The 247,555-nt window shown below is 46.6% G+C and overlaps 3 protein-coding genes, 1 long non-coding RNA gene, 1 other non-coding gene and 1 pseudogene across 14 annotated transcripts; 4 read left to right on the top strand and 2 right to left on the bottom strand.

Moving 5' to 3' along the window:
- Nucleotides 1-6,495: 6,495 nt before the first annotated feature.
- Nucleotides 6,496-40,648, top strand: LOC136167494 (phosphatidate cytidylyltransferase, mitochondrial-like; annotated as a pseudogene).
- Nucleotides 40,649-50,118: 9,470 nt separating this feature from the next.
- Nucleotides 50,119-72,642, top strand: RBSN (rabenosyn, RAB effector). 5 transcript variants are annotated; one of them, XM_065933965.1, is made up of 12 exons: nt 50,119-50,462; nt 52,113-52,437; nt 56,534-56,674; nt 58,845-58,945; nt 59,859-59,904; nt 60,026-60,187; nt 61,525-61,766; nt 63,005-63,075; nt 65,410-65,496; nt 66,711-66,813; nt 67,817-67,921; nt 68,620-72,642. In XM_065933965.1, exons 2-12 carry the CDS (start codon nt 52,290-52,292, stop codon nt 69,736-69,738), a joined length of 2,325 nt encoding a protein of 774 aa, XP_065790037.1. In that variant the 5' UTR covers nt 50,119-50,462; nt 52,113-52,289; the 3' UTR covers nt 69,739-72,642. The 5 variants fall into 5 exon arrangements, with proteins under 5 accessions (XP_065790037.1, XP_065790034.1, XP_065790035.1 ...); XM_065933962.1 differs by having other exon boundaries at nt 50,119-50,398; XM_065933963.1 differs by having other exon boundaries at nt 50,119-50,395.
- Nucleotides 72,643-77,701: 5,059 nt separating this feature from the next.
- On the top strand, nt 77,702-127,284 carry MRPS25 (mitochondrial ribosomal protein S25). Its single transcript, XM_065933973.1, has 4 exons — nt 77,702-77,985; nt 114,801-114,907; nt 126,590-126,677; nt 127,024-127,284. Exons 1-4 carry the CDS (start codon nt 77,852-77,854, stop codon nt 127,214-127,216), a joined length of 522 nt encoding a protein of 173 aa, XP_065790045.1. The 5' UTR covers nt 77,702-77,851; the 3' UTR covers nt 127,217-127,284.
- A 1,478-nt stretch (nt 127,285-128,762) lies between these two features.
- On the bottom strand, nt 128,763-240,150 carry NR2C2 (nuclear receptor subfamily 2 group C member 2). 6 transcript variants are annotated; one of them, XR_010663021.1, is made up of 16 exons: nt 239,733-239,865; nt 224,056-224,139; nt 168,592-168,702; nt 153,311-153,511; nt 147,491-147,593; nt 145,315-145,494; nt 144,488-144,635; nt 143,721-143,814; nt 141,053-141,186; nt 139,966-140,143; nt 138,965-139,086; nt 138,254-138,393; nt 137,209-137,346; nt 135,782-135,887; nt 133,488-134,476; nt 128,763-130,141 (listed from the first exon to the last, which is right to left on the bottom strand). XR_010663021.1 is itself a non-coding variant. In XM_065933967.1 (15 exons), exons 2-15 carry the CDS (start codon nt 224,113-224,115, stop codon nt 134,302-134,304), a joined length of 1,890 nt encoding a protein of 629 aa, XP_065790039.1. In that variant the 5' UTR covers nt 224,116-224,139; nt 239,733-239,865; the 3' UTR covers nt 133,141-134,301. The 6 variants fall into 6 exon arrangements, 5 of the variants coding, with proteins under 5 accessions (XP_065790039.1, XP_065790040.1, XP_065790044.1 ...); XM_065933967.1 differs by lacking the exon at nt 128,763-130,141 and having other exon boundaries at nt 133,141-134,476; XM_065933968.1 differs by lacking the exons at nt 128,763-130,141; nt 239,733-239,865 and adding an exon at nt 238,588-238,960 and having other exon boundaries at nt 133,141-134,476.
- Nucleotides 135,656-143,534, top strand: LOC136166935 (uncharacterized). Its single transcript, XR_010663022.1, has 3 exons — nt 135,656-135,783; nt 138,206-140,131; nt 140,357-143,534. It is a non-coding gene; the product is annotated as an uncharacterized lncRNA (long non-coding RNA).
- Nucleotides 225,633-225,739, bottom strand: LOC136167993 (U6 spliceosomal RNA). The gene has a single exon (XR_010663161.1). It is a non-coding gene; the product is annotated as a U6 spliceosomal RNA (small nuclear RNA).
- Nucleotides 240,151-247,555: the final 7,405 nt, after the last annotated feature.

Here is a 247,555-nt window from a genome sequence, read left to right on the forward strand (position 1 = left end):
CAACCACATAAACTACTCATAAACCCCTGAACGTATCAAGCTTTTTCTTGCCTCCAGGGCTCTTCAAATGCTCTTCCCTCTGCTTGGACCGTTTTCTCCCACATCTTTCCCTGGCTGACTCCCATTTTCCCACAAGACTCAGTTTATTTTTTATTTTTATTTATTTATTTAGTTGGCTGTGGCCGATCTCAGTTGTGGCAGGTGGGATCTTTAGTTGCAGCCTATGGGATCTAGGGATCCCTGACCAGGGATGGAACCCAGGCCCCCTACACTGGGACCGTGGGGTCTCAGCCCCTGGACCACCAGGGAAGTCCCAGGGCTCAGTTTCAACCTCACTCTCTCCAGGAAGCCTTGTGTGAAATCCACCTCCATGGCCAATGCCTTACAGACCCCTGCTCTCTGCTCCCACAGTTTCCCTCCCTACTTGCCATAACTATGGCGCCATAACAGCCCGCTTACTTGCTTGCCTTCCTCTCTAGACTGTGGCGTAGCTGCCCAGGTTATACACCACACAACACACAAGAGGCAAGAATGATCACAAGAGTGGCCCCTGAAGTTATGCAGTGCAGATCCTACCCAGCTGTGCCTGGAAGCTCCGCCTGAGACCTCCTTAAAGACCTCTTTGAAGACCTCCTTGAAGACCTCTTTCTGTTCACTCTTGTGTATAACACTTGTGCGTGGATGGTAATTGTTGAACTGATGAATGGAGAGAAGCATAGTGAATGGGTTGATGGATGGATAGATGGCTACAGATCTTGGTCTCCGTGTCTGCAGGCCAATGAAAGAGTCCTCATCTTTCATTATCCGTGTCATCTCCCATCTGCTCGGTTCCCCTCTAACCAATTCACTGTCTTACCTAGCTTCCAAGCAAAACCTTATTTATGGGGTTTAGTCCTTCTATTGCTGAAAATCAAGACTCATTGCTCTTTAGTTGCCGCCCTAACTCCCAAGAGTCTCCTGAAGGTTTAATCAGGAGTGACTGATGACCTGGGGTTGTGTGGGTTTTTGTCTTTGACATTATGAAAAGTTAGGCTCTCTGCAGTGCTTCCTAAGGCATAGGAGATTTAAAGAGAAAACAACTCAAATCTTCCTTTCTCCTCCAACTCTTTCCTCATTGTTTAAAGAGAAATCGCCTTTGGAAAATTACCGAGTGTTTTCCTTTTTTCTGCATCCTGTGTGTGTGCATAATCACTCTGTCATGTCCAACTCTTTGTGACACCATGGACTGCCAGGCTCTTCTGTCTATGGGATTCCCTAGGCAAGAACACTGGAGTGGGTTACCATTCCCTTCTCCGGGGATGTTTGTGGCTCAGAGATGGAATCTGAGTCTCCTGCTTTGCAGGAGGATTCTTTCCTGTCTGAGCCACTAGGGAAGCCCCAGAATTCCTTTACTGAATAGCTAATCGTGTGGCCATACTCTTAGGCCAGGGGTTCTACAGGTAAGGAAATAGCGTCACAGTTTATAAATGCAGTTTGTGATAGAACGTATTTCATGTTGACATGGGGGTAACTATAGTATTGATACATTTTAAGAAGTCAGAGTCTTCTTTTAGCTGTTATAGACCCAAGGTGCAGCCAGTACTTGGCGCACACACACCCACACACACACCCCCTCATAAAATATGTGTTGAATGAATTCATCACAAGAAACTCATAAAAATATGTCCTTAGTGGCTAGACGGCTGGAAGTTATTTAACCATTGTAAACACAGAAACATTGTATGCTTTAGGTTAAATAAGATACTGTATATCAAATGCCTAGCATAGGATCTGGCATTTATTAAATAAATGAAAACTGCCATTAAGATTATTGGAGTGGGGTCAGATGGAGGGGTGGGAGGGAGGCTCAAATGGGAGGGGATATACGTATGCATATGTGTATGCTTAGTCATTCAATCCTTGAGGTCACTCCTCACCAGGTTCGGGTCCCTTCGTGGCTACTCACTTTTGTTGTTCAGTCGCTAAGTCGTGTCCAACTCTTTCCGACCCCATGAATTGCAGCACCCCGACTTCCCAGTCCTTCACTATCTCCCTGAGTTTGCTGAAGCTCATGTCCACTGAGTCAGTGAGGCCATCCAACCATCTCATCCTCTGTTGTGCCCTTCTCCTCTTGCCCACAATTTTTCCCAGCCTCAGGGTCTTTTCCACTGAGTCAGCTCTTTGCATCAGGTGGCCAAAGTATTGGAGCTTCAGCTTCAGGGTCAGTTCTCACCACCAGTTTCCAAGTTGTTGTTACAAGAAATGTCCACGAGGCCACAGCAGAGCTTCAAGCCCCACTCAGGTTACTCAGTCTCCCAGTCAGAGACCTAAAGAAAGTCATGCTCCTAGGTTGCTCATTCCAGGGGAACGTGCTAGAAGAAACACTCCAAGGTTTATGTCTCAGAAATTCTCTTCCCTTACCATCACCCTCAAGACCCATGCCAAGCCCTGGCAGACCGCTCCGCTGAGGACGCTGTGGTTCCCAGGTGGGGCGACGGCTCCGTGCAAGGAGGCTGCAGCGGGGATTCCACCGGCCTGAGAGTTGCACACCAGATGACTTTCCCAAGCTCTTCCAGCCCAGAGTGTGCACCGATCTTTGGATGCAGGAGGTTTTATGGAGCCTTCAGGAGGGTGCACCTGGATTGGGAGATCCTGGTCCCGTCCGCAGGGGACCAGACACCAGAGTCCACAAGGCTTTTGTAACTTTTTGATAGACACATTTGAAATTTAATACCAGGGCTGGAGAGCTACAAGCTTAAAGCCATAAGAGCAAAGGGTTATATAAGAGCACAGAGGACAGAACAATTACTTCTGATCAGAAGGGGGTGATATTTGAGCTGAAGGCAAAGGAAGAAGAAGATTTCAATGGGAGAATGAATGAATGAATCCCTTGGGAAAATAAATGGTTTGTGTTCCTTTTATGGTACAAGAGGAAAAGAATTAGACTTGGCACTGTATTCACAGGGACTGGCATTAGTCCTGCAACTTCAAGCAAATCATTTTTCTGCACAGCAGTTTATCCATCTGTAAAATTGGACTAGTAACCACTCATTTCCCAGGATTTAAGACCTAAATAAAGCTATGTCTGGAAAAGTTCTTTGCTTGAAATGCTAAGTGCCATAAAGATATTAGGTATAATTATGCTTCTTAATTTCTCTTGTCCTTCGTCTCTTAAGAATTCGATACAATGCAGAACATTACTGAGAGCTTGTTCAGAGGCAGACACCATTCTCTGTACTTCCTGGATACTGTTTCATTGGCCGTCCCAACAATCCTATAAGGTGGGTCGTATCCATATGCCCATTCTCCAGATGAGGAAAAGAAGGCATAGAGAGCTTCAGCTGCCTTGCTCAGGTCACACAGCTCTTAACTACTGGGGCCCAGATTCAAACTCAGGTGGTATTCAAACTCAGCACCCCTGATCAGAGACTAAAGATGCATTAAAGATGACGTTAGTCAGGCCCGCTTAGGACACGTCAGCCAGCTGAGAAGGGATGGATGTGGCAGGGTGACTGCCTCTGAGGACACAGTCATCAAGATCCCTCTCCTCCAGCTCCATCAGTAGATCAGCTGAAAGTAGGATTAATCATAAGGATCACAGAACTCGGTTTTTCTTTTCCCAAACATTTTATGTCCTTTACTTAAACACTGATTATAAGAAAAGCCAAGGCATAAAAGTTATAGAGATTTCACAGGGCTTTTTAGAAAATGAAATAGGCGAACATCCTCCTGGTGAAACCTAGCCTGACAAGATCACCGTTAAGGAGTCCAAAGCCAACAGCTGGATAAATCAGAAAAACGAGGCCCAACATTCGGTCAAATCAAGTGGCATTTATCTGTAGTTTTAAATGGCTCTCTAACGCTTTTATTTCCTTGGTATAAGAGTTCCAGTAGAACCCTAAAGTGATTGTATAGAACACTGGGGCTTTTTAATAGCTTCTAACTTAGAAAGCCACGGTAATTTAAAGAGAAGTGGATGAGCTGCTATGAGGAGGGAGATTTCTGCTGAAGAAAACGAAGGTGTTCTGGGCCCACTGCTTCTGCCTCTTTCTGGAGAGAGGCAAAATGCACACAGGAATGTGATGGAACTTTCCAGCTGGTGATTTTGCATTATCAGGAAGGAAAGCGTTTATGAAAATGAAAATTACTGATAATTATGTGTGAAAGCCCGCAAGGGAGAAAAATGCAGAAACATTGCAGAATCTTTATTTATATCCAGAGCTGAAGCCCGTTTGGTGGGAGTGTGAACTGGTCCAGTTTTTGGAGGGGACTTGCTAATGTCCTGACACTTTGACCCAGCAAGGTCCAGTCTGAAAATCTACTTTTTAGCAAGACAACACATATCTGTGTACAAGAATGCTCACTGCAGTGTAGTTTGCACGTACAAAAATATAGAAATAATCTATTTCCATCATCATGAATATGTTTAAAAAATGCTGGCATAACCATATTTTAGAAAATGTTGCTAATAAATGGAATGAGATAGATCTAGATATTCTGACATGAAAAATTGTCACTGATGTTTTAAATGAAAAAAAGCAAATTACAAAAAAAAATTATCTATTGCATGCTTTTATTTTGTATGCTTTCATTTTAAAATGAAAGCCCTCACCGTGGGGCTTGGGGAAATCTACTTCTCCTTTCAGATGGTCTGGCTCCTCTTGGGAGCAACGATGGCCTAAGAGAACCTGCCCCAGGGGTCTTTGTAACGAAGAGAAAACCAGAGAGAGCCTGAGAACAGCCAGAAACGGGGTCACCGATTATTACTGTCCTGCGGGTCCTTCCTTGGTAGACTCTCCCTTCCGTCGTCTTCAGGATGAACTTCCCATCCTTCTGGACCCGGCTCACGGGCCATCGCCGACGGTCTCCCTGGTCTCTGCGGCGCAGGCAGAACTGACGCGGGCTCCTCCTCCGGTCCTGCGGGGCCTGGACACCCAGCCTCGCCCCTGCATGGTCCAGCCTGGGTTTGCTCCTCCGTCTCCGCCATCCTCCCCGCCCCCACCGCCCCGAGTCCCTGCAAGGCCAGCCAGCACATTGCTTTCTCCAACGCTTGGCTGCTTCATCTGCGAAATGAAGGCATCACCTCCTCCCACAAGGCTGTAGAAGGAATGCAATGAAAAATGCATGTGAAACGCATCAACAGCGTTTAGCCAAACCCAAATTTACCTATTACTACTTCTGTTATCCTTGAGAGGCTGGGCTCTTCAGGGGAGAAGGGAAGCATAGCTGAAAAGTCCCTGTCCAGGAATTCAGACTGCATCCTGAATGGCCCGGTGATGGGGAGCAAGTTTCTCTCTCTCTCTCTCTCTCTCTCTCTGTTATTCTGTCACTCTGTTGTGTTCAACTCTTGGAGACCCCATGGACTGTAGCCCGCCAGGTTTCTATGTCTGTGGAATTTTCTAGGCAAGAATGTTGGAGTGGGCTGCCATTTCCTTCTCCAGGGGATCTTCCTGACCCAGGGTTCAAACCGACATCTCCTGCGTCTCTTGCCTTGGCAGGCAGATTCTTTAACCACTGAATCACCAGGGAAGCCCCACAAGTTTCTTTAATTATTCACGAAGAGGTGAGCTCTTACCTAGGATCCCATTTCCATCAGAAACTGCATTTCATGTGTCCCTTTGTGAGCCTAATCCATAAGGCAAAGGGGAAAAGACTCTTCCTCACCCTTAAAATTAAATACAAGTATTAGAGAACCTTGATGTGGGTTTTTTTTGTTTGTTTGTTTGTTTTTTTACCACTTATGAAGCACTTTCCTACCCATCATAGAATTTGGAGACGATTTTAATGGGAAGAAAGCACAGCCAAATCTTAACAGTGATAGTCTCTGGGTGGTGGGATTTGGGGTGATTTTAACCTTACTTGTGTTTCCCTAAAGCTTCAAAAATCTGCAGTTTCAGAGCTGAATAGAAACAATGGTTACATAATATTGTGAATGCAGTAAATGCACTAAATTGTAAAGTGCACAATTTTACATTATGTGAATTTCACCTCATCCAAAAGATCTCCTGCAATACTACACACATGATTTCACAGTCATTTATGAAAATGAGGTTTGAGGCAAGAACCAGCAAGGCTCAAAGGCAGTTCAATCAGCAGTCACGCTCCCCCTCCCATGTCCAAGTCTTAATCCCAGGCGGCCAGCCTGCAGCGCGCTCCTCCGACCACCAGGGGGCGCTGCGGAGGCCTGGCGTCCCCACGCGCGGGAGGGCGCCCGCTCTTGCTCTGGCGCCTTCGGAGCACGTGTGCGCGCGGGGGGCGTGGCCTGCGTGGCCGCCTGAGCGGCAGGACGTCGCCCACTCGGTTGTGTCCCGGGTGCCTACGGCGTGACTGACTTCATGTCTGACAGACTTCGTGTCTGACTGACCTGCCGCCCCGAGTCCTTGCGGGCCCCCCTCTCCTCGCCCCCCGGCCCCAGCCCTCTTCCGTCCGGGCGGGTAACCGGCTTCCATCTCCCACCGGCGGGTTCGCGTCCCCCGCCCGCCGTCCTCCGGGGGGCCCTGGGTGAGCCCCGGCCCCATGACGCAGCAGGCGCTGCAGAGCTCGGGGGTGGCCTTCCGCAAGATCCTGTCTCACTTCCCCGAGGAGCTGAGCCTGGCTTTCGCCTACGGCTCTGGGGTGTACCGCCAGGCGGGGCCCAGCTCAGACCAGAAGGTGAGCCCGGGCCAGCCCCGCGCCGGGAACGTGCTTCCGAGGTCGCTTTGCCCTCGGTCCCTCCCGAGCCCTGGAGCTGCCGGGCCGCTCTGCGCATCCCCGTATCAACTCGCAAAGTCCTGATACAAACCCTGCGGAAGGGCTCTTAATAGAACGGCAGCGTGAGCCGCGCTTCGAAGGGAACTTAGGAGTCCGCTTGGGTCTAAGAGCGGGAGATGCAATTATGTGGAAAACTCAAAAAAAATACTGATAATCTGGGTTCCAGTTGCAGAGATTCAGATTTAATTGGTCTGGGATGATCCCGGGCTTTAGGAATTTAAGAAAACTTACCGTGTGATTCACGCAGCCAAGCTGAGAGTTACGTCTCTGGCAATAGGAGAAAATACAAAGTGATTCCCTGACTTTGGGAAGCTGATGGATGGATGGTAGGGTTTGTGCATTTGCAGTGACTTTAACAAATAGCAAGGGCTTCCCTGGTAGCTCAGCTGGTAAAGAATCCACCTGCAGTGCAGGAGACCCCAGTTTGATTCGTGGGTCGGACAGATTCCCCTGGAGAAGGGATAGGCTTCCCACTCCAGTATTCTTGGGCTTCCTGGTGGCTCAGACAGTAAAGAAATAGCTTACAATGCCAGAGGCCTGGGTTCGATCTTTGGGTTGGGATCCCTTGGAGAAGGGAACAGGTACCCACTCCAGTATTCTGGCCTGGAGAGTTCCATGGACAGAGGAACCGGACAGGCTACAGTCCATGGCAGGTCACAAAGAGGCTGAAACGACTGAGCAACTTTTCACTTTCACCTACTAAATCTGAAACCTGTATGCAAGTCAAGCAACAGTTGGAACCAAACGTGAAACAATGAACTGATTCAAAATTGGGAAAGGAGTATGTCTAGGCTGTATATTGTCACCCTGCTTATTTAACTTATATGCAGAGTACATCATGTGAAATGCCAGGCTGGATGAAGGACAAGCTGGAATCAAGATTGCTGGGAGAAATATCAATTACTTCACATATGCAGATGATGCCACCCTTATGGCAGAAGGCAAAGAGGAACTAAGGAGCTTCTTGATGAAGGTGAAAGAGGAGAGGGAAAAGCTGGCTTAAAACTTAACTTTCAGAAAAGGAAGATCATGGCATTCAGTCCCATCACTTCATGGCAAATTGATGGAGAAACAATGAAAAGAGGGACAGGCTTTGTTTCCTTGGGTTCCGAAATCACTGCAGATGATGACTGCAGCCGTGAAATTAAAAGACACTTGCTCCTTGGAAGAAAAGCTATGACCAGCCTAGACAGCATATTAAAAAGCAGAAACATTACTTTGCCAACAAACATCTGTCTAGTCAAAGCTGTGGTTTCTCCAGCAGTCGTATGGATGTAAGAGTTGGACTATAAAGAAAGCTGAGCACTGAAGAATTGATGCTTTTGAACTGTGGTGTTGGAGAAGATTCTTGAGTCCCTTGGACTGCATGGAGATCAAACCAGTTAATCCTAAAGAAAATCAATCCTTAATATTCATTGGAAGGACTGATGCTGAAGCTGAAGCGCCAGTTCTTTGACCATCTGATGTAAAGAACTGACTCCTTGGAAAAGACCCTGATGCTGGGAAAGATTGAAGGCGGAAGAAGGAGGGGATGACAGAGGATGAGATGGTTGGATGGCATCACCGACTCAATGGACATGAGTTTGAGCAAACTCCAGTTGGTGATGGATAGGGAAGCCTGGCGTGCTGCAGTCCATGGGGTCACAAAGAGTTGGACATGACTGAGCGACTGAACTGATTGAACTAACAGGGAGGGTTAGTGGATGAGCAGTATATTTGCTCTGACCCAGGACATTTACCAAGTCTGTTTAGGGCAAGGCGTTGTTATTCTTTAAAGTTGGCTGAGCATAACAGCAATGAGGGTACAGTTTTCCTTGTGATTGCAGATTTTTTTCCCCTGCAAATGGGGGAAAACAAGTTTGCTTCCAAGATGGAGTCAAAATTTAAGACATTGAAGATGGCAGACAAATATTTTCTGTTTAGTGAGGCTTTTGATTGACTTTGGCAAGGCTTTTGAGCTCTTGATGAATTAAGGTAAAAGGAGCAGGAGTCTAGATAGAGATGTTTTCTGTATGTGCAGCTCATGTTCTGGACTGGGTTTTTTTTTTTTTTTTTTTTTTTTTTTTAATAAAGGAAATGGTCACATGCTGTCTGCACTAGGGCCTCATGGTTTTGGACACCTGGCTGTAATCTTTCAGTTAATCTTTGCCTGTTCACTTCCTGGTGAGGCCATCTATACCATGCCTTGAATTTGCTGTTTACCACCTATACCAGTATTTAAGTAACGTGCTCATTTGTATTCTATCATGCTCAGTTGCTCAATCTTTTCCAGCTCTTTGCAACCCCATGGACTGTAGCCTACCTGGCTCCTCTGTTTATGGAATTCTCCAGGCAAGAATATTGGAGTGGGTTGCCATTTTTTCCTCCAGGGGATCTTCTTGACCTAGAGATTGAACCCTCATTTCTGCGTCTCCTGCATTGGCAGGCGGATTCTTTACCACTGAGCCTCCTGGGAAGCCCCTAATTTAAGTAGTACTTTTCTTTAAATTGACAACATATGGGAAATGATACATTTGGGGCACACAGTAAATTATAGATTATAATAGGTTATTTTTTTCCAACATACGTTAACATGAAAAGTTTTAAAAACATGTCCACTCAGATTCTTAACTATCACCACTAGTTTGCAGGAAACCCAGAACATCCTGATTCTATAGTCACCTCTTCATTTTCCTGTGAAGATTTTCCTTTGAGCAGACCTGGAATTCCCTCCAAGAAAAGGTGTTTCCTTTTCCCTCACCCTCGTTCCCTGCAAGTTCACAAATAGACTCCAGCACCTGAGTCTGTCCCCGATGAGTCCCTGCCGCGGCGCCCTGGTTACTGGCAGGCAGCCTCGTGTGTGGTGGTGCATCCTTTAGTCTGCCCTCCCTTTCTGCTGCAGGAACATCTCTTAGCCTGGCAGCCAGCGTCTCTCTTTGGTCCCATCTCCCACCACTCTATACCTGCATCCCATCCCAGCCCTGCTAACCTAGGCACAGCACCCAGAACATGCCCAGTTTCCTCAAGAACGTTTTCATCCAACAGGACTCCCCCGACCCACTTCCTCAGGCTTCTAACACTTCACCAAATCTGCTTAACTCTTGTGCATTCTAAAGACTCAGACTTACCAGAGTCTTGAAAAGTGTCACAGGAAAATTCCTCCTTCCTCTGTGACCCCATTCTGAGTGAAATTTGCCTAGCAAGTCCTTTCATCAATGATCTGTCTAGAGGCAGCATCCCCTGACCTGAGCCCTTGCCGTCAGCAGTGGCCCACACCCTGAAGAGAAAGGGCCACAATGTCCGAAAGCCTTCTTTTGGAGGTAGGACGAAAACCCAATTTTGTCGGCCAGCGTTTATGCATGATTTTTCTGGGCCCAGGTAATGGAAGGACTTCATAGCCTAAAGAAATGTTAATTAGTTTTTCTTCCTCCCCAGGGTGTGAGGGTTACAGGGAGGTGGCATATGGGCGGAGTCATTGGTTGATTTGATCCCTCCTTTTTCTGCCTATTTTTTGATCGGTAATAAAGTGGGGGTTGGATAAGTAAGCCCAGTTAAGTTTGGGAGACACAGGCTAGCAGGAAAATGTATTCAGGATTCCGAGGCATTCCCTGTTGAGAGACCAAATTTTTTTTATAATTAGTTTGAGAGGAAGGTTTTTCTTACTCTATCTAAACTATTTTCTATTAGGCACATTTGTGGCTATAATATTTGTGGGGCTTTTTTAACCCCGCGGAGGGACCTATGCTTAATAGGTTCTTTTGTTAGCGTACTGTGCTTAGGATGTTTAGAAAAAAAAAAAGTAATCTGTCTATTCTCCCCAAGTGACTTTGAACTCTTTACCTCTATCCCAGGACCTATCAGAGCTCCTCATAGACAACCAGGGAGGGGTTGGCTAATGGGTGAAATTAAAATAAGCTTTCCCTTTGCATAATACTTTATAGAGCTTGTCCACATGGTGTTATCTGATCTGGAAGAAAAGTGGAACACGTTTAACTAGATTTAGGTGGAAGACAGTGTGGCAAAGTGGTCTAGCCCAGAATTTGGAACCAGACTGTCATTCATTAATCGTATGTCCTTGGGCAGGGAGCTTACTCTGTGCCGTGGTTTCCTTTCCTGTAGAGATGGGATAATAATGGTATCTAGCTTGTAGGACTGTTTTGAGAATAAAGAGAGTTACTGTATGTATGATACAGAAAGTATTTAAAAGAGGGCTGGAAGATTACATCAGTCAGCATTACTGTTATGTGAGTTGACAAAAAAGAAGCTCAACTTGGTTCCAGAGATTTGCTTAAGTTTCTGACCCCAAGCCTGCTGTTAATCACAGCAGCATTGAGTCTTAGAGCTTTCAACTCTGTCTCGCCATCTTTCTAGGAATTAAAACTAAAAATCCTCTTTTATTCACCTCCCAGAATGCCATGTTGAACTTCATGTTCACAATCGAGACCCTGTTGTGTGGCATTCAAAGAACCTAAAGAAAAATTGGAACCATTACTCTTTCCTTAAAGTATCGGGCTGGTAAAGAATCTGCCTGCAGTACGGGAGACCCCAGTTCGATTCCTGGGTCAGAAAGATCCTCTGGAGAAGGAATAGGCTACCCTCTCCAGGATTCTTGGGCTTCCCTTGTGGCTCAGCTGGTAAAGAATCCGCCTGCAGTGTGGGAGACCTGGGTTCAGAAGATCCCCTGAAAAAAAAAAAAGATCCCCTGGACAAGGGAAAGTCTACCCACTCCAATATTCTGGCCTGGAGAATTCGATGGACTGTATAGTCCATGGGGTCGCAAAGAGGCGGATACGACTGAGTGACTTTAAAAAATATATATATATTGAGACCCAGGATTATCACTGCTGTCCAGAATGACCATGGCACCAGTGATCATGTGTGATGGGAGGGTGAGTGACTTCGGGCCTCTGTCTTAACTTAGGTGGCTATTAACCTTTCTTCTTAGAATCTCAGCTAAATATGTATGTTCTTACAGTCAGGAACTGTTCACACTTTTGCCGGATGAACGTGATGAATGTGACTGTGTTTTATTTGTTGCCTTTGGTCAAGTGTTTTTTGGCTGGGAAAGATAGGGGGTGGCAGAGGATGAGATGGTTAGACCACATTACCGACTCGATGGACATGAGTTTGACTCCGGAGTCAAACTTTGGGAGCTAGTAAAGGACAGGGAAGCCTGATGTGCTGCAGTCCATGGGATCACAAAGAGTCGGACATGGCTTAGGTGTTCGACTGAACAGCAACAATAAATGTTTCTTGGTCTCGAGTTTTAGCGTGCCTCAACAGCACCCAGAGTGCCTGTCGGGCGCACAGATGGTGGATCCCACCCCCAGAGTTCCTGAATCAGTCGGTCTGGGATAGGGTTTGAGGATTTGCATTTTTTACACATTGAGAGGTGATTGTCCTGTAACACTGCTAGTTTTAGGTGTGTAGCGTAACGATTGATCTTACTGTGAGATGATTACCGCAGTAAGTCTAGTTAACATCCATCACCATACATAGTTGGTTTTCTTTTTCTGGTGATGAGAACTTTTAAGGTTTACTCTCTCAGCCCCAAGGATTTACATTTCTTTTTTAAAATTTATTTATTTTTAATTGGAGGATAATTGCTTTACACCAGTGTGTTGGATTCTGCCATACGTCAGCATGAATTAGCCAGAGGTGTACATCCGTCCCCTCCATCTTGAACATACCTCCCAGCCCATCCCACCCCCTAGGCTGTCGCCGAGCATCAGGTGAGCTCCCTGTGTTGTACAGACCCGTTATTTGTCTCTTGTACACATGGTGGTGTATATTTCAGGGCTTCTCTCTCCGTTTGTCCCGCCTTCTCCTGCCCCCTGCATTTGCATTTCTAACGAGCTTTCAAACGATGCTGATGCTGCCCGTCTGGAACACACCTTGAGAACCACTGGTTTGGTCAGTGGGAGGAATGGGCAGACCATTTTGGATCAGGGTGGAAGTTAATCTTGTCTGTACGGAGAGGCGCACACACCCAGGGAGAAGTTGGAAGTGAAGAGGGGTCGTAGGTCATTGGGAGCATGTGGTGCCCGGTGGGAGGAACCCCTCGGGGCCCTCTGTTGGGCGGAATTTGATGATGGGCTTTGGAGGGCAGGTGAGCACCCCGGACCCCGGTGGAGAACTGTCTGACTGCGGGGACTCTGCCCAGTGGTCATTCTGATGAGGGGTCCAGGCTCTAAGAGGACGGCCAGGAACCCAGCGTGACCCCAGTGTGAGAGGACCATTGGGAGCTGAGTCGGGCCTCCTAGAGTCGGCCAGGCAGAGGGTGTCGGCCGCGCCTGCGCTGCGCCAGCTCCCGATGGCTCAGGGCTGTCACCCTTCTGCGGGCAGACGAGTCACCTGAGGATCTTGTTTGCACGCAGATTCTGATTCACTTGGTCTGTGACGATGATGCTGCTGGGTGGTGGACCACACTTTGAAAGGCAGGAGGCTGGGGTACTGACCTGAGAAGGATTTTGCAGGCCTATCTGTGCGAGGCAGGGATGAGCGCTGTGGGTGGTGATGTCTGCATCGCCTTTGGGCCCGGCGTTTACTTTTCTGGTTGCCGTCCATCCTGCCTCCTCGCTGTTAGGCGCCTGCAACAAGAAGGGCTCTGCGGTGTGATAGCCGGAGTGGGGGGAAGGCGGTCACTCAGCCCAGACCCGCACATCCGCACTAGTCACGGAGCTCGGAGCTCTGCTTTCTCCAGGGTTAATGTTATGCTGAGCCGACCTCTAATTAGTAGTTTCAAACAGCATTGCAGGCTCCAGTAACCAAATGTTTGGGCATAATTGTGTGCCAAAGGGACTGTACTTTTTAATTGAAATTCTTTAGCTACTTTTTAGATATTTGCAGCCTGCGAAGGCTGCTTAGATACTGAAGTTCAGTGAAGTGAGTCTGAAGATATCTGTTGAAACAAATGGAGTTTTGTAACCTAGAACAACTACATTCAGGGTTTGTCAAATTACTCCTGAAATGAACTTGACCATAATTCAATGTGTTCAGAGCTGATAAAGAGGTTTTATGTTTGCATGTTGCATTGTAGTTACAGAAGTCAACCGTGAAAGAGAAATTCACCATGTCAAGGATGTCAGTGAAAACTTTGAGGAAAATTTCTCATTCTCTGTGATGAAACAAACACTGGAAGCCCAACCAGAAATTCAGGGACCTGGTTTAGCTCTGCTCCTCCGGGTGCCACCTCGGACACATCGTTTATTCTCTCTGAGCGTCAGGTTTCTTATTTCTCACGTGAGGAGAATGAATTGTACCACGGGTCTGTCAGGACCAGTGTTTTTATTGATATTTCCAGTCCGTTGAGGACCAAGACCAGACAGCCTCTAAGAGCCATTCTGCCTCTGGCATCACAAGTGCCAGAGTTAAAACTGTGGTCATCGCACCATGAATACCTTAGGCAACAGACAGTCTTGGAAGCTAACCCTTTGCAAAAGATTTTGTGGAGATGTGTGTTTTTACAAGGTAGGCAGTTTTTTGAGTGGCTTTGGAAATCAAGCTTCTGCCCTGGTCAGAAATTTAGTTCTTTATTTTTTGCACTTGCACAAGGGTCAGGATGGTATTTTGCTCTTTTTCATGCACATTTCTTTTCTTTTCCAGCTTATCAAATATGGAGTTATTAGCACCAGTGTTTTGATTAAAGATCTTCTCAACTGGAATAACTTATACATTGCTGGTTGACTCCAAAAACCAGTGAGTGAGTGTTCTGTTAGGGATGGTTCTCCTCTCCGGACCATGCTTCTGGGATGCTCCCTGCTTTGACTTTCTGCAGATGTTTGCGGTAATTCCACACTCAGCCAAGTGCTCCAAGGCTTAATTCAGGGCCATTAAATTCTTATAATTATGAGGGAGGAGGCAATATGGAATTAAGTAGCTTATGTACCGTATGAAGCTTTGTATGTTATAAATATTCCATTAAAAAAATAAGGATAAAAGGTAAAAGGTAGAATTCAGGTTTTTCAGTTCAGTTCAGTTGCTCAGCTGTGTCCGACTCCTTGGGACCCCATGGACTGCAGCACACCAGACTTCCCTGTCCATCACCAGCTCTTGGAGCTTGCTCAAACTCATGTCCATCCAGTCGGTAATGCCATCCGACCATCTCATCTTCTGTCTTCCCCTTCTCCTCCTACCTTCAGTCTTTCTTCAATCAGACTTTTAAGCCTGATTTATAAAATAGTTAAGTTTTCTAATATTGTTATTCACAATTAATTTAAAAAAAAAAAAACAGAGAAGAAACTATCCTTTGGGATGTACATCACTCCCGTCTTTCCTTGCTATCTAAAACAGTTTTAATTTGGAGTTTCTCATACTGTATGTGTCTTTTATGTGTCATCTGAATTTTGCCAGAAATTATCCTTGTTTGATAAATAAAAGGCAGTTTAAACCCTACTCTCTGGAACATGAGAAGAGTTTGGTTACAGCACTAAATGGTTAGAGACAGTGGCTACGTTTCAGATACATGAGTGTCCTCAGTAGGGATTTCTAGACGCACTGCTTGTTTAGAAAATCCGTCAGAAGCAGCACGATGGTCTACAGTCGTGTCGGGAGCACACACTGGCACAACCACACAAAGAGCACCTTGGCCGTTCGGGCTCCGAGCACGCGCCTTAGAGCAGTGGGGCTCACGCGGTCCCTGGAGCGGCATCAGCGTTACCTGGGAGCCTGGCAGAAATGTACCCAGGCCTGCTGAGCCAGAATCTCTGGGGATGGGCCTAATACTGGGTGTTTTAACAAGCCCGCAGGAGACTCTGATCTCACTGAAGGGGAGAATCCCCGGCTCAGAGAGACACGTGCACTGTGCACCAAGAGACACGCGGGGAAGCTGCCTTCAGCTGTGGGTTCGGATGCGGGCTCTCACTCAATCTTCCCAGCAACCTCAGAAGCCTGGTTCAGTTCTTAACCCCGTCACAGAGGTAGTAAGAGAGATGGGACTTGGGCTCATCCTGCTGACTGCAGTGCCGTCTTACAACCAGCCAAACACACCAGAGCAGTTTGTATCTTGATGGGAGGGGAACGTCTAAGATGGTAGCTTCTACCAGCTAGTTGTCCTTTCTTTTTCCTTAGTCAGGTTCAGAATCAGTTTAAAATAGAGCATGGCCTGCTCAGGTTAGATAAGAACAGAGATGAGTTCTGAATAAAGAATTAAAATGCTTTTGTCCACCATAAAATTAAGTGAAGAACAATGAAGTTAAAAAATAAAGTTCTCAATTTCCCAAAGGTCATTTATTCCATTTTTGTACTGACTTCTTTTTCAAAACTCATGTGGAGTTTCCTCACTTAAGAAAAATGTTTATTTTGTTTTCTTTCCTATGTCATGAGTTGTCTGGTTTGGGCTTAAAACAGGAGACTCCAGAATTGCTTATTAGATTAGTAACTATTTCATGTCAACCTGCCTAATGCTGCAGCATCTTCAGGGCTGAGGGTGTAAGACAGTTCCAGTGCACGTAGTAACACCCAGGTTGGGCCCTGCTCCACTTCAGGACGTCTTCCTCTGAACGTCCTGCTTTTCCAGGTTAAGATCGTGGCGATGAATGAGGATGTGGCTCTGCGCTCAGCCCTGGATCAAAACCTGAAGAGCGCTGTGACTGCGGCTTTCCTCATGCTCCCGGAAAGCTTTTCTGAAGAAGACCTGTTTACAGAGATCGCCGGGCTCTCCTACTCAGGTTAGTGGGCTTCATGCTGCGCTTCCTGCCGGAAGGAGGTTCGCTGCTGGGAGACGGAGCAGGTCCGCCCCCCGCCCCTCACTGGCAACTGAGGTTCTGGTCCCAGTGCCTCTGTCAGGGTCTCTGCAGGAACCCGGCGATCTGCCTCCTTCCCCAGGGTCTCTTCCTTTTCACATCTCTACATAGGGTAACCCTTCTGTTGTTGTTATTGTTCATTTTTATTTTGAAACAGTTTCAGAGTACAGGTAAGTTTCAGTAATCATCCAGGAAGCTACCATATATGCCCTTTCCCCAGAAACATCTCACCACACTTCTTTTATCATTCTGTCTGTATCAGTGATGTTCAGAAGTTGGCAGCAGACCCCTTGGAGGGCCTGTCAGAACAGACAAGACCGCCGATTTGGGAGGTCTGGGGCGGGTCCCCAAAGTCTGTGTTTCTCTCCCGTTCCTGGTGATGCTGATGCTCCTCCAGGGAGCCCACTTTGAGAACCACTGCTCCCTCTCTGCGTGTAAATACACCGTATGATGTATGTTCTTCTGAGCTGTTAGGGAGCAGGGCACACGTGTCACGTCCCGGTTAGGCCCATTGCTTCAGTGCGTGTTTCCTGAGAACAGGGCATCCTCTCACAGAACCACAGTGCAGGCACCAGATAACAGTGATACATCACTTCTATCAAACTGATAATCTTCATTTCTAATGTTGTCGGTTGTCCCAGTAATGCCCTTTCTAACATTTTACCCTCAAGTACATGACCCTGCCAGGGATCGCATAATGTATTTAGATGCCATCTCTTTTATCTTTTAATTTGTAACGTTTCCTCAGCCTTTCTTTTGTCTCCTACGACACTCACATATTTGCAGTCTGCACACGTGACGTTGGTGCCTAGTAAGCAGTGTTTTCTCCCTTCTAACCAAACTGGGGAGACATTTGAAGGTCAGGCCAATATCCTGTTTCTTAGCAATCTTTCCCTCTGAGGGTGAGTCTCCACTGGCGATTCTTGCTGGAATAGTCTTTACTGTGATGGGTGCACAGTGATGACTTGGCCACTCCACCTTTCCTCATATTAAGGAAACCTTTCTCCCTCCTCCTCCATTCATCTATTGATTTATCTAAATACTAACTTCCTTTCCCCTTAAGCTGTGCTCCTCAGAGGTGTCAGGGGGAGGGGGAGGCCGAGAGGGCAGAGCCCGGCCCCTCACCATAGCCTCCGCCCAAGAGTCCCCCAGAGATCTGTTTAACGTGTTAAGGATTTGTGTATAACTCCATTTTCAGAAAAGTAGTCTGTCTTTTAAACCATAGTTTGAAAACCACTATCTTAAATATCGCTCTTTCCAAGCTTTTAAGTATGAGTCAGAGAACTCTGTGCTCAAATACTGCAGAAGCAGCTGACTCATCCTCTGAATCCCTGCACAGATAAGACTGCGTGGAGACGCTGCGCTCACAGAGACACGAAGGATCTGGCTCTTCAGTCTTGTCCCCAGATGTGTGTGCTGGGACCACAGCTGTCATGGCAGCACGGGTGAGAAGGCAGGTGAAATCGCCGTGGTCTTGGTTGCCTCCAGCATCTCACGGCAGCCTCCCTGCCTGTCAGCAAAGGCCAAGGGGCCAGCATGGTGAGGCTGCATCCAGGAGGAACGTGTGGGGAGGGGGCCTCTGTCTGGGTACCTCCCCCACCCCGCTCCCCTGTGAGGAAAGGTGGACCTGAACCTTTGGTTGACTTTGTGGGAGAAGATGCAGAGCCGTCCTCTGCTCTGACCGCGGCGTCAGCATCAGCTTAGTGTCAGGCGGACGCCAGGTTGCTGTTGCTGTTCAGTTGCTCAGTCGTGTCCGACTCTTTGTGGCCCTAGGGACTGCAGCACGCCAGGCTCCTCTGTCCTTCACCATCTCCCGGGGTTTGCTCAAACTCATGTCCATTGAGTCGGTGATGCCATCCAACCATCTCATCCTTTGTCGCCCCCTTCTTCTCCTGCCTTCAGTCTTTCCCAGCATCAGGGTCTTTTCCAATGAGTCAGCTCTTTGTATCAGGTGCTCAAAGTATTGGAGCTTCAGCTTCAGCATCAGTCCTTCCAGTGAATATTCAGGGTTGATTTCCTTTAGGATGGACTGGCTGGATCTCCTTGCAGTCCAAGGGACTCTCAAGAGTCTTCTCCAACACCACAGTTCAAAAGCATCAGTTCTTCAGTGCTCAGCCTTCTTTATGGTCCAACTCTCACATCCATACATGACTACTAGAAAAATCATAGCTTTGACTAGAGAGACCTTTGCTGGCAAAGTGATATCTCTGCTTTTTAATACACTGTCTAGGTTCATCATAGCTTTCATTCCAAGGAGCACACTCTTTTAATTTCATGACACTAGGAGTTCTCCATAAATTCCAAACATTGACTGAAGACATTTACTTACAAACTTTAAGTAAGCATTCAAGCTGCTCTCAATCTTGAGCTGATTTTTGTTCCGCCTCCTGAAAGGACCATGTCACATGCTCCTGGTTTCTCTTGTTGTTCAGTAAACACTTGCTGACTCATAGCAGTATCATCCTCTGTTCCACTTCTTCTAGAATGTTCATTAGGAGCTGCTGTATAGCGATGCTGTTCCATAATCAGTAGGTCAGTGAGTAGGTAGGTGGGTGGATGCGTGGGTAGGTGGATGGAGCATTATTCCTTTATTCCGTCACAGGATCCTCACAGTGCAGCCCTGTCCGTTCAGCAAACGTGTGTCTCCCTAGGTCACACATTGCACCAGGCCGGGTGCCCGCTCACCAGCGAGATATAAATGAAACTCCTCGTGGAGGTTGTGTTCTTTCAGGGAGAGACAGACAGTAAAGCAGCAGTGGGTGGTTTCAGCCAGTGGTGAGGGCCGTGAGGAGAAGAAAATGCTTCAGGTTGAGGGTGGGCTGTTTCTCAGGGGGTTGTTCAGAAAGGCCCTCCGAGGCAGGGAACGGTGTCTACGAGCCGGCCCGGGGCTGCTGGGGAAGAAATGACCGACGAGTGGGTTGCTCCCCGGAGCCTGGTCTCACAGCTTGCTGTGTCTGACCCCAGCCCCTCGGCCTCTGGTCACTCCCATACCTCATCTCGCCTCGTCCTGTTTTCTTGCAGTTATATTTGTCATTGCTTAATCAGCCTAGGGTCTGCGACTTTGGCCAAGTAGCCTACATTACTCATTTCAAAGAGGTTGGCTTCTATTTCCTGTAACACTTAGGACACGATGCTTTACAAATTCTCCCCAGTTCAGTTCAGTCACGCAGTCATGTCTGGCTCTTTGCGACCCCATGGGCTGCAGCACACTAGGCTTCCTTATCCATCACCAGCTCCTGGAGCTTACTCAAACTCATGTCCATTGAGTCCATGATGCCATCCAACCATCTCATCCTCTGTCTTCACCTTCTCCTCCTGTCTTCAATCTTTCCCAGCATCAGGGTCTTTTCCAGAGTCAGTTCTTCACATCAGGTGGCAAAGTATTGGAGTTCCAGCTTCAGCATCAGTCCTTCCAATGAATATTCAGGACTGATTTCCTTTAGGTTTAACTGCTTTGATTTTCCTCAAATCCTCCCCAGAGGGGGCTGATTCCCACTCTGTGTGGTCCCTATCTTGTGAATAAGACCTTTTCCAAAGTTTTCTGTATTTTTTTTTTTTTAACCCTAACCCTAACCCTAACCCTAACCCTGTAAATCTGTAAGTCAGTTGTTTAGATTTGGAATATTTTCCCATTGAAACAGCATAATATATGATGGTTGTTGGTAAGCCAGGACACAGTGTAATTAATGGTTAACTAGCCCGTGATATGATGACACTAGACTGGGATGGTGCGGACGGGAAGGATCTAGACCTTGCAGGCAGGTGTCTTCCGTAGATGTGAGACTTGCCCCAGGTGATGTGTTGAAAAACCAGCTTTTCTACCTGCCTTTTGTAGGCTTCTGAGAACCCAGTATACCTGAGTTGATCAGATCCTAATCCCTTCAGGAGACCACCCAAACCTCCTAAGCCCTCAGAATATTCCAGACTTCAAATTACCCACCAACCTCATTTTTATTTACAACTTGGACATCTACTTTATACCTGTTTGCAGTTGAGAGAGTTGATATGTCTTCCCTAACCTGCGAAGTCCCGCTTCTCCCTGGCGGAGTCTAGGGGACATGGAGAAAACAGTGGTATCCGTGTCATTGGACAAGTTCTTGCCAGTAATTGCTGGTGGAGGCAAGATCTGTCAGTATTACTAGCAGTAATAATAATAATAATAATCCCTGTATTCTGTGTAGTATTTGAGGATCACTTTAACTGCCCCAGGGTCAGTATTTATGGCATTATGGTTATAAGTGATGGTGAGAAAGGAGTGGGTGGAAGATGGGAGCCTACAGAACTGGGGAGGAGAAAGCCTTCTAATCCTTCAGTTATTCTTAGAGCTCAGCCTTTAAGTAAACAGGAAGGAGACCGAATGAACTTTAAAGGGCCGCCTTTCACATTCTCATGAAAGAACAAATTATAAAGTGACCAGTTTTAGGTAATGGTCTCTGGTTTAGCATTTATCAAGTGAATCAGCGTCCCATACCTTATAATGAATTAAGGATGCAATGTCTGCTCTGAGGAGCTTCACATTCACAAACATGCAGTCACAGTGAGTCCGTGGCAGACTTGAGAGCAGCCCATGTGGAAAAGGCAGGCGTGTGTAAGTGCATGTCCCGTTCGGGGAGGGAGGAGCAGACAGCTGTGATGGAGGTCCATGCTGGTGGCAGGAGAAGGTCGCATTCTTTGTCGTATGTCAGGAATGACTCTCAGGACTTTTGATCCAATAACTCGTTTGTCCTCACACAGCCCTTTGATAGGGTGCTATATTATCGCACCATTTAACAGATGAGAACACCAAGGCCCAGATCTGTCTCAGGCCAGTTGTCTGGTAGATTAGTAGGTGGTAGAGCTGGAATCTTAGCCCACACTCTTTTTTTAACTTTTCTTTTTGTGTTGGTACATAGCTGATTAGCATGTTGCAATAGTTTCAGGTGCAGAGCAGAGCAACTCAACCATATGCACGTACCCATCCTCCCCCAGACTCCCCACACATCCAGGCTGTCCCATGACATTGAGCAGAGTTCCATGTTAGCCCTCATTCTTAACCACTGAAATTCACTGCCTCTCTGGTGTTTCGGAAAAGAGATTAGACCTGGATTGGGAAGGGTGTTGAAGACAAAGTGAGCAGATGGGAATTTGACAACTAAGAGCCACAGACGTTTTCAGGCATTGCAGGTTGGTCCAGGATTTGTGGTTGTGGAAAGATAATTTTGCCAGCAGTGTGCAGGAGGCAGAAAGACTGAGAATGAGAATGTTTTTTCTCTTAGCACATGGTCACGAGGGTTTCCTCTGCTGGACGCCATCTAAGCTCTGGGGATGAGGCGGGCACGGTCGCGGCCCTCGTGGGGCTCTCTCTGCGGTTGGAAAGTCAGCCAGCAGACACGTGGCAGCACAGAATGGGGTGGGGGCGCAGGTGTCACTTTAGTGCAACCAGAGACGGCCTCCCCCGAGGTGGGAACTGAGCACCAACGTCTGAGCACCCGTGAAGAGAACCCCGGGAGAGCTGACCAGGCAGAGAGGCCCTGCAGGGAGGACAGTTGGGACCCGGCCTGTGTTGGGTTGCCTCCAGAACCCCCCGTGGCACGTGGCAGGCCCCTCTGCGTGCGTGTGGGTGGATGGACAGAGCGCAGCCAGTCTGGACCACGATGAGGGCTCAGGTAGGGCCTCAGGACCGTGGACAGCCTCACGTGGAAACAGCTGCTTCAGCTGGGTGTTCCATTTAGTCGTTTAGTTCTTCTGCGAACCCGTGGACTGTAGCCCACCAGGCTCCTCTGTCCATGGGATTTCCCAGGCAAGAATACTGGAGTGGGTTCCATTTCCTTCTCCAGGGGATCTTCCCGACCCAGGGATCAAACCCACATCTCCTACATTGGCAGGTGGATTCTTCACCACTGAGTCACCCAGGAAGCCCATTCTATTTAGTACTTTGCTTTTTTTTAATCATTATATTACTTCACGGAACACAGCATTACTAAAGTGTTTACAAGCTGGGGCTCTGCGGTCAGACTCTGGGTTCACCTCTTAGCTTTAACCTTAGTTAACTTTCTGTCTTTGGGCAAGTTTCTTATCTCCTTGTGACTCAGTTTCTTTCTCTCCAAAGATTTTTATACAGATGAAATTAAATCATACATGTAGATTAAATTGTATGTGCCTGTCACATCGTAAATGGTCAGTAAATGTCCCATATTATTCTAGATCCATGTTTGCTTGTATTAACATAGGGCTTCCTTGGTGGCTCAGACAGTAAAGAATCTGCCTGCAATGTGGGAAACCTGGGTTTGATCCTGGGGTCGGGAAGATCCCCTGGAGGAGGAAATGGCAATCTACTCTAGTATTTTTGCCTGGAGAATTCCATGGACAGAGGAGCCTGTCAGTCTACAGTCCTGGGGTCACAAAGAGTTGGACATGACTGACTAACACACACACACACAACACAGCCACTTGCTGTAGACAGAAAGGCAAGGCTGCAGTCAGACCTGAGTTTGAACACTAGCCTCGTGGAGGTGCTGGAACCTTTCTGAGCCTGTATTCTCCTTTGTAAAGTGGAAATAACTATTTCCTGAAAAGATTTTCCATGAGATAGTATGTATAAAAGCCCCCAGTATCACAGCTCACTGATGGTTGGTGCTCAGAAGATGACTCCTATCATTACTTATCACTGTTACCGCGTATCATTCTGGCTGCAGAGGTTTTCCTCAGGCTGAGACACCCTGATCCGCCCAGTGATTCAGTGATTGGTGGGCGCTCAGGCCGCCTTCATCTGGCATTGTTTTACTAACGACGTGACTGTGGTTCACTTCTGCCAAACCTGTTTGCTAGGGAAGAGGGCAGAGGGGGCACTGGCTTCCTTGGACACGTTCGCCAAACGGGGATTATGTCGTCTGATATACTAACCACTAAACTGGCGCATGTTGACAAACGATTCCTGTCAGTTAGCAGAGGACTTAAGTCAGGTCGAGTGACTTGGCCCTTCACAGTCCGTGAGGAACGAAAAACACCTTCAACCGCTGACGTGTGCGAGAGAGAGAATGGGTTTCTTTCGGTGCCAGACTGTCTGATCGCAGGCTCAGCTACTTCTAGGAACAAGACAGAGCAGCGAGGAAGTGCCAGCTGAGTGATTCTTAGAGAAAAAATCAGGCATGAGTGCCAGCCCCCTCCAGCGCGAGTGAACATCCCATTTCTGGATCCTGGTAGAACCAGGCATGAGTGCCAGCCCCCTCCAGCTCGAGTGAACATCCCATTTCTGGATCCTGGTAAAATCAGGCATGAGTGCCAGCCCCCTCCAGCGCGAGTGAACATCCCATTTCTGGATCCTGGTAGAACCAGGCATGAGTGCCAGCCCCCTCCAGCACGAGTGAACATCCCATTTCTGGATCCTGGTAGAACCAGGCATGAGTGCCAGCCCCTCCAGCGCGAGTGAACATCTCATTTCTGGATCCTGGTAGAACCAGGCATGAGTGCCAGCCCCCTCCAGCTCGAGTGAACATCCCATTTCTGGATCCTGGTAAAATCAGGCATGAGTGCCAGCCCCCTCCAGCGCGAGTGAACATCCCATTTCTGGATCCTGGTAAAATCAGGCATGAGTGCCAGCCCCCTCCAGCGCGAGTGAACATCCCATTTCTGGATCCTGGTAAAATCAGGCATGAGTGCCAGCCCCCTCCAGCGCGAGTGAACATCCCATTTCTGGATCCTGGTAGAACCAGGCATGAGTGCCAGCCCCCTCCAGCGCGAGTGAACATCCCATTTCTGGATCCTGGTAAAATCAGGCATGAGTGCCAGCCCCCTCCAGCGCGAGTGAACATCCCATTTCTGGATCCTGGTAAAATCAGGCATGAGTGCCAGCCCCCTCCAGCGCGAGTGAACATCCCATTTCTGGATCCTGGTAAAATCAGGCATGAGTGCCAGCCCCCTCCAGCGCGAGTGAACATCCCATTTCTGGATCCTGGTAAAATCAGGCATGAGTGCCAGCCCCCTCCAGCGCGAGTGAACATCCCATTTCTGGATCCTGGTAAAATCAGGCATGAGTGCCAGCCCCCTCCAGCGCGAGTGAACATCCCATTTCTGGATCCTGGTAAAATCAGGCATGAGTGCCAGCCCCCTCCAGCTCGAGTGAACATCCCCATTTCTGGATCCTGGTAGAACCAGTAGAGAGACGTTTCCTCTGGGTGAGAGTTCCTGCGATTTCTCCCATGACAGTCACACCTCTGTGCCCGCGCCAGCAGCGTCCCTGGTGACATGGGTGTTGGCACTGACTCCCGCAGTCATTTGGAAACGGATTTCCGCAGGCCTGGCCCGCCCGAGCTCTTGCTGAAGCCTCGCTCGGAACGCTTCTCTACTCGGTCACTAGCTGATTGTTGAGCATGCCGCACTCCTGAGAGGGTTTCAGTCACCAACCATATCTGACATCTCCGGGTTACTTACCGTGTGTCTGGGAGTGTTCTAAGTGCTTTACGTGTATTAACTCATTTAATCCTGGAAACTCATGGACTCGCTGTCCTGCTGCTCCATACTGTAACATGTGTGAAGATCCCGAAGCCCAGAGTAGGAGGGAGCTCGTCCCTGTGTCTTCTGGTCCGGAGTGCGGATGCACGCTGGCGCTCTGGTCCAGGACGCTCGCTCCTCCCTCCCCATCCTGCAGAGGTCACGCCGGGGACTAGGGGAGGGACTGTAGGGCCCCGTGGGTCTCCTCCCCATTCCTGGCCTTCTTCCTCTGCTTGTGTTTCCTCCTTTGCACTCTCCACCTCTGAGGGACTGTGTATCTGTCGGGTTTATCGTCTCTGGTCTCTGTCCCACCACTAGGACGCGGGAGGCAGGCGTGTTTTCTTGCTTTGTTCCCTCCATCAGTGATCACATTGGTGCCTGACACATACCGGGTGCTCAGTAAATACTTAGGGGATGGATGGATGGATGGATGGATGGATGATGGATGGATGGATGGATGGATGATGGATGGATGGATGGATGATGGATGGATGGATGGATGGATGGATGGTGGTGGTATTGGTTCCTTCCTGAATCAGTATCATAAACCAGATGCTTCCTACACCTCTCTATTTTGTGTTCTCTAAAGTGTGTGAGAGAATAATTTATATATGATTCAAATGTATAGCACCAGTGCATCAGCTATTTGTTCTTACCTCATTCTCTTCCATGTGTGAGTTAGTGCAGTGATGGTATAGTTTCTGCAGCCATGGAGATATCTTTGAGAATGTATTTTGAATAGTGTGTTACGCTGCCTCCTAGAAATACTGCCTTAGTCATCTTTCTTGAAATAATAATTATTTTTTCCACATGCAAAAGAATGAAGTTGTACCCCTAACACACCCTACACAAAATTAACTCAAAATAGATCATGGATGGGGCTTCCCAAGTGTCACCAGTGGTAAAGAATCTGCCTGCCAGTGCAGGAGATGCAAGAGACACGGGTTCAATCCTGAGTTGGTAAGGTCCCCTGGAGCAGGAAATGGCACCTCACCCCAGAATTCTTGCCTGGAGAATCCCATGGGCAGAGGAGCCTGGCAGGCTACAGTCTGTGGGGCCGCAAAGAGTCAGACACAACTGAGTGACTGAGCACACACAGATCATGGATGTAAGAGCTAAAACCGGAAGACTTTTAGAAGAGTCACTTTGAGTTATGCAGTGTGTTCTTAAATACAAAACAAAAGTACAAGCAACAAAAGAAGAAATAGATAAATGGGACCATATAAAAATTAAACTTCTGTGATGCAAACAAAACTTTCAAGAGAGTGAAAAGGCATCCAAAGAAATGGAAAGAAATACTTGCAAATCATATGTCTGATAAGTAACTAGTATCTGAAATATATAAAGAATTCTTAGAACACTGTAAAAAGACAAATAGCTCAATATAGAAATGGGCAAAGGATTTGCATAGGCTTTTTTTTTTTCCAAAGAAAGTGTACAAATAGCAAATAAACACAAGAAATGCTCAGCACTGTTTGTTGTTAGACCCCAGTTCACACCCAAAGCCTATGATCAGAATACAGACGAGAATAGGTGTTGCTGAGGCTGTGGAGAAACTGGCCTGCATACGTTGCTGAGGAATGTAAATAATACAGCCACTTTGGAAAAAACAGTCTGGAGGCTCCTCAGAATATTAAAGCAACTATGTGAACCCAACAATTCTACTCCTAGGTATCTACCCAAGAGAAATGAAAATATATATTCACACAAAAATTCATACACAACTGTTCATAACAGTGTTATTGATTTTTAAAAAAATGGCCTAAAAGTAAAACAACCCAAATGCCTGGTAACTGGTAGATAGATTATATAAATGTGGTACATCCATCCTGTGGAATGTTACTTAGCCACAAACAGGAATAAGTATTGATAGTTGCTCCAACATGATGAACTCTGAAAACATGCTAATCAAAAGAGACCTTGTATTGTGCAGTTCCATTCATATAAAGTGTTCAGGATAGGAAAATCTATATATAGAAATAGTGGATTAGTCTCTGTGTGGGACTGAGGGTGGAAGCAGGGAAGAAAAGTGACTGCTGATGGTAGAGGGTTTCTTTTAGGGAGGCTGAAATGGTCTAAAGTTAGATGGTTGCATAACCCTATAAATACACTTTAAAAAAATAGAATTATGTGCTTTACATAAGAATTATATGGTATGTGAATTATATCTCAAAAAAAGGAAGACCTGTTTAAAATGAATATTACATTGCACATATCAACTTCCAGTGTGAGCTGCTGTTCCTGACCACTTCCACATCAGGAGTCCCGGGCAGTAACCTCCTCTGAAATGCCCTGTTTTCATGTCCCTTGCTGCTTGAGGCAGAGTCTGTATCTTTGTACGCCCTGAGTCCCACACAGCTCCTGGCACTTAGAAGCCACCCAGGTATTTATTGAACTGAGATGACAGGAGTATGGCAGTTAGTCTAGGAGGGAAAGTTAGCCCGGTGTCGTAGAGACCCAGGGCTTCCTGCACCCTCTGCCCTGCCCCTCCCATACACATCATGACAGCAGTGATGTCTGCCTCACTGTGGATGGAGCATCCTCTAATACCTTAATCACGGAAACCTAAAGGCAGTCTTGTGAGGTTAGCGTGACTGTTACAGCCATTTTGCAGAGAAGGAAACTGATTGAGAAAGATTAAGTAACTCACCCCCAGCCACCCAGGGATATGTCCAGACCAGAGAGCCAGGGCCTTTCCACTCACACCCCTATGTTCGTAATAAGGGCCCTGACCGCTGGGGACGTGCTGGAATCATAGAGCAGGCCAGCTCCAGACGGAACCTCTGGGTTTGTTTTATTCCAGGTCAAGGAGAGATTCCCTTTTGTCTAGCCATTGCATTAGACAGGCTGTTCTCTGGCTTGGGCAGTTAAGAGTTAAACTCCCATAAAGTATGAGTCAGCAGTCAGTTTTTCTCAATCTCTGTGTTTTGTTGCGAGTGCATCTGCGGAGGTAAGAAAAATTGATTCTTAGGATCAGATGCTGGTTCATGCTGTGTCCACAATTTTATTCACTTTGTTCTGAAGCAGCAGGCGATAAGCCCACTTGATTTCTGTTCCCCGTGGCTGAGCTGGTTCTGCTGCACAGCAGTTGGAGAAATCCAGTTCAGCAGACATTTATGGATCTGCCCTCATGTGCCAGGCAGCGGGAGAAGAGCTGGGGTCACAGGGACGAACACGCCTTGGTCCCTGTCCCCAGAAATTCCTTAATGTTTCCCAACTCCTTCCATGGTGGCCGGCAGTTGTTGTTTGGGGAGGGTTTGGATCATTTGCCTTTAAATTTTGGTAAAATATACTCCCTCTCTCAGAAAGTTACTGTCTAAAATGTAAGAGCTTTTGTTTGTTAAACGGACAGGAGGTTAGGAGGTGCCATAAACATTTAGAACTCGACAGTGGTGCAGACTGATCCTTCAGTTCTGAGCCAGCTGTGTGAGACTCAGAGTTTGATGACGTTCCATCCCTTCAGGGAGAAACAGAAAACATTTATAGGCTGTGAATGAAAGCATGAGGGTATATACACCATTGAAAGTCAACCCAACTGCCTCTCCATTCACATTTGCTGGAACAGCATGTCTGTGCATCCATGAACTTACTTCAGAACGCTAGAGGCCGTGAGCCAGCGTTACAGAAGTGAGGGAGCGGGGGAATCACAGGGGAGAATTACAGAGTGAAGTGAGGCTGGCACCTGAAATGTCACTGCCCTGACCTGAGAGGTAGCCGGGCCTGGGGCAGGTGGTCGCTCCTTGTCCTCGTCCGTGAGGCTGAGGGTAATCTGCACCTTCCTCGTGAGGCTTGGCAGCCGTAAACGAGACGGCAGATGCGGAGCACGTGCCTTTAAAGAGCCCGCAGCAAATGTGTCTCTCATTAGAGCAAGCATAGCCATTTAAAACAGTCTTTTGTCTTTTTTTTTTTAAAACAGTTGTTTCCTTCTGGTACTTTTGTGTCCTGGCTTCCCAGCTGCACATTATTCCGTGGTCATTTTCCATCTCGGTGTGTGGTTCCTGTAACACTTAGTGGGTGAGCCCTGGTCTGTGGTCAGTGTGGGTGCTCTGTGGTCCATGGTCAGTATAGGTGGTATGTGGTTGGTGTGGGTGGTCTGTGGTCCGTGGTTGGTGTGGGTGGTCTGTGGTCAGTGTGGGTGGTCCGTGGTTGGTGTGGGTATACCCTGGTTCATGGTCGGTGTGAGTGGTCTGTGGTCGGTGTGGGCATGCCCTGATCTGCGGTCAGTGTGGGTGCTCCATGGTCCATGGTCAGTGTGGGCGTGCCCCAATTCGTGGTTGGTGTGAGCGTGCCCCGATCCGTGGTCAGTGTGGGTGCTCTGTGGTCGGTATGGGCATGCCCTGGTTCGTGGTTGGTGTGGGTGGTCCGTGGTCCGTGTGGGTGGTCCGTGGTTGGTGTGGGTTGTCCGTGGTCGGTGTGGGTGGTCCGTGGTCAATGTGGGTTGTCTGTGGTCCGTGGTTGGTGTGGGCATGCCCTGGTTCGTGGTTGGTGTGGGTGGTCCGTGGTTGGTGTGGGTGGTCCGTGGTCGGTGTGGGTGGTCCGTGGTCCGTGGTTGGTGTTTGTGGTCTGTGGTTGGTGTGGGTGGTCCGTGGTTGGTGTTTGTGGTCTGTGGTTGGTGTGGGTGCTCCGTGGTCTGTGGTTGGTGTGGCAATGCCCTGGTTCGTGGTCGGTGTGGGTGGTCCGTGGTTGGTGTGGGCATGCCCTGGTTCGTGGTTGGTGTGGGTGGTCCGTGGTTGGTGTGGGTGCTCCGTGGTCGGTGTGGGTAGTCCGTGGTCAATGTGGGTTGTCTGTGGTCCGTGGTTGGTGTGGGCATGCCGTGGTTCGTGGTTGGTGTGGGTGGTCTGTGGTCGGTGTGGGTGGTCCGTGGTCGGTGTGGGTGGTCTGTGGTCGGTGTGGGTGGTCCGTGGTCCGTGGTTGGTGTGGGTGCACTGCTCCCCTGCTGAAGGACATTTGGTTGCTGCCAGGATTTCGGCGCTGTAAATCATGCTTTAGTGAACAGTCGTGTGTGTGTGGAGGGTGTTCACTGGCTTCCTGGGAGACCTCAGGCTGGTTCCGTCGTCCCCGTGTCCCCGTCCCCTTCCTGCCACAGGGGGAGGGGCAGTGCCTACCTGAGGGGACGGCCGTGTGGACAGACGAGGTAGGACGATGACCCAGACCCTCAGTGAGCTTCACCTCCTGGCCTCGGTTTGGGTTTGGGGCTTGGGGCTCACTCTCCAGAGATGAGGCTTTGTCAGTCACAGCTCCCAGAAGGACTGTAGCAGTGTACAAAGTCAAGGGCATTACCTGAGAGAACCAGTTTCTCTACCCTCTCACTCGCAGTCGTCCTCGTGTGTAACTGTGTAAACAGTGGGAAAACGCTGTCGCCTGTGTGTGAGCAGCTTGTTCGGACAGGACGCACTCGAGCTCACCGCCCTAACCAGTCCCCGCCTCGTCTCACAGGTCAGTCCAGAGGCTGCCTGTGGGTCTTCTCCAAAGCGTGTACTCCCCACACGCCTTCTACTGAATTGCAGGGCGTGTTGGTCCTTTGAAGCCTAAAAATCCAGTGCATTTTACCCCTCACAGAGGTACATACTTACTGGTGGGTATCTGTTAATTTTTCCAAACAAACCCACAGTTTGCTCTAGAAAATTTGCCATGGCAGGTCATAATTTCGATGATTCCCTTTCTGCTCTGTGGAAAAAAATTGGCAAGGGCAACCACATATCCTGGTTTGCCCACTTTATATTCATCATAATGTGATAACTCATAGCACCCCCTTCATTGTCAAAAGTGGCCTCTTTTAGATGATAAATTACATTGTCACCCTCACCCCAGGGCTTCCTCAGCTGCTGAGGTATGTGTCTGTTCTTCCCACCTCACTTCTCCCCTGGACGACTTTCTCTCTGCCCAGCAAGGCCTTTAGCCATGCGGCTTTCTCTAGGCTTCCCCTGGAGGGCCTCACACGTGCCCAGCCTCTTCCGTGTATCACCACAGCTGTGTCCTTGGTACTATTTATTGAGCTTAGTATAACATCCTCTCAGTTCAGTTCAGGCGCTCAGTCATGTCCAACTCTTTGCGACCCCATGGACCACAGCATGCCATGCCTCCCTGTTCATCACCAACTCCTGGAGCTTATTCAAACTCACGTCTATCAAGTCAGTGATACCATCCAACCATCTCATTCTCTGTCGTCCCCCTCTCTTCCCGCCTTCGATCTTTCCCTGCATCAGGGTCTTTTCAGATGAGTCAGCTCTTCACATCAGGTGGCCAAAGTATTGGAGTTTCAGCTTCAGCATCAGTCCTCCCAGTGAATATTCAGGAGTGATTTCCTTTAGGATGGACTAGTTGGCTCTCCTTGCTGTCCAAGGGACTGTCAAGAGTCTTCTCCAACACCACAGTTCAAAAGCATCAATTCTTCGGTGTTCAGCTTTCTTTATAGTCCAACTCTCACATCCATACATGACTACTGGAAAAACCATAGCTTTGACTAGGCTTTGGTCTAGTCAATAAAGCAGAAATAGATGTTTTTCTGGAATTCTCTTGCTTTTTTGATGATCCAACTAATGTTGGCAATTTGATCTCTGGTCCCTCTGCCTTTTCTAAATCCAGCTTGAACATCTGGACGTTCATGGTTCACGTACTGTTGAAGCCTGGCTTGGAGAATTTTGAGCATTACTTTACTAGCATGTGAGGTGAGTGCAATTGTGAGGTAGTTTGAGCGTTCTTTGGCATTGCCTTTCTTTGGTATTGGAATGAAAACTGACCTTTCCCAGTCCTGTGGCCACTGCTGAGTTTTCCAAATTTGCTGGCATATTGAATGTAGCCCTTTCACAGCATCACCTTTTAGGATTTGAAATAGCTCAACTGGAATTCCATCACCTCCACTAGCTTTGTTTGCGGTGATGCTTCCTAAGGCCCACTTGACATTGCATTCCAGTCTGGCTCTAGGTGAGTGATCACAGCATCCTCTAGGTCCAGTTATATTGTTGCAAATGGAAAGATTTCATTCTTCTTTTATGACTGATATTCCTTTGTATATGTGTATATATATCCCATGTTTATCCACTCATCTATCAGTGGGCACTTAGCTTGTTTCCTTACCTTGGCAAATGTAAATAATGCTGCAGTGAAGATAGGCCCCCGGGTGCCCCCTGGATAGGCCTCAGGGGCCCTTCTGTTGGGGTGGTGCTGGCTTCTGGGCATGCGCGTAGACGGGGCTGGCTTCTGGGCATGCGCGTAGGCGGGGCTGGCTTTGGGCATGCACATAAGCAGGACTCGCTTCTGGGCATGCGCAGCTGCTTGTGCGGTGGCTGCTGGCCTGCCGGTGGTGGGGGCTTGTCCACGGGTGACTGGCTGCAGGGCCTGCGGCGGTTCCGGACCACTGGATAGCAGGCTGGTGCTGACGGGCTGGACAGAGGACGCCAGGATGGCCCTGGCCAGCAGCGGAGTAGTCATGGGCGGAGTGAGCTCCTCAGGAGGGCGGCCATCAGCGCCTCTGTCCCCAGGAGGAGGCGTTGCTGCCTCTGGCTTCTCTAGATCGGCAGTTCACCACTTGCAACTTTTTAAAGTTATATCAGCTTTAAAGTTTGTCCTAAATGTAAGCTTTGCCTTATCAAATATAATAAGGTTATTTATATTCACAGAGCACCTCAAAAGCCCTCATACAAACGCTGCAGGCAGGGCCAAGCTGAGTGAGCACCGAGGATGAGATACACACAGCTCCCGTCTCTGGTCACAGGCGGGGTTTTGTTAACAAGATGAAAGTTTATAGAGAAGCTTCTGCATCGGAAAAACAAGTGCATATTACTCTCAGGGTGACTTCCTTCTGTACTGCAGTATATTTTAACTGGCGCGCCGGCTTTGTGATTTGAGAGGCTCTGTTTTCCCCCAAGCAAGTGCCTGCGTTCCTGGGAGCTGTGTTCACGTCCTGAAGGTGAAAAAGCCACTGTTTCGAGAGCGAGATCCCGCCAGGTTGAACTGGTGCATGTCCCAGGGGGGCTTTGGCTCACAGGTCCTTTGGGGGCCTGCAGTCCACAGGGCAGAGTCTGGAGTCGCAGTGCAAAACTGGCTTTGTGTTTGTTTTAACCAGGTGACTTTCGGATGGTGGTTGGAGAGGATAAGGCAAAAGTGTTGAATATCGTGAAGCCCAACATGGCCCACTTCCGGGAGCTGTACGGCAGCATTCTGCAGGAGAGCCCCCAGGTGGTGTACAAGGCCCAGCAGGGCAGCCTGGAGGTGAGCGGTCGGAGGGACAGCATGGTCCGTCCTGAGGCAGGAGCCTGTTTAGGGGGAAGGTAGGGTGAGCAGTATGACCAGTGACGTGATGTATTCATAGAAAGTACGTTTTGTGTGTAAACATGTTCTCTGTGTATTTGAAATAAGGCTAAAAGGTAACATAAGAAACTGGTGACAGGAGGCTGCCTCTGGAGAAGGGGACTGGGGCTGACATGAGGCCGGGGGTGGGGACCGGTCTTCACCATGTATGTCTTTTGTGCCATTTGAACTTCTTGCTACATATATTAATTATTAATCAGACACAAATGAAAGCAAACTCTGAAATTACCTTCTTTTTGCCTCCAAACCCACCTGCCTCCCAGAGTTGTCTTATTAACAACTTGATGTATTTGCTTCTAAATTCATTGCATGCACTTTTGTGTGTATTTATACATGTATACACATGTTCAGTTCAGTTCAGTCGCTCAGTCATGTCCGACTCTTTGCGACCCCATGGACTGCAGCACGTCAGGCCTCCCTGTCCATCACCAACTCGTGGAGTTTACCCAGACGCATGTCCATTGAGTCGGTGATGCCATCTAACCATCTCATCCTCTGTCCTCCCCTTCTCCTCCTGCCCTCAGTCTTTCCCAGCATCAGGGTCTTTTCAAATGAATCAGCTCTTAGCATTAAGTGGCCAAAGTTTTGGAGTTTCAGCTTCAACATCAGTCCTTCCAATGAACACCCAGGACTGATTTCCTTTGGGATGGACTGGTTGGATCTCCTTGCAGTCTAAGGGACTCTCAAGAGTCTTCTCCAACACCACAGTTCAGAAGCATCAATTCATCTGTGCTCAGCTTTCTTTATAATCCAACTCTCACATCCATACATGACTACTGGAAAAACCATAGCCTTGATTAGACGGACCTTTGTTGACAAAGTAATGTCTCTGCTTTTTAATATGCTGTCTGGGTTTGTCATAACTTTTCTTTCAAGGAGTAAGCATCTTTTAATTTCATGGCTGCAATCACCATCTGCAGTGATTTTGGAGGCCCCAAAGATAAAGTCAGCCACTGTTTCCACTGTTTCCCCATCTATTTGCCATGAAGTGATGGGACCAGATGCCATGATCTTAGCTTTCTGAATGTTGAGCTTTAAGGCAACTTTCTCACACTCCTCTTTCACTTTCATCAAGAGGCTCTTTAGTTCCTCTTCACTTTCTGCCACAAGGGTGGTGTCATCTGCATGTCTGAGGTTATTTGATATTTCTCCCGGCAATCTTGATTCCGGCTTGTGCTTCATCCAGCCCAGCGTTTCTCATAATGTACTCTGCATAGAAGTTAAATAAGCAGGGTGACAATATACAGCCTTGACGTACTCCTTTTCCTATTTGGAACCAGTCTGTTGTTCCATGTATGAAGCAGTTTGGTCTTTTTCATTTGGTTTTATTTTACATAAGTGTATTCATACATGTTATTCCAAAGCTTGTTTTTCCCCACTTGTTATACATATTGTGTCTTGGGACTTTTCTTTCGACATAGCAGACAAAACTTTCACATCACTTTTCAAAAAAATATTCAGTTTTTTGAAAATAAAAGTCAAAAAACCTTTCCTTGAAAAATGTAATTTGGATATAAGATTGTTTTAACTATAGGATTCATGTTTTTTAAATCTTTAAGATAAGAGTGTTAACTTTTTTGAAGCTCTTTCTCTTCTACATAATGGGGCAATTCATGTTGAATAAAAAATTAATGGTATTTCTAGAACTGAAAGGAAACTTTAAAAAACAGGAATTATTTTAAATGTAATATTAGGGAATAACATGAATACCCAGAATACCCACCACTCAGGTTAACAGATTTTGCATGTTTGCTTTAGATTGAGATATTTTTAATTTTTACTTTTCTCAAAGTAATGCATGCACACTTTAAAAACCAGGTGATACCCCAAGGTTTTTAACAAAAAGCAGCGGTTCCCTCCTGCACACCTTCCTGCTTGTCTGTGCTAATTCCCAGAGCAACTGCTTTCATCTCCTTCACTGATTTTTCTGATGTTTATCTCCATATTTACAAGTAATATGATTTAATTGTTATTTGTTGATTTGTTTTCAATTTTGTACACTTTTTGTCATCCTTTTATGATGACAAATGAAAAATGAGAATGAGAAAATGAGAATGTTTTACTCTCATGCACTCAATTCACACACAAACACACACTCTCTTTCTCACACATTCTTTCTTTCCATCTCTCTCTTCCCCACCACCCACTTATGCTCCACATATAGTCATCACATGGACTTCCCAGATGGTTCAGTGATCCACCCAGATGGTTAAGATCTATCCACCTGCAATGCAAGAGATGTGGGTTCAATCCCTGAATCAGGGGGATCCCCTGGAGGAGGGCACGGTAACTCACTCCAGTATTTTTGCCTGGAGAATCCCATGAACAGAGGATCTTAGCAGGCTACAGTCCATGGGGTCACAAAGAGTCAGGACACAACTGAAGTGACTGAGCATGCATGTATGCATAATTATTACATAATTTTAGGTTGATAGTCAAAATTTACTTTATTAAGGAACTGGCTTTCTTCATTGCTGTGATATACTACTGTGAAATTTACTTTCCGGTGCAACTTTGTTTTTCTTGGAGTTAATCAGTCTGTTTGTTCCTGCTTGCTTAGTTTCTGTGTTGTGGTTCAGTCACTAAGTCATGACCAACTCTTTGTGACCCCATGGACTGCCATGCCAGGCTTTCCTGTCCTTCCCTGTCTCCCAGAGTTTGCTCAGAGTTACATCCATTGAGTCAATGATGCCTTCCAACCACCTTTCCTCTGCCGCCTCCTCCTCCTGCCCTCAGTCTTACCCAGCATCAGGGTATTTTCCAATGAGTCAGCTCCTCACATCACATGGCGAAAGTATTAGAGCTTCAGCTTCAGCATGAGTCCTTCGAATGAATATTCAAGGTTGATTTTCTTTAGGACTGACTGGTTTGATCTCTTTGCAGTCCAAGGGACTCTCAAGAGTCTTCTCCAGTTCGAAAACGTCAATTTTTCAGTGCTCAGCCTTCTTTATGGTCCAACTCTCACATCCGTACCTGACTACTGGCAAAACCATGGCTTGGACCATACAGACGTTTGTCGGCAAAGTGATGTCTCTGCATTCTAATACACTGTCTAGTTTGGTCATAGCTTTTCTTCCAAGGGGCACTTTTAATCTCATGGCTGCAATCGCTGTCTGCAGTGATTTTGGAGCTGAAGAAAGTAAAGTCTGTCAGTGTTTCCATTTTTCCCCCATCTATTTACCATGAAGTGATCACACTGGATGCCATGATCTTAGTGTTTTGAATGTAGAGTTTTAAGCTAGCTTTTTCACTCTCCTCTTTGACCTTCATCAAGAGGCTCTTTAGTTCCTCTTCACTTTCTGCCATTAGGGTGGTGTCATCTGCATATCTGAGGTTGGTGATATTTCTCCCAACAGTCTTGATTCCAGCTTGTCATCCAGCCCAGCGTTTCTGATGATGTATTCTGCATGTAAGTCAAATAAGTAGTGTGACAAGATACAGCCTTAATGTACTCCTATCCCAATTTTGAACCAGTTTGTTGTTCCATGTCCGGTTGCTTCTTGATCTGCATACAGGTTTTTCAGAAGGCAGGTAAGGTGGTCTGGTATTCCCATCTCTTTCAAGAATTTTCAACAGTTTGTAAAAGCAAAAATAAACAAATGGGACCTAGTGAAACTTAAAAGCTTTTGCACAACAAAGGAAACTATAAGCAAGGTGAAAAGACAGCCCTCAGATTGGGAGAAAATAATAGCAAACGAAGCAACAGACAAAGGATTAATCTCAAAAATATACAAGCAGCTCCTGCAGCTCAATTCCAGAAAGATAAATGACCCAATCAAAAAATGGGCCAAAGAACTAAACTGACATTTTTCCAAAGAAGACATACAGATGGCTAACAAACACATGAAAAGATGCTCATCTTCACTCATTATCAGAGAAATGCAAATCCAAACCACAATGAGGTACCATTACATGCCAGTCAGGATGGCTGCTATCCAAAAGTCTACAAGCAATAAATGCTGGAGAGGGTGTGGAGAAAAGGGAACCCTCTTACACTGTTGGTGGGAATGCAAACTAGTACAGCCACTGTGGAGAACAGTGTGGAGATTCCTTAAAAAACTGGAAATAGAACTGCCATATGACCCAGCAATCCCACTCCTGGGCATACACACTGAGGAAACCAGATCTGAAAGAGACACGTGCACCCCAGTGTTCATCGCAGCACTGTTTATAATAGCCAGGACATGGAAGCAACCTAGATGCCTATCAGCAGACGAATGGATAAGGAAGCTGTGGTACATATACACCATGGAATATTACTCAGCCGTTAAAAAGAATTCATTTGAATCAGTTCTAATGAGATGGATGAAACTGGAACCCATTATACAGAGTGAAGTAAGCCAGAAAGATAAAGACCAATACAGTATACTAACGCATATATATGGAATTTTAAAAGATGGTAATGATAACCCTTTATGCAAAACAGAAAAAGAGACACAGATGTACAGAACAGACTTTTGGACTCTGTGGGAGAAGGCGAGGGTGGGATGTTCTGAGAGAATAGCATTGAAACAAGTATACTATCAAGGGTGAAACAGACCACCAGCCCAGGTTGGATGCATGAGACAAGTGCTCAGGGCTGGTGCACTGGGAAGACCCAGAGGGGTGGGATGGGGAGGGAGGCAGGAGGAGAGATCGGGATAGGGAACACATGTAAATCCATGGCTGATTCATGTCAATGTATGGCAAAACCCACTACAATATTGTAAAGTAATTAGCCTCCAAATAATAAAAATAAATGAAGGGAAAAAAAAAAAACAATTTTCAACAGTTTGCTGTGATCCACACAGTCAAAGGTCTTACTTAGCATGGTCAATGAAGCAGAAGTAGATGGGTTTTTTTGGAATTCTCTTGTTTTTTCTGTGACCCAGTGGATGTTGGCAATTTGATCTCTGGTTTCTCTGCCTATTCCAAATTCACCTTATACATCTGAAAGTTCTCAGTACACATCCTATTGAAGCCTATCTTGAAAGATTTTGAGCATTACCTTGCTAGAATGTGAAATGAGCGCAATTGTGTGGTGGTTTGCACATTCTTTGGTATTGGAATGAAAATACCTTTTCCAGTCTTGTGGCCACTGCTGAGTTTTCCAAATTTTCTGACTAATTGAGTACAACATTCTACCAGCATCACCTTTTAGGATTTGAGATAGCTCAGCTGGAATTTCATCAGTTCTACTACCTTTGTTCACAATAATGCTTCCTAAGGCCCACTTGACTTCATACTCCAGGATGTCTGGCTCTAGGTGAGTGACCATACCATGGTCGTTAGCCAGGTCATTAAGACCTTTTTTGTATAGTTCATCTGGGTATTCTTCCACCTCCTCTTAATCTTTTCTGCTTCTTCTAAGTCCTTACCGTTTTTGCCCTTTATCAGGCCCATCTTTGCATAAAATGTTCCCTTGGTATCTAATTTTCTTGAAGAGCTCTCTAGTCTTTCCCTTTCTGTTTTGAAAGGAAATTGTTTTCCTCTGTTTCTTTGTGTTGTTCACTTAAGAAGGCTTTCATTTATGTTCTTGCTTTTCTCTGAAACTCTGCATTCAGATGGGTATATCTTTCCCTTTCTTCTTTGCCTTTCACTTCTCTTCTTTTCTCAGCTATTTGTAAGACCTCCTCAGACAATCATTTTGCCTTCTTGCGTTTCTTTTTCTTAGGGATGGTTTTGGTCACTGCCTCTTACACAGTCTTACGAACCTCCATCAGTAGTTCTTCAGGCAGTCTATCAGATCTAATCCCTTGAATGTATTTGTCATTTCCACTATATAATCATAAGGGATTTGATTTAGGTCATACCTGAGTGGCCTACTTTCTGCAGTTTAAGTCTGCATTTTGCAATAAGGAACTGATGATCTGAGCCTTAGTCAGCTCCAGGTCTTGTTTTTGCTGACTGTATAGAGCTTTTCCATCTTCTGCTACAAAGAATATAAAGTGAAGAAAAGTGAAAGTCACTCAGTTGTGTCCAACTCCTTGCAGCCCCATAGACTCCAGGCCAGAATACTGGAGTGGGTAGCCTTTCCCTTCTCCAGAGGATATCCCAACCCAGGGATTGAACCCAGGTCTCCTTCACTGCAGGTGGATTCTTCCCTAGCTGAACCACAAGGGAAGCCCAAGAATACTGGAGTGGGAAGCCTATCCCTTCTCCAGCAGATCTTCCTGACCCAGGCATCAAACCGGGGTGTCCTGCATTGCAGGCAGATTCTTAACCAAATGAGCTATTAGGGAAGCCCTGATTCTGTTATTGATCATCTGGTGACGTCCATGTGTAGAGTTGTCTCTTGTGTTGCTGGAAGAGGGTGTTTGCTATGACCAGTGCGTTCTCTTGGCAAAACTCTATTAGCCTTTGCCCTGCTTCATTTTGTACTCCAAGGCCAAACTTGCCTGTTACTCCAGCTATCTCCTGCCTTCCTGCTTTTGCATTCCATATCCCTATGATGAAAAGGACATCTTCTTTTGGTGTTAGTTCTGGAAGGTCTTGTATACCTGTAAATAATTCACCCTCAAACTCTCTTACAAATCTGCAGAACATCCTGCTTTGTAGGCAGACACATCAGGTGTTTTCTGTTTCTTGCTTTTCGTGGGGACATTCATCCTGGAGTCCTCTGTCCCCCATTCCTTTCGGGGCTGATTGCTTTCTAGACACGCTGCACAGATCTTCCCCTGGAGCTTTATTTCATTATCACCTATAGTCTACAGGGTTCTTCCTTGCTGGTGTCATCTTCTCCTTCTCTATCTGAGTGGTATTTTGTTGAGATTTCCATCTGCCTCTCCCTAATGACTGCTTTTCTTGTGCTTAAGCAAAATCACCATCTCAGCAACACTTCTTTCGACCGCCCACCTCTTTAAATTTGCTTCGTGAACGGGGTTCTTTATTGAACTGTTTCTGATGACCAGCTCTGGACATTTCTGGAGGCGGGGTGTCATTTCCAGGGCCCCAGATGAGTATCCAGTGCCAGAAGCGCTGGTTTTCGAGGTGTTGATACAGGCCGTGTCCGCAAGGCGGCAGCGCGTTTCCGTTTCCAGGCTGGGTGGGCGGCAAGCAGAGCCTTAAGAGAGGCTTTCCTGGGGGGGAGAGGAGGGTGGGCAGGCTGAGAAGACACAGCCAGGGCCTGTGCTCCTTGCTGTTTCCCCGGACGTGTCCCACCCCCGGCCCATGCCGAGCCCTGGCAGACCGCTCCGCTGAGGACGCTGTGGTTCCCAGGTGGGGCGACGGCTCCGTGCGAGGAGGCTGCAGCGGGGATTCCACCGGGTGAGAGTTGCACACCAGGTGACTTTGCCAAGCTCTTCCAGCCCAGAGTGTGCGCTGGTCTCTGGAGGCAGGAGGTTTCATGGAGCCTTCAGGAGGTGCGCCTGGATCCGGAGGTGGTGGTCACGGCCACAGGGGACCAGACACTCCCGGACTCAGGGGGGCTCATTTACTGACCCGTCCTCCCCAGCTCTCCCACCTGGCCCAGAGACCATCCTCAGGGCCCCAGGCTGCTCAGGCCCCAGAGAGGTGACACAAGCCTGCTCAAAGGGGCTTCAGGGAAATCGTGTTCATATTTCTGGGTTTTTTTCCCCCCACCCCACTTCTCTTTAGGTTGAAGGGGTTATGTTAGGTTGGAATAGAGTTCATTTACAAAGTTGTGGGGGTTTTTTTTGGGGGGGGGGGTAGTTTCCAGCCACCTGATTCCGTTATGCTAAACATAGAAGTTTTCTGTGTTGATTTCTTTCTCCATACAGATTTCTGGAGTGTGTGGAGTAAGCAGCCTGTGCGAATGGGACCTTTTTGATAATTTATCTATACATTAGTGCATATCTATTACTTTCAAACACCTCATATGTGCCTCTCCCTGCCCTTTTCTGCTTCAATAGCCATCCGTTTGGTTTCTGGTCCCCAAAATTGGTTTTTCTTCCCTAAATGAGTTCATTTGTTTCAGTCTTTGGATTCCGTCTCTAAATGACATCAGAAGGTACTTGTGGTTCTATGCCGGTGGCCCTTCACTTAGTGTGATCCACTCCAGGTTCATCCATTTTTCTGTTTTTCCTGCACAAAGCAGTATTTCAGTCCTTATTTTGGCAGAGTAACATCCCAGTGTATGAATGAGCCAGATCTTGAGGCATCCATCATTGATGGACTTTTTTTTGTTGTTTTCAGGTCTCCGCTTGTGAATGATGCTGCATGCAGGTTGGGTGAGTGTGTCTTTTTGAATGAAGGTTGGCTTTACTTGTTTGTTTTTAATTTTTATTTTTTTCACATAGCACCCAGGAGTGTGATCGCAGGCTTAAGTGGTAGGTGTATTTTTATTTTTGAAGGGGCCCTTCCTCCTGTTCTCCATTGTGGCTCTTAGCAATTGACCTTCCCAATAATGGCGAAGGAAGGCTCCCTCTCCTCCGTGCCCTCCCTGGAATGTATTCTTTGTCGACCGTGGTTGATCTGCTTTCTGACTGGTGTGAGGTGATACCTGGTTGTGATTTGATTTCCCTATCATAATAATTGATAAGGGAGAGCCGTGGTTTTTGTGCCAAAAATTAAAACACACAGTGGGTGTAAAAAATCACCCCTTGACATTTGCTCTTTGAAAGGTGCTTGTGTTTTGAATTTTTTTGAATTACCTCCCTGGTCATTTTCTGGGTCTCCGGGGACTTGTACCGTCTCCCAGGGCTCAAGGCTGGTCAGGCTCCAGGGCTATGACACAAGCCCAGGTCACCGAGGGCTCCTGGAAGAGCCGTGGCGCGTGTGTGTGTGTGTGTGTGTGTGTGTGTGTGTGTGTGCGCGCGTGCGTGTGTGTGTGTGTGTGTGACACAAGCTCAGGTCACTAAGGGCTCCTGGAAGAGCCGTGGCGTGTGTGTGTGTGTGTGTGCGTATGTGTGTGTGTGTGCGCGCGCGTGTGTGTGTGTACGTGTGTGTGTGTGTGTGTGTGTGCGCACCCTCTTCCTTTAAACTTTACATATTTTTTTTCAATTGGAATTGAGTTCACTTTCAATGTTGTGCTTCTTTTGGGTGTTAGGTACCCTAACTGCTCTCCATGTATTTCATTTCAGGTTTCTTTTTCCATACAGGTTGTTAGAGAGGGTTGAACAGAGTCCCTGATGCTGGACAGTTGGTCCTCGTGACTACTTTCTGTATGCTCGTGGGGATTTGTCAATCCCAGACTCCTAATTCATCCCTAACCCCCCACCCACCTTTTTCCATTGGTAACCATCAGTTTTCTTTTTTTTTTCCTGGGTCTGGGCATTGCTTTCTCTTAGGTCAACTGGTCCGTTTCTGTCCATTTTCCACCTCCTATCTAGGTGGCATCACAGGCTATTTGTCATTCTGTGACTGAGGTCCTTCACTAAGTATGATCAGCGCCAGGTTCATCTGTGTGGTTGCAAAAGGCAGTATTTAACTCATTTCTATTTATGTCTGCGTGAGAGTCCATTGCATCTGGGTGCCACTCACGCATCCATCTGTCCATGGACATTTTTGTTGCCTGCCAGTCTTGGTGATTGCAGATTATTCTGTAGCGAACATTGGTTTCACCCGTTGTTTTCACCTGTTGTTTGGGAATCAGGGTTTTTCTTTGCATGTAGTTTCAGGAGTGTGATTGCGGGACCCATCGGTAGAGATTGATCTGTATTTGTATTTCTTTTCTCTGAGGGTGCGACCTTCAAACCTTTGCCATCGTGGTTCCTGCGCGTTCCCCTTCCCCAAACGACCGTTGGATGGGTCCCTTTCCCCCAGGCCCTATTCTGCGTTGATTCTCTGTTGCATTTTTCCTGATCTCCTCTCTGATGGCTGTGAAGTGGTATCTGGTAGAGATTTCCATCCGCCTCTCCCTAACGCTTGCTTCTCTTGTGCTCTAGCAAAATCACCACCGCAGGAACTCATTCTGCCTACCTACCACTCACCTCTTGAAATTTGCTTCATGAGCGGGGTTCTGTTTTGAACTGTTTATGATGACCAACCCTAGGACATTTCTGGAGATAGGGTGTCGTTTTCAGGGCCCCAGCCCTTGTGAGTATCCAGTGCCCAGAAGCCGCGGTTTTCAAGGTGTTGTTACAGGACGTGTCCACAAGGAGGCAGCACGTTTCCATTTTGGGGTCTGATCGGGCAGCAAGCCATTCATATTACGGTAATCCAAGCCAGTAATGCTGAAGAAGCTGAACGGTTCTATGAAGACCTACAAGACCTTTCAGAACTAACACCCAAAAAAGATGTCCTTTTCATTATAGGGGACTGGAATGTAAAAGTAGGAAGTCAAGAAACACCTGGAGTAACAGGCAAATTTGGCCTTGGAGTACGGAATGAAGCAGGGCAAAGGTTAATAGAGTTTTGCCAAGAGAACGCACTGGTCGTAGCAAACACCCTTTTCCAACAACACACGAGAAGACTCTACACATGGACATCACCAGATGGTCAATACTGAAATCAAATTGATTATATTCTTTGCAGTCAAAGATGGAGAAGCTCTATACAGTCAGCAAAAACAAGACCAGGAGCTGACTGTGACTCAGATCATGAACTCCTTATTGCCAAATTCAGACTTAAATTGAAGAAAGTAGGGAAAACCACTAGACCATTCAGGTATGACCTAAACCAAATCCCTTATGACTATACAGTGGAAGTGAGAAATAGATTTAAGGGCCTAGATCTGATAGAGTGCCTGATGAACTATGGATGGAGGTTCGTGACATTGTACAGGAGACAGGGATCAAGACCATCCCCATGGAAAAGAAATGCAAAAAAGCAAAATGGTTGTCTGAGGAGGCCTTACAAATAACTGTGAAAAGAAGAGAAGTGAATAGCAAAGGAGAAAAGGAAAGATACTCCCATTTGAATGCAGAGTTCCAAATAATAGCCAGGAGAGATAAGAAAGACTTCCTCAGCGATCAATGCAAAGAAATAGAGGAAAACAACAGAATGGGAAAGACTAGAGATCTCTTCAAGAAAATTAGAGATACCAAGGGAACATTTCATGCAAAGATGGGTTCGATAAAGGACAGAAATGGTATGGACCTAACAGAAGCAGAAGATACTAAGAAGAGGTGGCAAGAATACACAGAAGAACTGTACAAAAAAGATCTTCACGACCCAGATAATCACGATGGTGTGATCACTCACCTAGAGCCAGACATCCTGGAATGTGAAGTCAGGTGGGCCCTAGAAAGCATCACTACGAACAAAGCTAGTGGAGGTGATGAATTCCAGTTGAGCTGTTTCACATCCTGAAAGGTGATGCTGTGAAAGTGCTGTACTCAGTATGCCAGCAAATTTGGGAAACTCAGCAGTGGCCATAGGACTGGAAAAGGTCAGTTTTCATTCCAATCCCAAAGAAAGGCAATGCCAAAGAACGCTCAAACTACCACACAATTGCATTCACCTCACATGCTAGTAAAGTATGCTCAAAATTCTCCAAGCCAGGCTTCAGCAATACGTGAACCATGAACTTCCAGATGTTCAAGCTGGATTTAGAAAAGGCAGAAGGACCAGAGATCAAATTGCCAACATCCGCTGGATCATCAAAAAAGCCGGAGAGTTCCAGAAAAGCATCTATTTCTGCTTTATTGACTATGTCAAAGTCTTTGACTGTGTGGATCACAATAAACTGTGAAAAATTCTTCAAGAGATGGGACTACCAGACCACCTGACCTGCCTCTTGAGAAACCTGTAAGCAGGTCAGGAAACAACAGTTAGTACTGGACATGGGAAAAAAAAAGAACTGGACATGGAACAACAGACTGGTTCCAAATAGGAAAAGGAGTACGTCAAGGCTGTATATTGTCACCTTGCTTATTTAACTTCTATGCAAGAAAGTACATCATGAGAAATGCTGGGCTGGAAGAAGCACAAGCTGGAATCAAGATTACTGGGAGAAATATGAATAACCTCAGATACACAGATGACACCACCCTTATGGCAGAAAGTGAAGAGGAACTAAAAAGCGTCTTGATGAAAGTGAAAGAGGAGAGTGAAAAAGTTGTCTTAAAGCTCAACATTCAGAAAACTAAGATCATGGCATCTGGTCCCATCACTTCATGGGCAATAGATGGGGAAACAGTGGAAACAGTGTCAGACTTTATTTTTGGGGCTCCAAAATCACTGCAGATGGTGATTACAGCCATGAAATTAAAAGATGCTTGCTCCTTGGAAGGAAAGTTATGACCAACCTAGATAGCATATTAAAAAGCAGAGACATTACCTTGCCAACAAAGGTCTGTCTAAAAGGCTGTGGTTTTTCCAGTGGTCATGTATGGATGTGAGAGTTGGACTGTTAAGAAAGCTGAGAGCCCAAAAATTGATACTTCTGAACTGTGGTGTTGGAGAAGACTCTTGAGAGTCCCTTGGACTACAAGGAGATCCAACCAGTCCATCCCAAAGGAGATCAGTCCTGGGTGTTCATTCAAAGGACTGATGCTGAAGCTGAAACTCCAGTACTTTGGCTACCTCATGCGAAGAGCTGACTCACTGGAAAAGACCCTGATGCTGGGAGGGATTGCGGGCAGGAGGAGGAGGGGATGACAGAGGATGAGGTGGCTGGATAGCATCACCAACTCGATAGACATGAGTTTGAGTAAACTCCCGGAGTTGGTGATGGACAGGGAGGCTGGTGTGCTGCAGTTCATGGTGTTGCAGAGTCGGACACGACTGAGCAACTGAACTGAATTGAACTGGGCGGCAAACAGAGCCTTAAGAGAAAGTGGCTTTCCTGGGTGGGAGAGGAGGGCGGACGGGGAGAGAAGAAACAGCCGAGGGCTTGTGCTCCTTATTCTTTCCTGGAACATTTCCCACCCCTGACGGATGCCAAGCCCTGACAGACTGCTCCGCTGAGGACGCTGTGTTTCCTAGGTGGGGTGAGGGCTCCATGTGAGGAGGCTGCAGCAGGGATTCCACCAGCGTGAGAGTTGCACACCAGGTGACTCTTCAAAGCTCCTCCAGCCCAGAGCGTGCGTCGGTCTTTGGATGCAGAGGGTGCGCCTGGATCGTGAGATCATGGTCCCATCCACACTCCAGGTCTCAGGGGAGAGACAGGTCCTCCCCAGCTCTCTCAGTTGGCCCAGAGTCATGCCTCGGGGGCCCCAGGCTGCTCAGGCTCCGGGGACGTGACACAAGCCCCGGTCACCAAGACTTCAGGTACAGAGCCTTGGCGTTATCTTTTTTTTTTTTTCTTCTTTCAATTTCAGGTGTTTTGTTTGTATTGGAATAAAGTTGATTTCGTATGTGGTTTCTTTGAGTGTTTAGCATCCTGTTTTCTATGATACATTTATATAGAAGTATTCTGTTATTTTTTTTTAATTGTTGGTTTTTAGATTATTTTGAGTAGTGTTCCCTTGTTGATTAGATCCTCCTTGAGTATTTATATGTATTAGAATTGATATATTACTCCTGTACTCCTAATATATCTCTCCGCTTAGCTTTTTGCTTCGTTAAGCATCAGTTTATTGTCTGATTCCTGGAATAGGTTTCCGCTTTGTAAATGGCTGTGTTTGTATTAATTTGTTGATACCATCTCAGGAAATCATAGGCCACTTTTTGTTCTGTGCCTGACACCCTTCACCTAGTATGGTCAACTCTGGGTCCATCCATGTTGTTGCAAAAGGCAGTTTTTCATTCATTTTTTTTGTCTGAGTCATTGATTCCACTTCTTGGCCATCATATCATAAGCGATAATGCAGTGAACATTGTTTGTATGTTTCCTTTCGAACATCAGGTTTTTTTTGCATGCATGTCCAGGAGTTTAATCACCGGCTCAACTTTTTGTGGTATTTTGTAAAAATACATATTTACTTGTTTGGCGGACCTGGGTCTTAGTTGCAGTACCTAGGATCTTTATTTACCGAATGCAGACTCTTAGTTGCCTAGTTGTGGCATCTATTTCCCTGACCAGAGATCAATCGAACCTGGGCCGCCTGCATTGGGAGCATGGAGTCTTACCTTTGCACTATCAGGAAGTGTCCCTCATTGAAATTTTTTTTTAAAGGAGAACATTCATACCATTCTAAGTCTTATCCATTCATATTCCCAAAAAGAAGGAGGGTTCATTTTTTCCTTGCCCCTCCACATTTATTGAATGTAACAATTTGATGACCATTGTGACTTCTTGGAGGTTATTTCTTGATATAGTTTGATTTGCCTCTGTCTCGTAATTAGTGATGTTGAGCATCCAGTTTTATCCTTTTTTTTTTTTTAAACATTGTGAGTAAAATTTACCTCCTTTAATTCGTTTCTTGAAAGCTTTTTTGAATTCTTTTTCAGTTACTTTCCCCAGGGCTAATTTTTGTGAGCAGGTTTCATTAATATCCCTTATGACTTGTTAATAGTAACAGCCCCTAAGCGCTGTTGCATTCCCAGGTTGCTCTGTGGGAAACAATTTGCCTGCCAGTGCTGGAGTCGTGTATTCAATCCCTGGGTCAGGAAGTTCCTCTAGGAGGAGATGGCAACCCACTGCAGTATTCTCACCTGGGAAATCCCATGGAAAGAGGAGCCTGGCAGGCTACAGTCCATGGAGTCACAAAGGATTCGGATATAACTTAGAGACTTAAAAACAAAAACAAACCACAGGCTTTATATTGTTTTTACTGGAACTAGCCATGAGGTGGCAGCAGTTCTTCTTGTACGACTCTGGTTTGGTCTACGATCAGAACTTTGATGAATGTCTTTGTCCTGGCTTGTGAATTAGAGTGGAATGTACCAGAGCAAACAGTCGAGGGCTTGTGTCTTATTACTTCTTCCCCCTTAAGCTTCGCCCCTTCACCCCCACCTAGGGCAAATGTCCACCCTTGCAATAAACCTCTACGGTGAGTGTGCTGTGGTTCATCGGTGGTGTGACTATGAGGAGGAAGGCTACCCTCAGTTCAGTTCAGTTGCCAGTCGTGTCCGACTCTTCGCGACCCCATGGACTGCAGCACGCAGGCCTCCCTGTCCGTCACCAACTCCCAGAGTTTACCCAAACTCATGTCCATTGAGTTGATGATGCCATCCAACCACCTCATCCTCTGTCGTCCCCTTCTCCTTCTGCCCTCAATCTTTCCCAGCATCAGGGTCTTTTCAGATGAGTCAGCTCTTCGCATCAGGTGGCCAAAGTATTGGAGTTTCAGCTTCAACATCAGTCCTTCCAATGAACACTCAGGACTGATCTCCTTTAGGATGGACTGGTTGGATCTCCTTACAGTCCAACCACTATGGCTACCCTACCACTAGGTTATTTGGAGACCAGTTGACTTTTCGAAGTTCTTGCATCTTTCATGTCCACCGTCATTTGGGTGCAGTAGGTCTGGTTATACTGCTGCAGCACCTGCCTGGGTCAGGAGAGTTTGGTCTTCACCAGTGTGGATGAGGTATTAGAGGCCCAAATGGGGTCATTTGCCAGACTATCCTGTCTTACCTCCCTCAGCCCCACTGTAGTACAGCCCTGGGATCCAAAGCTCCTCAGATTTAGGGATGTCAAAGCAGTCAGGGTCACCAAGGCCCACGGTGAATATAATGAGCACCCCCCCTTTTTTTGGGTCCCCTTTTTTTTTAATCCATTCATCCATCCCTGGATACTCTAGGTCGTTTCTATATCTTGCCTCTTGTAAGAGATGCTGCAATAGCTAAGTGGATGCAGATACCTTTTTCAGTTAGTCTTTTCTTCAGATAAAACCTAGAAGCACAATTAACGAACCCTATTGCAGCTCTGTTTTTAATGTTTTGAGGCACTCCATACTGTTTTCCAGAGTGGCTGCATCATTCCCAGTTCCCATCTTCATCAACACATTTCTTTGTGATACAGCCACTCAGTTACAAGGTGATGTCTCACTGCCACCACGTTTTGCATTTGAAGATTCACAGATTTTCCTGACCACACTATATGTGCTGGGGTTGGATCCTCTGTCTTATTTCAAGCTTAAGCTCATGCAGTAATATTCCAGACGGCTCCACATACTGCATGTTTCTCAAATACGCCTTTTCTCTCTAGCTGTCAGGAACTTTATGTACTAGGTATATGTGCTCAGTTGTGTGTGACTATTTGGGACCCCACTGATTGTAGCCCACCAGGCTCCTCTGTCCGTGGGATTTTCCAGGCAAGCATACTGGAGTGGGTTGCCATTTCCTCCTCCAGGGGATCTTCCCTACCCAGGGATTGAACCCACATCTCCTGCATTGCCTGGAGGATTCTTTACCACTGAATCACCTGGGAAACCCCAGAATTTTTATTGTTTCTAATTAATTTATTAATAGAACTGCAGTTGTTGGTCTGGAGGAGGCATTAAAGACCACTGGATGCCTCATATACCGCACACCTTGGCCAAGGCCTAAAGGGCTACAAGGCTCAGTTTTCCAATTTGTGCAATGGAGTGGAAAGCAAGGGGTGGGGTTTAACTTCACTTACCCCCACCCCCGCCCCCCTACTCCCAGCCCCTGAACTTCCAGTAGTTACGTAAGGATGTGAGAGTTGGTCCGTAAAGAAGGCTGAGTGCCAAACAATTGACGTTTTCCAATTGTGATCGTGGAGGAGAACCTTGAGAGTCCCTTGGACTGCAAGGACATCAAACCAGTCAATCCTAATGGAAATCAACCCTGAATATTCATTGGAAGGACTGATGCTGAAGTTGAACTTTCGGTACCTTGGCCACGTGACGCGAAGAGCTGACTCACTGAAAAGACCCTGATGCTGGGAAAAATTGAAGGTGGGAGGGAAGGGGATGAGCGGGTTGGATGGCATCACCACTCGATGGACATGAGTTTGAGCAAACTCCGAGAGAGACACCGAGAGAGGATAGGGAAGCCTGGCATGCTGCAGTCGTGGGGTCGCAAGGCGTCAGACACTACTTAGCCCTTGAACAACCACCCCAACTTCCGGGGTTGGGAAAAACGTAAAATCAAGGAGCGTCCCCGGCCACTCGCTCCGGCGCCTGCGCAGAGGCCGCCGCTGCGCCGTTCTGGGGAATTCTCGGCCTCTCGACTACTCGGCGCTCCTAGGTCTTCGCTCCCCCGGTGTTTTGGTGTCGGTGCCGCCGCAGGCGTGCCTGCCGAGCGCCGAGCTGCTGATGGAGATGGCGGCCGCGCCCGAGTGAAGGCTCGTGGAGGCCCAGAGCCCGCCTTTGAGGGCTGGACAGGCCTGCGCGCCCGCGGGGTCCCAAGCGGGGTACAGAGAGGGCCAGGCGGGTCCCCGCGTCGGGGCGCCGGACCGCTTCGGCAAGCAGACAGGCGGTTGGTGGCCCTGTGTGGTGGGTGTGACTTGCGGGCCGGGCGCTGGCCTCTTCTGCCGCGCGTCCCGCCCGAGTGTCCGCGGTGCGTTTACTCCGGCCGCGGCTGCGCGGGGCCGCCTTAGCGGCCTCGGGTCCTGCGGCGGGGGCTGCGTGGTCCCGGGGGGCAGAGAGCGGCCGGCGGCTCTCGCGCCGGACGAGGAGATGCAGGAACCGTGGGCCTTACTTGGGTTTCGGACGGGATTTCGGGTGTGAGGGGCCCGCTTGTGTTGTGGACGTGGGGCCCAGCCAGGTGGTTTGTGGTGGGTGTTTGGTTTTGTGATCTTAGACTTCGTTCATTCATTCATTCCCTCCCGGGGCGTTACTGGGATCGTCGGAGGTTCGTGCCGGGTACTGACCCAGCGGGTGTGGTGGTGAGAACGTGGACGTGGCCTCTGCCGTCACACTGCTCACAGGCTGTGGATTTTAGTCGCTTTGTGTACCTGTGATTGCAAATTGAGGTTAGTGCTGTGAAGAGAGGTGCAGGGCTATGGGCAGGAGAACACCGTGAGCAGCGCTTTTCCGAGGACCTGAGGGTGCCTTGAGATTTCGGGAGTGTTTTGGATTTGCGGCTGGTTGGGTGAGTGGGAAGAGAAGAGGCTCACGTGAGCCTCTGGCTAGGAACTGCTTGTTCTTTCAGCGGCTGTCTGGAAAAGGGGCTGAGAAGTGAGTGTGTGTAATCATCGGGCTTTTTCACTGGAGAAAGAAAACAGGAACCTCGTGTTTCATTTGTTTATTTCCTGGGTCACCGACCCGTTTCGCTTTGATGACTGGGCAGTCCCTCTTCAGTGGCCCTGTAAGCGGGTCCATCCGCAGCTCAAAGCTGAGGTTCATACGTTCCTCCTCACTCTCCACCCTCGTTTTTGGCCTCAGATTCTTGAGAAATTTCTCTGCTTTGTTGGAATGGTTTTGCCTACGTTTTCCCTATGGCTGGGAGTCTTTCCAAGTTGACATTGAAAGTGACTTTGTCCAGGCTGGATAAAACTGAAAATGTAACTTATTAAACTCTGAATTGTTTAAGCACTGGGTTCTTTTATTTTTGAGGCAGGGAGAACGTTAGGCGTGCTGGTTTATAAAGTCTAGTAAGTTTATTGGAGAACAAGTATTGTACAAACATAAGGCACGAAATATATTTTTCTTCTTTTGATAAGTATTTGTGTTATTTTCAGTTCGAGGCTATCAAAGTAGACTTTTCTTTCTGATCGCTCAAGTTTCTAATGCTGTTCCTTAGACTGAAGTTGGAATTTCTGTTTGGTTTCTAGGATAGATGCTATCCCTTTTACATCAGTGCATTTCTGACACAGATGCAAAAACTCCATATATGTAGTTGAATAAAATGGTCAAGGGAGAGAGAGTCAAGTAAAAACTTGCACTTGTTGAGAACTACTTCAGACATGGTATACACATTATGAAGTTGGAATAAATGTTAGAGAATTGACACTTTTGACGTTATATTTTTATTTCTTTTCTTCAGGAGTCTGTGCTTCCCCCTTCATTGAGTTGCTGTTGCCCAGTGATGGTCTCTTAGAAAGTTTAGGTTTCCATCTAAGGATTTGAGAAAGCAGTTTGTATTCTCAGACTTGCACTGGAAAACATTCAGTACCTATCTTGAATTGTGAAAAGAACAAGGAAGGTTCTCAGTTGCTGCTAATTTGCCTGACTTTGTTCCCCCCTCTTTTCTTTTTTCCTTTCTCAGGACTTCTACTCCAGAGAGGACACCTCATCCAGGACTATGATGCCACTTCCCCAGCGTCTGGGTGCTGCTTGATCCCTTGTCTAAGCTCATGCTGCGGGATCCCTTGTCTCTTGTGGAGGAATCCAGCTGACTCTTGGCATGAGGGCCCTGCGTTGTGGGGGTTGAGAGAGACACCCCATGGCGTCTCTGGATGACCCAGGAGAAGTGAGAGAGGGCTTCCTCTGCCCTTTGTGCCTGAAGGACCTGCAGTCTTTCTATCAGCTGCAGTCACATTATGAGGAAGAGCACTCCGGGGAAGACCGTGATGTCAAAGGGCAAATTAAAAGTAAGAGGCTAGGATTTCCTGCTTATCCTGTTCTGTCACTGGGAGCTTTAACTTGTGGGATGGTTTTTATCAGCTCCTGTGGTTGTCACTGTCAACTAAAAAAAGATGTACAACTTGAGAGTTGTGAGTTAAGTTTTATTTGGGGCAAAATGAGGACTGCGGCCTGGGAGGCAGCATCTCAGAAGCTCTGAGAGACTGCTCCACAGCAGCAGTGGGGAAGGTCAATATATAAGCTTTTGGTGAAGGGGGAATTCAATACCATGAAGCACTCAATTTATAAAAACTTTTTTGTTAGTCATGAGGGTCTGATGTCACCATGAAGGGATTTAGAGCTTCTCTAGATATGAGGAGATGCAAGGATTGAGATCATAAAATCTGTTCCTAAAAACATCCAACTATCTAAAGACCTGTCCCACCAGATTCCCTAGAGCACAGAGTACCTCACTCCACCCTGAACTCCCTCAGGGATTGTTGAAGGTCACCAGCTGGAGCAGTGTGGGGTTCAATCTCCATAGAGGCAGATGGCAAATGCCTTTGTTCAGTTGTTGGCAGTGCTCTTGGTAAGTGCCAATTTGTAGTTGACACCACCATCACAGGATAATGGTAAATTAATAATAATAATAATAGCATGTTTCTAGTGTTTTCCTTGTAGCAGGCATTATTAAAAACATTCCCCTGCATTAATTTCATTGAATTCTCACCATAACTATGTTGGCAATGAGCCCCATCTTACTGATGAGGATTCTAGACACACAGAGACAATTTGCCTACACAGTGAGGCTTCACACATAATGTGAAGCTACACAGTGAGGTAGAGCCTGGCTTTGAACCTAGTAAGTGTAATTACTGCTCTCTGCTGTCTCTTCCTAGCCTGTTTGAATTATCTAACTGCCAGTGCCAGAGGGTTTTGGGGTGGAATTCCTTTCCTTTGCCCTGTAAGCGGAGGCACATTGTACACCGTTTACCTGTCATAGATTCAGGCCTCCCTGCCATCTTACTTCCTTCACTGTGCCCTGTCCTCTGGAGCGCAGGAAAAGGAAGGTATGGCTGAAATGTGAGGAGGAAAACCCACAAAGGTGAAACTTGGTGTCTTCCAAGTTTCCAAACTTGGTGAGCTTCCAAGGACCCTCACGTCCTAAAGGGTTGCAGAAAGAATTTTTGAAGGTAATTTTTGCTGTTCAGAGTATTCGTTTCCTAGACTTCAGACTCTAACCCCTAAGTACGATGCTGGTGCCCTGGAACTGTCTTTCCTAGTGATTCAGTTAACCACCAGCCACGCTTCTGAAGGCAATGAAATTAAAAAGGTCTGATGGCATATTCACAGCTCTGTGTTGGGTGGGAGAGAAAGGAGTGATCCGTGTGTTCCTAAGTGGACTTCGGCCTCCATACCTGTCAGTCACACGCCCCCTGTAATCAAAATAATCTCACTCCACGTCTCACTTTTCAGTTCAGAAAAGAAGGTTGTTGAAATTGAAAGCATTACTATTTATAACCCCTGACAAAAAATATGACAGTTAGACATTTCAAAATCCTGAAGGCTGCGATGGCCAAGGTGGCTTCTGGCTGCAGAGGCTGGAGCAGAGGCATAACTCTTAGGTGACGAAAAGAAAAAGCGAGAAATGTATGTTCTTTCACATACATTGTCATTTCATCAGCTCTCCCAACAACCCTGCAGGAAGGTGGTTGATCTCATTTTACAGAGAAAAAGCAAGACTCTGAGATGTGCAGCGGCTTCTCCAAGGTCACGTAGGGATTGACAGAGCTAGGCCTTGACCCTGTGTCTTCCATCACCTCTGAACCTAGTGCCGCTCTTTGCCTGTGGCATCACAGCTGAGGTGAGGCCCTGTATTCCCATCACAGCAGACACTGCAGCTGGAAAACTAGCAAACAAATGCACTGCTGTCTAAGTGGCCTCCGGACAGCTGAGGGGCTCCGTGGTATTCAGTGAACGCCCAGGCTTAGTGACAGCGGAACTGGGCCGTGTGCTGGGATTCTGCTAAGACTTTGGTGCTAGTGGCTAGAGAGGTTAGAGAGTGGTGTCCTCACATTGCTGGGACGGCTGCGCTTTTGTTCGGGAAAATGTGTAAGATTATTGATGAAATAATAGATACAGGACCTTTTGTTTCCAACTGAAAGGAAGTGAGGGTTGATCGTGAATACTGGCTAGAGAGAGACTGGAAGTTACCAGATTTAGTTCCTCTTTTCTGTCTGTCTGTTTCTCTCTGCTTTTCTGTTTCTGCCTCCTTTGAGAGACAGTGAATTTCTTGTTGGCTTTGGCTGCGATGGGAAGACGGGCAGAATGAATCAGATGCCTAGATTTTAGTCCCCTCTCCTTTCATCTGGCTCATAATCACAAAACATTTGTAAGAAGTCAAGACGTGGGCTTTCTTCTCAGCTAATGAAAGGGAGAAATGTGGTACTGCGCTGAAGAAACGCTTTGGGCTGATCAGATGCTGGAAACCACGTCTCCACATGGAGTTCCTTGCTCCTACCTCCTGCTTCGTTTACTTGACTTGTGGGCGCTTGGAAAACCCGGGACTGGAGAGAACTCTCAAAGATGATGCCAGCTAAGGGGCCAGGCTGCGAGCACTAAGGCCTGCTTTTATTCGGAAGGGCGTTTCTCATTTTCCGTTTAGCGTTGGTCACTCTGGAAGCCTGCAAGAGGGGCTGCCTTTGGTTGGCTCAAGCTTTGGTTCTAACTCCAACATAACCTCTTAAAAGTAGCCTTACCATCCCTTCAAGGGCAGGTTACGGGCTGTTTTCTCTCCTAACTCCCAATATCTGACATCAGAGGAACACTATGTACACAGCCCATGGTCCTCCTGGTGCCTTCACTAAGCTGACTTTATTTATTTTTTAGATTATTTTATTTATTTATTTTTGATCTTTTGGGGAATGTTTTTCCGTCTTGTTTTTAATTTTTACTGCAGTACAGTTGCTTTACAATGTTGTGTTACTTTCTACCAAACAGCAAAGTGAATCAGCTATACATAGGCATCCCCCCGCCTTTTTGAATTTTCTTCCTGTTTAGGTCACCACAAAGCATTGAGTAGAGTTCTCTGTGCTCCACGGTGGGTTCTAGGCTTGCTTTGTAGCTGCCTTCTGCCCCAAAGCCATAGAGAACCTTTCGGGAAGGGGTCATTGCCTGGTGCATCTTGAATTGAGGACATGTGCCTTGTCTGAAATGCATTTTTTTTTTTAAAAGAAAGCATTTTCAGGGTACGAGGGCTGTCAGTTGAATTTAACTTCCCTGATTCTATTCCTCTTAAGATCATCCTCTTATTTGGGAAACTTGAAATCTGGAAGCCACTCTGGTGTTCATAAAGACTCTGATTCTGTTTGTCTTGCTAGAATCTGGGAGGCAAGACCCAAGGCTAGTGACTTACTGGGGGTAGACGATGCTCTCCATAGTGTCCTTACTCCTGCTGGCTAGCCCTCCCTCTCCATCTTTCGAACTCTTGGCTGGGCATTTTCATCCTCATAGAAGCACCTGGTTCCTCAAGTGTCCTTACTTGGCCTCCGACTATTACCGTCCTTGAAGTTCTTGAATTTTATCTGAAGTCTGTTTTGCAGCCCTAAGATTTTAGACTAGAGTTAATCGGAACAGTACTGCTGAAATCACAATCTGCAGCTTTCTTATGGGACCCGAGACCCAGGAGTTCCTCTCTGTACTACACGTCCAGCATGTACAGATCTCTCACAGGACATGTCCAGATCTTTGAATCCAAGAGTCTTTACCTCAGAACCGATTTTCTGGTAGGGTTTGCTAATGTTCCTCAGCCTGCCATTGAGTCTCCCCCTAACTTCATACTTGATTTAAATCAATGATGTTTTTAAGCAACAAGACCCCTATAATGACATGGGCTGGAGGATGGAACTGGAGCAGTAAATGGGATCGGGACACTGGTCCTAGAAGTTTGCCTCCTTTCCTCACTGCTTCTGTCCTTGGGGAGTGAAGGAACCCTGATACGGGAGAATTCACGAGATGCACCGGGACCCTGCTGATAGGTGGAACCTGAGTGCTCTTCCTGTAGCACCTCAACACCTCGCTGGGTATTCTTCATGGATTCATATGGCGTCTGTTCCATTTTTTAAGGTCTTGTCCAGAAGGCTAGGAAAGCAAAGAACAGGCTGCTGAAACGGGAAGGAGATGATCGAGCTGAATCAGGCACCCACGGATATGAGTCATTCAGCTATGGAGGGGTCGATCCTTACATGTGGGAACCCCAGGAGCTTGGTAAGAAATGCTTTTCATTCATTCATTCATTGTTGAGCATCTGTATGTTTTCAGAGTTTGCTGAAGAGACACCAGTAAACCAGCATGGGCTTAAGCTTCCCATGACCTTTGTGTCCTAGAGGGGGGAGATAACTGACAAGGATGAGCTGGGCATTCGAACACAAAGCATTATGGCATTAGGCACCACATAAATCTTACATGTGGACCCTCATTTAATTGTTACCGAACTCCATGGGGACCTGCCCAGGGTCAGACAGCTGGGGCGCTGCAGAACTGGAATAGGAGTCTTTGATTGTCAGTCTAGACATAGTCCATTGTCTCTTTTCATGTAGACATTACCTGCCTACTGAAAAGCACTGGGTCATGCAGCTTAATTTTCTGAAGTGTGTAATTATGGTATCATCTACTTGCTTTCCGAATTATCATCTTTTAAGGGTAATGGAAATAATCTAAAATTTATTTTGATGATGGTTGCACAAGCCTGTCAGTAAACTAAAACCCATTGATTTTGTATGCTTTAAATGGTGAATTGTATGTATTTGAATGATAACTCAGTGAAACTTTTACTAAAAAGATCATGCCACATGGAGCTGAACTAACTTATCTTCCATGTCTTTTAACTGTTGAACGTTAGTGATCAGTAATATAATACTGTCCATCCATGTGATGAATAAATAATGATTCTTTTTTTTTTTTGTAGTATTTTGTTATACTTCGTTTGCTTTTTGGCTGAGCCATGTGGCTTGTGGGATCTTAATTTCCCGACCAGGGATCGAAGCCACAAGCCCTGCATTGGATGCGTGGTGTCTTAACCACCAATTGCTAGGGAAGTCACATACTGTTTTATTATACTCTGATACTCATTATCTTGTTCATCTTTCATAAAAGCCATGTGAGGTAGAAAGGATAGTGATGCTCATTCCATTTAAAGTTAAATAAGATTTAAAAGTCAAAGTCAGTTCCATGACCACACACTAGCCAAATTTTAAGAGCTCAGTCTCTACGTGTGGCCAGTGGCTAAAATATTGGAGAGTGGAAATGTTTTTTCATCACGGCAGGAGAAAATAAAAATAAGACTATATGCATATAATTATTTGTTACATGTGAAAGACAATTAAAAACATGAAGGAGACATTTTAAGTGTATGAATTCTTACTAGTTTTTTGATAACTTATTTCATGATTGCCAGTGTTAAATTTATCAAGGTGATGTTTCAATTGACTTCCCTGATTTAACAACTGAAGGAAGGCACAAATTGCAAAAAATCAAGTGAATGGCAAATTTTCAGTTAATGCTTATCGACACTCCTAAAAATTTGAAGCTAAATTTTAATTAGATGTTAAAGTATGGCTAGGAAGAAGAGAATAACGGATGGTTAAGAATCTAGTATAAAGATCTAGATACAGTAAAGTACCTACGTGAACAAGCCGTCATTGGGAGGAAGAAATGAATTGAGTGCTGGGAGGGCTAGGGGGCAGGGCCAGCTTGCAGAAGCAGTGTGAGATTGAGCAGGAGCTCTTCAGATACTCTGAGACAACAGGCTACTTGGTTCCATCTGTGTGAGGATTGTCCTAGGTCTTGGCTGTGGACTGAGGATGCTATCGGTTGAGCTAGCCCCACAAAGGCATCTCTTACCATTTGCACTTTGGGGGCTATTTAGAGAAAGGTGGTGTTCCTCCTGATGAAAAAGCCGTATTGTACCAACTTTGAAAAGTATAGGAAAAATAGCCCATAATGTTATTTCCTTTTTGTTTAACAAAAGTTCACATGCCGGGCAGTGTTCTAAGGATTTTATAAATTTAACTTCTTTAATCCTGATAACAGCACTGTGCAGCAGCTACCCATGTTTTCCTCATTTTATAGCTGAGTACTCCAAGTTAAAGAGACGTTAAGGCACTTGTCCAGGGTCACACAGTGTGTGGCAGAATTGAGCACAGGCTGGTTCCAGGGTCCAGGCTCTGTCCTTGAGGTCTTTCTTAACGTACTTTGCAGCCCCAAGGTGACCATAGTTAACATTTTAGCAAACTTCCTTCTGTTTGCTTTTCTAGTTTTTAAATTTTTATTAAGACTCTAAAATCCTAGATTTTTGGCTTGCTTTTGAAATTCAAGGTAGGGAGGCTCCTTCGGGGAAGTGACAAGTCATTTATGTTGCCTCCCCCCTTTCTTCTAGGTGCTATGCGAAGCCACCTTTCTGACTTCAAAAAACACCGAGCCGCCAGAATCGACCACTATGTCGTTGAAGTCAATAAATTAATAATCAGGTTAGAGAAGGTAAATTTTTTTGCTTTAAAACATGTTTTTTTCCTGCAAGTATAAATTCTTTGGAGGGAAGAATTACACTTCTGCAGCACGTATCTTGTCCTAAATCTATTGTGTTTGCCTGATGCTGGCAGGAAAACACCCTACGTAGGGTGGTGCTGAGGATGCGGTGCCCGGTTCTAGCCTGGGCTGGTTTTACAGGGGTGCAGCCCGGGTCGATGACTGACACATACCCAGCTTCCCTTTTCCTTCCTGTGAAGCCCACTTGACTGCCTGGCAGCCCTTCTGCCTTCAGATCCTTTCCTCATTTGGGGGTCCCAGGCACCGTCACATGAAGGGGTGGAGTGGGTGATACCGTGCAATGGCAGACAGGCTGGTAGCCAGGCGCGGGAGGAGCACCCACCAGGACCAGCATGTGGGGTGGGAACCTCTTGTCCTGCGGTTGGTTTAGGAGCGAGTCTTCAGCACCATGACTGCTGTCTTTTACATCAGCCCTGGAAATGCTTGTGTATCAGCTGGGTTGTGAGATAGGCCGACATGGCAGCACCACAGGTTCAGCTCTCTGCCTGCATTTCGTGGGGCAGGAATATTGTGTCAGCTTTCATTGTCCAGGAGGGCTGTGGAGAATTGGGGGCTCCCCCTTGCCCTCGGTAGCCACCCCACCGTGTCCTTGCCTGCCCCTGGTTATTGCTTCCGAGGGCAGCCGGCAGTCGAGAGGCTGGAATGGGTCATGGGAAGGGGAGTGCCTTCTGGATGCAAAGCTAGTCCTCTGTCCCCTGTGAAGCTGTTTTTGTGACATCGTGGGGTTGGAGACGACAGAAGACTTGAGTGATCCTGTGTGCTCATTCCCACTTGATGCCTCCGCCTGTAGACAGTGTATCCACCACCAGATTCATTCCTTCTGACCCTTTTTCCTCCTTGTCAGCTGACTGCGTTTGACAGAACAAATACCGAGTCTGCGAAGATCCGAGGTAACTAACTCTCGAACTTTGCTCACGTTCCTTCTGTTCTTTATTTTTCATCCTGACCCGATCTCTTTTTTTAAAATGAGCCTCCCTTCGTGTGTGTTTGGTTTTTGTCTTCTTCCCACAGCAATAGAAAAGTCCGTGGTGCCCTGGGTCAATGACCAGGATGTCCCTTTCTGTCCGGACTGCGGGAACAAGTTCAGCATTCGTAACCGCCGCCACCACTGCCGCCTTTGCGGGTCTATCATGTGCAAGAAGTGCATGGAGCTTATCAGCCTTCCCTTGGCAAGTAGGTGACGTGGAGGCAGCCTGGCCCCTGACCTCCTGCCGAGACCAGCCCCTGGTGGGAGACTGGGGTTTTTGTTTCAATGTATGGCCCATGGGACCTTCATTCATTTACTGTTGATTCCTTGAGGCCCACTACAGCCTCGGCAGTTTGCTAGGGCCCAGGGGAGCAATGATCTATAATAGAGGTTGGCCAACTTCTCCCATAAAAGACCAGATAGTGAGTATTTTAGGCTTTGTGGCTCACATCCTGTCTGTGTGACATTTCTTCTTTATTACACAACCTTTTTGAAGTGTAAAAACCACAGGTAGCTTGAGGGCCTTACAAAACCAGGCCGGACTTGGCCTGCCAGTCGTCATTTGCCCACGTATGGTCTGTCAGTATCATCTATTCCTCCAGGGTAGGAGGAAGCCAGTGGCCCAGGACTTTGAATCTCAGCTGGTGAAAAGTTGCTGGAGATGATCTCAAGGCGTTTTGGCTGATTCTGGGATGTGTGGGGTGGTTTTGCAACCCCGCAGAGTTCCGCCGACTCTGCACGTGCTGTTGGCTGCAGGGCGTCTGGGTAACGTGGGACGGGGCAGATGTTTCCTGGGTGGGGGCTCTGACGTCCAGTGGGCACGCGTCACCTTGCTAAGTTCCCTGTCTCCCCGAGACGACTCCCTGTCTCAGCTGAGCCATGTTTTGGGGACACTCTTCACCTTCCTTCTCTTGGGCTGATTAACTGGTATTTACTGGGCAACTGCTGTGCGCTAGCCCTATTGGAAGAAACCCATAGGGATGCGGCTATGAGAGACAGCCCGTGCCCTCGGAATCACAGCTGCTCGGGCAGCTCTGGGCTGTGCGTAGGGCTGTCACCACGCGGAGCAAGTGGGAAGTGCCCCAGGAGGAGCGCCGTGGTGGGAGCTGATAGGCAGGCAGATGGTGTTTGCCTCAAGGAATTGGGGAAGGCTTCCTGGAGGATGTGCCGTTTGAGCTGAGCTCTGGCAGGGGTAGCAGTTGGGGTTTGGGCATCGGGGAAGGCTGCGGGGGACGGTCCAGGGAGAGCCTGGTGTGTCTGGGCAGCTGGAGCAGGGGAGCTGGTAAGCTGGGAGGGGGTAACGCCAGATTGGGGTGAGTGTCAGAGCTTCAAGGACAGCCTGTCCTTGGCTCCTGGCTCTCTGCTGGAGGCGCTGGGCATCCAGCCCTCTGCAGAGCCTGAGCCCCGGCAGGCAGAGGTATGGGTGGGTGCCTCTTGCCCAGAGGCAGCATCTGGCCCCCACCTGTGGACTCCACTGCTGTTGTGGGCAGGGGGGTGATCTAAGCTCTGGGGTTCACTGCTGCCTGTCCTGTGTTCTTTGCAGACAAGCTCACCAGTGCCAGCAAGGACTCGCTGAGCACTCACACCAGCCCCAGCCAGTCACCCAGCAGCGTCCACGGCTCCCGCCGGGGCAGCATCAGCAGCGTGAGCAGCGTGAGCTCTGTCCTGGACGAGAAGGACGACGACCGGATCCGCTGCTGCACACACTGCAAGGACACGCTTCTCAAGAGGGAGCAGCAAATCGACGAGAAGGAGCACACGCCTGACATCGTGAAGCTCTACGAGGTGATTCCTGGGCCGGCTTGAGTCCGACTTGAGAGGCCGGGCTGATTGTCCTGGGCACGCCTGCACATTTTGAAGAATGCTTTGTGAAGTCGCTCCTTTCAGTCGTTTCAGCTTCTGCCAGAGGGCACTAGCTAGGGCCCCGAGTGAGTCGCAGACTCACTGTTGCAACAAACTTGCTGCCTTCCCTCCCTGCCCACTGGGGAGCTGGAGGTTGGCACTTTCGGTGACCCGGGGCAAGAGGAGGAAGGCTGGTTGCCACGCGGTGTAGACAGGTTCTGTGGTCAGAGCAGGAGCAGGAGCTGGTGGTGAATGGTGGACCAGAGGGTCCTAGGACACTCACTTGGGAGTTTGAGAAGCTTCCCAGAAGCGTCGAGCTTCCTCTCTTGAGTCCATTCAAATGCCTCAGCTCTGGTTACCGCCAGCGACCCTGCAGGGCCTTCAGTAGCTGCTGCGTTACGGGAGCAGAGTGTGGTCAGAGCCTGCGGTTTAGAGTCGGACTGGGCGTGAGCTCGACTGCCTCCTAACTCGGAAGAGGCCTGCAGGCTGAGAGGGTGAGCCAGGAGGGTGTTGGGCAGGGAGGTGATAGGAAACGGGGAGGAGGAAAGCAGCCTGGCAGCGGAAGGAAGCAGCTTGAGCAAAACCGGGGAGGAGAGAGTTTTTGTCTAGTCATCACTGAGTGGTCACTGTTAGCAGTTCTTCCGGTCCCAGTGGCTGTGTTTCTGGAACCACTGTGAAAAGTCAGACTGCTAGAAGTGGTGTTAATTAAACCTTGCTGCGCTTCAGACATTGCCGTTGTCCACTGTTGTGTGAGCTCACCATCTGACAGTCTCTGTAAGCAGCCGCCGAGCTTGTGGCTTCCTGCTGTTCTGAAGGGAGCCCTGGCCGTGCCTCGTGCGGCGTCCGGCGTCACCTGGCAGATTAAGGCCGTAGCAACTGGTATCTTTTCGCTCCCTGGGTGAACTCACATGACTTGTGTCCTGGAAGGTCTTGCTCCTGTCAAAAGCATCTGGTCAAAGTTCACCCTTCTTTCCTTCCTACAAGATTTTCTTGTAGAGTAGGTCTGTAAATCAGGAAATTGATAACAGTGAACAGGACAAAACTAAAAGCCACTCTCTGCTTATTTTTTTTTAATTTGGAAACTGCACAATTTTATATACATCTCCATTGATTCTGCATAACCTTTTTGTTGCCTTTTCTGTACCTTGAGACACAACTCACCTCTTCTTTTTTGTTCTTAGAAATTACGGCTTTGTATGGAGAAAGTTGACCAGAAAGCTCCTGAATACATCAAGATGGCAGCATCATTAAAGTAAGCTCTTCCTCTATGTTTTACTGACTGAGTGGTGACTGTTTTCTGTCATTTTAGGTCAGTTCTTTAGTAGCTGAAAGTGTAGGCCCTGCCCTTTTCCCCTCGGTGCTCACAACTAGATGCCACAGCCCCTGGCAGCAGATGGCGGAAGCGCGGGGAGCCCTGTTTCTTGAGCCCTCTCAGCCCCAGTGTCCCCGACTACCCCGTATATTTGCGCCTCCTGGGTCCCAGTCCTCTTTGCACCCCTTGCCCGAGACCGCTGGCCCTGAGGGAGAGCAGGGAAGGGCCCCAGTCCCTTCTCCGCCTGCAGGTCACCGAGCAGTCACATGACTCAGTGGGTCACACTGCCCTCCTGTGAGTGGGTGCGAAGAAGCGTAAACCTCCCCGGGATGGGGGGGAGTTGACTCGGAGCATCTGCCGCCTGCTCCTTTCCTAACGAACTCACTGGACTCAACACGCCCTCCTCCCGCCCCTGCCCGTGGGTTTGAAATTAGAGCAGGCCTGCCTTCTACCTGGACGCCAGCAAGGACAGTTGTGTCCCTGGCATCGTGCTGGCACCCAGCCTCTCCCTCAGGACGTTGTCACCCGAGGGCCTCCTCTCCCAGCGTGCTGTTGGCTTTTTTGCTTTGTGCTTTAGACACAATTGTGGGTCAGTGGACTCTCCTCTCGCCAGAGGGGAGCTGCCATCACTGAGAACGTTTCCAGGTGTCTTAACTCTTCCTCCAAAGACCAGTTCTGAAGGGCTTCGAGTGAGTGCGTTTCAGTCTGTCCCTCATTCATTCAGGGGATGTTTATCAAGCATGCGTTAGGTGCCAAGCACTCTTCTGAGTGCTGGGGCTGCAGCAGTGCATAGCCAAGACAGCTTCATTATCACGGGAGCACAGACCATAACAAGTGGGCAATAACACACAAGATAACGAAGCCTGGCCTGATGGGAGCCCCGAGGATAACACGGTGGGTTGATGTGACTGGGACCAGGGCAGTGATTCCAGATTTAGGCCAGCCCTGTTATCTTCCACATGACTAGATGATATCGAGACAAAGTCCAAGTCCTCTTAGTTCTGGTCTGATGTTCTTTTTGCAAACTGTGCAGTTAGAGATGATGAAGCAACTTTACTGAATCTGTACATTACAGAACACGCCAGGATTTTTCCAGCCAGGATTGCCTGAGAGAGGGAAAACAGGTAGACCTGGCAGTTCTTTTATTTAACTTAACTTGTTGCTGCCTCAGGAAGGGAGTTCAGTGGCTGTAGCTGAGGCTGGAGTAATAGCTGGGAGATCATCTGAAATGTTTCTGTTCTCAGTAAACCTTGTTTAGGCTCATCCCATGTGCTAGTTACTGGGGGTATAAAAATGAAAAGCCATGGTCACTGCATTTGGCCCAGCAGTCTGGCGGGAGTGTGTGTGTGCTCTTGGTTGCTAGTGATGTCTGACTCTTTTCCACCCCATGGACTGCAGCCCGCCAGCCTCCTCTGTCCATGGGATTTCCCAGGCAAGAATACTGGAGTGGGTTGCCATTTCCTGTTCCAGGGGATCGTCCTGCCCCAGGGATCAAATCCAGGTCTCCTGCTTGGCAGGCAGATTCTTTACTGAGCCCCCAAGGAAGCCGCCTGGTAGGAGTGGCAGACTCGTAAATGAAATCCTAAGACCACATGATAACTGCATTGTTCCTCTGAGACTGAGGTTAAGCCCCCACTGGCCTTTCCTAACGTCCCCTCCTCTGCTCTCTGGGTAGTCTTTGAGAAAAGAAAAGTGCCTTCTCCTTTGGTATAGTGTAAGCAGCTCATGTATAATCCATTTCATCCCTCTTCCTAGATGCACAGAAGTTGTTCAGAGAAAGTGTTAGTAGGCTGAAGCAGGGTCAGTCCTACTTATTTTGACAGTGAGCTTAGGAGCTGGCCCCATAGGCCTTGGCACTAGTTTCCCACGGCATTGGCACATTAAAAGTGATTTCTAGTTATTTAACACTCACAATTTGAAAAGGAACGAGTATTGCATTATATGAAAGTGACAGTGAAAGTCGCTCAGTCGTGTCTGACTGTTTGTGACCGATGGACTATACTGTCCATGGAATTCTCCAGGCCAGAATACTGGAGTGGGTAGCCTTTCCCTTCTCCAGGGCATCTTCCCAACCCAGGGATCGAGCCCAGGTCTCCCGCGTTGCAGGCGGATTCTTTACCAGCTGAGCCACAGGTGGGGGAGTCCACAATGCCATTTGAAGAGAGTTAACTGTCCCCCTCTCTGTGAGGCCTTAAACCTGTAGAGCCTCTTACACCGCCGTCTCCGTTCAGTGCAGTGCAACTTAGATCAGACATCTGCCTTATTCCTCCCTAGTGCCGGAGAGACAACCTACAGTCTGGAACACGCCAGTGACCTTCGAGTGGAAGTGCAGAAAGTGTATGAGCTAATAGATGCGTTAAGGTAAGGTCTGTTAGGTGGTGTTCGTGCCTGTGCCTTCAGTGGAGGATGTGCTGGGTTTGTGGGGTGGTGGGCGGCCAGCAGACCTGGCTTACCTGGTCCTGCTGATCGGGGGTGTGTGTGAGGGGGCTGCCAGGTCCGGGCCTCAGTGCGTCTCAGTAATTGTTGCCTGGGGATTTTTACCGTTCGTGATTGTTACAGGAGCAGGAGCTGATTGGCATCAGCTGTGTGTCGGCTGTTCCCACACACAGTGGCGCCTGTGTCCTGCCACAGCTACCCTGTGACGTAGAGGGTAGCACCCTGTTGTATAGGTGCAAGAATGCCTCACAGCTAGCCAAAGTGCTGGAGCCAGAATGGAAGTCCAGGTTCTTTCTTCAATTTCACCACTGCTTTTTTTTTTTGGCTGCACTGTGTGGCTTGTGGGATTTTAGTTCCCCAAACAGGGACCAAAACCAGGCTTCGACAGTGAAAGTGGCCGAGTCTTTAACCACTGGACCACCAGGGAATTCGCAGCTACTGCTTTTTACTGTGGATTGGCTGTTGGGGTTAGATCAGCCCTTTGCAGTGTAGGAAGTACTGTGACTCAGAGAACAGAGATACGGAACCCTTGTCCATCTGTACATGAAAGACTAGCTACATAGGTTGCAGGGTTAGATGCAAAATGAAAATGTAGGTCCCCTGGTCAAAGTTAAGAACTGTAAGGGACTTCCCTCGTGGTCCAGTGGTTAGGAATCCGCCTTCCAAAATGGGTTCAATCCCTGATCGGGGAACTGAGATTCCACAGACCACAGGGCAGCTAAGCCCGTGTGCTGCAACTACTGAGCGCTCGCCCCACAACTGGAGAGAAGTCTATGTGCCGCACCCGAGAGCCCGCAGCAGGAACTTGGGCCTGATGCAGCCAAATACATAAATAAATGTGAAAAAGGAGACTTGTGAGACAGGGAGCAGAATGTTAAACTAAGCACAGGGCTGCTCTGCGGCACTGGTCACGGGCCCGAGGTGGCTGAGTGTTTGTCGTTCGCCCCCGTGCTTGTTTGGTGCCTTGGGTGCAGCCATCGGGTAAGAAATGGGCTTTACCCGCAAGGGCGTTTCAGGGGAGCCTTGAGCCCATTTCTCCTCATAGTTTGCCGGCATGCAAGCCTGGTGACTTGGGATTCTCCACCCGTGTTTCTGAGGCTGGCCGTGCCTCTTACAGCGACGTGTTTGTTCTCATGCAGTAAGAAGATCTTAACCTTAGACGTGAAGCAGGACCCGCCGCCACATCCGAACACTCTGCGGCTGCAGAGGATGATCAGATACTCCGCCACACTGTTTGTGCAGGTAAAGCCGCTGCACTTCCACCATCAGAGGGCGGACAGGCCCACGGCTTGCTTGTTTTATGTTCGTACACTTACTTCTCTTTAGGATTACAAGGATGTCAGCCACATCTAGAGAAAAATCTGCATGTCAAAGAAAAGTGGCACAGACCCTGCTCTGAGTGTGCGCTGCCCTTTGTGTGACTGTTCCCCTGTCCCTGGGCATTTGATAGGCTCCCACTTCTCTGCTGTTGGGAGGAGTGCCTGGTGGACCTGCTTACACAGAGCATTTCTTCCTTTGGATAAGCTCCTGGGGGACTCTTCCTGGGCTGTTGGTCTGGAGGATACAGTGATTGTTCAAGGGCTCACTCCACCTGGGAGACTGCATCTGAGTCGTCTCGACCTCAGAAGGCGCTTGTGAGAGTCACTGTCAGTCCCCTGTGGGGCCCTGACGGAGATCTGCGTGTCCTGTGGGGTTAGTTATCCGACACCATCATGCAGAGCGAGGCCCTTCCTGCTTTCGATGGATGACTGTATGCCATAGTCGCTGGTGGGTGCCCGCTGCAGCCCAGGCGGTGTTGTAGGTGCTGGGTGTCCTGATAGACCTTCCTGTTCTCATAAAGCTTGTATTATAGAGGGGATAGATGAGAAAGAACAGAACATATGTCTTACGAGGGTGGAAAGGGCTGCGGAGAACTGAAAGGAGGGCGTGGGGGTGGGGCTCAGAAGGCGGCTTACGGATGTGTTAATAGGGAGGGCAGGAAAAGGCCTCACTGAGACGGCAGGGAACCAAGGTGTCTGGTGCCAATCATCTCCTAATGAAAAGGCTGGCCCTTCCAGAAGGAAGCTGGCACGGACCCGATTTCAGGGTTAGGTCCTTCCCTGCTCTGCTCATTAGGGTGGCTGTCTGACACTGACGTGATGTAGCTTCTGTGGGCTCTCATTAGGGAGCTTCAGATTCTTTTTTTTTTTTTTTTTCCCCCCCGCGGAAAGGGTTTAAGTGTAAAATTGTCTGTGACTCCCCACAGGAAAAGTTGCTTGGTTTGATGTCACTGCCGACCAAAGAACAGTTTGAGGAACTGAAAAAGAAAAGGAAGCAGGAGATAGAGCGGAAGAGGATCCTGGAGAGGCAGGTGAGTGAAACTCAGGGACGCTGGCATCTGGCTTCTTCCAAGCGGCTCCGATGAACACAGAGGCCTCCACAGGCTCCCAGGAGGTCCCGTGAGGTTGTCGTTAAGTCAGAACCTCTTATTCGCTCTGGCTTGTGTTTTCCTTCTGTTCTGGCCTCTCGCATTTTAGAAATCAAATAATTATTTTCCTCCCCAAGGTCCTATTTTTCTTTCAGAGGCTCTACTGATTTCTCCTGTCTCGAATACCATGGAGACTGGCAGTCCTACCCCCAGTATAGGCTGCAGACGACCCAGACACCAGGGAGTTCTTAGAATGCTTGGAATATGCAGTAGTACACAGAATAATATGTGTATTTAAGATTGTGTGAGATTCCAGTGTAGATGAGTGGTAATAGACCTCAGAGGTTTAAGATAAGTGCTTAGCCAGTGAATGTGAAATGGAGAGGAGCTTACGCCTTAACTTACTGTTGTTTGTTATTTTAATTTTGAAAAAGCATGGTTTGAGTTTAGCAGTGGGATATCAGGGTCTCTCGCCCTCTTCCTTTCAGTTCTTATTTCTCTCTTTCAGGAAGTTAATCTCCCAGCCCGGAGGTGGGGAATTGGGGTCTCACTGGAATGGGGATGGTGTGACCGCAGTGGTGGCCGCAGTGTGGCTGTTGGCCTGCTGACCGTGTTTCTTTTTGGCCTTGGTGTCTTTCCAGGCTGCCTTGGAATCCCAGCGGAGGCTTGAGGAGAGGCGGAGTGACCTGGCATCGCGTGCAACCAACGGGGAGGTGGTGCCCCCTCGGAGGGGTCCCGCCTCGCTGAGAAAGGCCGAGGGCTGGCTCCCGCTGTCGGAAGGCCAGAGGCAGAGCGAGGACCCAGACCCCCTCCTGCAGCAGATCCACAACATCACGTCCTTTATCCGGCAGGCCAGGGCCGCGGGCCGGACGGACGAAGTGCGCACGCTACAGGAGAACCTGCGCCAGCTGCAGGACGAGTACGACCAGCAGCAGACGGAGAAGGCCATTGAGCTGTCCCGCAGGCAGGCTGAGGAGGAGGACCTGCAGCGGGAGCAGCTGCAGGCGCTGCGGGAGCGCGAGCGGGAACGCGAGCGGGACCAGGCGGCCTCTCTGCACACGCGCACTCGGTCCCTGGACTTCCGGGAAATCAAGCCTTTTCAGCTGGAGCCGGGCAGAGAGCCACGCACCCACCTCGCTCATGCTTTGGATCTGGGCTCTTCCCCAGCTCAGAGTGGCACTGCCACCAAGACCTCTCCACCCAGCCTGGCTCCCGAGCCCTTCCGAGGGTGGTCTGGGCCCCCAGCTCTGGGCCAGGAGTTCCTGCCCCAGAGCATCCCAACGCAGCGCAGTGAGGCACCCTCCCTGAATCCCTTCGATGAGGAAGAAGACCTCGCCAGCCCCTCAGCCGAGGGCACGGCTAGCCCTCCTGCTCCGGAGCCTTCCCTTGGCCCGCCAGCCCGCCTGCTCCGAGAGTACAACCCTTTCGAGGAAGAGGAGGAAGAGGAGGCTGTGGCCGGGAATCCCTTCGCTAGGCCGGACAGCCCTGCCCCCAACCCCTTCGACCAGGAAGATGAGCACCCCCCGCGGACACCTGCGTCCCCCCCTGTTCCTGGCAACCCCTTCGAGGAGGACAGTGACGGCGGGCGGGAGGGCGCCGAGCCCATCGAGGAGGAGCTGCTGCTCCAGCAGATCGACAACATCAAGGCCTACATCTTCGACGCCAAGCAGTGCGGCCGGCTGGACGAGGTGGAGGTGCTGACGGAGAACCTGAGGGAGCTGAGGCGCGCCCTGGCCACACAGAAGGCGGGCAGCGACTGACCAGGCCGCGCAGGGCCCACGGGGCAGGCGGGAGGGCTGGGGAGCATGGAGGGGGAAGGCGGCATCCAAGGTGCCTGCAGGTTAGCGGGGGCCCACGGAGCAGGCGGGAGGGCTGGGGGCATGGAGGGGGAAGGCGGCGTCCAAGGTGCCTGCAGGTTAGCGGGAGGAATCCGCTGTTTGGTGCTGGGCACCTGGAGCTTTTCCCGTGACAGCTGAATAATAAAATGGGAACGAGAACAGGAAGGATCAGCATGCAGTTGCTGTTTTTCCTGAATTTTTTTAATAACTGGGTTTTTCCCGTAGAAGGGACGTGGAGCCTTCACTGCCGAGGTGTCACGAGTGCGGTTCTGCTGGGCCCTGGGCAGAAACGGCTCCCGTGTGCAGCTCGTGCCTGCGCTCGCCCCGCCTAGCGTCGGTCCGCTTGCAGCCTTTTATAGGGCCCTTTAGCCAAGACACAGCAGAGAGCCCTTTACATCCGTCTCGGTTCTGGCAGATGTCCGTCCCATTAGACTATGTTCCTTTCGCCTGGGACTTCCACTGCCCTCCTGGGCACGTGCTGTGCGATGGCAGGGGAAGGTCTCACTGTGGAGGCAATAGTTTAGACCCAGGAAAGCCCCTCTTAAGAGGGGTGATGGGGGTGAGGTTTCATCAGGGTCTCTCGCCCTCTTCCTTTCAGTTCTTATTTCTCTCTTTCAGGAAGTTAATCTCCCAGTGCAGGGTTATCACTGTGAGTCTGTTCATGAGCTTTGTAGAGAACAGCAGTTTTTAACTTTTTGGCTGATAGAAGTAGTATACTTTGGGAGCAGAGTCTCTGTCCAGGTGTTGCTCTGTGGCACTGAATGACCGCTGGGACAATTGTCTGTCCCCGGAGAAAGTGTCCTCTAGAGCTTTGGCCCAGTTACTCTGATCTGGGCTTTTTCAAAGGGCCCAGGCTATAATTTAGGAGTTGGTGGTCAGGAAGCCCTCGTGGAACCTCGTCAGAAGATCTGACGTCCACTGAGTCAGAAGGTCAATGACAGTACCTTCTAAGGCTCATCGATGAGCCTTTTTGTCTTGTGGGTCATCTTGTGCTGACCGTGGGCGCTGGTGAGATACTCTCTCACCTACGTTTAGTAGTATTAAGAAATTAAATGGGGAATTCCTTGGTGGTCCAGTGGTTAGGACTCTGAGCTTTCATTGCCGAGGGCATGGGTTTAATCCCTGGTCAGGGAATTAAGATCCTGCAAGGGGTGTGGTGTGGCAAAAAAAAAAAACAGTAAAATGTTTGCAGGAGGCACAACCAGAATCGTTCTGGTAGAACTGCAGTACTTGAACTCTTCACCAGTTAAGGGCAAAAAGGGAAATTGTGAATTTTGCTTTGGTGCTTAGGTTTACAGGGACATGACCCTTAACTGACATCTGACATCAGATACCCAAGTGTGCTCAGCTCTGGGTAGAGTTGCTGCAGTTACGCTTGTTAACTAATGAACAATAACTGACCACTAGTCACTTTATACCCTTAACTAACTCTGGCTCTTATGGTCACTGGTTACTGGTGTAAGAGCTGAAATTTATTTTGTCTCATTCTGGGAAGACCCCTATTGATCTTGGGAATGTCTGAAAAAACACTGTGGTGTAATAGTAATCTCTGTTTGTGTTGACACTATTCACATTTCTTTAGCCCCTGCTGGCTCTTTGGGCTGAATGAAGAGGTCCTGTACGGGAGCATGGCAGTGGGGAGTGGGTGTGCGGAGCGTGTATGCAGGACCTCTTGAGTTTGGGTCCTATTCACAAAGGAGTGCGAGTGGGTTACTAAGGTCAGCCAGTTACCAGCCTTGCTGATTGTCAGGGTTTTGGGAAGCTGGCAGTCAGGCATCTCAAATGCTGCCTGGTACAGAAATCCTTACCCCTCAAGATCAGTGCCCTTCATGCTGTTACTCTCGAGGGACTTAGGGATGACTGCATGCTCCTTGCTGATCAGTCTGTCCTTTCTCTCTGACCGAGAAGAAGGAAGCTCTCTGCACCAAAAAGCAGGTAGTTCCCGGAGCCAAGTGCTGCTTGCCCTCATAGTTATTTTTCTAATGAGAATATATCTCTTTTAGTTAGCTGGTGGTTTCACTTAAAACTAGTTTACCAAACATACCCTTTCCCTGAAATCAGCTGCAGGTAGCAGTCTTAGTAACTTAAGAGCACGGAGAACCAGACGTATAAAAAACATGTTTTTAAATTTAAAAAAGAATCACTGAATATACTAAACCCAAACTAAAACCCTCTGATGTGATTGAATTCCTCCATGGCTGCATTCTCCTGTAATCACAGACATGACTGGAGTCAGAATTCTCTATCCCTCCACTGTACCATTTCCTGGAATTCATAGACCCCAAGATGGGCACAGGGATGGGGGAGCATCATGGAAAAGGTGGCCTATGAATTGCAACCACAGCTTCAAGTTTTCCCCTCATGTCAGTGTTTCACCCATCCTACATCCCTTCAGTGTGGACAGCTCCATCCATCTCATCAGAAAATGAGCAAGTCCTTGATCCGTCGTTTGCAGATCATGTGTGGAAGAGACTCTGGGGATTCGGGCATCAAATGAAGCTGACTATCCCCTTTTATGCCTTGATTGTATTTTCCCTTGTCTAATACACTAAGGACACTTACTCATTGTACTCGCTGCTCGATGTGTCTCTTTTGTCCAGATACTAAAACGTACCTGAGTCACCAAGAGCCATGTGGTAGGCTGGACGTTGGCATAGATAGGTGATGGGACGCCAGGTGAGAGGCTGGTCTCTGATAGGTCACAGGCTGCAGTAGTAGGTTGTGCTGGTCACCTGACAATGACAGTTGGAGGGTCATTGATTTGCATGTACTACTATGGGGCCTTGTATTGGAACCTTTTTAAAAAATAAAATAACAAGATATCCATGGTTGGGTGTGTGTGTGTTTGTGCACACCAAGAATTACCAGATAACATCTGCTCATTTCCTTAATGACTTCTGAGTACAAGAAAACAGCTCCAGCTCCTGTGTTCCTGTGTGGTTTATGGCCTCCAGACAAAACCAGGAGTCTTCCCAGGGGGTAAATACAGGTTCTAGTTCTGCCCTTATGTTCAGTGATTCCTGCAGTGTTGATTAAATGAACTGTCTTACATAGGTGTCGTGCCCAAAGGTAGCAGAAGTGGGCAACGGGAAAAGAGAGGAAGCTACTACGTGGGTCTTTGATGCTGCCATCACTTGGACCTTTGAGACCTCCCAGGACTAAACCAGGAGAAGGTGATGTTGAGGAGAGTGTGGGGTGTCCTTTAGGCTGCCACTCCCATACTAGTCCACACTCAGCCTCCAGCAGTTCATCTAGTGTTCCAGCTCTGGCTCCAGTGGCTTCTGCTGCAGGTAAGCAGATCTTGGCTGTCACTCTGCATTCACCTCTCCATATTTCTAGGTGGTAGTTGGCCCTGCCGACTCCGTTCTCTGGGGTCCGAAGAGTCACTGGCTTTCAGTTTGCCCAGCTTTCTCATGTAAGGACAGGTGTGACAACTACCAAACTCTTCATGTTTCTGAGCTGAAGCTGGAAGTCCTGAAGGCTTTTTGAAAACCATGCTAGGCTACTGAAGAGTTTTAGGCAGAAGAGCTTTTAACCTTAAAGTTCAGAAGAGGTGCTTCCTATGGATGAAATGTCCTCCCTAATGTTAGAAACTTGAGTGTACAAGAAGCAGGCCAGGGCAGCTTGGGTTTTGGAATCACACAGACCTAGGCTGGAATCCAAGGGGTGTAACCCTTAGCGTGCTTAACCTCACCACACACTCTTTGATCTGTAAACTGGAGTTTTAATTTGGAGGATTAAATGAGGTACCCATACCCAATACTTGACATTCTGTCTGACCTACAGCAAGCACTAAGTATTACCTGTTTTGTTTTAAAATTTTCTATTTAGCTGTGCTGGGTCTTAGGTGCAGCACATGGGATCCTTGATCTTCTTTGCAGCATGTCAGATCTTTAGTTGCAGCATGTGGGATCTAGTTCCTGACTGGGGATTGAACCCAGGCCCCCTGCATTGGGAATGTGGGGTCCTAGGCACTGGACCACCAGGAGAGTACCCTACAAGGGTTTTAGGAGCTCTGGCCAGGAGCTGGGAACAAAGACCAGATATATTTCTTTTTTATCACAGAGGTGGATTAAGAAACACTTTTAAAGGTCACTGCCCAAGGACAGTAACCCATTAAAATACTGAGATTTCACCATAAAATTGCAGAATGCTTCCCTTCCCCCGCACTTTACCACCACACCAACAGAATGCCAGTATAAGAGCAGACTAGCTGAATGAGGTGCAAAACGCACACTCCAGGGAAGCCCAGAGTCACAAGAGACAAGAGCTTAGACACTAGAGGAGCTGAAGCCTCTGGGCACCTACAGCTATAGCAGACATTAAACAGCTCACGTCCCAGCCAGGATAACATAACCCTTCGTAACAGAGGCTTATTTACCTCAGTTCCTATTACCTAATACAGCCAACGTCTGACTTTCAACAAAAAATTTTAGGTGTGCTAAAAAAAAGTAGAAAAAAAAAATCCCACTCTGACAAGTATATATCACAACCAGATTCAGATACTAGACAGATGTTGGAGTTACCAGATAGGAAAGTTAAGTGATTAATATGGTAAAGAGTCTAGTGGTAAAAGTAAATAATATGCAAGACGAGATGAGTAATGGAAACAGAGATAAGGAAACTCTAAGATTGAAAGGAAATGCTAGAAATAAAAAAACACTAACAAAGAATGCTTCTGATGGGCACATCAGTTGATTGGACACAGCCAAGGAAAGAATCAGTGAGTCTGGAGGTTGGTCATAGAGACTTCCTTTGTTGTTGTTGTTCAGTTGCTAAGTTATGTCTGACTCCGCGACCCCATGGACCGCAGCGTGCCACGCTTCCCTGTCCTTCCCTATCTCCTGGAGCTTGCTCCAACTCATGTCCATTGAGACGGTGATGCCATCCAACCGTCTCATCCTCTGTTGCCCCCTTCTCCTGTCCTCAGTCTCTCCCAGCATCAGGGTCTTTTCCAGTGAGTCAGCTCTCTGCATCATGTGGCCAAAGTATTGGAGCTTTAGCTTTAGCATCCAGTCCTTCCAATGAATAGTCAGGGTTGATTTCTACTGGAGAAAGGATAAGCTACCCACTCCAGTATTCTTGGGCTTCCCTTGTGGTTCAGCTGGTAAAGAATCCTCCTGCAATGCAGGAGTCCTGGATTCAATCTCTGGTTGGGAAGATCTCCTGGAGAAGGGAAAGGCTACCCACTCCAGTAATCTGGCCTGGAGAATTCCGTGGACTGTATAGTCGACGGGGTTGCAAAGAGTCAGACACGACTGAGTGGCTTTCTCTTTCACTTTTCCTTTAGGATTGAGTGGTTGGATCTCCTTGCAGTCCAAGGGACTCTCAAGAGTCTTCTCCAGTACCACAGTTCAAAAGCATCAATTCTTTGGTGCTCAGCCTTTTTATGGTACAACTCTTACATCCATACATGACAACTGGAAAAACCATAGGTTTGACTATATGGACCTTTGTCAGCAAAGTGATGTCTCTGCTTTTTAAAACACTGTATTAGTTTTTCATAGCTTTTCTTCCAAGGAGCAAGTGTCTTTATATTTCATGACTGCAATCATCATCCTCAGTGATTTTGGAGCCCAGGAAAATAAAATCTGTCACTGTTTCCACTTTTTCCCCATCTATTTACCACAGAATGATGGGACCAGATGCCATGATCTTAGTTTTTGAATGTTGAGTTTCAAGCCAGCTTTTTCACTGTCCTCTTTCATCCTCATCAAGAGGCTTTTTAGTTCCTCTTCACTTTCTACCATTAAAATGGTATCATCTGCATATCTGAGATTGTTGATATTTCTCCCGGCAATCTTGACTTGTGATTCATACTCTACATATAAGTTAAACAAGCAAGTTGACTGTATATAGCCTTAACATACTCCTTTCCCAGTTTTGAACCAGTCCGTTGTTTTTCCATGGCTGGTTCTAACTGCCGTTTTTTTTCCTGCATACAGATTTCTCAGGAGACAGGTAAGGTGGTCTGGTACTCCCATCTCTAAGAATTTTCTAAAGTTTGTTATGATCTACACAGTCAAAGGCTTTAACATAGTCAATGAAGCAGAAATAGAATTTTTTTGGAATTTCCTTGCTTTTTCTGTGATCCAGGGGATGTTGGCAGTTTGCTGTCTGGTTCCTTGGCCCTTTCTAAATCTAGCTTGCACATCTGGAACTTCACAGTTTGCATACTATTGAAGTCTAGCTTGAAGGATTTTGAGCATTACCTTGCTAGTATGTGAAATGAGCATACTTGTATGGTAGTTTGAGCATTCTTTGGCATTGCCTTTCTTTGGGATTGGAATGAAAACTGACCTTTTCCAGTCCTGTGGCCACTGCTACGTTTTCCAAATTTACTGGCAGATTTTCCTACTGAACTTCCCTACTGAAATGCAAATGGGAAAAAGGATGGAAAACAACAACAACAAAAAACCCACAGAACATCCAAGAATGATGGGACAATTTCAGAAGAGGTAAAACATACAGAATCAGAATACCAGAAGGAGAAAAAAAAAAATGAGAGAATGAAAATATTTTAAGTAATAATGGCCAAGAATTTTCCAAAATGAATAGCAGTCACCAAACTACAGGTCCAGGAAAGCTCCAAGAACATCAAACAGGATAAATACCAAAAATATACACCTAGGTATATCTTTTTTTTACCTAGAAATTTTATTCTGGTGTACTTCACTGGATTGACAAGTACCTTAGAGATTTAATTTTGCTAGAAATACATACTGTGTGCAGGTTATATGTATATATATGTATGTATGTGTCTACACACACACACATGCCATGTACCTAAATTTGAATTCTACTTGTGTGGGTGATGACAAAGGTGATGATTGTCATAACCTATACTCCTGCTGCTGCTGCTAAGTCACTTCAGTTGTGTCCGACTCTGTGTGACCCCATCCCTGGGATTCTCCAGGTGAGAACACTGGAGTGGGTTGCCATTTCCTTCTCCAATGCATAAAAATGAAAAGTGAAAGTGAAGTCACTCAGTCATGTGTGACTCTTCGCGACCCCATGGACTGCAGCCTACCAGGCTCCTCCGTCCATGGGATTTTCCAGGCAAGAGGACTGGAGTGGGGTGCCATTGCCTTCTCCGAACCTATACTCCTAGGTATATCTTACTCAAACTCTATAAACGAAAGACATAAAGAAACTCTTGAAAGAAACCAGAAGAAAAAACTCTTAACCTATAGTGGAAGAAAGCTGCCTACTATTCAGAAACTATGCAGGAGAGTGGAGTGAAACATTTAAAGTGTTGAAAGTTGCCCCCCACTCCCAACCTATATTTCTGTATCTGGCAAAACTGTCCTTCAAAAGTAAAGAACAATTGACATATTCGGATCAATAAGAGTACTTCAGAAAGAGTACTTCTCAGCCACCTTTTGCTTTTAAGAAATAGAGATCCAGAGCTCTCAAGTGATGGAACTAGGAAGGGGATAGATACTCAATTCCTTTTTTTCCCCCTTTTGCAAATCAGTTTTTTTTTTTTTTTTTTTTTAAGTCCGTGTTAGACATTGCGCTGTTCTAACCCTTCACCGTAAAGCTGGAGAAGCTGAGTGAGGAAAACTGGCACGCTTGAGGTTGAACAGAAAGTTATTGGGCGCCTTGGTATTGAAACTCGGCTCTCCCGAATTATTTCCTCCTGTTAAGTTTGTTGTCCGAATGACCAAGTCTGAGTCTATAGAAAATGTTTGCCCTTGGCGGAGGGGAGAAGGACCGAGTCACAGAGCATGAAAACCTCAACGTCCCACGAGTTCCAAGGCTGTAGGCAGAGGCGCGGTCTCCCCGCACACGCCGCCGTCACCTGAGGAGAGCTCCGCCAGCCAGGACTACAAGGCCCAAGCTGCTCCGCGGCGCGCGTGCTGCCCGCCGGGAGCGACCCTCCCTCTCCCGTGAGTCTGCGCGGGAAGTGGAAGCCGGCGCTGAGGCGAGGCAGCCCGCGGGGAGCAAGGGAGCTGTCGGCAGTGCTCGCTTCTCCGCGCTGCTGGACTCGTCGCCGGCCGGCCGGCCGGCCGGCCCCCCCTCCGCTGCAGCCATGCCCATGAAGGGCCGCTTCCCGATCCGCCGCACCCTGCAGTACCTCAGTCAGGGGGACGTGGTGTTCAAGGACTCGGTGAAGGTTATGACGGTGAACTACAACACTCACGGGGAGCTGGGCGAAGGCGCCAGGTCAGTCCGAGCCGCAGGCTCCCGCCAGTCGCCTGCGAGCCCGCTGGAGACCTGGCTCTACTGTCCGCGCCCCACTGCGCGGACGGGCAGCTGCCCCAGGGCCCGCAGCAGAAGGGGACCCTGGGCCGGGCTGGGTGATGGGCGGAGTGGATGGAGCCCAGCCCGGGCGGCCACCGAGCGGCTGGCGCCCCGGCTCTCCCTGCACTCGCCGGCTCCGGGCGAGCTGCTTTTCCTCAGTGTCCCGACTGAGGGGACACCTGTGTCCCAGGGCTGAGGTGGCGGTGCGCTGGGAGAGGTTACCGCCGCTGGCCTTGGTGGAGCCGGAGCCCTCAGGCGTGCAGCGGGGTGTCTGAATGCGCCGCGTGCAGTCTAAGCCCGTTTGCTGTTTACCCGTGTTCCTCTCGGCCCAGGGATGAGGGAGCGCGAGACGGTAAGGGACCGGCTCGGCCAGGCACACCCTCCTGAAGGCTGGTGAGGGGCAGCTCTGAAAGTGCTTCGTTCTCCAAGGACTCATCACCGTTTTTTCTTTTTTTAAAAAATAATTTTGGGCTGTGCTGGTCTTCAGTTGCCGCGGGGAGAGGGGGGCGGTGTGTGTGTTGGGGGGCTTTCTTTTGTTGCCCAAGCAGGAGCTACTCATTGCGCTGGTTGTGGACCATGGGCAGTGGGCGCCCGGGCTTAGATGCTCTGCAGTATATAGGATCTTAGTTCCCGACCAGGGATGGCCCCTGCTCCCCTTGCTCCACCACTGGACCACCAGGAATGTCCCGACTCATCACCCTTATAAATGAAGGGACTGTCCATGTCAGCTTTGCAGCCGCTCGTTACCCACTTCACCCCTGCACCCCCAACTCCTTGATGCTCTTTAGGCCGCAGCAGAGTCGGTATTCATTGGAAGGGAAGCTTGCAAATGAAAGGTTTGAACTGGACCTTGAGGCAGCGACAGTGCCCTGGGCTTCTCAGGTGTTAGATATAAATTTACCGAGTGCCTGCTCATGCTGGGCCCTGTGATATGTGCTGGGAATGTAATTCCTGTTTTTCAGAAACTTTGGGCCTGGGTGTGTGGGATGGATCAGTGTGACTGGAGAGCAGCTCCCTGTGGAGGGTGGTCCCCCCCTACCCCCGGTCCCTGCTCTCGGGGAAGTTCTTCAGTGCAGGGCTGTTCAGGAAAGCCAGAAGCTACCCCTAGGTGTATTTGCTTTCAACAGGTGAACCTAGGAACTTGGACCTACTTGTGTGGGGTCAGCTGGGATGAGGGCTTCCTGGAAGACTCAGTCATAGGGCTGAATGGGCTCCAGATCCTCCTTCATAACCGACTTGGAATCCTTCCATCCACACCAGGAGTCCCGGGGCAGAGGCCAGACAGGTACAGCAAAGGAGGGACACAGTGTGGATGGACCTGCAGTAAAGTGAAATAGTGCCCTGTCTCAGGGGCTCATTCACTGCTTGGCCACATGGTAGCTACATGGGCTCCATGGAGAATCTCTGACTTGTAAGAAGCCTGAAATTCAGCTTTTTGTGTAAGTCTCTGATGTTTTGAATGGTCAGCTGGGGACTCCTGGGACTTCCTTAGCAGTCCAGTGACTAAAACTCAGTATTCCCAATGAAGGGGGCCCAAAGTTCGATCCTTGGTCAGGGAGCTAGATCCCGCTTGCTGCAACTAAGACCCAGGGCAGCCAAATAAATAAATAGGTATATATATATATATATATATATTTTAAATATGTATATTTAAAAGAAAACCAGTCAGAATAGGCCTTCGCATACTTGCATGCTCAAATATTTTAATACTCTTTAGGTAAACAGGAGCCAAACAGCCTGTGTTCCTAGTGTTAGAGGCTTGCCTTGTCTCACTGGTGTTGAGATTTTAGCCTGGCAGACTTGCTCTTTGTAGCCTCACTGGCCTTTGACCTCAGCACTTCAGCTGTCCCTTCGTTTCAAGTGCCAGTGGCCGGCACAGCCCCAGGCTAGTGAGTCTCAGGGTGTATGCTGGGTGTGTGGGGAGCTGCCTTATTCAGTGTCTGAGAGCCTCATCTCTGCCAGGTGTTCTTGCCTTTACGATCCAACAGGAGTACTAACAGCTGCTGGCATTTATTGGGTTCTGTGTTCAGCCCTGTGCTGCAGGCTCCAGGTGAATTTGATAATGATTGGAGCCCAGTGCTCACGACCCTGAGTCTGTGGCTTTCTGGTCATGTGACCAAGGACATTTTACTTTTTGGACTTTTTTTTTTAAACATTTATTTGGCTGCACTGGGTCTTAGTGGCAGCATACAGGATCTTCGATCTTTTTTGCGGCATGCGGGATATTTAGTTGGGGCATACGAATATCCCTGGTGGTCCAGTGGCTAAGACTCGGTGCTCCCAATGCAGGGTTCCTGGGTCCGATCTCTGACATGTTTTCTTAATGTAAAAACCCCACCCTCTGGGATTGCTGCCGGTGTTTGAGTATAAGTGCCCAGCAAAGTGTCTGGCACAACAGGTGGAAACTGAAGGTTAGTTTTTGTTATTAACCTTCCCCCCAGGCTCCAGCAGGAACTATTACATAGCCCTGTTGAATGCTCCAGTAGTACTAGGTGCGAGAAGCTCCTATACACAGATGTGCCCTGATTTATTTGTAAACAGTTTTGCTACGTGGCAATCCTCTGCTGTGGGGTGGGAATTGAGGAGAGGGGTCCTGAATCCGGGAAAGTCTAGTCCTGTGAGCTGTGATGGTCTCCATGGCTTATTATGGTAGTTAGTACTTGGCTTCCACTTCTTCCCAGAGGCAACTACTTTTCAACTCTAACCATTTGATTAGCGAAGTGTTTTACCTTCATATAAATACCGTAGTTAGCGCCTCCTTATTTTCTTAGCTTTAGGCTTTATCAATTGACTTGCTACTTTAGAAGGCAAGGATTTAACTCTCCCAGCAGCACTACCACTCCCTACCCCAACACATGCATGTCGAGTGTGAGTTGGAAAAGAATTTCTAGACACAGTATTTCAGAAAGGAGTTTATTAAGAACAAAGAGCAGAGATAAATGAGGGCGCTGCAGGCACAGAGGACTGACCCCTGACCAACCAGGGAGAGCCAGTGCAGGGCTAGTAGCCAATTGTTATAGTCTCAAGACAGAAAGAATTCCTGCTGGAAGGGTGACATTAGGTGATTGGTTAGGGTGGGTATTTGTACCTAATGTGGGATGAGGGAGCTGGCCGGTTTAGATGGGTTGGGTGCTCATGGCAATGGTTGCTATGGGCTCAGTCAGTTCTGGAGATGACCAGGGTCACATCTGTGGCCTTGGTATGGGACTCCACCATGCATACTGCTTGACAGCCTCCACCATCCTCCCATATAGTCATTTAAGAATTTTGAATAAATCGGTATTCACTGTTAAGTTACTATGACTGTAAACACTATACACAGTTGAGTCAGACAGAGTACGGTGATTATTTTTTATTTTTCTTTTTGCAGTTTTTTGTTTCCCTAGCATTTTTAATTGTCATTGCTTTTGCTTTAACTTTGGATTCTGCCCCAGTTTTGGACGTCTGCCTAAAGATGTCACACAGTCAGGCTGTGACTGTTGCTCCTATCCTTTTCTTGAGAATAGACCACAAGCTCCTGTGTGGACTGCTTGTCCTGCCTTGCCACTGTATTGACATAAACACTGAGGCACAGAGCAGTGACTTGCCCTGGGTCGGACGGCTGGGACGTGGTAAAGCCAGGCGGCACTCTTCTACCAGGTACCACTCACACCGGTGCATGGTCTGCTGTGAGGGCAGGGCTGCAGCAGGAAGCAGAGGGTGCTCTGAAATTCGGGTCATTTGGGGAGCCTTTAATCAAGGGATGATTTGCAAAGGTGTGGCAAGGATGGGAAAAGAAACCACAAGGGAGATACGGACCAGGATTCTTGGCTTTCCCCAAGCAATAGAAGTTGACTAGAGTCCTGACAAGAGATTCAGGCACGGCTTTACTGGGGCTTTTGTTCCGGCTGCAGGGTGGAGCGAAATCAAGTAACAGGTTCCCTTGAGCTGTTTCCTTCTGTGAGGTGAAGATGGTGGTGTGTCCAGGGAGAACTACAACAGTAGCTACTTAGGGACTAGAAAGGGGAAGGAACCAGGTTACCTTTGGCTTAACCGTTGACGAGAGCAGGGCTCACGTTGCTCCTGCCAAGGAGCCATTCTGCTCAGATGTGTGTTTGTGTCAATCCCAGGGATGAAGTCTCCACCATGTTTCCCTGGGTTTATTTTTACTGTTTTTTATTGGAGTATAGTTGCTTCACAGTATGATGATAGTTTCTGCGGTACAGCATCTTGAATCAGTCAGTGGTATATATTCATGTATCCCCTCCCTCTGAAGCCTCCCACCCCACCCCGCATTCCACCCTTCTAGGTCATCCCAGAGCTCAGAGCTGAGCTCCCCGCTAGTCATCTGTTTTACCCACGGCAGTGTATAAATGTCGCTGTTAGTCTGTCAGTTTGTCCCCCGTCTCCTTCTCAGCATGTGTCCACAAGTCCGTTCTCTACGTCTGAGCCTATATTCCGGTCCTGCAGTGGGTTCAGTACCATTTTTCCAGATTCCAAATATATACATTATATACATTATGCTATCTCTAACTTCACTCTGTGGAACAGGCTCTGGGTTAAACATTATTTCATCTGACTCAAATTTGTTACTTTTTATGGCTGAGTACTGTTACATTATATAAATGTACCACTTGTCTTTATCCATTCATCCTTCCATGGACATCCAGGTTGCTTCCATGTCCTAGCTGTTGTAAACAGTGCTGCAATGAACATGGGCTGCATGTGTCTTTTTTAAAAAATTTATTTTATATCTTTGGCCACACTGAGTCTTTGTTGCTGTGCACAGGCTTCATCTAGTTGGCAGTGAGTGGGGCTAGTGTTTGTTGCGGTGCATGGACTTGTCATTTCGGTGGCTTCTCCTGTTGTGGAGCAGAGGCTCCGGGCACACAGGTTTCAACAGTTGCGGTGTGTAGCCTCAGCCGCTGTGGCTCACCAGCTCGAGAGCAGGGGCTCAGTAGTAGTGGCTCATGGGCCTCATTGCTCCAAATCATGTGGACTCGTCCCCAACGAGGGGTCAAACCTGTGTCTCCTGCACTGGCAGGTGGATTCTTATCCCCTGCGCCACCAGGAAAGTCCCACAGGTGCCTTTTTCAATTATGTTTTTGGCAGGGTATGTGCCAAGTAGCGGGATCACTGAGACATATGGTAGTCTTATTTCTATTGTCTAAGGCATCTCCTTAGACACTGATGAAATCACTGCAGATGGTGACTGCAGCCATGAATTTAAAGGTGCTTGCTCCTTGGAAGAAAAGCTATGACCAACCTAGACAGCATATTAAAAAGCAGAGACATTACTTTGCAAACAAAAGTCCATCTAGTCAAAGCTATGGTTTTTCCAGTAGTTATAGATGGATGTGAGAGTTGGACTATAAAGAAAGCTGAGCACTGAGGAATTGATGCTTTTGAACTGTGGTATTGGAGAAGACTCTTGAGAGTCCCTTGGACTGCAAGGAGATCCAACCAGTCCATCCTAAAGGAAATCAGTCCTGAATATTCATTGGAAGGACTGATGCTAAAGCTGAAACTCCAATACTTTGGCCTCCTGATGCGAAGAACTGACTCATTGGAAAAGACCCTGATGCTGGGAAAGAGTGAAGGTGGGAGGGGAAGGGTATGACAGAGCATGAGATGGTTGGATGGCATCACCGACTCAATAGACATGAGTTGGAGCAAGCTCCGAGAGTTGGTGATTGACAGGGAAGCCTGGTGTGCTGCAGTCCATGGGGTCGCGAAGAGTTAGATGTGACTGAGCAACTGAACTGAAAGCATCACCCTACTCTTCTCCACAGCGGCTGTACCGGTTTATATTCCCACCAACAGTACAAGAGGGTACCCTTTTCTCCACTCTTAGCATTTATTGTTTGTAGATTTTTTTGAAGATGGCCGTTCTGACCTGTGTGAGGTGATATACCTCATTATAGTTTTGATTTGTATTTCTCTAATAATGAGTGGTGTTGAGCATCTTTTCATGTGTTTTGATGGTGATTTGTACGTCTTCCTTGGAGAGATGTCTACGTAAAGGTCTTCCAGCCATTATTTAATTGAATTGTTTTTTTGACATTGTGCTGTGTGAGCTGTTTGTATATTTTGAAAATTAACCTTTGTCAGCTGCTTTGTCTGCAAATATTGTCTCACATTCTTCAGGTTGTCTTTTTGTTTTGTTTGTGGTTTCCTTTGCTTTGCAAAAGCTTTTACATTTAATTAGGTTCCGATTGTTTTTATATTCATTATTTTAGAAGGTGGGTCAAAATTTTTTTATTTCCATTTTAAAAATAATTTTTCTTTGCATTTTAAAAGATTAATTTTAATCGGAGCATAGCTGTGGTACAGTGTTGTGTTGGTTTCTGCATACAATAATAGGAGTCACCCATAAGTATACATACATCTCCTGCCTCTTGAACCTCTCTGTCACCCCCATCCCACCCCTCTAGGTCCTCAGAGAGCACTTGACTGGGTTCCCTGTGTTATACTGCAACTTCACACTGCACGACAGCATGTGTATTTCTCTGCAGCTCTTTCAAGTCATCCCACCCCAGCCTTTTCCTGTCGTGTCCACAAGTCTGTTCTCCAAGCCTGCGTCCATGTTCCTGCTCTGCAAATGGGTTCCTCAGGACCTTTTTCTGGATTCCATATATATGTGTTAATACGATATTTGTTTTTCTCTTTCTGACTGACTTCACTCTGTATAAGAGGCTCTAGGTTCATCCCCCTCCCTAAAACTGTCTCGACTTCCTTCCTTTTTATGGCTGAGTAATATTCCATTGTATATATGTACCACGGCTTCTTTATCCATCCGTCTATCCATGGATATCTAAGTTGCTTCCCTGTCCTGGCTGTCAGAAATAGCGCTGCAATGAATGTTGGGGTACACGTGGTTTTTAAATTATGATTTTCTCAAAGTATATGCCCAGTAGTGAGAATGCTGGGTGATGGTAGTTTTTTTTAATTGGAGGATAATTGCTTTACAATGCTGTGTTGGTCTCTCCCGCACATCAGCATGAATCAGCCACAGGCGTGCATATGTGCCCTCCCTCTAGAACCTCCTCGGCACCTCCCACGCCATCCCACCCCTCTAGGTTGTCAGAAGACACCAGGCCGGTCTCCATGGCTCATACAGCGAATTTCCATGGCTATCTGTTTTACTCATGGTAATCTATATGTTTCAGTTCTACTCTTGAAATTCATCCCAACCTCTCCTTTCTCCACTGTGTCCAGAAGAATGTGTACTATGTCTGCCTCTGTGTTACTGACCTACTAATGGCTTCATAACTACCATTTTGTAAATCCATGCATGTGCATAAATATATTTGTTTTCCGACATCACTGTGTAACAGCCTTTAGGATCATCTGCCTCACTAGATCTGACTCTTATTGCTTCCTTTGTATGGCTGAGTACTTTTCCACAGTATATATGTACCACCACCTCCAAGGACATGAATTTGAGCAAGCCGCAGGAGTTGGTGATGGACGGGGGAGCCTGGGTGCCGTTGTTAATGGGGTCACAAAGAGTTCCACAACATCTTTATCTGTTCATCTGTGGATGAGCATCTAGGTTGCTTCCATATCCTGGCTATCAAAAATAGTGCTGCAGTGAACTTTGGGGATACACGTGTCTTTTTGAATTACGGTTTTCTCAGGGTCTGTGCCCTATAGTGGGATTGTGTGTAACATAGTAGTCTGCCCCTGGTTTTTAAAGGAATATCCATACTGTTGGCCATAGTGGCTGTATCAGTTTGCATTCCCACCAAGAGTGCGAGAAGGTTCCCTTTTCTCCACACCCTCTCCAGCATTTATTCTTTGTAGGATTTTTGATGATGGCCGTTCTGACTCTGTGAGATGGTATCTCATTGAAGTTTTCATTTGAGTTTCTGTAATAATGAGCAGTGTTGAGCATCTTTTCATGTGTTTGTTGGCCATCTGTATGTTTTCTTTGAAGAGCTCTCTGTTGAGGTCTGCCCATTTTTTGATTGGATGTCTTTTTTTGAAATTGAGCTCCTTGAGTTGTTTGTATTAATATATCTTGAAGATAAATAATACTTTCTCAGTTACTGCATTTGCAAATATTGTCTCCCATTCTGATGGCTGTCTTTTCATTTCGTTTCTGGTTTCTTTTGCTCTGCTAAAGCTTTTAAGTTTAATTAGGTCCCATTTGTATATTTTTGGATTTATATTCATTATTTAGAAGGTGCATTCAAAAATTTTATTTATTATTTTTATTTATTTATTATTATTTATTTTATTTTTAATTGAGCTACCAGGGAAGCCCTAGTCATTTCTTAGGGGTATTTAAAATGGATGTTTAGTTAGAGTATAAGTGCTCTATAATATTGTGTTGGTTTCTTCCATACAGCGGTATGAATCAGGCATCAGTATACATAAATCCTCTCCCTCCTGAAACTCGCTGCCTGCTCCTGCCCTCCTCATACCTGTCCAGTCTCTCTAGGGCATCACAGCGCACCAGGCTGAGCTCCTTGTCTTATACATCAGCTTCCCACTAGCTTGTTGTTTTATACATGTATTTATGTATATTTCTGTGCTACTCTTTGGGTTTGTCCCACCCTTTCTTTCTCCAGCTGTGTCCACAAATCCATTCTCCACATCTGTGTCTGTATTCCTGCTCTGCAAATGGGTTCATCAGGACTATTTTTCTAAATCCAGTATATAAGTGTTAATATACCGGATTTCATCTTCTCCTTCTGACTTAACTCTGCATAACAGGCTGTAGGTTCACCCACCTGACTAAAACTAACTCAAATTCATTCCATTTCATTGCTCAGTAATATTCCATTCTGTGTATTTAGCACAACTTCTTTATCCATTCATCTATCAGCAGACATCTAGGTTGCTTCCATGTCCTCAGCATTGTAAATAGTGCTGCAGTGAGCATTGGGGTACATGCGTTGTTTTGAATTACTGTTTTCAGACTATATGCCCAGTAGTGGGATTACAGGGTCATGTGGTATTTTTATCCCTGGGTTTTAGGGAATCTCCATACTGTTATCCTTAGAGACTTTCAGCCTACACAAGAGTGCAAGAGGGTTCCCTTCTCTCCATACTTTCTGCAGCTTTTATTGTTTGTAGAATTTTTGATGATGGCCATTCTAACCTTGTCAGGTGATACCTCATTGAAGTTTTTATTTGTATTTCTCTAATAATGGGTGATGTTGAGCATCACTTCATGTGTTTGTTGCCCATCAGTATATCTTCTTTGGACGGATGTGTTTAGGTGTTCTGCTTGTTTTTTTTGAATGGAGTGGCTTTTTTTGTTTTTTTAATTGAGCTCCATGAGCTGTTTGTATATTTTGGAGGTTAAGCCTGTGTCAGTTGATCAGTTTTCAAAGATTGTCTCCTATTCTGAGGGTTGTCTTTTTGTTTTGTTTGTGTTTCCTTTGCTGAGCAAAAGCTTTTAAGATTAAATATGTCCCAATTGTTTATTTTTAAAATATATTCATTATTTTAGAAGATGGATCAAAAATTGTTATTTTCATAATTTTTTCTCATTTTTCAATTGGGGTATAGTTGCTGTACATGTTGTGTTGGTTTCTGCCATACAACATGAGTGAGCCCTAAATATACATACATCCCCTCCCATTTAAATCTCCCCATCCCCACCGGCCTAGATCATGACAGCCCACCAGGCTGAGCCTCCTGGGTTATACAGTAACTTCCCACTACCTGTGCTCTTTAACATGGTAACGTATAGGTTTCCTTGCTATTCTCGGTTTTTCCCACCCTGTCCTTGCCCCGATGTGTCCAGAAACCATTCTCTACCTTTGGGTCTGTATTCCTGCCCTGCATATAAATTCATCAGGGCCATTTTTGTAGGTTCCATATATATGCATTAATATGTTACTTGTTTTTCTGACTTCACTTTGTATAACAGGCTGTAGGTTCACCTACCTCCCTAGAACTGACTCAAGTTGTTCCTTTTTATGACTGAGTAACAGTCCATGGTGTATATGTAGCACACCTTCTTTATCCATTCATTTGTCCAGAGATAACTAGTTTGCTTCCATGTCCTGGCTATTACAGATAGTGCTGCACTGAACACTGAGGTACATGTGTCTTTTTGAAAAATGTTTTCTCAATTATATGCTCAGTAGTGGTATAGTAGGTTTCTTTTTTTTCTTTTTTTTAATGCATTCTCCATACTGTTCTCCATGTGACCATATCTTTCCACATAGTACAAGAGGGTTCCCTTTTCTCCACAGCCTCTTCAGCATTTACTGTTTATAGAATTTTTATGATGGCCATTCTGACCTGGTGAGGTGATAATGGTACCTCATTGAAGTTTTCATTTGCATTTCTCTAATAATGAGTGATGTTGATCATCTTTTCATGTGTTGGTTGGTCATCTATATGTCTTCTTTGAAAAGCCGTCCATTAAATCGTCCCCCAATTTTGATTAGTTTGTCTTTTTTCTTGAAACTGAGCTCCATGAGCTGTTACTATTTTTTGGAGATTATTCCTGTGTCAGTTAGCTTACAAGTATTGTCTCCCATTCTGAGGGTGGTCTTTTCGTTTTGTTTGTGCTTTCCGTTGCTGTGCAAGAGCTTTTAAGTTTAATTAGGTCCCATTTGTTTATTTTTGTTTTAATAGTCATTATTTAGAAGGTGGCTTCAAATTTTTTATTCTATTATTATTTTTTAAAATATATTTTGTGGTATTTGAAGTTGATTTTTGATTGGAGTATGATGGTTTTACAGTGTCACTGGGTTTCTTCCATATAACAGCATGAACCAGTCATAAGTATAGCTACATCCTTTCCCCCTTATACCTCTCTCCCTGCCACCTCCCCCAATCCAGTCTCTCTAAGCTATCACACAGCACCAGTCTGAGCTCTCTGTTATACATCACCTTCCTACTAGTTGTTTTACACCTGCTAATGGTTATATTTGTATGCTACTCTTTCAGTAGGTCCCACCCTTTCCTTCCCTCACTGTGTCCACAAATCCATTCTCTACCTCTGCGTTCTATTTTTCTAGACCCCATACATGTGCCTGGATATACAATATTTGTTTTTCTCTTACTGACTTCCTGCACTCTATATAAAAGTCTCTAGGTTCAGCTGATTCCTTAGAACCAGCTAAAATTCATTCCTTTTTATGGCTGAGTAATATTCCATTGGATGTACGTAGCACAACTTTATCCATTCATCTGTTGACAGACATCTAGATTGCTTCCATGTCCAGCTTTCGTAAATGGTGCTCCAAACAACAGCGGGCTCATGTGTCACTTTGAATCATGGTTTTGTCAGGGTATGTGCCCAGAGGACTTGCTGGGTCATATGGTATTTTTATTCTCATTCTTTTAAGGGCTCTGCATACTTATCTCCTGAGTGGGTGTATCACTTTACGTTTCCACCAGGAGTGCAAGAGGGTTCCTTTTCCTACACACCCTCTCCAGCATTTACTGTTTGTAGAATTTTTGTTGATGGCCATTCTGACCTTGTGTGGTAATACCTCGCTGAAGTTTTCATTTGCATTTCTCTGATAATGACTGATGTTGAACGACATTTCATGTGTTGGTTGCCCATCTGTATGTCTTTGGAGAGATGTCCATTTAGGTATTCCGCATGTGTTTTGAATGGATTTTTATTGTTTGCTGACATTGAGCTCCAGAAACTGTATATTTTCTAAGGTAATATGATGTCAGTTGCTTCCTTTAAAATATTGTCTCTGATTCTGAGTGTGTTGTCTTTATCGTTTTGTGTGTCGTTTCCTTTGTTGGGCAAACCCTTTTAAGTTTAATTAGGTTCAAATTTTTTATTTTTTGTTTTATTTTCATTATTTTAGAAAATGGGTCAAAAACTGTTATTTTTATTTTTCATAATTATTTCATTCTTTAACTGGAGTATGTTTGCTTTACAATTATGTGTTGATTTTTGCCATACAAGGTGTCAGTCAACCATATATGTGCATATACCCCTCCATGCTGAACCTCCGTCCCACCAACCCCCACCCCTCTGGGTCGTCACAGTTCACCAGGATAAGCTCCCTGTGTTACACAGTAACTATGCACTCACTATGCATTTTACACACGGTCATGTATGTATTTCCATGCTACTCTCTCAATTTGTTTCACCCAGTCCTTCCTCTGCTGAGTCCACAAGTCCATTCTCTACCTCTGGGTCTGCGTTCCTGCCCTGAAAATAGGTTCATTGATACCATTTTCCTAGATACCATATAGATGCATCAAATACAATATTTGTTTTTCTGACTTCTTCACTCGCTCTAAGAGGCTCTAGGTTCAACCACGTCCCTGGAACTGAAACAAATTTGTTGCTTATGGCTGAGTAATATCCCATGGTGGGCTTCCTTTGCTACTCAGCTGGTGAAGAATCCGCCTGCAGTATGGGAGACCAAGGTTCGATTTCCGGGTTGGGAAGATCCCCTGGAGAAGGGAAAGGCTACCCTTTCAGTATTCTGGCCTGGAGAATTCCATGGATTGTATAGTCCACGGGGTCACAAAGAGTCAGACATGACTGAGTGACTTTCACTTTCAATAACCCATGGTATTTCTGTAGCACAACTTCTTTATCTATTCATGTGTTGACATACATCTAGGTTGCTTCCATGTCCTGTCTATTGTAAATAGTGCTCTATAGATAATTGGGATACCTGTGTCTTTCTCAATTATTGTTTTCTCAGGGTATATGTCCAGTAGTGGGATTACTTGGTCATATGGTAGTTTTACCCCTACCTGTTTTAAGGAGTGTCCATACCGTTGTTCATGATGGCTGTGTCAGTTTACATTCCCACCCACAGTACAAGGGTGTTCCTTTTCTCTACACCCTCTCCAACATCTATTCTTTGTCGAATTTTTGATTGTGGCCTTTCTGACCCTGTGAAGTGATACCTTATTGAGGTTTTCATTTGCATTTCTTTAATAATGAGGAATGTTGATCATATTTTCATGTTGGTTATCTGTATCTCTTCTTTGGAGATGTCCATTTAGTCTTCCCCCATTTTTTGTATTAGATTGTCTTTTTTCTTGAGCAGACTGTGGCTCAGATCATGAACTCCTGACTGCAAAATTCAGACTTAAATTGAAGAAGCTAGGGAAAACCAGTAGGTCATTCACGTATGACCTAAATCAAATCCCTTATGATTATACAGTGGAGGTAACAGATTCAAGGGATTAGATCTGCTAAACAGGGTGCCTGAAGGACTATGGGTGGAGGTTCGTAAAATTGTACAGGAGGCAGTGATCAAAACCATCCCAAAGAAAAAGAAATGCAAAAAAGCAAAATGTTTTGTTTGAGGAGGTCTTACAAATAGCTGAAAATAGAAGAGAAGCAAAAGGCAGAAAAGAAAAGGAAAGATATATCCATCTGAATACAGAGTTCCAAAGAATAGCAGGGAGAGATAAGAAAGCCTTCTCAGAAGAGTGCAAAGAAATAGAGGAAGACAGTAGAATGGGAAAGACTAGAGATCTCTTCAAGAAAATTAGATACCAAGGGGACAAGGGACATTGCAGTCCCTTAGACTACAAGGAGATCCAACCGTCCATCCTAAAGGAGATCAGTCCTGAATGTTCATTGGAAGGACTTATGCTGAAGCTGAAACTCCAGTACTTTGGGCCACCTGATGCAAAGAACTGATTCATTTGAAAAGAATGTGGTGCTGGGAAAGTTTGAAGCCGGAGGAGAAGGGGACGACAGAAGATGAAATGGTTGGATGGCATCACTGACTTGATGGACATGAGTTTGAGTAAACTCCGGGAGTTGGTGATGGACAGGGAGGCCTGGCGTGCTGCGGTCCAAGGAGTTGCAAAGAGTCGGATACGACTGAGCAGCTGAACTGAAGGGGACAATCTATGCAGGGATGGGTACAATATCCTAACAGAAGCAGAAGATATTAAGAAGAGGTGGCAAGAATACACAGAAAATGCACAGAAGAACTGTACAATAAAGGTCTTAATGACCTGGATAACCATAGTGGTGTGATCACTCACCTAGAGCCAGACATCCTGGAGTGTGAAGTCAAATGGGCCTTAGGAGGCATTGCTACAGACAAAGCTAGTGGAGGTGATGGAATTTCAGCTGAGCTATTTCAATTCCTAAAAGATGATGCTGTTAAAGTGCTGCACTCAGTATGACAGTAAATTTGGAAACTCAGCACTGGCCACAGGACTGGAAAAGGTCAGTTTTCATTCCAGTCCCAAAGAAGGGCAGTGCCAAAGAATGTTCAAACTGTTGCACAATTATGCACATTTTATATTCTAGCAAGGCATTGCTCTAAATCCTTCAAGGTAAGCTTCAACAGTACCTGAACCGAGAACTTCCAAATGTTTAAGCTGAGTTTGGAAAAGGCAGAGAAACCAAAGATCAAATTTCCAGCATCCACTGAATCATAGAAAAAGCAAGGGAATTCCAGAAAAACACCTACTTCTGTTTCATTGGCTAAAGCCTTTGACTGTGTGCATCACAGCAAACTGTGGATAATTCTGAAAAAGATGGGAATACCAGACCACCATGCTTGTCTCCTGAGAAACCTGTGTATAGGTCAAGAAGCAACAGAACCTTACATGGAACAAGTGACTGGTTCCAAATTGGGAAAGGAGTACGTCAAGACTGTGTATTGTCACCCTGCTTGTTTAACTCATATGCAAAGTACATCATGTGAAATGACAAGCTGTGTAAAGCTTAAGTTGGAATCAAGATTTCTGGAAGAAATATCAGTAACCTCAGATATGCAGATAACACCACCCTAATGGCAGAAAGCAAAGAAAAACTAAAGAGCCTCTTGATGAAGATGAAAAGAAGAGAGTGAAAAAAAAAGCTGGCTAAAAATTCAGCATTCAAAAAACTTAAGATCATTGTATCCAGTCACGTCACCTCATGGCAAATAGGGAAAAAATGGAAACGGTGACAGACTTTATTTTCTTGGGCTCCAGAATCACTGTGAATGGTGACTACAGCCATGAAATTAAAAGACACTCCTTAGAAGAAAAGCTATGACCAACCAAGGCAGCATATTAAAAAGCAGAGACATTGCTGACCTAGGTCCATCTTGTCAAAGCTGTGGTTTTTCCAGTAGTCATGTATGGATGTGAAAGTTGGACCATAAAGAAGGCTGAGTGCCAAGTAATTAATGCTTTTGAGCTGTAGTGTTGGAGAAGACTCCTGGGAGTCCCTTGGACTGCAAGAAGATCAAATCAGTCAATCCTAAAGGAAATCAACCCTGAATATGCATTAGAAGGACAACTGCTGAAGCTCCAATACTTTCGCCCCCTGATGTGAAGAGCCAACTCATTGGAAATGACCCTGATGCTGGGAAACATTGAGGGCAGGAGGAGAAGGGGGCGACAGAGGATGAGATGATTGGATGACATCATCAACTCATGATAACTCCAGGAGATCGTGAAGGACAGGGAAGCCTGACGTACTCCAGTCCCAGGGTCGCAAAGAGTCCTACATGACCGAGCGTCTGAACAACACAATTTTTCTTGAAACTGAACTCAATGAGCTGTTTCTATAGTTTGGAAGTTAATCTGGTGTCAATTTCCTTGTTTCAAATATTGTCCCCCGTTCTGAATGTTGTCTTTTCATGTTGTCTGTAGTTTCCTTTGTTGTGCAGAAGGCTTTAAGAATGTTCCAGTTGTCTATTTTTGCTTTTATAGTCATCATTTTTGAATATGGGTCAAGATTTTTTTTTCATAATTTAAAGTTTCTTTCAGCTGAAGTAAAATTCCTTTATAATGTTTTGTTAGTTTCATCATACAACAACGGAGTCAGTCCCATCCTTCTTGAACCGCATCCACCCTCACCCGTGTCTAGGTCATCACAGCTCCCCAGGCTGAGTTCTCAGTGTTATATGGCAACTTCCCATTAAGTATGCATTTTCACATGGTAATGTTTATATTTCAGTGCTATTCTCTCAATTCATCCCACCTTGTCCTTCCCTGGCCTTGACCACGAGTCCATTGTCCCTCTGGGTCTCTATTCCAGCCCTGCAGATGGGTTCATCAATACCATTTGTCTAGATTCCCTAAAACATTAATATATGATATTTGTTTTTCTGAATTCATTCTGTATGAGAGACTCTAGGTTCATCCACCACCCTCAGAACTTACCCAAATTCCTTCCTTTTTGCTGAATAATATTGCACTGCATGTATGTAACACAACTTCTTTCTCCATTCACCCGTGGATGGGCATCTATGTTGCTTCCATGTCCTAGCTATCATAAAGAGTGCAGCAGTGCACTTTGGGGTGCATGTCTGGTTTTTAATTATGATATTTTTAGGGTATATGCCCAGTAGTGGGATTACCGGCTCATTTGGTCATATTTGGCAACCCACTCTGGTGTTCGTGCCTGGAGAACCCCGTGGATGGAAGAGTCAGGCCATGTACAGTCCATGGGGTTGCAAAGAGTTGGACATGACTGAGCAACTTGTTAGTTGTACAGTATGGTCGTATGATGCCTAGTTTAACAGATCTCCATACTGTTGTCCATAGTTGCCATATCAGTTTACATTCCCAGTAATAGTCCAAGAGTCAGGCATTTCCCCACACCTTCTCCAGTGCTTATTGATAGAATTTTTGACGATAGCCATCTGACCCGTGTGAGGTAGTACCTCATTGAGTTTCTTATTTGCATTCTCTCTTAATGAGTGATGTTGATCATATTTTCATGTGTTTGCTGGCCAAGAGTACATGTTCTTTGGAGAGATGTCTATTTAGGTCTTCCAGGTGTTTTTTGATCAGATTGTTTGTTTTTGAAATTAAGCTCCATGGGCTTTTTGTATAATTTGGAGCTTAATTGTTCATCAGTTGCTGTTTTTGCAGACCTTGCAAACATTGTCTCCCATTCTGTGGATTGTCTTTTCGTTTTGTTTGTGGTTTCTTTGCTGTGCCAAAGCTTTTAAGTTTAAATATGTCCTAATTGTTTATTTTTGTCTTTCTAGTCATTATTTTCAAAGGTGGATCAAGCTATTTTTATTTTTTAAATAATTTTTCTTTAGTTTTTAAAACTAAAAATTTTTTTTCTGACAATTTTTGTTAACTGTTTTACAGTGTTGTGTTGGTTTCTGCCATAAAACGGTGAGTCAGACATAATTATACATACATCCCTTCCCTCTTGGATGTCCCTCCAACCTGCCCCATCCACCACCGCCCACATCGCATCCCTGTAGGTCATCAGAGTGCTAGGCTGAGCTCCCTCTGCTACACAGCACCTTCCCACTAGCTATCCACCTTACCGCTGGTGATATATATGTCTCAGTGCTACTCTCTCAGTTCTCCCCACCCTGTGCTTCCTGCAGTGGGTCTACAAGTCCATTCTTGACCTCAGACTCTCAATTCCCACCCTGCAGATGGGTTCATCGGTACCATTTTTCTGGATTCCATATATATGCATTAATATACGATACTTGTTTTTCTAACCTACTTCACTCTGTATCAGAGGCTCTAGGTTCATACACCTATCTAGAACTGACTCAAATTTGTTCCTTTTTATGACTGAATAATATTCCATTCTGTATATGTACCACAACTTTTTTATCCATTTATCTATTGACAGATATCTAGGTTGATTGCATATCCTATCATAAAAAGCAGAGTTGATAGCCAGGATAGTGACTATCCATTGCACTGAAATAGTGCAATGAACCCTGGAGTTTAAGAGTTTTTTTGAACTACTGGTTTCTCAGGTGTATGCTCAGTAGTGGGATTGATGGGGTATATTGTAGGTTTTTTTTTTTTCTTTTTTTTTAAGTCTCCATACTGTTCTCTATTGTGGCCATATCAATTTACATTTTTACTACCAGTGTGAGAGGGTCCTCTCTTCTCATCCTCTTCTGAATTTTTTGTTTGTAGATTTTTTTTTTAATGATGGCCTTTCTGACCCATATGCAGTGATTCCTCATTGTTTTCATTTGCATTTCTCTGAAGATGAGCGATATTGAGCGTCTTTTATGTGTTTGTTGGCCATCTATGTTCACAAAGGTGGATCCACAATTTTTATTTTATTTTTAACTTTTTAACCAGTGTTTACAAATGATTTTTAATTGGAGTATAATTACATTAGCATGTTGTGCTGGTGTCTTCCATATAGCAACCTGACTCAGCGTGAATATACATGTGTCATCTCCTTCTTTTAATCTCTCTCCCCACCCCCTGTCCAATCTGGAATAGTCATCATATGCTTAACTTTGAACTGTTATAGCCAAAAAGCCACAAATTTTACTAAAAGGTTAAGAAAAGGCCTAAAAGGAGAACCACAACTCTAGCTGCTAAGGAGCCTAGGATGGGGTGGGACCAGGCTGCCTTTGGTTTTACTGCTGCCGGACGGCAGGTGATGGGCCCTCCCCCTCCCAAGGAGCCATTGTGCTTGGAGATGTGTTTTTGTTAATCTTAGGGTTACAGTCTAACGTGTTTTTCTATTTTATTTTTATTGGAATAGAATTGCTTTACTGAGTTGTTAGTTTCTGCTGTCCAACATTGTGAATCCCTTGTGTATTCATGTATCCTCTTCCTCTCGAGCCTCCACCCCCCGAATGTCACCTGTCCAGGTCCTCACAGAACCTCACCTGTGCCGTGCCGCAGCTTCCCGCTAGCTATCCGTTTTACATGTGGTCAAGTATGCATGTCAGTGCTTGTCTCAGTCCATACCCTTCTCTTTCCACGCCTGTGTCCACACGTCCTTTCTCTCTGTCTGTGTCTCTATTCATGCCTGCAAGTAGGTGCACCAGTACCGTTTCTCTAAAGTCTGTATATGTGTGTTGATATATGATACTTGTTTTTCTCTTTCTGACTTACTTCAGTCTGTAAAACAAGCTCTAGTTTCATCCACCTCAGTTCAGCTGACTCCAATTTGTTTCTCTTTATGGCTGAGTAATATGTCATGTATATATGTGTCATATCTTCTTTACCCATTCATCTGTCGATAGACATCTAGGTTGCTTCCATGGCCCAGCTATTATAAATAGTGCTGCACTGAACACTGGGGTACATGTGTCTTTTTTTGTTTTTAAATTTATTTATTTTCAGCTGTGCTGGGTTTTTGTTGCAGCGCCTGGGCTTCTCATTGCAGTGGTTCTCTTGTGGAGTGCAGGCTCTAGGCGGCGGGCTTCAGTAGTTGAGGCACACAGGCTTAGTTACTGCTGCTTGCAGGCGCTAGGGCTCAGGCTTAGGCGTTGGGGCACCAGGTGTAGTCGCCCTGCAGCATGTGGGATCTTCTCAGACCAGGGATCAAACCTGTTTCCCTTGCATTGGCAGATGGATTCTTATCCACTGTACCATCAGGGAAATCCCTCAATGTGTCTTTCTGAGTTATGGTTTTCCCAGGGTATATATGCTCAGTAGTGGGGTTGGTGGGTCATATGGTAGTTCTCTGTTTCGTTTTTTAAAGAACCTCCACACTGTTCTCTGTAGTGGCTGTACCAATTTATGTTTTCACCAGCAGTATTAGAGGGTTCCCTTTTCTCTAAACTCTCTCCAGCATTTATTGTTTGTAGATTTTTTGATGATGGCCATTCTGACTGGTGTGACACGATACCTCATAGTTTTCATTTCCATTTCTCTAATAATGAGCGATGCTGAGCATCTTTTCATGTGTTTGTTGCTCATCTGTGTCTCTTCTTTGAGAGATGTCTGTTTAGGTCTCTGCATATTTTTGGATTGGATTGTTTATTTTTTGATGAGCTTCATGCACTGTTTGTATATTTTGGAAATTAACTTTTTGTCAGTTGCTTCATTTGCAAATATCATCTCTTATTTTGAGGGTTGTTTTTTCTTTTTGTTTGTGGTTGCCTTTGCTGTGCAAAATCTTTTTAAGTAGGTCCCATTTGTTTATTTTTGTTTTTACATTCATTATTTTAGACAGTATGTCAAAAATTTATTTTATATTTATTTTTTAAAATAATGTCCCTTTTTAAAAGCATTTTGCATTTTTAAATGTTTACTAATATTTTTATTTGGAGTTTATTTTTGTTTTTACATTCATTATTTTAGACAGTATGTCAAAAATTTATTTTATATTTATTTTTTTAAAATGTCCCTTTTTAAAAGCATTTTGCATTTTTAAATGTTTACTAATATTTTTATTTGGAGTATAATTGCTTTTCAGTGTTGTATTGTGCTTCTGCTATACAACAGCGTGAATCAGCCACACGTGAACATATGTCGAGCCCTCCCCTTGAGCCTCCTCCCACCACAAGCCTCCGTCCCATCCCTCTAGTCTTCACGGAGCACCAGGGTAAGCTCCCTGGTTACACAGGGCTTTCCCACTAGCTCTTCTTCAGATGATCACATACATATTTCACTGCTGCTCTCTCAGTTCAGTTCACTCTCTTCTTTCCCCTCTGTGTCCACGAGTCTGTTTTCTGTATCTCTATTCCTGCCCTGCAAATAGGTTCATCAGTACCATTTTTCTAGATTCCATATGTATGCGTTAATATACATTTATTTTTTTCTTTGACTTATTTCACTCCATATAACAGGCTCTAGGTTCATCCACCTCAGCTCAACTGACTCGAATTCATTCACTTTTATGACTTGAGTAATAATCCATTACATATATGTACCACACCTTTTCCCATTCATCTGCTGATGGATATCTAGGTTGCTTCCATGTCTTGGCTATTGTAAATAGTGTTGCAGTGAATATTGAGGTAGACGTGTGTTTTTGAATTTTGAAATTTTGAAAAAAAAACGTGTGGTTTTCTCAGCATACATGCCCAGTATATTGCTGGGTCATATGGTAGTTTTATCTCTAATTTTTTTTTTAAATGAGTCTCTATACTGCTCTCTACAGTAGCTGTATCAGTTTACATCCCCATCAACAGTGTAAGAAGGTTCCTTTTTCTCCACATCCTCTCCAGCATTTATTGTTTGTAGTTTTTTTTTTTTTTTTTTTTTGGTGATGGCCATTTGATTATTGCGAGGTGATACTTCATTGAAGTTTTTGTTTGAATTTCCCTAATAGTGAACAGTGTTGAGCATCTTTTCATGTGTTTGTTGGCAGTCTTTATGTCTTCTTTGGAGAAATGTCTGTTTAGGTCTTCTGGGTTTTTTTTTCTGTTTTTTTTTTTTTTTGGTGTGTGCGTGTCCCTAAATCAATTTAATGTGGTAACAACTCCAAACAAACAACAGATTGAGCCTCTTTAGCAAAACACAATTAGAAAACCATGATTGCCAGAAATTATTCACAGTATATTCTTCATCAGATTTCAGGGGAAATTATCTGACAGAATTAAATACAAAGTCAGTTATAAGAAATTTATCCTTTTGGTGGCTAATGTTGAAAATATTATTTACATTAACAGGCAAAATAAGCTGGCAATACACAAGAAATTTTCTAAATTTTGTGGATGTGCTTCCGGGTAATGATGCCATATCTCTTATGAAGCTGTATTATTTTTTTATTTTTAACTGGAGGATAATTTCTTTAGAGTGTTGTGTTGGTTTCTGCCATACAACAACTTGAATCAGCTATAAATATGCCCGCTCCCTCTGGAACCTCCCTTTCACCACCCACCTCATTCCACCAGTCTGGGTTTTCGTGGAGCCCTGGGTTGAGCTCCACGTGTTATATAGCAACTTCCCACTGGCTGTCTGTTTCCCACGTGATAATGTGTATGTCTCAGTGCTGCCGTCAGTCCATCCCAGCCTCTCCTTCCCCCGCCGTGCCAACGGTCTGTTAGTCTGCATCTCTCTTCCTGTCCTGAAAGTAGGCTCGTCAGTACCGTGTTTCTAGAGTCCATGTATGTACATCCATATACGATATTTGTTTTTTCTCTTTCTGACTTACTTCACTCTGTATAAGAGCTTCTAGGTTCATCCACCTTAGTTCTACTGACTGAAATCCATTCCTTTTTATGGCTGAGTAATATTCCATTTTATATAGGTACCATAACTTCTTTATTCTGTTGATGGACATCTAGGCATCTTCCATGTCCTGACTATTGTGAATAGTGCTGCAGTGAACATTTGGATATATACGTGTTCTTGAATTGTGATTGTCTCAGGGTATATGCCCAGTAGTGGATTGCTGGGTTATATGGGAATTTTGCTCCTAGTTTTTTAAGAAATCTCCATACTGTTCTCCCTTGTAATTGAGTCAATTTACCTCCCTACCAGCTGTGCAAGAGGCTTCCCTTTTCTCCAAACCCTCGCCAGCGTTTATTATTTGTAGATTTTTTGATGGTGGCCACTCTGAATGGTTTGAGGTGATATCTCAATGTGGTTTTGATTTGCATTTCTCTAATAATGAGTGATGTTGAGCTTTTTTTCACGTGCTTGTTGGCCACCTGTATGTCTTTTTTGGAGAAACGTCTGTTTAGGTCTTCTGCCCGTTTTTTGTTTGGGTTATTTGTTTTTCTGATATTGAGCTGCACAAGCTGCTTTTATATTTTGGAGATTAATCATTTGTCAGTTGCTTCACTTGCAATTATATTCTCCCATTCTGAGGGTTGTCTTTTTGTTTTGTTTATGGTTTCTTATGCTGTGCCGAAAGCTTTACATTTATTTAGGTCCCATTTGTTTATTTGGTTTTTGTATTCACTATTTTACAAGTTTGGTCAAAATTTTTTATTTTACTTTAATTTTTTTATTAATATACTCTTTTTTTTTTTTTAATCTTAACTGTGCAGTGTCTTACTTGTAGCATATGAGATCTTTAGTTGTGACATTTGTGATCTTCTGTAGTTGGAGCATAGAAACCCTTAGTCCCACTGTGTGGGGTGCAGTTCCCCGATCAGGGAGTGAACCTGGGCCCCTGGCTTTGGGAGTGTGGAGTCTGAGTCCTGTCCGCTGGGCCACCAGGGATGTACCTGTTTTTCTGTTTTTTAGAATGTGAGGTCTGGCCCTGTTGGTCCCAGGTCTCCTTGGATTGAAGAATCTTAGTTTCAGGTTTAGATAGTAGGGAAGACAACAGTGTATCCAATGAAATATGGCCTAAATAAGCGTGACTGAAGGGAAGAGAGTTAACAAGAAAATAAAAACCTCCAAAGTTTTTCACACCTTGTGGAATCCAGGAGAACACACTAGTAAACCATTTTTGGGTGTCCCTGACCATAAAGAATAGCAAGATTTGGTGGTTAATTGTCTGCTGAAGCCAAGTGGCTTGTCAGCTTTTCTCAATGCTGGTCTCTTTTATCCTTTTGCTTCATTTATTTGCCTTTGGCTGTGCAGGGTCTTCACTGCTGCGCGTGGGCTTTCTCTCCTTGAGGGGGGCGGGGCGGCTCTGTTGAGGCGCTGCGGCTTCTCTCCTGGCGGCGCCCAGGCTCTGGGCGCGAGGGCTCGGTAGTTGGGGCTCACGGGCCCATTTGCTCTGGGGCGTGGGTCAGACCCGCGTCCCCTGCCTTGGCAGAGGGATTCCTCTCCACTGCACCAGCAGGCACGTTTTCTCAGTGTTGGTTTTTACCTGGTTTGGACAGCAGAGCTGCTTTGTTTGCCTCCTGATCGGCCCTGGTGTTCCCTCGGGGTAATTTGAAAAATTTCCTTTTGGTGTCTGTGGCAGTAAATGGCTACCACTATTTTGGTTTTTGACCTGCTTTTATGAGATATAAGGTCTCAGTCCCATCTTTTACAGGGGAATTTTTTGCATTCAAAAGCCCCGTTTCTTTCTGGAGAGTTGCATGGGCATGTAAAACAAGGTAGGCATATTTTGAGTCTGTATATGTATGTCTAATTTTTCCTTTCCCCAATGTAAGGCCTTAGTTAGGGCTGTTAGCTCAGCCTTCTGGGCTGAAGTGTTAGGTGGCAAAGGTTTTGCTGCTGCTGCTTAAAAACAAACAAACAAACAAACAAACAAACATACACAAAACCCAAGAGCAGTCAGTGAGCCTGAAGAGCATTTGGCATTTCCTCAGAGGATGTCCTCATCAGCTAGAAACACAGACCAGATTGACTCTTTCAACTCGTCGTTGTCCTGAAACTGTGGCCTCAGCTTCAAACGCTGTGACCCCAGGTAGGTGCTGCACTAGCCACTTGGCTCTGTGTAGGCTGACATATTTTAAAGTTTCTAACCCCCTTTTGTATCTCCAAGAATGGGGAAAGTGGAATGTACAGATTGAAGTAGATACAACGTTGCAATAAAGCACTAATTTTTGTTTGTTTTCTTTTAAAGCGGAACACACATTTTTCTACCTTATTTTCTAGTTTTTATTTTATGATAATATTGAAAATTGGAAAGTATAAATGTTAAAAACCTCTAATTGCTAAAGAGCACTGAGGAAGTAGGAGCACACACTGAGAATAATAAAAACAAAACGATTTTCGTGAAAGCAGATAGGTGATGGAGTGTTTTAAACAAACCAGCATCCCTTATAACCTCCAAAAAATTACCCGAGTCAGCTTGCTAATGTAGTAGTTAGTAGGTGCAGTGTTTTAATTCACTGTTTAGAATTCTAGGTCCTTTACTGTGAGAAGCCCACAGAGTGTGCAGTGCACACCGCATGGAGGTGCAGAGCGCGTGGTAACGCAGCCTCACGTGACACGGCTGTGGCACGCGCCCGTCCGGCACAGGCCGACGGGGCTTGCATCTGTCCACTCACTCTAGTGTTGCTAGCGAGCATCTGCACTGGCACGTTTTGGGGGTTAGCTGTGAGAAGTCAAGCAGTCAAGCCTGGTCCTTAGCAAGGTGACCTCTGGTTAGTCAGTGGTGAGCCCCTCGTACTTGGTGAGGGACCCGGACTTCCAGTGACTGTCCAGAGGTACACTTGTTAGCTTCCTCCACTAAAAAAGCAGCGCCAGGCACCACCCAGAGGCAGCCAGGCCACGAAATCTAGTTTAGGAAAATAGCCTGTAGGCTGAGGAACTTCCAGCTTTTGTACTAGGACCCCTAGAGGTGCCCCCCTGCTCTCAGCTACACTTAAGATAAATGTGTTTTTTTTTTGTTTGTTTTTTTTTTCAGTTGGTGAGCCCCAGAGCAGGAGCTCTGGTGAGGGCCTCCGTGGTATTGTTAAAAGCCCTCTCTTGTTCCCCAATCCAAAGTAATGGCTCTGCATCTGGGCCTTTGGTGGCTTCATATACAGGTCTGGCCATTAGTCCAAATCCTGGAATCTAGATCTGCAAAAATCCTGTCATGCCTAAGAAAGTACAAAGATATTTTTTTTTTTTTTTTTGGTCTTTGGGATGCTTAGGCCTCATATAGCTTGTTTTCTGTCTGGAGAGAACGGTCTCCTCCCGGGGTTGGTAATATAGCCCAGGTATTTAACTTGTTGCTTTGAGATTTGCGCTTTTCTACACCACCCCCCCCACCCCCCCCCACCCCCCCGCCCCGGGAGATCCTGTAGCCGCGGGCCCCAAGGAAATTAAGGATTGAAGTGATATTCCGACCCAAGGCCTCCACGGCAGGACTGTATATTAACGCGTCGCCTACACACTGTGGGAAGGCCCCTCTTTCTGTCTCCGTTGTTGGCTGCGTTGGGTCTCCGCTGCTGGGTGTGGACTCTTCTCTAGTCGCAGCGAGCAGGGACTACTCTCTAGCTGCATCCCGATGGTTTCTCTAGTTGCGGGCCTCGGGCTCAGTTGCCGCAGAGCATGCAGAATCTTCCCAGACCAAGGATGGAACCCATGTCCCCTGCGCTGGCAGGTGGGTGCTCAACCACTGGACCACCAAGGAATCCCCACAGGGCTCCATCTTTTAAGTCTGCTTCCCCTAGTTCTTTTCCTAGGGCCTGGGCGAACCATGTGGGCGATCCTGAAACTCCCGAGGCAGTCCTGTCCAGGTGTATTGTTACGTTTGGCCTGACTTGGGCTTAGTCCGCTTGAAGGCAGACAGATGAGATGACACAAACGAAGCCATCGCTGAGGTCACGCACAGTAAACCGCCTGGCATCTCCAGGACTCTGGACTGACTTACTGTTACGGCGTGGCCACAGGGGATGTGTGGGGACCCCTGCCTCGTTTACTGCCCTAAGGCCTTGAACTGTTCCGTAGTCCCCATTAGCTTACAAACTGGCAGCATAGGGGCATTGCATGGAGACTGACAGGGCGCTAAGAGGCCATAATTTAAGAATTTCTCTGTGAAGGGCTGCAAATGTTTTTGCTTCCAGCTTTATCGGGTATACTGTCTTTTGTTAGGATAAGCGACTCTGGCTTAAGGCTTATTTTTAAAGGTTGGGCATTTGTAGCTCTCCCAGGGATTCCCAGTCCACAGGGTCGCAGAGTTAGACACGAGTGAGCAACTGAACTGACAGGGATTCCCTTGTCTAAAACTGCAGGGTTTGCTGTGTGTGGAATATGGCTGGCAGTCAACCCTTGTTCTTCCAGCTGATTCGTCATGAGTCAAGAAGAGGGGCCTCTCAGGGCCTGCTAACTGTAATAAGACTCCACGAGAACCCACAAGTGGGGTTTGGGACACTCAGGCACAACTAAAACAGCGTGTGAGATCAAACGCTGTTCAGGTTGACAAGTGAGAGGCCCAGCGAAGAAACAAGTGTGAGGCTTTCCCTCAACACCATCACAGCACAGCTTTTGGAGAGATGAGGCCCAGCCTGAGAAATCAGGACAGTGAGTGACTCCGTATCAGTTAAAAATTGATTTTCTTACCTACCATGCCAAGGGCCAACTGAGGCTCCTTGAGGGAGACAGACGTCTTGTTGGAGGGGAGCCACCAGCATCCCGGGGCTCCTCAGTTGTCCAGTGTGGTTGTCTCAGGAGTGGGAGCCCCCCTTCCCTTTGGGACTGGGGACAGTCCCACTTCCAATGACCTGTTTGTCTGCAGACTGGGCATGGACCAGGGCGTTCTTCCTGGCCCTCTGGAGCCCACTGGCTGGTTGACTTACAGTGGAAGCATCCCCCTTGCTGGTTTTACCTCCAGGTGGGTGCTTAAACTTCCTTTCCCGCCTTGGGTTGTCCTGAGGTTGCCAGGCGTGGCCCTCAGTCTAACTTGAGCCCTGGCCTGTTTTCACATCAGGTTCTTCATCCTCAGTTTGGTCTGGATTACTGAATACCCCAAGGGCCACCTCTAGGAGTTGCGGCACTGGGGTCTGTGGGCCGATTTGTAACGTCTGGAGTTTCCGCCTAATGTTAGGGCTGACAGCATGTTCCAGCAAGGTCTGACCGTCAGGAGTGGGTGGATCAATGTCAGTAGATTTTCTGAAAGCCTCCACACGCCGTCCCTGAAAGAAGGCTGGATTTTCCTTTCTCTCCTTTGGGTCACTTCTTTGACCTCTTCGTAGTTAGCTGACCGTGGGCATGCGTTCCCGTCCCTCCTAGCGCACACGCGCCGCGCACTCCCGGCTTCTGTTCCCGCCCAGTGACTGTGACTCCCGCTGGGCTCCAGATTTGGAGCAGCACACACACGAACTGGCAGGCTGGCCACCGTGTCGCTGGATTGCTGCCCACATTCTCTTTCCTCGCAGGTACAGCAAGTAGAGAAGACTATTTGGACATCCTTCCAAGTAGAATCAAAGGCCAGTGTTAGGGCCTGAAACCCTTCGACAAACTTACTAGGGTCTTGAGAAAACTGGCTCAGCCTGCCTTGGGCTAACTGCATCGATTAAAGAGAAGGGGTCGTGTCCTTTGATTGTCTCCCTGCCATTTGCCGCTTCCCTCGGAGGGCACACTTTGCCGGATCTTGGATGATAGGAAGTTCCACTGTGAGTTGCTGGGGTGTGGGATTGGTCAGAGGGATCTGGGGAAGTAGGTGCCTCCGGGGAAGTAGGAGGGTCTAGAGAAGCAGGGGAAGCTTGGTCTCCCCCTGAGAGTTGGTGGATGTTAGGAGATGACCTGAGATGTCAGGTGTGCCTTCGAATGCCCAGAAACCACCTAGAGTGAGCGGGGTTTTGGTAAAGGACCACGAAGACTTGGACATACAGAACCTCAATCCATTTTCCTATCTTGCGACAGTGAAGATTTGCAGTTGCAAGATGATATTGTAATTTAGAGACGGATTTTCAGGACATTTTTATCCATCTCCCAACCTATATAAAGGCCAGGCAGCGTTATAGTAAAGTCCCATTCCCCCCCCCCCCCCCCCCATTTCAGCCCATCTATAACACTTGTTATTTTTAAGGATACATTCCAGAGGTGTCTCTTCTGGCTTAGAAGAGGATCCTCCCATGTTGAGTCATCCGCAACCAAGAGCACTCCTAGAAATGAAACCCAGCTTCCCAGAGACATTTTCCCAGGAGACTTTTGTCAGAGTGGGGTTGGCGTGCCCTCCTCACCTAATGGGGTTTTGAGCGTCCCCTACTCTGGCCACCTCCGTCCCTTGCACCAGGGGTTCCCGATGGGGGGCGTTTGAACCAGTGCCAGTGTGTTGCCAGGACTCTCCCTGAGGGGGGCATCTGTTGTCTATGAGCTTGTTGTCCTAGAGCAGTTTTCTGTATGTAGGATTTTGGGGTGTATTCCTCAAGAGTGGGCATCTATAAATCCCAGGATGTGGGCTGCTTGAACGTGGTCAGCCGAATAGTCTGTAATAAGGTACGGGCTGCCGAAGCCTTGAGGAAAGGGGAGATCAGAGATGGAGAAAGGAACTCCTGGAGGAACCTAGCTGGGCACAGTGGAGAACGCCCCGGGGTCAGGAAGCAGAACTGGGCACCGTGGGGAACGTCCCGAGGTCAGGAACCCAGCTGGGCACAGTGGGGAACACCCCGGGGTCAGGAAGCAGAGCTGGGCACAGTGGGGAACGCCCCGAGGTCAGGAACCGAGCTGGGCACAGTGGGGAACACCCCGGGGTCAGGAAGCAGAGCTGGGCACAGTGGGGAATGCCCCGAGGTCAGGAACCGAGCTGGGCACAGTGGGGAACACCCCGGGGTCAGGAAGCAGAGCTGGGCACCGTGGGGAACGTCCCGGGGTGGGGAACCGAGCTGGGCATAGTGGGGAACACCCTGGGGTCGGGAACTGAGGGCTGGAGGTGGGAGTGCTCCCACAGGGGATTTGTTGGACATAGAATAAGGTGAGAGACTAGACAGCAGAAAAACCTGAAACCCTTTCCAATTTTATCGCAGTCACTAAACACATGGGGGAGACAACCTCTATCTGACACAGGCAACAGCGGGTTTGGACAGCATCGCCCATGTAATTTAACCTACCAGTTAAATTAGGATCTGTTTGGGATACTCCAGGGGCCCTTTGAAACACCCCCAAGGTTAGCTGGAGGTCAAGAGAACTTTACTTAGAATTTGATGTTTGGGAAGTCTGTCAAAAATTTCAAAAACCCAGTCAGATAGAATCATCGGTCACTGTGAAGCAATTATTCCTTAAGCTAAGCTGAAAAAAAAAGTTTCAAAACCAAGTAAACTAAATACAGATCTCCTAAAGGCACAGAAACTCAGCATCTGTTACCAGAAGCAGCGTTCTCTTACCAAAGGCCTCTAGCCCTTCTATAGCCTGTCTTAGCAAAACCCACTCACCTAGTAAGGTTTAATTCCACTGTAGAAAGTCCCAACCCCATACAAAATTCTTCTCAGTGTTCTACTTCTGCAACCTGTCCCTTTCTGCAGCAATACTTTGTCCCTTATTCTTCAATTTAGAAATAATCAGCCTTAGGAGAAGAATCACCCTTTTTCCTTTAACAAAGTGTATGTCCGTTCCTCATACCTCCTTTCCCAAAAACATACATCTTACAGACCTTCTCTCACATTGGCATTCTATTCTCAAAGCAGCCCCAAACAAGCATCAGCTTCTCTCTCAAAAGCAGGCAAATTTAGACTTATTTAGCAATTCATATTCCCAACATTTTATCCATCATATTTGAAATGGCCTGGATATTCAGTGAATTCCTATCATTTAACGTAATTTAGTTTTGAGTACCAAGATGTACAGAGACTTTTTTCTGCTTTTAAATATTTATTTATATATTTGGCTGCGGCAGGTTTCACTGGCAGTACAGGGGATCTTCACTGCATGGTGCGGGATCCTTCGTTGCGGACTCTCTAGTTGTGGTCCTCGGCCTCAGTAGTTGCAGCGCAGGCTCAGTCGTGGCGTGGCGAGTGGAGCCTTACTTCCTTCTCCGGGAGTTGAACTCTGGTCCTGCGCGTTGCAAGATGGTTTCTTAACCCCTGGAGCAGGATGGAGGTCCTGTAAAGAGACTGTTTTAGATGGATGTTTCTAAAACATAGTCATTCCCCTAGAGTTAACAAGTGTTCATCCCATTTACTTAAAAATTTAATCATATCAGATTATTACACCTGTTGGCAAATTTCATAACAAAAACACAATGTGTACTTAACTGACCTTCAGTAACCTTAGGTACGGTGCAAGTATTCTACTTATCATTGATGACTCTCAAGACAGATCTGTATGAGGTAAACCCACACGCTTAAAGTCAGACTAGCCAATTTCTATAGGACCAGAGATTTCCTAGTTTTCCGGCTTGAATTTAAAATGGCTTCCTTCCCCTGGGCACCCCCCCACCCCCTGCCCCCAGTCTGGGGCACTACAGATGGAGCGGGCTGTTCCTGAGTTCAGGCAAAATAGTTACATTGCAACAGCGAGGACAGCTGCAGGCTCCCAGAGCCCAGGCAGAATAGTTACACTGCCAAAGCTGAGGGGGCGAGTGCAAGCCCCTCTGGTCTTTTTGCTCTTAAAGTCTCAGGCAACGTGGGCTGCATTTGTATTTCAAAATTTAAATGCTCCACCCTGCCCACAGTTTAGGCAGAGACTTGCAGGAGCAACCGGACAGACAAAAGTACAAAGAAGAAAAAGCCCAGTGACAAAACCTTGAAGACAGAGGGAACAGGAGCGCAGTTACAAGGACCGAAGGGGAGTTAGAGGGAGAAGGGACAGAAAAGACTGGAAAGAGAGAACGAGACAGCAGGAGAGTGAAGAGAATGCTGGGACCATGAAGTTCCAGCCGCTGCAGTCTCCAACACGCACGAAGCCTTCTCAGAAGGAGGGGACAGAGATTTCGGGCGAGGGAAGAGGGCATGGGCGGGTCCCGAGGCCCCCGGGGCCAGGACGCGGACTCACAGCAGGCGGTGCTGGTGGAGCAGGCGGTCCAGGTGGTCGTTGCTCAGCCACAGAGAAGCCTCGCTCGGTGGTCTCGGACGGTCCGAGGGCCTCGCCGCGGCAGGGGCCTGGCCCGGGTTGGGTGACATCGCTGGTCGGGTTCCCGGAGACTCGGACGGCGCTTCGCTGGAGTTCTTGCACCGGCTCAGGGAGGGAGCGGGCGCTGGAGCCGGCTCCTTATATGGGGTGAGGGTAGGGGTGTGTCCGGGGTCGGGCTGAGGTGGGGCCTAGGGGTTCTGCCCACCTCTCTGTGGTGCTGAGTGCAGTGGGGCATGCGCACTACCCTGGTTTTGCTCCCGACACCCAGTTTTTGCTCCCGGCTCTTCAGAAGTGGCCGTTGGGATTTGTAAATTTTGTATCTTTTGGTCCTGAACTTGCCCCAACTGCGCATGCACACGGAGTTATTTTTAGTCCCATATAGTTTCTTTGTATTTTGTAGCTCCCCACGAGGTACGTCCAGGTGCAGGCTGTGCAGGACTGCAGCAAAGGGCCGCGGGCCTTGGGAACAGTGCACGACCCCAGGTCGGGGCTGCGGAAGTGAGGAGGAGAGTGGTTGTTGGGCCCTGGGGGTGAAGAGGGCTGCCTGAGAGGAGCCTCTGGAGCTGGGACTGAGCCTGGGGTCGAGCCGGACAAATAACTTCCTTGACTCTCCCTGACTCTTTCTGTTGTTTTGACAATGCTGGCTGTGGGCTGAACCCAACATGAAGCCATTGGGGAAGAAAGCCCACTCCCTAGCGCCCGTCAGGCACTCAGGCTGGAGAGCAGGTAGAGAGGGGTCCTGGTGTGCAGTTGTCATAATTTATATAGTCAGCCTGACATTTAAGCTGTTTCTGCCCCTTTGCTGTAAAGAATGATCAATAAAGTTCACGGGTGTCTTTGCATTCAAGTGTGAAAATACCTAAAGGCAGAGGTGAAATCATTAAGTCAAGATCTGTGCTAGTTCCAAAATGACCCCCAAGGACGTCAAACCAATGAATATACATAAGGAAAGGTTTCCTCACTTCTGTAAGTGTGAAAATGTTAGTTGCTCAGTCATGGCCGACTCTCTGCGACCTCGTGGACTGTAGTCCACCAGGCTCCTCTGTTCATGGAATTCTCCAGCCAAGAATACTGGAGTGGGTCGCCATTCTTTTCTTCAAGGGATCTTTCCAACGCAGGAATCAAACCCCAGTCTCTGCATTGCAGGCAGATACTTTACCGTCTGAGCCACCAGGGAAGCCCCCTCACTTCTGTAAATTAACTGCTTATAATGAGAAGGGAACGGCTGCCCAGGATTCTGGGCAGTATACTCCAGTGTTCTTGCCTGGAGAATTCCATGGACAGAGGAGCCTGGAGTGCTGTAATCCATGGGGTTGCAAAGAGTTTGACATGACTGAGCGATTAACACTTCCACTTTTTAAGCACTCTAAGAGATGAAAAAGGATGATTTTCATGTTCAGTTGTTCCATCCATGGAAGATGCTGGGGATCCTTCTCTGATAGACCATGTGGGTTTCTGCCTGTTTGTAGACTTTGCCTGCCCTACTGGATTATGAATCTTGTTAACGGCGTGCAGAATTCTGTGTAAGGGAATTAACCTTTTGTTTTGTGTTTTGTGCTTGGCAGATGTTGATTTTGTTTTTGGCAAGTTTTGCGTTGCGAAGGGCTGTATTTATTTATCTATTTATCTATGGCTGCCCTGAGTCTTCATTGTGGCACACAGCTCTTCATTGCTGCAAGCCAGCTTCCTCTAGTTGCAGCAAGCAGGGCCTTCTCTCATTACAGAACATGGGCTCTAGAGCATGCAGGCTTCAATAGTTGCAGCTCCCAGGCTAAATAACTGGGGCACATGGGCTTAAATGCCCCATGGCATGTGGGTCCTTAGTTCCTACCAGGCATTGAACCCATATCCCCTGTATTGGCAAGTGGACTCTTAACCCCTGCCACCAGTTGTTCAGTTGCTAAGTCGTGTCTGACTCTTTGTGACCCCATGAACTGCAGCACTCCAGGCTTCCCTATCCTCCACTATTTCCTGGAGTTTGCTCCTATTCGTGTCTGCTGAGTCAGTGATGCTGTGTAACTGTCTCACCCTCTGCCCTCCCCTTCTCCTCATTCCCTCAGTCTTTCCCAGCATCACAGTCTTTTCCAATGAGTCAGCTCTTTGTATTGGGTGGCCAAAGAATTGGAGCTTCAGCATCAGTCTTTTCCAGTGAATATTGTGGGTTGATTTCTTTTAGGATTTAGGACTGGTTTGATCTCCTTGCTGTCCGAGGGACTCTCAAGAGTCTCCTCCAGCACCACAATTCGAAAACATCAATCTATTGGCACTCAGCCTTTTTTGTGGTCCAGCTCCTACATTAGTACGGGACTACTGGAAAAACCATAGTTTTGACTATATAAACCTTTGTTAGCAAAGTGATACCTCTGCTTTTCAATACACTGTCTAGGTTTGTCATAGCTTTTCTTCCAAGGAGCAAGTGTCTTTTAATTTCATGGTGGCAGTCACCATCTGCAGTGGTTTTGGAGCCCGAAAGTAAAACCTGTCATTGCTTCCACTTTTTCTCCTTCTATTTGCATGGAGTGATGTGACCAGATGCCACAGTCTTAGTTTTTTGAGTGTTGAGTGTTAAGCCAGCTTTTTAGATCACTTTCACCCTCATCAAGAGGCTCTTTAATTCTTCTTCCCGGTTGTTGGTGTTTCTCCCCGCAATCTTGATTCCAGCTTGTGCTTCACCCAGCCTGGCGTTTCGCATGAGATGCTCTGTGTATAAGTTAAATAAGAGGGTGAGAGCATACAGCCTAGTCATACTCCTTTCCCAATTTGAAACCAGTCAGTTGTTCAATATCCAATTCTAACTGTTACTTCTTGACCCACATACAGGTTTCTCAAGACAGGTGAGGTGGTCCGGTATTCCCATCTCTTTTAAGAGTTTCCCACAGTTTGTTGTGATACATGCAGTTAAAAGGCTGTAATGTAGTCAGTGAAGTAGAAATAGATGGTTTTCTGAAATTCCCTGCTTTTTCTGTGATCCGATGGATGTTGCCAATTTAACCTTTGGTTCCTCTGCCATTTTTCAACCCAGCTTATACATCTGAAATTTCTCTGTTCACATGCTGCTGAAGCCTTGCTTGAAGGATTTTGAGCCATTACCTTGCTAGCGTGTGAAATGAGTGTGATTGTATGGTCATTTGAACATTATTTTGCATTGTCCTTCTTTGGGATTGGAATGAAAACTGACCTTTTCCCATCCTGTGGCCACTTCTTTTTCCAAATTTGCTGACATATTGAGTGTAGTACTTTAATAGCATCATCTTTCAGGATTTGTAATAGCTCAGCTGGCTCCACGAGCTTTGTTTGTGGTAATGCTTCCTAAGGCCCAATTTACTTCGAATTCCAGGATGTCTGGTTCTAGGTGCGTGATCACACCATAGTGGTTATCTGGGTCATTAAGACTTTTTTTGTATAGTTCTGCGTATTCTTGCCACCACTTCTTAATCTCTTCTGCCTCTGTTAGGTCTTTACCATTTCTGTCTTCTGTTGTGCCCATCCTTGCATGAAGTGTTTCCTCAATATCTCCAGTATTCTTGAAGAGATCTCTAGTCTTTCCCATTCTGTTGTTATCTTCTGTTCTTTGAAGGAGGCCTTCTTCTCTCTCCTTGCTATTCTCTGGAACTCTGCTTTCAGTTGGGTGTATCTTTCCCTTTCTCCTCTCTTCTCTCCTCATCTCTTTGTAAAGCCTCCTTGACAACCACTTTGCTTTCTTGCATTTCTTTTTCTTTGGAATGGTTTTAGTCACTGCTTCCTGTACAGTGTTACAAACCTCCATCCGTAGTTCTTCAGGCACTCTGTCTACCAGACCTAATTCCTTGAATCTATTCATCACCTTCACCATATAACCATAGGGGATTTGATTTAGGTCATACCTGAATGGTCTAGTGGTTTCTCCTACTTTCTTCAGTTTAAGCCTGAATTTAGCAATAAGGAGTTCATGATCTTAGCCACAGTCAGCTCCCCGTCTTGTTTTTGCTGACTTTATAGAGCTTCTCCATCTTTGGCTGCAAAGAATATGATCAGTCTGATTTCTGTGACCGTTTGGTGAGGTCCATGTGTAGAGTCATCTCATGTGTTCTTGGAAAAGAATGTTTACTATGACCAGTGCGTTCTCTTGACAGAACTTTTAGTCTTTGCCCTGCTTCATTCTGTACTCCAAGGCCAAACTTGCCTGTTACTCCAGGTATCTCTTGACTTCCTAGTTCTACATTCCAATCCTCTATGACGAAAAGGGCATCTCTTTTTGGTGTTAGTTCTAGAAGGTCTAGTAGGTCTTTATAGAACAGGTCAACTTCGGCTTCTTTGGCATCAGTGGTTGGGGCATAGACTTAGTTTGCTGTGATGTTGAATGGTTTGTCTTGAAAACAAACCGAGATCATTCTGTCTTTTTTGAGATTGCACCCAAGTACTCCATTTCAGACTCTGGTTGACTGTGAGAGCTACTCCATTTCTTCTAAGGGATCCTTGCCCACAGTAGTAGATACAGTGATCATCTGAATTAAATTCACCCATTCCTGTCCATTTTAGTTCACTGATTCCTAAGGTGTCGATGTTCACTCGTAACACCTCCCGTCTGACCACTTCCGTTTTACCTTGATTCATGGACCTAACGTTCCCGGCTCCCATGCAGTATTGTTCTTTACAGCATCAGACTTTACTTTCATCACCAGACAAATCCGCAACTGAGCATCGTTTCCACTTTGGCCCAGAGGCTTCCTTCCTTCTGGAGCTATTAGTAATTGTCCTCCGCTCTTCCCCAGCAGCATAATGGACACCTTCCGATCTGGGGGGCTCATCTTCTGGTGTTACATTTTTTTGCCTTTTCATACTATTGATAGGCTTCTCGCGACAAGAATACTGGAGTGGTTTACCATTCCCTCCTCCAGTGGACCACGTTTTGTCAGAACTCTTCTCTGTGACCTGTCTGTCTTGGGTGGCCCTGAATAGCATACCTTGAGTTATGCAAGCTCCTTCACCACCTCAAGGCTGTGAGGGCAGACCGCCAGGGAAATCCTGCAAAAGCTTTAATTAATCAAATTGGTCTGTGTTTTAAACCTTCTGAGTTCAGTGATTTATCCACTCCTATATTGTAAGGGTATTCCCCATGATTGTTCTTATGGTTCCCTTTATTTTTAAATATTGGTATAAAAACATAAGGACTTCCCTGATAGCTCAGCTGGTAAAGAATCCATCTGTAGTGCAGGAGACCCTGGTTCGATTCCTGGGTCGGGAAGATCCGCTGGAGAAGGGATAGGTCACCCACTCCAGCGTTCTTGGGCTTCCCTTGTGGCTCAGCTGGTAAAAGAGTCTGCCTGCAACGCGGGAGACCTGGATTCAATCCCTGGGTTGGGAAAATCCCCTGGAGAAGGGAAAGGCTACCCCCTCCAGTATTCTGGCCTGGTTTGCAAAGAGTCGGACATGACTGACCAACTTTCATGACGACGATAAAAAACATAAAGTGCTCACCTGGAGATATACAGATTCTCAAATGAGTACACTGTGTAACTGTCACACCAAGCAAGACCAAGGACATTTCATTTTTGTATTTACACTTGTGCTTTGGTGAGTTTTAGGTTAATGTGCAATGTGAGGTAAGGATATAGATTTCTTTTCCTTAAATGACAAATCGGGGGTCCCAACACCTCCATTCAGACAGCATGTTAATGGACTCCTGTGACCTGCTTTTCCTCACTCCACCTTTTTGGGGGGCTGAGTCCTCTCGGAATCTGATGAGAGTTCTGGACTTCTCTTTAGAAGAATACACAGGTACCTAAAGTTTTAGGTAAAAACTCTCACAGGTTTAATTTCTTGTGTTGCAGGAAATTCGTGTTTTTCAACGTTCCTCAGATCCAGTACAAGAACCCCTGGGTGCAGGTCATGCTGTTTAAGAACATGACGCCGACCCCTTTCCTGCGGTTCTATCTGGGTGAGTGTCCCGGCTGTCTGGCGCGGGTTGGAAAAGAATTTCCTGACACGAGCATTTCAGAAGGGAGTGAGTTTATTACGAGCTAAGAGCAGAGATAATGAAGACAGTGCAAACACAGCGGGCCAACACCTCCTGACAGACCAGGGAGAGCCCACGCTTTTCGGGGGTCAGTACCAGTTTTTATCATCTGAAGAGAAAGTTCCTGCTGGGAGGGTGGCGTTGGGTGATGGGTTAGGGCCCTCGAGGGTGAGCCCTGGAGTGGGCGTTTTTGCCTAACTTGGGGTCAAGAAGCCTGCTTGGTGCTGACCGGGGCGGCTTTTGGGAGCGGTTACAGTGGGCTCAGTCAGTTCCGGAGGTGACCTTGGTTCTGGCCTCCACTTCTGTGGCCTTGGGTTAGGGCTCCCCAGTGAGCACGAGCCCTCTGCCCATCCCCCGTGTTCCTCCTCTGTGGGGCCGTCGCTGGGGCCTGAGGGGGGCGCTGCAAGCCTGTTGGGCGCCTCACCTCGGCTTCCGCACCCGCCCCCGCCTTAACCCCCGCCTTAACCCCCACCTTAACCCCCGCCTTAACCCCCGCCAGACTCACTCCTGTCGGCCCGCGCCCCCTGCAGGCCTCACACCACACGGGCCAGTCTGCAGATTCCCTTGCTGCACCGTGCTCTGATGCCTTTGCTCATGTCGGGCCCTCTGCTGGGAATCCCCTTGCTACTTTTCTTTGCTAAATTAGAAAGTGAATCCTCTGAGACGGGGCTTGGGCACCAGCTCCCCCGGGAAGCCTTCCCTGCTCCTTAGATTGCTCTCCCAGGGTGTGTCCTTCAGCACTGTTTGGAGAGAGAGAGAGAGAGAGAGAGAGAGAGAGAGAGAGAGAGAGAGAGAGAGAGAGAGTGTGTGTGTGTGTGTGTGTGTGTGTGTGTGTGTGTGTGTGTCCTTTCTGGATCATACGTACTTTGGCAATGGTCTCCTGTCCTCTTGAGGAACAAATGTGAAGACTCCATTCAATCGGGCTCAGTCCCTGGAAGTCAGACCCAGTGTTTCAGCCCGGCTCTCTCATCAATCATTCTGATCAAGGATTGTTCCCAGTTCCGTATTTCTAGGGGAAGGCAAAATATCTGCCTTACACGGTTACGAGAACCAAATGAAGTGTGGATTGGGAAATGCATCAGGAAACAGATCGATGATGTTCTTTCATTCATTCAACAACCATGTATCAGGTTCCTGCTGGGACCCACGGACTCTTCTGAGTGCTTGGGGTGTCAGGGAGCCATAGGACAAAGACCTCCAGTCGTGTAGAGATGATATTCCAGCAGGAGGAGATAGAATGAACAGGAAACTCAACAGCATGGTTTGTTAGAAGATGAGTGCAGTGGGGAAAAGGAAAAATAGGGCAAGGTGGAACTGAGGAGCATGGTGGTGGTTTGGCAATTCTGTGTTTGTTTTTGTGTTGTTGTTTTAAAAAATTAACTTTATTGAGGGATGATTTACCCATAATGCACCGGTCTTTTGTGCACGAGGGATGAGCTCTGATAGATGTGAAGGACCTGTGTCACTGTTCCCCAGTGAAGACAAAACATCTCTCCTACTCCAGGAAGTCCCCCAGGACTGCTTTCCAGTCAGTTCCCACTCCCAGCAGAGGCAACCGCTACGAGCAGCTCTTCCTTTTGTGTGTGTGTATGTGGCTGAACTGCATGGCCTGTGGGCTCTTAGTTCCCCGACCAGGGCTCAGACCCTGGCCCTCAGCAGGGAGAGCACTGAGTCCCGACCACCGGACCACCAGGGATTCCCACCGTCGGCAGCTCTTCCGCCATAGACTGGTTATTTGTGTATTCATTTTTGGCTGCACTGAGGCTTCACTGCTTTGCACGGGCTTTTCTCGACTTGAGGTGAGCGGGGGACTTCTCGTCGCGGGGCCCTGGCTCCAGGCGCGCGGGCTCAGTGGTTGTGGTACCCGGGGGCTTAGTTGCTCTGAGGAAGGTGTGGGCTCTTCCCAGACCAGGGATTGAACTATGTCCCCGGCACTGGCAGGCGGATTCGCATCCACTGCACCACCAGGGACATCCGAGACTACCTCGTTTTATTTATTTCAGGACTTAATCTAGAGTCTCACAGTACATATTCTTTTGTGTCTGGTTTTCGCTCACGGTGTTGAGAGTCCCCCACGCTGTGCGTATCCGTAGCTCGCTCACTTTACTGCTGAGCAGTGTGGTGAGCATCAGGGTTTGATAGATGCCCAGACAGTACAGGTGTCAGACCTGTGGGGGCGGGGCGGCGGGCAGGGAAGGTCTCCAGACGGTGAGGCAGGGCTGCCGCCTCTGGAAGGAGAACTGGACAGGAGTTGCCCCAGATGGAGGTGCAGCGCTGGGAACTGGGGGGCTGGCCGGCGGGCAGCTCTGCAGAAGCAGCAGGTGCTGGGGCGTGGGGTGTCCTCGCTCGAGGGGGCTGCGAGAGGCCGTCTCTGTGGACCTTGGTGCTCAGTTCCCCTGGGCACGGGCTCGGGCTGGCTTGGCCACAGAGTAGACACACAGCGTCCTTAGAAGCCACCAGGCAGGCCTCCAGGGTGACCCTGCCGCTCAGCCTGCCGTGCACAGGGTGGGGGTCCTGCTGGCCCCCCAGCCTCAGCCCGGCCGCTCCCGTTAGTGCCTGCATTTCCTGTCGCTGCTCTTAACATCACAACGAGCTTGGGGCCTTAAAGTAACAGAGAGTGCATGCCTGAAGGTTTTGTAGGTCTCGATCCAGCAGGGTGTAAACTCAGGCTGTCAGCAGAGCCTCCGCTCCTGGAGGCCGTGGGCTGAAGCACTCCCGGGCCTCGTCCAGCTTGTCGAGGCCGTGCCGCCCTTGGCTCCGGGCCTCCCTCCATCCTTGGGCGCTGCCTTGGCGGCCGGCTGCCTCCCGTCCCGTGTGCGTCTGACCACAGCGTGGGAAGTTCTCCAGCTTTAAGGACCATGGAAAATGGAGGCGCCAGGTTGTCTGGGAGACTCTCCCCATTTCTGAGTCCTTGAGTTTAATCACATCTGCAGAGGCCCCTTGGCCACATCAGCGGTTACACTCACAGGTTCTAGCGGACGAAGAGGGGGTCCACCTATGGGAGCCATCTCTTGTCACTTAAGGGTTTTCAGTGTTAGCCATTCCAGCGGGGGTATGTCTCCTTGACATCTTGATTTGCATGTCCCTGTGAGTGTCTTTCCATGTGCTTATTGGCCATTCATTTCTTTTCTGAAGGGTTTACTTGGTTTTTTTGTCTGTTTGAAAATTTTAAAAGGTGAGGGCTCTTTTCTTGTTGAGTTGCTGGTATAGTCTGGATTCAGTCCCTTCGTCAGATAGACGTGTTGTGAATATTTCCTGTCTGTGGCGGGCTTTTCTGAAAGGTATCTTTTGAAGAGCAGAAGTTTGCATTTTGATGAATTTCAGCTTCTCAGCTGTTTTCTTTTGTCTAGTACTTTTTTGTGTGCCGGCCAAGAAATCTCTCTTCCCCAAAGGTGCAAAGATTTTTCTCCTGTGTTTCCTTTAAAACTGGGCAAGTCTCTAATTTTATATTCAGGTCTGTGATCTAGTTATTTGTGTGTTAAGTGAGATAAGGATTGAGGTTCAGTTTTGTTTTTTTTAGATTTGGGACATTCAGCTATTGTAGCACCGTTTGTTGAAAGACAGTCACTTCCCTTATAAAATTTCTTTGACGTCTCTGTCAAAAAAAAATATTGACCGTGAATGGATAAACAAAATGCATATATTCATTCAGTGGGATGTTATTTAGTCACGAAAGGAAAGTACCGACATATGCTTTAACATGGGTAAACAAGCAGCAGAAAGAAGGCAGATGCAGAAGGCGTGTGTGAGTCCATCTGTGTGAGGTGAAGGGAGCAGAGCCGCGGGACAGGAAGTGGGTGTCTGGGGCGGGGGCGCTGTGGGGAGGAGGAAGGGACAGCTTCACGGGTCCCGGGGTCTGTTTGGGGTCACAGGAAAGTGCTGGAACCTCGGTAGCGGTGATGTTGCACAACATAGTGAGTGTGCTGAAACCCAGCATATTTTACACCTTAAGACGGTTAAATGGGGGAGTTCCCTGACTGTCCAGCAGTTAGGACCTGATGCTGTCACAGCCAAAGGCGTGGGTTCAGTCCGTTTGGGGAACTAAGATCTTGAAAGACACAAGGCCAAAACCAAATAAAACTGAAGTATAGTATAGTTGATGTTAGTATAAGTCACAGGTGTACAAAACAGTGAATCACAATTTTAAAGGTTACATGCAATTTATAAAATACCAGCTGTATTTCCCATGCTGTACATCTGTGTAGATGGTTTTCGTACATAACACTTTGTACCTCGTGTGCCTGCCCCTACCGCCCCTATCTCCCTCCCGCTCCCTTCTGGTGGCCACTAGTTTGTTCTCTGCATCTGTGAGTCGTCTTTTTTGTTATACTTACTGGTCTGTTGTACTTTTCAGATGCCACAAATAAGCGATAACACACAGTATTTGTCTTTCTCTGTCTGACTTATTTCACTTACATTGTTGTTCATTTGCTAAGTCGTGTCCATTTTTTTGTGACCCCAGGAACTGCAGCATACCAGGCTTCCCTGTCCTTCACTGTCTCCCAGGGTTTGCTGGGAGTTTGCTCCCCCATTTAACTCATGTCTCTTGAGTCAGTGATGCCATCCAACCATCTCATCCTTTGCTACCCTCTTCTCCTCCTGCCCTCAATCTTTCCCAGCATCAGGGTCTTTTCCAATGAGTCAGTTCTTCGCATCAGGTGGCCAAAGCATTGTAACTTTAGCATCAGTCCTTCCAATGAATATTCAGCACTGATCTCCTTCAGGATGGACTGGTTGGATCTCCTTGCAGTCCAAGGGACTCTCAAGAGTCTTCTCCAACACCACAGTTCAGAAGCATCAGTTCTTCGATGCTCAGTCTTCTTTATGGTCCAACTCTCACATCCATACATGACCACTGAAAAAACCATAGCTTTGACTAGATGGACCTTTTTTGGCAAAGTGATGTCTCTGCTTTTTAATATGCCATTTAGGTGTGTCATAGCTTTCCTTCCAAGGAACAAGTGTCTTTTAATTTCAGGGCTGTAGTCATCATCCACAGTGATTTTGGAACCCAAGAGAATAAAGTCTGTCACTACATTTTTTCTCTATCTATTTGCCATGAAGTGATGAGACCGTATGCCATGATCCTAGTTTTCTGAATGTTGAGTTTTAAGCCAGCTTTTTCACTCTCCTCTTTCATCTTTATCAAGAGGCTCTTTAGTTCCTCTTTGCTTTCTGCCATTAGGGTGGTGTCATCTGCATATCTGACGTTGTTATTTCTCCTGGCTTAACTAATAAATCTTAATTCCAGCTTAGTTTATCCAGCTTACTTTAAATTTTAATTCCACTTAGATTATACAGTGGAAATGAGAAATAGATTTAAGGAACTAGATCTCATAGAGTGCCTGATGAACTATGGATGGAGGTTCGTGACATTGTACAGGAGACAGGGATCAAAACCATCCCCATGGAAAAGAAATGCAAAAAAGCAAAATGGCTGTCCGAGGAGGCCTTACAAATAGCTGTGAAAAGAAGAGAAGCGAAAAGCAAAGGAGAAAAGGAAAGATACACCCATTTGGATGCAGAATTCCAAAGAATAGCCAGGAGAGATAAGAAAGCCTTCCTCAGCGATCAATGCAAACAAATAGAGGAAAACAACAGAATGGGAAAAACTAGAGCTCTCTTCAAGAAAATTAGAGATACCAAGGGAACATTTCATGCAAAGATGGGCTCAATAAAGGACAGAAATAGTATGGACCTAACAGAAGCAGAAGATATTAGGAAGAGGTGGCAAGAATACACAGAAGAACTGTACAAAAAAGATCTCCACGACCCAGATAATCACAATGGTGTGATCACTCACCTAGACCAGACATCCTGGAATGTGAAGTCAAGTGGGCCTTAGGAAGCATCACTACGAACAAAGCTAGTGGAGGTGATGGAATTCCAGTTGAGCTATTTCAAATCCTGAAAGATGATGCTGTGAAAGTGCTGCACTCAATATGCCAGCAAATTTGGAAAACAGCAGTGGCCACAAGACTGGAAAAGGTCAGTTTTCATTCCAATCCCTAAGAAGGGCAGTGCCAAAGAATGCTCAAACTACCACACAGTTGCACTCATCTCACACGCTAGTAAAGTAATGCTTAAAATTTTCCGAGCCAGGCTTCAGCAATACATGAACCATGAACTTCCAGATGTTCAAGCTGGTTTTAGAAAAGGCAGAGGAACCAGAGATTAAATTGCCAACATCCGCTGGATCATCAAAAAAGCAGGAGAGTTCCAGAAAAACATCTACTTCTGCTTTATTGACTGCCAAAGTCTTTGACTGTGTGGATCACAATAAACTGTGGAAAATTCTGAAAGAGATGGACAGACCACCTGACCTGCCTCTTGAGAAACCTGTAAGCAGGTCAGGAAGCAACAGTTAGAACTGCACGTGGAACAACAGACTGGTTCCAAATAGGAAAAGAGTACGTCAAGGCTGTATATTGTCACCCTGCTTATTTATCTTACATGCAGAGTACATGGTGAGAAACGCAGGGCTGGAGGAAGCACAAGCTGGAATCAAGATTGCCGGGAGAAATATCAATAACCTCAGATATGCAGATGACACCACCCTTGTGGCAGAAAGTGAAGAGGAACTAAAGAGCCTCTTGATGAAAGTGAAAGAGGAGAGTGAAAAAGTTGGCTTAAAGCTCAACATTCAGAAAACTAAGATCATGGTATCTGGTCCCATCACTTCATGGGAAATATATGGGGAAACAATGGAAACAGTGTCAGACTTTATTTTTGGGGGCTCCAAAATCACTGAAGATGGTGATTACAGCCATGAAATTAAAAGACACTTACTCCTTAGAAGGAAAGTTATGACCAACCTAGACAGCATATTAGAAAGCAGAGACATCACTTTGTCAACAAAGGTCCATCTAGTCAAGGCTATGGTTTTTCCAGTGGTCATGTATGGATGTGAGAGTTGAACCATAAAGAAAGCTAAGCGCCGAAGAATTGATGCTTTTGAACTGTGGTGTTGGAGAAGACTCTTGAGAGTCCCTTGGACTGCAAGGAGATCCAACTAGTCCATCCTAAAGGAGATCAGTCCTGTGTGTTCATTGGAAGGACTGATGCTGAAGCTGAAATTCCAATACTTTGGCCACCTCATGCAAAGAGTTGACTCATTGGAAAAGACCCTGATGCTGGGAGGGATTGGGGGCAGGAGGAGAAGGGGATGACAGAGGATGAGATGGCTGGATGGCATCACTGACTCGATGGACATGAGTTTGGGTAAACTCCAGGAATTGGTGATGGACAGGGAGGCCTGGCGTGCTGCGATTCATGGGGTCGCAAAGAGTTGGACACGACCGAGCGACTGAACGGACTGAATTCCAGCTTGTGATTCATCCAGCCTGTCATTTCGCATGATATACTCTTCATATATGTTAAATAAGCAGGGTGACAATATACAGCCTAGAACGTACTCCTTTCCCAATTTTGAACTGATCCATTCCATGTCCAGTTTTAACTGTTGCTTCTTGTCCTGCATACAGATCTCTCAGGAGGCAGGTAAGGTGGTCTGGTATTCCCATCTCTTGAAGAATTTTCCACAGTTTGTTGTGATCCACACAGTCAAAGGCTTTAGCATAGTCAATGAAGCAGAAGTAGATTTTTTTTTTTTTTTTTTGAATTCTCTTGCCTTCTCTATGATCCAACATTTGTTGGCCGTTTGGTCTCTGCTTCCTCTTCCTTTTCTAAATCTAGCTTATACATCTTGGTTCACAGCTTGAAGTTCTTGGTTCACGTATTTGTTGAACTCTAGCTTGAATGATTTTGAGCATTATCTTGCTAGTGTGTGAAATGAGCATGATTGTATAGTAGTTTGAACATTCTTTGGCTTTGTACTTCTCTGGGATTGGAATGAAAACTGATATTTTCCAGTCTTGTGGCCACTGCCACAAGTTTCCAAATTTGCTGGCATATTAGATGCAGCACTTAAACAGCATTGTCTTTTTAAATAGCTTAGTTTGAATTCCATCACTTCCACTAGCAAACAAAGATGCTTCCTAAGGCCCACTTGACTTCACAGTCCAGGATGTCTGACTCTAGGTGAGTGATCATGCCATCGTGGTCATCCGGGTCATTAAGACCTTTTTTGTGCAGTTCTTCTGTGGATTCTCGCCACCTCCTCTTAATCTCTTCTGCTTCTGTCAGGTCCATACCATTCCTGTCCTTTATCGGGCCCACCTTTGCACGAAAGGTTGCCTTGCTATCTTCAATCTTCTTGGAGATCTCTAGTCTTTCCCTGTCTATTGTTTTTGTCTATTTCTTCGCATTTTCACTTAAAAAGGCTTTCTTATCTCCCCTTGGTATTCTTTGGAACTCTGCATTCAGTTAGGTATACCGTTACCTTTCTCCTTTTGCCTTTTGCTTCTCTTTTCTCAGCTATTTCTAAGGTCTCCTCAGACAGCCACTTTGCCTTCTTGCATTTCTTTTTCTTGGGGATGTGTTTGATCACTACCTCCTTGTACAGTGTTACGAGCCTCCATTCATAGTTCTCCCAGATCTAATCCCTTGAATCTATTCATCACCTCCAGTCTGTAATCATAAGGGAAATCATAAGGGCTTAGGTTATACACAAATGGTGTAGTGGCTTTTCCCTACTGTCTTCAATTTAAGTCTGAATTTTGCAATAAGGAGTTCATGATCTGAGCCACAGTCAGTGGCTCACATCATTTTCTCACATCCTTGCCAACTCTTCGACATGGGGTCTCTCTGATGATAGCCGCTTTGACAAATGGGAGGTGATATCTTAATTGTGGTTCTGATTTGCGTTTCCCTGGAGATTATCTTAGAATCTTTCTCTGTGCCTGTTGGTCATTTGCATTTCCTTTTGGAAAGATGTCAGTTCTTCTGCCCATTTTTTTACAGCTTTTATTTTTGATACCAAGTTGTGTGAACTGTATATATATGTTGGATGTTAACCCATTATCGTATCATTTGTCATTAGTTTCCCCACGTTATAGCTTGTCTTTTTGTTTTCTGGTTTGGTGGGTCCAAAGCTTTTAAGTTCAACTAGGTCCCATTTGTTGTTCAGTTCAGTTCAGTCGCTCAGGCGTGTCCGACTCTTTGCGACCCCATGAACGGCTGCATGCCAGGCTTCCCTGTTCATGACCAACTCCCGGAGCCTGCTCAAACTCATGTGTTTTTAGTTTTTAAACAAGTATGTATGTGCTTGCCTACATCGGGTGTCAGCTGCAGCACGCAGGCTCTGCAGTTGCGGTACTCCGGCTTAGTTGTTCCGCAGCACGTGGGAGGGATATTAGTTCCTCAGCCAGGGATCAAATCCAAGGCCTCTGACTTGCAAGGCAGATTCTTAACCCCTGGACCACCAAAGAGGTTCCCCATTTGTTTATTTTTGCTTTGTTTTAGCAGATCAAAAAAAAAATATTACTGAGATTTATTTCATATTTATTTTAGGAATTTTGTGGTAGCTGGTCTTAGGCCTTTGATGCATATTGAGTTTATCTCTGTAGATAGTGTTAGAAAATGTTCTGATTTCACTCTTCTACCCGTCGCTCTCCAGTGTCTCAGCAACGCTCACTGCAGGGAGCGTCTCTTCTCCGTTGTGCACTCTCGCGTCCTTTGTGCGGCTGCGTTTCTGGTGTCGCTTCTGTGCTCCACTCATCTGTGTCTGCTTTTGTGCCAGTATCTTGCAGTCTGGAATGCTGCAGCTTTCTGGTGTAGTCTCAAGTCAGCATGATTCCTTGAGCTGTTTTTCTTTAAGATTGTTTTGGCTGTTCCAGTTTCTGACTCTTCACCCTCTTTAACTGATCTGTGTCTGTCCTCACGCTAATAGCACTCCGTACTGGTTTTTGTCTGTTCAAAATCTGTGTTAAGAGCAGGTAGTGTACGTCCAACTTTGTCCCCCCGCCCTTTCTTCCCCCCACCAAGATTAAAGTTGGCCGTTGTAGGTTCTTTGCATTTCCATATTAACTTTAAAATTTGCTTACCAGTTTCTAGGGGAAAAGCTTGCTGGGATTTTGATCAGAATTACATTATAGATCACTGAGGATAATGGACATTTTAATAGTATTGAGTATGTTTTCTGTAAATATTCAGTTCAGTTGCTCAGTCGGGTCTGACTCTGCGACCCCGTGGGCCAGAGCACGCCAGGCCTCCCTGTCCATCACCGACTCCTGGAGTCCACCCAAACTCATGTCCATCGAATCGGTGATGCCATCCAGCCACCTCATCCTCTGTCGTCCCCTTCTCCTCCTGCCCCCAATCCTTCCCAGCATCAGGGTCTTTTCAAGTGAGTCAGCTCTTCCCATCATTTTTTAAAGCTTCATTTTTCTGTTCTTTAGTTAGCATCACACAGCCTTATAGAAGTACTGCTGATTTTATATGTGGGTCTTGTGTCTTGTAACCCTGATAATTCACATTTCTAGTAGTTTTTATTTGCTAAATTCCTTAAGATTTTCTACATAAACAATCATTCCTTCTACAAAGAGAGTTTTACTTCTTTCCAATCTTTTTTGTATGTCCTAATTACCTGTCTGACATGGCTGTAATGTTTTTGCATTTTTACCAGTAACCAGGAAAGTTTTGAGTGTTACTCTGCATCCTAACACATGGTATTGTGTTTTAAAAAAAATTAGCCACCTTAATCTCTCACTGTGATTTTATTTTGTATTTTTCTAATGACTGATGATATTGAGTATCTTTTCATGTGCTTATTATCCATTTTTCTTGTTAAATTCAGGCATTTAATTATTGTTTATTCAGGTATTTAAGCCCATTTTTCCTTTGGATTGTTTGTAAGAGTTCTTTAGTCGGAAAACAGGTCTTTTTATCAGATGTTCTTCTTTCTCATGGAGTTGTCTTGCCATCTTTGCTGAAAAGTAGGCCGTAAATTTCAAGTTTAGTTCTGGACTCAGTTTGGTTCTATCGTCTGTTCTTTCGCTCATACCACACTGACTTGATTATGTAGCCTATGGGGGTGTGTGTGTACACTCAGTCGTGTCCAACTCTTTGGGACCCTAGGGGCTGTGTAGCCTGCTGAGCTTCTCTGCCCATGGAATTTTCCAGGCAAGAATACTGGAGCAGGTTGCCATTTCCTATTCAAGGGGATCTTCCTCACCTAGGAATCGAGCCCCATCTCTTGTGTCTCCTGTGTTGGCTGGAGAATTCTTTACCACTGCGCCAGCTGGCAAGCCCACACTGTAGCCTGCAGTAAAACTGAGCCTGGAAAGGGAAATGTCTTCCTGTTTTCGGGTTGGTCAGAGTTGTTTTGGCTATTTTGGGTCCTTTGCATGAATTTAAGGCTAAGTTTTTCAGCTTCTACAAAAACATCTGCTAGGATCTGGAGAGGGATGGAGTGACTCCATAGACTGACTTGGCTAGGACTGCCATCTTAACAATATTAAATCTCCCTATCCATGAATGGGGAGGTTGTTTCCTTTAAAAGAGAATGAACGCTTTTGTACATACCTGAAGTTCATCCGTGTTCACAACTACAGAAATGTAGTTTCTGCGTTGTGGGTTCTGTAAACACTGCTTTGCTGCTACAATTCTCCACTGAGCGCACCGCCCCCCGTCCAGCAGCAGCGGAGACTGAGCGGCATCCTGCCGCCTTAGCCCTCCCCCCGTTTCCTTCCCCTCCTGCTCCAGATTCCGGGGAGCAAGTGCTCGTGGACGTGGAGACCAAGAGCAATAAGGAGATCATGGAGCACGTCAAGAAGATCCTGGGGAAGAACGAGTGAGTCGCTGGGCTGGACTTAGAGGGGTGCAGGCGACCTCCAGAGGTCCAGTGGCCGGAGGAGACAGGCGGTCAGGAGAGGTGTCGAGAGGGCAGCCGGAGGCCCTTCCTCCTGGGTCCGCAGGGGGCTGAGAAACCTGAGACCCCTGCCCTGCTGGCTGTGACCGTGTCCCTCCTGGGGCCTCTCAGGTGGGACCTAGTGGTGAGCGGCTCCAGGCCCCTTTGTCCCGCCCGCCTGCGGCCTTCCTGCGCGCCCTCCTCCGCGGCCTGGGGTGCGGGGCGCCGGGCGGGGCTCACTGCGCGGTCCGGCTCGGCGCCCACACCCCCTGCGCTCTGCTGTCCGCAGGGAGACCCTCCGGAGGGAGCAGCAGGAGCGCGAGCAGCTCTCCCACCCGGCGCACTTCGGACCCCGGAAGTACTGCCTGCGGGAGTGCATCTGCGAGGTGGAGGGCCAGGTGCCCTGCCCGGCCGTGGTGCCGCTGCCCCGGGAGCTGACCGGCAAGTTCCAGGCCGCCCTGAGAGCCGGCGCCCAGGACTGAGGCCCCGGGAGCCCCGCTTCTGTGCCCCGAGACTGACCAGGGCTTTGCAATAAAGGGTCCCCTTTACACACGTGTGGAAGCACACTGCGCCGGCTTGGCCGTGGACCGCGCAGCGCGGCGTGACCCCGGCCCCGCCGGCCGGGGCTTCAGGGGGGAGGGGGCGAGGCCGCAGCCCGGAGATGCGCGTCTGGGCCCGCTGCCGCCGCGGTGGGCAGGGCTGCCGGCGCGCGCGGCCCTCCAGGCGGGACGGCGGGGCCTCCTCAGATCCCGGGCCTCGTCTCACTGAGGCCCCCGAGCTCCGGGCAGGCCCCCGCGGAGCAGAGCCTCGCGCGGTCAGGCGGGCCGCTGCGGCCGCGCTTGGCGCCCTGGGAGGGGAGGGACGCCACCGGCTCTGTCTGAGTCCTATCCTCACTGGACGCCGAGGCCGCCCGCGCGCTGGTCGTGTTGGTTTCAGGCCTCAGGAGACAGGGCCTGGGCTGAGCCCGAGCGCGCCGCAAGGTGTGTATAAATGTTGCAAATTTATCTCAGGATAAAGAAGTTTGGCGCTCTTCACGTTTGCTGCTTGGGTGATGATTTACTGTGATTTTGTACCAAATCCGCCTTCAGGGAGACGGCCTAAATGTGCGGGGCTGAGGAGGAATGGGCAGGTTCCGGAATGGCCACAGGCTTACTTCTGGGGTGGTGTCACTGGAACTCAACCCCTCGCGCCCTCCCCCACCGCCGCACTGCAGGGGAAAGCCTGTCCCCGGGCGCGGGGGCCTCAGTCCCGCCCCGTTTCTGGTACCGCACCCGCTGAGTGTGGTTCAGGACTAGGCCGGCTGGGCTTGTCAGGGAGCGGGTTCCCGTCCCCTCGGTCTCCAGAGCGCAGTGAGACAGCCTTTCCCTCCATGGGCCACAAGGGCGCCCTAAGAAGGCTGCTAAGTAGGAGGCCCACCCGGAACCAAGGTAGGTGCGGACCCCTCTCGAGAGAGAATGATGTCCAGCAGCTCACGGGAAGGCGCCGCTGTTCTCCTGGGCAGCAGGTACAGGCTGAATCAGCACTGCTGGGGGCATTATTCTATTTCCTACTTTAATAGGGCCAAAAAGATGGGTTTAAAATGTGCAGAAATCAGAAGCAATGGTAAGAGAAGATTGCTATGAGGATCTTATAATGGATATAGTTTAACTTGCATAAGCAGTGTTCACTAGATGGTCTTTGGCCTTGTTCTCCTGAAGTAACACATTTGAGTTCCATTTTGACTTCTACTTGGCAAAGCCATTTAAAGCTATCATCCGGCCGCCAGTGGTTTCTGCCATGAGTTTCATCGGACCTGAGCATCCTCACCTGTAAAACGAGCCATCAGATGACACCACGAGGGCTGGTTTTCTACCCCCTGGACAGCAGACACCCTTCCAGGAAGCCTGGCTCTGCGCGTCTGTCTGTGCATTCGGCGGCACAGGCTGTGTTCTGCTCCAGAAAGCTGCGTGTGGCTTCTGAAGACGCAGAGAGGGTCTCGCCAACGCTTCCCTTAAAGGGACTTATGACGCAGTAGACCATAGAACACGGGGGGCGAGAGCTGTACACTTCTGGCAACCGGCTGCCTCCTGGCCAACTACTCGGGGTTCAGGGCTACTGATGTTATTACCATTATGAGGAGAAATGAAAAGCAAGATATCTGTACTAGTTTTTAACTCGCTTTAATAGTATAAACCTCACTTAGGTGGTAGTATTAAGCCACAACAATAATGCCACACTGAAACAGCATTTAATAAAATGCATAAAGCTAACCCATGCACTGCAGTACTCTATATACAAACACAACAATGCAAATTCCTCTTCAAGACTGAAGACACTGATTAGATATAAAACTCAGTTTAAAAAGAACATGCTATTTTTTAAATGCCATCACATAAACAAAGCTGATTTCAAGCTACAGCTTTCAACAGATTTTAAACCTGGAATTAAAATGTGATGGCATAAACAATATATTCTATATTGTGAAGGGCAGAGGTTACAGAAACGGTCCCAAGAAAGTAACACCCAAATTTTCCTTTAACACACTTCTTTTAAAAGGGTTGGTAATGCAGGTACATTTTAACAGAGAGCTCTGAACTACAGGTAAAAACTATGGTTTGTACTATGAAAAATGTGCAGCTTTCAGGTATAAAACTAGTTGAACACTGGTTCACAAGATAACTGGGAGAATGGAGAGACTGTAGAAAAATACTCCAGCTCTTGAGTTGTGTGTGGCAGCAGCATTTGAGTCCGTGAGTGCTCTGGTTGTTAAAATAATTGATGACACGCTTTCTAAAGAAAAGCCGTTTTTTATACATTTCCAAATGTTACCCAAGTGTTAAGCATTATCACAGTCTGTCAACCGATAAATATTGCTGAGCCTTTTTTCCTAGCGTATCTCAGACATTCTTTACCCTAAAATACTCTTAAAACTGAGAGTTTACTCCTAGACTAGTTAAGGTAAATAGCCCCAAGGAGAACTTCTAAAGATTCACTTAGAGACTGCCAAGCTTCCACTTGTATTTTAACTGGAGAGCCCCCCTCTATAGCGTGATTGTCACGACAGGTAAGGACGTGGGAAAGGTCCGACCACCACTGTGGGTGAGGCCACTGAAGGCAGGAGCGTCGTCACATCAAAGCCGCGGGAAGCCGAAGGCCGCACGCCCACCGTCTCACAAAAGGCACTGAGGACCGCGGTCTCAATGAGCTGTTTCCAAACATTCCAGTAGGCTTAGGTTTTTTTTTAAGTAACCTGTGGTGTCCGAGTTTTCGTACTTATCTGGTGATTTCTTTCATCGGCCAGTTTTCAACCTTCCCACCATTCAGGTCTCCTGCTTACAGGTGCGTGGGCAACTACAGCTGGGCCCTGGCTCCCAAGGGCGGTGTCTCAGCTTAAAGCTCGATTAATGGGAGGATTCATCAGAACAGACCTGAACAGGGGAAATTTGGCATCTGTAGCATTAAGGTACACATCTGTACTAGAATGCAGTTTTTATCTGAAATTTAAAAATTTTAGAATCATAATCTATAGAAAGGAATAAGTGCAGTGAATTTTATTCACATCCTACAGTTAGAGAAATAAAAGACCTGTAATTTATATGCCAAAGGAGTTAGCCATCAACATTCATGCATATTTTTAAAGAATGCTTGTTTTGCAGCTGTGGTAGAGATGGTCAGAGGCGGCACTCACTGCCCGCTGCGTCCCAGAGCACGCGTGGGCTGCTCCCCCCGCACCGGGAGTCGGGGCCCACCACACAGCCTGCTCTCGCTCATGTGGGAGGCCACCACCACTACCTACCAAGGTCCTCCCAGTTAGGCCGTAAACAGATGTTTAACAACTAGGTTAAAGAGCCCCACCTCGTTTCGGACATTGGGATAAACTAATAGCTTCCTGGCCCTGGTGGAGGGCGGGGCCTTTCCCAGCCAGGCTCACCCCAGGGAAAATGTCAGCAAATCCATCCTTCTGCTGAGGGACCAAGCAACACCCACGTCAATGACTGTAGCAACTCTATCATAGATTCTCTGTAAAACGTCAGGGAAGGCTGGCTACATGTCTGTATACATAATATACATCTATGTACACATATGCTATATACACTGTACATACAGAGAAGGTATAAACACATGTACATTCAGTCATACAAGCCTGTAAATCTGCACACGCACAACGCCGCTGAAGGGGCCCCAGGGCTGGACACGCAGAAGTGCCCGTCAGCAGGAGGCATGGGTGAGGAAGCCCAGGACCCTGTGTACAGAAGACTCAGCCCACTCTGCTGTGATGAGAGGCTGACTCTGCAAATCTGCATCAGAGTTAAGACATTTTCTAAGAGTCGCACAACCAGTGGAGAAGGGAAGTGGGACACTGGAGGGCGTGGGTGGCTGCCCAGCCTTGTCGGGCCGTCTGGGGTTTGGAGGGCAGCGGCCTCCAAAGTCAAGATGCGCGCATCAGAAGATGCCACCTTCCCTGGACTCCGGAGAGCTGAAATGTCACCTGGAGCCCCACTGCACGTAAGGCCACTTCCCCTGGAAAATGGGCAGGATGCTCCCAGGCTCTCACCTATCCTCAGGCCCTGGAAGTTGGGTCCTCGGCCAAGGGCTGCCTGTCGGGCAGAGGGCAGGGTGGAAGCAAGAGTGCTCTGCTGGGCGTTCCCCCAGAGGGCCAGGATAAAAGCAGTAGATACCGCGAGAGCCTGGTGAGTCTCTGCCACCACGACCCTCACCAGAGTCCACGTTTAATACTGACAGGCTAGAGACCAGTCCCTCTCAAGGGTGATCATAGAGCACCTAAGAGTGACTGCACATGAGACCAGATACGAAAACTCGGACCGCAAAAGGACCCTGACCACAGCCTCCCGGCAGGTTAGAGAATTTAAGGTAGCCACCCCCCCGCCAAAAAAAAAAACAAACCACACACACCTCTCTCAAAATCAGAAGGGCAGTAACACACTTCCTTAAAAATACTTTCCAGGAATACCTTGGAAAATGCCTGCTTGAGTAATTTGGTCTTTCTCTATGTCGTCTTGTTATGTAATGAACTTGTAGTCAACTCCACACATTTCAACATGTAACTGTCCCCGTCTGAAATGCCCCCGGAGCAGAGCCCGCTTCCTCAGGAAGCATCACCGTGCATCCATCCTCACCTCCCTCAGGGGCACTCGTCCCCTCTGCTCTGCGGCGGGGCCCCCAGACGGCGGGTGTCAACGGGCCACCAAGAACCCCATCCTGGCTGTTTCACTCAGATGCAGAGGCCACTCTCCCTTCCCTGAACCAGCCTCACAAACCACTTACGGGTGAGGGGCCCTGCGAAAGTTGAGGGTAAGTACTTGCTTCCAGTCTCTCTAAATAATTTTTGACTTTGGGCTCCTCTTAGCCACTTTGACAGGAGAGGGATGAGCCTGCTGTCAAAGGTTTGAGATGATTGGGGGCGGTGAGAATTCAGGTAGTGTGGAGCCAATTTTTAAGGAAAAGGCCACTTCAAAGTAAGGCCAAGGCAGTCTGGGACACGAAAGAGGAGTGTTCAAAGCCCAGAATGGTCCACTGGAGTCAGCCATCAGCAGCGTGGGGACTCAGGCGCAAGACCCGGCTAAAATCGGCGTTTCTCCCAGGGCGTCGTCCTGCGGGCGCGGGGCACGTGCCTATCCCAGTGTTCATTGTCTCCCCGCCGTTCCCACCTTCTACTCCCAGCCTGTCTCAACAGCACCTCAGCCCAGATCTTGGCTAAGCTGCCCCAATACCTAAGGCCATCTGAATGTAAAGGCCTCACAGACACAGGACGATGCCCCAGAGAGCATCACAGAGCGCTCAGACCCGGAAGACGTGACACAAGACGATGTGTGTTCCCAGGGAGCTGCTGGAGGAGCCTCAGACGTGCTTACACCGGAAATCAGAGCAGACAAGTGTGCACCTCACTGTGTAAGATGTACACAAATGCTTCAGAATGCCTCTGCGGAAATGCTTCCCAAGCAGAAATGCAACAGACCCACCTTGGTCATCCTCTTGGCCAGTTTCCTATCTTAATTTTGAACCTTAAGTCACTTTGAAGTTAGAAAACCAAAATTGTAAGCTGCCAATATTAAATCCTTTCCATCATTTTACAGTGGGTACTATACTTTCTCTAAGATATGCTTTAAAGCATGAACAGTAAATGATATAATTGATACAAACAAGAATATCTGTAGTTGGGGACACTGTTCCCACTTAATTCCCACTAATGGCTCTAAGTGCTCCGACAGCGACGGTGCGCCGTCTGGTCCTGCCACGGGCCCGTGCGGTGACCCGGCGTCTCGCCACCCTGCTGCTCGTCTGCCCTGGGCCCAGGAGGTACCATCTGATCCGAAGCTTTAGGAGATGCAGACCTGGCCTCGCTGCACCTCCTTAATCTGGGCCACACAGAAGGTGCAGACGCCTGATGCTGCTTGCTTACAGCCAGGGGGATTTATGAGCACTTTCCTCTAGGTAAACTTCCCAGTAACTGCATTCTGTTTTAATAAAACGACGGTCACTAAGATGACTTTGGGGTTAAAGGTTGTTTTTAAGGAGAAGGCAGCTTGCCTTTGATCCCTCATCTAAAACACTCCAGGGGTCATCTGCAGACTCGGCCCCAGGGGACCCCAGTGTGCCGCGCCAGGACCATCCAGAAGCCCACGGCCTGAGGTGGTGCTGGGCCTGGAGACGAGGAGAGCCGTGCCGCGTGGCTCCACCGCGGATATCACGGCCCTCCCGGCCCTCCCCCGAAGACACTGGGCGGGAGGCCCGACAAGGGTTCAGAAGGCCCACCTTGCACTTGCTTGGCAGACCATCCGTCTGCCGTGAGCGGCAGAGGTGATCCAGCGATGTTTTCGGTGGCCGCAGGAATTGGTGGTTGAATCCAGTTCTGAGAACCAGTCACGGAGGAGCCCGCGGAGGCCCATAGGCCAGGGAATGCAGTCAGCATCTGCTCGGGCGAGGAAGCTTCCCGCTCAGCCCAGCACGCGTGTGCCGCCGCACTCCCGGGACCCGGCTCGCCACCAGCAGCATGTGCGCACGGTCAGGAATGATGCCTCGCTTCCTTAAGCGTAAGTGATTGTCTCCTGTACCCTACTGCATTTTCACAGAAACCATTAGCATTTCAGCAAAAGACAGACACAGTTTTCCATCTGCCCTGCACATTGGCAAGGGGTTGCTAACATTATACATTGACAACAAGTGCTTAGAAAGTGCTAGTATGATTACCCTGGTAATTAGTAGCTATTCCAAGGACATTTTAATATATACACACGTAGCGTTCTCTTAGGTTCTTTTAGTTTTAATACTAGTCTCTGACATTATAAAACTTTGCTTTTTTTTTTTGCCCTTTGAGAATTTGTGGATACAAATTGAGATAAAAGATTGTTTCAAAATCTGTTGCTTCATCAAAAGGCATTAAAACATTTCTTATGGCAGGAGAGGATCCTACTAGTCTTTGAGTGGCTACTGTCTGGGACTAACAGCTCCGGAGAAGCCAGCTGGGGTCAGCTAACGTGCTGGAGCACTTGCACATACCAAACACCACTACTCCACTGTCTGTCTGAGCGGCCTGGCAGCCGGCGCTCCTCGCAGGGCGGGCCCTGCGCTATAGGCTGGCTCCGGTGATCTGGCCGTTATACTCCGCCGTCTCCATTTTGAGGATGTAGGGGATGATGCTGTCTATTGAAACATTGCCAATGAGGCCAGTGAAAAACAGCTCTTCCGTTATGCTGGAGCTCATCAGCCTGAGTGCCGGCAGGCGGACGAGAATGCGGGCCAACCTGTAAGAGGAAGGTTGTTAGAGGGGCCGGGCCTGTCTGCAGCCCTCGGGACCGAACCCACCCCCACTGGCCACTCATGCTTTCCTCGTCTCAGTAGTTGCTCTTCTGGAAATTCATGATGAGCGCAGCGATTACGTACCAACGTGTTCCCTTCATTGTTTTTAACAACTCTTCCCAACCCCACCAAAAAGAGAAACCTGGAAGCTTGTTAATGGAAAGTAGGTTAAACTAACGTGTCAAATCACTACACACATTAAGGAGGAGAATGAAAATCTGTTCACTGATAAGAATTCCATGACACACAGCTGAATAAGAACTTAAAAGCAGGATGTGCTCCAGCACGAATAACATTTGGGTGTGCGTGTAAATGAAGTACTCAGGACAGTCGCAAAAATGCTAACCGTTGACCTCTGGGTGTTGGGATTTTAAGTGATTTTATCAAAACTTTCTCTGTGATGCTCTGATTTCCAGTGTTCACTTAGCATTATAATTAAAAGGAAAGCAGTGCGATGTTTATTCTGAAGGAGCCCCAGGAGGGCACAGCACGGCCCTGCCCGGCGGCAACCCGGACGGGCCAGACCACAGGCAGCGCCCAGAGGGGCGGGCGCCGGGACACCGTGCACTGCAGGAGGGAAGTGATGGGGAAGTTACGGCATCTCCTCAGCCACGGAAAACGACTCTAAGAATATATACACACTTGCTGAATGTTAAGTGAAAGAGATGCTAGTAGAAAATGGGTCTTGCTTTGGCAAAAGCTGTGTCTGGCCACGGCAGCGTGAGCAGGCCCTCTGTCAGCCATGCTGGGCGCAGGTCCCCGTGGCCCAAACATGATCAACTTGCCCTTGAATAAAGGAGTTTCTAAAATACCAGTTTACGCAGGGAGTGAATTATTATTTTGTACAACCCAATCGCGCTTTGTAGGGGTCGGATCTAGTTTGTCAATGGACTCTTCTGTCAAGCGCTCTAGCTCGCACTGTCTCCTCAGTAGGTGGAGAGCCAGGGTCAGAGCTGTTGACTCTTCTGGACTCGGGGGCGGTCTCACACACACTGTTGGCCCCAGAGGAGAGGATGATTCCCAACCCCTCGAATTAGAGAAGCAAGCCCAGGTCTTGCCCACAGTCACCCAGCAACACGGGGACGGCCTGGGCTTCCTGGACTTCCTCCGCAGTCCACGGTGACCGAGAAAACGCAAGCAATAACGTGTGATCACACGGAGGCTCTACCGGGCTGCCCGAAGCGGAAGGCCAGCGTAGCTGACATCTCAGCGAGGTCCAGCCTCGCCCCCGTCTCGCCCCCGTGCCTCACCGGTAGGTGTCTTCCGAGTAGGTCTTCTGAACGTAGTCCTGCAACTCCATCTGTGCCTTTTCTTGGAATTTTTCAATCTGGCTTGTGCTGGTCAAACCTGGATGATCTGAAGAAGAAAAGTACCCCAAATTGCCCTCTGTATTCGGAAAGCCTCGTGTGTGGACTTCTCAGGACTTATTTTTAATCAGACTTCTGGCAAACTTCTCAAGTGCGACAGACTGCACCCCGGGGGCTGGTCTTGGTCAGACACTGCTGCTAGAACTCTGGTTTCTGCTCTGCCGAGACCTGCAGGTTCCCAGGGGGGCCTGGCCCCGAGCGGGCACACCAGCCTCCGCAATCCCACTGGGGTTGGCTCTAGACCTGTGGCTTCCTACTCTAGGAAACACATACATGCGAAATCAGGAATCACCACCTGCTCCCTAGGCACATCATCACGTAGTGTCTCCCATTCTGTTAGCTATTTTCCTGTTCCTGAGTAGGCGGCTGGGAGGTGTGGGGTGGAGAGGTTAAGCTGGGTCCAACTTAACCCAGCGGCCTCTCAAGGAGGCTCAGCGAGGAAGGCTGAGGGGCAGTGAGTGAAGCTGGCTGCGGCCACTCTCTCCCCTCGGTCCCGCCGCCGCCTCTGCTGTGACCACACACGGTCTTTGCTGGGCTGAGACCGTGGGGTAAACGTGTGCAGGCTCCGTCTGTACTGGCCTGTGTGCTAACATACCTAAAACTTGGTGGAGACCAAGGCCAGAGCAGAGGGCAGTGGGTGCGGTCAGGCTGTCCCTCGATAGTTACAGGGGATTGGTTCTGGGACCCCCGCGCACAGCAGATCCGCTGACGTCCTTTATGTTGAACGTGCATATAACCTACACATGTCTGTCCATATACTTTTAAATCCCCTCTGTATTACTTTCGAACTCCTGGAACATTTTTTTCCTTGGATTTTTTTTTTTTGGGCCACACAGCATGTGGGAACTTGGTTCCCCAACCGGAGACGGAAGCTGGGCACCCTGCGCTGGGAGCTCCAGTCTCAACCACTGGACGGCCAGGGGAGGCCCTTTCCTTGAGTATTTCTGATTCGTGGTTGGTTGAATCCACCCAAGTGGAACCCGTGGATACAAAAGGCCAAATGTATACTCAATTTTGTAAGCTGTGGTCTCGTTTGGCCCATGAGATACAAATGATTCTATTTGTTAGGGTTCAAATGACATCTATTGAACACAGGAAGTTACTACAACATTGGGACAACTATATAAACAACTCTAAGAACTGTCCTGCTCACGCTGAGTCAGCAGGCACCCCAGCTGTGGGGACCCGCAGCCACGCGCCACGCGGGCTGGCAGGGCTCTGCCTGCTGACAGCCGGGCAACAGGCCCGTGTGCAGAGTCACCGGCAGACACAGGTGGGGACCCGCCGCCAGTGGCCACCGCGTGTCTTACCGGGGCTGAAGAGAACTATGGCCTTGAGGTAGGCGTACTCATAGCCGTCCACGTCCAGCCTCGCCATGGTGTTACAGAACTCCTGCAGCTTCCAGATGTGCTCCATCACCTGCTTTATCCGGTCTCCAGAAAGTTTATCTAGAAATCAACACACACGTCCTCTGAGAAAGGCTAGTAAGAACAGTAAGGGAGCGAGCTTCTTGGAGGGGAGAGACTGGAAAAAATGAGAGAATTCACTTTTAAATGAAAACCCAGTTATCTCAAGAGCCCCATTTTGCAGCTGTAGGTGAGGTGGCTACAGGCACCCAACTCCACTCCGCAGTGTCACCCCACCCCGGGACAGCGCCTCTCCCTGGGCGGCACCTGTGGCCCGCACGCGCTGAGGCCCACACGCCAGACCCTGTCAAGGCAGGCACTGAATAAACATGTGCTGACCTGAACACCTCGGCATTTTTTAGTTGCTACAACAGTTTTATCTACTGTCTGATTTAGACTTCATGACAGTATACGGCTGAAGGTGGTGTTATTATGTTCAGTTAGAAAGAAAAGTGAAGCTCATTTGTGAACAAATCTAAAACTCAATAAAATGTTACAGGTTATAAAAGTTACCTTTATGTAACTTCTGAAGGAAGTAACTAGAAAAACGAAGGTGTGACTAGGTGACTCACACCTGGTCTCCAACACTGGGACGGCCAATGGGAGAGCGGCCGGCTCCAGCGCGGCGACAGGTGTGATGCGCAGGGTCAGCCGAGACCCTGGGCAGCGCGGGCCCCTGCCAGCCTTCCGGGCGCCGTGGGCACGCAGGGACCTCCCTGGGACCTGGTCTCCCACACACCACCCCGAGGAACAGTTTCTAATCCACAGGCTCGTGAGGGTTTGTGAGCTGCACAAAAGGGTAACCTGTCCCTGAAGATGAAGACAGAGGCGGTGACTACTCTGAAAACGGTACTGAATGTCTGCATCATAACTCAGCACCTTTTCCCTTTCATCTTCACAGGAAAAGCAGCGGGCGGGTAGGAATAGCCCGGGGTGGCGCCGGCCCTACCTTCTTGGATGCTATTCTGCAGGTGGTTGACGATAGCAGCCAGGATGGTGGAGAGGCTCATGACCTGGGCGCACTGGGCCAGCCCGAGGGTGAAGAGCTCGTTCCAGCAGGCCCGCACCAGGCTGGTGTTGCAGTCCTGCCTGGGGACACAGAGGCAGGCTGGGCGTGGAGCCGCTGCCCCTGCCCCAAGCCCCGCACACCCCACCGATTCCTGTCGGCTTGTGTGTGCCAGAGGCCTCTGGAGGGCTCAGGCCTGCTCTCCACGAACGCCGTGTCCACACGACTGGCCTGCCTGAAGTCCCTCTGAGGACAGCCTACTCTCAGCAGCCCTGGGTGGTTCTGTCCCCAGAGGCCACAGTGACCAAGGGGAGCCCCCAAGGCTAGAGACACGTCGCTGCCCAGGGAGGGGTGAGGCCCCCTGAGACCGTCTGTCATCCCAGAGGCCCCCAGTGGGGGGCCCCCACCCTGGCCTCAAGAGCTCGGAGCATCTGCATTCCATCCACTCTGTCCCTGTTCCCGGCACCACGCCCGAGGAGGCACAGTCAAGGCCGGGGGATGTCACAGCCCTGGCAGCCAAGGTGGTCTCTGGCCACCCGTCTGCTTACTGTGTTTATTCATAGGAGCTCACTGGGGGGCCCTCAGGCCCCCCCCCGGGCCGTTCCTAGCGCGGGGGAGGTCCTGCCAGGGTCACGCGGGGGAAGAGCCACTCACCCGAGGGCCTGGAAGGCGGGGATGGACCTGGCCCAGTGCATGGAGAGGAAGAGCAGGCGGGAGGCCGACTCGCAGATGTAGTGCACGTTGAGGTACTCGGGCATCGGGCTGGGCATCGTGAGCTGCAGGAGAGGGCACACGGCCCAGGGCCTGTCAGCACCCAGCCCCACGCAGACCCCCTCACGGGGCGGGCCCGCCCAGCGAGCTAGGGTCTGACGGGCCTGGAGTGGGGGGACGGGGCCAGCTCATCCACAAGAACACGCTTCCCAACGCTGCCTCCCTGCACTGGTACTGGTTCTCAGCATTTCCACTCTGAGCCGCGGGTTCAGGTCTAACTGCAGTGGGAGTGAGCCGGCAGGCGGCCTCAGGGAACAGCGAGGGAGAGCAGAGCAGAGCCCGGGGGGTGGGCTGGGACCCAGGAGCCCCTCTGTCCTGGAAGGGCTCGACTGCCTCTGCAGCTGGAATCCCCCCAGGGACCCTTGCCCTCGGACCCCTGGGCAGCTGTGGGCAGGGACTCACGTGTTCCCAGGTGGCTGACCAGACCATTCTAGTGGAGAATGCTGGGGAACTGAATACTCCGTCTGCAGACCTCGAGACTGAGGGGCTCAGGGAGCCTGGGAGTGAGTGTCCCCAAGAGAGAGGTGAGGCTTGGGAGGTGAGTGCTGAGGGCAGCCCTGGGCCCCTGACCAGCCTCCAAGCGTATCTGACGCTACTTTCTGTGGCCCCGTTGGGCGGGAGGGCAGGCCCAAGGGCCGGGAACAATGCCTGTGCAAGCCAAGGGCCTGTCTGAGCGATGCTGGAGCCAGGCCGTCCCGGGAGGGCAGAAGGCAGGACAGCCCGCCTCGGCCTGTCTTGGCGGCGACAGGAGACCACGCCACCCCAGGGTCAGCGGCAGAGCCAGACGACCAGGTGAGCAAAGACGGGCGAGAAGGCTGCCACCACCTGATGGGCTCACTTCCGGGCCTGGTTTTTAACCACGGCCGGCAGGTGGAAGCCCTCACCTTAAACGTGACGTGAGTGTCTGAGAGGAGGGGGCCCTCGACCTCGATGATGGGCGTGGACTGGTCTCTGCTGATGACGTGGATGCCCCCACCGCTGCCGCCGTCGATCCCATCTGCCAGGCTTGGAGGCGAGGTGCTGTCTGCGGTGTTAAGTGCTTTCGCTAAGGTATCGAATGCCCTGCAAGCAGAAAGGGAGCAAGCATGTGCTGAAAGTCCACAGCTTCTAGGAGGAGCACCTCTAGCTGAGACGTCCTTTGGGAAAACAGCACAGCAGGAGAAAGACAGTTAACTCTGCCTGAGAAGGAGGAGCAGGGGCCATCACATGTGTCCACAGGGTCTCAGACGCGAAGCTAGATGTTATTTGTTCTCACACATAATTTCTGTTTTACAGAAATACTCTCCAAGGTGGAATTCCCTCCATCTCAGAGATGTGAGCGCTAACTCTGCCAAGACCACCAGGAGTTAAGTGGTAGAACTGGAATTTGGCCTAACTCACATGCCGCTCTCTTTCCACTGGATCCAGAGTGGCACCTTCTACCAGACCACAAGGGAGCCTGAGGACCGCTGCCCGAGTGGCCCCTGCCTGGTTGGGCATGACGGGCAGGAGCGGCGGGTCCAACGGAACAGGAGCAAACCCACAGCCCGGCTGCAGGGCGTGTACCCTGGCAGGGGGCACAGGCGTCCAAGCAGCCGGCGCCATCTCACCGCCAGTATCCGTCTACCCTGAGGGGTCTATCTCCGCTCTGGACTCACTGCTTGAGACAAACAGGCTAACACACAAGCAAGAACGGGACTGCACTGTTGACGTTTAGGTCCAATAACCAGTGACAAGTGTGGCTGGACTTTAAGCTGTCCCTGAATCACTCACTCTCCTTCATCATCTGGAAGGACGAGTTTTCACACTGGTTTGTATCCCGTAACGTAAGCAGGTCCACATGCCCACAGTGAAAATGAAGCAGACAGACACGCAGGGGCCTGTGACAATTCTGCAGTCCGTCAACAGACAGGGTGGGCATCAACATGCTGCCTGCCACCCTCGCGCGCAGGGGCTGTGTGTTGGGAGGCGCCTCTGCTCACGGGCTCGTACCGAGTAATCTCACTGGCAGACTGGTCCTCCGGCTGCATTTCTGAGCTGTCACCGTTGTTGAGGGATTCACTGAGGTTCGCGAGGGAAGTGACGACGTTTGCCAATGTGCCCAGGGCGCCCTGGCTTGTTTCAGCCTGTTACCCAGAAAACAGTGATATTACAGGGAACACACACACACGACTCTCAGAGAAGCGAAGGGATAACTTTGTTTCAAAAGCAGCTGCTATGGAGGTGTGAGTACGATGGGCAGTGAGAGGAAGCGCTTTTGGGGGATAAAACAGTTCTGTATCTTGATTGTGATGGTAGTTACACAAACCTACACACGACATAAAACGGCAGAACAAAGTGACAGATAAAATGACATCCAGGTAAGTTGGCTGTCACCAAAGTTTAAACCTTTGTGTTTCAAAAGATTATCAATAAAGTAAAAAGACAACTTCTCTCCTCCCCCACACAAAAGACAACCCACAAAATGAGAGGAACTTTTTGCAAATTATACATCTGATAATGGTTTAGTAGCCAGAATAGCTATAAGAACTCCTATAGCTCAATAACAGAAAAACAAACAAGCTAGTTAAAAATGCAAATAAAACTGCAATGAGATGTCACATCACGCCGACCAGGATGGTCACAGTCAAGAGACATGATGTCGAGTGTTGGCAAGGGCGTGGGGAAAACGGGAGTCCTCAGACACCGCGGTGGGAATACAAAATGGTGCAGCTGCTGTGGAAAGCAGTCTGGTAGCTCTTCAAAAACCTAAACGTACAGTTACATGACCACAGAGATTTCATTCCTAGGTACATGTGTAAGAGAAGTTAAAATATATGTGCACAAAAAAGCTTGTACACAACGTTCACAGCAGCAGCATTCCTAAGAGGCAAAAAGCAGGAACAACGCAACTTCATCAGCTGCTGGACGGATAAACCACACAGGATACAGCTGTTTACTGGCACATTACTTGGGAACAGAAGGAATGAAGAACTGACACAGGCCGGGACAGGGACGCACTTTGAGAACATTCCACTACCAGAAAGAAGCCGGTCACAAAGGCCAGGTGTTACACAGCTGCCTTTGCATAAAGGCCCAGTACTGAGGAAACCACAGTTAGAGGCACATGAGTGGCTGGCGGGCTGGGAGCAGGAGAAGGGGCAGTGACTGCTTAGTGGGTTCAGGTTTGCTTTCTGGGGTGATGAGATGCTCTAGCATTAGTAGGGATGGTTATAACAATTATGTTAATATACTGAAAACCACGAATTATATGCTTAAAGGGTAAATTTTTCTTGTGTGGGAATTAATATCTCAATTTTTTAAAAAAGAAAGCCAAAAAATAGATAAATAAACAAATCAAGGTACGTAAACAAAAATGTCTGCTGTGTCTTGATTATAAAAGTGAAAGAGCAGAGTCAGCAGAAAAGCTCGTAAACAGTCACAGAGCCACCGTGCACCAGAGTACAGACCTGCTGTCTCCACCGTGTGGGCACAGCTGACGACAGGCACGCGCAGGGGAAGACCCCGCGCCTGCGCCCGCCCCGTGCGCCCTCGGCCCCGAGCCGCTGCCCCGCAGGACGGAGCCCCGCGGACGAGCGCGCGGAGGGAGCATGGGGCTCGGTGGTGTTTTCCAGATACCATTACTTTTACTCAGAGTAATGATTCTGAACGTGTAATTATCTCACAGGAAAGAGTTCCGCGATCAGCTCCTGAGAACAGCCGCCGTCAGGGCTCCATGAGTGCCCCGTCACCCAACAAGCCTCGGGCGGTGCTGTCGCCCCCGTGCGGGAGGAAGGGCGCTGCGCGCCGCCTGTGTCCCCAGCATGAATCACTCCGACCGCCCAGCCTGCCTGTGCTCCTTCTCCCCAGCCAACTCCGCGCCGCTAGCGGTGGCAGAGCGGGCACTGCACGCTTCCTGGAACTGACCTCCTCGAGGTTCCCAGCAGCCCTGCCTGCTGTGCGCCGGCTCCGGCCCGGCCTCGGGGCAGGCGGCACACGGGACGGGGTGCGGCCCTCAGCCTTCGTTCCCCTCCCCTGGCCCCAGGAGGACACTCCGGGACGCACCCCCGGGGCCCAGCTCCGGCCCTGAGGGGACAGCGAGGCCAGCCCTGTCGCCTTGGGGCTCCTTCTGGAGCGGCCCCTCAGGCTCACCGCAGTTGCCGGCCCCGTCACCCGGGCTGTGGCAGGGACCGCAGTCAGAGACACTGCGCCCCTTGCCTGGATAAAGCCCTCTCCTCAGCGTCCTCCACAGGAGGCTGCCAGTGTCTCTGTCTGCAAATTGGGTTCCCTGGAGCGGCCTCGCTCTGTCCCTATCAGAGCCGTCAGAACCCTGGCGGGACTTCTTCCTGCGGTCACCTACTACAGCGGAACCAGGGGCTGCGCCAAAGGCCATCCCAGGAGAGGCAGCGCCTCCTCAGCCTGCCAGCAGCCTGTCCAAGTGCACTACCGGGGGAAAAACCTCAGAAGGAAAGAGAACCACAGAACGTTCACCAAGTCCCACTCTAGCTCCTGACGTGCTGTGCCCGTGAGCAGCCCGCCCTGCCGGCTGGCCCGTCACAACACGGCTGTCCCAAGGACACGGAGGTGGGGAGGGCAAACCCTCCACCCGCCAGCGGGCGCTGGCGTCAGAGAAGCGCGCACGTGGAGGCAGAGGGCGGGGAGGGCGCGAGCGCGACGTCACCTTGCAGTCCGTGGCCAGGAGAACCGTCCCGTCCTCACGGATCAGAGGCTGCTGGATGTTCACAAGCATCCCTGGATCAAGAAGACCTGTTTGTCTAGTTAAGACATAAAGAAACCCAGAGTAGCTTCCAGTGTTTAGTGCAGAGTTCACGCTGCATCGACCCTGGGCGTCTGCGGGGCCAGGACGGAGGATGCGCTCACCTGCTCGGCGCCCAGCGAGCCGCCAGCCCTGCTCTGCAAGGAGACGCGCTCGGAGCTGGGCCTGCCCGAGACAGGACGCGATGCATCTCCCCAGCTCTACCAGTGATGCTGCCTGGCCTCGGAGCACCAGCAGGGCATGCGCAGCTCTGGGGCTTGCCCCAGCACAAAACAGGGCTTCCCATTTCCCTTTGCTTGTCTACAGTGAGGTTTGAGAGGTCACGTTAAACCCAGCGAATACACTGACCCACGGCACTGTCCAGACGACACCTGGGTCTCAGGCCTTTTATCTCTACTGCCAGAGCCCGGATCCTGACTCACGGAACAACCCTTTCCTTGCGTGGATGATACCTGAACTACAGCACGTAATCCGAGCCCCTGAGACAGGAAGCTCTGACCCCATCTTGAACCCCCTCCTGAGTCCACCCTCCGTGGGCCTGTCCAGGGCTGTGACGGCAGCGGCTCCAACAAGGTGGGCTGACGCCTGTAGGCGGGCTGTCAGCCCCACAAGGAGCAGCGGCGCCTCCCGTGTCAGCCCCAGGGGCCCCCAGGCTATTCACAGGCACTGACCTCGCCCCGTCCTTCTCGGCCACGAACGTCGGCGTGGCTATCAGAGGACTCCGCAGGTCCTTCCGGATGTAGATCTTCTCAGTGGACGCAGCACAATTGCTTGGTTTCTCCCGCTGCACGTCAAAGGGTTTCCGTTCACTCTGCACAGCTTAAGTGACAACAGAGACACCCGTGTTGAGAGGAAAGAGCCACACCCATAAAAGCCACGCCCTCCGGGGGGAGGTGGGGTCCCCTCGATCAAGCCGGCTGCTGTGGGGATGATAAGCTCCACGGCAGACATGCCTGGCCCAGTTTCTACTGGGGACTCTGGCTGCTCGCAGGACTCTCTCCCGGGGGAGAAACAGCCCCTCAAGTGGGCCCGACAGAGCTGCCCACGCCGCCGGGGTGGAGGTCACAGCAGCAGCCTAGCCTCTCCCTTCGGTGTCTGGCACGAGTGCACACACACGGGCCAGAAGCCACCAGAGACAGGCCTCCACGGGGAAAGAGAGGAGAGCCAGGCGCGGCAGGACAAGCGCGCTACTTCACAGGCGGGACCGGAGGCTCAGAGGCCACGTGCCGTGCCCAGGCCCCCCAGCGCCCGGGGCAGGGCCGGGGCTGCGTTCTCTCGGCTTCACCCCAAAGCCTGTGTCTGCTCCCCACACACACACTGGCTCCCGCACGTCGGGACGAGGTAGAAACCGACCTGCCCAGCAGCGGCGTCACCACACCCCCAGGCTGGCCCAGAGGGTGAGCCGGAAGGAAGCCGGCGGGCACGGTCTCCTTGGTGTATCCCCGAGACCCCCCATCCCCCCTCCTGTTAAGCTTGCGGGTATGGCCCTGTCACTCACACTCCATCTTCATGCCCATTTCCAAGCACTTCTTCAGCCGGCAGAACTGGCAGCGGTTCCGGTGGTGTTTGTTGATGATGCAGTCTTGGCTGCTCCGGCAGCTGTAGGTCAGGTTTTTCCTCACACTCCTTTTGAAGAAACCTTTGCAGCCTTCACAGCTGACAGCCCCATAGTGGCGGCCTGAAAGAGGAAGCCACATCTGTGGGCCTGGTGTGGGGGCTCCCGTGCTGGCAGCCACAGGCCAACCACAGACCTGAGCACTACTCGGGCCCCTGGGCCTACACACTCTCCTCCCACCTTCAGACGGGCCAGCGAGGCCATGACGGAGGCCGCAAGCCCGGACACGGTACACGGCGCTGGCAGACGGCTTGGCCGAGCTCGGCACCTGTCAGGGCCCGCGGAGAGGGCCGGGCGGGCGGCCGGCTGGGAAGCCCTCAGCTGCCCTGTCCTGCCGGGAGCCACGGAGCTGACAGCAGCCCTTGCTTCCTCAGCCCCCGGGGTCTCAGCCCACATTCACTGCCTCTGTGAGTCCCGTCCTGGCTGTAGACGGGGGCGTGACCGGAGGACGCAGCGTGGGGGCTGTGACCGCGAGGCCAGGCCCCAGGAAGGCCACCATGCCTGCGGCTCACGGGGGTCCCCAGTCCTCGAGACACACGCCCCAAACACAGCTCTTTATTCTGAGCCTGTTTACTCTGCGGTCTCTGAATTCTGACTGCCTCCCACATGAAAGGGTCCCGTCAGTTTACCTGTCCTCACAGCCCCAGCGGGGACGGACTCGGGCACGCTCCCCTGTAACCCAGTCATGACCACACTGCAGGGTCAGCGTTCACACGGTCACTGGGGACGGCGGCTGCAGAGCAACCCACCGCCCTGAGCTCTGACGTGTGGGGCCCTTCTCCAGCCGTGCAGCTGGGGGCCCCAACTGTGGGCCTCTAACAACAGTGGTGCTGAACTGACTCTGCACACATCATTTTCTCTTCCCTGCAGTGGATTTCCTCGGGCTCTCGAGGCCGTAGAGTGACCTCTCATATCTGGAGACAAAGGCACTGCAAGCCTGTGGTGAGCTTTAAGCCCAGAAGGGGGACGCTGAGCAGATTCTGTGGCCTCTGGCATGCTGAAGCTTCATTCATTTGCTCAAATCTTTCCAGTGTCTCTCCTTGTTGAGCAAGAAGATAGGGATATAGAGATGCAGGGGTCAGACAGGCCTGTCAGGAAGTAACTAGAAAAGAGCACATCCAGGGCCCAGAGGTCTGAACACAAGGGCAAGAGGACAAAGGCTGCACGGGGAGGCTCAGAGAAGGGAGCGCGCTGCGGCAGGAGCGGGCAAGGCTGGAGCTGACCTTCCTGGCCGGGGCTTGTCTTCCTCTTCAGAGGCTTGGCTCACCTGGGTTTTGCAAACTGGGACCACCAAGTACCCACAGCTGCTAAGAATGCAGCGACCACAGAGCAGAGGTCAGTGTCCCCGGCATCATTACCCTCGATGGCTCCCGCCGAGGCCAGGCCCCTCGTCCCCTCCTGACCACGGAGGCCCAGGAGTGCGTCCAAAGAGACACGGGGGCCGTGCGCGTTACGCTCCCCGGGCTGGGCTGCCAGCTGGAGCCCCCTTTTCTTTATCCGACAGTACATGCTCAACCACCGAGGTCACGAATGTGACTCCAAGCCTTTCCTGCCCTGGGACTCCAGCCGTAAGGGCATGTTCCCTCCTGCTTATCACCTGGGTGACAGTGAGGGCATGAGAGACGGAGCTGCCGTGAGGTCCAGGGAGGGCGGACAGCAGGCACGTCCTGTGCAACAGTGAGGCACTGGACAGATGGTGACTGCGCTCATGACTGGTTGCTTTTGTTTTCTGGGCCATAAGGTATGTGGGATCTTAGTTCTCTAACCAGAGATCACGCCCAGTGGAGGCATAGTTTTAATCACTGGACCGTGAGGGAAGTCTTGATTACCTTCTTACTAGTACCAAGATAATCAACATTCAACCATGATTTACAAATCACAGACTCAGTTTCTTGACTTTTTCTTTTGATTCCTATAATCTGACAACCTGATCTGCTTATGGACATCATCATTCTAATAAAGAAAAGTACAGTCACATTTTGAGCCCCCCCACACCCCCACCCGGATCTGGTCGTGGTCGGCCCCCGAGGCGCACCCAGCTTGACCACCGCTTACTTACCTGAGGCTTTGTCGCCGCACACCACACAGTACTCTACCACCTGGGGCCTCTGGACGTCGGTCTTCCCCAGCAAACGCTCCACAGAAGCAGAGTCCGTGACGATCTAAGAATAAACAGGAAATAACATGATGAATACACAGAAGAACAGTACAAAAAAGATCTTCATGACCCAGATAACCATGATGGTGTGATCACTCACCTACAGCCAGACATCTGGAATGCGAAGTCAAGTGGACCTTAGGAAGCATCCCTATGAACAAAGCTATTGGAGGTGATGGAATTCCAGTTGAGCTATTTCAAATCCTGAGAGATGATGCTGTGGAAGTGCTGTACTCAATATGCCAGCAAATTTGGGAAACTCAGCAGTGGCCACAGGACTGGAAAAGGTCAGTTTTCATTCCAATCCCAAAGAAAGGCAATGCCAAAGAATGCTCAGACTACCGCACAATTGCACTCATCTCACACGCTAGCAAAGTAATGCTCAAAATTCTCCAAGCCAGGCTTCAACAGTAGGTGAACCGTGAACTTCCAGATGTTCAAGCTGGATTTAGAAAAGGCAGAGAAACCAGAGATCAAATTGCCAACATCTGCTGGATCACTGAAAAAGCAAGAGAGTTCCAGAAAAACATCTACTTCTGCTTTATTGACTATGCCAAAGCCTTTGACTGTGTGGATCACAATAAACTGTGGAAAATTCTTAAAGAGATGCGAATACCAGACCACCAGACCTGCCTCCTGAGAAATCTGTATGCAGGTCAAGAAGCAAGAATTTAAACTGGACATGTAATAACAGACCGGTTCCAACTTGGGAAAGGAGTACGTCAAGGCTGTATATTGTCACCCTGCTTATATAACTTACATGCTGTGTACATCATGTGAAATGCTGGGCCGGGTGAAGCACAGCTGGAATCAAGACTTCTGGGAGAAATCTCAATAACCTCAAATACACAGATGACACCAAACTTATGGCAGAAAGCGAAGAAGAACTAAAGAGCCTCTTGAAGGTGGAAGAGGAGTGAAAAAGTTGGTTTAAACCTCAACATTCAGAAAACATTCATGAAAGATCATGGCATCTGGTCCCATCACTTCATGGCAAATAGATGGGAAAACAATGGAAACAGCTGATAGACTTTATTTTCTTGGGTTCCAAAATCACTGCTGATGGTTGACAGCAGCCATGAAATTAAGACACTTGCTCCTTGGAAGAAAAGTTATGACCAACATAGACAGCATATTAAAAAGCAGAGACATTACTCTGCCGACAAAGGTCTATCTAGTCAAAGCTATGGTTTTTCCAGTAATCATGTATGGATATGAGAGTTGGACTATAAAGAAAGTTGAGCGCTGAAGAATAGAGATACTTTTGAACTGTGGTGCTGGAGAAGACTCTTGAGAGTCCCTTGGACTGGAAGGAGATCCAACCAGTCCATCCTAAAGGAGATCAGTCCTGAATATTCATTGGAAGGACTGATGCTGAAGCTGAAACTCTAATACTTTGATCACCTGATGTGAAGAACTGACTCACTGGAAAAGTCCCTGATGTTGGGAAAGAGTGAAGGCAGAGGAGAAGGGAACGACAGAGGATGAGATGGTTAGATAGCATCACTGACTTGATGGACATGAGTTTGAGCAAGCTCTGGGAGTTGGTGATGGACAGGAAGGCCTGGGATGCTGCAGTCCATGGTGTCACAGACTTGGGACACGACTGAGCGACTGAACTGAGCTGAAGATGATGAAAACCCAGAGCAAGAAGCCAAGTCAGGCTCAACTGTGAATTCCTAATCTCTGTTCTAAGAACAACTCTGGGCAGAACTGGGAAAATCCCACTTGACAACCTCACCTGCCAGCAGGAATGGGAGGCTGTGCCTCTGGCCCATGCCCTTCAGCAGTGGCGGGGGTGGGTATGGGGCTGCCCGGGGTCAGACGCTGCTTCTCAATGACCCACCCTCCAACCTGCTACCACCACCAAGACCCGGGGCTGCGGAGGAGTCCCATGCAGCTGCTCCAACCGTGAGGACAAGGAGGTCTCTCTGGCTGCTTCTCTACTTTCATCAAACAGCTTGGAATTCAGACTAGTACATTTAGCAGAAAAATAATTAAGCCTTACTGATTAAACAACTAGCTCTCTCGTGAGGCTCTGGAAGTGGAGGGATCAGGACAGGGGACCTTTGAAACCTCTTTCTCCTCCCTCTGTAGGTGACTTTCTACATGACCCACACTGCTCTCCATCTGCAAGAGTAACGTGACTGAAATGAAAAGGGCACATGGAAGAGTGACCAGCAGCCGCTGTGAAACGATGTGGGTCACAGCCCAGTCGAGGCCAAGGAGCTTGTGTAACTCAATGAAGCCACGAGCCGTGCCACGCAGGCTCACCCGAGACGGACGGGCCAGAGTGGAGACAAGTGTGCTCCACTGGAGGAGAGAGTGGCAAACCACTCCAGTATTTTTGCTCGCGAGCTCCCCAAACACGGACAGTATGAAAAGGTAGAAAGATATGACGCTGGAAGATTAGCCACCCAGGTCAGAAAGTGTCCAATATGCTACTGGGCTAAGAGTGGAGGGCAACTGCTGATAGCTCCAGAAGGAATGAAGGGCTGGGCCAAAGTGGAAACAACGCTCAGTTGTGATGTGTCTGGTGGTAAAAGTCAAGTCTGATGCTATAAAAGAACGACATGGCACAGGAACCTGGAACGTTAGGTCTATGAATCAAGGTAAGTTGGATGTGGCCAAGCAGGAGATGGCAAGAGTGAGCATCAACATCTTAGGAATTAGTGAACTAAAATGGACGGGAACGGGAGAATGTAATTCAGATGACCATTGTATCTACTGCTGTGGCAAGAATCTGTTAGAAGAAATGGAGTAGCCATCATAGTCAACCAGAGTCTGAAATGCAGTACTGGGATGCAATCTCAAAATTAGCAGAAAATCTCAGTTCATTTCCAAGGCAAACCATTCAACGTCACAGCAATCTAAGTCTATGCCCCAACCACTGATGCCAAAGCTGAAGTTGACCTGTTCCATAAAGACCTTCTAGAACAAACACCAAAGAGATGTGCTTTTCATCACAGGGGACTGGAACGCAAAAGTAGGAAGTCAAGAGATACCTGGAGTAACAGCAAGTTTTGGCTTGGAGTACAGAATGAAGCAGAGCAAAGGCTCACAGTTTTTCCAAGAGAACGCACTGGTCAGAGCAAACACCCTCTTTCAAAAGCACATAAACCTCACCAAGGGGTTAGTACCAAAATTAGACTGAAATTCTTTGCAGCCAAAGATGGAGAAACTCTTAAGCAGTTAGCAAAAACAAGACCTGGAGCCGACTGTTGCTCAGATCATGAACTCCTTATTGCAAAATCCAGGTTTTAATTGAGAGTAGGGGAAACCACTGGGCCATTCAGACATGACTTAAATCAGATTCCTTATGGTTATACAGTAGAAGTAATGACTGACTGGTTCAAAATTGGGAAAGAAGTACAACAAGGCTGTATATTACCACCCTGCTTATTTAACTTACATGCAGAGTGCATCATGTGAAAGGCCAGGTTGAATAAATCACAAGCTGGAATCAAGATTGCTGGGAGAAATATCAGCAACCTCAGATACGCAGATGACACTACTCTAATGGCAGAAAGTAAAGAGGACCCAAAGAGCCTCTTGATGAAGGTGAAAGAACAGAGTGAAAAGCTGGCTTAAAACTCAACATTCAAAAAACTAATATGACAACATTAGGTCCTATCATTTCATGGCAAATAGAAAGGGGAAGAGTGGAAAGAGTGATATATTTTATTTTCTTGGGCTACGAAAACCACTGCAGACAGTACTGCAACCATTAAATTAAAGGATGCTTTCTCCTTGGAAGGAAGGGTATGACAAAGGTATTAAAATGCACAGACATCACTTTGCCAACAAAGGCCTGTACAGTCAAAGCCACGGTTTCTCCAGTGGTAACATACAGATACGAGAGAGCTGGACCATAAAGAAGGCCGAGTGCCAAAGAATCAGTGCTTTCGAACTGTGGTGTGGGAGAAGACTCTCGAGTTCCTTTGACCGTAAGGAGATCAAACTAGTCAATCCTAAAGGAAATCAGTCAACCCTGAATATTCACTGGAAGGACTGCTGCTGAAGGTCCGATACTTAGGCCACCTGATGTGAAGAGCTGACTCACTGGAAAAGACCCTGATGCTGGGAGTGACTGAAGGAAAAAGCAGCAGCAGGCAGCAGACAATGAGATGGCTGGATGGCATCACTGACTCAATGGACATGAATTTAAGCAAATTTCAGGAGACAGTGAAGGGCAGGGAAGCCTGGCCTGCTGCAGTCCACGGGGTGGCAGAGTTGGACATGACTGAGTGACTGAACAACCAGCACCATCAGTAAGCCTTAAACTGGTCTAAGCAGTGAAACACACAGGAATCATCATGCGGGATGACCTCTTTTAAGAGAAGCAAGAATCACAGCCGTCCTCTCACCAGCGAGGAGTCTAAGCAAGCGGGGAGGAATTCAGATTTCAGGTGATGACAATGGAAGCTGGGAAGGGAAGGATGAGGAGACACTCACTGAGGCCATCAGGCAGTGTCTGCTCTGAAAGCTAGGCACACTGTTGTTCTGAACACAGCGTGAGCAGAAGGAAACAAACCCTCTCCTCCTGGATTTTCTCCACAGCAGAATGCCCCCTTCAAAATACGTGGATTCTTAGCAGCACTGTTCACAGGAGTCTAAAGGTCGAAGCAACCCCAGTATCCATCAACAGATGAATGGATAACCCATGCGTGGTCCATCCAGAGTGGAATATCATTCAACTTTAGAAGGAAAGAATCCTGATACATGTGACCACACAGATGAACCATGAGGATACTGGGCTCAGTGGAATTAGCCAGTCACAGAAGGACAAATATTACAGGAGTCTACTTATGTGAGGTCCCTAGAGTCATCAGACCCACAGAAGGCAGAGGAGTGGTAGCCAGGGGCTGGGGAAGGGTGGGAACAGGAGGTGTTTAGTGGCTACAGAGCTTCGGTTGGGGAGGATGGAGCGTTCTGTCGATGGACCAGGGCGGGGGCATGCTGCAAAACAATTGTCAATACACTAAACTGGACATTTAAAACTGATTAAAGCAGTGAAGTTCACATGTTACCACAATTTTTTCTTTTCTTTTTTTAATTAGAGAACAGAACCAAATGAGACCGTGGACTGCAGGCGCCCTGTGCCTGGCCAACGCGGGACCCTGGCCTCAAGCGCCTGCTCCCCCAGGGGCTGGGCCTGGACACTTGGCGCGTCCCAGTAAGCCTGCTCTTCTGCCAGCTCGTGCGCCTGCCCTTCCTGCACCGCCCAGACCCCACCTTGCCCCCAGAGGGCGGAGCAGGGCAGGGACAGAGACCAGAGGCAGCCCACAGGAGCAAGGACAGACAGGGGGCTGGCCAGGCCGAGGAGGGTCAGAACCAGCCGGCCCTCGCCGGGCGTGTCAGCCTTGTGGAGACAGTCCTCTGGGAACCACGCTGACCTCTCAGTCCGTCTCTGTCTCTGCCCTCCCCGGGCACTGCAGCGGCTGCCTTCTGGGCCTTGCCCCTCACCTGCTGGTTTTTTTTTTTTTTAATTTTATTTTATTAGTTGGAGGCCAATTACTTCACAACATTTCAGTGGGTTTTGTCATACATTGACACGAATCAGCCACCTGCTGGTTTTCACTTGAGCCAAGGCAGCAACCCGCCACGGCTGCAAGCCCCGAAGGACCTCCAGAGACAGAGCTGGCCTCCAGAATAGAGGGGAGAGTCCAGAACAGCGTGGGAGCAGAAATGCTGAGATAAACGCCTGTCAACGGGTCTTACTTGGATCCTGCCGGGGACGAGGTTGTCCGAGGTAGTGAATATGAGCTGCTTGGCACTGGAGGTCTCCGGGGAAGCCAGGATCACCTTCCCAGTTCCAGCTCCATCGGGGCTGGTCAGGATGAACTGCTGCTTGGGGGATCCGGAGGCGTCCACCGCGGTGACGATCTGGATCTTCTGTCCCGTCTGTTGGTCGGTCACGATCTACAAGACATAACACGGAGGGGCTCTCACGGGGCACGGGCAGCGGCTGCCAGCACCAGCCTGGAGTCGGCTGGTCCAGGACGGGCTCACCAGTGCCGGAGACAGAGCAGACAGCAGGGAGCTGTCCAGAGTCCACTTTTCACAAAACCGTGTCATTCCGGGTGTTATCATCCCCACTGCTTTTACAATCACAATGCTCTTCAGAATGAGGGCAAGGGAAATCGCATGAAGGCGCTCCAGAGGCACAGACGTCAGTGACGAGGTCAGTCCTGGGGGCGTGACACACGGCTTGTGACTGCGGTCAGCTCTGCTGTACCCTGCGCATGACAGCAGCTCGGGGACTAGATCCCCGGTTCTCATCAGGAGGAAAGCCAACATTGCTTTCCTTTATCTCTTCTCTGCATCTGTATGAGATGGCGCATGATAACTAAACATTCCCTGGCCATCACTTTACAATGTATCCAAGTTACCATGTTCTACACTCAGAACAGTGCTGCGTATCAATTGCGTTTCAGTAACACTGGACCAAGAAAGGCCCCTTGTATTACAAATGAAATGGAGACAATAATAAAGAGAGATGGTAGCTTAACTTACACATATACATACAGAGAGTTAATAAGGAGGCACACGCGTCCACGTGTTATGGACCCTGTATGTATGGATGTGCGCATCTCCTTGCTCTAGGCAAACGGAGAAATGGCAGCAGCCCTAGCTTTTGTTTGCTGGCCGTGCCGCCTGGTACGTGGGGTCTTAGTTCCCCGACCAGGGATGGAACCCAGGCACCCTGCACTGGAAGCGTGGCGCCCAAACCACTGGATGAGCAGGGAATGCCCTCACCTGAGTTTCTGAACCCCAAGCTGACAAAGGCTGCTTTAAAGAAGGGCAGCCTCTGAAGGGCAGGCCCTGTAAATTCCCGCTTTGGAGTGACGCACGCAGGGGGCTCCTTGCTGACGCCCCAGCTTCCCCCCATCCTGACTCAGAGGTCCTCAAGCAGAGACATGACACCTGACCGGGGGCTGCACCCCCAGAGGCGGCACCGCAGAGAGGCCGTGAACGAGGCCGCGGCAGGCCTGGGGCAGTGAGGGCCGACTCCTGAGCCTGGCATTCCGGGGACGCCCACTGCTTAGGAGCCCCCCGCCAGAGGGAGCCTCTTCCCTGCGTCCCTGCCCCAGTGCACCAGCCATGACTAATCAGCTGCTGCGGGAAGAGCAACTTCTCTTCCTCCTGCTCTGATGTTCTCGGAAGCTGTTCCAGCCCCTTCCTGACTCTCTTCCAGGCCAGGCGCCTGGCCTGGAGCACTGCCCGCTCTCTCCCTGAGGACCCCAACAGGCCTTCCCGGCAGACAGGACTCCTGGGGCGCCTGCGCTGGGCCCTGGGCCGGGCAGATGTGTGGTGTCTCTGGGGGACCCCAGTGCCCTGGAGCGCATCTACAGACGTGACTGTGCCCCCTCCTGGCAGAACTGCTTCGGGACACGGCATCCCCAGGTTCCGACAGCAAACGCAGAGTCCTGCCGAACAGCTCTGCCAACGCTCAGTACAGAAAACGAGACAACGCTGGCAGGCGCAGAAGAAATGACGCAGGCAAGGAGCGTCAGCCGCTTAACGCGCGTTTACCGGGCAGCACCGCTCCCGGTGCTGAGGGTGGAGGTGGCAGCCCGGTGGGGAGCCGCCCTGCAGGAGGGCAGAGCGACCGCGCAGCTGCCTCACATTCAGTCGCCACGCAGGAGACCAAACGGCAGGGGAACGAGCTGAACACATCACGGGGAAGGAGGAGTGGACCGGAGCCCAGCACACGTCACTCCCGACGAGGGGCCAAGGCCCTCGGCGCCTGAAGCCGCGCACTCACCGTTACCACCCGCGGCGTGCCGGGCCCCAGAGCAGGCCCACAGGAGACAGAGAGCTGGACTGGGTGAGACAGCACGTCCCGGCGGCCCAGGGAGGCCGCCTGCCTCCTTCGCGAGGAGCGAAGCTGCACGGCCTTCGAAAGGCCCTCCCCTCGCCTGGAGATCTGGGAGTCAAGAGGTCTGACCTCCTCTTCACGCCTGTCAGCTCTCACTTCCTTCCTGAGGTGTTCTGGGACCTCACAGTGACCATGAGGCTGAGAGGGCTCGCTAGCACACACGGGCAGCAGACTCCGGAATGAGACTGAGACATCAAACTGAGAGGACGTGGCCAAAGATTAGGCCTCCTGTGGAGGAGAGAGGTGTGGCGGGGAGAACCACGTCCCCTCAGAAAGATGTCTCAGCCCTGCCCCCAGGACTCACGTGGGTGACCTAACGGAACAGCCTCTGCGGACGTCGTCGGCTTCAGGTGACAGCAGACTGCGCTGCCCTTCCCAGGCGGCAGCGACCGGTGCAAGCAGAGACGCGCCCCTAGAGCCTTAAGACAGAGCCCGGCCGGGCCGACACCGGGACTCCAGGCTTCTGGCCCCCAGAACTGTGAGAGGAACACATTTCTGTTGTTTTAAGCAACTCCGTTTGTGGGCATCTGTTGCAGCAGCCCCAGGAAACAAACATAAGAGGCAAACTTTAATTTCTTCACTTGGAACAAATATTCAGACTCCCAACCTGCCAGCTCTGTAACAGGCTGCGGACGGGCCGGGAGGGGCCGGGGGAGTACTGGAACGAGGGCGCTGCTCCGACTCTTAAGGGCAAGGCCTTCCACAGTCTGGTGACTGTCAGTGCTGCTCTAATGCTGGTTTTGAAAACTGCTTTTGTTCCAACGTGACGGACACACTGCTTCCCTGCTGGCTCAGCCGCTAAAGAGTAGCCTGCAATGCGGGAGACCTGGGTTCTACCCCTGGGTTGGGAAGATCCCCTGGAGAAGGGAAAGGCTACCCACTCCAGTGTTCTGGCCTGGAGAATTCCAAGGACTGTATAGTCCATGGACTGATACATTAGAGAACAATTTGAGTCTAATGTGAATTGTGAGTTTGTTTACTACGCTCTGTTCAGTGAGAAACACCGGGTGAACACAAAATGCCTCCCGCTGAAGCAAGTGGTGGGAGAGAAGCCAGCGCCAGGCCCAGGAACCCCGGGACGTGGCCCCCGCACCCTCCACAAGCAAGGTCCAGGTCTCCCTCAAGGAGAAACGCCACATGTACTGGAGTCAGCATGTATCCCTAACTGCTGACACATGTAACGTGGCAGTTTACATTCAGTCCACGCCTGTCTTTAGTGTCCGCAACAGCGCCTGCGTGTCGTGCCCCTCACGCCATCTCGTCCCGTTAGCCCTGGGTGGTTCTCGCCACTCACTCTGCACAGGGCGCACTGCTGGGGATGTGCAGCCCCGTCAGAGCAGGGCCAGCTGCACTCTACCAGCCCAGGGCCCCCCGTTCTAAGCCAAAAGGCCGTCAGCGACGCCTTGCCATGCTGCCGTTTCCGTCTGTTCACCCTCTCTGTCTCAGCCAGGCGGGGCCCATCGCTTCCACTGGAAAGAGCTTGAAGGCAGAAAGCTAGTCATGAGGTGACACGTTTCATTTCTCCAAACTTTACAGTAAAAAACCAAAACCCGATCGACGACATTTAAAACTGGGATATTTCCCATAAAAATCCTGTTTACTGCTCTTCTGGCTTTCCTGGTGGCTGAGGGGTAAAGAATCCACCTGCAATGCAGGAGATGTGGGCTCAATCCCTGGACTGGGAAGACCCCCTGGAGGAGGGCATGGCAACCCACTCCAGTGGTCTTGCCTGGAGAATCCCACAGACAGAGAAGCCTGGTGGGCTATCCATCCATGGAGTCACAAAGAGTCGGACACAAATGACCACCCACGTTCGCGCGCACACACACGCACAGAGCTCTTTTTAACAAACCAGCAGCTCTGGCCGTCCTGGGCCCATGTTCCCCGGGTACCAGCTGGGTGGGCGCGGCTGCCGCTTTAGCTGGCTTCCCCGACCCCTGCCTCGCCCTCCTCCTCCACCGCATGGTCCTGTGAACACCTGAGCCTGTGAGTCCGAGACGGCGCTTGGAGCTGCAGCCTCGCCTGGAACGCCTGCCCACTGCCTCCCAGCCGCGTCAGCGTGGAGCGGCCCTCGAGCTTCCGAGCCTGCTTACATCTCTAAAAAGGGATCACTAGGCAAGTGGAACAACACGTGTGAGAGTGCTGAGCGCAAGGCCCAGGACGTAACAGGACCTAGATGAAAGTGTTTCCCCTCTCTGAGCTCTCACACGCTTCTCTCCCGCACTTGGGAAGTCCTGTCTCAGCCATTTATCTCATCAATTCTCCCCACTGAGTAAATCAGAACTTTCTTTTGCAGCTCACCCACGCATGTCAGGCACTAGGCTCAGTTCAGTCGCTCAGTCACGTCTGACTCTTTGCGACCCTGTGGACTGCAGCACACCAGGCCTCCCTGTCCATCACCATCTCCCGGAGCTTGCTCAAACTCACATCCATCAAGTCGGTGATGCCATCCAACTATCTCATCCTCTGTCGTCCCCTTCTCCTCATGCCCTCAATCTTTCCCAGCATCAGAGTCTTTTCCAACGAGTTAGCTCTTCACCTCAGGTGGCCAAAGTATTGGAGCTTCAGCTTCAGCATCAGTCCTTCCAATGAACACCCAGGACTGATCGCCTTTAGGATGGACTGGTTGGATCTCCTTGCAGTCCAAGGGGCTCTCAAGAGTCTTCTCCAACACCACAGCTCAAAAGCATCAATTCTTCGCCACTCAGCTCTCTTTATGGTCCAACTCTTACATCTGAACATGACTACTGGAAAAACCATAGCCTTGACTAGACAGACCTTTGTTGGCACAAGGCTAGAAGACAGACATTATGGAGATGGTGCCTGCTTTCACCAAGCTTTTAGTTTAATGAGAGAAAGACTGGCAAAAAAATAAGTAAACAGACCAACCAGGAAATAATTTAAGTGTATGATACATGCTTTGAGGGGAAGATCAGGCTGGGGTAAGAGAAAAATATAGGCACTTTAGAAAGAGAGATGAGGGAAGGCCTTTGTGATGAGGTGACATTTCAAAGAAGATTCAACGCCAAGGAGAAGGGTGCCAGGTACAGATTTAGGGGAGAGTGTGTTCTAAGCAACAGGAGATGTTCTGGCATGTGGGAAGTCCTGAGAGCAAGGGACTCTGGGACTGACATCAGGCCCGAGGATCTAGAGGGGAGGGGCTGGCCCTGTGGGGAGTGTGGGCTTCTAAAGCACAGTGACAGCCACGCAGGGGCTGCTTCCCCCGAACCAGGTCTTCTGGTTCCTTGTCCTACTGGACACCTATCCTATACTATATCATATGCACATACATCCACACATGCATGCCAGACAGACACATAGACCTTTACATAATACACACAAAATGTGTCATCATTACAGGTCAGCACATGTTACAGGATAACAAAGGACAGCAGCAGAGAAGACTAAACTTAAAATGAAAAAGGTAAAAAGTGTTAAAATTTTGTTTGGAGTACACAAAAAGGTGAATGAATTTTTAACTTAAATAACTCAGGAATAATCAGCGTTGCTCACAGGCAACAATGATAAAAACAAGTATCTTCTTCATTCGGCCCCACCAATGCCTCAACTCCTACAAGTTCAGGTGGGTAAAACATCTGACAAAGTTTTCTTTCTTACCTAAGGTAAAACATGCTTTTCAAAGTTTTAAGTGAGGGAATGATGGGAAACAAAGACCTTCTTAGATGTTGGCTGGAGAAAAGGGAAACAGGACACCGGAAACTGGGGGACAGTGAGGGCGCCCCGGGGCGGCCCGGTTGAGAGCAGGCAAGGAGGGCGGGGTGCAGGGGGGAGGATCGAGGAGGACGGGGTGCAGGCGGAGGAGCACGGAGGACGGGGTGCAGGCGGGGAAGAGCGCGGGGGACAGCGGAAGGCGGGGAGGAGCGAGGAGGACGGGGTGCAGGCGGGGAGGAGCGAGGAGGGCAGGGTGCGGGGGCGGGGTGTGCTCACAGAGGCGGTGGCGTTAGAAGCGACTCTCTGGTCTCCAGTCAGAGCAGGCGGGTGGATGGGTGACAGGCGGCAGGGACTAAGAGTCTGTTTCTGGCTTCCCAAGTGTGAGATGTCCAGGTGAGGATGTCCAACAAACTACCGGACAGATGGGTCAAGCTCAAAGTATACTTCCAGCTTCAACTTCCACACATGAAGTGCTGGGAAGTCATCATTCCGCCCTTAAGAAAAACTATACAAACTGAAAACCAAGGACTTTCCTTGAGGGCTCACCACAGAGCTGACCTTTGTGAGGCAAACAGATCTGGAGAGAAGTCAAGTCATCAGGTCTGAGGTCTGCTCACCTGGCTCAGGAGTCAAGTGGGCAGGACACACAAGTGGCAATCACAGTGAGGTGGGGCGCCTCATACACACTGGCATGGGAGCGAGAAACGCCTGGGGCTGGGGAGGGGGCGCTCACAGGCACAGAGGGTCCCACGCTTTCATGAGCTTCAGCTCCAGGAACCCTGCTTGGTTCCCCTGGTAAAGAGATGGGAACGATTCTCTGGTGACTCTGGCAGGGGAAGGGAAGAGTATTCTTGATAACAACAAAACAAAAAGCTCTATGTAACAAAGGTCTATTCCCCAGGAGAAAAGACTTTATCAGAGACTTGTCTTATCCCACTGAGGAAAGGGCATTTCTTCAACTCCAGGTCCCTCTACCCTGCCGTTCTCATCTAAGTGGGGGCAGGGGAAAGAAATAAATACTTGTGAAGGTCATAGCCTAAGGACAAAGGACCACTAAGACACTGAGATTTCATCATAAGATTATAGACCTAGACAGTGTATTAAAAAGCAGAGACATCACTTTGCCGACAAAGGTCCGTCTAGTCAAATCTATGGTTTTTCCAGTGGCCATGCATGGATGTGAGAGTTGGACCATAAGGAAGGCTGGTGGTAGTGGTGGTTCAGTTGCTAAGTCATGTCCAACTCTTGTGACCCCATGGACTGCAGCCTGCCAAGTGTCTCTGTCCACAGGATTCTCCCGGGAAGAATACCGGAGTGGGCCGCCATTTCCTTCCCCAGGGGCTCTTCTCAACCCAGGAATAGAAACCAAGACTCCTGCCTTGCAGGCTGGTTCTTTACTGATGGAGCTAAATTGATGCTTCTGAACTGTGGTGTTGGAGAAGACTCCTGAGAGTCCCTTGGACTGCAAGGAGATCAAACCAGTCCATCCTAAAGGAAATCAACCATGAATAATTCATTGGAAGGACTAATGCTGAAGCTGAAGCTCCGATACTTTGGTCACCAGATTCAAAGAGCCAACTCATCAGAAAAGACCCTGACGCTGGGAAAGATTGAAGGCAGGAGGAGAAGGGGACGACAGAGGACGAGATGGTTGGATGGCATCACTGACTCGACAGGCATGAGTCTGAGCAGGCTCCGGGAGTTGGTGACGGACAGGGAAGCCTGGCGCGCTGCGGATCCATGGGCTCGCAGAGTTGGACATGACTGAACAACCATCACCCTCCCCTTACGCCTTACCAACTGGGCTACAGAACGCTAACAGCGGATTACGCCTGAGCATCAAGACACAAACTCTCTGAGGAGGAATATCTAGGGAAGCTCAAAGTCAAGAGGACAAAAACAAAGACTCTAGAGGAATCTGAAGTCTCAGCCAGTTACAGCTACAGCAAACATTAAATACAGCTCAACTCCCAGCCAGAATAACATAACCCCTCATTGTAGAGGCTGACTTACTTCAGTTCCTGTTATCTAACACAGCCAATATTGTCTGACATTTAGCAAAAAAAAAAAAAAAAAATTACACAGAATTTCAAACGATAAGAAAAATACAATCTAGAAAGACAAAACAAGCATCAGAGCCAGATGTGACACAAATGTTAGAATTACCAGAAAAGGAATTTAAAATAACCTATGATTAGTATCTAAGGATCTCTGAAGGGAAAAAAAAAAAGACAACATGCAAGAACAAATGAGAAATCTACAGAGAGATGAAAATTCTCAGAAAACATAAAATGCTAGAAATCAAAAATTCTGTAGCAGAAATGAAGTATGCCTTGACAGGCTCACTGGACACAACCAAGGGAACAACTGGTGAGCTTGAAGACAGGCCCACAGGGACTCTCCTAACTGAAATGTGGAGGGGAAAAGCATGGGAAAAAACAAATACAGGATACAAATGCAACACACAAAACCCAGAACACAATATCCAACAACTATGGGACAGCTGCAGGAGACAACAGAGATGTAACTAGAATACCAGAAGGAGAAAGAAGAAGAAACGTTTAAGGTGATAATAGCTGAGAACTTTCCATAATTAATGACAAAATATCAAACCACAGATCCACGAAGCTCAGAAAGCATCAAGCGCAGTAAGCACTCAGAACCCACATTTCAGTAAATCCTGTTCATAAGGAGTTTAACTCTCCCTGTCAGAAACACAAGAAAAGATTTCTCTCCCACTCTCCCTTTGGGAGAAAAGCCCACCTCACCTATAAAGAAAAAAACAAAATTTAGAGCAGATTTGTCTTTAGAAACCATGCAAGACAGAAGATGGTAGAGCAAAATATTTCAAAAGCTGTTGAAATAAACCACCCAACTAAAATTCTATATTTGACAAACATATCCTTCAAAAGTGAAGGAGCCTCCATCAATAAATGGATAAATCAATTATGGCACACACACATGGTGGAGTACTATGTAGCCCTGAAGAAGAATAACATACATGCCATAAATGTGGATAAACATCATGTCAGACACAAAACAAGCCAGACTCAAAAAGGTCACATACCATGTGACTCCATTTATATAAAATATCCAGAAGTGATAAATCCATAGAGATAGAATTCAGATAACCACTAGGGACCAGGCAGGAGGAGGAACAGGGAAAACTGCACAGTGGGTTAAGGGGAGTGAACAAGTGAAAGAAATGTTTTGGAACTTGTCAGAAGAGGTGGCTGCATCATATTATGAATATGTTAAATGCCATGTAACTCTTTACTTTAAAAAGCTTAATTTTATGTCATGTATTTCACAGAAAATCATTAAAAAAAACAAACCAAAAAAACCAATAACAAAAAATTCAAAGTGAAATAAAGACTTTCTCAGACAAAAACTTCACAAATTCATCACCAGCAGATACACCTTGTAAGAAATGTTCCAAGGTTTTCTTCAGGCAGAAGGTAAATGGAACAGATCAGGAACTTGAATTTACATAAAGAATGGGAGGACACCAAAGAAGGAATCAATGAAGGTAAAACTAAACCTTGTTTTTCTTATTCTTAATTGATCTTAAAAAAAAAACAACGGTAAAACTAAGTAACACGTACTGGGTGACTACAGCATGTGGGTAGGCGAGAGGAGTCACAGCATCACAAAGGGTGGGAGGCAGGGGCGGGCAACTCTGTGAGAAGGTTCCCATTACACGCCAAACAGAATGCTGTCAGTTGAAAATAAACTGAGGTTAGTTTAAAATGTACATTGTAAACTTTACGGCAACAACTAAAAACACTTGTAAAGAAGTACATGTGATACACTAAGAAAAGAGATAAAAGTGGGATCAGATAAGTTGCTCAATCAAAACTTTAGGCAGAAAAAGAAGCCTGGCATCATACCAGGAACAGTTACATACATGGTAATATTAATTCAAATATATTCACAATCCACTTTAAATGTGGATATTCTATATACACCATCCAAAAGAGATTTGTCATCTGGATAAAAAAAAGAAGACTCGACTATACACTGTCTACAGAAAACCCTAAAGCCAGACAGGTGAAAAGTAAAAAGTCAAAAGACAGCTAGAATAACTACTTTAATGTAAAGACAAAGCAGACTTCAGAACAAGGAAAATTTCAGGCATAAAAAGGGGCTTCGTATGATAAAATGGCTCAATTCCCAGCAAAGACATAACAACCCTCTAAAGGTGCATGCGCCCAGTAACAGGACAACAAAATACATGCGGCAGAAGAGGATAGAACTGCCAAAAAGAAACAAAGTAATCAACCATTACATCTGGACTTATCCCTTCTCTGTCAGATTATGCAGGCAGAAAATCAATAAGGACATAGTTGACCTGAGCAGCACTGTCAATCACCCTGATATAACTGACACTTGTAAGACACTCCAGCTAGCAACAGCAGAACATACATTCTTCTGAAGCCTGCATAGAATATTCACTAAGGCAGACCACACTCTGGGCCACAAAACACACACACACACACTACACACACACCACACACACACACACCCCTCTCACACACACCACACACACCCCTCTCACACACACCACACACACACACACACCCCTCAAAATATCTGAGTGTGTAAGGAAACAGGCACTCTCATACCAGGCTGGCAGGGGCATAAACTGGCAGAGCCTCTTTGGAAGGCGCACACACACACACCCCCCTCTCACACACAGACACACACATCCCCCTCTCTCTCATACACACACACACACACCCACCCCCCCCCTCAAAATATGTGAGTGTGTAAGGAAACAGGCACTCTCATACCAGGCTGGCAGGGGCATAAACTGGCAGAGCCTCTTTGGAAGGCACACACACACACCCCTCTCACACACAGACACACACACCCCCCTCTCTCTCATACACACACACACCCACCCCACCCCCCTCAAAATATGTGAGTGTGTAAGGAAACAGGCACTCTCATACCAGGCTGGCAGGGGCATAAACTGGCAGAGCCTCTTTGGAAGGCGCGCACACACACACACACACACACACACACACACACACACACCCTCATGTGTAAGGAAACAGGCACTCTCATACCAGGCTGGCAGGGGCATAAACTGGCAGAGCCTCTTTGGAAGGCACACACACACACACACCCTCATGTGTAAGGAAACAGGCACTCTCATACCAGGCTGGCAGGGGCATAAACTGGCAGAGCCTCTTTGGAAGGCACACACACACACACACACACACACACACACACACACACACCCTCATGTGTAAGGAAACAGGCACTCTCACCCTCATGTGTAAGGAAACAGGCACTCTCATACCAGGCTGGCAGGGCATAAACTGGCAGAGCCTCTTTGGAAGGCAGCCTGGCAACTACTGTCAAAATTACACGACACACTCTTACTACCAGCAACCCTGTTTTGAATAGTTGATCCCACAGAAATACTCTCAGGTGAAAGGTTATTTATCGCAGCATTCATAAAATGAAATCTCAAAACCCTACTTAATAAAAAGAGGTGGCTCTACTTGTACCGCTTTACTTAAGAGTAAAGCGCAGAGCAGTGCGGGCAGAATGTGGACAGGCATGTAAGCCAAGCTGTCTGCTGGCGTGTATGCCCACAGGTGCAGAGCCAACCTCTGAAACAATAAATAAGCAATATGGCGCCGTGGCTGCTCTTGGGGGAGATGTGGAGAGGGAGACTCGTCTTTTACTGTGTCTGGCGGGACTCACTCGCGGCGTGCACTCATTACCCACTGAACACAAGCAGCTCCTGTGAGAACCTGAGAGGAGCCCCCAGAGTTCTCAGAGCCGGAGAGGAGGCTCCCGGCTGCGGACGGAGGAAGGACAGGGCGCAGGCACCAAGAGCTGATGGGAGACAGACCTAGGGAGGAAGCTGCAGGAGCCCGAGACGCGTTCCCCTGGGGAAGGGAGTGAGGGTTCCAAGCTTTTACAAAGCAGACAGCAGAAGGCTTTTCTAGCAAGTAACAGGTGAAACATCCAAAAAAAAGATAAAAAAGCACCATATCATACAAATGTATTTCATAAGCTTAAATTAAAAAATTTCCTTCAGTCAAACAGTAAGTACAATTATGCTGTATTGAAAACATAAATATGAAATGGAAAGTGTGGAGGAATAGCTCAGGGACACCTTAAAATCTACGGGTGGAAAAGAAGCTTCAAGCCAAGACCTGCCCTGAAGAGAATGAAGGTGGCGTCCAAGTGAGCCCAGTGACCTCCAGCACGTCAGATTCGGTACGAAATGTGTGCAAGTGTTTCTCTTTTAACCTACAGCATCACTGACTCAATGCACATGAAACTGAGCAATCTCCAGAAGATAGCGAAGAACAGGGAAGCCTGGTGTGCTGCAGTCCGCGGTGTCGCAAAGAGTCAGACGTGACTGAACAACAACAAATCACTTTAAAAGTTGAATTAAAAAATGACATTTGAATGTAATATTTGCATAATATTGGAAGTAACAAAGAACAGAGCTTGAAAACCACTGGCCTAGAAAGACTGCATGTGATGAAAACTCATGAAATTTCCTGAGAAGCTAGGTTTTGTGATTGGACTGCTCCAATGAGGCCTCCCTCTCAGACAAGCTGGCGTTTCCTTCTTAGGTCCATCTTCTTCCTCCCACAGTTTCTGCACTAGACTTCTGCATCCCCAGAACACCACAGCCCTCCACCCCAGTCACAAGGCTGCCTCTCCGCACCGGGAGCGCCACTCCTCCCCACTTGGTCCCAAAGCCCTTTCACAGCCAGTGGGATGACGTGTGGCGGTGACACAGATCCCTCGTCAGGGCAGCCCTCTGCTGGTCTGCACGACTAGACGTGTTGCTGGCCGTGTGCTGACTGGCACCTTAATCTTTGCTGTCATTATTAAAAACAGTAAAAAGAAATCTTAGGATGGGGGAAAAAACAAGTATAGAGGACTTGGTTGAGAAAACTGATGAAATTGTAGAATGTGGACTATGGATTAGATAATGGCTTGCTTCAATATTAAATTTCCTGATTTTTATCACTGTAGTGTAATTATGTAGGAGAATGTCATTCTCCATAGAAAATACAACTGAAGTATCCAGGGTAAAGAAGCATGATGTCTCTATTTTTATTCTCAAATGATTCAGAAAAAAATACATTATACATACATTCAGAATGTTACACCAAAAACTGGTGAATCTGTATAAAGGGAATACAAGATTCCTATGCATTATCTTCCTTATGTCTGAACTTGTATGAAAATAAAACATTAAAAAATCGTAACACAGATGCTAATGTCTATTGATGTCTACTTCCTATAGGTTTATGGGCATTATCTCTTAATCTTTTTACAGTGCCATAAAATAGGTATTATTACTATTGTCATTTAACAGTTACAGATGTTACAGAAACTTTCCCCAGGGTAACACAACTGAGTAGAAACAAGATTTAATCCTAAAGTCTGTTCCATTCAGAGCCAGAAGTTCCTAAATGTTGCAGAGCTTGCCATCCTTATTGAATAATCTTTCCCTCACAAACTTATCACAGAGCTACTATCTAGATCAGAGCACTGATTACTCATTAAAACATCAGGAAATGAATTCTTTTCCCACAATGGGTTGGAGATCCAACATTGAAGTTAGGGCTAGAAAGGAAAACTTCATGGAAGACATCGGCACCAACATCAAGAACTAGAAACCAACTTAAGTTGGTTATGACCATAACTTTTCTTTAAAATACCAAACCTTCAAACACACTTCAATTGAAGCAAAGTATATTCAATTTTATTAACAGTTCTCAATGAAATGATTTTCAGCTATACTTACTATGCACAAAACTCATGCTAAGGGTTTATTTTCCCTAGAGAAACTGGAAGCACACCCCCACAGATCCATTCTACAAGACTTCTGGCTCAAGAATCTAACTGCACTCTAGCCAGGACAGTGGTGGAACCATGGGCCAAGCATCAGCGCATGGGAATAGCCCACTGGATGAACTGGGATGCCCAAACAGCCCCGAAGAAAACAAGGATTCTTCTTGCATCAATACAGGGGGCTGTATACTCTCTCTTGAAATACACGCTGGCTCCAAGACTAGCTGGAGTCTTCTGCGGGAGTGTTCTCTGTTCTCACCTGCCCTTGCATAGCTGTGAAACCACAATGTAACAGGCACGGTTAAATACACATAGTTAGTCCCTTTTCCAGACCTGGGAGAGTTACGTAGGCAGGATCCTAATACCTACTACATTAAACTATAAAGGACTCATTTTCAAGTCACAATCAGCAAATAAAAGCAAAGTGAAAGAAAAAATAACTTAGCTACATAAAGTTTCTAATTCTGAAAAATAGCAAAACCTCATTAATGTTGGACCAATTACTTCTGAATTTCCAAACACTCAGATATGTGTGTCCTACTTGGTGTGAAGTGAAAAAAATGACAAGTATATGAAGTTCTGTATTTACGATTAACAATTATGTAAAATAGGCATAATGAAAATATAATTTTTAACAACTCATTTCACTTTCTTTAACACAATTCTTTTATGCTTAGGTTTTAACAATCCATAAAATCACTTTTAAGAATGGGGAAACACTACAGAAACCATCTTGTTATTACAGCATACTGCTCACTTTTACTTAGCTTAAAGTAAACAAACTGAAAATGAAAGCAAACCCTAACTCACTCACTCGAATACCTGTCTGCCTAGTGTTTTCTCAGACTTCTATTGCACAATTAGTGCCTTTTCTGCCATTCATTTCTGTTCGTGCGCTTTGGTTTGGTCTTCTGATTCAACCTTCGGAGGTAACTATGGATCTAACTTGTGTCATCAGCACTTTCCCCTTCTTCCTGCCTGTTGGTCATGATTTCAACACACAAATGTTCTTTGTTCAATGAGCCAGAGGCAGGCTCAGAGCCCTGGGGAAGAGTAACCTTCCCATAAGTGAATATGAAACAGTTAACAAGAACGACACTACTACTGCTACTAATAGTTATTATAGATAAAGAGTACACACCCAACATTATCATGTGCCAAGCACCGTTTTAAGCATCTTACAAGCAATATCCACTGATTCTTCCTAATAACCTTATGAGGTAAACACCACTATTATGCACATTTTCTAAATGAAAAGCTGAGACACTGGAAAAGCTATGAAGTGGAGCACTGGGGTCTGACTTCACGTGGGGTCCACACTCAACTAGTATACTAGGACATACTGCCTCTCAGTTCCGAAGTACAAAAGTTATAAAATGGTACTTCATTCCAATAGTTTGAAGTGACACTTTAGACTTTTAGATTAAAAGTAAGTTAGCTTAGCAAATGTAAACTCTTTTTTTCTTTTACATTTAAAAAAATAAATAAGACTGCACTATACTGGATGCCTAAGAAGCACAGCTCCTTACTGAGACCCTTAGGCAGCTTTGTTTTTGCAACGGATTCAGGGAGGGCAGGTGGCTGGACCCTAGGGGGACTGGTGCGGTACCTGAATGCGCTGAGGTGAGGCTACCGCAGAATCAGTGGAGATTATCTGGATGCGCGGGGAGGGGCTGGTCATCCCTGGAGATTCCGGCCGAGAAGTCTGTGTACGTGGTACCTGTGGGCGAGAAGCGGGCTGGATCACAAGGGGACTCACAGAGATGCCCAGTGGGGGTCTGAGGACCACGCCTCCTGGTTTCACTGTGGCCTTGAGTGACAAAATGTGTACTTTAGGATGACAAAGGAATCAGTGAAACATTTCTACAGAATGATCCTGAAAAACAGCTAAAACAGCTATTTCTAATGTTGAAAATGTAAGAAAAAATGAAAGGAATTTTCAGGTCTACTCTGTACACCAGCAATAAAATATAAAGCTACCAAGTAACTTCTTAGAAATCATCTTTGAACTCCCCCCGCCCCCACTGTCTCCAAAGCCAGCTATAAAGCACTCCTGTGAGATGACAGTTTTCAGAAGAAAGGATCTCACAACACCGCTGAGGGTGGCAAACAGAACCAGAATTACACTGTAAACTACCAGGATTATTGGTACTTGTGAAAGAGTCTGGCAACCTCCCACCCCGACTGGGGTGAAACTTGAAAAAGTTCATCAATAACACAAGGTCAATACCCATCAAAGTAAAGGCTCAAGGTTTCGGACGGTCACTTTGACACCTGAAGTGATCAGGTATTATTTTTCCTTGAATAAAAGTATATTATGAACTGATATTTTTCAAACTTAAAGAAGAAGAAGAATAGGAGGAGGACGAGGAGGAGGAGGAGGAAAATACTTCCTGACTCATTCTATGAGGCCAACACTACACCTAATACCAAAACCAGACAGATGGTCACAAGAGAACTACAGACTCAGACCAATATTCCTCATGAATAAAGATGCAGTAATCTGCAACAAAATCCAAACAAAATGAATCCAGAAGCATATAAAGAACCAAACACTATGACTAAGTGGATTTATCCCAGGAATACACAGTTGCTTCAACATAGGAATCAAACAATATAATATACCTTAGAAGGGGACAAAAGTCAAATGATCTTCTCAATGGACAGAAAAAGCATATGACTAAATTCAATACTCTTTCATGATTACAAAAAAAAAAAAAACCCCACTCAGCAAACTAAGAAGTACTGCTATGTCAACGTGTTAACAAGTATTTATAAAACACAGCTAACATAATACTTAATAAGACTGAAACCCTTCTCCCAATGACCAGGAACCGGACAAAGAAGTCCACTTTCTCCATCTCCACGTGACATTATACTGCAACTTCTAGACGAGTCAAATAGAAAAGAAAAAGAAATAAAAGCAGCAAGATCTGGAAAGAAGGAAAACTATCTCCATTAGCAGATAATATGATCCTTTATACAGAAAATCCAGAAGACTCCACAGAAAAACTACTAGGTCTAATAAATGAGTTTCAAGGTTGCAGAATACAAAATCAACATACGAAAATCAGTTATTTTTCTATACGTTAGCAAAGAGCACTCAAACAATCCCACTAACTATAACATCAAACACAGGAAAACATTTAGGAATAAGTTTAACAAACAAAATATAGCATTTATATACTGAAAACTACAAAACATTGTTGAAAGAAATTAATATGTAAATAAACATAAAGACATCTGTGTTCATGGATCAGAAGACTTAATACTGTTAAGGTGTCAATACTACCCAAATTGATCAACAGATTCAATATAGCTGCTATTCAAATTCTAGCTGCCTGTATTGCATAAATTGATAAATTCATCCTTAAATTCATGAAAATGCAAGGGAACCAGAATAGCCAAAACAATCTTGAAAAACAACAAAGTTGGAGGACTCAACTTCCTGGTTTCAAAACTTATGTGTCTCTTGTGTCTCCTGCATTGGCGGGCCGCTTCTCTGCCACCGGGGAAGCCCCTATTAGAAAGCAACGGTAATCAGAACAGCGTGGCAATGGCACAAAAACAGACTTATAGACCAACAAAACAGAACAAAGAGCATAGAAACTAACCTACCCATCAGTGGTCAGATGATTTTTGATGAAAGTGCCATGATAACTCAGTGGGGAAAGAAGAGCACTTTCAACAAACGGTGACGGAAAAATCGGACACAACACAGAAGAATGAAACTGGACACCTCACTGCTATTATATAAGAAAGAATTAATTCAAGAGAGGGAGCTCTGGGGAAATGGTGGAGCAGGAAGCACCAGGAACCTGTCTCTCTACCTAGATCACAGACAGACGTCAGAAACTGTCTGATGGACTACTGTGGAACTCCAGAGTCCAGTGGAGACTTGCAACTTCCAGGGGAAGCCTTGGACGACACCGTGCAGTTAGTTTTGGTCAACTTCAGCTCCTAGCACAGCAGTAGCAGCTACCTACCCCCTGCCCCTGCTAGAGCAGGCAAGTGTGCACAGGCTCCAGGAGCAGCCGCACACAGCTCGTGGGAGCCAGGGCGGCAGACAGGGTCCTTGTCCTCCAAACACTGGGACCTGTGCTCCAGTCGCTGCCTGCTTCTGACCCCAGAGGTGCAGACAAGGAGGTGGCATCCATGGTCTGTGTACCCCCTTCTACTGTTGCAAATGCCCATTTCCGGCTAAAGTGATTTCCAGGGGACTTAAAAGACTGGTTTATTCTCTCACCACCTACTTTTCTCTTTTCTCCTCTTTTGGGAATTAGACATTAAAGACAGACTTTCAAACTAACTACATACACAGGAAAAATTAGAAAGTAACTACACATGCTTAGGGAAAGACACAGGTTTAGACAAGACCTTAAATTTACATGTCAGGATGTTGCTTACAGAAAGTGCTTACAAAAAAAACAAATTAACAAAAAGCAGCAAGTACCTGCCAAGAGAGAGAATCTGATTTCTAGAGTTACCACATTATTAGAGTCAAATGTCCAGTTTTCAACAACAAAATCACAAGGCATACAAAGAAATAAAAGTATGGCCCAGTCAAGGGAAAAAAAAAATTACATCTGAAAATGATCTCACATCAAATGTACTAGATAAGGACTGAACTAAAGGAAGATGTGGGAAAGTCAGAGAATGATATACGAACAAAATAAAAATACCAGTAAGAGACAGAAAACCTAGAAAGCAAAAAAATTTTGGAGCTAAAAAGTTCCAAAATCGAAATGAAAAATTCACTAAATGGATTCAAAGGAAGATTCAAATAAGCAGAAGAATCAGTTACCTTGCTGGAATTTAGTGAGTCTGAGGAGCAGAAAGAAAAAAGACTGGAGAGAAGTGACCAGTGCCAAAGAGGCCTGCAGGATACCAAGAGTGAGGCCAACAGCTCTGTGGGAGTCTGAGAGAGAGGGGCGTGCGCAGAGAGGGGCTGAGGAAACAATGGCTGAAAAACTTCCCAAATTTGATCAAAGACACGAACATAAACATCCAAGCTCACCATATGAGGAACTCACAGAGACCCAAATCAAGATACATTATAATCGAAGTTTCAAAAGACAGGAAGAGAAAATCTTGAAAGCATTTAAAAGAGAAGCAAATTGTCACATACAAAAAACCCACAATTAAGTTATTTGCCAACTTCTCTTTAGAAACTTTGGAGGCCAGAAGACCGTTGGCCAATACAGTCAAAGTGCTCAAATAAAAGAAATATGTCAATCTAAAATCCTATACCCAGCAAAACAGTCCTTCAAAGGTGAGGGAGATTATAATTAAAATGGGAGATTATAATTAAAATGGCTAAAGTTAAAGAGGATTCTCAAGGCAGCAAAAAAAAGAAAAAAAAAAGAGTTTAAAAGGGAACTCCCATAAGGCTAACCTCTGATTTCTCTACAGAAATACTGCAGGCTAGAAGGAAGTGGCAAAGATAAATTCAAAGTCCTGAAAGGGAAAAACCTGCAACCTACTACCCAGCAAGATTATCATTAGAAGAGAAGGAGAGAGAAAGAATTTCTCAGATAAGCAAAAACTAAAATACAGGAAGACTAAACTTTTACTGTTAAAAACATGCCCAAAGGTCTTCTCTAAATAGGAAAGAAGGGGCCATCCCTGGTGGTACAGCAGGTAAGAATCTGCCTGTCAAAGGAGGAACACAGGTTCAATCCCCAGTCTGGGAAGACCCCACATGCCACAAAGCAACTAAGCCCGTGAGCCTCAACTACTGAGCCAGCACTCTGGAGCCTGCGAGCCAGCTACTGTGTGTGCGCTGTAACTACTGAAGTCTGCAGCCCGAGAGCCTGTCTCCACACGGAGAGACGCCACCACAATGGGAAGCCCGCACATTATAGTGCAGAGTAGCCCCAGTTCACCATGAGTAGAGAAAGCCTGGGCATGAAAATGAAGAATCAAGGCAGCTAAAATAAATTATTTAAAAAACATTAAAATACGTAAATTGTAAAGAAGGAAGAACCTATAGGAAAGAGAAAAACACAACTAGAAAGTAGATCACTTAAATAAACCAGTACACCAATTAAAAAAATTTAAAACAATTGTGTGAGTGATAATAGCTGCAACAAACAAGAAAAGGATAAACATGAAGATATAAAAGACATCAAAACCATAAAATGTGTGGGAGGTAAGAAAATGGGTTTTGTTTGTTTGTTTTTTAGAATGTGTTTGGAATATATATGAATACCAGTCTAAGGTAAATGGGGGCTTCCCTGGTGGCTCAGGTGGTAAAGAATCTGCCTTCAATTCAGGAGACCCGGAATCAATCCCTGGGTTGGAAGATCCCCTGCAGGAGGAAATGGCAATCCACTCCAGCACTCTTGCCTGGAAAATCCCATGCACAGAGGAGCCAGGTGGGCTACAATCCACGGGGTCACAAAGAATCGGACACGACTGAGTGACTAACACACACACACAAATAAAAAACATACAACATATTCACAGACACCAAAAAGAAGAAAACACAAGCACAATATAACAGAAAACCATCAAACCACAAAGGAAAAGAAGTGTAACATCAACTGGAAAACAAGCTTTACAATGGCAATAAGTATATATCTATCAGTAATTACATGTCAATGGACTAAATGTTCCAATCAAAAGACGTAAAGTGGCAGGTTAGATAGTAAAACAAGAGGCTACAATATATTGCCTACAAATGATCCACTTTAAAGCAAAGAACACATACAGGTTGAAAGTAAGGGGACGGAAAATGTAATTTCATGCAAACAGAAATAAGAAGAAAGCAAGGGTAATAATACTCATATCAGACAAAACAGATTTTAAAACAAAAGCCAAAAACAAAGATAAAGGAAGCTGCATAACGATAAAAAGAAAAAAAAAAAGGATCAATACAAGAAGGGAATGTTACACTCATTAACGTATGCACCCAACATGCCCGCACACGAGCTCAGTCACGTCAGCCGTGTTCAGCTCTTTGCGATCCTGTGGACTGTGGCCCACCAGGCTCCTCCGTCCATGGAACTCTCCAGGCAAGAACACTGCAGTGGGTTTCCATGCCCTCCTCTAGGCTATCTTCCCCACCCAGGGATGAAACCTGAGTCTCTGTGTCTCCTGCACTGGCAGGCGGGTTCTTTACCACTAGCGCCACCTGGGAAGCCCTGCGTCACCTGGGCTAGAATTCGGGCTTCAATATTCCCATAAAGGGACGTGACAGTGTACCCAGCCTTGCGCTTTCCTTCTGTAATGTAACTGCTTCCACCAGGAAATCAGATTTAATCAGTATTGGCTAAGAGTTGGTCTGAGAGGTCTGGGTGGACACTGGGAGAAACTATCTGGATCTCGGAGCAAGTTTGAGAAGGGTCCTCTTTTCCTGGTATGGGCAGTAAAGTTGCTGGGGTTAGAGTCTTGCAAATACTCAAACATATCTGTGGGCTTTCAAACAAAAGAACTTGCTATCTGAGAATTCTTGATCATTTAGTAGGTCTGGTACCTACTGAGCAATCAGAACCTGAATGGGGCTCCCAGAGTAAATTTCCATGCTCCCTCAGCTAGGAGGGACAGTGCTCCTAGCACCCTAAGACAGGGAGACCAGACTTCAGCAGTGGACTCCAGCTGTTTACAGAGATAGGCTTTGACTGTGTGGTTTCTCCCAATCTTTGGGTTAGGATTCCCAAGGCCACACTCCCCGTTTTCTGGGTGCAGAGTCAGAACAGTTTAGGAAGGGTCAGGCAAACCCAAAGTGGGAGCGCTGTGGAGGAGGCTCCTTAAGTGTCCACGGCTCCTGTCGGACTGGCCCCCATTTGAGGGGTAGCTGGTCTTCCTTACCTTTTAATGCTTGATATAAGGGGCCGTGCAGTGAGACCACAGTCAGGTGTCCAGACTGCAATAGCCAGTTACGCCCAGAAATGCTTGTAGCTGTTTATGGGTAGTGGCAATCTGTACATGCAGCATTGCCTGTGTATAATCTGCCAGAAGGTGCACCTACCAGGGGTGAAAATAATCCCAAAATAGGACACTTGGTGTACCAATTGGGCCTTAGATCTGGACACTTTGTAACCCCAGTAAGCCAGGAAATTAAGGGCCTGAGTGGTGTATATAATGGTGTGGGACTGAGTCGGGGAGCAGGTCAAGAGATCATCAATATAGTGAATAAACGTTCCCCCCTCAAGAGTTAGGTCTTTTAGATCCTGGACTAGAGCCTGCTCCAAAAGATGGGGGCTATCTCTAAAGCCTCGGGGTAGGTCAACTACTGAGGGGGCAGTGATGAGGATTTCTGCTTCAATGCAACAAGTACTGCGATTCTGGTGCCAATGGGATGAAAGGCAAAGCATCTTTTAAATGAGACTGAGAACCCGCTGCTGTCTGGGGGTCTTTTTTCCAGAAGTATATAAGGGTTAGGGACTACTGGGTATAAAGGTATCATGGCTTTTTTAATGAACCATGAGTCTTAGGCTAGGTGCCATCTAATCTGATACTAGGTATAAAGACTCCACATAAAAACTACCAGAAGTGATAAATGAATTCAGCAAAGTAGCAGGATACAAGATTAACACACATAAATCAGTTGCATTTCTTTACACTAATAATGAAATAGTAGGGAGGGAAAAAACCTTGTTAAAGATTCCTTTAAAAATCACATTAAAAAATAAAATGAATAGGAATAAACTCAATCAAGGAGGTGAAAGACTTATATGCTGACAACTTTAAAACACTGATAAAGTAATATGAATACAAAAAAATGGAAAGACACCATATTCTTGGATTAGAAGAATATTGCTAAAATGGATATACTACCCAAAGCAATCTCCAGATTTAATGTGATTCCCCATTAAATTACCCACGACATTTTTCATGTAATTAGAATAATTCCAAAATTTTTATGGAATCATAACAGACCCAGAATTGCAGAAGCAATCCTGAGAAAAAAAGAACAAAGCTGGAAGCCTAACCCTCCCAGACGTCAGACAATACTACAAAGCTACAGTAGTCAAAATCAGGTAGTACTGGCACAAAATCAGAGAACCCCAAAATAATCCCACCCATCTATGGTCAATTAATCTTAGACAAATGAGTCAAGAATACACAATGAAGACAAGCCAGTCTCTTCAGCAAGTGGCTGGACAGCCACGGATAAATCAAAGAGTTAGAACACTCCCTCATACTCTACACAAAAATAAACTCAAAATGGCTGAGACATATATAAGACATGACACCATAAAACTCTCAGAAGAGAACACAGGCAAAACATTCTCTGACATAAATCAGAGCATAGTTTTCTTAGGTCCGTCTCCCAAGACAACAGAAATAAAAATAAAACTTACACGCTTTCGCACAGCAAAAAAAAAAGTGAAAGTGAAAGTTGGAAAAGGAAATGGCAACCCACTCCAACATTCCTGCCTGGATAATCGCGTGGACAGAGAAGCCTGGTAGGCTACAGTCCACGGGGTCCCAAAGAATCAGACACAACTGAAGCATAGTTTTCTTAGGTCCGTCTCCCAAGACAACAGAAATAAAAATAAAACTTACAAGCTTTTGCACAGCAAAGTATACCATAAACAAAATGAGAAGACAACCTGTGGACTGAGAGGAAATACCTGCAAATAATGTAACCAGCAATGGCTTAATTTCCAAAATATACAAACAGCTCATACAACTCAGTAACAAAAAAGGCAAACCACCCAATTAAAAAATAAGACCTAGGTATTTCTCCAAAGACGACACACAAGTTGGCAAATAAGACACATGAAAAGGTGCTCAACATCACTAATTATGAGAAATGCAGAGACGTGGCGTGTCCCGCGAATCCTGCGCATGCGCGCGCCTCGGGCACGCCAGGGATGAGCCGACTGGAGGGCCATGTGAGTGGCGCCAGACAGGAAGCCTTTGCTCACCAGGGACTTGTTTTGTATCCTGTGCATGAAAGACAACAGAAGAAGGGAGTGGAGAAAGAGGATGAAACACTCAGAGACATGGATGAGGAGAAAGAGGCAGAGAAGAGAGGAGAGTGGGAGCTTAATTGTTAGAGAATGTGGCCTTTGATAGCGGAAAGAGACAGGAAAGTAAATTCCTCATCTCACGCTCCTCCTACGCTCTGATATCATGTCTGGGGCCCATTGGCTGAATTCATCCAAAAACCCCGCCTGGTTCTGGCAGTGCACCGGGGACTGGAATACAAAAGAAGGAAGTCAAGAAACACCTGGAGTAACAGGCAAATTTGGCCTTGGAGTACAGAATGAAGCAGGGCAAAGGCTAACAGAGTTCTGCCAAGAGAACGCAGTGGTCATAGGAAACACCCTCTTCCAACAACACAAGAGAAGACTCTACACATGGACATCACCAGATGGTCAACACTGAAATCACATTGATTATATTCTTGCAGTCAAAGAAGGAGAAGCTCTATACAGTCAGCAAAAACAAGACTGGGAGCGGGCTGTGGCTCAGATCATGAACTCCTTATTGCCAAATTCAGACTGAAATTGAAGCAAGTAGGGAAAACCACTAGACCATTCAGGTATGACCTCAATCAAATCCCTTATGACTATACAGTGGAAGTGAGAGATAGATTTAAGGGACTAGATCTGATAGAGTGCCTGAAGAACTATGGATGGAGGTTCATGACATTGTACAGGAGGCAGGGATCAAGACTATTCCCCAGAAAAATAAAAGCAAAAAGACAAAATGATTATCTGAGGAGGCCTTACAAATAACTGGGAAAAAAAGAGAAGCAAAAAGGAAAGGAGAAAAGGAAAGATATACGCATCTGAATGCAGAGTTCCAAAGAATAACAAGGAGAGATAAGAAAGCATTCCTCAGTCATCAGTGCGAAGAAATAGAGAAAAACAACAGAATGGGAAAGACTAGAGATCTCTTCAAGAAAATTAGAGACACCAAGGGAACATTTCATGCAAAGATGGGCGCAATAAAGGACAGAAATGGTATGGACCTAACAGAAGCAGAAGATATTAAGAAGAGGTGGCAAGAAATACAGAAGAACTGTACAAAAAAGATCTTCACAACCCAGATCATTATGATGGTGTGATCACTCATCTAGAGCCAGACACTGTGGAATGCGTAATCAAGTGGGCCTTAGGTGTGACCCCATGGACTGTAGCCCGCCAGAATTCTCTGTCCATGGAATTCTCCAAGCCAGAAATGAGTGGGTAGCCATTCCCTTCTGCAGGAGATCTTCCCAACCAAGGGATCGAACCCAGGTCTCCTGTGTTGCAGGCGAAATCTTTACTGTCTGAGCCACCTCCTGATTCAAATGTCCTGATTTCTAGCAAAACGACATGTCCAAAATAATAGTCTCTAGCCTTAAAAAAAAAACAAGAGAGAGAAATGCAAATCAAAACAACAATGAGATATTACCTCATACCAGTCAGAATGGCCATAGTCAGAAAGTCTACCAATAAGACATGCTGGAGAGGGTTTGGAGAAAAGGAAACCCTCCTACACTGCTGGCGGGAATGTAAATGGTATAGCCACCGTGGAGAACTGTGTGTGTGTGTGTGCGCGTGCGTGTGTGCGTGTGTGCGCGCGCGTGTGTGCGTGTGTGTGCGCGCGCGCTAAGTCGCTTCAGTGGTGTCTGACTCTGTGTGACCCTATGGATTGTAGCCAGCCAGGCTCCTCTGTCCATGGGATTCTCCAGGCAAGAATACTGGAGTGGATTGCCACGCCCTCCTCCAGGGGATCTTCCCAAACCAGGGATCGAACCTACATCTGTTACATCTCTCCCACTGGCAGGCGGGTTCTTTACCACCAGCACCACCTGGGAAGCCTGGAGAACAGTATGGGGGGTTCCTAAAAAAAAACAAGAACAGAGCTGCCATATGATCTCGCAGTTCCACTCCTGGGCATAAAACTGGAAAAGACAACACACACCCTAACATTCACGGCAGCACTACTTACAATAGCCAAGACATGGCAACAACCTAAATGTCCATCGACAGGTGAATGGTTAAAGATGTGGTGTGTATATATACAGTGGAATAGAATTCAGCCATAAAAAAGAATGGGGGAGAAAAGAATGAAATAATGCCGTCTGCAGCAACATGGACGGACCCAGAGGTTATCATATTAAGTGAAGTGAGAAAGAGAAAGCCAGATAGCACATGGAATCACTTATATGTTTGAGTCTTTTAAAAACTATACAAATGGACTTGTTTACAAAACAGAAACAAAATCAGAGACACAGAAAACAGACTATAGTTACCAAAGGGGAAGGGCGTTAAGTTAGGACTCTGGGATTAGCAAATACAAATGTCAGTAAAAATAATCAATAAATGTTCTATAATAAGAAAAGTTTTATGTGAGCCAAACTGAAGACTAGCCCAGAGGCCAGTTTTCCAGATTACTCTGACAAGCTCCTCTGGAAAAGCATGGGTTTGCATCTTGTCAAAACAAAGAACATTATATTTCTTCAAGGTTTAAAAACAAAAACAAACAAAACCCCACATGGATCAGAGATCAGCAAGTCAGCATGGCCTTGGCACCTTGGAAGAGAATCTTATCTTCAAAGAAGGACTAGCAATGGCAATCCAAGAAGACAGGAATTTAATCTTTATTTTTAACATGGACATTCTTCTGGTCAATGTGCCCTTTTCTTTTTAGTAATTAAAGCAGATATACAATGCATGTTTGATAGGCCACAAACAGGCTATTCTAACGAGCATAAAATTCAAGTTAACTCATGCATAAAACAGGATGACTTCCCTGAATCTAATATGTAAAAATTTCTTTTATTATACACACACGCACACAATACACACCTAGAAAGTCCTACTGTATAGCACAGGGAACTATATTCAATATCCTCTAATAAACCATAATGGAAAAGAGTATGAAAGAGACTATATACGCTCGTAGCTGGATCACGTTGCTGTTAACACTGCAGACCCACCAGGTGGCCCCAGCGGTGAAGGCCCCACCTGCCAACGCAGGCGCCACAAGGGGCCGGCTCATCACTGGGTCTGCTCAGGCAATGGCAGCCCACTCCAGTATTCCCACCTGGAAAATTCCATGGGCAGAGAAGTCTGGTGGGCTACAATCCAAGGGGTCACAAAGAGTCAGCACGACTGAGTGAGCATTCACACACACACGTATTTCAATTGAAATAAACAGGCATATAAATATTTTTAAAAGTGAGAGAGAAACCAAGACATTCCCAGATAAACAAAAGCTAAGGGAATTTGTGATCACTAGCCTTGCCCTGCAAGAAATGTTCAAGAGAGTCCTGCAAGGAGAAAGGAAAAGACACTAGGACATTGGAGAAACAAAAATGTCAATAAAATGTAAATACATGGGCAATTATAAAAAGCTGGTATTATTGTAGCAATGGTTTACAACTGTACTTTGTTTTCTACAAATACAGTTAAAAAACCTTCAATTATTATTGTAAATACTATTGCTGTATCTTTGGTATGAAACTCAGAATGCATTTACAAGAATTATTAGCTTATGCTTTCGGGCATCAAAATGTAATCAGTGACATCAACTACTGAAAGAGGCAGGGACAGAGGTGTAAACGAAAAATGTTTGCTAGTGAATGAAATTAAGTTGGTGTAAGTTCATACTCGTGTCAATTTGTAACTTTAGGATGGTATCTGTAATCTTCATGGTAACCATAAAGAAAATAGCTATGGAATAGGTACAGAAGAAGATGAGAAGTGGTTTAAACATTTCAATACCAAACAATCAACTAAATACAAAAGAAGACAGGAATGCAGGCGTGAAGGATGGAAAAGCTGTAAGGCATATATACAATAAAGAGCAAAATGACAGAAGTTCCTCATGTGTAAATATTTTAAATGCAAATCAATTAAATTCTCTAATCCAAAGAGATAATGGTAGAACACCATAGAGACACTCTGCTTCATGCATGCTGCCTAGGAGACTCACTATAGAACCCAAGACACAAACAGATTGAAAAGGAAAGGAAGGAAAAAAGATAATTTATGCAAACAAACCCAGAAGAGAGCAGAGGCAGGCGCACTAAAATCAAACAAAGCAGACTTTCGAGTTTAAAGGGGTTTGAGAGACAAAGAGAGAAGAAAGCGAAGTCGCTCAGTCGTGTCCGACTTTGTGACCCCATGGACTGCAGCCCGCCAGGCTCCTTCAACCATGGGATTCTCCCGGCCAGAATACTGGAGTGGGTGGCCATTTCCTTCTCCAGGGGATCTCCCCAACCCAGGGATCGAACCCAGGTCTCCCGCGCTGCAGACAGACTCTCATCCTCTGAGCCACCAGGGAAGCCAAAGAAGGATACTAATAAGAGATGCAACACAGCAAGAAGATACAGTAACCGCAAAGTTACACACTTAACAACCAGAAAGCACATGAAGCCCAGACTGACAGAGCTTGGGGGGAAGCAGACAGTTCTGCAGCGGTAACTGGAGACTGCAATATCGCAATCTCAACAAGCAAAGAGCCATCGGACAGAAGAGGTATGAGGAAGGAGAAGACTGAACACGCTGTGACAGGACACTCCCCCAAGCAAAACAAACACATGTTCTCCTCGAGACACAAGGGACACAGGTGCAGCCAGAACTCAAATCTCAGCAAGCTTTATTTTTTTTTTTTTTTCTTTTTTTTTTTTTTATTTTCATAATGAAATAACCCAGTTTTATTTACAAGTGAAATTTTGGTTTTCTCAACTTTTCTCTCCTGTACCTAATGATCATTTTTTTTTTTTTTAAATATTATTTTATTAGTTGGAGGCCAATCACTTTACAACATTTCAGTGGGTTTTGTCATACATTGGCATGAATCAGCCATATAGTTACACGTATTCCCCATCCCGATCCCCCCTCCCACCTCCCTCCCCACCCGACTCCTCAGGGTCCTCCCAGTGCACTCAGCAAGCTTTAAAAGACAGGGGTCGGACAGTGTTCTCTCAGCGTAAGAGAATGAAGTTAGAAGTCGCCAATAAAAGAAAACTGGAAAAAAATCACAAACTTGTGGAAATTAAACAACACATTCTTCAATGACCAATGAATCAAAAAGAAAATCATGAGGGTAATTATAAAAAACTTGGAAATGAATGGAAACAAAAACATAACATACCAAAACTTGGGGAACATTGCAAAAGTGGTACTAAGTGGGAAACATTAGCTATAAATGATTAAAAAAAAAAAAAAAAGGAAGAAAGATCTCAAATGAATAACCTAGCTTTTACAAATAGAGTAAAAAAAAAAGAACTGTATTCAAAGTTAGCAAGAGAAAGGATATAAAGATTATTTATAATAAAAAACTATATTAAAAAAGTCAACAAATCTGAAAGTTGATTCTTTGAAAAGATCAACAAAATTGACAAAATTGAAGAAGAATGTTCAAACTACTGCACAACTGCACTCACCTCACATGTTAGCAAAGTAATGCTCAATATTCTAGAAGCCAGGCTTCAACAGTACATGAACTGTGAACTTCCAGATGTTCAAGCTGGATTTAGAAAAGGCAGAGAAACCAGAGATCAAATCGCCAACAACCAATAGATCATCAAAAAAGCAAGAGAGTTCCAGTAAAACATCTACTAGCTTTACTGACTATGCCAAAGCCTTTGACTGTGTGAATCACAACAAACTGTGGAGAATTCTTCAAGAGGTGGGAATACCAAACCATCTTACCTGCCTCCTGAGAAATCTGTATGCAGGTCAAGAAGCAACAGTTGACATGGAACAGACTGGTTCCAACTCGGAAAAGGAGTACGTCAAGGCTGTATGTTGTCACCTGCTTATTTAATTTACATGCAGAGTACACCATGCGAAATGCAGGGCTGGATGAAACACAAGCTGGAATCAAGACTGCCAGGAGAAGTATCAATAACCTCAGATACACAGATGACAGACACCACCCTTATGGCAGAAAGCGAAGAACTAAAGAGCCTCTTGATGAAAGTGAAAGAGGAGAGTGAAAAAGCTGGCTTAAAACTCAGCATTCAAAAACCGAAGATCATGGCATCTGGTCCCATCACTTCATGGGAATAGATGGGAAAACAATGTAAAGAGTAACAGACTTTATTTTCTTGGGCTCCAAAATCACTGCAGATGGTGACTGCAGCCATGAAATTAAAAGACGTTTGCTCCTTGGAGGAAAAGGTATGACCAACCTACACAGCATATTAAAAAGTAGAGACATTACTTTGCTGACAAAGGTCTATCTAGTCAAAGCTATGGTTTTTCCAGTAGTCATGTATGAATGCGAGAGTTGGACCATAAAGAAAGCTGAGCCCTGAAGAACTGATACTTTTGAACCGTGGTGTTGTTGAAGAGTCCCTTGGACTGCAACACTCTGGCCACCTGATGCGAAGAACTGACTCATTGGAAAAGACCCTGATGTTGGGCAAGATTGAAGGCAGGAGAAGGGGACAACAGAAGATGAGATGGTTGGAGGGCATCACCAACTCGATGGACATGGGTTTGAGCAAGCTCCAGGAGTTGGTGATGGACAGGGAAGCTTGGCGTGCTGCAGTCCATGGGGTGGCGAAGAGTCAGACATGACTGAACTGAACTGAACCGAACCTAGCTAGATGGACTAAGGTGAAAGAAAGAAAAGACTCAAATTACTGAAATCAGAAAGAAAAGTGAGATTATTATCAATTCTATAGAAATAAAAAAGCTTATAAAAGAATACTATGATCAATTGTATGCCAACAAATTGGATAACCTAGATGAAATTAACAAACCTGCCATGACTAAAGCATGAAGAAATAGAAAACATGAATAGACCGTTACTACTAAGGAGAATGAATCAATTAAAAAATCTCCTCATAAAGAAAACCCTGGACCCAACAGCTTCACTGGTCATTTCTACCAAATACTGAAAGCAGCATTCTCAGACTCATCCACAATACTGAAGAGTAAGGAACACTTCCTAACTCACCCTACTGAGGCCAGCAATGCCCTGATATAAGCCAGGCAAACATCCTGGATCAACATATAAAAATCTATCATCATAACACATGGCATTAACACAATGAAGGAAAAATCCCACAATATCATCTCAATAGAAGGAGTAAAAGCATTTGACAAAATTTATCATCCTTTTATGAAAAAAACACTCAATGAACTAGAATAGAAAGAAATTATCTAAACATAATAAAAGCCATATATGAAAAACCCACAGTCAACATCACACTCAATGGTCAAAGACTGAAAACTTTTCCTTGATAATAAGGAACAAAGCAAGGATGCCTGCTTTCACCTTCTCTACTCAACACTGTACTGGAAGTTCCAGCCAGAGCAATGATGCAAGCGAAAGAAAGAAAAAGCATCCAAGTCATAAAAGGAGAAGTAAAAGGTAAGTGTGTGCTTAGTCGCTCAGTCGTGTCCGACTCTTGCAACCCCTGCCAGGTTCCTCTGTCCATGGGATTCTCCAGGCAAGAATACTGGAGTGGGTTGCCATTTCCTTCTCCAAGGGATCTTCCCCACCCAGGAATTGAACCTGGGTCTCTTGCATTGTAGGCAGACTCTTTACTGACTGAGCTATGAGGGAAGCCCCTAAAAGGTAAGAGATTTGTACATTAAAAACTGCAAAACATTGCTGAGAGGAATAAATGGAAACATTTTCCATGTTCATGGGCTCAAAGACTTAACATTGGTAGTATGTCAATATTTCCCAAAGTGATTTACAGATTCAATACAATTCCTATCAAAGTTCCAATGATTATTATTTTTTTTTTTTGCAGAAACAGAAAAACCCATCCTGAACTGCATATGGAATCCCAAGGGACCCCAAACAGCCAAAACCACCTTGATAGAGAAGAAAGCTGGGGACTTGTGCTTCACGATTTCAAAGCCTGCTACAAAGCTTTAGTCACAAAACTGTGGTATCAGCATAAAGACAAACATATAGACCAAAGGAAAAGACATTCCAGAAGTAAATTGTTGCATATATGGTTAAACAATTTTTTGACAACGGAGCTAAGACCATTCAGGGGGGGGGGGGGGGGGGAAGCATTCTTTTCAACAAAAGTGCTAGAAAAACAATATCCATATACAAAAGAATGAAGCTGGGCTCTTATCTCATACCATACACAGGAATTAATTCAATCAAAGACCTAAATGTCAGACCTGAAACTATAAAACTCTCAGAAGAAAACCTAGGAGAAAAGTTACCACACCGCTGGACTTGGCAACGATTTCACGAAATGATACAAAAGGCACAGGCAACTAAAGGGGAAAAAACAAATCACAGAAAGTAAGAGTGGTGGCTCCTGGGCTTTCCCTGGTGGTGCTAGCGGTAACCCACCGGCCAGTGTGGGAGACCGAAGAGACATGGGTTCTATCCCTGGGTCGGGAAGAGCCCCTGGAGAAGAATATGGCAACCCACTCCAGTGTTCTTGCCTGGAGAACCCCACGGACAGAGCAGCCTGGTGGGCTACCGTCCACGGGGTCGCAGAGCCGGACACGATGAAGTGAGCCAGCACACATACTCAGGTGAGTCCCTGAGAGTGGTCAGACTCTTAGGGATTAGAGGGTAGCGCGGTGGTTCCTGGGTACAAGGAGGAGGTGGCAACGAGCATTAGTGTTCACTGGGTAAAAAGTCTGTTTTATAGGATGAAGAGAAGCTATGGAGATGGATGGTGGTGGACGCTGCACAACGTTATGAGTGTATTTAACACTACTGACTATATATGTAAAGTAGTAAATTTTATATATTTCATAATTTAAAAAGAGGGAAAATTAACTCACAACGGATCAAAGTATTAAATGTAAGAGCTAACACTATAAATTCTTAGAAGAAAATATAGGTGTAACTCTTTGTGAATTTGGATTAGGTGATGCTTTCCTCGATATAACACCAAAGCATAATCAACAACAACAACAACAAAAGATGAAGTGGCCACCATCAAAATGAGAAAGCTTTGTGCTTCAAGGGACATGATTTAGAAAGTGCAAGGACAGCCTATAAAATAGGAGAAAAATTATGCAGATCATGTACCTGATACATGGACATGGACATATAGACAATAAAGAACTAATACAACTTAAAACTTTTTTAAAAAAGAGGCAAAGGAGATGAATGGAAATGTCTCCTAAGAAGATATACAAATGACCAGTAGCATATGAAAGGCTCAACATCACTAGTTACTAAGGAAATTAAATTTAAACCCACAACAAGATATCACTTCACATCCATCTGGATGGCTACAATCCGAAAGATGGACAATGACAAGTGCTGACGAGGATGCAGAAAAACTGGAACTCTACAACACTGCTAGAGGGAATACAGAGCGGTACAGCCTCTTGGGAAACAGCCTGGCCAATTCTCAAAGGGTGCCATGTGAACCAACAGCTGCACTCCTAGGTATATACTCCAGAGAAAGGCAAACGTATGTCTACAGCTATCCATATGTTCACATGAGCATCATTCACAATAGCTCAGAAGTAAAAACAACTGAGTATCTGCTAACGATGAATAAAGAAAACACAGCCTGTGCACATACCCGAGTGCTACTTGGCAATAAAAAGACAGAGGACTGGCACCTGCCACACCACAGGGGACACGCACAGCGTCACAGAGGACCACTCCTGTGTAACCTCACTTACACGACAGTCCAGAGTGGGCAACCCGCAGGCACAGAAGGTCCACCAGTGGTGTCAGGCACTGAAAGGATGGGGGAAGGGGAGACAGCGTCTAACAGACAGGGAGTTTCTTTTTTTTTGGCTGAGCCCAGCAGCTTGGTGCATCTTAGTTCCCCAATGAGGGACTGAACCAAGCCCTTGGCAGCGAAAGCACGGAGACCTAACCACAGCACAGCCAGGGAATTCAGTGGAATTTCTTTTTTAAATGATGAAAACGTTTTAGAATTAAGATAGTGGTGATGGCTGTACAACCCTCTGAAACTACTGAACTGTACACTTTAAAGTGGAGAAATTTACGGTAAGTGAATTGTATCTCAATTTTATAAAGCATAGCATGAAGAATTACGGGGGTAGTTAGGAAAAATTTTCTTTCATAAGCATTAATTTTACCAACAAAAAATTCACCGTAGAAAGACAACAGAACGGGACTTCCCTGGTGGTGCAGTGGATAGGACTCCGCCTCCCATTGCAAGGGACACAGGCTCAATCCCTGCCCCGGGAAGGCTCCACTGCTGTGGAGAAACTAGGCCTGTGCATCACACCTACTGAGCCCCTACTCTGGAGCCTGGGAGCCACAAGAACCGAGCCCACGCGCGGCGACTCCTGAGGCCCGCGTGCTCCGGGCTCCCGAGCTGCTCGCTGGGCCTGAGCGCCTCCAGCCCGTGCCTAGCAACGGGAGACGCCATGAGAAGCCCGTGCACCAAGAGTAGCCCCTGCTTGCTGCAACTGGAGAAAGCTTGCCTTCAGCAACCAGGACCAGCACAGCCAAAAATAAATTATTTAAAAAAAAAACAAAAAACAAAAAAACAGAATGCAATATCCTCATGGTGATCTTTAGTTTACAAAATGCTTCGTATCAATTAGCTTTCTCTTGGTTAAGATAGGCAGAATAGGCAGAAACTATTTTAGAGGGGGTGGGATGAGGCTTAAACCTTACAGAATGTATCTCCCAGCATCCACCTACACCATCTGTTAGCTCTGTTTATTTCTGATTAAGAAAAGCCTGGCCAGTCACTTTGTCAGTGCACAGGAATTAAATCCTTCTTTAATAATGAACATTTAGAATTCTGGCTGAGTCTATTACTACTCTGTAAGTTAATTCTACCCATTTCAGATACTTTGAATTCTTAACTGATAGAAGAACATGCTGCCTTTCTGACTCACTTTACTCTTGAGAAGTTTTAAAGCAATCAGCACCATTTGAGTACCCATACGCTAGGAATTAGATAGACCTAGGCTCTGAAATACGTTCCGTCACCCTGACAGAAGTCCCTTAACCCTCTACACTTCAGTTTCCTCAAATTCAACACGGTCATGTTGTTACTACTTTATGGGATTGATGAGAGGGTTAATAAATAATATTTGAAGTATTAATGCTATTTATTTAGTACACAGTTGCTACTAATAATATCACAAACTTCCTGAAAATGTTTTTCTAAAGCCTGAGTTATAAACAGTGTATAAATATCTTTGTTACACATGATTAATTGTACTATTGAGACTCCCCTTGAAGAGAAATTTCTTTTCTTTTTATAAAAATATATTAAACTCTACCTCACATTATACACACAGATTAGAAAACAAAGGTGCAGATCTTCATGACCTTGATTAGGCAATGATTTCTTAGTTATTATACTTAAAGCAAAAGAGACAAAGATAAAATGAACTGTCAAAATTTAAACCTTTTGCACTTCAAAGGACACTATAAAGTAAAAAGTAGTCCACAGAATGAGAGAGAATATTTGTAAATCATATCTGATAAGTAACTTGTATTCAGGATACACTGTTAACCCTTCTAATTAGATATCAAAAAACAATTTAAAAATGGACACAGGAACAGCAAAGGAAACTACCAACAAGGTGAAAATCAACCCTCAGAATGGAAGAAAATAATAGCAAAATGAAACAACTGACAAAGGATTAATTTCCAAAATACACAAGCAGCTCATACAACTCAATACCAGAAAAACAAACAACCCAATCAAAAAGTGGGAAAAAGACCTAAACAGACATTTCTCCAAAGAAGACAAAAAGATGGCTAACACATATGAAAAGATGTTCAACATCACTCATTATTAGAGAAAGGCAAATCAAAACTACAATGAGGCATCACCTCACACTGGTCAGAGTGGCCCTCATCAAAGAGTCTACAAACAGCAAATGCTGGAGACGGTGTGGAGAAAAGGCAACCCTCTTGCACTGTTGTGGGAATGTAAATTGATACAGCCACTATGAAAGATGGTATAGATATTCCTTAAAAAACGAGGAGTAAAACCACCAGATGACCCAGCAATCCCACTCCTAGGCATACACCCTGAGGAAACCAAAACTGAAAAAGACACATGTATCCCATTGTTCACTGCAGCACTATTTACAACAGCTAAAACAGGGAAATAACCTAGATATCCATCGACAGATGAATGGATGAAGAAGTTGTGGTACATATACACAAGGGAATATTACTCAGCCATAAAAAGGAACACATTTGAGTCAGTTCTAATGAGGTGGAGGAAAGTAGAGCCTATTATACAGAGTGAAGTAAAACAGAAAGAGAAAGATAAATATTGTATACTAATGTATATATATGGAATCTAGAAAGATGGTACCAATAAATTTATCTGCAAGGCAGCAATGGAGAAACAGACATAGAGAACAGACCTATGGACATGGGAAGAAGGGAAGAGAGGGTGAGATGTATGGAGAGAGAAACATGGAAACCTGCATCACCATAGGTAAAATAGATAGCCAACGGGAATTTGCTGTATGGCTCAGGAAACTAAGACAGGGGTTCTGTATCAACCTAGAGGAGTGGGATGGGGAGGGAGATTTAAAAGGGAGGGGATATATGTATACCTATGGCTGATTCATGTTGAGGTTTGACAGAAAACAACATTCTGTAAAGCAATTATCAATTAAAACATAAATACATTTTAAAAAAAGAAAAGAAAAAATGGGCAAAGGAGCTGAACAGACATTTCTCCAAAGATACCCAGATGGCCAACAAACCCATAAAAATTGTTCAACATCATCAGTCATTAGGGAAATGCAAATCAAAAGCACATTAAAATATCATTTCATAGCCATTAGGATGGTTATAATGAAAAATAAGGTAAGTGCTGGTGAGGATATGGAGAAACCAGAACTCTCATATACTGCTGGTCGGAATATAAAATGGTACACTTTGGAAAACTGTCAGTTCTTCAAATGGTTCAACACAGAGCTGCCATATGATTCAGGAATTCCATTTCCAGATATGTACACCAGAGCTAGGAAAACATATGCCCAGGTGAAAATCTCTACATGAATATTCACAGCAGTACTGTGTTACACATTTATGAACTGTGAACGTAGGTATGTTATACTACAAGACTTTATTTAAAAGAATAACAGTATTCAAAAAGTATTTCACAGGGACTCGGAGAAGCGTTCTAAGTCGGTAAGCCAGAGTGACCCTTGTGCAAGCCCCACCGGAGCCTGCTAAGCACCGACCCTGCCCCCTGCGGCTGTGCGCTGGGCACGCATGGCGACCAGAAAGGGCCTTGCCTTTCCTGCATTCGGGGGTGCGGGTGGATGGCTACAGGGGAGGAAGTGTGGGCTGGGCACCTGGACGATTTGCAGCTTTCCGACCCTGCCTGAGCTATAGTATAAACTCTCTGGATTCTAGTTCCTTCCCATTAAGGGATATGCTTATAAATTTTCTAATTCCTTTTACATGAGAAGCGCAAAGACCTCCACAAGTTTGCTGATGGGGGTAAGCGTCATGGTGGTGATGGGCTCCCTGTAGCTCAGTAATAAAGTAAGATTGGGTGAACAGTCTTAAATATCCCTGGGATTCAGAGAAGGATGCCTAACTTCAGAACTGACAGGTGAAAGGGAAAAATACTTCAAATCCCTTACCCCTAAGACCTTTAGAGAGAAGGTGTGTTCCAGAGGAACCAGGGGCAGTTTTTAGATACGATTCAGCTTGAAGGCAAAGTGATGTCATGATGGAATTCCTCAGAAATTCTTGCAGCTGTGTGAATTTAAAAGCCTAACACTATGAACAGATATCAAAGCAGGCCATCTACTTTTTTCCCTTAAGCATTCTGTTGAAAATCATTTAGCACAATGATAAGTGCATTTAGGGCTCTCCTGGTGGGACAGCGGTTGAAAATCCACCCACCAATGCAGGGGCCACGGCTGGGGTCCCCAGTCGAGGAGGATCCCCCATGCCGCAGAGCAGCTAAGCCCGTGTGCACAGCTCCTGAGCCCACGAGCCGCGACCGCGGAGCCTGCACGCCACAGCTCCTGAGGCCCACGCTCCACGACAAGCCAGCAAAACGAGCAGCACCGCAACTGGAGAGTAGCCCCCACTCGCCCCGGGAGAGCACTTGTGCACAGCCACAAAGACCCAGCGTAGGCAAAAGTAAATAAATAATAATTCAAAAAAAAAAAAACAGTCACTTTGGTAACAGGCCACAAAAGCATGAGATACATTTCTGACCAGCGGAAGCACCTCCTTTCCAGCCTCCCGTTTTAGTGCCGGAGTACTCCGTGGCCCACCCCCTTAGCCTACTTTCCCCCTCTTGAATCTGCTCCAGCCCATGTGGTTCACAGTGACGTGTAAACGCCTGGCAACACCCAGGTGTGTTATACCTGGCCAGAGTGCTTCCTCTTGCCAGAAAACTGCCAGTCCAAAGGACTCAACTAAACCATGAGCAAGGAGGGTGGGAAAGCACATGCGGACACAGTTCTTCCAGAGCATGGTCTCTGGCTGGCGCGGACAGAGTGAATCGCTGGTTCCACACCCTTTCTAAAGTGAACCATGCTCACCAACACACGAATGCTTGTTTCCTGTCTAAAGAGTTCACGAAAGCCTCGCTCCTCTGCACAGCTCCCTCCCTGGCCCCGGGGCTGGTGCCCAAGGCCAGCTCGGGGCTCCCAGAGAGCCTGCATCCAAGCCCTCGGCGCAGGGCCTGCCCAGCACCCACTCACGTCTGCTGCAGAGGCCGGGAAGGGACGGCTCCTCTGACTCCTCAGGCCAGGCACACACTGGGCCCACAATGACTGGTTAGAGAGGAACAGTTTTTAAATTCAGGAATAAATAACAAGTCATTTTTACAATCCTTGATCCTGGGATTCTGCCTAGGCTTTTTCTGCTTTCACTCCACTCTGTACCTGTCTGCTAACTAAACACTCTGCAGGCACCCCGCAGCGTCTGCCCTGGCAGTTTCTTCTATAAATAAGCCAAAGCATACAGGTTCCACTGACACACGTGCATATATGAGGCTGATGGGAAAGTACATGTATTTTTGCCCTCGAGTGAAAACCATCTCTTTTTACCATAACATGACATTGCCTTGGGAGCATTTTTTGGGCTGGGGGGAGAATGATTCTTAGGAAAAATTTCTGTATTAGTCATTTGCTATGAATATCTAGGTTGAAGAGAATGCCCACAGCAGTCAGCTAATTAAGAAAAAACTAAATTTCTAAATCTACAATGTATCCTGATTCCAATTTTTGGCTGCAACATTCCCATGGGTTATTAATAGGGCAACAAAGTTCACACCCTGTGTGTGGGGGAAACGAACAGACCATGCAGACCCAACATGTCGCCAACCTCAAGCAGGGACTCCCGACTTCTCCTTAACATTCCTAGCGAAATAATGAGCCGCATAAACAAGTGCCCAAGTGGGTAAAGGGTTTCAGGCAGGAGACACCTCCAGTCCGAACTGAAATGTACCACATCCTGCTTTTATTTTCATTTCAAAGGACCATGAAATAAGTATGATGACGGGTCAATGGGCAAAGGGTTAACCTCTCTGTGTAGCAGCTTACACCAGAGGGAAGAAGCCGGAGGAGCCTGCTGGTCTTCAAAGTGCTCGCCATCACCTCCGACAAAGGACTAGAATCTCAGGCTTCCAGTGTCCATGTTTCTAAAGAACGACATCTCCTGAGGAGTGGCAAAGCCAGCTCTTCTTTATACTAAAGCCTCTCAGTATTATAAATCAGCCTCATTTACGTCAAAACTGACCAACCATTTTAAAATTTTCAAGTTGACAGTATGTTTAAAAAGACTATAGCCCTAAATTTAACACAAAAACAAAGATCCAAAATCAATGAGGATTCCCCCCATCATATAAAACAAGGAGGTGTGTGAGAGCAGTGGGGTTCACTCTCTGCTCAGAAGCAGACTAACCTGCTGAAAACAAGAAACAAGCAGCTCCTGCCCCATTTGAATCTACCCAACACGTTCTTATACAAGTTCCCACGAAGAAAAACTTGCGGGTGCTAAGCACAAAGACAGACACTAAATCAGCTCCCTTCAAACACACAGCAGGCATCTAAGGCCACTGCTATTTTACCAACTACTCGAAGAACAAGTGCCTGTGAAATATATACTGCATCACAGGAAGACTCCCTCCAGAAACAGACAAAAAGAAAAAGCTGCAAAATGAATCTTGTTTTTCTGCAGGACACTGCACTTACCATGCCAATGGCTCTCTGCAGCTTTATTTACATTTTTTCTCAGCAACTTCCCCGGCCAGACAGTCCAACCAAAAGAGCCAGGGGTTGATGGGGGAGCTCATGGGCATGTACTTCAAACTGCCAGTGCAGATTCCATTCGCCAAAACCAGACAGAGCTGTTTAAAGATGCCCTCTCTATGACCCTGCTCTGCTGAAGGTCAAGTGCACTATCACTCCCGGTAACTAAGGAAGCAAAATTGACATGTTCCTGCTGTTTCACCAGCTGCTGAAGCAGTTTGTCTAATAATATGATTAATTGTTTCTAGGGAAGATGTATTTTGCTTTTCAAAGTTCTCCCTTAACCTAGATTGCTGCCTTTGCTACATGCCACGCCTCCCATCCACACTCTAGACCACCTTTCCTGAACAGGGGGCTCAGGAGAATGTTACCATGGGGTGCAACCAGCTCAAAACAGTTTTAAAACTCTAAGGGGTAAACGGAATACTTGAAGAACTCAGAAATACCAAGGTCTGCACACAGCATTTTCAACATCGCAGTAGATTAAGTTACTATTTGTAAAGATACAGGGTCTTTGCAAGTTCCTCCTTCCCTGAAAGCAAAGGCAGCAACCTAACCGTCTGCATTACATATGAAAACACCCACGGGAACAACAAGCAGTGGGCTCGACTAACAAACACTTCCCTACATCCACCCAATACGCAACAGGCACATGAAGAGCCTCCGATTCTGGTGAGAAAGAAGGTGTAGTCGGAGCAGGTGAGTGGCTGTGGAACTGCTTCGAATCTAAGCCTCCTGCTCTCCCCAAGGCCACAGACAGGGAGCTCCAGGGGTGGAGCTAAGAGCACCCGCCTCCCGCTTTAAGCCGAGTGAATGCTGGCCCACCACCAAAATCAGACCAAACACAAGGAAGCCTAGAGGAAGGGCAGGAAGAAACATATGGATGTTTACTTGTATGTAGGATGGGAGCACGGGATTGAAAGAAGGAACTTTTGAAAAACTAAGTTCACACTGCCATGAATAATGAATTTCCACACCCTAAGTTTGTATGTGTACTAACTTGAAACAATCTAATTTGAAAGAATATGCCATCCATTTTTCAGATTCTAGCACAATCTAGGCACCCCAACCCAAAAGGGAAAAAGTAATCAAGAGGAAAAGATGATTCTCTTTTAAAGGAGAGATTAAATTAAAAGTCCTTCCATATCAAGAACTAAAGTTCTAAAAAACTCAGTTCACTAAGTATAGCCAAGAAATGACACATTCAAGGAAAGATTAATCCAAGGAAGCAAAAAGCTACAAGGCCCAACTGTTGAGGTCAACAGGTCTGATCTTCTCATCAAAAATTTTGTTCATGCCCTGTGGACTGGTAATTCTACTTCCAGGAATCCACCCTACACAAACCACCCTAAATACAGAAATACACTGCCAGTGTGTAATCCTGTATTATTCCCTAGGGAATACAGGAATTTCCTCTCCTCAGGGGTTCAGGCAAGGCCGATACTGCAGGTCCGGGTTCCCGTGGAGGAGGGCGAGGGGTCAGTCAGGCTCGGACAACCCCGCAGCAGCAGCAGGCGCCCCAGGCCGGCCTCGCGGCGTGGTGCGGTCACAGCGTCGGACCGACTCTTCTGTGGGGTCTGCGCGCCGTGCCCAGGTGCAGAGCTACTTCTCCAGCTCTCCTGGTAACTCTGTCAAGTAAGTTATCCATCCATCCTCACATATATTTTAACTCAATGCCTTCTGAGAATCTCACTTCTGCTTAAATTAAAAATAAACCTAACATATGACTCAGCAACTCTACTCCTGCCCATGTATCTGCAGAAAACTATGGTTCTAAAGGATACACGCACCCCAATGCAGTGCTGTTTACCACAGCCAAGACATGGGACCCACCTAAATGTCCATCGACAGAGGAATGGATGAAGGTGTGGTACCTATATACAATGGGACATGTGTCAACCATTAAAAAGAATGAAATAAGGCCATCTGCAGCAAAATGGACCGAGAATGTCACCCTGACTGAAGTCAGTCTGACAGAGAAGTGGAAATATCACATGACATTTCTTACACGTGAAATCCAAAAAGAAATCATACAAAGAAACTTACTTACAAATCACAAAGACACACACAGACTTAGAAAACAAACTCATGGTTGCTGGAGGGAAGGGATAGTTAAGGACTCTGGGAAGGTCATGTACACACTGCTATATTTAAAATGAACAAACCAAAAAAACACCCTATTGTATAGCACATGGAACTCTGCTCAGTGCCATGTGACAGCCTGGATGGGAGGGGGGTTTGGGGAAGATGAATACATGTACATGCATGGCTGCGTCCCTTCACTGTCCACCTGAAACCATCACAACATTGGTAATCAGCTATGCCCCAATACAAAACGTTTCGGGGTTTAAAAAGTTACAAATAAAAATGTCCAGAAAATAAATGAATAAATAAATCACCAACAGCTGGTTTCTGGTCTTATTTGCTATTAGATTCCTTGACTGTGTGTACTGTGACTGTACCCCATGGACTGCAGCACACCAGGCTTCCCTGTCCATCACCAACTCCTGCAGCCTGCTCAAACTCATGTCCATTCAGTGAGTGATGCCATCCAACCATCTCATCCTCTGTTGTCCCCTTCTCCTCCCACCTTCAATCTTTCCCAGCATCAGGGTCTTTTCCAAGGAGTCAGTTCTCTGCATCAGGTGGCCAAAGTGTTGGGAATTTCAGCTTCAGCATCAGTCCTTCCAATGAATATTCACGACTGATCTCCTTTAGGATGGACTGGTTTGATCTCCTTGCAGTCCAAGGGACTCTCAAGAGTCTTCTCCAACACCACAGTTCAAAAGCATCAATTCTTCAGCACTCAGCTTTCTTTATGGTTCAACTCTCACATCCATACACGACTACTGGAAAAACCATAACTTTGACTAGATGGACCTTTGTCAGCAAAGTAATGTCTCTGCTTTTTAATATGCTGTTGAGGTTTGTCATAGCTTTTCTTCCAAGAAGCAAGCATCTTTTAATTTCACGGCTGTAGTCACTGACTAATGTGGCACGGATACATATTTTTTTATCAGTGTTAATTTATATTACAGAAAGGTCAGAAATGAATGTCCCAAACTAGGAGATGGGTTAGAGTGAATTATGCTATGCTCCCTTTATACAGAATTATGTAGCTATGAAAAATGATGGTCATGCAGGCCATGCAGCAATCTGCAAAAAGAATGATGACATTTAGTCTGTGAAATTAACATGAAAGTGACCAAAGATACAAAGTTGTATGCACAGGATGATTACAACTGGATGACAAGCACCCGAAAAAGATAAAAAACTACATGTTTATTCATTTAAAAAAGAAATCTTAACACTGAGTGCTTACTGTGTTCCACTTTTAGACAGGTGGGCGGGGAGCACAACAGCAAATGAGACAAAGTTCCTGCCTTTTTCTGGAATTTACAATTCATGTGACAGGTAAATAAGTATATGTTTGTTAGATGGTGTTAAGCGTTATGGAGGAAAATAAGATTAAGGAGGATAAAGAATGACAGAGAGAGAAGCAGAAGTGGTCATTCTATTTTTTATAGGAAGGTAATTGATAAAGTAATAAAAAGTTAGTCACTTTCCTTTATGGTCCAACTCTCACATCCATACACGGCTACTGGAAAAACCACAGCTTTGACTAGACGGACGTTTGTCAGCAAAGTAACGTGTCAAAATGAAGGAAACATGGTTTTCTTCTTTTTCAAAATTTCCAGAATGTTGTATCACTTTTACAGTAAAAAAAAAAAAAAAGAAGAAGAAGAAGAAAGAAAGGAAAAAGAAAAAACGAATGAACTGTTTCCAGGGAATTCCCTGCAGTCCAGTGGCATTCTCACTGCCAACAGTCCAGGTTCAATCCCTGCTTGGGGAACTAAAATCCCATAAGGCAAGCAGTGTGGCCAAAAAGCCCAGAACAACAACAAAAAAGTGTTTCCAAAACAAAGTTACCTTCTACAACCAACAAATATTGCTAGAATTTAGTACAATGAATCTTATTTTCCATCAACTCTGAAATAATCATGTTCTTCTTCATTTTTAAAAGAAAAACTTCTACCCATTCAAGAAAGAACAAGGAAAGCTTTTCTTTCTTTTTTGCTAAGATGAGATATAAAAACATACTGTACTATAAGATAACTGATGAAAGAAATCAAAGATGACACCAACATGGAGAGACAGACCATGTTCTTGGATTGGAAGCAATCAATATTGTCAAGATGACTATACTACCCAAAATAATCTACAGATTCAATGCAATCCCTACCAATAGCATTTTTCACAGAATTAGAACAAAAAATTTTACAATTTGTTATTAAACACAAAAGACTCCAGGTTGCTAAAGCAATCTTGAGAAAGAAAAACAGAGATGGAGGAATCGAGCTTCCTGACTTCAGACTGTATTACAAAGCTACAGTAATCAAATACAGTATGGTACTGGCACAAAAACAGAAATACAGATCAATGGCACAGGAAACGAAGTTCAGAGATAAATCCACTCTCTGGCATCCACAGTCACCTAATCTATGACAGAGGAGGCAAAACTAAACAGTGGAGAAAAGACAGTATCTTATCAATAAGTGATGCTGAGAAAACTGCTCAGCTACATATAGAAGATGAAATTAGAACATTCTCTAACACCTTACAAAAAAATAAACTCAAAATGGATTAAAGACCTAATGTAAGACTAGATACTGTAAAACTCTAGAGGAAAACATAGGTAGAAAACTCTCTCACATGAATCACAGCAGGACCTTTCTGGATGCACCTCCTAGAGAAATGAAAATAAAAACAAAATGGGACCTAATTAAACTTAAAAGTTACTGCACAGCAAAGGAAACCACAAACAAAAAGAAAAGACAACCCACAGAGTGGGAGAAAATACTTGCCAACAAAGTGACCAAGGGATTATTATCCAACATATAAAAACAACTCAAGCAGCTCAATATCAAAAACAACTCCATCAAAAAAATGGACAGAAGAAATGGACATTTCTTCAAAGAAGACATACAGATGGCCAAAAAGCTCTTGAAAAGATGTTTAACATCACTAATTATTAAAGAAATGTATATCAAAACTACAATGAGGTATCACCTGACCCCAGTCACAATAGCCACCATCAAAAAAATCTACAAAGAATAAATGCTGGAGAGGATGTGGAGAAAAGGGAACCCTCCTACACTGCTGGCAAGAAGGCAAATTTGTGCGACCACGATGGAGAACAATATGGAGGTTCCTTAGAAAACTAAAAATAGATACCATATGATTCAACAATCCCACTCCTAAGTATATATCCAGAATAAAACAAAATTTCAAAAGATACATGCACCTCAATGTTCACTGCAGCACTATTTACAACAGACAGGACATGGAAGCAACAGGAATGTCCACCGACAGAAGAACGGATGAAGAAGATGTGGGACATATATAAAATGGACCATTTGCTGGTGCTGTTTAGTCACTAAGTCTTGCCCAACTCCTTTGCAACCCCATGGATTGCAGACCACCAAGTTCCTCCGTTCAAGGGATTTCCCAGGCAAGAATACTGGAGTGGGTTGCCATTTCTTACTCCAAGGAATATTCCTGACCCAAGGATCAAACTTGCATCTCCTGCAGTGGCAGTCAGATTCTCTACCGCTGAGCCAACACGGAAGCCCACAATGAACTGGACTGAACTGAAGTCAGTCAAATATGCCACTCGTAAGTAGAAACTAACTTTTTTTTAATGATACAAATGAACTTACCTACAAAACAGAAACAGACTCACAGTTATCGAAAACAAACTTATGGTTATGAAGGGGGAAAGTGGAGGAAGGGGTAAACCCGGAGACGGGGACACATAAAATAGACACAAAACAGGTCACAGTAAGGGGTGTCTGTATAGTCCTACCCAATACTCTGTTAATGACCAATACGGGAAAAAACCTAAAGAGTGGCTCTATGTGTATATACAGCTGATCCACTTTGCTGGGAAGCAGGAACTAACACAACATTGTACATCAACTATACTCCAATACAAAGTTTTAAAAATTGCTGTAAAAAAATGCTCCTTAATCTCCTTACCTAATAAAGAACTGCTACTGAAGTTATTTTTAAATTGGGCTCTGTGTTTCTGTAACTATGATCTAAATGGAATCATCTCAGTGGGCAGCCAGCACCCTAGAAACATCTCCCTCTGCCAGCTCCTGTTCAGATACCTTTGGATAAGTCCTGTAATTGTTCTAAGACTCTGTCCACTCATTTCAGGTAATACCACTTTCCTCACAGATATTGGGAGGATTAAATGAGGCAATAAACATAAATGCTATGTAGTATATAAAACAAAAAGCATTTCTATTACAAGTTTCCTGAGGAAATCAAGTGCACTGTTAAAACTACAATCCTCAGTAAAATGCCCTTTTCCCCTAAGTAAGATGTTTATGATTTTCTGTTTTTTAATGTTTTGGTAGACAAAAAGGTTTCTAACCCCCGGTCCTGCGACCAATGAACAAATATGGTCTCCAAAGTCTTTTTCAAGTTTCAGATACTAAAGGTATACACCTCAAATGCAGTGAGGTTTTAAGAAAGGAGACATTTTCTGGTACAGATCATCACCGTTTTCTTCTGAGACAGCGGAGGAAATTATTTTGACAAGACACTTCTCCATAAGGCACAGCTCTTCCATAATGACAACACACGTCCTCATGTTCTGATCACCTCTTCTTCTCTCGCACCACTATTCCAACAGGGATCTTATTCCAAATCCCAAAACGCTTCCTCTTCTTACTACTCTTAAGTCACAAGTTATTTAAGTACGCACAACCATCTGAATTCTCCACTGTCTCTTCTGTGACAGCTGCGCCTATGCATTTACATGAAATACTGCCTTCATGATAAGCTGCCGTCCTTTTATTTCTGCTGAATATAGTTACTGTACTATATTAATATTTTAAAGCTATTTGTATATGAATTGTTGTATTTCCTCTGAACATCATTCTGGCGTAATAAAAGGTTCATTTAAAAATACTGCAATAAATAGGGGGCACTGAGTTGGAAAGAAATGAAAACCCCAAGAAAGAGTCCCACAGTATGTCCTCAATGAATGCTTGCTGAATTAACAACTGAGCTGATCAATGGCCCAGCTACTTTTTGCATATAAGAATGCATGACTGATTTAAGAAAAAAAAAAAAATTGAAAAGAAACAACTTGGAAGATAAAACTCCAACCAGATAGCCTTTTAAAAAGCGTTGCTAAAGTACAGTTGATTTACAAGGTGCTCATTTCTGGCATACAGCAGTGCTCCAGCTATGCGGATGCTCTTTCCCATATCCTTCCCACCACGCCTTCCCGCAGGGGGCCGGTGTATCTTCCTGTGCCATACCACAGACCCACGTCATGTGTCCACCCGATGTGTGACAGCTTTCACCCGCTGGCCCCACACTCCTTGCCCGTCCCCCCTACCCCTCCCCACTGGGCAGCCGCAGGTCTGCTCTCTGTGTCTGGGAGTCTGTTCCTGTTTTGTAGGTAAGCTCGCGTGTGCCATATTTTAGATCTCACATATAAGTAAAGCCACATGGTGCCTGTCTTTCTGACTTACTTCACTTACTATGGTAATCTGTAGGTCCATCCATCTTGCTACAAATGGTATATTTCATTCTATTTTATGGCTCATATTCCACAGTATATATGTACCACATCTTCTTTATCCATTCATCTTCAATGGGCACTGAGCTTATTTCCATGTCTTGGCTATTGTAAACAGTGGTAATATGAACACTGAGGTGCATGTATCTTTTCAAATTAAAGTTCTGTCTGCCACCTAGATAGCTTTCAATTCAGCAATTCTACTTCCAGCCTACAGAAATATACCCACAAGTGAGTCCAGAAGGCATCAAATACAAAGATGTCTGCTGCAGCACTATTTGTGTTTGAGAAACTGTAGAAGCAACTTAAATGTGCTTCTAAGAGGAGGGGTTAAAAAAATATAGCTGTAACCTATGTAATACAATATGATAGTGAAAGAATTATGTATATCATTGTATGTGACAGTTAAAAAAGCAATCTATAGAACAATATATCTATCTAGTGTGACTCCATTTACATTAAATTTTAAAAATCTATATATTTCTAGTTACATATACGTGAACATAAATACTCAGGGAAACATCTGAAGTACCACACCAAACTGAAAATAAACAAATTTCAAAAAACTGGGGCTTCGGGTTCAAGACGGCAGAGTAGAAGGCTGTGTGCTCACCTCCTGCGAGAGCAGCGCAATCGCAGCTAGCTGTTGAACCACCACTGATGGGAGGACACTGGAACCCCCAAAAAAGATGCCCCACAGCCAAAGACAAAGAAGCAGCGGCAGCAGAGACGGAAGGAGGGGCACGGTCATGTCAGAAGTCAAATCCCACACCCGCCAGGTGGCCAACCACAAACTGGAGAGCGATAATACCAAGGAAGTCCTCCCACTGCTGTAGAGGTTCTGAGCCCCACGTCAGGCTTCCCAGCCTGGGGCTCCAAAAAAGGGACTGGGAATCTCCAGGGAATCTGACTTTGAAGGCCAGTGGGATTTGCTTACAGGACTTACACAGGACTGGGGGAGACAGGATCCAGGGGAAAGGAGCAGTGACTCCACAGGAGACTGAAGCAGACCTACCCGCTAGCGCTGGAGGGTCTCCTGTGGAGGCGTGGGTCAGCAGGGGCTCGCCATGGGGAGGGGCCCTGGTGTGAGGTCCTCTTGGAGGTCGCCACTAACCGTACCATGGAGCCCACAGACCTCAGGGCTGGCTGCTTCAGGCTACACAACCACCACCACACTTATGGCAGAAAGCGAAGAAGAACTAAGAACCTCTTAATGAAAGGGAAAGGGGAGAGCTGGAAACGGCTGGCTTAAAACTCAACATTCAAAAAACTAAGATCATGGCATCCAGTCCCATCACTTCATGGCAAGTAGATGGGGAAACAATAGAAACAGTGACAGACTTTATTTTTTGGGCTCCAGAATCACTGTAAGTGGTGACTGCAGCCATGAAATTAAGATGCTTACTCCCTGGAAGAAAAGCTCTGACCAACCTAGGCAGCACAGTAAAAAGCAGAGACGTTACTTTGCCAACAAAGGTCCGTCTAGTCAAGGCTATGGTTTTTCCAGTGGTCATGTATGGATGCGAGAGTTGGGACTACAAAGAAAGCTGAGCACTGAAGAATTGATGCTTTTGAACTGTGGTGTGGTCTCTTGAGACATCCTTGGGCTACAAGGAGATCCAACCAGTCCATCCTAAAGGAAATCAGTCGTGAATATTCACTGGAAGGACTGACGCTGAAGCTGAAACTCCAAAACTTTGCCCACCTGATGCAAAGAACTGACTCATTGGAAAAGACCCTGATGCTGGGAAAGATTGAGGGCAGGAGGAGAAGGGGACGACAGAGGATGAGATGGTTGGATGACATCACCGACTCAATGGACATGAGTTTGAACAAGCTCCGGGAGCTGGTGATGGATAGGGAGGCCTGGTGTGCTGCAGTGCGCGGGGTCACAGAGTCGACGTGACTGAACTGAGCTGAAACTACTAACAGGGAGGGAGAACAAGTTCAAAGTCAACTGATACTAGCATTAAAGCTTTACTGAGCACAGTCCTGCCCACCAGAGCAAGACACAGTTTTTCCCAGTCCCTCCCATCTGGAACTTTACACAAACCCCTTAGGCTCCTCCATCAGAGGGCAGAAAGAAGAAGCAAGAAGAACCGCAATCCTACAATGGTTAGAAAGAAAATCACATTATAGAAAGTTAATCAGGATGAAAAAGCAAAAAGTTATGTCCCTGATGAAGGGACAACATAAAACCCTAGAAAAACAACTAAATGAATTGGATAGACAGGCAACCTTCCAGAAAAAGAATCCAGAATAATGGTGAAGATGATCCAGGACCTCAGGAAAGCAATGGAGAAGATGCGAGAAAAGTTTACCCAAGACCTACAAGAACCAACAAGAACCAACGAACAAACAGATGAATAAAGCACTAGAAGGAAATCGACAGCAAGATAACTGAGGCAGAAGAATGGATAAATGGCCCAGAGGACAGAGCGGTCGAGATCACTGCAGCAGAACACAACGCAGAAGAAAGAATGAAAGGAGGGAAAAAAAGACAGCTGAAAAGACCTCTGGGACAACATTAAAGGCACCAACATTCGCATTACAGGGACCCCAGGAGGAAGAGAGAGAGAAAGGACTCGAGAAAATATCTGAAGAGATAACAGATGAAAACTTCCCTAACATGGGAAAACCAAGAGCCAGCCAAGTCCGGCAAGGAGAGAGTCCCAAGGAGGGACACACTGTGACACGCAGGAGCCAAACTGACGAAAATGAAAGACGGAGACAGAACACTGAAAGCAACAAGGGAACAACAACAACAGACACACAAGGGACTCTCATACTGTTATCAGCTGATTTCTCAACAGAAACTCTACAAGCCAGAAGGGAAAGGCAAGACATATCAAACATATCTATACATAAAGTGATGAAAGAGAAGAACCTACAGCTAAGAATACTCTATCCACCAAGATTCTCCTTCAGATTTGATGGAGAAATCAGAAGCTTTCCAGAGAAGCAAAAGTTAAAAGAATTCAGCATCACCAAACCAGCTTTACGACAAATACTAAAGGAACTTCTCTAAGCAGGAAACGCAAGGTAAAGACCTACACAAAATAAACCCAAAACTATTAAGAAAATGGTAAAAGGGTCATGCATATCACTAATTACCTTAAACATAACTGGAGTAAATGCGTGAACCAACAGACAAAGAGTGGCTGGGTAGATGAAAAACATGTGCATGTCTGCACTTTCCCTTATCACACCACTCTACTTAACACCCCAAATTCTATGTGTTTATTTTGTTAGGTTAATCATGGCTTGCAATTGTAGTGTTCTTTTATTTTTTTGTTTGGCTACTGACTGTGAAAACTGACAAACATCTTCCACTATTGTGATTTTTGCTTAATACAATAATTGTATCATGACTGGTCAACAGAAAATAACAGAATTCTTTATCACTACAACTATCATTTAATAGAAAACTTGTAACCACTTTTAAAAATCCAGATGCATATCAGAATTATCTTGGAATTTTTTGAAAAAATACAAATGGTCAGGTATTGCTTTTGTTTTCACCAAAGCTCAGAAAACAAAAACAAAATTGGTTATCATACAGACCAGATTTTATTATATTGTGATTAAGTTAAAATAACAACAACAAAAAAATCATAAATGTAAAGTCAGCAGCTATAAAATTTCTGGAGAAAATCTTTGTGACTATGGGTTAGGTAAAGATTTTTAGATATGACATCAAAAGCCTGACTTATAATATTATGAAGAGATAAATTAGACTTTATCAAATTAAAAAAAGTGATTCTGCTCTTCAAAAGACACTGCTAAAAGAATGAAAAGCCACAGATTGGGAGAAAATATTTGGAAACCACTTATCTAATAGAAGACATGTATCTAGAATATATAAAGAACTGTCAAAACTCAAGAGTAAGAAAGCGAACAACTCAACAGCAGCAAAGAAAAAAGTCTAAAGATTTGAACGGGTACTTTATCAAAGATGTAATATGAAGGACAAATAAGCACATGTAAAGTTGTAAAAACAACTCTCTGGTAAAATCAATCAAGAAAAAAGGGGGAGATGACAAAATAATATAATCTTAGGAATGAAAACAAGCTATAACTAGAGATGCTTCAAACATTAAAAATATAAAACACAGTTATTCTGAGTAGCTATATGCCAAAAAATGTGAAAACTTGAAGTCAAATTCTTAGAAAGACATAACTTACTAAAACAAAGTCAATTACAAATAAAAAAAAATCTGAATAGCCTTTTAACCATTAAATAAATTAAATCAGTAGTTTAAAACCTTTCTAAGCCCTGGCAGTTTTACTGATGAGTTCTATACGCACTGAAGGACCAAATAATTTAAATTTTACATCAATTATTACAGAAAGTAGAAATGGAGGGGCTCTCCTTCCAACTCATTTTATGAAGCTAGCATAACCCTGATTACAAAACTTAAGAAAATTTAAAGTCAGTCTTCTCATAAACACAGATGGAAAATTCCTAAACAAAACATTAGCAAACTGAATTTAAAACGTATGTGCGAATCATGATTAGATTGGGATTAACCCCAGAATCTGCAGCACGTAGCATGGCGTGCTACAGGCCACAGAGTCTCAAAGAACTGGACACGACTTAGCGACTGAACAACAAAAACCCCGGAATCAAGATGAGTTTAAAATGAATCTAATTCACCACAAGTTGATTAAGAGAGATACCACATTTTAGTATATTTTTTAAAAAGTGATTAAAAACCCAACATCTGCTGAGTATGTCTTTTCCTAACTAGGAACAGAAGAGAATGCCTTATTGAAAGCGTTCCTGTGAGATGAGGAACAAGACCACACTGCCTGCTCCCACCACTTGGGTCACACCTTGCACTGGGGATTCTAGCCCGGACAGAAAGGCAAGACAAAGACGTAAGGACTGGAAAAAAAAATTAAAATGAATGTATAGGGAAAACTTTAGAATTAATACAGACAGAATTCTCCCAGAGTTATGGAAATAAAAACAAAAAATTTTAAAATGAGACTTTTTAAACCTAGAAGCTTTTGCATAGCAAAAGAAACCATAAACTAAACAAAAACAACCCACAGAACAGGAAAAAACATCTGCAAACCATGTAACCCATAAGAAATTAATCTCCAAAATTTACTAACAGCTTATGAGGCTCAATATTAAAAAAAAAAAAACAATGAAAAAACTGCCACAAGACCTAAATAGACATTTCTCCAAAGACATACCAGTGGCTAAGACGCATATGAAAAGATGTCCAATACCATTAATTATTAGAGAAATAGAAATCAAAACTATAATGAGGTATCACCTCACACAGGTCAGAATGGAGAGGGTGTGGAGAAAAGGGAACCCTCTTGCACTGCTGGTAGGACTGTAAATAGGTATCGCCAGTATGGAGAACGGTATGGAGACTGCTTAAAAAACTGGGAATATAACCAGCATGACCCCACAATCCCATTACTGGGCACGTGTCATGATAAAACCCTGACTGAAAAAGACACACGCACCCTGTGTTCACAGCACCACTGTTGACTGCAGCTAGGACACGGAAGCAGCCGAGGTGTCCATCGGCAGGTGAACAGAAAGAGCACATGCTGCATACAGAGGATGGAGTAATCCTAGGCCATAAAAAGGCGTCCGAGTCAGTTCTAGGGAGGTGGGTGAAACCAGAGCCTGTTTGTACAGGGTGAAGTGAGTCAGAACGAGAAAACCAAGTATCGTATATTAATGCACATACAGGAATCTGGCGAGATGTACTGATACACAGACTTGGGGACGTGTGGGGGGCGGCACGGGGAAGGAGAGGGTGGGACGAGTGGAGAGTAGCATGAAGACATATACACTACCGTGTGTAACATAGACAGCCAGTGGGGATTTGTTCTATGACTCAGGGAGCTCAAATTGGTGCTCTGTGACAATCTAGAGGGGGAGGATGGGGTCGGGGGTGGGAGGTGGGAGCAAGGTCCAAGAGGGTGGGGACACATGGATACCAATGACTGAGTCATGTTGATATATGGCAGAAGCCAACATAATATTGCAAAGCAATTATCCTTCAATTAAAAATAAATATTTTTAATTAAAAAAAATTTCAAAAAGAACTACAATGAGGTATAACCTCACATCAGTCAGAATGGCCATGATTAAAAGTCTACAAACAGTAAATGTTGGAGCTATGGTGGAGAAAAGGGAACCCTCCTACACTGTTGGTGGGAATGTAAATTGATACAACCACTGTGAAGAACTGTATGGAAGTTCCTTAAAAAACTAAAACAGAGCTAACGTATAATTCAGCAACTCCACTTCTGCACATGTATCTGGAGGAAACCATGGTCTGAAAGGATACACGCACCCCAAGGCTCACTGCAGAGCTGCTTACCACAGCCAAGGCGTGGAAACCACCTAAACGTCCATCAACAGACGAGCAGATAAGGAAGGCGTGGCACATACATCCAACGGAACACTATTCAGCCGTTAAACAGGATGAAACAATCCCATCTGGAAGAAAAGCTGTGACCAACCTAGACAGCATAGTAAAAAGCAGAGACAATACTTCGCCAACAAAGCTATGGTTTTTCCAGTAGTCATGTATGGATGTGAGAGTTGAACTATAAGGAAAGCTGAGTGTCAAAGAACTGATGCTGTTGAACTGTGGTGTTGGAGAAGACTCTTGAGAGTCCCTTGGACTGCAAGGAGATCCAACCAGTCAATCCTAAAGGAAATCAGTCCTGAATACTCATTGGAAGGACTGATGCTGAAGCTGAAACTTCAATACTCTGGCTATCTGATGTAAAGAACTGACTCCGTGGAAAAGACCCCGATCCTGGGAAAGATTGAGCCCAGGAGAAGGAGACAACAGAGGCTGAGATGGCTGGATTAGCATCACCAACTCGATGGACACAATTTTGAGCTCTGGGAGTTGGTGATGCACAGGGAAGCCTGGCATGCTGCAGTCCATGGGGTCGCAAAGAGTCGGACACGACTGAGCGACTGGACTGACCTCAGTGCCATCTGTAGCACCATGGATGGACCTAGAGATTATCATGCTAACTGAAGTCAAACAGAGAGAGACACAGAAAATACAATGGCCATAGTTTAAGAAAAAAGGATACAAATGAGCTAATTTACAGAACAGAAACAGACTCATTGATTTAGAAAGCAAACTTATGGTTACCCAAGGGAAAAGGTGGGAGGGGGAATAAATTGGGAGCCTGGGATTGACAAGTACATACCACTGTATTTAAAATAGATAGATCGTCAACAAGTATCTACTATATCTACTATATAGCACAGGGAACTTGGCTCAATATTTTGTAATAACCTAAATGGGAAAAGAATTTGAAAAAGAAGAGATACATGTGTGGGCATAATTGAATCACTCTGCTGTACATCTGAAACGAACACATTATTAACTATATTCCAATATAAAATAAATTTTAAAAATGCAATCCCTATAAAAAATAAGAGATTGCTGGATTTAAACCATATCTACAGACAAGATCACCTGCATTTCTATATACCAGCAGAGTTGGAAAATAAAACTCTAGTATGCTATTTTCAAAAAGCGTCAAAGAACGTAAAGTATTGGGAAACAAATCAAATGAAAATTATGCTGCATTTCAGCAGAAAAAAGTAAAAACCTAAATAAATGGGAAAATTTGCTATGTTTATGGGTTATAAGACTCCGTGCCATCAAGATATAATTTTTGAGACTTCCCTGGTGGCTCATAAAGAACTCACCTGCCCATGCAGAAGACGTGGGTTCAATCCCTTGTCCAAGAAAACCCCACGTGCCACAAAGCAGCGAAGCCCAAGTTCCACGACTGCTGAGCCTATGCTCCAGAGCCAGGAGCTGCAGCTACTGAGGCCCAGGCTTCGCAACAAGAGCAGCCCCCACTTGCTACAACTGGAGAAAAAGCCTGCACGGCAACAAAGATCTTGCACAGCCAAAAATAAAGAAAATCATTTTTTTTTAAAGCTATAAAGTCTCTCTAAATTCATTCATGAAGCAAATGCAATGCCAATTTTAAACAGCCAATAGGCTTTTTGTTTCTTGTATGTATAACCGAACAAATTAACTTTAAAATATATGTTGAAGGTCAAAAGGACCACAGGTATTCACAACAATCTGAAAGGCAAAGAACAAAGTGAAGGAAACTTGATCCTTATTATAAAACTTCATATGACACTTAAATGTCAATTCCAGGAGTCCCAAAGGCCTAAACTCTAAAAGGCAAAACTAAATCTTCAGTAGACAATTTAACCACTGAACTGTGGGGTAAGGATGAATTTCATAAACAAGATACAAACAGTGCAAACTACAAAGGAAAAGACTGATGAATATACAATATCATGAAAAGTATAAAAAGGTAAGCCATGAACTGAGAGTATGCTCACAAAACATAAGAAAAAAGACTAACATCTATAAAGAATTCCTACTGATGAGAAAAGACAAGTGAAAACACAAATACATTTAAGAACACAATTTCAAAAAATGATGCACCCATAAAAATATAAAATCATGTTCAATGTCATTAACAAATGCGGAAACATAAAGCCATACTGGGCAAGAATTTCATACCTACCTGACTGGTGAGATCCTACCACATAGTAGCAAGAATGTGGAGCGTCAATTATTCTCATCCAACCAACGCTGATGGGACTGGACCATGTGGTACGACCTCCTGGAGCTGACTAGGTGCCTCCACACGACCAAGCAAGCCCACAGTATCAGCCGTGAACCTAAAGAGGCTCTTGCACACGTGCACTAGAGACACATGCGTCACCAATGTCACCCCCATCCTGTCACTCCCAGAAGGGGAGGGATAAACAATCCCTGCTGGCTCAGACAGTAAAGTGTCTGCCTACAATGCAGCAGACCCAGGTTCGATCCCCGGGTGGGGAAGAGCCCCTGGAGAAGGAAATGGCACCCCACTCCAGTATTCCTGCCTGGAGAATCCCATGGACGGAGCAGCGTGGTAGGCTACAGTCCAGGGGTCACAGAGAGTCGGACAAGACTGAGCGACTTCACCTTTCGCTTTAAACAATCCAAATGTCTACCAGCAGCAGAATAAACACACGATGTGATAGTTATACAACGGAACATGATAGCTGTACCGAGAGAAAATGAAGGAACTGGAGCCCTCTCCCTCCGTTCCTGACGTTCCTCTGCCTCTCCACAGAACCTCCCCCATCCAAAACCAACCCGCGTGTGTATCTGAGAGCCATGGGCTTGAATCCCAACAGGTAACTTATTCAATTTCACGGGGAAAATGAGTCAAATTAATCTACTTAGAGAAAACTGCAGCGTATACCTATGAAATGTGACGTGTCAGACACATGTCAAGTAGCGCCGGGAGGTTCTGGGTGCCTCCACCTGTGAGCGGTCAAATGACACTCTCACCTGCTCGGGCGGGTACTGGCTGGAAGGCCGCTCTCAGGAGGCGAGACCGCGCTATTTGCAAAGTGGAGGGCTGTGAGGCAGCTTCTCTCTCCCTCTTTCTGAGGCTACCTGCCCACTTTCCTCGGCATTTTTCTGAGAGTCTGATCACTCTCCAGCTTCTCCTGGAGGACTAGCTTTCTCTGCTTCTATATTCCCAACCACCTGGGCTAAATGTCGCATCAACTCAAGACCTGATGCTGTATAATCTTCTAACTTCAGAGTCGAATGTAACCTTTTACTGCCCATGTGTCAGTAAACATGTATTTAACTCTCTACTGGGTCTTAACTTATTTAACTATGAAGAGTGAGAGCACCATTTCACAGACATTAAACAAAATGACAACACATATAGAGTTTAACAATACCTGGTTCACAGTAAGGATTCACCAGATATCACTGTTAGCAAAGCATGTTCACTTGCAAGGTTATTTCCGTCACGTGATTTTGATTCTACAAAGCTGTGAACAGAGAAATGGTGGGGATACAAGAGCTGAAATCACAGTGACTCACAGTGACTGCCTGCAATTCCTTAACACGTTCTATTCCACAGCACAGTGTGAACACCACAGAATGCAAAGCACACTGGCATCGAAACGAACAGAAACCCAGCCTGTGCGCGAGGCCTGTTCACACCAAGTTCTTCCCTAGTCTCATTCTGGCCATGTGCTCTGTGCCTTGGAAAAGCTCATCGCACGGTTCTCCCTAATCTTTATGCATTCGCACAATAATTCACCATCTCTAACCCTCTCTTGTATCCTCTACCATAAAGCTACTTTCACCTGTTTTTAAGACAAAATCCTATGCTTACTCTAATGTTTGATTATTAGGAATTTAATGTTTTCTTAATTATATTAGCACTTTTACTAGGATTATTATTTTTGTTAATGCTCTGGGCCATTGTGAATGCTTTTTTCCTGTAAGTTCTGTTACTTTTAGTGTGGAGAACACCAAGTTTTTCAGAAACACATATTTCACGTAAAAACAAAAATGCTCGCTTTCCAGTTCTTAAGAGTAGGCATCTTACCAGCTCAATCAGTCCACCAGGGATACAGGTTGGCTGAATCAAGACCAGGGCAACGTGTTACGGATGTGGTCACACAGGCACATCCGCAGCAGGGACTACAAACAGCATCAGTCTCAAAGCGGGAAGCACCTCAAAGCGCCCACCCTCGAGGGAGAGAGTGGCCTGTCGGGTCAGGGTCTGGGTGGCGGCCTGAGCGGCCAGCGCGGCGCTGCTACAACCTTCAAGACAGGCCAACCTCCTGCTCAGACGCTCCGGCGGCTCCCCAACACACAAAGAAAACACAAATTCTCCACCACAGCCAGCGTAACTCATCTCACCCCCACCACTTCTGTCCTCCCCCCCAGGCGCTCCTGCCGCACAGGCCTCTCCACGCCCCTCCACGCTGCTCCCTCTCCCACGCCTGGGCCGTGACCCGGTGCCAGGCCCCGGTACTCACAAATAATCCCTCCCACGTCACTCAGGTCTCCATTTAAAACGTCACCTTCTAAGAGAAGGCTTCCCTGAATGTGCTTAGACAGTACTACTGTTTATAATTTCCTGTCTCTTCACTTCTCTTTAGAGCACTTACTGCTCTCTTGACAGTTTTTTGTTTGTTTAGATGTTGGTTATTTCCCAACAGAATAGAGGTTTCATTCGAGAAGAAAATCTTAAAAACCAGAATGAGGCCTAGCACACAGTTGGCACTCGTTAAATACTTGTATGGATGGATGGATATTTATGAAGTATCTTCAAGTCTATCAGTGAACAACTGTAATTTGATTTACTAGTAATACTTCACCTGACTTCCAGTTACATATAGCAAATACAGGCATTTATTATCTGTTTCTTCAACAAATCCCATTTAAGTATGAGTAAAGGATTAAAAAAAAAAAGTACAAATCCACAAGGGCAAAAATAGTAGTCAAGGAGATGACAGCGGATCACAAATACTAACAAACTCTAGGAAGACGGAAAGCAGATGGTGGAGAGGAAACTGACTCAGCATAAAGAAGCAAGCCGAACTCCAGATGACTGTGGAGGGAACAGTAATGAGAAATAAGCTGACTGCCTCCCCAGGACCCCGAAGGGCTCAGGACTAGACCTCGCAGTCCCACAGGGGGCTGGGCTGAGGAACACGCTGGAAACCAGGGGCTGGCTGAGCCCGTGTCACGCAGCCATGTGACGCACGCATGCCCACCTCCTCCTCATGTCCCTGTGGGGAAAGCGGGGCCACCAGGCCCCAGACCAGACACAGGAACGTCTCCACAGTGAGGAGGGAGCGCCCACTCTTCAGACTGCAAACCTCAAACCCTCACCTTGTACCACAGCTTTGAAAATACTGCAGACAAGGCGTGAAGTGCCCCTACCACCACCCAACTGAAGAATTCCTGCTTAGAAAATCTGAACGGATCCAGAAAAGAAACCTTGGGTAGTGACATCTGGGGCACTCTCCAAACAAAGCGTGTGGGTGCCCGTCTAATCACCCAGAAGTAAAGTCAAACTGAGAGCTGACAAGGCGCACTCCTGTACAAAACATGTCTGTTTTTGCTTTCAGTTTTAAGAGCTTCATTTTAAAAATGTGAGCCAATAATAAGGATCATTAGCGATTTGAGAAAAATATTCCTTATAGAATAAAGGAACTAAAAGAGACAGAAAGGAATTTGGATAAAACAGCATCTATGGAAGTAGCAAAGGAAAACTAAAGAGAGCAAGAAACTGGAATTACCACCCGCCCTGAAAAAGGACAAACTGCCGCGTCCATGAGACAAGTAAAATCTGCCACTGAGAGAGGAGAGCCCAGTCTGTCATGAGGCGGGAGAGAAAGAGGCCCACCCTGAGGGGCGTCACACCCAAGTCTCAGACAGCCCTGTCTCACTTAGTGAGAAATGCGGAGGAATAGTTACCAGCTATTTTGTAAACACAGGGTTTAAAAAAAAAAAAAAAAAAAGATCTAGAAACATTTTTAAGAAGGAGGGAACCCCACCATATACAATCTGTCAAGGGTAAATTTTTTTTTTTGAGTGGTGAATCATCTGCTGTTGCTTATTTTTCAATACAACCTGAAAACAGCGGAATATTGAGTGCAGGACGCTTTAACTGTCTTGAGTGTCAGCTCCACGTGCTACGGATGGTGGTACTTTTCATTTCCTATTATATAAAGCATACTAAATGATAACTTGGGAGCCCCAGTTGTGCACTTAATATGCCTTTAATATTTAAAATTATTTCTCTTCTCATCTTATTTTCAGTAAAATTGTTTCCTCAAGAAGACAACTCCTTCAGAAAAAGAGACACAGAAGTACAGAACAGACTTTTGAACTCTGTGGGAGAAGGTGAGGGTGGGATGTTTCGAAAGAACAGCATGTATATTATCTGTGGTGAAACAGATCACCAGCCCAGGTGGGATGCATGAGTCAAGTGCTCGGGCCTGGTGCACTGGGAAGACCCAGAGGAATCGGGTGGAGAGGGAGGTGGGAGGGGGGATCGGGATGGGGAATACGTGTAACTCCATGGCTGATTCATATCAATGTATGACAAAATCCACTGAAAAAAAAAGAAAATAAATTAAAAAATTAAAAAAAAAAAAGACAACTCCTTGATCTTGGCTCTGCCTGTTAGAACTGCCTGCTCTCTGTAATGCCTTTGGTCATGGTAGTCCATTTTCCTAGTAACTGTTAATATGCTGTGAAAGACTGAAAATCTGAATATGTATGATACTAAACTGTGAATCAGTGGGACTTACAGTGTAATCGTTTATCAACATTTGAAGATACTGGCATTTCATATCCTCTTAATGTAACTCCCAACTATGAGGTTTTTCAGATGCTTGGTAAATACATTACAAATTGTGTACAAACTGAAATATCTGTGTACTGATCCTCAAAAACAACCAATAAAATGTCAATCAAGAAGGGAAAATTAAAAAAAAAAAAAAGAAAGGAAAAAAAAAGGAAAAAAGTTGCTATAAAAGAAAACCAGGAAAAACAATCCTAAAATGAAAAATAAGACAGCAAAGAAGAAAACAAAATCGCAGCAGCAACAGGAGCTGGGCGCTGCCTGCCTCAATGCATTATTACTATATGTCATGCTCTAGACCCACTGCTCGGGACGATGACCCTCCACAGTAAGTGCCATCATTAACCCCATGTGATAGTTGGAACAGCAAGGTTAAATAGTATGTTCAAGCAACTGGTGAGAGCTGAAGACAGATCCAAGTCAGGAAATCTCTCCAAAAGTAAAAGCAGTAGGAAGCTGGAAACAGGAGATAAAAGATGAGGAAATGAGAGGATTAGTTGGAGAGCTCCAGTATCCACTTAATGAGGAGTTCTGGAAAGAGACTGGAAAAGTACTGAGGAAAGAAATGATCAGAGAACTAGTGGCAAACAATTTCAGGAGGAGGTCACAAGTTTCTAGATCAAAAGGACCCTCTGAGTGCCGAGTACAGTGTATGAAAAAATAACTACACTAAGAGACATTACTGTGAAATTTCAGAACAACAGGGATGAAGAAAGGATCTTAACAATGGAGGCAGGGGACAGAAAAGGCAAGAAAGAATGGGGGAGAGAGACGTGTACAGAGATCAAGAATGTAAATGGATTCTCAAAGCTGGAAGACAATAAAATGATGCTTCAAAATTCTGAAGTAAACTATTTTCAACTTAGATTTCTATCTCCATCAAACTATCACTCAAGCATGTGGGTGTAAATAAAGACATATCTAGATATCTAAGATCTAAAAACAATTCACTTCTGATACACTCGTTCTTAGGAAGTTATTGGAGCATGTTATTTTATTTTTTAAAAAAGAAAAAAAACATGAACTCAAGGAAAGAATCCCAAACAAGAGAGAAATAAAGGATGACAGCTGTGCAGCTGGCTTAAAAAGCAATCAGTAAGGACTGGAGCAGGAGGTCATGGGACTTTAGGAGGAATGTTTTCACAGGAAAATAAAGGAAACCGAAAATTCCTCTGAGGTACTTGTATGAAAAATAGTATTCAGAGAGTTCTAGAACTCTATTGGAGATATTAGGAAGTATCTGTGATAATGTCATAATTCCTAGTATCTCCAATATGGTAGAGAAGTTGTAGAAAACTTATTATTGATTTTGCAGAAATAAAGAGGATTATAAGCAAATACTTTGGCCACCTCATGCGAAGAGTTGACTCACTGGAAAAGACTCTGATGTTGGGAGGGATTGGGGGCAGGAGGAGAAGGGGACGACAGAGGATGAGATGGCTGGATGGCATCACCGACTCGAGGGACATGAGTTTGGGTAAACTCCGGGAGTTGGTGATGGACAGGGAGGCCTGGTGTGCTGCGATTCATGGGGTCGCAAAGAGTCAGACACGACTGAGCAACTGAACTGAACTGAACTGTGCACAACTGTATACCAACACACTGGATAACCTAGATGAAATGGACAAATCCCTAGAAACATGTAACATAAAAAGACTGAATCATGAAGAAACAGAAAATCTGTGCAGACCTATAACTAGTAAGACTGAATCAGTAATCAAGCCTCCCCACTCCTCAAAAAACCCTGGCGCAGTCCTACTGAATTTTACTGAACATCCGAGGAAGCATTAACACCATTCCTCTCAAACTCTTACAAAAAACTGAAGAGGAGGGAACACTCCCAAACTCATTCTATGAAGCCAACACTGCCCTGACACCAGTTAGGCAAAGACTGAAGAAAAGAATTACTACAGATCAACATCCCTTATGAATACCACTGTAAAATGCCTCAACAAAATCCCAGCAGAGCGCTACCAGTAGCACATTAAAAAGGTCATACACCATGGCTGATTGGGATTTGTGGTCCGTCACTTCCAGCTCTCTGCAGCCCCACGGGCGGTAGCTGCCAGGTCCACTGCCTACGGAATTTTCCAGGCAAGAATACTGGAGAGGAGTGCAACTTCTTCCTCCAGGGGATCTTCCCAACCCCAGGACTGAACCCTCACCTCCAACACGTCTCCTGCAATGGCAGGCAGATTCTTTACCACTAGCACCATCTGGGAAGCCCAAGGGGGTTTGAGAGGGTAACAGGCAGGAAGGCCAGGGGTCTCCAAACAGAGGAAAGAGGCTGCAAGTGCCAGACATTTTTCTCTCTCTTAAGCGGCAGGAGGAAACAAACCAGCATTATTTTTTCTTCTCTATACAAATTTAAAAGGAGGTTTCTCTTAAAATGCTGTGTTGCCATGACACCTGGTTTCACCTGAAGCTAACTACTCTCAAACCTTGAGTTAACCAATACATTTCTTTTTCTTATGGAAATGTTGTCTTAAGCTATGACTCTATCTTCAAGCTGGTTCTGCCAAATGGCCCAACCTCCTTACTCAGATTGTGAGTGACTATATAACAATCATGTATCCTGCCTGAGGACAGCCTTTGGATTAAACCCTCTGGCTAATTCTGTTATCTTAGAACATAAATTATGGGGGTAGGTCTGGTCTTTACAAGGGTGTGTCCTGCCTGAGGACAGTCTTTGGATTAAACCTTCCAGCCAACTCTGTTATCTTAAAATGTAAATTATGGGAGTGGGTCTGGTGAGATCTTTGCAACCTCGAGACAGTCTTTGGATTCATTGAAGAGTATATAACTCCATTGCTAACACTAGCAAAGGGGTACGCTTTTGCCCCCTTCTGATGCCTATTGTCAGAAGCTTTCTCTATCTCCTTTATACTTTAATAAAACTTTATTATACAAAAGCTCTGAACGATCCAGCCTGGTCTCTGGCCCCGGATTGAATTCGTCTCCTCCGGAGGCCAAGAATCCCGCGTCTTATCATTCAGCAACAACCTTTCAGTTTCATTCCTGACAGAATTCAACACGTGTTTTTAACAAAAACACCCAACAAACTAGTAATAGCAGGAAACTATCTCAACATAATAAATGTCATATAACAGCTAACATCACATTCTGTGATGAAAAAACGAAAAATCTTTCTCTAAGGCCAGGAAGTCAAGGACGATTGCTTTCACCTCTTCCAGTCAATGTGCTGAAAGTTCCAGCCAGAATGATTAGGCAAGAAAAATTAACACAAGGCATCCAAACTGAAAAGAAGTAAAATTTTCTCTATTCACAGATGACATGGGGCTTCCCTGGTAGCTCAGCTAGTAAAGAATCTGCCTGCAATGCAGGAGACTTGGGCTGGGAAGAGCCCCTGGAGGAAGGCATGGCAGCCTACTCCAGTACTCTTGCCTAGAGAATCCCATGGACAGTGGAGCCTCGCAGGCTACAGTCCCTGAGGTCGCAAAGAGCTGGACATGACTGAGGGAGTGTACATAGATGACGTGATCTTCCACACAAAAAACCCTCGATCTCTCCCTCTCACATACACACACATCTGGTAAACAAATTCAGCTAAGTTGTGGGATATAGAATCAACACATAAAAATCAGCTGCACTTCTACACAATTAACAATGATGCTCAAAAAAAAAATTAAGTATATAATTCCATTTACAACAGCATCAAAAAGAATACAATACTGCCAGGATAGAAGGAAGGAGAGAATAGTTACTAAGTGTTTAAAGGGTACAGAGTTTAAAAAAGGGTGGGGGGTACAGAGTTTCAGTTTGGACAGGTGAAAAGTTCTGAAGATAGGTAGTGGTAATGGTTATATAATAATGTAATCAATGTCACAGAACGGTATACTTAAAATGGTTATAATTTTAAATTTTACCACAATTTAAAAAAATATCTTTCTCCCAAAAAAAGGCAGTCTAACACTGATTTAAAAATTAAAAAAAAAAAAAAAAAGGCAAGGTAAAGATACTTTTAGAATAAGGAGTTAAAGACCAGAAGAAATCAGATTTAGAGACTTGAGGTTAAGGGAAGGGTGCGGGTGGTTCAGAGCTTCCTGCTCTGTTTCAAGCCAAACAAAAACTGGCCAACGTTTAAATCAGTGCACACACACTACAAGAAAATGGATGTACACATACGACAAGAAAATGAAAACGTAAATGCTAGTGTGTATGAGGGCAGAACAATAAAGTGTAACACGTCGTGTCTTCTCAGGAATGAGTTTGCTTTCTCCCACTTCAGGATGCAGTCCTGCCAATAATCAGTTTTTCCAAGCACAGGCAGTGCCCTAGGTTTTAAACACTCCCTTAGGTGTGAGGCTTTGGCAACAGTGATGCAAGTCCTGACATCAAACGAGGAACAGGGTCATAAGAATTTGGCTACTTTCTCAGTGGTGACAGGGTCTTCCATTTCAAAGATATGAAAAGTAAAACGAATGCTACTGTTACATATGATTCAGCCTCCCACTGTTTCAGCTACAAACTCTCAACTGCCAACTATCCCCTTTAAAAAAATTAACCCATGTTCTTTATCAAATGTCATAGTCAATTCTATAGCACACACATTTAGAAGAAGCCTGGATCTAGCCATGGCTCTGACACCCTGTGACCATGAAAGAATAGCTTTAATTTCTTTAAATAAGAGTTATTGATTTTACAAAGTGTTACAATTAAAATTTGGAAAATGAAGGTATAAAGAAAATTGCCCATATTCAAGAAAACTAAAAATGCTTTTAGCATTTAGGGTATTTTTAAAAATGAAGTCACTGTGGGAATCACTTTGTAATGTACATATAGAAATACTGAATCACGACGTTGTGCACTAGGAACACGGTGCTGTGGGTCATCTATAGCTCAAAACACACATACACACACACAGAGATTAGATCTGTGGTTATCAGAGGTGGAGGGAAGGGAACTGGAGGAAGGTGGTCAGAATGGACAAACTTCCGGCTGTAAGATAAATGCATGCTGGGAATGTAACTCAGAACATGATTAACATAGGTAACACTGCTGAATGTTACATATGATAGTTGTTAACAAGACTGAATAAAACCTAAGAGTTCTCATCATGGGGAAAAAATACTTAGTTTCTTTTTCTTTTAGTTTGTATCTATATAAGATGATGGATGATCACTAACCTTACTGTGCTAATCATTTCAGGATGTGTATGCGCCAAATCATTATGCTGCACACCTCACAGCTTCAGGTCAGTTCAGTCGTTCAGTCGTGTCCGACTCTCTACGACCCCACGGACTGCAGCACGCCAGACGTCCCTGTCCATCACTGACTACCAGAACTTGCTCAAACTCATGTCCATTCAGTCAGTGATGCCATCCAACCATCTCATCCTCTGTCACCCACTTCTCCTCCCGCCTTCAATCTTTCCCAGCATCAAGGTCTTCTCTAGTAAGTCAGCTTTTCGCATCAGGTGGCCAAAGCACTGGAATTTCAGCTTCAGCATCAGTCCTTCCAGTGAATACTCAGGACTGATTTCCTTTAGGATTGACTGGTTGGAGTCTCCAAGGGACTCTCAAGAGTCTTCTCCAACACCACAGTTCAAAAGCATCAATTCTGCGCTCAGCTTTCTTTACAGTTCAGCTCTCACATCCACACATGACTACTGGAAAAACCATAGCTTTGACTAGACAGACTTTGTTGGCAAAGTAATGTCTCTGCTTTTTTTTTTTTTTTAATGTACAGCTCTATGTAACAGTACTGTATGTAAATTGTATCTCAATAAAACTGAGAAAAAGATGTTTTTCATAGAATAAAATATGAACCTACTGTGCCATACATATAAAAGTCAGCTCTGAAGTTACTCACATATGGCAAAGCAATCTCTCTACCTCTTAGTTTCCTCTTATTTAAAGTGGGGAAAGTAATGTTTCCCTTATAGTATTAACCAAAGTATTAAATGAGGTGATGAACTGAAGCATAATACCAAACACACTATATTATATAGTGACAGATACATGTTAACTATAAATACCTTACAAAACTGGAATCAAACTGTATACACTATTGTTTTTAATTCATATGTCATCAAGTTTTACTGTTTTGGAAAGTATATAATTCTAATTAGAAAGCAGAAGTCACAAATCCTTTTAGTTTTTAGGTTTTTTTCTTTTCTTTTTGTTTATTTTGGAAAATACCCCCTAACTTCAGTAGTAGCATCTGGTTGTTGTTATGGGTTATTTTTTAAAAACAGTTTTTATTAAGATATAATTCACCTACCATACACTCTATCCATTTGAAGAGTACAAGTCAAAGGTTTTTAGGATATACACAGATATGTGCTAACTTTCACCACAGTAAATTTCAATAAAATCTCAACACCTCAAAAAGGTATCATCAGTTAAAATATCCAGAGCGAGGCAACCACTATAATCTACTTTCTATCTCTACAGAGTTCCTTGTTTTGGACATTTCATATGAATGGAATAATATGCTGTCTTTTGTGACTAGTTTCTTTCACTTAGTATAATGTTGTCAAGGTTCATCAATGCTATGGGATGTATCAGGAATTCATTCCTTTTTATAGTTCAATAATATTCTATGGTCCAGATATACCACATTTTGTTATTTATCAGCTGTTGAACATTTAACTACTTCTACCTTTTGCCTATTCTGAATACTACTACTATAAACACTGGTGAACAAGTTTTTATGTTTTCATTTCTTCTGGGTATACAGCTTGGAATGGAACTGCTGGGTCATATGGTAACTTCATGTTTAACTTTTTGAAGGACTGCCAAGTTGTTTTCCAAAGTGGCTGCACTATTTTATATTATGACCAATAACACAGGTTTCCAATCTCTCCACATCCTCTCCAATACGTATTAACCAACCTTTCTTCCCCCTCAAAAAGACACAAACTCCTAAAACTGACTCAAGAGAAAAAGACAATATGAATAGACCTGTAACTAGTGACAAGACTAAATGAGAAACTAAAAAACTACCTGCAAAAAAACCCCCAAGCCCACATGGTTTCAATGCTGAATTCTACCAGACCTTTAAAGAAGAATCAGCAATTCTTCATAAACAATTCCAAAAAAACAGGTCACAGTTTGCAAGCAGCAGGGCCAGGATTTAAACCACGCAATCGTTCCAGAGTCTCTACTCCTGACCACTGTATTAAACTCTCTGAATAACTGAAAAAACCTGAATACATTATAGTACACCAAAGTTGTTATTTTGTATGATCCATCTTTCCTAGTTTATTTTGGTAATGTGATTTCTCTGGTCTATAGCAAGAAAAGATTGTTCTGAGGACTTGGGGAAAAAAATCATTTACACAAGTGACTATGTTGCTGTATCTCATTCATATGGCAAAAGCAAGAAAAGAAAGAAGTCGTGTCCAATTCTTTGCGATCCCACGGACTGGAGCCCACCGGCTTCTTTTGTCCATGAAATTCTCCAGGCAAGAATACTGGAGTGGGTTGCCATGGCCCTTCTCCAGGGGATCATCTCAACAAAGGGATCGAACCTGGGTCTCCCACATTTTAGGCTGCTTCTTTCCCATCTGAGCCCCTAGGGAGGGACCTGCTAAAGCTTCCTACACGTTTTTATTTCAATGACTTCTCACAACAATCCCACAAAACAATAGGCGCTACTCCTCCTCCCATCTCCTGGACGAGGGAACTGAGGCACAGGGCGGTCACAGCCGGTAAGTGGTAGGGCCTGGACTTAAACCCGCATCTTCCTGATCCCTGGAGAGCCTACCCTCTAGAGCAGCCTGTCTCATGCCTCATCCCTGCAACAGAGCTCTGGGAGCAGATACCCAGGCCTGTTACTCCCCGGCGTGGGCTTCTGGCAAACAGTCAGGGAAGGGGTCCTTCATCATCTGCTGAGTGAATAAACAACCATCCCACACTGACTGCTATTAACCCCAAACTAAAGAAATTTATCCCCACTCAAGTACTGTTTAGCAACAAAATGATGACCTGCAGCTTCTCTTACACATGTGGCTGACCTAATGTTATACAGTTACCGTGTGTTAATAGTTTAAGTCATTAAGCTTAAAATTTCAAAATCATCATGGAAATATAGGGAATATTTTAAATAGGAAGACTGCTTTTGTTCTTCAAATTAATAATGCCTCCTATTATTGTGGCAGTCTCCACAAAATGTACTGTTTTCCATGGGTATCAATAGTTGCACTAAATTAATACATGAAATTCCATTTCCTCATGGAAATAAGGCGTCTGACAGAAAATTTCAGAATCCATACACAAAACTTGTATTATCCTATAAGTTACTATAGGTGAGTACTATAGGTAACTAACCTCTTCCCATCTTAAGGCAGTGATCCATATACTAGTCTCCAAGTCTGTGTCAACTGGAAACTGTATTAAATGCAAAATAACCCTAAATATTTGAAAAGCCAACAATGATTTTCAAAATAACTTCCTATCACAAACTAATGCAACAAATAAATACAAGCATTTTAACCCTGATATTTTCACAGCTCTGTAGCTCTTTAAAAAATATAATATTGAAAAATCTGTGAAATTTATATGCTTTCATCTTCAGTTAACACTAACCATGATTTGTTGATGGCTAAAGGACATGATTTAATCATGATTTACTGAAGCTCCAATACTTTGGCCACCTGACGTAAAAGCCAACTCATTAGAAAAGACCCTGATGCTGGGAAAGACTGAAGGCAGGAGGAGAAGGGGGTGACAGAGGATGAGATGGTTGGATGGCAACACTGACTCGATGGACATGAGTTTGAGCAAGTTCCAAGAGTGGGTGATGGACAGGGAAGCCTGGTGTGCTGCAGTTCACGGGATTACAAAGAGTTGGACACGACTGAGCGACTGAACTGACCTGATGATTTGCTGGGTGAAAGGGATGATTATACTGTTGCCTTAAAATTAATGGTTTTTTTTTTTTTTAATTAATGGTTTATCGAAAATCTGAAAAATCTGCTCACCATTTTTACTGATTTAAGCTGGCACGTGTGTACTTAATTTTTATTTTAAAAAATCCTTCCTTTATAAATGTTCATTCTTCGGTAAACCTGCTTCTTCACTCTAGGAATATGATTAGTGGCTCAAATACAACTCTGAATCCTTCTAATGGCTCCTATTTGCAGCACGAAGCATGGTTTACACGAGGAGCTTTGGAAGAAGTGAAACGCAACAGGGTCAGTGTGCCCTTGGCCGACTACTTCTTTGAGCCTTGCTTTCCTCACCTTCACTTTCAGAGATCGTACCAACCTCAGAAGGGTGCTGAGGACTGAAGCCCTTGTGCAGGGATGGTCCAGAGTGAGACAATCTGGCCCTACCACTTCCCTGCTGGACACCTCGAGCTGCGTGCCCAGAGCAAGGGACTTCAGGTCTCCGCCCTGTCTTTGCACAGGTTTCTGACTTAAGAAGCACCGCTCAGCACCTGCCAGGTTCCAACCCTGCCTCTTCTTGCAGTGCAGGAGGACCACCAGGAGTACCCTCCACACATCGACTTCTATGTCTCACCGTTTTACAATTACTCCTTAACGATACCCCAAGAACACTAAAGGTAAGACTAATGGCTTCTCCACCTCCACATTTCTTGTTTAGTTGCTAAGTCGTGTCCGACTCTTTGCGACCCCATGGCCTGTAGCTCACCATGCTCCTGTATCCATGGCATTTCCCAGGCAAGAATACTGGAGTGGGTCGTCATTTCCCTCCTCAGGGACCTTCCCGACCCAGGGGTGAAGCCCGAGTCTCCTGCACCGGCAGGCGGGTTCATTACCACCGAGCCACTTAGCAAAACGCCAGGGCAGGGAAGAAGGTAGACAATGACTGTGGGCTGCACAGAATCCACCCCCCGCCACGCACGGCATTAAGAGCATCAAACGTGCAAGAAACTAAGAGCCTGGGGCTTGCAACTATACTTCACAAGCCTGACAAGCACCAAACTCTGAGTTTTTGTTCAAGGTAAAATCTTTAAGGTCACCTTATCATATGCAGCTAGGCCACCCTACTCATGCAAAGGAAGCTGAGGAGTCAATGTTCCTGCGGTGTTAACCCGGCTCCAGTGGCAGCATCCTGCTCTGGACTGGGGGCATGCTGACCCCACCGGCAGCGTGTTACGGGGTGGCGCGCACTGACGCGCTTCTGCTGTAAGGGCAGGCGTGCCGGCTGGTGAGCCAGCCGCCGTCACTCACCTCAGCCACCTGCCGGGTCCCCACTCTGTGCTGCACCAGCCCCTCCGCATTTGTAGCCATGGTGAAGCAAGACCATTAGAGAACCTGTTTGGAAAGATGCAGCGACTTCCATCAGGTGGGCAGAAACCAGCCTCCTTGAAAAACATCAGTAATCAAAATCCTCCTTTGGTACTGTCTGGCGCAGATTTTGTCCTCAGACCACAGGTACCAACACTAACTAACAGAAACGCTTCAGTTTGGGGACAAGACTCCCCCTGGTAAACACAAAGATGAATCTGGAACCTTAGCAGGTCTCTTGGGTTGTAGCAGCCTGGTTCGCCTCCCAGGCAGGTGGGAACCACCATCTTTTTGGATGGCCCGGTGTCACAGTGTGCTAAATGCCAAGGTGGCGATCTGAGAAAGCTGTTAAGGTCGACTTCCAGACAGAGCACTAGACTGCTGTCAGCAACTATGCTTCCGTTACCGGTGACCAAGCAACGAGCAAGCCCTGCCAGGTGCTAACACACCTGACTCGTGAGTTAAAAAGCAAACATTAACAAAAGAAGTAAGGAGACATTACTAAAGCTGGCTAAGAACCTGGTACCCCCAAATTTATCAATTTATATTTTTAAGTCCTCATTAAATTAGAAATACAAATAATTCAGCTTTATGTTTCTACAAAAATTATGCCACCATTTGCCTCCAAATTGAGGGAGATCACCTAAAGACCCAAGGCCGTGCTAGGCTCCTGGGTCAGGAGCACTTGAGCGCAGGCGCCTGATGAAGCTGAGCCGGGTCTCTGCAGGTCACGCGACAACGCTCGCCTGGGGGGTCTCTAAGTATCGGTCACTCAGTCCTCTCCGACTCTGCGCCTCACGGACTGCAGCCCGCCAGGCCCCTCTATCCGTGGGACCTCCAGGCCGGAATGCTGGAGTGGGCAGCCATCGCCTTCTCCAGGGGACCTCCTGGCCTGCAGGTGGACTCTTTACCTTCTAGGCCATCAAGGAAACCCTGGGTGGTCCATAGACCCTTTCCAGTAACTGCCACAGTGAAGCCAGGAGAAAGGGACTCCACTTTGGACCCACTTTCTGGACAAGGCAGACTTCATCAGTGACTGCACAGATCCATGGTTAGCAGGAATTTAAAGCTCCTGTGTGACTTGTTCTCAGCATTCACACATAAAACCTACATGGTCCCATCAAGTGTGCAGTACACCAAATGCACATACAGTCCACATGCCTGGCCACTCCTCACTCACTGGATATTCTGCAATGCAACTTTACAGGACACCTTCCTATAGTTCTCACCTAAAGTGTCATTTTTTTTGAGACTTTTTAAAAATAGTTCTTATTTATTTTTCATTTATTTTTATTAGTTGGAGGCTAATTACTTTACAATATTGTAGTGGTTTTGCCATACATTGACATGAATCAGCCATGGATTTACATGTGTTCCCCACCCTGATCCCCCCTCCCGCCTCCCTCCCCATCCCATCCCTCTGGGTCTTCCCAGTGCACCAGCCCCGAGCACTTGGCTCATGCATCCAACCTGGGCTGGTGATCTGTTTCACCCTTGATAGTATACTTGTTTCAATGCTAAAAAATATAGAATACTTCACGAATTTGCATGTCATCCTTGTGCAGGGGCCATGCTAATCCTCTCTATATTGTTCCAATTTTAGTATATGTGCTGCCGAAGCGAGCACCTAAAGTGTCATTTTAAGCACTGATGTCTGTAGAACTTTTTTACTCTGGTAACCTTCTATATTCTATCCACTGTTAGACAGTCGCCACTTCTATTATCACTAATTCCCCTTCAGATTATTTTATTACCAAAATGAGAGAGAGATGGGAGAATGAAACCATGACAGACAAATAAGAGAAGAATGGCCCGTGACTTCAAGGATCACTTGTCCTGTAAGAGCAAGCATTACACTGACCTTGACAATGACCCCAGGTCACCAGTGTCAGTGGATGATCTTTCATAGAACAAGATCAGGTCCAAGACAAGGGAGGAAGTGTTTCCGATCATTTATTCTTTTAATAAGTAGCCAAGACTTTTTTAACATTTGTTTGCTCCTCTTTGTTTTACAAGAAAAAGCTTTGAGAAGAGTCTTGTCTCTTCCCCTACCTAGTCTGGTTCCAACTAATAAGAGACAGAGGAAAAAAGAATGACTTCCTCCGTACCAGAAATCAACTTGATAAGAACGTAACTGCTGCATGTGAAAAGTCTAGACCTCTAATTTTTTTTCCTTAAAACCATAAATAAGAGCACTCTAAGGAATCAGATAGAAAAAGACAGCAAACAGACACACTACATTAAGAAATAAAATCTAAACAGACACGTGACATTAAGAAATAAACCCAGATATGCAGTTGTGACTATAACACTCTGAGGTGTTACTAGCATTTCTGCTGCTGTCAACTGCATTTTGATGCAAGAAATACATGAACTTGAGTATTAAAAAAATAGTATTAGGGCAATATCATTGAGTATTAGAGTAGAGAAATAACAAAGTATTAGAAAGGCATATCTTTCTACCAGGTTTCCCTAAAAGAGGTGCTTGAACCTCCAGGATATGAGGTGAAAAGGATTTTATAGGTGACTCTGATAGTAACTCAGAAACCTTTCTGTAGTGACCCACTTGAACACTAAATTTGCAGGACTAATCAACCTCAGCTACGGCTCAGGGGGTCCCAAGATACTGCTAATGACTGGTGATTACAGACATTAGGTCTCAGGGAAGTAGCAGTTAGCTGTTAAGTTTAGAAAAGCTGAACATTCTGCATATTAATCCTTTGTTGATTATATAAATGTTAAATATCTTCTACTCTGCAGTGCATCTGCTTACTTTCTTTATGGTGTCTTTCAATGAACGGAAGTTCTTAAGTTTCATAAGGCTGAATTTTTTTCTTTACAGTTTGTACTTATGAAAATTCTGTCATACCCCAAAGTCACAAGCCTAATTTTAAAATGTTTAAGTCTCTCACATTTAAGTCCTCAATCCATCTGCAAATTAACTCGAGTCAGAGGTAGACAAAGGGCCCAGTGCATTTTCCTCAAATACGGATAATCAATTTTCAACTCTATCTATGGAGCAATCTAAGCTTTCCCCATTAGCCTGCACTGACACTTGGGCCGCATCTCGAGCTTCCCTGTGAGGATGTGATTCTAGGTTCTCTGTTCTACCGCACTGCTGTCCTACGTTCCTCTGTCTGTCTCCTCATCTGATACTACCCCTTTACAGTTCAGGCTTGCTCTCTGTTGGGGCAAGTGCCCCCCCCCCCCCCACCTTGCTCTCCCTTCCACACCAACCTCTTGGTCTATAGCAAACACTCAACACCCAGAGCAACCACCTTTCTTTATATATGGGATCGACCAAAAAGTTCATTCGAGTTTTCCCCATAAGGTGCTGTGGAAAACCCGGAATAAACTTCCTGGCCACCCCAATACTCGATGTCTTATAATTCTTGGTCTGTTAGTTTTCTGCCATCAAAGGTGCCACAGGCATCACCAACAGCAGCTTAGGAGGTGCTTACAAATGAACAAGGAGGAATGTGCACCTCTGGAAAAGCAAGCAGATACAAAGAGAATACCGGAGAGACTGAAACTATGAAAAGTGCTTTCAACACTGGTTTAAATCCAGTGAGACCAGGTAGGAGAGAAATTTTTAAAAATATATTCCGTTTCATCATATTTGAAAAAACATGCTAAGCTGCAGACCATATCTTACTCTCAGGTATAAACCAAAGCAGACAGAGGCTGCTTCTTGCAGGCATCACAGTGTAGTAGGAAGTAAGGAAAACAGCATCTTCTAGTGATGTCAGGAAGTGAGGGGGAACCTTTAACTTAAACGCCCTAGAAAAAAAAGATAGTGTCAGCGGGCCAGGCTCATCTCAGAGCTTGTTTCACTGGCTACCCCAGCCCCAGGCGGCCCTGGGACACAGGGACGGGCGAAGCCTTGGAAAGGCTATTGGGAGGTGGTCATCAATCAGGGGGTGTCTTTCAAGAAACAGCAGCTCTGGGCAACAGTGGGTTATGTCCACAGGTAGTTTGAAAAGCCATATTCACTAGTACAACATAATTCTGCACTTGAAATCTGAAAAACAAAAACAAAAAAAACCCTACTGTTTAGACACTACAAACTAGACAGAGCCCTTGGAAAGAGGCTTGCTGGCAGAGCGAAGCAGCATCACGCAGAAGTAACTGCCGCTTGCTGCGTGCTCAGGGCGCTCTGGCCCTGCTGCGCCAGCACCGTGGGCAGGACGCTACCACAGCCCTGGTTCAAAAGCGCGAGGCTTCACAGGCTGGCGCTCACCCACTCGGCTTCTAACCCTGAGCACCGCACCCCCCTTTCCTAATTAATTAACCAGAGAGCATAAAACCACGTACCCTAAGTCAAACAACAACAAAACCAACCTACTACAGAATACTTTCCTATGGTGGTTTTAAACTAAACAAGTTCAACTATCATCCATCCTTTTAAAATAACTAGGCAACAAGTTGACTGCTGAGCATGAGTAACAAGAAGAAGAAATAAAGGAGAAAGCCCTTGTCCTTGAAGAACTTCTGAAGGAAACCAGGAAGAGCTAAGCAGGGTCAAGCTACAGTCCGAAGGGAGAAGCAACGACAGTGTCGCAGGAGAGAGAGAAGCCAAGACGACTGGTCCTGAAGGGAAGCGGAACTGAGCAGACGAGCAGAGGGCTGTGGGAGAGCTCTAAGCAGAGCTCAAAGGACCAGGAGGCCGCAGGGGAACCGCAGTGAGGACCAGCAGCGACCTGGGGAGACTGCTGGAGCGGCCAAGGGAGGAGGGAGGCGGACGCTGAGGACGAGAACCACCAGAGTGCAGCAGGGAGAGGCAGTGGCTCTTCAAAACGAATCCTTCCGGGGACAGTGAGGAGGTGACAGAGAAGGACGGTCTGCAGAAGGCCAGTTAGAAAGTGGTGGCGACAAAGACGAGGGATGCAGAGCCTGAACCGGAACGGGCGAGGCCTTCCTGTACCGCACACAGGGACCGCAGGGCACAGCACAGAACACCACCACACAGACCGCAGGACGGCAGGAGGGAAACACTCCTGCTTGGCCGTAGTGGCAGGGGGTCTTAGAACAAACTCCTTCAAATACAAGGAGATCAGCATCACTCTTAGCAACAAAGAGGACACAATGGTGACTTGAATCAACTCCCCCAGATTTACAAAAAGCCTCCAGCTGACCAAACTTTGCAACCATCGTGTCTTTGGTTTCAGCAGGGGGCTACAGACCCCACTGCAGTGAAATCGGGGCTCAGCCTGAGGACACCTGAATCCCAGGGAGCTGGAGAAGAGCCCGGCCGTGCTCTCCACAGGGGCAGCTGAGAGGCCAAGGTCTCAAATGACAATAAACAAGTCGTGGGACAAGGAAACTCTGTCTTCGCTGGTAGGAATGGGTGAGCCTGCCTTCCCCTTCACAAAGACCTGATTCACATCATCCTTATTTATATATTATGTGGCCCCAAATTACATAACATTTAAAGATCTACTGCCTTGATATTTCCTCATCTAAACAAATATACTGGGTTCACAGGCCCTGGCAGGCTTCTAAGCTGACCTCTCTGATGCTGGACTGCATGAGATTATCAGGAAGAACAGACCCTGATACACACACAAAGGGCCTAACTAACACTGTGCCGGGCGCATAGCAGGCACGCACTGCATGGGCGCTACTGTTAGCACAAATTTCAGTCATGTGAAAGCAACAACAAACTGCATAATACACATTATAATCAGGAGCAGGCCCCTCATTGTGACATAAGAGCCACATGAAATTCAACTACATATGAATTATATACTCATACAGTATCTATGAGAAATCAAAGGGCTGAATTAGGATAAGTCTCACAAATATTTAAAAACAAACCAACACCAACAACTGTTTGTAAAATACTACTGCGTATAGAATTTCTTGCCTGAGAAATCTCAGGGGCAGAGGAGCCTGATGGGCTACAGTCCCTGGGGTCGCAAGAGTCGGACACAACTTAGTGAGTAAACGACAAGAGGACTTCTTGACAGGGAGCAAGGTATTCAGTATAAGCTTTATTATCCTACGACTGTCAGAAGTCTCTTTGTGTCATGAGAAAATAAAAACAAAAATATAAATATAAAAAACCTGAGAACTTAAAAAATGAGAAATACACAGCTCAAGACTTGAAATCCTAGATCAAGACGTGAAATCACCGGTTTCTGAAAGCAGGAAACAGAAATCGGGGGCAGATGCAGTGAGCGTCCACCAACACGAAGGCGCTCCCGAGGACGCCAGCAGGGCAGGCTGAGGCGCGCACCCTGCCGTCAGGAGGACTCGGGTGACCTGGCTCCGGGGTCAGGGGAGCCCCTGTGCCCACAGGAAACGTGCCTCTCCCTGTTACAGCTGGGCTCCAGGAAAGGGCAGTGGCGGTGCGTGGGGCCGGGCCGGCGGCTGAGCAGGGACTGTGGGGAAGAGGAGCAGGTCTCAGCTCTGTGGAGTCCCCGTGACCAGAGCAGCGCTCCAGGTCACCGTGTGGAGACCTGTCCTGAGACTCCACTGCACACTGCCCACCCCACGGGGCTCTCAGGTTACCAAGGGCCCAAGTGCAAGGACTAAGGGCACGCTCCCTGTCTGCATTAGTGTCACCCAGCGAGAGCTGGACGGAGAGCCTCACAGCTTTGTGGAGCACCTACAACATCGCTGCTGCCGCTAAGTCGCTTCAGGCGTGTCCGACTCTGCGCGACCCCACAGGCAGCAGCACACCAGGCTCCGCCGTCCCTGGGATTCTCCAGGCAAGAACACTGGAGTGGGTTGCCACTGCCTTCTCTAATGCATGAAAGGGAAGTCACAGTAGGCGGCTTTCAATCCTTAAATCCATACCTTCTGAGTAGGTGCAACATTATTAGCTCCACCAATGCAGACAGGGGAAAAAAAAAAGGAGACTTAGAAGTTTAGTCCACTTGTCCTAAGCCACCAAGTTGGAAAAAGTGTACCTGGGGTTCTAACTCAGGCTTCTCTGACTCTACAACCACAACCTTCCCTCTGCACCAGACTGCCCTTCAAAATGGTTTCCTGAAAGACGAAGTCAACAGAAGAGAATTATAAAGAGTGACAGGAGACCAGCTAATCATCCAAAGGAACAAACGGCTTATATCAATATGCTAGATCTTTAGTAACTTTATTTACACAACCGCTAATTCCTAAACATGTGACTGATGTTTCAGTGTTACTCACAGAAATTTCTGACCTAGCTCCATCGAGACAGCAACAGGCCAGTTCCTTTGGAACCTGAACACATTTCCCCTTATAAATTTTACCGACATAATAATCATACTGATTAAAATAATGAGGGTAATTTTACAGTCTTTAAAGTAAAAATTTTTCTACTGAGGCATAACATGCAAATACAAAAGTGCACACAAATCATAATGGAACAGCTCCACGCATCTTCACTCAGTGAACACACACACCGCACTCCCCTCGGAAAACAGCACTGTGGGCACCTCCAAGGCCCCTCCCTCACAGCCCTCAGGGCCACTCGCTTGCCTGCGGTCCTGACCTCCACTCTCATGGATTCCGCTTGTTTCTGAGCTGTGTGTTAATACAGGTTTCCTGTGTCTGGCTTCCGCTGCTCACTGGTGTGATGACCATGAGCAGCGAGCGCATTGTCACGCATGTATAGTATTCCAGCACATGCCTGGGGCACTGCTTACTTATCCACTCTACAGGTGATGAGCACTGAGATCGTTTCTAGTTTGGGGCTCTAATGACTGGCGTTCCTCTGAGCACTCCTGCACGGAAGATCCCCAGCTGAAGGCGGTATAACTTACGATTTTCCAACTTTACCATGGTGTGAAAGGGATATGCATTCAGTAGAAACTGCACTTCAATTTTTGAATTTTGAACTGATTTTTGAAGTCTGAAGTCTTCTCAGGCTAGCAGTATACTGTTATGATCCTCTCATGATGCCAGGCAGTGGCAAGTACCTCCCAGTCAGTGACATGATCTACTGTTACAATTATTACTGTTACAGTTAAACAATTAAACTGTTACAATTATTCTGTTTCTCACTTTCAATATAGTAGTCAATAAATTACTGGAGATATTCAGTAATCATAAAATAGACTTACATCACACGATTTTGCCCAACTGCAGGCTAATGTCGGTGTTCTGAGCATATTTAAGGTAAACAAGCCTAAGGTTCGATCTCTGGAGGTTGGGTGTATCAAGCACATTTTTATGTTTACTTTCAACTTATGAATTACCCCATCATAAATCAAGGAAGATCCATATGTACCTTTTGATGCAAAGCTATCTTCTCTTCACTTGAGAATTTTCCTACTTTAAAAAACTATCTTTTCTCTCTCCCGAAAAGAGACATATTATAAATTCAGGACTTCCCTGACGGCCAGTGCTGAGAATCTGCCTGCCGGTGCAGCGGACATGGGTTCGATCTTGAGCATGGGAAGATCCCACATGCTGCGCGGCGACTAAGTCAAGTGCCCCAACTACTGAGCCAGCGCTCTAGTGCCTGGTAGCTGCAACTACTGAAGCTGTGCGCCTACAGCCCACGCTCCCCGGCAAGAGAAGCTGCTGCAAGGAGAAGGCCGCACACCCCAGAGCGCAGCTCCCACCTTGCTGCCATTAGAGGAAGCCCACGCACAGTAACAAGGACTCAGTGCAGCCAAAGATAACAAATGCTTAAAAAGTTTTAAGTTTTAAAAAATCTGTACTGTAAAAATAAAAATAAATAAATAAATCTGTACTGTAAAGCCTTTGACTGTGTGGATCACAACAAACTGTGGAAAATTGTTAAAGAGATGGGAATACCAGACCACCTGACCTGCCTCCTGAGAAATCTGTACACAGGTCAGGAAGCAACTGTTAGAAGTGGACATGGAACAACAGACTGGCTCCAAATAGGGAAAAGTGGTACGTCAAGGCTGTATATTATGCAGAGTACGTCATGGGAAATGCTGGGTGGGAGGAAGCACAAGCTGGAACCAAGATTGCTGGGAGAAATATTAATAACCTCAGAAATGCAGATGACACCACCCTTACGGCAGAAAGCAAAGAGGAACTAAAGAGCCTCTTGATGAAAGTCACAGAGGAGAGTGAAAAAGCTGGCTTAAAGCCCAACATTCAGAAAACCGAGACCATGGCATCCGGCCCCATCACCTCACGGCAGACAGACGGGGAGACAGGGGACACAGTGAGAGACTATCTGGGGAGGGGCTCCACAGTCACCGCGGACGCAGCCACGGAGCTGAGAGACGCCTGCCCCTTGGAAGGGAAGCTATGGCCACCCTAGGCAGCATGTTAGCAAGCAGAGACAACGTCACTTTGCCAACAAAGGCCCGTCTAGTCAACGCTAAGGTTTTTCCGGTAGTTGTGTATGGATGTGAGAGTTGGACCATAAAGAAAGCTGAGCGCCGAAGAATTGATGCTTTTGAACTGTGGTGTTGGAGAAAACTCCGGAGAGTCCCTGGGACTGCAAGGAGATCCAACCAGTCCATCCTAAAGAAGATCAGTCCTGAGTGTTCATTGGAAGGACTGATGTTGAAACTGAAATCACCTGATGTGAAGGGCTGACTCATTGGAAAGACCCTGAAGCTGGGAAAAATGGAGGGCGGAAGGAGAAGGGGACGACAGAGGATGAGATGGTTGGATGGCATCACTGACTCAATGGACATGAGTTTAAGTAATGGACTTACTTAATGGGAGTTGGTAATGGACAGGGAGGCCTGGTGTGCTGCAGTCCATGAGGTCGCAAAAAGTCAGACACGACTGAGTGACTAAACTGATAAACATGTTCCAATCAGCAATCTTTTCAGCAAAAGACTGACATGCACTTTGAGACATCTGCTTTTGACCTTGGTAAAAGGTGATTTTTCAATAATTCTAAGCTTATTCACCTAATCAATCTAGTGAAAAGATGCATTATTTCAGAAGCAATGGAGCAGGGGATGAGAGAGGCAATGAGGGCACTACAAACGACATTTCTGAAATGTTCAACAAATACTACACAATCAGATACACTATATAATAAACACCACCAGTGGAAACGCATCCTGAAGCCTGATGGCATTAACTTCCTAAGAGCCATCCAATCTCAGCTGGCTATCTTTCTCGGTGGAGACCTACCTGCCACACAGAGGTAGGTAGTTATTGAAGAACATGAAAAAAAAACGTCAGGTGCCCAGGAAAACCATGCCGCCTCAGATCTGCTCTCTGGCCCACCAGCCTCTCACTTCTCTCTCCGCTCTTTGGATACCACTCACCCCATTTTCCAAGCCTCAGCACCTTCTCTCACACGTTCTGCTAATCGAAGCAGGAGAGAATGATAGCCTCTTCTATTGTTGGCATGAAATTCCTCCCTACTGACTCATTAACACTTCAAGGAATCTTCAGCATTACTTGTCTGTAATCTTAGAATAAAAGGTTTCACCTCCTTTTGTGGACTTTTGTTGTCCAAAAGTCACTTTTGTGTCCACTCAGTCACATTCAACTCCTGTGCAACCCCACAGACTGTAGTCTGCCAGGGTTCTCTGTCCATGGGATTTCCCAGGCAAGAATAAATCTAGTGGATTGCCAATTTCTCCTTCAGGGACTGAACCCACACTGCCTGCCCTGGTAGACGAGTTCTTTACTACTGACAGCCACCAGCGAAGCCCTCCCATTACGGACTTCAAGGCCTCTTATTACAGTGAAGCAGGTAATTTTTATTGTCCCTAAAAATCGCACCTTGCCTCAGGCTGACTGTCATGATTACAGGCTCCTTGGAGCCTGTGGGTAATCAGAAAGATACTTGAGTATCTGAGTCAGTCTCTTCCTTTCCCATCCTAATCCCCTCCCACCCCTCTGCTCCCAGACCCCAGATGCTGGGGTAGAAAGCTGCTCTTTCTGTCCCCTAAGCATGTCCTACGCCCATGCCCCAATCTGGGCTTTCAAGTCCCCTATCCACTCCCCCATCATCACTGTGGCTATACTAGCCGAGTGTTCCCAGGAGACTTGCCTTTGAGTACAGAGTCCCTGCTGCTTAAACTCAAGCACTCAGGACACCTGAAGAAAGGATGGAAAGCAGGAAGCAGCTGTCCCTGACAAGGGCTATGGGGGGAGAATGGCAGGGTGGGACAGTCACAGAGAGAACCTCAGCCCCCAGGCAGAGTAGGCTGAGGCAAAAGAAACTCCAACAACAGATAAGGAAAAGCCTACTAAAGATGATAACCATACCTGGAGGTAAGAAGTCTACATTAAGTTCCCATAACAAAGTGAGAAGAGGAAACTAACCTCTGACAGAGGACTTCTGCAGCAGGTGTGAGGCTAGCCCTGATGAGCCTTAACATGGATCCTTCCCAGGTATCAAAATGCAGTAATGATTAAGGGGGACTAGCATCTGCTCCATGGATGCTTTGGGACTAAAGGAGCACATGGCACAAAAGAAAGAGGACTCAAGGATAAAAATACCCAAGTGAGAGTCCCCAAAATGTGGAGACATTCAGGGAGCAAGACGCATGGGCCAGTGCTCGGGGCCCAGGCTGAAGGGGGGCCGGGTGACAGGCCCGCCTGCCTTGCCCTCTGTGCCACCTGGGAACAGGAGGCCCCTGTTCCTGACCCCGGTCTCAGTGCTGGCTCCCCGCCTCCCCATCTTACAAGCATGGAATCTCCCCATTTGAAGTTCCAGAGACAGGAGTCACTTGACTCCTTGGAGACAATCGCTAAAACTTCCCAGAAGCCCTCATTAACTGCGGTTATCACAAAGCTTTTCCTCTTTCTGAAAGGCATGTTTATGACAACAAAACTTAAAGGTCACCATAAATGCAACTGCTAAAAGCAATAAATAATGATATAATACATACATATATATAAAAAAAGATATAGATCTATTTAGCTTTTCCTCTAAACTATGAGTTCTTTAGCTACCTTAAGGAGTTCAAGGAATCAAAAGTGCTGGATTGAAAAATAATACCAAAAAGTTCTTAAACAGGACAGATAAGAAACATGCAAAAATTAAGTGATTAAATAAAAGGGTGACTGTTAAAAAACATTGTAACATTTGCAAAATCTGTATTATATAAAATAAGTCAACAGAAATGTTCCATTTACCAGACTCTTAAGCAGAAGTTTGATATATATCTGACAAATCCGCTTGTAACGTTGGTAAAGCAATTACAAGGTGATTTTCAGTAACTCTATTGCATCATTCATCTTTGAAAAGATAACTGTTTTGAATTAATGTCTACAGAGACTGAGTTCCCAACTCTCTGCAAGCTCACGAAGTCTTCTCTGTCCTTTGATCCTCTGTGATACAGTAAGACCAGCATTTTCTCTTTCAAGAAAATCACACTGGTGCCTTAACCCCCTAGTTAAAGTAAATGGCATGAATATATATGCTGTTTATTAAAGAGTTCCATTCTCACTTACTAACTTTCATATAGTTTACCTTATGATACAATTATCTATTTCTTGTCTCAAAAAAATAAAAAACCATAAATCAACACATTAGGTGAGTAGAAAAGGATTCCTCTCTGGTTTCTTTCGTGTATTGTGGACTTTCCAGGTGGCACAGGGGTGAAGAATCTGCCTGCCAATTCAGGAGACAAGAGATGTGGGTTCAATCCCTGGATAGATAGGGAAGACCCCCTGGAATAGAAAACCACAACCCACTCCAGTATTCCTGCTTGGAAAATTCCAGACAGAGGAGCCTGGTGGGCTACAGTCCACAGGGTTGCAAAAAGTTGGACACAACTGACGCATGCACACTGTGTCAGTAGGCAATGCTACACTCTGAGAAACCACTTCCTAACTCACCCAAATACTGTAACATATTTATTTTATCGCTGACACTGCTTCTTAACCGCTAAACAAGCCCACATAAAAAGACACCAGTAATGAGCAGCAGCTTAGTTATCAGAGATATCAAAAGTATCAACAATTCAATCACTCAACAAGTAGTCACCAAGCCACTATGCCAAGTGCTGGAAATACAATGATGTGCAAAAGTATTCCTGCTCTCATGAGGTAACAGGAACAGGTATCTATCAAACGATCACATTACGGAGTGTAATTATGCAGCAAGAGAAATGTTATAAAGAAAAAGAACACAGTGTAAAGAAAAAGAAGTTGATCTAGGCTGGTATGGGGAATCAGAGAGGGACTCCCTAAGGAAGTGAGGCTTATGCTGACATCTGCAGGACTTTGCTGGGGGTGGAGGGGTGGGACAGCAAATGAGAATTTTAAGGAAAAGGGAACAGCATCTGAAAGAGCCTGGGGAAAGGTAAGCCACACCTTCAAGGAAGTTGAAAGCAGAGGGGTGTGTTTTCGTGCACAAGGAGCTTGAAATACAGGGATAAGAAAATGATGAAAAGTGTTAGAAACGTTTGAAAAAAGGGAGGAGAAAAAGGACCTCTAGCATTATGTTCTGGTAGGGCTTGAGCACTATAATGCCTGTAAGAGAATTTTATCAATTGTAAAGCACTGCACAATTTTGTCAATGGTATTAGTCCCACTACTTCTCTTTCTAAATACACTTTTGGCCTGGACGCCAGGTGACCGACCAGCTGAAAGCATAAGAGCCAAAATTAGTTCCCCAGAGTTCTGCCCTATAACACATTGTCTAAAAACTTCACTGTTTGCCTCACTTAACCAGTCCAATGTCTTTTCCAGACAGCGAGTTCATGACAATAATAACTCCAATTGTGAGCATTTTTAACACCCTTTTCTAAGCTCCTTATTTACATTTAACTCATTTAATCCTGAATTCTAGAAGGAAAGTTCTATTCACTGTCCAGATGAAGACACTGAGGCTCAAATAAGTTAAATAACTTTTATCCAAAGTCACAGGACTAGTAAATACTGGCACTGTTAACCACAATACTAGCTTCTGCCTACAACATCTGTCTGTAGGTGTGTATGTATGCAAATATATTGAGGGAAGAGGGACAGAACAGAACGCAGGTGTTTGGAGTTACATTCACATACTTGACACCCACCAATGTCTAAATCATCTAGCACCTGGGTAACAGTGGGGCTCAGCAAGTATCTGAGGAATTGAAGGGATGATAAAGGATTTTAATGTGGAAGTAAAGTGATTTTCTGATGCTTTCCCACCAAGTCATGTATTCAACAACTATGCATTTCATGGCTTTATTTTCCTTGAGTCTCGTTGATTATTCTTCTCCGTTACCTTATATTTCACAGACTTTAGCTCGGAGGTGGAGGGGGGGAACGGATGGAGCAATGAACTAACTGGCCAGCCTCACTGCACACCAAACGCCCTTCCCTCCCGGGGCTCTGCACTGGCCCTTTTCTCTCTCCCATGCTATTCCTCCCTTGGTTTCTTCTACTCAATCACCTTCTCACAGAGGGCCTCCCTGACCACTCAATGACAGTTTTCTCAGGCCTGCAACACACCACCCCCCACCCCCGATTCTAGGAGAGCAGGGGCCTGGTCTACCTGGTTCTCTGAATGTATCCCAGTACCCTGGGCTGAGCGAATACATATTTAACCAACTAATGAAAAGACAATACTCTGTTCTCTGAAGCCCTCCATACCCGTAAGCTTTCCACTCCAGGAGGCTCCACACTCCATTTTCAAAAATAACAACACTTCTGCAGGACTCGAGGCTTGCAAAGTAGCCTGGGCTCCATTTTCTGAGTTGAGCATCTCACACGAGCTGACAAGGGAGGTCCGGCCTGGTAAGAACGCCCATTCTCCCATTTTAGGGTCGATGAAATTGAGCCTCAGGAAGGGGATTCGCCCGCAGCCGCGCCGACAACACGGGCAGGAGCCCTAAGAGGTGTCGATTCCACAAAGCCCTATCCCACGGGCCGACGGCCCTGGGTTCAGGATGCTTCACCTTTATTACTATTGTTCAGCAGCGCTCTTTCCGGACGCACTCCAGGCGGCGGACGCGCCCCGGCCTTCGCCGCGTCCCCGAGCGTCCCTCGCGCCCCCGGCCGCGCCCCGCCCCGAGGCCCAACGCCCCGCCCCCAGGCCCCCACGCCGCGCCCCGGTCTCTGCTCCCGCCCCGCCAAGGGCTCCCGCGCCGCGAGGGGACAACCCCTGCCAGCAGAGCCCAATCAGCAGAGGCTCAGGGGGCGGGGCCGCGAGTCCCGGCCCTCCTAACTGGGCGCCAATTGACCCCCTCAGCTGTCACTCAGAAGGTCGCACCCGCACACCCGCCTTCCTCCCTTTCCTCCAACCCTCCCCTTCGGGTGGGGGGAAAAAAAACAGAAACGGCGGTTGGGCCACGGCGGTCGCCAACGGCGGGCGGGAAGCGGAGGGGAGAGGAGCCGGGGAGCGAGGGAAGGAGGGCTCTGGGGAGGAGCAGGCGATGAAGGAGGAGGAGGAGGGGAGCCCGGCCCAGCCGGAGCCGTCGCCGCCGAGGACAAAATGGCGGCGCTGGCGGAGGGCCAACTGTGAGGCGGGGCAGCCGTGTCCCCCCTCCGCCCCCACCCTCGCGCCGGCCGGGCCGGTCAGGGGGAGCCCGCTCGCCTCGCCGGCCGCGGGCGGGGAGGGGAGGGGAGCGGCCCGGCCCACTATGCAAAGCGGCCGGCGCCACCGCCCCGTGGCAAAGGTAAAAGGGTCGGGTTCAGCCGCCGCGGCGCCTCCATGTCCGCGCGCCAGGCCCGCCCCCTCCGCCGCCGGCCCGAGCCCGCCCCGGCCCCCTTTTTTTTTTTTTCCCTTCAATTTTTACCTCAGGATTTGGCGCCAAAGCGGCCTCGAAGCAGGTCCCGTGTCTGCGGCGGGTCGGCCCCCGGCGCGGAGGGCAGGACGCGGGGAGGAGGCCGGCTTCCCGGCGTCGGCGTTTGGCGGGAGCCCCCGGGCCGCTTAGGCTCGCGGGGCAGCTGGCGAGAGACGGGACGCCGAGGTGGGAGCTGGACGGCGGGGGCGGGCCCGGAGGCGCCGCCGGGGTCGCGGGGAAGGAGGGGTTTGTTATTGTTTTTGTCAGTGAAAGGTCAGAGTTCGTGACCCCGGTGCCGCCGCCGCCGCCGCCGCCCGCGCGCTGGGAGGAGGAGGGCGAATGTTCTTCTTCCTCTTCCCAGCGCCAGCCTCGACGCGGTCGCGGGGGGCGGGCGAGCACGCGATTGGCTGAGGCGCGCGCGCGCGCCGGAACGCGCCGGCCGCGCTGCTCCGGCCGGCCCCTCCGCGGCCGCGGCCCGGGCGGCGGCTCCGGTGTCCGCTGGGGTCTCCGCCCGGGCTCGGTCGCGCCGCCATACGGCCACCACGGAGGTTAAACGCCGCGGTCATCGGGGCGAGGGGTTGACTGGTCGTTGTCAAAAACCGGGAACGCCGGCCTCCCGTTATTCGGGGTGGCCCGCCCGCCCCTCCCGGGGGGCCCGCAAGCTCCTCGAGGCCGGGCGGGGGCCGCGTTCTCGCCGTAACGTCCCCCACCCCGGCCTCCGCCGAGCCCAGCCGAAGCCTCTGTGCTTGTGGACTGAAGAAGTGATGGCGGCGGAGCGCCCGGAGGGCGGAAGTGGGTGGTTTGTTGGGTGGGCGTTGACCTGTTCGTGCCCTCGGTGCGGATGATCCGAGGATGCACCAGCTTCTGGGACTATCAGGTAACGTGTTGAAGCCCTGCCAAACCTGTCACTGTCTTTTCTGGAATATATACCCCAAGTCTTAACGTCCAGAGTCTCCTCGCGGTTTGAAACTGAACAACAGTGCTTCCGTTCAGTTCAGTCGCTCAGTCGTGTCCGACTCTTTGCGACCCCGTGGACTGCAGCACGCCAGGCCTCCCTGTCCATCACTAACTCCCGGAGCTTGCTCAAACTCACGTCCATCCAGTCGGTGATGCCATCCAACCTTCTCATCCTCTGCCGTCCCCTTCTCCTGCCTTCAGGCTTTGACAGCATCAGGGTCTTTTCCAATGAGTCAGTTCTTCCCATCAGGTGGCCAAAGGATTGGAGCTTCAGCTTCAGTATCAGTCCTACCAATGAAGTGCAACAGTGCTCAAGTGTATACAAACAAACCCCTTGTAGAGTTGCTTACGTATATAAATACAGTTGCTTCTCTTGAGCCTATGAATCTGGGTTGGAGGTATTCACTAGGTATTTCTCTCAGTGATGGTTTGACTTGCTTTGCATGGTGCGGACTGCCGTTTTATTTGGGACGCCCTCAACTGCATAGGCCAGACTGCTTGATCACCGTGCTTTGTAGGCATAAGATCCGCTGATTGATTTTTTCCTTGAACTTTTCTTGTTTATTATGAGTAAATTCTGACTCCAAGATGGATGATTTAACCGTTTGTTTTTTTCCAACCAGTAGCCATTTAGCTTTTATCAGTGTGACCTCAACTTTGAGTATTTTGTCCATAATTTTGTAATGTTTTTATTTGATAGGAAATGCTTTAACACACCCATTTTTCTTGTTTTCACCTCTCAAGGAAGAGGAAGATGAGAACCAGAAAGGTCAAATGATATGCCTAAGGGAACACAGTATTTTGATGATAAATCCTTGTAAACATGTACTGCTTTGTAATTGTTTTCAAATTAAGTTTTCAGTGTTGTATTACCGCTTCTAGCTATAGCTTTAAAATACACACATTGAGGTTCTTTGTGGTTTTTTTGGGGGGGGGAAGGGGCAAACAAATTACAATTGTACTAGATTTTGAAATGAATACTAAACAATACTTAATGTTTCTGTGATGGCTTTTGATTTTCTCCATTTAATACTCACAGTTCTGTGAACAAGGCACTGTTATTTCATTTTACTGAGGTGAAGGAACTGATGACCAGATAAGTGACCTTTCTGGTGCTACAGGTGCAGAAAATGAAGCCAAAGCTCTGATCTAGTCCTTTTGAACTTTTATGTTGTAAGCCATGTCATATCAGTTTGCTCTGTTTGTAGTGGTAGTCAGTAAATTGCCAGTAAAAACCTTGGTTAATGTTGATATTAAAAGTAATAGCAGGGCCTTCCTGGAGGTCCAATGATAAGCCTTGGCTTTCCAATGCAAGGAAGAGGAGGCCTGGTCGGGAGCTGAGACCCCACATGCCTTGTGGGCAAAAAAACAGAAGCAATATTGTAACAAGTTCAATAAAGACTTAAAAAATTTTTTTAATAACAAGGCTTCTTAATCTTGAGCACTTTTCTGCCTCAGGAAACAGAAGCACAAGGACAGGCACACGCAGACTGCTGTTACAGGATCAGCAGGTAACGGCCTCTGCAAACAGGTAGGCACTGCCAGCGCCAGTTTTTTTGCTCCACTGTGTGTTGGACGGAAGTTTTTAGTGGTAACTCTTAAGTGGCTTTGTACCACTTGATGGATTTTATAATAACAAAAATACACACATTGTCTTACACTAGGTATACTTTTCTTTTTTTGACTGTTAATACAAAGTCTCCACATTTGCATTCACAGTGCTTTGAAAGTTGTTTTATCAGCCTTTAAACTATTCTTGATTGGGGAGTGCACTTCAGAACTGCCAGGCGCGTGCTGGGTCTGAAAACTCCGGGTGGGGCCTGGCATCAGCGTGTCTACTGGGCACCCCATATCATTCTGATGCATGCCGCAGGCTCAAATCACTGATCGAATTCCAAAAACATGGGGCAAAAAGAAAACTTTTTGTTCAAGAATTTTTTTTGACTTCTTGACTGTGCCTGAAGACCACTCAGTCACAGAACCGTTGGGGGAATGATCTGTCTGGTAGGACCCAGCGCTGGTATGTTCATCTCCTCAGCATCTGCCCACGCTGAGCCTGTCCTGAAACGAGCCCTGTCCTTTTCTCAGCCCTTAACACAGTACCTAGTACAGAGTGGGTATGCAGTGGGTACCTAGTGAATGCTTCTCCCAGCAGCAGTGTGTGATGAATAGTGTTGGTATCATCTTGTTTTTACGGGTGAACTCAGTGAAAACATGGTTTCCTTAGACTTCCTGGAGCTGGCCTGTGAGCCTGAGGCTTCTAGCTCCCTACACAGAGCCTGTGAATGAGATCGAGGTGTTCACTCTCCTTGGCCTCGGTGGTCCTCTGGACAGGTCTTTTTTCCCACAACACTTAAAAACAGGTCTGTTCTGCAATCATTAACTGAGAGCAGGAAGTAGATAATGCAGTTTTCATTTTATACCTGAGTAGATGTTTTTTGCCATCCAAGCTTATCTGTGTTTAAATGACAAATGTTAACGAAAATCAAGTTTTAAACAATAGTTGTAGATGTGCTAAATTTTTCAAATTAGTTATCAAGTAGAGTTTCTTTTTACCTAAAAGGTATGGCTTTTGTGATAGCGTAAATAATGGTTTTTCCTTTTTATTTTCATAGACTAGGAAGACTTAATAATTACCTTCATAAGTACTTATGTACATCTTTATATCATTTTTCTGTAATAGCTTATTATTATATATAGTATTTGTGACACTTCTGTCATTTATATAATGATGACACATTTATAAAATAAACTTTTAAACCTCATATAATTGTTACTAGCCTTTTTTTTAAAAAAATAACTTGGAATCTGAATAGATGAAATCACTGAATACCAGATTGCACATTCCTTATACTTACACATTATCCTGTTTAATCTTTATAATAACCCTGTGAAGTGATGGTATTATTATTATTTTTTTTTTTTTTTTAACAACTGAAGAGGCAGAAAACCTTTTAACAGAGGGAGAATAACATCTGCAAAAGTCACCTGGCTAGCATGTGCTGGGACATTTATCATAGTGATTTCTGCTAAGTTTTATGTGTGTGTGTGTGTGTGTGTGTATATATACACACACATATGTTTTTTTGTTTTGTTTTTTTTTTTTTTGCTCATGCTGCCCAGCTTGAGGGGTCTTGCTTTCCAAACCAAGATTGAGCCCATGCTCTCGGCAGTGAAAGCCTAACCACTGGGAATGGTAGGACCGCTAGGGAATTCCTTGTGCTTAATCTCTTTTCTCCTTGAGGACTTAGAAAAGGAAAAAACCTTTCTCTTCTACCCACCTGTGTAATTTTGTCACAGTCAAGCTCTGTCATGGTAGAAGGTTACTTGGGGAAGTCTCAGCTTCTGTATCAGTGACCCTTGTTCTTCCTAGGTAGAGAAAGCCCAGTGCTGCGATGGATGGATGGTTCTGGAACACAGGAACACTGCAAGAGTGGGTCCCAGACCCCTCCGGAATGGCTTTTACTGAGTCATGATTCTAAGGGGTTTTGTTGTTTCTGTTTGGGTTTTGGCCATGCTGAGCAGCATGCATGATATTAAATCCCTGGTCAGGGAAGTGCCAACTCTGGTTTCTGCCCCCCAGCTCCCGTGCCTTAATAAGTTTTACTTGGTTCACATTATCTTGAAAACAAGGGAAAATCAGATTTTCTTCTCAGAATAGGGCACCTGCTGGGACTTCCCTGGTGGTCCAGTGGTTAAGACTCCATGCTTCAATATCAGAGTGCACAGGTTCAATCCCTGGACGGGGAACTAAGATCCTGCATCCCACAAGGCCTGGCAAATAAAGTGAAGTGAGTGAACTCGCTCAGTCGTGTCCGACTCTTGGCAATCCCACGGACTGTATGTAGCCCACCAGACTTCTCTGTCCAAGGAATTTTCCAGGCAAGAATACTGGAGTGGGTTGCCATTTCCTTCTCCAGGTGATCTTCCCAACCCAGGGATTGAACCCAGGTCTCCTGCATTGTAGGAAGGTGCTTTTACCATCTGAGCCACCATCCACCTGCCCTTGGTCCCCTGTTTTTAGAATATGCTTGGGAGCATGTTGTATTTTTAAATGTCATCTAATTGGGCCTCCGAGTCGTGAGGCCTGGAGTTCTTGGCTAATCCACCACCACCTCAAGAGCTAAGCCACTTGGGGCTGCCAGCTGTCTAAAATAGCATTCCTTGAGTTTCCTAAGAGATGAGTTCCACCCCAAAACCTGTTCACTGTAGCCCAGGAAATGCACCTCAAAAGCAAATTCCTTGGAAAAGCCTCTGCCTTAAGTGCTTTGCTTTGGACCCCGCCCTCAGCCTTGGGGAGAGAGGGGGATGCTGTTAGAGGCCTCCGGCTTCCAGGGAGCTCTGGGTGCGCGGTCAAGACTGAGGGTCTAACCAACACAAATCGCCTTGGTTTTACCCTCACACTTGGCCTCTCCTCCTCTGGTCCCAAGTTTAGGTCTTATCTCTGCCTTAACTGCTGTGGTCTCCTAGCCTTCCTAACTAGTCCAAGTAGCTTCCCTCCATATCCATTCATTCATCCACCCTTCCTTGCTCCGACTGTGCTGCTGCTGAAACAGCCACTCCTAGCCCTCTTCTGTTTAAGAAGTTCTCTTAATGGTTCTGCATTGCTTAGGGCTGAAGGGGAAACTCAGATGCCTGAGGTGAGGACCTTGAGTGGGGTAGGAGTCTAGCAGGCAGTCTAAGGGAGGTTCAGAAACACACAAACACCATTCACATGTTAAATGGTGTTAGTGACCCCTGGCGAGCTCACTACCCACTTAAAGGGTAGAGCCCCTCATCAGTACCTGGAATGCGGCCCAGAGACACCGCATCTTAGACTTCTCAAGAGAAGCCAGGAATCCAGGCGCGTAAATGTGAAATTTCTTACCATTAACATACTGCAGTTTGCAACCGGTTTCTAAACTCTGCGGGCCAAGCAAGCAGCATCTCTTAAGCATGGTTCTGGGCCTCAGAACTAGTTTGGGACCTTTGAGTAAGCAGATAAAATTCAAACTCTTGAGCCAGGGCGATTGCAAGTCCTTCCCGGTGTCCTTTCTGCCACCTTCAGATGGCAGTGGTGGTCTTCCAACAAAAACACTGTGGAACTCAGAATTGTGATTCTATTGAGCATAGTTTGCATGTCAAGGAAAGGAACTTGGCAGGCAGAAAAAGAGCCCCTCGTTTAGAAGTTGAATCCAAAGTGTGTGTGTGTTGGGGGTGTGTGTGTGTGTGTGTGTGTGTGTGTGTGTGATGCAGATGGGGGCCTGTTCCTCCTCTAGTTCTTACATGTTGAATAAACTTCCTGTCTCCTGCCAGGCCAGGAGGAGAGCAGTCACTTGCCTGAATAGCGTGGGGTCAGGGGATGAGGGTCTCAGGGTTCCTCATAGACACAACTGGCGCTCCTGTCTTTGCTCCCTTCGTGGCCTTCCCAGACCCTGTGCCTCCGGCTTCCGAGCCTTTTCCAGAAGCAGAGGCCAATGTGTCTGGCTGGCATCTCTCCCTGGGGGCACCTTTAGTGTTCGAATTCTGTGCCAAGGTAGCCGTCACTGTCCCCACATGTTGTATCTTCCAAAAATGACAGTTTCCACACCCTGTGCCTCCTGGATTTTCTCTGTCCTTCAGGTTATATCTTTATATTCGTTTACAGTCCTTTCAGTAGGTTTTGGGAGGGAGCCAAGAAATGCATGTTTCCTGGTTATCTAGCTGCTTCTTGAGGCTCCAGGTTTCAACATGAAATTCGATTTGTTCAAAGACATTTCAGAAATGACAGGTAAATCAGCATTTCTTTGTGCTAGGAAAGTCAATATTTAAGAGTGGATCAGAGTTTCAATCGGCAAAGTCAGTTTCAAAAAAAAAAAGAATTTTTGTAGATTTGCCATGAATTTCATACATTTTCCTCTTTGCAGTATTTTGAAGCGTTCAGAAAAAACCAAGTGTCACTACTTTTAAATACGTGATTTTCATTATTCTGTTTTGGTTTAATTTGCCTAATTTGTCTAATTGCAACTTTGTGCTCTTTATTTTTCCCCCCTTACCTGATACTCTTAAGCCAGTGGTTCAGAATTTTTTTTTACCATGATCTATTAAGTATAAATATATTTTACATCAACAAGCAGCACATCATATATAGTATGCGTGCATGTGTGCTTAGCCGCTTCAGTCGTGTCTGACTCTCTGCAACCCTGTAGACTGTGAACCCGCCAGGCTCCTCTGTCCGTGGGATTCTCCAGCCAAGACTACTGCAGCGGGCTGCTATGCCCTCCTCCAGGGGATCTTCCCAGCTCAAGGACTGCACCCTGCCTCTTACATCTTTTGTATTGGCAGGCGGCTTCTTTACCACTAGCAGCACCTGAGAAGCCACATATATACATAGTACATATATATGTACATATGATTAAAACAAAAATGTCATGAATCTGGCCCCTGGTGATGATGGACTATCCTGCTGCCTTCTACTTTGCTCTCTGTTGTGTGAGGCAGGGTGGGGTCCTGGTTGTGATCCATGACACTGACTTGTAACTCACTCTCAGAGTTTGAAAAACAAGGAAAAAGAAACTTCACTTATGGTGCTTTTTCCCCCCTTTCTTTTCTGCTTTGCGCTTTCTGGATACAGATTTTCTCTTGTCCAAGCTTCTCTTTCGCTCCCCACACTGTTACAACATCACCCTCGAAAGGTGATCAGCACAGAGAAGAGACCTGTCACTCTGCCAACACAGAACGCCCTTTCCTGTAAGACATCATCAATCACCTCTCCACAGGAGAGACCCCGGCCACGTAGACAGTGTGTCTGCAAAATCGCTCCATGACCACCAGAACGCTGTGAGGGTGGGCAGGGCGTTAAGCTTCTCCTGAGAGTTCTGCGGAAGGGGATGTTGCTGTGCCAGGCACTGGCTCCACAG

The sequence above is a fragment of the Muntiacus reevesi genome, chromosome 4 (assembly GCF_963930625.1).
Source record: "Muntiacus reevesi chromosome 4, mMunRee1.1, whole genome shotgun sequence".
Classification (NCBI taxonomy): domain Eukaryota; kingdom Metazoa; phylum Chordata; class Mammalia; order Artiodactyla; family Cervidae; genus Muntiacus; species Muntiacus reevesi.

Bases quoted from the DNA above. Each gene is read 5' to 3' on its own strand.
- NR2C2 (XM_065933967.1), bottom strand. From the start codon at position 224,115: ATGGCTACAAATGCGGAGGGGCTGGTGCAGCACAGAGTGGGGACCCGG. The intron at 168,703-224,055 runs GTGAGTGACGGC...TCTCGCCCACAG, and splicing joins GGACCCGGCAGGTGGCTGAG to GTACCACGTACACAGACTTC. The intron at 140,144-141,052 runs GTACGAGCCCGT...TTCTGCTTGCAG, and splicing joins TCTGCCAGTGAGATTACTCG to GGCATTCGATACCTTAGCGA.
- RBSN (XM_065933965.1), top strand. From the start codon at position 52,290: ATGGCGTCTCTGGATGACCCAGGAGAAGTGAGAGAGGGCTTCCTCTGC. The intron at 65,497-66,710 runs GTAAGGTCTGTT...GTTCTCATGCAG, and splicing joins GAGCTAATAGATGCGTTAAG to TAAGAAGATCTTAACCTTAG. The intron at 67,922-68,619 runs GTGAGTGAAACT...GTGTCTTTCCAG, and splicing joins AGAGGATCCTGGAGAGGCAG to GCTGCCTTGGAATCCCAGCG.
- MRPS25 (XM_065933973.1), top strand. From the start codon at position 77,852: ATGCCCATGAAGGGCCGCTTCCCGATCCGCCGCACCCTGCAGTACCTC. The intron at 77,986-114,800 runs GTCAGTCCGAGC...CTTGTGTTGCAG, and splicing joins GAGCTGGGCGAAGGCGCCAG to GAAATTCGTGTTTTTCAACG. The intron at 126,678-127,023 runs GTGAGTCGCTGG...TGCTGTCCGCAG, and splicing joins AAGATCCTGGGGAAGAACGA to GGAGACCCTCCGGAGGGAGC.